Source organism: Mesoplodon densirostris, chromosome 19 (genome assembly GCF_025265405.1).
Source record: "Mesoplodon densirostris isolate mMesDen1 chromosome 19, mMesDen1 primary haplotype, whole genome shotgun sequence".
Classification (NCBI taxonomy): Eukaryota; Metazoa; Chordata; class Mammalia; order Artiodactyla; family Ziphiidae; genus Mesoplodon; species Mesoplodon densirostris.
In genome coordinates this window covers 34,145,446-34,433,803 of record NC_082679.1, presented here as the reverse complement: position 1 = coordinate 34,433,803, position 288,358 = coordinate 34,145,446, and the positions used below count along the sequence as shown (strand labels likewise).

Here is a 288,358-nt window from a genome sequence, read left to right as displayed (position 1 = left end):
CCCTAAGGAAGGCTCAGCTTGGAGGATTCATGAATCCATTTGTTCATCAATTAGGGAGCCCTGAAGCAGACGTTCTGTGGGTGGGATGCTCTGCACTGCTCTCTGCTGGGAGAGATGGGAGACACGACATAACCACGCCCCCCCCCACGCCCCGCCCAGAGAAGCTTCCCCAGAAATATGGCCCCTCCTTGGTGGTCAATGAAGACACAACTGGGACATGCCGGTTGAAACCAGAATTATAGCTTTAATCCAAGCCTAGAAGCTCAAAATCAGTGAGAAAGTGAGGAAACTCTCAAAGAGTTTCTGATCCCTGGGTAGTAGTGAGGAGTGAGGGACAACAGGTCTGTCCAGAAAAAATACCACCTGTCAAAGACCAGGAAAACCCAGAGTGATGAAAGCAAATTCATATTCTTGCTTCAATTACACACATAAGCATACACAAACACACGTTAAAAAATTGTTGGATAGGACTTCCCTGGTGTCACACTGGTTAAGAATCCACCCGCCAATGCAGAGGACACGGGTTCAATCCCTGGTCCAGGAAGATCCCACGTACTGCAGAGCAACTAAGCCCGCGCGCCACAACTACTGAGCCTGTGCTCTAGAGCCCACGAGCCACAACTACTGAGCCCGTGTGCCTCAACTACTGAAGCCTGCGCACCTAGAGCCTGTGCTCCACAGCAACAGAAGCCCCGGCTCGCCACAACTAGAGAAAGCCCACGCGCAGCAATGAAGACCCAACGTAGCCAAAAAATTTTTAAAAATTTTTTAAGAAGCCACAATTATTAAAAAAAATTGTTGGATCACTGTGGTATGAAGCACACGCACATCCATTATGGGAAAACCGGATGAACCTGAATGAAGGTGAGTGGCTTTCCTCGTTGGGTGAGGTAACAGTTCAGTTCAGCATCCCCAGGAGAATCTCTGCTAAGATGAATCTCTCCTTTTCCCAGAAGCTTTGAAAGAAATGGAACTTAATAATCTCGATAGAGGAATTTGTCGTGAAAGACACGTTAAAGGTCGGTGAGTCACCTTCTCTCTTCTCCCTGGCCCCCACTGCCTTGTTCCCCAGAACCTGTCTATGGCCATGCGTGCCAGGTGACAAAAACCCTGTCCACATCCCATGAGGATCCAGCACAGGAGCCTATACCCCCCGAGTTCCCATCACCTCTAGGTGTCCTTTGTGAGTTTTCTCACTCACACTGGCATTTTGCATACGGTACTGAGCAGCAGGGAATGCAGACTGGCATTAGGAGCAAAGCTGGTTTCTTTCATTGTCCTGCCTCCCGTACCCCACCCCTTCCTTTAGATAGCCGCTTTCAGCTGTGTATAAATTAAGCACATTCTTGTGCTTTTGCAGGTCACATCTGGGATATTCTGGATATCTCTGGTATAAACTCTGAATTTATGAAACCAGTAATTTGCTGCTCCCAGCTTATAATGCCTGCCATTGTCACTGTTTACTTAGAGTTTTGGTATCTGATGTTCTAATGGTAAGGTCAATTCTATTGATACTGGACTCTGTGCCCTCATTTCTTTCCCTGTTGCCTTTTTTCAAGGCACACACAGAGAGGGTAACTAATCTTAATATCTTGTGTTCACAATTCTATTTAGCATGAAATCAGTAACTGACATATTAATTATAATAATCTGTTAAATATACTTTACCTACATGTTAATTATGGGAGACCATTCTCATTTATTTCTCTGGGTAGCCTATTAATTCAACCCAGATGGTACAGCTTTGTGAGACGGTAACACTGAGCATTTGCAGAATAAATCATGTTGCCAAGATACAGCAGCAAAAACGTTATCATATCTGAATAAGCTTTAGTATGATATAACCAAGAAAGAAAACTTACCTATTACTCACAGGCTGGAGCTTACTTAAAAACAGCATCAGTATACCTAATGTTTTTTTAAAAATTGGGGGAAACATATGACGTTTGTCTCCAAAAGGGTAGAATATTTATTTAAGCCCAGTGTCCCATAAAGAATTCCAAAAGGGGGAAATGGAATCCTCTCGCACAGTGTTCATCATAACTTGGGGGAAGTGAGGGGACAGGCTTTTATTGGACATTCTGATGCCAAGGCTGGCTCCATTTGGGGAAGTGCTGCAATGCCTCTTCCCCTTTTCCCCATTTTTTGCCTCTCTTTAATTTCTTCGCCTCCCTTTAATTTCTTCCTGGATATGAATAGCCTCTGTCTCTTTGGGGCCCTCTAGTTCAGGGGAGATTTATATTTGTGTGGCTGATTCATCTCTGAATGGGCTGATTTCAATGAGGAAGCTTGGAATCGGTCAATGAAATGCCATTATCATCTTTCTGTGGAAGATCTAGCTCCACTGGCCAGAGATTCTTTTAGTTCAGCAATGTGGTTCAACAATTTAATCTGTACTCACTCATTATTTACTTCCAAGAAGAACTGTTAGTGCTTGGGAGCCAGTGGAAAACAAGACTCACATGGGCTCTCCCTTCACAAAACTTATAATGTGGGGGGAAGAAATTAAACAGACATAATATTATGCGATTAGGGTCATGCTATGGAGACTGTGGCCGTCAGATTGCATAGCAAAAGCCCCCAACTCAGACATGGGGGAGACTCAGAGAAGGCTCCCCAGAGTAGCAATTTCATCACTTGCCTCTGAAGAGTGAGCTGGCGGTCGTCAAGTGGAAGACTAAAGGGTGATCCAGGTGGACAGGAACAAGTATCTACAGAGAGTGTGCATCACGTAACTTGTGGAACTGAAGGAAGCTGGTGCAAGTGGAATGCAAATTTATGGGGTAAAGAGGGGGTTGTGGAGACTTTCAAGAGAGGTGACTAGATAGGTATGCAGGGGCCAGATGATGAGGGTCTCTGTACCATATGAAAAAGTTCAGCCTTCATCCTGAGGACAGTGAGACCCATCAAAAAGTTTGAGCATGAGGTGACAGGGTCAGAGTAACATTCTAGGATTTCATTTTGGAATTTGAAATTTCATTTTCATTCACCAAGGAGAGCAGTTAGTAGCGGGAACTTTTGTTAAAGCAAGACATTGTATACCCTGGACCAGAAGAGAGACAGGGCGCTTTTTTTTTCATCTTCTTATCCCTTTCAGCCTGGCCTAAGTCCTTTCATTTTCTCGAAGCCTTTTCTGACATCTCCAGCTTTCACCAAGCACTCCTTTCTTTAAGCTTTAATAATAATGTTTTTCCAGTTGTTTCATATTTGAAAACAAGCATAGGCTTTGCTTCTCCACTCCCATGAACACAGGTACAGGTGTATCCATCTCTGCTGCCATGATAGAGGATGACTTCTAACTTCTCTTTGCCCCTGTCTCTCCTCCACCAACATGTGGCTTGTAGTAACTTCTATATTGGACCAACTCATAGCTCATGATGCAACTGGCTACTTTGGCTCCATATTTATTATGATAAATACATTTTGTGATTGCTCCTTGATCACTCTATGTAAAAACAGCTGTCCCCTCATTCTCTCTCAGTGCCCTGTTCCTCTCCTTCATAACATTGGCCAGAACGTGCAGCTGGAGGTTAATTTGATTTGCTTGCTTATTTGGGCTTTTTTCTGCCTCTCCCACTAGACTTTAAGTCCCATCAGGATGGAGACCATGTCTGTTTCTCCTCATCGTATTCTGAGCATGTAGCTCAATGCCTGCTACAGAGTAGTTGTGCAACAGATAAACACTTCTTGAAGGACTGTATTATTTTTCTAAAATTGAAGGCTCTAGGGACTTCCTTGGTGGCACAGTGGTTAAGAATCTGCCTGCCTATCCAAAGGCATGTACAGTATCTTTATATTTAATATCATAAATAAATACTGTACCTATTCTTATTTCCTCCTTACCATCATTTCTTATTATGAAGGAGGGTAAAGTCAATTTCCATGGAATTACTAACAATAGAATGATTTTAGGCAATCATCAAGAACTGACTTGAGTAGAAAAAACAAAATGAAACTAATTGAAGAAATTTTAATAACCTTTGAAAATATTTTCTGAAGTACGATGTCTTCTATCTGGCAGCTGATAATAACATAACAGCCTAACCGATGTTATCATCATTAATCAAAATAATATTTATGTGCTTCCCTGGTGGCACAGTGGTTGAGAGTCCGCCTGCCGATGCAGGGGACATGGGTTCGTGCCCTGGTCTGGGAAGATCCCACATGCCGCGAAGCGGCTGGGCCCGTGAGTCATGGCCGCTGAGCCTGTGCGTCCGGAGCCTGTGCTCCTCAATGGGAGGGGCCACAACAGTGAGAGGCCCACGTACCACAAAAATATATATATATTAATAATAATATTTATTAAACTTCTATAACTTAATGAGCTGTGGTAGTAACCATCAGTATGAGCAAGATATAAATTCTAATGTCTTTCTGTTGTCAACCTTACCAAAAAAGTCATGAATAAAATGAAAATATGAGAAAAAAAAAAATCCACCTGCCAGTGCAGGGGACACGGGTTTGATCCCTGGTCTGGGAAGATCCCGCATGCTGTGGAGCAGCTAGGCCCGTGCGCCACTACTACTGAGCCCTCATGCCACAACTACTGAAGCCCACGTGCCTAGAGCCTATGCTCCACAACAAGAGAAGCCACCACAATGAGAAGCCCGCGCCCCGCAATGAAGAGTAGCCCCCGCTCACCGCAACTGGAGAAAGCCCGCGCACAGCAATGAAGACCCAATGCAGCACAAAATAAATAAATAAATAAAATAAATTTAAAATTGAAGGCTCTTTAACTCTTGGAGGGTGCGCTTGGGTCTCAGGACATGTTTCAGATGCATGCTCTTAAGCTTAGAGGCAGAGATGAAGTGGGGGATGCAGAAGTGGGAACTACAAGCCAGAAAACATGGCAGTGACCAGAAAACAGCCTTGTGTAGCAATGATTAGAATTTACGTAGATGACTTGGGCACAGAATGAACTTGTCAACACACAGGAGAGAGATTTACCTGAAGGGTGGGGACTGCAAAATAGGGGAGAAATTTGGAGCATCCAAATAACAGCCCTAACAAGCAGATACATTTCAGAAGAACATGATGATTTTAGAATTGGCTTTGAGTTTTCAATCTTGTCCTCTTTTGTTTTCTAAGAAACAACCAACCTTCCTTCGGTTCTTCCTTCCCACCTACCTACCTTCTTTGGTTAGTGCATTCACCCAACAAATGTTTCCTGAGTGCATGAAACATCCTAGGTTCTGGATTGTGCTAGTAAATGACCGTTAGGAAAGTGGGCGGGTAAACCTTAGCATACTGAGAGTAAAGTACACCTCTGCACTGAGGGCCGGGGAGAGGCCTCAGCAGAAAGGTTTCCAACTGAAAGACTGTGATTATCCAGGTTTGACCCCCTCCCCCAACCCTTGCTGCTGGCTTCTCTTTCAAAAAAGATATTGAGAAAGGATTGGGGGCTGACACATCAGCTGAACCCTCTGAAATCACAGCTGAGCCCCTCTCGCTGGACTGAACATCAACCAGAATTCCACATCCACGACACGATTAAGAGGAACTTCTAGCTGGGGAATATAAAATTGTAAATGGCACAGATAACGTCAGTGTGAGTTACTGTTTTCAGAATGACACAGATGTTAGGATAAGGGAGCATAAATGGAAATTAAAGAGAAACAAATTCAGAACAGATGTCAGGAAGCATTTTTTTTTCATGCGGAGAATCACAAATGTGTGGAATGGCCTACCAGGCTCGATTGTTAAGGCAAAGACACAGGGGACATTCGAGAACTGATCAGATGGCATCACAGGGGAATTAAGCAGTAAAAGAGGAAATGAGCATGCATACGGCAACTGGCTTTCAGCTAATCCTCAACACTGTCCATGCTCTTATGTTCCTGGTGCTTACACACTTACCTTGAGTAAACATACAGAATTTCTCTGCTTTTCGTTTTCACAGATTGCACCAATCTCAAAATAGTGATTTTCACATCATAACATGACATTGGCAGAGTGTGGGGAAGAGAGAGAGAGAGCTCCTTTCCTGCAGTTATGTTTTTGGAGGGAGGGTGTATTTGTTCGTGAATGGTGTATGGAAAATGAGTGTTTAAAATGTATGTATCTACCTAACACCAAAGAGCAGGGGATGATCACAAACCAGCCACTGTCTCATGGAGCTGGAGTTCTAATTTTCACTAAGCAGGTGCATGACTGCCAAGGGGTCCACTGGAAAGGACCCTCCAAGGCTTTCTCTGCTTCTGTCTCCCCAGCTAATGGCCTCATGGTGTCCAGCTCCTTTTTTTGTTGAAGTATAGTTGATATACAATGTTATGCTAGTTTCACCCAAGTCCTATAAAAAATATTATATGTGGGAGAAGAGGAAGTTAAGCTTTTGACAGCTATTTACTGTAAAGAATTTGAACCAAGGATGGGGCGACAGAAAATCTGTAGCTCTGTGACCACTTGCCTTTCTTTCATTGTGCGTTCAGAGCAGCCCTAGAGAGATTGTAACCAGGTGCCCCTTTAAAGGGGTTTCACTTGGGGGATATAGCTTATGATAATAGGGAAGGAGAAAGAGGATAGCAATGATTCTGTGCCCCAAGGGAAGGTAGTTGAGGATAAAAAGTAGAATAAAACCTCATTAATCTGGACCCTGCTAATTTAGAATGTATGAATAATTCAGACCCTCTGGCTCGGCTGAAGTTTACCTTTGTACTAGATATGGAAAAAAGGGTTTGCTAAGCAAATTAATAGTGTAAACAAAATTGAGGGTAGGGAATATATAACCTATTTAAGAGAACAAATTGTTTTCACATACTTAGTAGAACCATCTGCATAGGAACAATGAATAGGTGAATTATAAGTAATCCTGGTCTATTCATTAACCTTGATCTGCTGGATACCCACACTTTGCAAAATTTTGTCAGCATTAGAGGGAGGAAACTGAACAAGCGGGGAGTCCCTATAAGTTCATATTTAAGGCATTTGGTTGATTGACGTTGCCTTTCCTTTTATAATTTATTTCATTTTGTAAGACTTTGAAGACCTCTTGACCAACCTTTCTTGAATCCTGTCTCTACCTTTTATCTTTAAGCCTTAGATTTGGGATGATAGAAAGATTAATTTGTAGAAGACAATCCTGAGTAGTGCCGGCACCAGGGCAAGTAAGGGAAGCTTGTTTGGGTGGCTTCATGGCTACTTAGCAAGAATGGGGGGCTGCAGGTTGGAAAGCCTGGGTTCTCATCTGGTCTCTGCTAATAAATACCCACTGGACTTGGGCAATCCATTTATTTTCTGTGGGTCTCAGTTTCCATATGTATAAAATGGGATAAGATTAAGGATATCTAAAGACTCTTGCAACACAACAATTTCATTCTCATCGTTTATCTTCTCTGAGAAAACTTCTCATCCGTAAAAAAAAATTATAGTCATTCTCATGTTGTTTTGATAATCAAATGATATAGTAAATGAAGTGCAGAGTATAATATAAGCAATGAATAAGAAAAGAGTAAGTCACTCAGGAGAAATGGTTAGAGTGTCTCTGCTGTTGTCATATCCTAAGAATGAAGTCCTTCACCCTCTCCTTGGGACATCCTGACTTCCTTTTCTCCTTCCTCATCCATGGACTTAATAACATTTTCCCACCAGGTAATAATGGGCACTTTCATAACCCCGCCCCCCCAAGCCTGTTCAGCCTGCAGGGCGCTGCGTCAAATGCAAAGGGCAGAAGCAGAAGCATCCTCTTGTACGGCGGACCAATGAGCAGGGAACTGGAACGGTGGAGGAAGGAGGAGACGGCTTTCCCTCAACCAGAGATCTCGTTGCCACTCTCGCAGCCACGCTCAAACACTCTCATGAGTTGTGCCGATTTTAATTCTAAAGCTGGAGGTGGACACAGAGAGGCAACTGGTGTAAGTTTGACTTTAGACTTCAGGCCATATCACTTTCTGGTCCCACCAGTCACTAGCTCGAAAAGCAAATGAATCAATGAAATGTTGATGTTATGTACCATTTCCATTTAAGTGATTCTCAAATAGTGCTTGATCAATGACCATTTAAAGCCTTTGCCACCTAAACAAATCATCACCTCGTCCTTTTCCAATGTAGACTCAGAGACCAAAGCCATGTAGCGTTTCCCTCTCTGTGGTTGGCTGAAGACACTTATCTCCTTAAATGTGGCTTTGACACATAAAACTCAGTAGCAGAGTAGCTTCAGAGATTTGCTAAAATCATATCTAAATCTCACTGGTATGTACCCTGTACAGATTAAGGGCTTTCTCTAGAGTATGAGAGAAGGCTGGGAGAAAAATATGGTGGGTGCCATGAGTAGCTTTTTGGGGTAAGGGGTTTTAATCAGAGCCTATATAGTCCTACAACATCTTAGCCTATAACAGCAATGCAGGGACTGTTTGAGTGACTTTTATTTAAATTAACTCATCAGGTTTGGAAAGGCAGCTTCTATGGAATCACAGACTGGTTAAAAGAAAGTTTGGGTGAGGTCATTTGACATCTTTGAAAACGAATCCAAATGGATATCATGTCCTGTGCCATTGCTGTTGTCGCATTTGTTGTGTTTCTAACATTTGTCTGCAAGCCTTATTTTATTTCTCTTTTTTATTGACTGCTTGCCATGAGCTCCATCCTGTGATGAGTACTATAAGCTTTGCAGAAAAATACTTAGTCCACCCACCTTCCCAGGAGTGTACACTCTTGGTGAGGTGCAAGACATAGAGACCAAAGCCTGCAAAATGGTAGATGTGGCCAGCAGATGTAATTTGTTTGGCATCTAGTGTCTTAGCATAAATAACTAAACATATCAAATAAAAACTAAAATTTGATTTTGTTGCCAACATTTAGAAATTGGGATGTTTCACCTGAAAATTGAGAGTTCAGGCTTCTCTTAGAGAATATCAGAGGACTTAGAAACACAGATGCCACATTCTGTCATGGCAACAAGCAGCTGGACCTGAGTGGTGGCTACTTCCTTTTATTGAGAAATGTACTCCCCAGTTCATCACAATTCCCATTACTTTTAATCCAGCCTTATTTGCCTTGCTTCGGTAGGCATTTGTCTTTACAACCCTTGGAATAGTAACATAAGACAAACACACAAACAAAAATGCAAGACAGAATATGATTCCATGACCAAATGAATGGTACAGATGAAGACTGTGGGTGGAATGACAAGATGATTAAAGACTATGTAACCTGGTTACCTGGAAATCCTGGTTTGTCATGATTGGTTTGGAAGATGTATTGCAAAATGACTAATAACTATGAACCGAAATTTTCAAATGCCTTGAAATAATAAGGGAGAGAAGAATCAGTGCTATGCCTGTAATAAAGTTGCTCTCTGTGGCTTGCATTCATGTATACTTTTGTAAGAGAGAAGGAGTAGCATTACAGCTATGGCTAATTCAGTCATAATGCCCATGGGAAATGTGTCATCTTATGCGTGGCTGCCATCATGCAATGTTAGAAGAGGCTGAGGCCTTTGGATTTATAAATATCTGCGTGGCCTGGAAGACTGACCCAAGTGTAGCTACTGGATGGACACTTACATTGTTTTCTAATGGCTGATGTGATTCCAAGATCAAGCTGTGAGTAAGAAACAAGTACAAGACAGTCAGCAAGGTGACATATGGCCGGAAGGACAAATCAGAGGAGGACTAAGAAAGAATTGTTATATTTGGCAGTTAAGATGACCATCAAGGTAAATATCAGTTTTTGTTATGCTTTTTGTCTGCACATCTTGCATTTCTTTTCTTCTGGAAACAACAGAATGTCTTTTCCCACTTAATTCACATGGTTCAGGTAGGCTGACTCTCCACTGTGGTCCGAGGGGTGGACACATAATTCAGACTTGACGTAGGAGAATTTTCATGCCCCCTTGCCTGATTATTTCAGGCATGGGCATGTGACCCAAGCTGGGGCATTCAATGCCAGCCTTGGGAATTTTGCTGTCCCTACTGGGAAAGAAGTATTCTTTCTGCAGGGGTTATGCAGCTTGTGGGACAGCAGCAGGCAGCTGTGGGAGGCCATTCTTACAGTCATGTTAAGAGGCTCTGCCCAAGACTAAAGCCAACGGATGAAAGAGAGAGATGGAGTCCTGTTGGTGCTCCTTGCTCAGCCATGCCTACCCCACACAGCTGCAGTGCCTGGTCTCTCCTTTGGCAGAGCTTTGTCTCTGACAAATCAAGAAAATGTTTACTGTTCAGTCCAGCTGTTGCACTTTGAAGCTCAAGCCTCAGTTTCCCTCTGCTGCACTAACTCCTGGGCTTCTCTAACCTGGAGAAGACTTTCCAACCCCTTTTACTCGCAAGATGTGCCTCCTCCTCTTTCTTTCTCTTATGGCTGTGAGGGAAGGAATAGTAGGGTCACGCTTAACAGGCAAACACTGCCCCTCCAGCAGAGACTGCAATCCCTAGTCAGGAAGCCCTTTCTAGCACTTCAGAAGCCCACCATCCTTTTTTGCTACAGCAAATGGAAGGAGCAGTGGGAAGAGAGAGGGTTCTGGAGCCAGAGTGGGCAGAATCAGAATACCCTTTCTTTTTCTTTCTTCCTTTTTTAAAGAAAATATTTATTTATTTGTTTGTTTGTTTATTTATTTATTTTGGCTGCATCAGGTCTTAGTCGTGGCACGAGGGCTCTTCGTTGCAGCAGGTGGGCTTCTCTCTTGTTGTGGCACTCAGGTTCCAGAGCTCGCGGGCTCAGTAGTTGCGGTGCGTGGGCTTAGTTGCCCCGCGGCATGTGGGATCTTAGTTCTCCAACCAGGGATCGAACCGGTGTCCCCTGCATTGCAAGACAAATTCTTAAGCACTGGACGGCCAGGGAAGTCCCAGAATATCCTTTCTGACACTTATACCACTTTGATCCTAGGCGAGTGACTGAACTTCCCTGAATCTCAGTTTCTAAACCTGTAATGCGGGAATAATGTAACTACTTCATAGGGTTGTTATAAGGATTAAAGGATTAAATGAGATAACACGAGTAAAGTCCCCAGCACACAACTGAGGCTTGTGATGATTATTTATTGGATGAGGTATTGAGAAGCAGCACAGCATTGTGGTTAATAGCACAGTTTCTGGAATCAGAGCATCTGGGCTCTCATTCCACCTTCACCTCTTATACAGCATCTTTATGACTCAGTTTCCTCATGTACAGCTGGGACTAATGACAATAATGTAGTCTTTACTTTGACATAAAATAAATGATTTAATGGATGCAAAGCACCTAGTGTCAGGTACAGCAAGCAGTCAACAGTCTCCAATTAATTATAAGTATAGCTGTTGCATTTAGTAATGTATCTAATGTCTTTAAAAATATGAAGCACTTAAAAATATCCCTCTTTTCTATACAACAAAATTATTTTCGGTAATAATTATATAATAATTAATGATGTTACAATAATTGCTATATTTTGATTTGTCCTTTAGTTTTGGAACAAACAATAAGCAATTTAAAAAGAATAAATTTCAATTTTAAAGATAGCATTTCAATTCAGTAAAATATTTCACATATGAACTAAAAGTTACTTTTACCAAAGAAAAAAAATTACACCTAGCTATTTGTACCATGTCACTATTTTAAACATAAATAAAACATTTCTATTTGTCACATAGAATGACAGAACTGAAGTAACTCAAATTCCTCATCTTTATATTCACTATCATTGCTTATTTTGAATCTACTAGATAAGTACAAGACTATGTCACACGCCAGGTGTTAGAGACACACACATTATGTTGGAAGCAAGCCGAAACAGTTCTGAACCTTTGCAGAATTATTCTCTTGAGACATACCCTGGGGCTGAGTCCTGGTGCAATGGGGGACCACTGCATACCTGGGAGTTGTCTGAATTATCTCGTGTGTAGGATGAAATATTTATTAAGACATAAGTCATAAAATGTGCTAATTTGAAGCTTATATCTATTGTTAAAACTCAACAGATAAAGCAGAAATTATTTAGAATTTAGACTAAAAAAAGATATTTCACTATGAAACATGGATAAAATAAGTTGAAGAAGACATAAATAAATGGAAAGATATTTTGTGTTCATGGATTAGAAGAATTAATATTGTTAAAATGTCTATACTACCCAAAGTGAGCTTCAGATTCAATACAATCCCTATCAAAATTAAAAAGGCATTTTTCACAGACATTAAAAAAACAGTCCTAAAATTCTTGTGGAATTACAAAACACTCCAAATAGCCAAAGCAATCTTGAGCAGAAATAACAAAACTGGAGGCATCAGATTACCTGATTTTAAATTATACCTCAAAGCCATAGCAGTCAAAAGAGCATGGCACTGGCATAAAAATAGACACATAGGCCAATGGAACACAAAGACAGCCCAGAAATAAATCCACACATTTAGCCAAGGACACACAATGGAGAGAGAACAATCTCTTCAATAGTGTTGAGAAAACTGGTTATCCACTTGCAGACGAATGAAACTGGCCCCTTATATTACTCCTCATAAAAAAGTGAACTCAAAATGGATGAAACACTTAAATGTAAGACCTGAAACTGTAAAACTACTAAAAGAAAACATAGGGGAAAATCTTCTTGACATGTTTTTTTTAGATATGACCCCAAAAGCACAGGCAACAAAACCAAAAAATAGACAAGTGGGATTGCAACAAACTAAAAGTCTTCTGCACAGCCAAGGAAACAATCAGCAGAGTGAAGAGACAACCTATGAAATGGGAGAAAATATTTGTAAACCATACTTCTGATAAGGAGTTAATATTCAAAATATATAAGAAACTCAAACAACTATGTAACAAGGAAACAAATAACCTGATTAAAAATGGGCAGAGGATATGAATAAAGATTTCTCAAGAGAAGACATAACAAATGGCCAAAAAATATATGAAAAGATGCTCAACAATACTAATCACCAGGGAAATGCAATTCAAAACCACAATAAGATATTACCTCATGCCTGTTAGAATGGCTATTATCAAAAAGACAAAAGATAACAAGTATTGCTGAGGATGTAGAGAAAAGGGAACCTGGGTACACTGTGGGTAGAAATGTAGATTGCTGTAGCCACTATGAAAACAGTATGGAGGTTTCCTAAAATACTTAAAAATAGAACTACCATGTGGTCCAGAAATCCCACTTCTGGCTATATATCCAGAGGAAATAAAAACAGGATATTGAAGAGATATCTGCATTCCCATGTTCACTGCAGCATTATTAACAATAACCAAGAGATGGAAACAGCCTAAATGTCCATCAGTGGATGAATGGATAAAGAATATGTGGTATAGATATAAAATGAAGCATCAGCCTTAAAAAAGAAGGGAAATCTACCATGTCTGACAACATGGATGAACCTGGATGACATTATGTTAAGTGAAATAAGCCAGGAATAGAAAGTCAAATACTGCATGATCTCACTTATACGTGGAATCTAAAAAAGTTGAACTCACAGAAACAGCGAGTAGAATGGTGGTTACCAGGGCCTGAGGGTAGGGTGGGGTGGGGAAGAGTGGGATGGGGAGATATTTGTCAAAGGGTTCAAAGTCACAGTTATACAGGATGAAAAAGTCTAGAGATCTAATGTACCCCATGATGGCTACAGTTAACAGTACTGTACTGAATACCGGAAATATTCAGATTTCAGGAGCTCTCATCACAAAAAATTTGGTAACTGTGTAAGGAGATGCTATGCTAATTAGCTTAACTATAGTAATCATTTCACTATATATATGTATATCAAATCATCATGTCATGTACCTTAAATATACACAATTTTTCTTTAAAAAAAAAGAATGAAGTACTGATTCATGCTACAATATGAATGAACATTGAAAACATTACGTTAAGTAAAAGAAGCCATATATTTTATGATTTCGTTGAGATGAAATGTCCAGAATTGGCAAATCTATAGGAACAAAAGCAGATTAGTAGTTGCCTCAGGTTAGAGGAACTGGGAGGGTCATAGATAAAGAGTACAGGGGTCTTTTTAGGGGTTGATGAAAATGTTCTAAAATTTATTGTAGTAATAGTTGTACAGCTCTGTGAATATACTAAAAGTCATTGAATTGTGCACTTTAAGTGGCTGAATTGTATGGTATGTGAATTATATCTCAATAAAGCTGTTACCAAAAAAAAAAAAGAAAAGGAAAAGAAAAGATTTTCAGAAAGGGGCATTTATCACTGACATTGTTAGAATTGCTGGTGCGTGGTGATATTTTCCAATAAAGAAGTTTTAGTCTCTTTTATTATTGTTTTAAAAATCTCTGCAATGAAACTTGTATCTCCCTAGTGCCTGGCATGTCATAGGTTCACAACAAATATTTATTGACTTTATTAATAAAAGATGAAAGTACCTTGATCAGGGAAATGCCTGCCTGTAGAGCTGGCACCTAACCTAACCTAAGAGGGTAAAGAAAGCTTCTCCAGTGAGGGACATTTAAGATGAGCTTTGAGTGATATGTAAGAGTTTGTTATGCAAAAAAGAGTGAGGAAAAGTGCTTTGACAGAAGGAACAACATGTTCAAAGTCCTGGAGGTAAAAGAGGGAGGATTATAATTTGGCCGGAAAAATCAGGGTACGGAGGGGGAAGGATGAAGAGAAGGAGGGAGGGAAGGCAGGGGAGAGAAGGAGAGATGGAGAAGGAAAGAAGGAAGGAAGGAGGAGGAGAGGGGAGGAAGGGGGGAGGAAAAAGAGGAGGGGGAGGAAGGGGGGAGGAAAAAGAGGAGGGGGAGGAAGGGGGGAGGAAAAAGAGGAGGGGAGAGGAAGGAGGAGGAAAAAGAGGAGGGGGGAGGAAGGGGAGGAAGGGGAGGAGGAAAAAGAGGAGGGGGGAGGAAGGGGGAGGAAAAAGAGGAGGGGGGAGGAAGGGGGAGGAAAAAGAGGAGGGGGAGGAAGGGGAGGAAGGGGAGGAGGAAAAAGAGGAGGGGGGAGGAAGGGGGAGGAAAAAGAGGAGGGGGGAGGAAGGGGGAGGAAAAAGAGGAGGGGGAGGAAGGGGAGGAGGAAAAAGAGGAGGGGAAGGAAGGGGAGGAGGAAAAAGAGGAGGGGGAGGAAGGGGAGGAGGAAAAAGAGGAGGGGGAGGAAGGGGAGGAGGAAAAAGAGGAGGGGGAGGAAGGGGAGGAAGGGGAGGAGGAAAAAGAGGAGGGGGAGGAAGGGGAGGAAGGGGAGGAGGAAAAAGAGGAGGGGGGAGGAAGGGGGGAGGAAAAAGGCAGGGGGAGGAGAAGGAGGGGGAGGAGGAGGAGGAAGAGACAGCAGCAAGGGCCAGATTAAAATGTGCTTTTTGTGGGGCTTCCCTGGTGGCGCAGTGGTTGGGAGTCCACCTGCCGATGCAGGGGACGCGGGTTCGTTCCCCGGTCCGGGAGGATCCCACATGCCGCGGAGTGGCTGGGCCCGTGGGCCATGGCCGCTGAGCCTGCGCGTCCGGAGCCTGTGCTCCGCAGCGGGAGAGGCCGCAGCAGTGAGAGGCCCGCGTACCGCAAAAAAAAAAAAAATGTGCTTTGTGGAAGACTTGTTACCAAATTTTGGCATTATCTTTAGGGAATTCAGAACAAGTTTTAAGTATCATAGAGAGTACTGTGGAGTGGGAAGTCAGATTTCCTTTTGGAAGGATCATTTGACTGCAAGTTGGAAGATCAATCAAAGAGAGACAAAGCAGGTAATTTGGTAACTAGCTAAGAGGCCGTTGGAGAATTCCAAACAAGAGATAATGGTAACCTAGGAAAGTGTAGTGGCAGTGATCTGACCAGGGGAAGGTGGTTTGGGAAATATTTAGGAAATAGAATTGATGGGGGATGAAAGACTGATAAGAATCAAGGATAGCTCCTAGGTGTCTGGCTCTGGCAATGGGTAGACCATGGTGCCCTGGACAGATAAGGAACACAGGAGGAGTTTGTGGTGAATTTTGAGATGTCTGTGAGACATCCAGGTAGTGGTGTCTGGAAGGGTTAGGTGTACACATCTGAAGCTGAGGAGAGTGATCTCGGCTGCAGAGTTATCCATACACACGCATTAACCTGATGGAAGCTGGGAAACCAGATGGAACTGACCAGGAAGAGTGTGTAGACCGAGAAGGAGAGAGGGCCAAGACAGAACCGCCCAGAACAAAGCCTTGTTGGGATGGGTATATTGCACTGGAGGAGTGGGAACACCCACAAGCTAATTTTTCCCACTTTTTTCTAAGGGTAGCCATCCCTAGTATGGACAAGCACTTGGGATTCTTTTTTTTTTTTTTTTTCTTTTTTTTTTTTGGCGGTACGCGTGCCTTTCACTGTTGTGGCCTCTCCCGTTGCGGAGCACAGGCTCCAGACGTGCAGGCTCAGTGGCCATGGCTCACGGGCCCAGCCGCTCCGCGGCATGTGGGATCTTCCCGGACCAGGGCACAAACCCATGTCCCCTGCATCGGCAGGTGGACTCCCAACCACTGCGCCACCAGGGAAGCCCTTGGGATTCTTTTTGTAAGTGCAACTTTCAGTCACTACACTGCCGGGAGGGATGTGAGAAGTCTCTTCTTGAGGGCTTGCTGTAGTTACATAAGCATAAGGTAATCAGGTACTCCCCAGAGCAAATACTGCAGGATTCCTTTTGGCCTGACAAAGACTGCCCATCCAAAGAATTCATAGTGGGGATGGAGGGAGGTGTTTGGCATCGGGGCCATCGAGCTTCCTGGGAGAAAGAGTCATACACTAGAAAACCTCGCAGACACAACTCCCTGATGCAATATTACAAGAACCTGCCTGATAGACCGGGATAATCCAACATGAGGTTCATAAGCCAGCACAAACTCACCATGAGGCAAGATCACCTATGGTCTTGGTGTTTTGCTTACTATCCCGCACAATCTGGTTGCAAGGTAGGTATGTGATTGCGCAACTGGCGTTCAAGAGTGACACTGTTTCCATGCGGCGAGGGTATTGATGACAGCTCTGGAAGACTTCTGTGACTTCCAAATAAACCCCTGCCTTTCATGGAGAACAAATAGAGGCCTTTGGAAGAAATACTGGACTACCTACTAATATAGGCAGGTGATAGATTAAGTAATTTTTGGCAAAGGAAAGAGATCACAGTTACTGTACTTGAATCCCAAACAGATAAAAAGGTCACTGAACATGAAGACCTGCATGCAGACCTTTTTCAAGATCACGTACCTATGTATTCTATCTCCCCACTGCAAGCCCAGTTTTCCATACTCTAAAATGGAAATCTGGGAAAACTTTCACTTAGCCAGTATAGAAAACACTTGCATATAGCTGGAGATGTATGGCAAACTTTCTTTGCTCTTAAATGAATCTGACTGTATTTGAGTGTAGTTTTCTCCCTCTTAGTATGTGATCCTTGAACATTTCATAAGTATCATCAGGCTGCATATGTCTCTATATAAGCTATGTTTCTATATACTGTCTAGAAGCATAAAACGGTGGATGGAAAGAGGTGTCCGAGAGACGTGGGTTGCACAGCTTCAATTAATGTTCCTCCTCCCTTTTATAAATCTCCTTAATCAATTGAAAAGAACTTTCTAGTCCGACTTTTTCCCATTTCTCCATGTAATGAAACATGGTCATGTGATTCTGAATTCATTATGGAACTATATGATGGTAAAAAGAGACTTAATTATAAATATACAGGAAACAATATTAAATCATATTTATCATTGAAAAACTCAGGGATCTTTATTTATAGTACTTTTTAAAAAATTGTAAAATTTTTTCTTTGATTTAGGGAAAATAATTAGGAGAAATGCAATGGTTAAATTTAATGAATTTCCTTCTTTCCTTTGGATGCCTGTCATTTGAGCATGCTCATTTATTTCTATTAAAAAATTTTAAAGTGTTCCTTAATTGCCTTTGTCAGTAGTTATTATATTCAAGATTTCTATTAGTTTTTAAATGTCCTATTTTATTTCCTTCATTTTTCTCATTAAAGAGACTGGCTCAGAAAAATGAGTTCAATTCAGTAGCCAACAATTGCCCATCCATTGTAGATTCTACTAATAAATTATATTTTTGTTCTTTAGCACTCTTGAGACTCCAATGAGGATCTTGAAAAACCAAGGTTGACTGAAGAAAAATGATCTTCCTCTGTGGTTTCTCAGAGAAGGTTTAAGACCTTAAAGAACACCATTAAAAACAGTTTTGTGATACAATTAATTCAGTAAACTTAGGTTAACTTTATTTATTTATATATTTAGGCCCTGTCTGTCTTGATTAACAAATATTTGAAGCAACTTAAAAGAATATAAGAAATAAAATAAAATAGAAATCAGGGCCTTGAAATGCAGACTAAGGGATAAGAACTGAAGGAAAATTAAAATGAATAAACCATTTTTAACATAATATAGTTGTCAAAAGTGGGCTGGATCAAGGAATTATTTTTTCTGTCCATGAGTTTTCCTCCATAGGACTTTTGTTGAGTCCTGGCACAGCAAAAGCACCCAGGGACTGGGCTGAGAAAGGAAAGTGAAATCACCTGCAATCTCACAGTGTCGAGAAATAAAATTTCTGTTAAAGGAAGGGGCCAACGATGACCACAAAACAGTTTGCTACCCTCAAGACAATTGAAATCAGAGGCAGACTAAAACTAACTTAGTTACAAGCCAGCCACCACGCATCTTAATTCTTGATTGAGTCAGTGTGATTAGTCCCTCAACCAATTTCTCTGACAATGGAAAGTTAATACTGACTTACAGTCTCTAATTTCTTTTATATGAGTGTCTGGAATATAATAAAAATATGACACAGGAGAAGGAGCAGGAAAATGTGATCCATAATCAAGAGAAAAATTAGCCCATAGATACAGGCCCACTCATACAACTCTCATACATTGGGGGTGGGAATGTAAAATGGTGCAATTCTGGAAAACACTTTAGTACTTTCTTATACAGTTAAATATAAACTTACTTATCATTAAACCTAGCTATTCCACTCTCAGGTATTTATTCAAGGGGGATGAAAACATATGTCTCAACAGAGAGAACAAACATTCATAGCAGCAAAATCTGGAAACAGTGCCAATGTTCAAAAGGTGAAAGGTTAAACAAGTTCTTCAGGCTAAGGGAAATATTTCCAGTTAGAAGAACAGAACTGCAAGATGGAACAAAAAGCTCTTAAAAAGGTACATGTATGAGTATATATAAAAGATTCTTGACTGCTTAAAGGAACAATAACACCATCTTATGGTGTTTATAACGTATGAAATAAAATAGAAAACCACAATAACATAAAGGGTAGGGGATAAACCAATTACAAGCTTATAATTTTATTTTTTTTCTACTTTTTTTTAACATCTTTACTGGAGTATAATTGCTTTACAATGGTGTGTTAGTTTCTGCTTTATAACAAAGTGAATCAGTTATACATATACATATGTTCCCATATCTCTTCCCTCTTGCATCTCCCTCCCTCCCACCCTCCCTATCCTATTGGTCACAACAAGCTTATAATTTTAAAGTTAAAAAATTGGTGTTGAGCCTCATGGAATTTAGCAAAAAGTGAAATATACACTATTTTCAAACTCATTTTGTTCATTGAAAAATCCATTCTTATTCCTTAGGAGAAAGAAAACTTCCTTGTGAGGCCTAAAATAAAATTTCAACTTGCCATTTATAGAGTGGACACTGAATATAGTGGGTGATGTACTCAAAAACATCCTTATAATAAATGAAGTAGTAGATTTGTTTAGCAGTTTCTTAAAACATCTCACAATATAATCCAAGAGTGTAATATCAGGGCATGGCTGGGTGAAGGCTATTCTATTGGTGGGAAGTACAATGTGATTTATCACTCAACTTGAAATTGTTATCTGATTAGTCAGAAGGTTATTTCTCCCAATGCTTAATCTCACATTAATGCCTTGAAACGACATGCATGAACATATTTGGAACATACGTAAATCCTAACATATCAACAATCACCTTAAATGTAAATGATCTAAACACAACGATTAAAAGGCAGAGCTTGACAAAGTAGATTTTAAAGCACCATCTAATAGATATTGTCTGCAAGAAACTCATTTCAAATACTTAATAGTAGTAAAAATTTGAAACAACAAAAACAAACAAAACTACACCTTTTTCAAGTCAGTAAAAATTATCCAATGCATTTGTAAAGTAATTTGCTAAGTTTCTTATTAAAGGCTAAAATCCAAACAAAAATAAAAATGAAATCAACATAAGCACTGGCTGATATTGAAATTACTATTCCTGTCTCAGCAGCTTGTAGGTAGTATGTGTTCACTAAGTGAACAACATCAAATTGTGATCTTTTTTCAACCTATGTGACTCACAGACTTCAGTAATTCAATTCACATTAGCTCTTCAATTGGTCCAGTTCAGTTATTAAGACAGGGGTTTGAAAATGTTGCATTTTGAACAGAAAGCTAACTTATTCTCAGGAACGTGGTTATCATCAAAACAAGACTTCAATAATCTAGAGAGAGAGAAATTATATTTTTGAATAAAAGAAGAGAAAAGCTAAACTTAACCAGAGTTCAGGTCTACTGGTACATAGTGAAATGCTTTTATTTGTTTATCGCTACTCTAGTACAGAAAAAAATATTTGCATCAACAACTTTTAATATTTTTTACTTCCTTTATCTTTTGATGCTAAAAATAATTTTTTAGGCATTGTATTTCCCTTCCCCCTTCCAGGAATTTTTCAGCAGTAGAGGATTTGTATTGCTAGGACAACATCAGAGAATATTCCGTCAACATGTTACTTAAGAATAGAAATAGAAGTCTGCATAATTAAGAAGTTTGCCTAATCTTAATACTAAAATAGCACAAAATAAGTCTCAGTTTGGAATATAGACTATAATCCTGAATAATGTATTAGGAAACATAATATCCCAGACTCAAATCAGGGGAAAAGAAAATCTCTTAGCATGAATTGCTATGTATATATAATCACTTATGACCCCATACAGATTGATGAAAAGAGTCCTGTGAGTTGGGTTGCCAAAACATTTTTTTTTTCATTGTAAAAAAAAAAGCCAAAGGGCTTCCCTGGTGGCGCAGTGGTTGGGAGTCCGCCTGCCGATGCAGGGGACACGGGTTCATGCCCCGGTCCGGGAGCATCCCGCATGCTGCGGAGCCGCTGGGCCCGTGAGCCATGGCCACTGAGCCTGCGCGTCCGGAGCCTGTGCTCCACAACGGGAGAGGCCACAAGAGTGAGAGGCCCGTGTACCGCAAAAAAAAAAAAAAGCCAAAAACACTTTGAGGTAGTTAGATTGCCTGAGTAGTGGAATATAATCCTGTTTGCTTACTGCTTTTCTGATGTTTTATTGCTGCTGTAAATTATGGACAACTTTATGATGGGATTCTTGATTTACTTTTTAAAAAAACATTAGTTTTATTATTTATAAATTCGAACAGATTTCTTCTATAAGCACTCCATAAATATTAACATATCTGCTAGATTATAAAGGTCTGATGAAAGTGAAAAAAACATTATGTCTGAAGTATGGTGACGATTTGACAACATTCTCTTTTTATGTTGCTTGTTCTTTATTGTTTTTGATTGCAATAAGTGCAATTAATTAACAGCTCATGTCAGTGGAAGAGAAAGATGTAGTATTAATATAAGTGAGTTTTAGATTCTTCTACCAGGAATAAATACATCATTATCTCTAGAGGTTTATGGTCCTATTTTTTTGAAGTTTTTCTAAATTCAAATTTACTAAAAAGTTTTCTTTAATTTGCTACTAGGAATTATTTTCAATAGAATCAAAGTTTTCATTATTAAACTAGAGAAATGACCAGTTCCACATAGATATAAGGTCTTTTGAAAATGAGATAGACCTGGGGCTTTATGTCTTCAAGAAAACTTCCACAATATACAAGTATTAATTAAGTGCTCATTAGGGTGGTGGTGGTGGTGGTGGTGGTGGTGGTGTGTGTGTGTGTGTGTGTGTAAAAAAGAAAAAGAGGGAGAGAGAGAGACTGAAAGTAAAAGACACTATCTCTCCCCCAAGGAGAGTAAGAGAGGTAGAATAATGATTGCAGAAACCATGTGTCAGAGAATGCTATTCTATTTTTTTTTTTTTTAAAGAAGATGTTGGGGGTAGGAGTTTTTATTAATTTATTTATTTTTGCTGTGTTGGGTCTTCGTTTCTGTGCGAGGGCTTTCTCTAGCTGTGGCAAGCGGGGGCCACTCTTCATCGCAGTGCGCGGGCCTCTCACTATCGCGGCCTCTCTTGTTGCGGAGCACAGGCTCCAGACGCGCAGGCTCAGTAGTTGTGGCTCACAGGCCTAGTTGCTCCGTGGCATGTGGGATCCTCCCAGCCCAGGGCTCGAACCCGTGTCCCCTGCATTAGCAGGCAGATTCTCAACCACTGCGCCACCAGGGAAGCCCCGAGAATGCTATTCTTAATATCTTTTAGTAATGAATCTTATTTCTACATTTTGTTCAGAAATTTAAAAATTAAAAAGAAGTCTACTAGCAAGTTAAAATTCTAGACCATGGTGACTTCCTCTTAGGAGTACCCCTTCATTCTCAGTTTCAACATGCAAATGGAAAATGTAAGTGGCCCTGGGCTAAGAACCCTCCATATTTTATTTTGCCTATCATTTAGCTCAAACCTGTGAGGTAGGTCATTATTATTTCCATTTTTTTAATATATGGGGGAATAAAATTCTGGGAACAGATCATTAGTGAAACTGAGTTGCACGTTGAGAAAGTTATTTCTTTTTAAGTTGTTTGTTTCCTTGAGATTTCAACAAAAAGAACTTCTCAGGAGTTAGTCTGTATTTAACACCTCTGTAACATTTGCTAATCAATTTCTCTCTCAAGCTTTTTCTCTTTCTCACTCTCAACAAAGAAAGAGCAAGCCTCAGGTTCAAAGTCTCTGGAAAGCAATAGTTTGTAGCTAAATTGTAACAACATTGTTTTGCTTGAATTCCATTTTTAATGCATATTTTCTATTTATGTTCAGAGATACTAGTACTCCATATATTGTAGTGCCCCAAGTTGCCTTTTGAAATTAATTGAAAGATATTGAGCAAATAATTGCAACATTGATGAAGGTGGTAAGCAAAAGAGTAAAGTTTCGGAAATAATGTAGAATGCACTGTGGCTTTAGTCATTGACAAAAGTTCGTACATACTTTAAAATCCATTTGCATCTTAGGCACACATTTTCTGGAGATTTTAAAATAAAGTATGTGGCATTGGGGTCTGCAATTTTTTGAAATTTAATGTTTCTGAATATATAGACTGAAGTCGATGAAACCAACATGAATACTATGAGCATTTGTGATTTTTATTTTAAAGATTTTTTGTTTGATGTGGACCACTTTTAAAGTCTTTATTGAATCTGTTACATTATTGCTTCTGTCTTACATTTTAGTTTTTTGGCTGCGAGGCATGTGGAATCTTAGCTCTCCGACCAGGGATCGAACCCTTACCACCCTGCATTGGAAGGAGAAGTCTTAACCACTGGACTGCCAGGGAAGTCATGTGAGTTTTATTTTAAAAAGAAAGAGAAATGTAAAGGAAAGGGGAAATTATTAAAACTTTAGACACCCTTGATTTAAGCAAGACAGTGAATTTTGATTTTTTTAATAATAAATATTTTGATCATTTTTATATGTCAATCATTTTGTAAATGTCTCAAACGTGTTACTTCACTTAATTCTTGCAAAAATCTCATAATATAGGACCATGGTTGTCTCAGTTTTTAAAACATATAGTAGGTTATCATAGATTAGGTAACTTGATCAATGTAATAAACTTCAATTGTTGACTCTTCTTATGTAACACCTAACAACAACCATAGCGACAGCCCCAGTCACTGAGTGCCCACTATGCCCCGAACAATGTGCTAAGCACGGTGTGGACCTCTTTCCAAGTTCTTAGCCACCATAGAGAGGTAAGTGTTATTAACCCAGTAATGGATGAAGGAAATGGCTCAGAGTAGTTAAGTAAGTTATCCATGATCATATGGTTTATAAGTGGTAGAGCTGGGATTTGTTCTAAGCTTCTCTGATTGCATATGATTTTTACTTCATTACTCTTTTCCATTCCTTCTCCCCTTCCTCTTTTAATTTCCTTAGAAATCTAATCTTTTATATTCACTTTCATATTCACCTTTTCCGAATTTCTACATGGGTCATGTTCATTCAGCTTGAAGAACTGCCTTTAGTATTTATTGAAACACATGTCTGTTGCTGACAAACTGTCTCAACTTCTATCTGATGGTGTCTTTATTTCACCTTAATTGTTTAAAGGTATATTTTTCTGCATATAAAATTCTGGTTTGACAACATTTTCTTTCAGCACTGAAAATATATTATCCTATTGTCTTCTGGCTACCTTTATTTTTTATAAGAAGTTGCCTAACATTGATATTATTATTTTTATCTGTGTAATATGTCATTTTTCTTTAGCTGTTTTGGGATTTTTATTTTTCATTTTTAGGAGTTTGAGTCTGATGTGCCTAAGTTGTGGTTTCTTTGCATTTGTCTTGCGTACGGTTTGTTGACCTTCTTAAATCTCATTTTTTCATTAAATTTGGAAATTTTTCACATCATTATTAAAAAAAAAAACACCTTTGTGCCCCATTCTCAATCTCTCCTCCCTTTCTGGTACTGTAATCACACATGTGGCAAATCAAGATACTTGCTATTTTCCCTTAGGTCACTGGGGCTCTGTTAATTTTTCAATTTTTAAAATATGCAATCTTTTTTTTAGATAATTGCTATTATCCTCTTTTAAAGGTCAGTGACCACTTTTCTGTTCTATTGTCCAGTTCATCCAGTTAATTTTCCATTTCAGATATTATACTTTTCAGTTATGGAACTTCCAAGTAGTTTTTTTTACAGCCTCCATTTCCCACTAAGATTTTTCTATCTTAAGTAAACATTGCTTAGTAGGACCATATTTTTCTTTTATGTCTTTGAATATATTTCTAATAGTTGTTTTAAAGTCTTCCTGTATTATTCCAACATCTTAGTTATCTCAGTGCCTGTTTCTTTTTTTCCTTTTTTTTGGCTGCATTGGGTCTTCGTTGCTGCACACGGGTTTTATCTAGTTGTGGCAAGCGGGGGCTACTCTTTGTTGAGGTGAACGGGCTTCTCATTGCGGTGGCTTCTCTTGTTGTGGAGCACGGGCTGTAGGCATGCGGGCTCAGTAATTGTGGCTCGAGGACTCTAGAGCACAGGCTCAGTAGTTGTGGCGCTTGGGCTTAGTTGCTCCGCCGCATGTGGGATCTTCCTGGATCAGGGCTCGAACCCGTGTCCCCTGCATTAGCAGGTGGATTCTTAACCACTGTGCCACAAGGGAAGTCCCTCTTGGTGCTTGTTTCTAACGATGGTTTTCTTCTTGATTATAGGTCCTATTTTCTTGTTTCTTCACATGTTTAATACATTTTTATTGTATGCTAGGTAATGATATATTTTAAGGCATCTGAATTACGATGTCTTCCTTTAAAAAGTGTTGAGTTTTTTCCTGACAATGAACTTACTGTGTGACCTTGAATATGTCCATTCCACCTTGAGTATATCTCAATGGCACAGTAATTGTTTTCTGCTTGACCTAATGGAGTCTTGCCCTCTTCAGTGTGGTCCAACTTTTAATCAAGCACACACAGGGCTTCTCCATACAAGCTTCTAGAAACTGTCTCTTCTTCAGAACCCTGTCCTCCAAGTTCCAGTTGCTTTATTGGTCTCAAATTCTAATCTCAGTCTCCTCAACTCAGCAGAACCATCCTGTTTGCCTTGGGCTTCACCTTCCTGTGCCATGGTCAGGAAAGTGTCCTTATACAGAGTACAGTAAACATGGGGCTCACCTCTCTGTTTTCTCACATTCCCGTGCTGCATTTTGTCCAATGTTTGAAAATAGATGTCTTTCACATTTTATTCAGTTTTATAGCAATTTATGGTGAGTGTTACTCCATCCCGGATAAAAACAGAAGTCTCTTTCTTTTCTTTAATCCTCATCCTTCGCCTCTGCCATTAGTTTCCTCTCTTGTTCAAAAAGGGTAATATTACCATAGACCTTATTTATTTATTTATTTTTAACATCTTTATTGGAGTATAATTGCTTTACAATGGTGTGTTAGTTTCTGCTTTATAACAAAGTGAGTCAGTTATACATATACATATGTTCCCATATCTCTTCCCTCTTGCATCTCCCTCCCTCCCACCCTCCCTATCCTACCCCTCTAGGTGGTCACAAAGCACCGAGCTGATTTCCCTGTGCTATGCAGCTGCTTCCCACTAGCTAGCTATTTTACGTTTGGTAGTGTATATATGTCCATGCCACTCTCTCACTTTGTCCCAGCTTACCCTTCCCCCTCCCCATATCCTCAAGTCCATTCTCTAGTAGGTCTGTGTCTTTATTCCTGTACCATAGACCTTATGTTCATCATCTTTTCTACTTTCTAAGACATGTCATCGTCCCATTTTTATCTTCTAATGTCTCTTTTGATGGCATTCCCATTGGCTTGATTTATTCAACATTAATCAAACCAGAGCCAAAGTAAGTTATCTTATATGGGCCAATAACTGTGCTGAATGGTGGAGATACCAACATAAAACACCATCCCTGCCTTCAAAGAGTTCACGGTCTAATGGAAGTGAGGCAGAGAATTAAAACAGGGTAAAATAACTGCTATCACAGAAGCAGGCAAATTATATGATGGGAGAAACTGTTGTGGGAACAGAATCAGGGACCTCTTCATAGACAAGGAGGCATTGGAGAACAGTCTTAAGGAGTAACAGGTCATGAACAAGAGACAGGAAAGTCATCCCAGGCAGAGAATATCATGTGCAAAAGCGCTGCAACACAATGAAGCATGTGGTGAGAGGGCAGCCACAATTAGTCACTGCATGTTATGGCTTGTATGGAACATCATGGGTCATTAGACTGAAAAGGCAGACTTAGCTTCACCTTAGAGGATCTTTGTACAAAGCCTTCAAGATGATCATATAAATATGAAGACTCTTCTCCTGCCCTAATGCTATGTTTTAGATTAATCAGATTTTCTATATATATCCCCTGCTGGCTTCTTTAAAAAATCTGTTGGTCTTCCCTCAGTATTAAAACTTGTTAGATGTAAAAGAAAAAATACTTGTTAGGTGTAATTTGAATATTCATATGGAAAAAATGTATTTTGACCTTTATCTCACACCATACAAAAAATTAATTCCATATAGATTGTAGACCTAAATATGAGAGGCAACACAGTAACGCCTTCAGAGGAAAACAGGAGAAAATATCCATGACCTTGGAGTAGGCAAAGAGTTTTTAAACAGGGCACAGAAGTTGCTAGTCATTAAGGAAAATCTATTGATAAATTGGAGTAATTTAAGATTGAGAACTTCCATCCATGGAAAGACACATAAAGTAAAAAGGCAACCCTCCATACACGGTGTATATCCACAAAAGACTCACAACAAAAGTATACTTAAAACTCCTGCAAATCTGTATGGAAGAGAAAGACAACCTAATAGAAAAATGAGCAAAGCATTTGACCAGATAATTCACAAAAGAGGGTATCCAAATGACCAATAACACATGAAAAAGTGAAACACATCACTAGTCATCCAGAATACAAAGATTAAAATGACCATGCAATACCACTTACACACCAGCCATAATGACTAAAATGGAAAAAGACAAAAAATTCCAGGAGTTCCTAAAGTCATGGGACAACTGGAACGCTGTTAGTGAGAGTATAAATAGACATACAGCCACTTTGGAAAACTGTTAGCAATAACTACTAAAGCTGAACTTACATATATTCCACAACACAGCGTTCTACTCCTGGGCATATACTCAAGAGAAATTCACATATGTAATCACCAAAGGTATGTACTGAAGTGTGTATAGGAGCACAATCTGTAATAGTTTCCACAATGTGGAAACTACCCAAATGTTCATCAACAGCAACATAGATAAATAAATGTTGGTATAGCCACACAATGGAATATTGTGCACTGAGTCTGAATAATACACAACCACACAGAACAATATGAACGAATCTCACAAGCACAATGATTGAAGAAGACACCACTCAAAAGTACATACTGTATGATCCATTTCTATAGAATACAAAACAGGAAAAACTAATCTATGCTGTTGGAATAAAGATAGGGGTTAACTTTGGGGAGTGACTAGAAAGAAACATAAGTGCTTTTGTGATGTTGTTAAGGGTCTTATTAAAATCTGGGTGCTCGTCACACTGGTGTGTTCAGTTAGTGATAACTTGTTGAGCTGCATACTTATTATTTAGATATATTTGTGTATATGTATATATATATGATATCTGCATATCAATTCTATCTATAGCTATATCTTTATTACACTTATTTTTTTTAGCTGGGTGATGACAGAGCTGGCAAGGATTAGTCCCTTTGTTGCTGTCTATTGAATTGAGCTGAATGAGAATTTTACAATTATGATTGCTCTTCTATTTTGAGTGATTGATCCAGCTTATATTTTCTACAGCCCCTGTAAGTGCCATTTTAAGGACCAGAGTGGCTTACAGTGGGTTTGGCGTCTGTCCCAGCTTCTCTCTTCAAGTGGAAGGTGTAATCTGAGTTGCTAGCAAACATACCTCAGAAGCCAGATTGTTCTTTGGCTGAGGCCAATAAGCTTTAGAGCCGCTCAGCACTGCACCGGGCTTACCAGATGCACGCAGACTTAGACGCTACCACGTAGAGGGGAACTGGCTCAAGTTTACTCCCTCTGAATGTTTTTCAGTCTATAAGGGTCCAAAGCTCCCTTCAAGGACCCCAGAGAAGTCAGCTCTAGCTGCTGGCTCTCCTGTAGTCTTTGTAAGCTCTGGCATCCTAGTGTTTTTCCTCTGCATCTGTCACTATGAGGTTGTGTGGCTTCACAGCCCCTTCACCTCTTTGGGGCTTTGTCCCCTCACATTTTAAGGCTCAGTTCATACACTTCCTCCTACAAAGTTCTCCCTAACAGTCCCCCAAATGTAACCCCTTTCTATCTGCTCCCATTTTACTTTGCAGAAATAGCCATTCAGTCCTTATTATTATTATGAGCAAATTGTTGCCTGTAGGTCCATGTCCCCCACTAAATTGTGAGCATTTCGAGGACTGGACTAGCATCCTTTTAGTTTATGTCCTTACAACCTTGGGCTTTACCTCAATACATTTTTGTTGAAAAAAATGAATGAATTTCACGTGAACGAATTTGTGTGGTTATTTGATCAACATCTGTCCCTCCAACTAGTCTATAGGCCCATGAGGGCAGTGGCTTGCTTTTTAGTTCACCACCATAACCTTGTGCCTAAAGAGTGCCTAGCATATAGTAGGCATTCAATAAATTTTTTTGCAAAAATGAATGAGTCTAAAATGAACATGTTAGATCAGATCCTCTTTGAGGTCTGCTCCAGTTCTAGAATTCTCTGATGAATCAGTTTTACTGAATTTAGTTTCTTTTAAAAATAACTGTGTATATATATATATACACACACACACACACACAATACATATGCATACTTAATGCATATATATGCATCAGCTCAAAGCAACACATATCTAAATAGGTTTACACGGACATTATATAGGACATTATACAGTTAACTCTTGAACAACACAGGGATTTGGGGTGCCATCTCCCTGTGCAGTCAAAAATCTGGGTACAACTATCTCTGCCTTAAAAAAAGGAATTGATAAATGAGTCACCCAAGGGCAGGAAGCTGAAGCAGTTTGGACTGAATCGACTCAAACTCTATTTCTTTTGATTCCACATATTGTGATCATTAATGGAACAAAACCTTTTCCCCACACTTAGTTAAAGATCTGTAAAATGAAAATGCAAGTACTGTATTTATTGAAAAAAAGCCTCTACGTATAAGTGGAACCATGCAGTTCAACCCATGTTGTTCAAGGGTAGATTGTATATTATTTGTATGATTATCTGTTTAATGTCTTTCCCTTCATTAGATTGTAAGCATCAGCGGCATGGAACTTACCTATGTTTGTCTTAACTGTATGTCTCCAGCACCTGGTACTGTGCCTGACACAGAGTAGGTGCTCAATAATGATTTGCTGAATGAATGTAACTAAGTCTTGAAAGAGGAAAACTGCTTGCTATTCATTTTGCCCAGGGTCAGCTTTTCTCAAAGCATAATTTTTTTGGCACATAACTCTATCATCAAATATATTTGGATAGTGTCTCTTTCTATACTCCTCTCTTGGATATCTACTGCACAGGTTAACATACTAAAGGCTCTGAGAAGTCCTGCAGAGGTCCTCGTGCACTTGGCATGTTTTAAACTCCTTAATTCAATGAACTTTTCATTATCAAATACCTATTAAAATCCTGAAGAATTAGTACTCCATAGAACACAATTTGGGGAATTCTTCCTGAAGTTTATTTAGATTTGCTAATGACTTACTTTAAGCCGTCTTTATAGTGCCACTGGATGTGGTTTTACAGGCTGTACCCCACACAGTTCTAGGGGAGGCCATTCATGATGCAACCTGTAAAGAGTGATCCTGGTTTTGTAACCATATATTCTGTTTCCCAAGTAAATTTTAGTTCTTCTGAGGGCTGGAAATATGTTTTCCATTTTCTCCTTCTACTTGTAGCAACAAGGACAAATTCCTTTGTACAATGTAGAAGCTCCTTTTGGACTTAACTTTAAAATATGATGGTTTCTCCAGTTCCCTAGAGCAGGGATAACCTTAAGCTAAATCCTGATGGAGGCAGATAAATTTTTCTTCTTTGCACTTCTCTTATCTATACCTCTCTTCCACTCCATTGTATGGATCCTTCTATGATACCTTTCACCTTCCACCCCAATCAAAAGAAAATTTTGCAACAGCCATTTACACTTTAGTGTGCATTGACTCCTCTCTCCTAGAGGCATTTGTACCTTAAGCTCTATTTTCTATTGTGAAAGGAAAGCTTCAGACCTCTGTTAAAGTTATCCCAGGTATTGGTGAGACAGCTGGGAGCTATGCTTGGGGCAGTGACCCTCATCCTCTACTTGCCAACCACAGGCTAGTTACCAGTTTCACCTGTGATTAGGACTAGCCCTGTAGACAACATTTATTTTTTTTTTTTTGCAGTTTTTTTCCCTATTACCTTTTTTCTGTAAGCACGCCTTGATTTTCCTTCCCTAACCTTCAGCCCATGTGCTTGGGTAGAGCTCCATACCTGGATGCAATACATCATTAGGCCAATCCACAAATAGGATTCTTCCGGTCACAGGAATTTGTTCAGGAATGGTGCTTGATCTAATCAAAGCCAGTGAGACACGAAGTTTTTGCTAGGAATACTGGGAGATCCATGGGCCCCTTGTGTGAAAACAGAGAGGGGACATAGATTCTACAGCCACTGGCGCCATTTTGCTTCTTTGTGGAACCCAAGGATGAAGCCATCACAGCAAAGACTCAGCTGAGAGAGAGGGAAACTGAGAGTTTCCCTGAGAGTCCCCACGACTGAGAGTCCCCACGACTCAGTTCCTTCCTGCCTGCTGCTTGGGCAGTTCAGTAGGAAAGCTCGAGCAGAATATCCCAAGACAGTGTTTTCCAAATTGTAGGTCATAACCCATTAGTGAGTTGTAAAAACAAATTCAGTGGGTCATCAAGAACATTTTTTAAAAATGAAAAGAATAACTGGGTTGCAATGAAATGTATTTGCTGTTAAGGGTCAAAAATGTTTTGAGTCATTGCTAGTGAGTGATAAATTTTGGTAACCTCTTCTTGTAGATAAAATAATTATTTTTTTAAATCCTGAAGAGATTTAAAAAATAACTTGTAGTGATTGACATTCATCATATCTGATGATTAACAGAGGAGATAATAAATAAGAATATTCAGAAGGAACCTAGCTGTATCCGTAGCCAGTCTTATCCCTGGTCTTTTCAGTTGGGTTTGCCTAATACTCTCCTTTTTTGCTTAAGCAGGTATGAGCTGGATTTTCTGTCAGTTGAAACCAAAAGAAATCTAACTAAAACATTAGCCAAAGGGACGCTCCTACCCTTTTGGGATTTATGATTCCCTAACTACCAGACCTAGGAATACATTCAGTTCACCCCTTTCAGAAGAAGAGCGGAAGAAATAAAATAAGAAATTTAGAGAGGTCTAGCCAACTTTGGAACGCAAGTGCTACCTCTGGAGGAGACACATGGGCTGACTTTTCCTTTGGGTCTAGAAATACATCAGCTCTGATGTTACTTGTAGGATGGTACTGTTTCCTCAGAACAACCCAGAAGAAACCTAATTAACAGATGTGCACAAACACACACAGGTTCATATGTTGGGGCAACATATCAAGGAAGGCTAAGAGACTGAAAGGATGCCTCTCACATGCTTATAAAGCATGTATGTGTTGTGCGCCTGAATAACTTTAGACCCAGAGAAGTGCAAGGCTTTGTCCTGAAATCTACTGCTGGAGGGCCTGGCTGCTATTACAGACTGATCAATCCACATGGACCAAGTGTCTCCCCCTTGAACCTCTCCAAGGGAATACTCGCCTGCCAACCTGGTCACTGTGCCCAGAGTCTTCTAAGAGCTTCCCTAGTTCTCTGTGTAGTTACTCCACCCTCAAGTTCCCAATACTGGGTGGATTCTTGCAGAGGAGGCTAAGTGGACAGTCTTTTCAGCTCATGAGCAGTACAGGGTTACCTCTCAGAGAGGATGCTAGGTTCAGAAGTACCTATGTGCCTTAAAGGAGGGGCTTTCTGGAAGAAATAAAAAATACACAGAAAACTCTGGGTGACATTTCCTTCTTTCTTGTCTGTGTAAGGGGGGCATGGGGCTATTTTTCCGGGCTTCCTCATCAAAGACTCTAGAGCATCAGTTCTCCAAGACAAAGATACAAAGTAGGATAGAATAAATGGCATTTTGAAATAATTGGCAGGGAGCCAGCCAAATCAAATCATAGGCCTCCAAAATCCTCCTCCAAGTCTAAGTAATAACGTGGCAGGGCTTGAGTGCGGCAACTCTGTTTGTTCAGTAGTTGTTTTATTATGTATTTTTATTGGTTATTTTTCCTTCGATCCCCTGTTGATAGAGGGTACTTAACTGTTTATGAGTCCTGTTCAAGGGTGATGTTTTGATTTCCTGCCTGGAATTCTAAGTGAATAGAGGTGTGTGGGGCGGTGGTGCAGGCCACTAATAGAGGCCAGGGGGGCAGGGGCAGAATTTCTTGTGGGCCCACTGAATCCAGCCCTGGGTATTCACATCACATCACGCCACTCAGCTGCCTAACCACTTTAGTGGCACCCACTGCCTCAGGATCTAGGCTCAAGGCCTTAGTGTGGCCTTTATGGTCCCACAGGCTCTGGCCACCCTCTCTCTTTCTATTTCCATCTCCTCCTATGCTCCAACCACACCTAGTCTTTTTCCAGTTTTTCAAAGCAGCCATGATTCCTTCCTGCTAAGGGCTTTGCACATGCTGTTCCCTTTTCCTGAATACTCCTCTGACCCCATCAGACTGGATGAGTTTCCCATGATAGGGTCTCATAACTCCGTACACTTTTCCTTCACAGCTCTTGGTCTCAATTTGGATTCTCCCAAAGCAGAACCAAGCCTAGGATCTGGGAGGTGATGGAGTGGTGAAGGGGAGCAAAGGAGGGAGGTCAGACCAAGAGTTAATGGGTGAGTTACAGCTGTGGGTGACTGGACCCAGTTCCCCTAGGGACCCTCTGAGAGTCTAGAATGGGGGCTGGCAAACTACGACCCTGGAGTCACCTGCCGGTTTTCGTGAATAAAGTTGTATTGGAACATGGCCATGTTCATTTGTTTATGTGTTGTCTAGAGCAGAGTAGTTGTGACAGAGACTGTAAGGGCTGCAAAACTTAAAATACTTACTATCTAGTCCTTTGGGAAAAAGTTTGCTAAACCCTGCTCTAGAACATACCCTAGAATTGTCCTATCAAGAGGCAAGAAAGGTGGAGTATTTCTTCACCTACTCCCTTCTCTCAGTGGCTGCAAGGTGCTCCTGTTCCCGAGGAAGCCCTCAGGTATAGAGACATCAGTGCTTAGAGGAGGAAGCTGTCAGCTGGTAGGGGAACTTGGTACTACTGTCCATGGCAGGTGCAGGAGATCTCCAGGTAAAAAGAGGGGATGTGGGCATGGTAGCCATAGCACCTATTCTGGTACTTACCACAATTATAGTTAATTAGCTAAATTAATTTTTGTTATTTGTTGAGTGTCTGTCTCCCCCTGCTTCACTCTAAGCTCCACGAAGGCTGGGACCATGTGGTCTCAATGCTTTCACATCTCCAGGGCCTGGCACAAGGGCTGTCACATAACAGCTGTTCAAAAATATATCTTGATCAAATAATGAATGAATGGTAATAGATACAGAAACCAAGACTCAGAGAGGTTATGTATCTTGGCTAAAGGAGATATGTGCCTAGGGTTTTTTGGACTGTAAACCCAGAACGTTTTCCTTTTCACAAGACAAAAATATAATGAATTGCCCAGTGTGTATGGATGATGAGCCAGGAAAGAAGAGTATAATGAAGGGCTAAGTATCCATGGAGGAGGTGGGTCAAGTAGAATAGATGGGCTTTGGCAGAAAGGAAAACTCTAAAGGATCCCTTGAATGGAGTTTTCAAGAAAGGCAGGGAAAGACAAGCCTTCAAAAGGGAAATAGCAGAAGCAACTACACAAAAGTAGGGCTGGACAGAGTGTAACGTTAGTGGGACACTGGGGCAACGAACTTCTCACCATCAGAAAGCAGGTGAAATCGAGGTTGGATTGGTGAAGGAGAACCCAGTCACGGCGGGGCTGGCTTGTGAGACAGTACAGGGTCTTTGTATGAAAAAAGGGAGGTATTACTTTAGAAATGTAACATTTCCAGCACATCTGGACTACTACTGAAATGTACCGCTTGGACAGGTGTGCACAAAGTTTCAGCAGGGAGTGACCCAGAGCCATCAGCAAACTCATGCATCCTGGTGGCTCTAGATTGCTGATTTGCAACACCACTAATAAACAGAGAAATAAAAATCAAAACCACAATGAGATATCACCTCATACCTGTCAGAATGGCTATTATCAATAGGACAAGGAGTTAACAAGTGTTGGCGAGAATGTGGAGAAAAGGGAATCCTCACGCACTGTTGGTGGGAATGTACACTGATGTAGCCACTGTGGAAAACAGTATGGAGTTTCTTCAAAAAATTAGAAATAAAACTACCATATGATCTAGCAATTCCACTTCTGGAATTGCTTATCCAGGGAAAAAAAAACATTAATCTGAAAAGATGTATGCACCACTATATTCACTGCAGCATTATTTACAATAGCCAAGATATGGAAACAACCTAAGTATCTATTGATGGATGAATAGATAAAGAAGATGTAGTATATATATATGTATACTACATATAATATATACATATATGTAATATATAGATATATAATGGAATATTACTCAGCCATAAAAAAGAATGAAATCTTGCCATTTGTGACAACATGAATGGACCTTGAAAGTATTATGCTAAGTGAATAAAGTGAATAAATACAGTGAATAAAGTGAAAGAATTATTCTGAGTGACAAATATCATATGAGTTCCCTCACATGTGGAATCAAAAGCAAAACAAACAAACCAAAACAGAACTCTGAGAAACAGAATAGTTTTATGGTTACCAGAGGGGAGGAGTGTTGGGAGATGGGCAAAATGGGTGAAAGGGATCAAGAGGCACAAACTTCTAGCTATTAAATACATAAGTCATGTGGATGTAATGTACAGCATGGTGACTATAGTCAATAATATTTTATGGCAAATTTGAAAGTTGCTAAGAAAGTAAACCTTAGAAGTACTCATCACAAGAAGAAAAATTTTTTTCTGTAACTTTGTATGGTGACAGAAGGTAACTAGACGTATTGTGGTGATCATTTCACAGTGTATACAAATGTCGAATCATGTTGTACACCTGAAACTAATAAAATGCTGTATGTCAATATTACTTCAACTAAAAATAAATAAATAAATAAACTGATTTCCACTGTGGTTCTGTAAATGGAAACATGAGTCCTGTAAGAGGAGAGTTAGGCAAACTTTGGTAAATAATACCTTACATTTATTAAGTGCTCATCCTTGTCTCTTTCTCAATGTGCTAATAACGATAATGATAATAATAATAAGAAGAAGCAGCAGCAGAAGAAGAAGAAGAAGAAGGAGGAGGAGGAGGAGGAGGAGGAGAAGAAGTAATACTTATCCAGCACTTACTATGTTCCAGGCACTATCTAAACTCTTTATACAAATTAATTGTATTCACAACAACTTCGTGAGGTAGATGGTACTAATACCATGACTTTACTACTGAGGATATTAAATCACAGAGGGATTAAGATGTTTGCCTTCATCTTATAAGTAGTGGGGCTGGGTTTCAAACCTAGAGAGCCTGAGCACAGAGTCCATGGACTTGACCACCACAGACCACCACTGCACACTGCCTTGTAGGGTGGGGGAGAAATCACACCTAGAGGCATTGTTTAGAGCTGTCTGATTGTGTGTGTCCTTTAGCATCTTGGGAAGTTTTAAATGCATAGCTACTGGTTACATATTTCCTTGGGCATGATTTTACTTGGAATAACATTTTCCAGCCAACATGAAGGTGGTTGAGTTGTAACCTGGGGTCAGTAGTGTTAGGACCAAAGTGACTGGTGGTAGAATTTTCAGAGGTCAGTGTTATCACCAGGACAACAGCAGGGCAGCCCAACATCTGTCCTTTCTCAGTCCCCACTGGTCACAGATGTCCCAATCCCAGAGGTATTTTTAGGGAGTTCCTGTCTCAGTTTGGATTACGCCAAAGTTACTCCAAAAGAACCAAAGATATAAGTGCAAGTAGTTCATTTGGGAGGTGTTGAGAACACCCGTGGGGCAGTAGAGAAGTGACACAGGGAAGGGAAGGCAGCCAATAAAATGTGTATTATAAGATCAGCTACCACCGTGGGTGGCTGGAGTTTAGCCCCAGGAGGAACACATGACCTCAGAATTCTCCCACCAAGGGGCGAGGGAGCTGGAACATTTATACGCCAACACTCAAGAATCGAGTGTTGAGGGCTTCTTCTGGGGTTGCAATTCCCTAGCACTTCTCTGCAAGGCAGTGCAGCCTTCTACACATCTGGATGAACCTGGAGGACAATTTGCTAAGTGAAATATTCCAGACTCAGAAAGACAAATACTGCATGATCTCACTTATATGTAGAATGTAAAAAAGTTGAACTCATCAAAGCAGAGAGTAGAGTGCTGGTTACCAGGTTCTTGGGGGAGAGAAAAACGGGGAGATGTTGGTCGAAGCATACAAACTTTCAGTTATAAGATGAATAAGTTCTGAGGCTGTAATGTACAGCACGGTGATTTATTATAGCTAAGAATACTGTATTGTATAGACTTGAATGGGTATGTATATCCTAAGTGTTCTCACCATACACACACACTCACAGATGTAACTATGTGAGGTGATGGATGTGTTAATTAGCTTGGTTTTGATAATCATTTCACAATGTATATGTATTTCAAATCATCATGTTGCACTCCACAAGTATATACAACTTTTGTTTGTCAATTATACCTCAATAAAGCTGGGGAAAGCCAGGCTTCAGGCACAGAGACACAGGTACTGGCAGATGGAAGGCAGCCAGGAGACAGCTGTGGGCAGGCTGGGGGCTGCCAGCCCCTGTGGTGTCCCAGCTGTGGCAAAAAGACAAACGCTATTGGGAAATTTGGGATGGAGAGACCTGGGTTTTCACCCCGGTTCCACCACCTGTGACCCTGGACGAGTGATTTCATTTCTCTAAATCTCAGTTCCCTCTTCTACATAATGGAGCGCTGGGCTGGACTCAAAAACAGGCAACTTCTTATTACTTTCTGATTATTATCATTGTTACCTAATGTGACACGTCCAAGTGGAGGGAAAGAGACTCGGGAAGGAAGTGCTGTCTCTGAGGCGCTTAGAGCAACCTAACGCTCGCCAAACAATTTAGAGCTGTCCAAGGAACTCAAACGGCATGAGGCTTCCATGAGCATTTTCTTCCTTATCCTCCCCCAAAAGGTCAAACATATGCTTCGAGCGAGACATTTCCTTCAATCACTTTCAAAATAACAATTTGCCAGAACATTTTTATTAACCTTGAAACTTGTCCAATCTGCTGAGGAATAATACGCTACAGTGATACAGATGATAATAAAATCCCAAACAAACCCAGCCAACAAGTGACACATGGACTCTCTCTGCACATAAGGAAATATTGTTTTTTTTTTTTTAAATGCCGAATGCGATCGGCACACAGAGCTGGTCCTCCCCAGGGGAGCATTCACGTGGCAAACTGCCAAAGGAGGATGCATTGCTTCGCTTTAATAAAGAGGTAACGGCACCAACATTTCCCTCCATAACTGTGGCTCTTGGCTTTGAAGCCATCAGGTGTGGACCAGCATGTGCTAGGCAGATGGGTCCAGGAGCCCACAGTGCAGATTAGAAGGGCCCCTTGCTGGAGAACTTCCACAGGTGAAAGATTCTGTGTCCTCACCTGATGAGAGGTAAGAGGGTGGTTGCCTTGGATGGGGTCCCCTGGGAACAGACTTGCACGCAGAAGGTTCCTGGGTCATGTTCTCAGGAGATGTCCCTGTAGGGGAGTAGAAAGAGACAGGCAAAGGGAGAAGCTGGTCCTTTCTATGGTTACAACTGAGGCCTCGGATCCACTGGGGCTGGGGAGGCCCTTCAGCAGTGTCCCAAGTTGAGGCAAGGCAGCCGAAGCCAATCTTTTAAAAAACATTAAAAAAAATGTTGTCATTATGAAGGTGTAGTTGGCAAAGTGGGAGGATGGCACTTATTTTACTTAACAGCTTTTAGCTTGATTTATAGCTTGTAAATATCCAGACATATGGTACGTGGGCTTCTATTTGTAGTCCTGCCCTGGGCCCTACAAATGATGGAGGCAGCCTCAAGGAAGGTGTTCAGTATCAGAAGCTTCGAATCCCCGTAGGTGGATACAGGTGTGGAGTTAGCACAGCGAGGGAAGAAGTAAACCCTACCATTTTCTGGCTTTGTGACTCTGCCTACCATAAGTAGACACTGTTATTATTACCTCTCTTTCCCAGATGGGGACTTTGAGGATCTGAGAGCTTCATTTTGTTGTTCAAGGTCATGCAGCTAGTAAGTGGTAGAACCAGGACTGAAACTAGACAATTCTGAACCCAGGGCGTGTACACTCCATGGCTCTGTGCACAAGGTCAAGGCGGAATCTGGTCAATCCTGCAGATACATGCACTGGGCCCACCTCTCTGCTTGCAGAAATTCTCTTTGAATTTTAAGGCCTGTGCCAATGTCACCTCCTCCATGAAGCCTTCTCTGGCTTTCCTCTGCCACATTTCTTTCTTCACTTTGCTTGTGTCTTCCTCAGACATAAACTTATATACCCTGATTAATATTTAAGTTGCCTCTATGTGTATCTTATCTCCAGGACTAGAATATAAGTTCCCTGGTGCCAGGGAGTCAATCATATTCATCTCTGTATCACTTCATTTTACTTTTCTCTTTCGAGGCAACAAAGTCCCACAAACTTAGCAGCTTAAAACAACACAAAGTGACTATCTCACAGTTTCTGTAGGTCAGAAGTCCGACCTTGGGGTCCTCTTGTAAGCACACTGGTTATTGGCTAAATTCATTTCTTCTCAGCTATAGGACTGAGGCCCCATTTTCCTGTTAGTTGTCAGCTGGGAACTGCTCTCAGCTTCCAGTCTTCTCCCACCAGTTCCTTGGCCATGTGGTCCCCATAGGCAGTTCCCTACATGGATGTTTATTTTCTTCCAGGCCAGCTCTTTCTTGCAACCAGCTGAAGAAAACTCTGATTTTCAAGCACTCACATGACTAGGTCAGGCCCACCCAGGGTCATCTCCCTCTGGAAATAGAATGTAACAATCACAGGTGTGCTATGTGATATAATCATATTCACGGGTTCAACCCACAGTCAAAGGGGAGGGGATTATATGAAGATGAAGGTCACTGGGGATTATTTTAGAATTCTCCTGTACATGCTTCTACCACCTAAAATGTATCCTGTGAAAGTTGGCAGTGCAGTGAATGATTCCTCATCGACTCACTCTCATTTTCCTAGCTCATTGCACTTGGCATGTGAGCACAGGAAAACTCAGGATGCCCGCAATCTTTCAGTCTGGGAGACAAAAGAAGAAATATATCAAAGAGGGCAGAAGTGATTTTGGTCACTCATTCTTCGAATCCAATATTTCCTAAAATAAATATATCGCTGAGGGAAAACAAGATGATTTTAAGGGGTGCATGGTCACAGTAATAAATTATATTGAAGCAAATGCTGAGAAATGCATTCCCTTTTCAATTCTTTTCCAATACGTCATTACATTAAGGAGAAAGTCTCAGTTCGCTGCCAGCATAACCTTAGCACCTCCTACGCTTGCGAATCTCTCTTGATAACAAAGGGTCTCAGGCTCAGAGACTTACAGATGCAACAGTATCCACCTAGCACTGAACAACACTTTTGTTTGTATTGTGCCGATTTCGGGTCCCTTTAATTATGGCAAATGATACCACCTTTTACTTATAGTGCTGATGAAAGATTTCCTTATTAAACTTTTTTTAAAGAAAAAAGTCAGTGTCCATTTAAATGAAATTATTATATAAATAATAGTACCGGTGGTTCATGGATACGGCAGAAGTCATCAGTGTAGGATGTGAATGATGGGAGTTGGGGACACAGTGCTCTATTCTAGGAGTAAAACGGGCTGCAGCGTCTGGGCTGGGGCTGAACCTGCAGGGGAGAGTTAAACGGAGGCTCAGTTGCTGACACATTGGAAAGGGAGGGGGAAAGGTCTTGAGAATGACCTGGGCAGTGGAATCCTGGCTTCTTGTCCTGGGTTGGCCACTTGCCAACTGTGCGGCTTGGAGCGTTCTCTTCCCTTTCAGGACTTGCAGGGTCCCCATGGTAAAAGGAAGAGTTTGGACTTGATCATCTCTAGTGCTCCCTTCAGCCCTGACTTTCTATGACTCTGTGAATGAGGCAGGCATGATAAAGTCTCAATAATTTTGATTCACATTTCAGTATGTTGCTATGAAAAAAAATATCTCCATAGCTGATCATTGACAGTGTTTCTCAAATGCTGCATTATTGACATTTGAAGCAAAAATAATTCCCTGTTGTGGCAACTGCCCCATGCATTGTAGGATGTTTAGCAGCATCCTTAAACTCTACCCACAGATGCCAGGAGCAATATCCCAGTGTGATAACCAGAAATATTTCCAGACATTGTCAAATATCCCCTAGGAGAGCAAAATCGCCCTAGTTGGGAATCACTGATTTAGGGAAAACTCATCTGTTTTTGTGTGATCTATGTTTCATTGGTTCTAACAGCAAAATATTACTCAGACTTTACAGTAGTATTTTTTGCCTTCCACGGAGCAATAGAAGACACTAGGTCGCTGGATCAATCGATTGATCCATTGATTAATTCACTCGCTAATCATTTACTGAGCATGATCATACTAAACAACAGGCGTACAATGGTGAACAAGAACATTTAAGAACTTGTAATTGGCCACCATTGATTTATGCATCATTTCTTACAAACTGTATTAATTAAGCTATTACGTACATGCTTATTCTTCATCTCACGAATACTTTTTGCATGTGTAATTTAGTTAGCTGTATGCTGAAGCACAGAGCGGTGAGAAAGACAGACGGGCTACCACTCCTTAAGGAGGTTCCAGAATGCAATGCACTCTGCTAGGCATTGTTGGGCAGTCAAAATTGACCATGATGGGGGCTTCCCTGGTGGCGCAGTGGTTGAGAGTCCGCCTGCCGATGCAGGGGACATGGGTTCGTGCCCCAGTCCAGGAGGATCCCACATGCTGCAGAGCGGCTGGTCCCGTGAGCCATGGCCACTGAGCCTGCGCATCTGGAGCCTGTGCTCCACAACGGGAGAGGCCACAACAGTGAGAGGCCCGTGTACCACAAAAAAAAAAAAAAAAAAAAAAAAAAAAAAAAAAATTGACCATGATGAATGAATATGAATGTAATGAATGGAGGTTGCCTCAGGTAGGCTCAATTTAATGAGGACAATGAGACACTTACCTAATGGAGCCTATCAGAAAACAAGAAGGGAGAGATTCCCTCTGGCTGGGAAGATTATACCAAACTTCCTGAATGCATTTGAACTGGATAACTAAAAACAACATTTATTAAGAATTACAATGTACCCATTTTAGAGATGGGGAAAATCCTTCAGAAGGCTGAGAAATTTACCCAAGTGGAATGCAGTAGATGGAGGGAAGATGCAGAAGGAGCTTGAATCCACACATAGATGTCTGGCAACAGAGCCCCATGAACTTGTCTACTTTCCCAGGCTCATACTAAAGGGTGTTGAGAGATTTCTCAGATGGAGAGAGAAGTTATAGAAGGGTGAGGGAACAAGGGTAGCAAAAGATTTGCAGACCATCATCTGTAAGAAAGCTGCATAACAGTAAATGTATGACCATTTTGGTCCCAGAATTCGAGGCTCTCTGAAGAATCCATTCCCAGTGGGAAAGAGAAGCGGTAGCTCAGAGAGAGAGAGAGAGAGAGAGAGAGAGAGAGAATGTGGTGGCCACAGCCAGAAAGCTGAACACAGTTTGAAAGAAAAATATTTAGTGGCCAAATTCAAAATGAGCTACACGGAATATGGTATTCTCTCGTTTTCATTGTTTAGACCTTTGAATCTTTATAGGATGTGTCATCAGAGAATGGCTCCCTCTTAAGGAAACTTATAAAAGGAAGCCTCTCTTCATCCTGACTTTTAGTCTTGGTTTTCTCCTAAAATTTTCTTGCAAGACAAACCCGAACCTTAAAGACTTCACCTATTACCGGAGACAGGAATCTCTGCAGGTTCTAAAGATTACTAGTTTCACTATTGAGTGAACTGTATTACCAGAGATATCATTTTACACATTCGACTAAGGAATAGGAGAATATTTTCAGTACGTGCTGTACATACATCAGCGTGTGTTTCTGTAACATGCTTTCATCTCTATTTGCTGCCCCCTACCCCTGCAATTTGTTCATAAATAATACAAAATCTGAGAACAAATAGAGGAATTTTATCTTCTTCCATTAAAAGAATTTCTGTTGGAGTGGGGAAATTTTTTTTTTTTTTGCTAATGGTCTTTAAATGTCTTGAAAGACTAGCTGTGTCTAGCACAAATGCCTTCATGTTGAAAAAAAATTAACCAAGAACTCTATTAGAATGTGAATCTTGAAAATGTAGTAAGGTAGAACATTTAGAGTAGATGATATTACAGATGCATTATTACAAATTGGCAGCCTAGCAATCTCTGAGAATTTAACCTTTATGGGAAGCTCATTGTATTTACCTTGATGGGCTCCAAATAACAGTAAACACCAAGGCTGATGCATATTTCTTTTGAATTGATCAAAGTTAATATGTCTGTGTCTCCACTAGATTATAGGCTCACTGAGGTCAGGGAGAGGGGCTATGTATCTTTCACAGCACAAGGGACAGTGGTTTGCAAAATGGGGTGCTGGAGCTGATTTGTCCTGGTTTACGCAAGCTTTGGAAATTTTGCGAGTCAATTGTAAAACCCAGGGTAGATTGAAATTGGCTGTAGTGGGAATATTTACTCCATGGAAATTGACCAACACAACAAATCAGGGTTTTGTTTTGTTTTGTTGAGTGCTGGTTTTCCAGGAAATGTTTGCTCATCTAGAATTTGGGAGCCTCTATTTTGCGGAAATAACAACAACAAATCCTAAACTAAAGCTTTATGATCGAGTTGGAATTTCTTCCTTTGTTGACTGGAGCTCACTCTGGACTCTGTCTCTCCCTCAATGATGGTATTTCATAATATGCATGAAGAGACCAGGGTAGAACATATCCTAATTTCCCAAGCGTAAATAGACCCTAGTCATATAGGCTATGTCTATACAAAGAAAGCATTTCCAACTTTATTTTGTAATACACTCTTTTCATACTGCCTTCCTTCTTTAAATTAATACTCTGACACTGAACACTTTAGAATTAACACTCTGATATCCGTTTTGGGACCCTACAGCGCACAAGGCACTTTGCCAGGGACTAAGGGGCACTCAATGTGACTAAGAACTACTTCATGCTGTCTGATGTTGTTCTTCTGATAGGAGGAGGAGGAGAGTATAATATACAGAGAACTTGGGCAAGGCCATTCTGTCTTGTTACTGTGATGTGTGGCGCTAATATCCATAGGACGTGATAGGTCAGAGCCAGGGTTACCCACTTAGCTAGAGCTAGAACAGAAAAAGGGACAAGGTTTAAAGTCAAGGAAGGTGTGGATCAAGAAAAGTCAATGTAAGAGGAGGTCCAGTGGGCATGATGGGAAGCTGAGCCTAGATATTCTAGAAGGGAAGTCTGAACAATGGGATAATTCGAGAATTGCATGGTGGGTGTGGGAATTTCTATATTTCGAATCTGGTGACTGCAGGCATGAGTGTGCTGAGACCATGGAAAGAGACTTTAGCGAAGCCTAGGATTGCAATGAGATGGCAGATGACTTAAAGAGTCACTAAACACGCGGGAAAACGGAGTTCATGACGAAGTCAGAGGAAGCGAGTGTTAAGTAAGTGGCATGGATTGAAGTTTATCACGTCTCTGGATGGAAGGGTGATTGTGACTGAGCACAGGGCCCTGTTCGACTGTCCATGTCACACACCTATGAAGTCAGCCTTGCATTTATGTTTCTCCAATTTGCCTAATGACGAGAATTACCTTGGGAGATATATAGATTTTACAGATTTTTCTGTCTCTACTCTGAAGAATCCAATACATGGGTTTGGGGTGGAGCCCTGGAATCTGAATTTTAACTGGGGAAATTGCAATGGGCTGTGCATCCTGGCTTTTTTGGAGGACCTGCTCTGTGCTTAGCATTTTGTGTATGTGTTGGGAGAGAGGGAGAGGGAACAGCAGGTATTTTGAGGGGAGTCAACTGTATGCCTTTTGCAGAATCCCCATCTTGCAAACTTGCTCCCTTCAGCACCAGGAATGGGCTCCTTTATTCCCCTGAGTTGGAACTGCCTGAATTTTAAAGCACGGCACGATTTATTCAGAGGAAGTCTTTCAAGAAGGAGTGGGAGCTAGGCCGCAGGATTCTAATCTTGAATATTCAGGGAAAGCAGCATGTCCTATTCAACACGGCTGATCAATAATGAGTGCATTCACACTCTAAATGTGTGCATTATGTACAGATACAAAATATACAATGCCCCCAAAACGGGGAAAGACATTTCTGATTGAATTTTTTTGTTTGGGTTTATAAAAATAACTTGTGGTGCATCAATTACTCTCCATTTCCATGGATACAGGCAATACTTTATTATGTAACTCTACAGCTGTGCTGGTTTTTAATATAAAACCCAGATTTTTTCATCTATTTCTCTTTCATAGTTACTGAACTGAGATAATAACATCTTTTACCTATGAATGTATTCAATTCCCTTTTTTTTTTCACCATCCTGCAAACTCTTATTGATTAGAATTTCATTTTGTGGCTTTTGTAATAAAATCTCCAGTAAGTGTTACCATTGCAGGCAATGGAAGGGCGGAATGGGAAAGGAGGTCATTCTTTATGTATATTGTATGTAAATATGTATGTAAAGAGAATACAGCGTGTGTGTGCACTTTGCTTCCAGCTCCAACAAGTGAAGTCTGGACATTGTACTGGTTTCCAGTTTCTCCTAGGACAGTTTTCAAATGACCGTTTATGACACGTTGAGAAAATATTCCTTTACTTTTTTCTTTAGAGAACCCACCACCCTCTTTTCTGAAAACAAAACTCTATCTCTGTACTTCTACCATTCATAATTCAGTGCCATTGTTTGAACTCCCTGGTGATGTTCAAATATTCAAAGCTGATGAATACCATGTAGTTCTTTCCAGGTGTTCCTGCACAAAAATGGCCTCCTATCTTCCCAGTGGGGTTGGAGTACTGAATGATAGGAAGGGGGAAGGAAGAGAGGATGGGGCATGCAAATCCAGGGCAGACCGACAAGGGGGCAGATTAGGAGAATGGAGCTGGATTGGATTTGAGGGGCTACTGGGAGGATTCTGCCCCACAGATTATCAGCCATTTGGAACACTTCCACTAGCTATTCAAATTCTTTGGTAAACAGGGTTACATTAGGGGACTGGAATGGGCCTGAAGGGTCTACAAACTCTTTGAAATTTTATGTGAAAAACTGCATGTATATGAGTATGTGCGTCTTTGGAGGAAAGGGTCCATTATAGGTAGATTTGGGCGTGGCTGCCCGGCTTACAACAATCCTTGGAGAGGTCACTCTCTCTTTTGATGACAGAGCCCTCAAAGAGAGTGGGGCATAGTTAAACCATCTATCACCATCTTGGTCACAGTGAGTGACCTAAGAGGTGGGCACCTGACCTGGGCTGGGCTAATTAGAGTCCTTCCCTGGGAGTTTTCCAACTCAGCTGGGAGGAGAGAGGTCACTTCCCTCTCTGGGTGATGGTGTGAGGATTCAGCCATGATCTCCACCATAGGGCAAAAATCCATCTGCAATGGAAGGGGATATTTAAATGATTAATTAATTCACAAGATCACCATGGAACAGAAAAGAATGACAAGATATCATGGGATACTCAGTGTTGGGCCTTTCCCCACACCTCTGTGGTCTTCCTTCTTAGGAGGAGTCAGATACACAGGAATTCTCGTTCCATGGCTTTTTGTTTCCCCCTCATTCTCCCCCATCTATCAAATGGTCATAATAATTTCAGCCCTACCTACTTCATCCAGGTGTTGTGAGGACCCAATGAGATCTTTAAAATTAAATGTTGTTTGTATACTCCCAGGAGTTGTATCTGGACCTATGCTGACCTGTCTTGGTCTGAGATGGCAAACATGCATGAGTGATGTCAATGCTCTCTTTCTCTGCCTGTGGCAGACATCATCAATTGATCCTAGCATTCTTTCTGGCTCAACCCAGATATGACTCTACAATCCTTTTTCAACACAACTCTCCATGCAGCCTCCAAGACTGATCAGAGTTGGCGTGTAAAATAAAACCCCTTTGTGGTCTCTGATCTAGGTTTTGAATGGGCTGATACTAGGGGTGCAGGCTGGGGATCAACATCCCACCTAATCATGGGGGAGGGATAATGATATAACAATATGTTACCACCATTTTGAAAAGGACAAAATGGTGTAACTGTTAGGAAAACATAAACAGGAATTTGGGGGTTAGGAGAAAGGGATTGTTGTCTTAGTTATTTAAACATCTTTGTTATCATTAATTACAGAGAGCAGGAAGGTTAGCCAAAATCACTCTAATTACTTCCCCGCAGCATCCCAGGCTGTGAGCCTAAAACTGAACAATTTGACAAGTCAAAACAGAACACAGTGTAAGTCATTATTACTTTTTGCTTCTGGGAATTTAAGAATGTGAGGATATAAGAACAGAAAAAAAAATAAACAGAAGATTCACTTAAAAATAACTTTTGAGTAGTTGCAGAGAGCAGCATTTGTATTCCTGTTGGTATGTTTACCCAGAAGTGAGCAACCTTATGCAAAACCATAGTTCCATCAACAACTGATTAGAAGACACAAGTGGCCTCTAGGCAGGGGCCTGAAGCTTCAGGGAGTAAGTCACAGGCCCATAGCAACTCCATTACCTCAGGCTCTCCCCACCTTGCCCGTGGCTTTGCCGAGTCCGCTGGACAGAGATAATTGCCTAGGTTCCCCAGTGGCTTCTAGGCCACTAGCAAACTCCCTCCAAGGCTTGGGCTCAGTATCTTCGGGGTGCCTGCACACAAAAGTCCACACCCCACCTGGCTATGGCTGGCTGAGTCAGCTGGATTCCTCACCCAAGATGGGCCAATAGGATTTTCTTTCCCCACTTTTAGAATTAAATTAATGGATCTCTAGTAGATATCACTGGACCTAGCAGGGCATTTAGATGCGAGGGGTAAGAGTTCAAGGCAATTGGGATGGGCTACTTGCAGGCAAAGCAGAGCAGCCTTCTGGAGAAGGGTGTGTGGAGGCTTTGGCTCTGCTTTCTTAAAATAAAGCCCTTGTCATTCCAGCTAGCTTAACTGGGCTTCCATTCTCTGCCAGCAACCTTGTCCTGACCAAAACTGCTCCCCCACATCTGGGATGTCTACCTCTGTGGTGTACAAGCTGCTATTTATGTGGCAGGAGAGATGATTTTCCGTGGTGCACTGTTACAGACTTTTAAAACATCACCATCGATTTCCATCATGAGGAGGAAATTCCCTTTCAGCCCTTTTGATTATCTCAGTTCTGTGCTAGTCTTTAACACCTAAGACTTGTTAATTTCCTATTTCAACAAAGAGAGGATAGGACTTAAGCTAAGAGCCTTCAGCAATCAACGTTATCTTGGTAGAATTTAATAATATTATCTTGCATTTAGTTTTAGGTTGCGTTCCTTTATGGCAGGTGATCTTACTTTTCCATTGCCCTCATTCAGACCCACAGAAGCTGTGAGAGATATTAAAAAGACTGCTGTTGTTTAAAGCCAGTAAGTTTAGAGGTGGTTTGTTACACAGCAATAGATAACGGGAACAGAATCCGTGCCAGATAATTCAATAGAGGGCAACTAACGTAGAGAACCGATTAGAAAAATGGTGGAAGAGCTCAAAAGGCTGATAAGGAATGGTACAGCCACCCAGAGTTAGCAATGGCAGGAAGTCACTTCTGCTCATAGGACTGGAGGGGCCCAGAGGGTAGGAGGTGTTACTTATGCCCAGGAGCCGGGGCCACCTGGCAGGAGCTGGAGCCATGGTGGAGATATCTGATGGGGGAGGGAACTGTAGCTACTGCCAAAGACAGAGTCCAGAGTGGGGGGCGGTATAAATATTTTAGCTTCTTCCCTGCTCCTATCATCCAATCTCCTGTTGGGGCTTTTCATGAGACTCTTACCAGAATCCTGTTGCTAAGGAAGCATGAGTGCCATAATTTGCAGGGGTCAGTCCCCTGGGATACAGAAGAGGGCAGGACAGGGGGTCTAAGCATATATGGGGCAAGTGACCAGCACTCAGGGTCACGTGACACAAACCAAGGCAAAGTACTTCCAAGGAACTGCTGTGACCATGTGGCTCAGAATGGAATTGAGGGCATGAAAGGCACATGAAGTGTCGCAGATTGCCCTTCAACCAATTCATTTGCCACCGGCCCTGTAGCCATCCCTGATTCCTTGAGGTCTGACCTAACCCTTTCCAGATTGTACTAGTAGCAAACAGGACCCTTATCAGTTGCAAGTGATTCACTTTCCTGAAATGTCCAGGGTGAAAAGGCTTCAGGCCCAGATGGGTGCAGATATTCAACCGTGTTGAATTCAGGTGACTGTCTGTCCATCTCTCAACTCTCCGCTCCTCTGTCTTTATTCTCAGGGGCAGCTCTGGACTTGCATCCATTGGCCAAGCAGCCCTAGTGAAAACTCAGCACCTCTTTCTCAACCCTTCCAGCCAAAGTTCCAGAGTTGAGTTTCGTTGGCCTGGCTTGGGTCAAATGTCCATGACTGCACTGACCTCTAGGGTCAGGAAAGTGGAATATTCTGGTCGTGTCCATCAAGATGTCCATCAGTGGAGGCAGGAAACCAAGTCAGATGAGTGAGGCAGGGACAACTTGCTTAAATTAAGGTGCTTGTCCCCAAAAGAGGGGATGCTAGGTGGGCATAAATAGTCGATGTCTCCTTGAACCCTTCCAGCGCTTCTACTATCTGCCTTGTTCCTATTTCCCTGTGTCCCTACTATTCAGGCACATGTTTTGCCTTATTCATCTCTATATCCCAACAATGTCTGACATGGTACCGGGGACCAAGTAAGCGCTCAGTAAATGTTTATGGAATGGGATTGAGGTATAAGCACTTGCATTATGCATTTATTTCTAGAGCACAATGGGCATTTTCCATACCCTGGGTGCAGGGGTGGGGCAGACTGGATTTCCTGTATTTTCTCTATGGTGGGTGGGTGACAGGCAGATTAGAGGGGTGCAGTTCTGACCCAAATGCAGCCCTGCTCCTATCCTGGAATCTTTTCCCTGCTGCCAGGTCTCTTGGAGACCCTGACCAACCCAGATGAGAGCTCATCTCCATTTGCTACAAATTAGAAAACCAGCATTTTCCTTTCAGTTGGCCTGAGGCACAAGCTTTCCCTTCCAATTTGAATTGCATATATAAGTATGATGTCCTCCTGTTGGATGTTTAAGGACAATCTGACACTTCAGTAGGTTTTCCCTCATCTTTCAGATTTAAAAGAGAAAACACATTTTACAGCTCTGGTTGGTAGCCTAGCCCCTTTGAAAAAGTACTGTCAGCATCACACTGCAAAACCAAAGTTCTCCAATTACTCTGCACAAATTAACTTCAGATTAGTCTTTGCACAGGGCCACCACATAAGCCCAGACTCCTTTAGTCATTGGCCCCAAGCCAATCTCTCACTAAACAGAACCATTATGGGGCCTGTTTATAACAGTGCCATTAAAAATGAAGAGCTGTCAAGAATACCTTATAATGATATTGGAAACTGTATTCACAAAGATTTTTTTAATGACTGGATGGTTTTTAAAAAGGCAATGAAACACTGTTAAGGAACTATAATGTAATAAATCAATCATGGTCCCTCTGACTTGACTACACTGTCTTCATATTTATTGCAGTATATGGAAAACCACACTTAATTCTTTTCTACATTCCCCACCCCCGACCCTGGCAAAACTTAAGGAGGCATCTAAGTAGAGCATATTTATATTTTAAGAGACCTATATTTGCTTTTAGTATTATTTTTTAATTTAATTTTTATTTTATATTGGAGTATAGTTGATTTACAATGTTGCATTAGTCTCAGGTGTACAGCAAAGTGGTTCAGTTATATATATATGTCCATTCTTTTCAAGATTCTTTTCCCACATAGGTTATTACAGAATATTGAGTAGGTCCTTGTTGATTTTCTATTTTATATATAGTAGTGTGTATATGTTAATCCCAAACTCCTACCAAATCTACACTTCAAAGTATTTACTGGAACATGGGCTCTTTTAAATTTTATTTTCAAAGTTTCTTCTTTTGAGGGTATGGTTTTAGTTAGGGTTCCTTGATTGTAGGCAACAGAAGCTGACTCCAGTTAACTGAAGAAGAGGAAATTTATTGGAAGGATATCAGGAGCTCGCAGAATTGTTGAGAGCCTTGAGTTTGAATGAGAATGGGCAAGAGCCAGGGCAACTCTGAAGGGCTGGAAAATAGGACTTAGAGTAAGTCTCTTGTAGCAGAAGAGTGTGACCAGAGTGTTGCCACCACCTCCAACCATGAAAGTATCTCTCCCTTTATTTCACTCTCTCCAAGGACAGGACATCTGGCTAACTGAGCTTAAGCCATGTCTCTCTTCCCTGGCTGTACTGAGGAGGAGAGAGAAAAGGTAGTCTCTTCAGACTTTCCATAGTGGGGAACGGGCACCCGATTTGCTGTGCCATTCAGGTGACACACAATGGAAGAAGTAATTTCCCGAAAGGAAATCATTAATCTGCTCGAAAGTGATATTCATTGGGATAATGCCAGCTGCTATAACAGGTAATATTCCTAATTCTGTTTATTGGCTTAACACAGTAAAAGTTTATTTCTCCATTACATAATAGTCCACTTTAGTTTCCCTAACTGGATTTTTCTTTTTTAAGGTATTTTATTGAAGTACGATTGACATTTAAAAAGCTGTACATATTTAATGTATACAACTCGAGTTTGGACATAATATACACCCATGAAGACATCACTACCATCAACATCATAAACATATCCATCACCTCCCAAAGTTTCCTCTTCCTCTTATTATTATTATTATTAGTAGTAGTAGTAGCAGTATATATGCAACATAAGATCTACCCTCTTAGCAACTCTGAAGTGTACAACACAGAATCATTAACTATAAGCACTATGCTGTATAGTAGATCTACAGAACTTATTTTCCTTGCGTTACTGAAACTATGTGTCCTTTAACCATCACCTCTCTATTTCTCCCTCCTCCTAGTCTCTGGTAACTACTATTCCACTCTCTGCTTCTGTGAGTTCAACTTTTTCAGATTCCACATATAAGTGAGATCATACAGTATTTATCTTTCTGTGTTTGGCTTATTTCACTTAGCATAACACCCTCTAGGTTCATCCATGTTGTTGTAAATGACAGGATTTCATTTTTTAAGGCTGAATGATATTCCATTGTATGTCTATACCACATTTTCTTTATCCATTCATCCATCAACAAACACTTAGGTTGTTTCCAACCTTTTTTTTCTTCCCAGTTTTACTGAGAAATAATTGACATACATCACTGAATAAGTTTAAAGTGTACAACATGATGATCTGATTTACATATATTGTGTAATGATTATCATAATAGGTTCAAATAACATCATCTCATACAGGTACAATATAAAGAAAAGAAAGAAAAAAGAGAATAAAAGAAAAAATAACTTATCCTTGTGATGAGAACTCCTAGGATTTACTTTCTTAACAACTTTCCTATATATCATACAGCAATGTTAACTATAGTTGCTATGTTGTACAATTACATCCCTAGTACTTATTTATCTTATAACTGGAAATTTGTACCTTTGGACCATATTCCTCCAATTCCCCCTTCCCCAGCACTTCAAATATGGTAACCATATGTTTTATCTCTTTTTCTATGAGGATTTTTTTTTTTTTTAGATTCCACGTGTGTCTGACTTATTTCACTTAGCATGATGCCTTCAAGTGTTGTTGCATATAGTAGGATTTCCTCATTTTTAAAAGATTGAATAATATTCCATTGTATAAATATATAGAACTTCTTTATCCATTTATCCATCAGTGAACACTTAGTTTCTATGTCTTGGCTATGATAAATAATACTGCAATGAACATGAGGGTGCAGATATCTTTTTGAGTTAGTGTTTTAATTTCCTTTGGATATATTTCCAGAAGTGGAATTGCTGGATCATATGATAGTTTTATTTTTAATTTTTTGAGGAATCACCGTTTGCTGTTTGCCATAGTGACTATGCCAATTTAAAATCCCATCAGCTGTTCATAAAAGACTCCCTTTTTTCCCATAGCCACACCAGCATGTGTTATCTCTTGTCTTTTTATCATGGCCATTCTAACAGCACTAGGTGATATTTAATTTAATTTATTTTATTTTTTATTTATTTTTGGCCGTGTTGGGCCTTTGTTGCTGTGCATGGGCTTTCTCTAGTTGTGGCCAGCGGGAGCTACTCTTTGTTGTGGTGCGCAGGCTTCTCATTGCGGTGGCTTCTCTTGTCGAGCTCTAGGCATGCAGGCTTCAGTATTTGTGGCACGTGGGCTCAGTAGTTGTGGCTCGTGGGCTCTAGAGCACAAGCGCAGTAGTTGCGGTGCACGCGTTTAGTTGCTCCGCAGCATGTGGAATCTTCCTGGACCAGGGATGGAACCCGTGTCCCCTGAATTGGCAGGTGGATTCTTAACCACTGCTCCCCCAGGGAAGCCCTCTCATTGTGGTTTTAGTTTATATTTCTTTAATTATTAGTGATTTTGAGCATTTTTTCATGTACCTGTTGGCCTTTCAAACATCTTTAGAAATTTTGGATGGTAACCCCTTATCAGTAATGGGTTGCAAATGTTTTTTAGTTTGATGTTTGTCAAGTTGTCCCACTAGTTTACTTTTTATTTTGTTGCTTGTGTTTTAAGTGTTATATCCAAAAAAAAAAAAAAATCATTTCCAAGGCCCATGTGAAAGAGCTTTCTTCTTATGTTTTCTTCTAGAAGTTTCATGGTTTCAGGTCTTACATTTAATTCTTTAATCCAGTTTGAGTTAATTCTTGTGAGTGGTGTAAGATAGGGGTCCAGTTTCATTCTTTTACATGTGAATATCCAATTATTCTGGCACCACTTATTGAAGAGACTTGTCTTTTCTCCACTGAGTATTCCTGGCTCCCTTGTCAAATATTATTTGGTCATATATGCTTGGGTTTATTTCTGGGCATTTGGATTCTGTTCTATTGGTCTATTTGTCTATTTTTATTCTAGTACCATACTGTATTGATTACCATAGCTTTATAGTATAGCTTGAAATCAGGGAATGTGATGTATCCTCTTTTGTTCCTTTCTCTCAGGATTTCTTTGGCTATTTGGTGTCTCTGTGGTTCCATATAAATTTTAGGAGTGTTTTTTCTACTTCTGTAAAAACTGCATTGGATTTTTGATAGGGATTGCACAGAATCTATAGATGGCTTTTGGTACTATTGACATTTCAACAATATTAATTCTTCCAATCCATGAACATGGGCTACCTTTCCATTTATTTATATCTTCTCCGGTATCTTTCATTGTTAGTGTATACAAATGCTAATGATTTTTGTGTGTGAATTTTCTATCTTGCTACTTTACTCAATTTATTGATTAGATCTCACAGTTTTCTTGTTGAGTCTTTAGGATTTTCTATGTAGGAAATCATGTCATCTGTAAATAGAGACAATTTTACTTCTTCCTTTACAATTCTGAAAACTTTTTTTTTTTGGCGGTACGCGGGCCTCTCACTGTTGTGGCCTCTCCTGTTGCGGAGCACAGGCTCCGGACACGCAGGCTCAGTGGCCTTGGCTCACGGGCCTAGCCGCTCTGCGGCATGTGGGATCTTCCCAGACTGGGGCACGAACCCGCATCCCCTGCATCGGCAGGTGGACTCTCAAACGCTGTGCCACCAGGGAAGCCCAATTCTGACAACTTTTATTTCTTTTTCTTGCCTGATTGCTCTAGCTAGGACTTCTAGTACTATGCTGAATGGGAGGGCTGAGAGTGGGCACACTTGTCTTGTTCCTGATCTTAGAGGAAAATCTTTCAACCTCTCACCCTTGAGTATGATGTTATTTATGGGCTTGTCATATATAGTCTTTATTATGTTGACATATGTTCCTTTTATGCCTAATTTGTTAATAGTTTTTAATCATGAATTGATGTTAACTTTTGTTGAATGCTTTTTCTGTATCTATTAAGATGATCACATGATACTTTTCTTTCACTCTATTAATATGATGTATTACACTGATTGATTTGTGTATGTTGAACCATCCTTGCAACTCAGGGATAAATCCCACTTGATCATGGTGAATGATCCTTTTAATGTGCTGCTGAATTCAGTTTGTTAGTATTTTATTGAGAATTTTTGCATCTATATTCATCAGGGATACAGGCCTGTAGTTTCCTTTTTTAGCAGTGTCCTTTTCTGGTATTGGGATCAGGATAATGCTAGTTAGCCTTGTAAAAAGAGCTTGGGAGTGTTCCCTCTGCTTTGAATTTTTGGAAGAGTTTGAGAAGGATTGGTGTTAATTCTTTAAATATTTGGTAAAATTCACCAGTGAAGCCATCTGGTCCTGGGCTTTTCTTCTTTGGGAGATTTTTCATGCTGATGCCATCTCCTTACTAGTAATTGGTCTATTCAGATTTTCTATTTCTTCCTGATTCAGTCTTGGCAATCTGTAAGTTTCTAAGAATTTTTCCATTCCTTCTAGGTTGTTCAGTTTGTTGGAATATAGTTGTTCATAATGGTCTCTTATGATCCTCTATATTTCTGTGGTATCAGCTGTAATGTCTTCTTTTTCATTTATAATGAATGATATCTCTGTGGTGTCTAGGGAAGTTTGCACGTATGCATTCTTCAGGGGAGCATGGTGCACTGGCCACAAGGTGAGTGGACAGTGGGGACTGCTGGAAGCATGAATTGGCTAGCTGTGGGAGTTGCCTAGCTGGTTAGTAGGGCCTATGGTCAGTTGTTGAGATCCACATTCTGGTTGCTCTGAACCATCACCTCTTTTCTCTGTTCCTAGTTATCCCCAGACTATTCAGCCATGCCAATCCCCGTAATGTTCTGGGTAGGGCAAGAGAGAAATAGGCCTCTTGGGCATGTTCTGCAAGGCTGGGGAAGCCAGGTGCTCACATCACTCTCACTTTCCCTGGTGGGAAATCGTGGACCTGGAGGGTCTCTTTGGCTCTGAGCTGTGCCGCCTTGGGGGAGGAACAACAAGGGTAAAGTGAAACTGGTCTTAACTGCTTCAATGCATCTATTCTTGGATTTTTTGCTACATCGAGGGGCTGGAACCTCTTAGCTATACTCCTGGGCTTCCATAAAGGTATTCTTCTTCACAGATGATTGTTAAAATCAATATTTCTGTTGGGGTATGAGGGTTAGAATCTCCTATTTGGCCATCTGATTGATATCCTCTGGTTGTTCCTAACTGGGAGACTCACTTCTAAGGAGGGATTCAGGGATCTAGGTTCCTTCCATCTTATAGACCTGCATCTTCAATATGTGTCCCTTAAACTCACTCTGTAGGTGTTCTATATTTCAGAGAAAAAGAGTATGGAAGATTGCCCTACCCCTTTTTAATGGGCCACAACTGGGAGTAGTGGGCATCATTTCTGCTCAGATTCCATTGGCTAGAAGTCAGTCTTATGGTCCTACTGAATTTCTAAGGGGAGTTGGAAAATATAAATCCTAGCAGGGTAATTACTTCCAGCAGTGCTCTGCAGCATGGAAGGCAAGCATAAACCTTTGGAGGATAGAGAGAAGCCTTTGCCATGGAAGGGGAAATGAGGGACAGCCTCCTCCAATAGATAAAGATCCACTCTTGAGTTTGGGCAGGTGTTAGATTTCTTTTATTTGAGCATGACTGATTGCAGAACTGAGACTTTTTCTAGTTTTGCCACTATACCTTTTCCCCCATAATTGGTTTCTGATCTAAAAGTTCCTAGTGAGACTGGAAAGATATTGCTATCCCAAGTCTGCACCTGGGAAATTTGAGAATTAAGGAAAATAAGAGCTTGCATTTAGCACTTTTTGACTCCTCAGAAAATGATCCTTTCACTACACAACCTTGTATCCATAGTATGTTGACATCTTGTTGTTTCCTTGAGCAAAACAGGAAGTTCCACACTAACATTGGAACCAAAACTAAACGTTATTCTCCATTCTGATGGAAAAGGTTGCTGTGTACTTTTCATATCTTAAAGTAAAACAAACCCTCCCTCATTTTCCTCTCCACTTAGCCCCAATTTAACCCAACTGCCCAATTCAATTCTCTGTTTGGGCTTGTTTCACAGGTTTATTTTTTCCCAGAGATGAAAGTTTCTTACAACAACCCCAAGTATTTTAAAACAAAGATCTTAGTTGTTATGCAAACACAGTCTCATTTCCACAAAAGAGCATTTCAAAAAAGAAAAATAAATGCACATTTCAAAATGTCAGTTAAAGAAATGGAAAAAAATGTAAACCTACCAGGGAAAAGATGCAATACAATGCCAAGCTCCCCGAAGAGTTTTCCCGTGTCATTAAGGTAAGTCAAAGTGACTGGCTTAGGAACAGGAATTTTTTGACAATTTTAGAAGTGTGTGTATGTGAGTGTATAATATAATATAATAAAATATAATATATAATATAATATAATATAATAATATATATAATTTAAACCAACGCAGTATATTGGTTAAAAGAGTAGGCTGGCATCAGTAAACACAGCTTTACTACCTTAATTTCTTGCTTCTGTATCATGGGTCTTTAGCATTAAATTCACATTAAATACACTTTTGAGCAAAGTAATAAGCTAGAGATGTAATTCTTATCAGTGCTGTGTCATTTCATGTTGAGGTGGGGAAGGTCATTCATCTTGAGGCTACATTGTACTAGAGTGGGTTCTGCCTTAGGTTTAAGGTTGGAAGAGCTGGGTTCAAGCCAGAGCTTTGCTTGGGGCTGTGGGCACTGGTCTTCCCATGTGCTCTTGAACCCCTCTAGTGAATTTTTCAGGTTAGTTATTGTATCCTTTGTGCCCTAATTTCTGTTTGGTACTTTCTTATATTTCTATTTCTTTGTTGAAATTCTCACTTTGCTCATGTATTGTTTCTGGTGAGCATCTTTATTATGGTTATTTTGAATTCTCTTTCAAGTAAATCATATAACTACATTTCATTAGGGGGATTTCTGGGGAATTATCTTGTTTTTTATTTGGAACATATTTCCCTGCTTCTTCATTTTCTTTGACTCTCTGTGTTGGTGTCTGTGTCCTAGACAACAAACAGCCATCCCTGTATGACACCAGATTCTGGGGGCGTCTCTAAATTTGGTGCTAGTCTAATCTGTTTCTTGGTTCTAAGCTGCCCCCAGACATCTGGAGTATACTAGATCTTGTCAGCTCTCCAAGACAAATGAGACTAAAGCCCATTCCTCAGGCAGCCCCCAGAAAAGTTGGATCATTAGATGCTATTTTCAACTCTTTATCTCCCCAAGAAGAAGCTGGGGTCTGGAGTTATTCACCTATTTGCACTATGCTTAACCAGGGAAGAGGCTATGGTAACTAGTTGTGTGCTAGTACCATATCTGTTCTCACTGGCCCCCAGGTGGCTAGATTATTCTGGGCTCTGTCAACACCCCGAGAGAGACTTGATGGAAGCAAGTCCTCTGAGTAGCCCCTGGAAAAGTTGGGGTTGTTGGATGTGTCTACCTCTTTACCTCCCCAGGGAGAAGCTGAGAACTGAAGAGTTTTCTCTCACTACTGTAACACTGTGCTGGAGGTAAGGATTATGGCCAGAGGGCGTCTTGAATTTCCCTACCAGCCTCTATGTGGATAGTTTCATGCTCTCCCAGGGTGCAGGAGCCTCCAGCTGACTTCTGGATTTCTCACAAGGGAATGTGGCTGTAAATTGTTGTTGACTTGGTGTGTGTGTAGTGGGGAGGAGGGTCCAGGGCTTCTTAGTCCACCATCACCCCTCCTTTCATTAAATGAAGGTGTTAAAAGAGATGATTTTGGCAGCCCCTTCCAGTTACAAACTATGGAAAAGCAAATATATTGTCCTTCGTCCAAATCATAACTTTCCACATAAACTTGCTTACATCTCTCTTCATTTCCTCTTGCCATGAGTCTTCCTATTAACTCCGTGATATCAGGTAGACTATCATTGACGTTAGTGAAGCAACAAATTGATGCCCCTCATTAGATTTGCTTGGCCCTACCTGCCCATCTGGTCCAAGAACCTCATCATGAGACGGGATCTCCAGCACGACCTGTATGGTTTCTCACTCTCCAAAAGAAGGAACAGACGTGAAGCATCTCTTCGGATCCACAGAACATCAGCATACAATGGGGTCTCCTGCATTGCTTACCTCAACTTGTCACTATAGAGAAGAAGTAGAGATGTTTCAGCCACCACCACCATCCCCTTATCTCTTAATGTTGGTGACCTCATGCCCCTTAAAAATGAAGCTGCCTTTCAGCGTGGCCTCCATCGTGCTCACTCTAGTAGCTGCAGTGCCCGGGTCTAACGAGATTGGACCCACAGCGTCCAAAGATGCAGCCCAAACCAGAAGGGTTGATGAGTTTGTGAAGCAAACTCCATCCAATGAGAGAAAAAGGATAGCAAAGAATCTGTAGATAAATTCCTCATTCTTCCTTCTTCCAATAGATAGTTCCAAGTTGCAATGATTTCATCATTTCTCCAGGGATGTCTGACATGACTAAGAAATTGTGTTTCTTTTGAGGCTGTGGCCAGCTCAGTGATGCACCCACTTGTATTTGCTTCTCCTTCATCACTGCCTTGCATCTTTTTTCCTTCACTCTTGATGCCCTGGTATTGTACCTTTATTGTCATAAAGCCCTGGTGGGCAAACTTTGCCTCAGGCTGTTCTCTAAGGAACTGTGCTAAGACAACATCTTTCAACAGCATTTCCCCCAATACCAGGCAATCAGCACTTGCATTTGGGAGATTATTTTAGGGGTCCCCCACAGATACAACACTGAATCCTTTGATGAGAAAGCTCCTTCTTTATCAATTTGCTTTCAGTCCTTTTAATTACCCCATGGAGAAAATTTCTATTTGGAGTGACTTTTCTTAAATAACTCTCCACAATTCAATACATTCCCTCTCAGCAGAGACCAGATTGAAGGCACAAAATCTTCAGCAGAAATTGTAATCACATCATTTCATATCCAGTGTATTTATTCTGTTTAGTTTCTCTTTATGGTAAATGACACTCATTTTCCAATTACACTAGTGATATATATTTCTCTTTTAAATAAAATGAACAGAAGAAGTCAATTAAAAGTAAATAAGCAGATAAAATAAGGAGGTGATCTGAGATAGAGGAGAAGCACACACATGGTACATAGCACAGGGATTTGGCCCAAATGATGAAAATGGAACATGGTCAGTTGAAATTTGGGAAACTGCCTTGTAGCAAAGGCTTTTGCTTGGTACTATGGGGGCAACGAAAACCTGTCTCAACCTCAGTTTCAAAATCCTCTTTGTTCTTTGCTAGCATTTCCCTGAGATCCTCTTATGCTCTATAGCCCCTTTCTTCCTCAGGGTATAGAGGTCTCCTAGTCTTCAAGTGGATTTTGGCAACTGTGTTTGATTCAATGCAGCAATAAGATGCCTACTTCCTGCTGTCTATAACTAAAGGCACGGACATGAATAACAAGAATGCCAAAGAAAAAAGAACCCCCCAGATCCACCCATGAGACCCATCCTTTCATCCCCCCAACCACAGTGAGGTCTCTAAACCTGGTCTTGTTGCTGTTATCACCCCAGCCTTATCATCTCTCGGCTCAAACTGCAAGAGCTTCTGGAAGCCACTCATCATCTTCTTTCCAGTTTAATACACCTAGTCTTGGCACTAAAGAATGCCATTATGTTCCCATAATCTCCATTGCCCCCCATTGTTTGAAATGGCAATGGTATACCTATTACCTATATAACTATACTATACCTATCTAACTTCAAGATTGCCTTCCTGCCAGCTTGCTTCTCCTAGTCCCCTCCTGTCTAGAAATTCTTGCTTTTCCACGGGATCCTTCCTTCCCTCCTTTGTAGCTTAGTTGCTGTAGCTCATCTTCACTGCCTGCCATTTCTTGTTTCTTTCTCTTCCCTCCCTCTCCCATGACAGGCTTCTATCACTTGGTTTTCTTCTTTTATCTTCTCTGGGCCTCTTTTCAGGCGTACTCACTGAAAACGCAGTGTTTAAATGTCACCCTTCTTCCATAATTCATGGAGAGAAGTTTCTCAAGGTTTAGGAAATGCCTTTGCAAGACACCAAGTCCCCTCTCTAGAACCCATCACCCTCTTCTCCCGGCACTCACACATTGAACGAGATAGGAGTTCCTCTTTGCAATTTGGTATTCATTTCTAGGACAAAGGGCCCAGGAGCACAGGACTTTTACCCTCAAGCAATTCTCTCTATGTCAGAACCAGGAGAGGACTGTGGTCAGGAGGGCAGTGCAGTCTCATTTTCTGCTCCTGTGCTCTCAGGACAGAGGCCTGTCCCGAGGTCCAGCCAGGTCTCAACACAGAAGGAGTTAAGGTGATCCACAGTGGGGATGCCCAGCTAAGAGACACAGGCCTTGTTCATTCATTTGGAGGAGGTTCCCAGGAGAGTCCTGAGGACATAGAGCACCCGTCCTGTGCCCCCCTCTCCCAACCTCCTTTTGTGAAAAATAAGTCAAGAGAGAAAAGAAAGGAAAGGAAAAGAGAAAAAAGAAGGGAAGCAGGAAGGGAGGGTGGGAGGGGAAGAAAGAACAGAAAAAGTAAAGGAGGCTTTGAGCTTGGTGCTGAGTATGTGAAAGGCAGGTCTTGGATCTAACGTGCAACAAAGTAGAGCTCTGTCTCTACCCCCACTGCCTCTAGGGATGGAGGGAACATGGCATCAAATTCTACCCTAAACTCAAGGGGAAATGACCTTGGTGGAAATTTGCTGAGGCCTCTGTGGAAATTAGAACAGCAACCTTGAACTCCAGGTTTGGAAAGAATCGAGACTTCCTGTCCTGGGATGGGCTCCTCAAAGAGATGAGGGCAAGAGTTGGGGGCAACGCCCCCTCTCCTCCATATTTATACACCCAGCAGTCTCAAAGGAATGGAACTATTTTTCTGTATCTCCTTGTGATGCAGCCCTAGCCCCACCACCTCCTGGAAGCCTTCCTGGATTACTATCTTGTCTTTCTGTTAGGGGCATTGCCTTGTTTTCCTTCCCTTCTTGTTTTTCAACCCTGCTCTCCAAATGGTGTCTCACAGAGATGCACATAGGAGGTGCTCAGTGATTACTACTTGTTGAGTGAATAAGTGAGTGATGTACTGTGGTCCAGGTAAGAAAGAATGCCAGAATCTTTGGAATTCTGAATCCATTTCCAGCTGCACCATTAATTTATCTGTATGGCTCTGGGCAAGTCTCTCCAATTCTCTGACCCAGAGTTTTCTCATGTGTAAAATGGGGATAATAATACCTACCTTCCAAAGAAGTTCAACATTTACATGTTGTGGTAGGCAGAATTATGTCTCCCCCACAAAGATGTCTACATTCTAACCACTGGAACTTGTGAATATGTTATGTTATACAACGAAGGGGAATCAAACCTGCAGATGGAATTAAGGATGTTAATCATCTGATCTTGGGCTCCCCTGGTGGTGCAGTGGTTGAGAGTCCGCCTGCCAATGCAGTGGGACACGGGTTCGTGCCCCGGTCCGGGAAGATCCCACATGCCACGGAGTGGCTGGGCCCATGAGCCATGGCTGCTGACCCTGCGCGTCCGGAGCCTGTGCTCCACAACGGGAGAGGCCACAGCAGTGAGAGGCCCGCGTACCACAAAAAAAAAAAAAAAAAAAAAAAATCATCTAATCTTAAAATAAGGAGATTATTCTGGATTATCTGAATGGGCCCAATATAATCATAAGGGTCTTTAATAATGGAAGAGGGATGCAGATGTGAACCAAAGAGATGGTGCTGAGAGAAATACTCAGCCTCAGGTAGCAGGCTTTGGAGATGGAGGAAGAGGCTAAGAGCCAAGGAATGCAGGCAATCACTAGAAATTGTAAAAAGCAAGGAAATGGATTCTCCTTCCCCTAGAGCACCCAGGAGGAATGCAACCTTGTGGATGCCTTGCTTTTAAGCCAGTGAGACCCATTTCAGATTGCTGATCTCCAGCACTGTAAGAGAATATGTTGCTTTAAGCCACTGTGTGGTAATTTGTTACAGCAGCAAGAGGAAACTAATGCACAGGTGTTGTGTGTAAAGTCCCTGGCACACACTGGGTACTTTAATGGTTGACATCAGAGAATGACTGACTGAATGAATGAATGAATATTAGTGTTTCCCACTAGACTATCAGCAAAGTAAGGTTAGTGTTTCTTCTCTTATATTCCACCCAGCATCTAACAGAGTATTGCGTACACACCAACGCTCAAAAAGGCTTCTAGACTCAGCCTGAATTTCACCTTTGGGGATTGAGCTATGCCAGAAGAAGAGATGGGATAGAGACTCAGCATAGAAGATGTAGGAGCTCATAAAAGGCAAATTGACTTCTTGCCTGAAGTGTCGGGGCGGTGAGTGCAGGTTACCTCCAGACACACATAACACAGAAGCCAGGTTTTAACACCACCTTGCTGGGAGGCTCCAGGCGAAGATGCTGGAGAAGATGGGAGAGAGGATTCTTAACTCATCTCCAAGACACAGAAGAGGCTGTTTCTCTGGATGAGAGATGCTATTCATCAGGGGAAACGTTCAAGCCCGTTTCTATTTACAACACTGTTTGCTGAGGCATGAGGCTGAATTCACCCAGGGTATCCAAAGAGCCAAGCCCTGGTGCAGGCAAAGCCAGGGAAGGCCATTGCAGAGCAGGATTTTGCAAATTTCCTTCATGCACTTGGGCCCTCCTGGAAGTCCAGGTTCCAAACAGGGTATCTTGCTTATAGGGACCCTGCTGATCGATTATCAGTCTGACGCTGCTGCAAATCACTGAATGTCTTCCTTCCTTTAAAAGAAAGGAAAAAATTTGGTTTCAGTTATGAAAGCACAGGGTAAGAAACCCAGAGGTCACTTTCTCTTTCTTTCGAGCTCTCTCTCACTCTCTTAAATAAGGAGAAAGGCTATATTTTTCCATGGATTAAGTCCAGCACAGAGAAGACTGTCACTGTGAAAACAATAGAATTTATCTCCACTGATATAGCTTGACACTGGGACAAGTGCCTGAATTGTTGCCATAGCAATAAATGTGTCGGACTTATGCATGCGTTTTCTACTATAGGATTTTGATTAATGGCGTTGACTAAATGGTGTAAAGGGGGAGAGACCATGCAGAAGGCCCGAGGAGAGAGAGCCAGGCTGCAGAGGGTCTGCCACAGCCCGCTACAGATGGGTGGCAAGTGGAGTTAACCAGAAACCAGTTAAACAGGAGGTGAATCTCTTCAATGGAGCAGCATCTGCACGGCTGGCCACAGCACCTTGTAGCAGGGGTCTGAGAGCGGGAGGGGAGGATGCATGACTGTGAAGCCAGAGCTCCATCAGGGCCAGAGAGCTAATGAAATCTCACTTCCACTGAGTGCTTCCTACGTGCCTGTGTGCTTGAGATTTTATGTGTCTCAGTTTATTAATTCCTTACATGAACTCTATGAGGCAGCTACTTTTTTTTTTCTGATAAAGAAACTGAGGCACAGAGAAGTTAATTAACTTGCAAAAGTCACACAGCTAGTGAGTGGCAGAATCGGGATTCAGACCCTCACGCTGTCTGGCTTTGGACGCTGAGCTTTACCACTGCATTGTGCTTTGCTCCAGGAACAGGTATCGTCCTCCTTATTTTGCTTATCAATACTGGCAGTGAGAGTGGAAGAGGGGGGATGGCGGGGGAGAGAGGGGATGTCTCAGTGAAAGACATCCCCACCTCTGGAAAATCAAGGCGAAGTCCTCAGAGCTCTCTGCAGGAAAGGGGCCCACCTTATTTGTTGCTAACATCATAGGCACCAGTAAGTGGCCTTTGGCGTGCTACCCATCAGTATGTACTGAGCACTTCACATTCACCAAAAGGCAGGGTGGGACAACTGAATGAGGCCTGGAAGCCAGAAAGGTTTGACTCCTGACAGTGTCAATGTGACCTTGGACTGCTCACTGGATCTCTCCAGGCCTCTGTTTCCTCATCTGTGAAATACATGTAATACAAGTAGCACCTCGTCTGTGGTTGTAAGGATTCAATGAGAGGGTGTACTGCAAACACTGAACAGACTGATTGGCATACTCACTCAAGTAACTCCTCAAATTAAGTTAATTTTTCAAAAGACTCATTTTTCTAATTTGCCTGGTGTTCAGAAAACCCTTTCTGTTTTCAGATTTGTTCTTTCCTTTAGGTCAAACAAGTTTTCTACTGTCATTTTCCTTGACTTTTGCTTCTGTTTCTCTTATTCTTTCCTTTTTGATTTTTTTTTGACTTGTAAACTGGGTCTCCTGCCTATGCCTGCCTACTTTCCTTCCCTCCTGTTTTCATTTCTAAGGTCTATTGTCCTTTGAGATCAGGCTGCAATAATCAAGTTTGTCTTCCACATCGCTCATTTGGTATTTTTCTTCAGTATTCATTCTATTGTACACTCCTCTGAAATGGCTCCTACTTTTAAATTATTCCGTTATGACAATCTAGTCTAATTCTACAGATACAATATTATATTAAATATTTTTGAAATCACTATTCAGAATTCTTTTAATTTTTTTTTTCAGTTTTCAGCAATAAATCTATGTGAGAAAGGCTGTTTCTCCAAGGTGTCCCTCTTCTGCTGGGCCACAATATTACTGGTCTGAGTTCATTCATTCATTCACTCAAGAGTTATTGAGTGTCTACTATATACCTATATCATTCATCACATCAGATGGTCATAGGAAAGGGAAATATAGCAGGGTGTTGGGGAACTGAGAGTGGCAGGGGTAGCTATTGTTTATAGCATTGTCAGGGAAGGGCTCTCCACAAAGGCAATATTTGAGCAGAGTCCTGAAGAAATTAAGGGAGCAAGAGATGTGGCTATCTAGGGGAAGAACATTCTAGCAGAGGGAATAGCCAGTGCAAAGGCTCTATTCCATTTGTAGAAACAAGCTTGTTTTCTGTGGAAGACAGCTTAAGTGGGAAACTCCACAGAGATGGCTGTCACCAGGGTACCTCTTTCTGCCTCAAGCCTAGCCTATGCCATAGGATAATTTTTGTAGGGTTTTCTCTAATTCCCAGAAATAGAGGGTTTTTTTCCCCCAGGAGTGGAAATTTTGAGTTGGTCCATGATGTCTCCATCAATAAGATACTGCTTGCATTCTAGCAGAAATCCTTTGATTTTTGAGAGGTGGCTGACACTTATCCTAGTTTCAGGGATTGCTGCTGGTATGATGAAGGCTTGGAAGGAAGGATGTACCCCATACTCCACTGCAGGAGACTAAGGATAACAAATACATACCACAAGTGCCCAGATCCCATGGCAGGTAGCACTTGTTGATCATGGTGCTCTTTCTTGCTGAGATTAGATGCCACTTCAGAATCCTTCTTAACACTCCAAGTTAGTCATAATAGCACCCAAAATGAAACCTTTTGATTATTTTTGATGATGGTTTCTGATAATATGCATATAAATGGAATTTTTGTATTAGGTCAAACCATATGAAATTGCTATTAGGTAACTTTTTTTAAAAAATGACAATTTCATGTGATTCAATCTAGTCCATTGAATTAAATACAGCTCTGTTCAATGGACGTTTGTTGAGAAATCTTTTGCTAAGCAAAGATTTCTTGTTCTCTGTGAACACTTCAACCTGAATATACCTGGAACTTTTCATACATTAAATATTCTTAAAGCAGGACCCAGCTGTACTGATTAATATCCTAACACAACTACCTTGGAACCAACTTCATTCCCAGCCTTTGTCTAATTTTTTTCACCTTCTGGGACCATGAGGTGGCTGAACCTAAAATAAAGAGCCCCCCAAAGACATGTCAATAAGCCATCGTTTTCCCTCTAACCTCTATGTGGTAGCTTGTGTTATTGTTCTCATTCATTCACTCCCTCCTTGTAAGAGGTTTATAGTTTCCTCATGCATTGCCAACTTGCAGTGCTTCCCTGTGAGAGATGTGTACTTCCTGCCCCCTTGACTTCAGACTTGGTCAGGTGACTTGTTTTGGCCAATGGAATGTGATGTATGGTACTCTAGGCAGAAGCTTTCAAAGACACTGCATGGTTCAGTCATCGTGCTTCTTTTCCTTCTGCTATGAATCCTGGATATCTGGTTTGGAAGACACATGGAGCAGAAGTGTAAAGCCTCAGCTTTTCTGTAGCAACATATAGAGTGAGTGAGAAATAAACCTTTGAAAGCTACTGAAATGTTGGGGGTTATTTGTTATTGTAGCTGTACCTGGCCAAGGCTGACTAATACACTTTGTCAGCATTAAATACCATGTTAAGAAATAACTTTCCCAGGGCTTGCCCAGGGTAAGTGTCATGTAGCTATAGAGCTTTTGGTTTACATAAGCTGTTGGTATCAATGGTGTGGAGGGTGTAAGACCATCCAGCCTTTCTAGACCCAACCTATGATAGATGTGCCAGAAACTTTAGAGGAATGTGTCCAAACCACATGATCATAGGTGTTTTGTGGGAAAAAAAGAGACTTGGCCTTCAAATATGTTTGGAAACACTGGGTTAAATGAAGTTAAACAGGATTCTTTCCAGCAAGACTTCTCAGAGTTTTTAATATTCTGAGGTGCATTGTGAGTCTCCTAGGGAAGAGAGCGATACAGAATTCACTGTTTTCCGAAGTTGTTTGATCATGGGATTTTTTTTTCATAGACTATTACATGGGCTTAATGCTCTGCAAAAGAACTCAGCAAATGCTTCCTTTGGTGGCAGCAGAATTTGCATATTTCTCCGAAATTTCCCATCTCTTCCAGCCATCGATCTATTTCACTGTTTGTCTTCACTCTCGCCTTTGTTTTGTCTTGTCTTTTGCGACGTGCTCCTCCATCCCCTTTCATCATTCTACCTTTGCTTCCTATTTCTCCTTCTTCCCTTCCTCCTTCTCTTCTTTCTTCTTTCCTCTCCCATCCCCTTCCAACCCCCATTGTCTCCTCTTCTCCTCCCCTCTCCTGTTCACTCTCTTCACCCTCTTTTTCTCACTCTCTCTGGCTTTTCAAGAAGCCCAGAGAGTTTTCTCTGACTGGATGACCCAAGGGAATGTCTTGCTTGATTGCCAAGTACCATTCCTGAAAATAAAGCCAGCGATGGCGCTGCCTGCTCTTCCCAGGTGTGGTGTTAATTTTAAAGCAATGGGCTTTAACACTGCATCAGCCTCCTTAAGGAGAGATCCTTTGTTCTAGACTCAGACAAAGCAGCCCAGTCGGCCTTAAAAGAAAAAAAAAAAAGCTGTTTCATTTTATATTGGAAAAATACAATGTGACATCTGGAGAATAAATTGTTCAGTCAGCCAGAAATACGCCTTGTAAAAATTGCTTAGGTTTCTGTAACAAGATTATTTACTGAGAGTGTTCACCTATAATACAGCACACTTTTGAAATGGACCTTTTATGAAACACATCAAGAACTGTAGAAATGTATTCAGTGCATTAATCTACAACACTGCACACTTTACCACACTTTCAGAGTAGATTTCAAAACTCAGACCATCTAATGAGATAGAAGTTATTCTTGTCCTATATTCATTCTGGTCATGTTCTATACGGAGCCCTTGGGATATTTAACATAATGCAGTAAGTTTTTCAACACACACACACACAGGCACTCCCTCTCACACACAGTCATACACACTGTTACATACGCTCTCACACACAGATGAAATATATGACTCTTCAGACAAGTATTCAGTTTAGAATGCAGTAGGCCCATATTTCAGCAGCCTGTGTGCAAGGCAAGCGCTGGCTATTTTAGAAACCAGGACTTTATAAATATTTAAAGATCCTGATATAATTCAAATGAGAGATCTCTCAGGTGCTGTCAGTTACTTTCTATGACTCCTTCATTTCTGATCAGGGTGTGACAGTTTGGAGAGCAATATCCTGGCAATTTGAGGAACTGCCTCAGTTAGAACCTGGCAGCTGGGACTGGACCTGAGGTGGCTGAAGCAGTTGGATTGTGGAGAAGTGGGGCAGGTGGGGCAGGCAGGGAAAAGCACGCCCTACGCTTGCCTGCTTTGCTGGCCTTGACTTTTCTTTGCCCCTCTGACTACAGAAACTGCTTCTTCCAGCTGGGCTGCTCCACGTGAAGTGGTCCAAACACTTCTGCCTTAACGTCAAGTCAACTGCTCCCTTGGTTCAATGGATATCAGTTCTAGAACATACAGAGCAGAGAGGAGACCTGCAGGATGGTTCCTCCACCAACCCAATGGATGGTTCCTCCACCAACCCAATGAAAGGCCCAGGCTCTCAAAGTTCACCTTGGTCTGGAGATTTTAGCGTGTTGCTGGGAGAGTTAACTTGGCCAGTATGGAAATTCAGGAGAGGAGAAAAAGAGGGTGCCAGAATTCTCTCTCCAGTGCCAAAGATCAACTCATCTCTCAGCCATCACTGCCCATCCTCTCAGCACCTCCACACAGCAAAGTCTGCATGAAAGTCAAGGCAGAGCTGGTGAAAGTTGTGCATTAACTACATCTTGGAGGATGGAGTTCTGGAAGACTTGCCAAGCTCTGCATTCAGAGGGTCTCTCTTCTCAGAGACTGAAGTTCTGGAGGAAGCCTGAAAGAGGGCCTGGCTGTTCTTTGTATAGAGCAAGCTCCTTTGTTCCACTGCTTCTCATTTACTTGGATGAATTTCATACCTCTCTTCTGGCTCTCAGGCTCTCTCTCTCCTGCCCTCCTGATTTGGCAAAGAATGAAGAATGACATTTTTCTACTGTCTCTGCTCAGCTTTCTTGGACTTTTTTTTTTTTAAATGGGCTTCACAGTTTTCAACTCCAAACTCTCTGTTACACAGAGTTACATTATAGTTTCTTGTTGAAGAGGACAAATGCTTAACTGCATGGGAACTAACATGCAAATTAAAAGTGAAAACATTCTTCCAAAAATCTGAAGAGACCAAAAAAAAAAAAAAATCCAGATTTTTAAAAATATCTAGATTTCATCAAGGTATTTTGATGGAATGAGCCAGAAAATCTTGGGAACCAATTGGACAGGCTAGATCTCAGTTGGCACATATGTAAAGTGAAGTTATGTCTAATGGTCTTCACTGGCCTTATATTGTATGCTTATGATGAAATATGGTCTTAGCTCATTAAGTTACATGCATAATTGAAGCTAGGAATCAAGTACGGGGATAGATTTGAGATCAATTTCTATTCTATTTTAATAACAAAAATAAAAACATATTTATTCTCCAAAAAATTGGGCTTTAGCATTTTTCAGTTTTGTTTTCTTCTAAGTCTCACACTCTGGGGATCTACCAGTCTCCTTGAGGAACCTTCTTCTACTCACAGGCTCCATTCCTTTCATGGGAATGTTGTCTTTCTTCTTGATGGTCCCACCCAAGACACATGTCCTCCCTGAAGCCTTCCATGACCCTTTGGTTCACACCAATCTTTCCCTCTTTATCCTCTCGGGCAATCTATGGAACCATGTAGTTTAACACTCAATCACACATGGCCTTGCCTTGCTTCACCCCCTTGCCTTCCTCTGTATGTTAAGTGGAGGCACAGGGGGATGGACAGACCAATGCACTAAGGTAAATAAACAAGGGGCTCTCATCTCCACAGCATCATGTATTCATCATGGGAACATCGGGCAAGCACCTCAACCATTTGGAGCCTCAGTTTCCTCATGTATCAAATGGAGGTGTTACATTGCTTGTCACATAAAAAAGTTGTAATACGAACTGTAATAGTAAGTGAACTAATGAAGCAAAAATAATTCATAAACTGAAAATCCTGGAACATATAAGGAGTATCAATTATATTGAAATTCTTGTCTTCCATTTGCTTCCACCTTCCCACAGCGGCAAGAAGAGTGTTGAACACACAGTAGGAAACCAACAAACATTGATTGCATAGCATGTCTCTTTTTGCCCCAGGGTAACCTTTACAGGTTCCAGCTTCTGGAAGGTCTACTACAAAGCACAAAGCAAGACTTAATGAGAATGAAAATGACTTGCGGATCCTGTCTGTTCTTTACACAAGGATTTGAAAAACTAAGTTTAGATTCTCCTCTACAGTTTTCTAGGAAGCTGGCTTGAGAGTTTTGTTGTAGAGGATTTTCTGGGAAGATGATGGCGGAAGCCTGAAAGTTTAGCACACACTGTGAGATGATTTTTTTCCTTCTTTCAGGAACAGAATACTAACAAATTAGGATCATTATTTAATAGGTCAGAGGTCACTATATTATTTCCTGTAAAATAGATTCATGCTTATGCTAAGGGAAAGAGAGAAATACCTACGCTCTTGGTGAGAGCCCATTTGATTAAGAATATTTCTCCACAAATAAACTTTCCTTTGAATTCTGAAGACGGTGGTGGACTTGACTGAGGACCAGAATGAGTACACTCTTTTCTTTTGTTGCACTAGTGGCCTGGGGGCGGAGGGGGACTTGGTTTTAGCCCTGAGGCTCAGAGCCACTCAGATACTTGAAGAATTCACCTTCAGGCTGAGGCCTGAAAGGAATGTGTGATATTTGTGCCTATGATTTGGCTATTAAGATAGTGGGTAAAATCAACTATTCTTCAATAAAAAAATAAAAATGAAAAAAGAAAAAAATAGTGAGTAAAGAGCAGGCGAATCCTTTCAGTCAGCCTCTCCTTCTAGGAGTTCTACAATATCTATCTCACCGTGATGGAATAAAAACTAAGTGTGGACTGCTCTAAATAGGGGAGACAGCGTCAGGATTTACAGCACCCAACAGAGATCCTGGGCTCTGCACCCTGACTGAAGCAACCCTGTCCCTCTTCCCCTGTTCCAATGAAAGGACACGTATCTAAACATCAAACTGGTGTGGGGAGAGCTGCAGGCTCCAAACTGAGGCCCCATCCATCAAAAGCACTCTATTCTCCTTCAAATGCTGTTTAGAGGGGACTGAGGAAACCATATCTCAGTGTGCACCTCATTCACTGATGAAAATTTCCCTTTAAAGACATTTTAAAGGCATTCATTGAAAGGCTTGTCGGTTCAAGATTTTGTGAGAAAACTGTGGAATAAATGGAAATAAGTAAGATATGGTCCTCTTCGCGATAACTCTCTATCTGCCTGGGGAGCCAGAGCTGTACAGAGGCAATGACGGCACTAGACTATTGTTAAGTGTTGTAATACATGCGCAAGAATTCAGTGAAAGAGCCGGGAGGAAGCCATCCGTGTGGGCCGAGGGAGTAAAGCAAGCTCCTTGGAGGAGGAAGACAATCTAGCAAGGGCTATCCATGGGGACCAAACCAATATCTTCAGCCACTACACTTTCGCTTCACAAGGCTTCAGCACCAGGTTGATCAAAGAGGGCTTTGAGGAGTATTTGACATGCCATGTTGGAGAAAAGGTCCTAGAAATCATGTTCGGTCTTTAGATACGGTACTTCGTTCAGCACTATTAGCCTTTGAGATTTTTCTCATCTCCTTCTGTATATCTTTTTGGTCTTTATGATTCTTGTTGGCCACTAGCATGCGGGGGCTCTGATCTAGGTACTGTCAAAACTATTTGAGGGCTTCCCTGGTGGTGCAGTGGTTGAGAGTCCGCCTGGCGATGCAGGGGACATGGGTTCGTGCCCCGGTCTGGGAGGATCCCACGTGCCGCAGAGCGGCTGGGCCCGTGAGCCGTGGCCGCTGAGCCTGCGCGTCTGGGGCCTGTGCTCCATGGCCGGAGGGGCCACAGCAGTGAGAGGCCCGCGTACCGCAAAAAAAACCCCAAAAAAACCTATTTGAGTTTCAAGTAACATAAGCCAACTCAAGAGAGCTCCAGCAAAAAAAAAAAAAAAAGAATTTGCTAAAAATGTGAATGCCTTATGAAACCCAAGGGAAGGAATATAGTTGAGCCTCAGAACAGAATTGCTATCAGAAACTGGAAAAGTTGCTAGGAATCCAGGCATATCTCCCTCACTCTCATTTCTGCTTCTCTCTGAGCATCTTTTTCATTCTTCTCTTTATATATCTGTTCATACTGCTTCTCAGTCCGTATAAAAAAGAGATGGCTGCCCCAGATGTCAAGTTTTTAATGTGTCTGTCATATTCTATCATTCACATGAATTAACTGGTTATCTCTGAATTCCTATTTCACATTCCATGTAAAGAGAACCTATTTATTATTTTTTTTCAGGTTTTATGTTTAATTTTATTGAAGTGTAGTTGATTTACAATATTGTGTTAATTTCTGCTGTACAGCAAGGGATTCAATTATACATATATGTATATTATATATATACATATATATGTATAATATAAATATTTTTTTTCATATTCTTTTCCATTATGGTTTATCACAGGATATTGACTATAGTTCCCTGTGCTATACAGTAGGACCTTATTGTTTATCCATCCTATATATATCATACTTTGCATCTGCTAATCCCAAACTCCCAATCCTTCCTTCCCACACCTCCCCTGCCCCTTGGCAACCACAAGTCTATTCTCTATGTCTGTGAGTCTGTTTCTGTTTTGTAGATATGTTCATTTGTGTCACATTTTAGATTCCACATATAAGTGATATCATATGGTATTTGTCTTTGTCTTTCTGACTTATTTCACTTAGTATGATAATCTCTAGGTCCATCCATGTTGCTGCAAATAGCGTTATTTCATTCTTTTTTATGACCGAGTAGTATTCCATTGTATATACATACCACATCTTCTTTATCCATTCATCTCTCAATGGACATTTAGGTGTTTCCATGTTTTGGCTATTGTAAATAGTGCTGCTATGAACATAGGGGTGCATGTATCTTTTCCAATTATAGTTTTGTCTGGGCGAATCTGTTTAAACTAACTTGAGCCATGTTAAGCATGGTCCTGTTAAGCATATAACACCCAATTCTAACTGCAGTGGGTGTCGGGTTCTCAACACATTCAAACTATTCTCTGACAGCAGCTGGGTGTCCTACAATTCAACTCATTTCTGACACTATTTACCTGGAGAGAGCATCAGATCCCACAGGTTCAGGGCTCAGTCCCACAAGACTGACCTCCATTTCAGATGCCAATCTGAAGCCCAGGTTGTTACCTGTGCTACATGACCGACTGGCTGTAGATTGTAGGTTCCAGTGACCTCCTCCTTGGGTTATAGGTTAAGGGCTCAGTGCTATGAGACTACCCCCCTCCTTCAGATCACAAGTCCAGGCTTCTTCAAGCCTAGGCTTCTGACCAGCTGGCTACAAATCAAAGGTTCCCACGATCTCCTCTTTGGGTTTGATTAATTTGCTGGAGTGGCTCACAGAACTCAGAGAAACATTTTACTTACTAGATTACTGGTTTATTATTACCATTATCATTATTTTTAGCAAGGAATGGAAATATCTGGAAAGTTTCGTTTAATATGATCATAAAATGAGTTATCATTTTGTGTTGCTTGAAATATTGTTTCTTGATATATAAGTGCTCCTTTACAGCAGAGAGATACCTGTGCCTGGAGCCTCTTGTGGGCCCCCAGCCCAGGGTCAGGAAGGGTGGACATCTCTTCCTGGGATGCACAAAGACTAAGGCGGTGGGTGGGGACGGCAAAGCACCCAAGGCCTTGCGCTTACAGTGATGTGGTAGCCATTCGTCCCCCCGATGGTCTCCAGGGAGTCCTCCAAGTGCTGGCTGTCCTCCTGTGGGATGAGGGGCCTCAGCCCCAGCTGCTGGAACTCATGGCTGTCCACATAGAGCTGCCGCACGTGGACAGCAAACGCGTGGACTGAGGTCCTTTGCGGTACTGGCGCCCCACGGTGGCCGACTGCTGGATCTCCTGCGAGGAAGGCTGGGTGCGCAGGGTCAGCCCGGAGGCCGCCAGCAGCTCGGGGTCCCTAGTCTCGGAGTGCCCTCACTGGTGGTCTGGGCTCTCCGCGACATCTGCACGCAGCAGGCCAGGCCAGGTGCCCCCAGCGCGCACGCACGCAGGGAGTAAGGTGCCCTCTTCGGGCCCCCGGCGTCCCCTAAGGTACTTTCCTGGAAGAGCCAGTCACTTCTCGTGAAGGCACAGGTGGTGGAGGGTGTCGAGGCCCCATTCCAATATTGCTCTGCCCCGAAAACCCAGGGTGGACTCCGCCTAGAGAATCTGGGAAACTCCAGCCGAGCGGGGAACCGGGACCACCAGGCAGCTGCCTCTGCAGGACCCACTCGACTCTCAGACACGGAGCCTGCCTCGAGGCCTCTGGAACTTTCCATAGACAGACTCGGGCTGGAGAAATGCCGAGGTCCTGGGCTCTTCAGGCCCACCAGGTGCAAGGGGCCATCCAGGAGGTGGGAGACGGAGGCAGTGTCACGGATGGGACCTGAGATGGGGTCCTTGCCAGGCCAGCCTGACATTGTAGGCAGACAGGTTGGTCACAGCCTTCTGCTGCGGGGGTCACGTGTTGGGGAGCCAGTGGACGCTTTGCACCATCAGTGAAGTGCAGGATTTCCTTCCTACTGAAGGCAGTGGGGGATCCAGGTAGACATGCTATTTTAACTGACCTCAGCGCTTCACCTCCTTTGTTTCCTACTTGCTCAGCAATCCGTGGGCGGTGCGCTCAGGCGAGGACAGCATCACAGTGTGAAGACGATGTCTCTCTGTCGCCTTCTCCTAGGCTTTCTTTTCTTTTTAAAAATTTTGTATTGGGGTAGAGTTGATTTACAATGTTGTGTTAGTTTCAGGTGTACAGCAAAGTGATTCAGTTATACATAGATTACTGGTTTATTATAAAAGGATATAACTCGGGAACAGCCAGATGGAAGAGATACATGAGGCAAGGTATGGGGAAAGGGGGCGGAGCTCCCATGCCCTCTCCAGGAGTGCCACTGTCCTTGAATCTCCACCCGTTCATCCACCTGGAAGCTCTCTAAACCTAGTCTTTTTGGATTTCATGGAGGTTCCATTCTATAGGCACAGTTGATAAAATCATTGACCATTGGTGTTTGACCTCAAACTCCAGCCCCTCTCCTCTCCCCAGAAGTCGGAGGTGGGACTGAAAATTCCAACCCTCTAATCACAAAGTTGGTTCTCCTGGCAACCAGCCCCCAGTCTTAGGTATGGTCCAACAGTCGCCTCATTAACATAACAAGAGACACCTTTATTGCTCTTAGCATCAGAAATTCCAAGGGTTTTAGGAGCTCCGTGACAGAAATGGGGATGAAAACCAAATATACATGTGACTCTTGAAGTACTCAGGGCTTATGGGTGCCAATCCCTGTGGAGTCAAAAATCTGAGAGTACATCTCTCTCTGCATCAGAAACAAAGGAATTGATAAATGACTTACCCAAGGACAGGAAGCTGAAACAGTTTGGATAGAATCAGGACTCAATTTTGATTCCACCTATTTTGACCTCTAATTGAACACAACTCTTCCCCACATTTAGTTAAAGATATGTAAATTGAAAATACAGGCGTTATATTTATTGGAAAAAATATCACGTATAATTAGACCCACTCTGTTCAAACCAATGTCGTTCCAGGGTCAACTGTGTATTTCTTTTAACAAATCACAATATCACACCGATCGACTTTGTCCATAGGCTGGGTCAAAGTATAAACACAACTGTCAGTGTCCCATTCCTGTGACAGAAAGAAATTCTTTAAAAAAAGAAGTATTGCTCAGACACTGGGCAGATCACTCCCTCCCACCTCATCTCTAAAAAGTATATACGATCTATCCCTTTCCAAATGCCAGTGCAGCAGGAGAATCACAAATGGCCAGGTTAGGGAAAGCTCGTGTATAGGGAGAAATAAGAAAAAAGAGCATTACTAATTTTAGATGCCGTCCTTCAGAATAACAGTGATGTGAACCTAATCTTTGTGAACTCAAGCTTTGGCCATATCAAGGCTGTGTTTCTGGATGTTCCTACAGTGCATACAATAACTTCATTTTCCACCAGGTACATCATTCTGCCTTACAGATGTGTATATGATGCTCCCAAACAAGGCAGGGTCATGAAGGCCCTAGGAAGTCCAAACTCTTTGGTATCAAACACAAGCCCTTTTAGACTCTCAAGGCCTTTGCTCATTCTCCAGTCTCAACTATGATCGCTCCTGATCTTGCAATTTATGTTGCAGACATTTAGAACTGCATGTAATTCCTGAAACAATGCATACTGTTTGTGACTCCATGCCTCTGGACATCCTATTCCCTTTTTCTGGAACCTCCTTCTTGTCACCTGTCCATATCACAAACTCCTCATCACCTGTTAAAGCTGACTCAAATATATTCCCCTCCAGGAAGCTCTCCTTGAGACTTACATGCACACACACACACACACACACACAAACACTGAATGGGATGACAAAGTGGCCGAACCCAGCACAAAGTGGCACTCTGAGGCTGGGGGCCTCCATGCAAAGCGCCACCTCTAACCCTTCACTTTTTCTTCATTCATGAATTAGTCACTTATACTAGATGTGACCTTAAACTCCTTAGGACCGCTTTGCTTTATTTATCTTCATGTTTATTCCCCTGTAAACACATCTTTGGACAGGAAAGTAGTGTAGCTTGGAGTTTAAGCACGAAAACTCTGGACAGATGGTGAGATGGACCCATCTTTGTTCAAATCGTAGCTTTTCCAACTCTTAGCTGTAACCCTGTGCAAGGCATCTCATTCTCTAAGTCTGTGTTCACACCTATAAAATAGGAATAATCTTAAGACTTACCTGTAAGGGTTATAATGTGGTGATTTAATGAGATAATATGTGTAATCTAGAAAGCCTTCAACAAATGTTAGATATTGTTATAAAAAATCTTCTGAACAGAATTTCTCTGTGGTTTGATGACTTGGAAGGGACTCTATTTCAACAACAACAACAACAAATCTTGTGTACCTTGGGGATCCTTCCTAAAAACAACGATAAACCATTGTCCATTAGATGGGCTAAAGTGCTGGTTACCAGGAGGTTCTGGTCAATAAATTCAGTTTCATCTCCTGCACCCTTTTTAGCTTTGATTCATTTTCCCTTTTCCTAGATGAGCAAGACTTGGAAATACAGGCTGAGCTTTGATTTTGCACCTAGGGATTCTGTTCAACAGCCACGAGACTACTGGGATGAAATGCCCTTCCAGAGCTCTCTCATCCTTCTCCCTGCTTACCAGCCAAGCCTGTGTTCAATTCATCCCAGAAAAGTGTCCAACCTGAAACAACAGAGGAGTTTCTGCAAAGTTCTAGAACTCAGAGCTTCTCAACCAGAACTCCAGGGGGAATAACCTCTTATTCTGCAAGAGAAAGCAGAGATTGGGGGAAAAGAGCAAAGGAAAAGAAAAAAAAAATCTCTTTCTCTCTCTCTTATACATACAAACCCTGCTCTGTATGTGAGCTATAGGATTTTTGAATTTATAAGAAAATACAGCTTTTTGTTAAGTCTGCTGGGGACAGTGCTTCTTTCTGGATCTCACTGGAGGGTTATCCACCTTGAAGTGTGCCCACATCCTCAAAGGCACAAGGACCAAAGGCTTGGAGCATCTCTGCACACTTACCCACCTTGGCATGCTTTCTCCAGGCCACTCATACACTGGCTCATTGTTTCGTCCATTCTTTCATCTCTTTTTCTCTCTGTATTTCTCCCCTCTCCCCTCTCCTGTCTTTTCCTCCTCCTACTTCTCTCTCCCCGCTATCACTGGAGGAGCCTATTCATTCCTGGTCATAATTCTGTTCTCAACACTAAGAGATGGGACCCATTTCCACCTCCACAAAATCAGCCCCAGGACTGTGCTCATCGCGCCTGAGCACAGCTTTTGTGGGCAGGCGTATGCCCAGAAGGATTCTAGCCCCAGAACACTGCCCGGCAGCCTCTTGCCTTGCGCTATAGAATGTGGATAATGTTGCTCCATCCAGAAAAGCCTGCACTTCCAGAGCTGCTGCTTCTGGGCCCCAGCCAAGCTCCTCTTTGAGCTGTTTATTTTGAAACCATTTCTTGTTGGATTCTGCAACAGTCAGTCTCAAAATTAAAAAAAAAAAAAAAAAAAAACATAAAAAGAAATGGCCGGATCACCACACACTGATTAACTGGCCCCGGGAACACGATAGGTCTCCGGCATGATGCAAATAACTATTTTAAATCTGCTGCCATTTTCCTAAATATTAGCATTAGGATTAAAAAGAAATGTCTCCTACCCCAAATAAAAGAACATGAGGTTTAGGGCTGAAGGGAGTTGATTCTGACATTGGTTATGATGTTTTTAAAAAAATATTTCAATTTGGAGAAAATGAGATAGGGGATAACTGGGTACAGGAGAGAGTGGGTTTTTTTCTTTTTCTTTCTTTCTTTTCTTTGAGAGGGGGTTGGGTCTGAAGCCGTGCATGTCAGAGAATTTACCCAGGAGGATGGCAAACCTGCGGCAGAGTCAATTTAGTTACAAGATCAAAATCTCTTGACTCACAGGACACAGTGTTAAAATGTTGGGAACAGCTACAAATCTTTAAAAATCATGCTTCTGCAGCAAAATCAGATTCTGAATTGCTTTACAGGCTCTTCATTTATAAAGCCCCTTTCAAGCTGGCAGTTTTGGGCCCAAGCAGTCAGGATGTTTAGGAAGCTGTGCAACCAAGGCATTGACTTCATGCAACCCGCCTCCCCCAACCTCCGCCCCAAATCCCAGCCCCGACCCAGGTCAGGTCCAGTTGCTAGAAGGACAAGAAGAAAAAGCAAAGTCCCAGCCTAAGGCTGATTTCCAGGGGTTTGTGGAATGATGGGTTGCAGGACTAGGAAGCCGCTCTCTGATGCTCGCCTGCTAATATGAATAACAAACGAGTTAACATCAGCGACTGGGCACGCACTATATGCCATGCATTGTGCCAAATATTTATGGACAGGGATCAGCAAACTATGGCCCATGGACCGTGTCCATTCCATTGCTTCTTTTTGTATAGCCTCTGAGCTCAGAATGGTTTTGACATTTTTTAAATGGTTAAAAACAATCAGGGTGGGGCTTCCCTGGTGGCGCAGTGGTTGAGAGTCCGCCTGCCGATGCAGGGGACACAGTTTCGTGCCCCGGTCCGGGAAGATCCCACATGCCGCGGAGCGGCTGGGCCCGTGAGCCATGGCCGCTGAGCCTGCGCGTCCGGAGCCTGTGCTCCGCAACGGGAGAGGCCGCAACAGTGAGAGGCCCGCGTACCGCAAAAAAAAAAAAAAAAAAAAAAAAGAAAGAAATTGTGATTGTAGTAAGCTATAGAAACCGGGTTTGTTTATGACAGCAGCTAATGCTAATTACCCTCACTAACATATTACTCTCTTTTCACAGATCTGAGGACTGAGTTCAAGGACGTGAAATAACTTTGTTAGTCACACAGTTTGTGTTAGGTTCAACAAAGGTTCACATAACTTGCACTGACACTCTTCTGTAGAAGTTTTGCTTAGCACTGAACGTGTTTAGTTTGCTCTGCAGAGTTCTGTTTATTTCCTATATGTGTGGTGGTGATTTAAGCACTTGAAGCTGGCCAAGAGTGGTGTTTCCTGAATTTCTCTTGGTCAAGTGTTATCGAGGTCTTTGGGTGCCAGACTGTTCCTCCAGAAATCTCCAAATGAAGCTTTCCCCCGAAGATGCTCCTCACTGTGTAAAAAGTTTCTAACAATGAAAGGGAAGAGCAACTTGAAAAAACCCGACTCTGGGCTCTGAACAGTTTTTTGGTTAAAGAATTAAACCATAAGATCCATCAATCCCACTTCTGGGAAAACTATAATTTGAAAAGATTCATGCACCCCAATGTTCACTGCAGCACTATTTACAATAGCCAAGACATGGAAGCAACCTAAATGTCCATTGACAGAGGAATGGATAAAGAAGATGTGGTACATATATACAATGAAATATTGCTCAGCCATTAAAAAGAATGAAATAATGCCACTTGCAGCAACATGGATAGACCTAGAGATTGTCATACTGAGTGAAGTAAGCCAGACAGAGAAAGAGAAATATCGTATGATATCCGTTATATGCAGAATCTAAAAAGAAATTATACAAATGAACTTCTTTACAAAACAGAAACAGACTCACAGACTTAGAGAATGAACTTGTGGTTACCAGGGGGGAAGCATGGCAGAAAGGGATTGTTAGGGAGTTTGGGATCAACATGTACACACGGCTATATTTAAAATGAATAACCAACAAGGACCTACTGTATAGTACGGGGAACTCTGCTCTATGTTATGTGGCAGCCTGGATGGGAGGAGAGTTTGGGGGAGAATGGATACATGTATATGTATGGCTGAGTCCCTTTGCTGTGCACCTAAAACTATCACAACATTGTTAATCGGCTATGCTCCAATATAAACTAAAGAGTTTTTAAAAAAAGAAGTACCGGGCTTCCCTGGTGGCGCAGTGGTTGAGAGTCCGTCTGCCGAAGCAGGGGACACGGGTTCGTGCCCCGGTCCGGGAAGATCCCACATGCTGCGAAGCGGCTGGGCCTGTGAGCCATGGCCGCTGGGCTTGCGCATCCGGAGCCTGTGCTCTGCAACGGGAGAGGCCGCAACAGTGAGAGGCCCACGTACCGCAAAAAAAAAAAAAAAAAAAAAAAAAAAAGAAGTACCAAATTTCACTTAACTAATTACCCATAGGTAGGCATTCTAGATTGCTTCAATTTGATTTGTTGTTATAAAAATTACTGTAATGAACATTCTTGAATATATATCTTTACATACTCATGCTGTTATTTCTGTGAAATAGAAGCCTAGAAATAGAATTATTAGGTCACATCTAACATTTTAATAGATACTGTTAATTTATCCAAAATATTGTACCAATATTTAGGTAGAGTCTGGATCTGCTCTATTCTCTTTACCCTCTCCTGCACTTAATGTTCTCAAGGTCGTTTTTTTCCCCCATTTTATAAAGTGAAAATAATATCTCATTGTTGCTTTTACGCATTTCTTTAGCATGTGGCAAGGCTGAGCATCATTTCACGTTTGATGGCTGAATGTGTTTCTTCTGTGAATGGCTGCTCATATCATGTATCACTTGTCTATTGTGTTTTTTGGTTGTTGTTATTTTTTCTCATTAATTACTATTGAACCCCTACTGTTGTGAACCTGTCAGATAGATTGCCCTCGTGGAGCTTCCAGTCCAGCAGGGAAGAGAGACCTTGAACAATGGTAAAAAGAAGCAAATGCAGCCTATGAAAATGTTGTATCCAGTTCTGTGGGAGCACGTAACAGTCTTGGATGGGATGAGCAGGGAAGGCTTCCAGGTCGATGAGCTAGCGAATAGTAGGAGGAATTGGCCACGTGAAGGCAGACAAGGGGATTAAATTCGAGGATAAGGAAGAGGTGAGCATGAAGGCAATTAGGAGCCTCTGGTCTGGCTTTATTACTTACTTACATATCTATAGAAATATAACCGCTTGTATCCACAGACTGATAAGACCAGGTGATATTGATTGTAATGTAATCGGTCCTTTGTATTATTAATAACAGTAATAGCTAACATTATTGATCACTTAGAATGCTCCAGATAATTCTTTGAGTACCTTATATGTATTATCTCATCTAATTCTACACTAGATACTATTTTATTATTCCCATTTACTGATGAGGAAACTGAGGCACAGCCAGGAAGTAGTGAAGCCTGTTGTTTGCACTTGTGTAGTAAGTACTCTCTATGTCAGGAAATTTCTATTTCTGTTGTGTTCCCCTTAGTATCCACTTTAAGAACAGGGGCTTCATTGCGCTTCCATCACATCATTGCTGTGTCATGTCAGGACCAGGACTCTCAGCATTAGATTCTTCTTCTGTGAAACAAAAATAATGATGATAATGATACTTAACATTGCTAGATCACTTTGGTAAGTAGGATTATATTTCAGTTAAAAAAATTTACCTTATAATCACAAAGTGTTATTTCTCACTCATGCTCCATCATGAGTTGTCTGGGAGCTCCGCTCCACATCTCCTTTCTCCAGGACTTCAGCTCTCAGGGGCTCCATCATGGCGTGGGTTTCCACTGTCCCTGTAGCAGGGGATGGGGGCACCATAGTGTCCTGCACTAGCAGCCATGTGCTTCCATTCGGCAGTGATGCATATTCTTCCACTTTCATTTCATTGGCCGAAGGTAGACATGTGGGCACACCTGAGGACAAGCATAGGAAAAGGCAGTCCTCGCAGGTGTGTGGAGGAAGAGGAATGAGACCACTGGTGAACTACCATCATCCACGTGCCAACTCGGTTCTGCATTTTACTGTAACAACTCTGCGTAGTAATTATGATTGCTGTGCCCATTTTAAAGATGAGGAAATTGAGGCCCAGAAAGGTTGAGTAACCTGCCCAAGGTCACTTGGGTAGTAAGTGGGAAAGCCAAGTTGCAACCCCATCAGTCAGTGCCCAGATCCCATACTCTTAAGCCACCCTCCACGTTTACCTTACAGGGTTATTGTGAGAACAAGAGATAGGAAGAGATTTGAAAAATGTAAATTACCATAAGGAGATCTGCACTGTTGTTGGTGTTGCTACTGCTGCTTCCTCAATGTGCAGGTCTCAGGAAGTCCTTAGGGGAGGAAATTGATTTGACTCAGCCCCCACCAGTGGCCTCCTCCCTCTCCACTCCCCAGCCATAAAGACATAGATTTTTCAGGAGGTGCTGCTGTCTTTATCATGAATGAGTCCCACATGAACAACCCTGCACACAATCTTTTTCCAGTCCGGGTCCCATTAACCTAAAAATCTCAGGCAAGTACAGTGATTAGAATGAATAAACATCAGTCACCAAAGGGCCGGCTCTGTGAATAAGTCAGGTAGCACAACGTAAAGTGGGATAACACGTCGTAAATTAATGTGGCTAAAATGCATACTTGCTAGAGATCCCAAGGAAGGCTATTTACCATCAGCACTTGACGCGACAGGAGCAGTGTGGAAGCCAAAGCAATTTGCATCGCATGGAAACACTCAGGTTTGCCACTGCTGACAAATTATCAAACACTTTGGCTGTCCTCCACGCGCAGTGCTGTTTAATGTTTACCTAAAAAGCAATGGGGCAGGGATGTGCTCTGTGTGCCTTGCAAATGGGGAATGATAGAGGTCAGTGGTGATGCACGAAGCAAAGCAAAGGAAATCTATTTTAGTAGCCATTCCCCTCCCTGGCTAACACACCTGGCTTTTATCCTCTCTGGAATTTGATGGGACCATTCCATCCCGGAACTGGGTGACAAGAGACACGGTCAAGACATCAGCAGTCATCTCCACTATCTATCCCAACCTCCCTGTCCTGGTCTGTTTCCTCCAGTGAGCGGCCTCCATTTTTTTGGTGCTAAGATTTCTTTATGCCTAATCAGACAGCTAAGGAATGGTGCTTTCCATTGGTGCAAGTCTTGGGTAAAAATTATGTGTCTCTTTTTAAAAATATCCAGCCCAGAGCCCCAGGGTCCTCAACTCACCTTGAATGCCTTGGGTGCCACATAGAGAATAACACATAGCATCATTGCCCTTCTCTCCTTCATCAAAAGCTAACATTCCCCTGTACCTTATTCTTAATGTTCTAACGATGTATACATAGTGTATCTACATTATAGGCACTTTTATCTTAGGAGAATTCAACTAGAAAGCAGGCAACCAAAAGGAGGAGGAAAAGAAAAGATGTAAAGAATGCTGAAGACTTCATCAGAGGTTGAGAAGGGGAAGGAGAGTCTGATGGTCTCAGTACCTGCTGGCCTCTCAATAACATGAATGGCTCTCTACACCAAATGCAAGGGTTAGGTTTACAGATATGCAGTTTTCATGGAACATGGCCCTTGACTTCTTCTTAAGGGGGTGTGAGGATAGTAACTTGCTTTTCATCCTAAAAGGTACAACCTATACCCCCTGTAATGGGGGAATACAATAATAAGTTAATAGCATTGAAGCTCAGTCTTTAAACTGAACTTTCAGTAGATTTTGCACCTTTTGGGCGTTGTACCAGGAAGGATTGCTCTGTCTGGTGCTCCTTCTCTCTCATGCCACCAAGGAAAAAAATGTCTTGTAGTCTAGAATAGGGCAGACCATTGCTTAATTTTCATTTGGTTGAGAACAGGATTTCTCAAACTTGAGTCACATGTAGACTCTTTATAGAGGAAAGTAATCTTCATAGATCCCAATGAGAGCATAAAGTATTTTTATTAAATGTTAATAGATATGAATGTAAAATCAAATACAATCTCCTTGTGCTTATTGTTTTAGTCAATTATGAAGCCAAAACAAATTAGATATTAAATATAAACATCATTGCAGATCCAAATTAAAACTATTCAATAAATAGGATGGAACATGTTGTTTGGCTGAAATGGATTCCTGCCTTTGAACATGGTTGTCATACTTTGGGCTTTTGTGCAGGCTCTCCTGTGGTAGGAGACCTAAGCTACCAACAGTACTGTCTGCCTTCTCTTTCTCATCTCTTGGCTTGAATTTACCGTCTCATATGAAGATGTATGCACTGAGTTCTCTTGTATTCTTTCCTACAGAGAAAAAAGGTAGTAAGTAATACTTGGAGCCTGCATGATGGTCAATAAAAAAATGCAAAGGCTGGGCTTCTCTGGTGGTGCAGTGGTTGAGAGTCCGCCTGCCGATGCAGGGGACATGGGTTCGTGCCCCGGTCCGGGAAGATCCCACATGCCACGGAGCGGCTGGGCCCATGAGCCATGGCTGCTGAGCCTGCGCGTCCGGAGCCTGTGCTCCGCAATGGGAGAGGCCACAACAGTGAGAGGCCCGCGTACTGCAAAAGAAAAAAAAAAAAAGCAACGGTCTTTTCTGAAATAGCGTGGTTGAACTCCATTAGAAGGTGGCCATCCAAATGATCCACAGTCTGTTCCTATTGATTACTTTTCGCTTGTCATTGAAGTTGCATGTGACAATGAAAAATTTTTTTGGAGAGAATAATGTGTGTGGACCCTCAGGGGCTGTGCACTCTGGTGTGAGCACAGTGTTCTAGACGAATTCTCCTAATTACCTTTCCATTTCTCTGCCAGTCTTCTCCCTTTGCCCTGTGCACCAGCAGAGCATAGTTAGTTTAGCGGATCCAGTTGGACACTCTGGAGACCTGGCCTCTAATTCTGGTTGTAGCCCTAGCTGTCTCTGATTCTGGCCAAGTCTCCTCTGAGGTCTCTATCAGCCCAAAATAAGCCACCATCATCTCCTGCCCCAACTGAAAAGGCATCTCAACCAGCCAATCTGCTTCCACTCTTGGACCCCTTCCCCATGCAGTCTTCACCCTGCAGCAGAGGGTGATCTTCTTAAACTGTAAATTAATCATGTCACTTCCTTGTTTAACACCCTTCCACTGGGGTTCCAATTTTACTTAAAATAAAACCCATGAGGACCAACCAAGCTGTGTGTGACCCAGCTTCAACCTAACTCTCAAGCTCCATCCCCACCTCACTTCCTCTCCTTCCCCATGATCCAGGCCCCGAGTTTCACTTTTTTTTTTTTTTTTTTTTTTACGGTACGCAGGCCTCTCATTGTTGTGGCCTCTCCCCTTGCGGAGCACAGGCTCCGGATGCGCAGGCCCAGCGGCCACGGCTCACGGGCCCAGCCTCTCTGCGGCATGTGGGATCTTCCCGGACTGGGGCACAAACCCGTGTCCCCTGCATTGGCAGGTGGACTCTCAACCACTGCGCCACCAGGGAAGCCCCCGAGTTTCACTTTTGTTCTTCAAACTGCCCCAACTCTTCTCTACATCAGGCTTTTGAATGGGCTTTTTCTCTACCTGGAACACTCTTGCTGCTGTTTCCACCAGTCAACTCTTCTCTCTCTGTTTTCTTATTATCCTTTAGATCTCAGCTTAAATCCCTACTTTTTCAGGTAGACCATCTCTGATTACCCTACTTAGATTAAATTCCCCCTAAACGTTTCTCTCTGTCTCCATCTTTTGTTAAACTTCATCACACCGCGATTTAGTTGTGTGACGTGGGTGGACTTTCCTCTTGGGGGTCTGTCTTCCTCCCCTGGGAGGGCAGAGTCACTGTCTGCCCTGTTTATCGTGCTGTCCCACACACCTAGGACAGTGCTGTCCTAGAGTAGATGCTAAATTGTTTAATTAATATTGGGGAAGGAATGAAGTCTTTCCACTGGGCTCATTTTCTTGGTTTGATTTTCCTTAGCTGCAAAGTGGAGCTAACAACATCTTCTTTATTAGACATCCTTCACTTAACACAGAAAAGCTGCTTGCTAAGTACCAGGGACACGCATTATCTTGAAAACGTTCAAGGGGTCTTGAGGAAGGTCAAGTGCTGGACGCTTGGTGTCAGGGGCTGGGTAGAGGGTGTGTGACTTGGGACTGACTCACTCGGCCCCTCCAGAGCTCTGCCCTTCGGGCATCACCAGCCCAGCACCCCACGGGCCTTCTCTTCCCCACTCCTGTTGGTCTGGTTGCCTTTGATACAGAACAGAGTGTACTTTAGGTGTGCTCATTGAATGACCATGTTCATGTACTTAGGAAACTCTGAGGTCTTTCTACCGTCTTCCCACTCTGCGTCTTATTTAACATAGCTTCTTGTGTATCCTCTTCCCACTTTCATTCTGGAGATCCTGATAGAGTGAATGTAGCTTGGGTCATCAGTCCAGCCATTCAGTGAACACGGAATGAGCACCTGCTATCTTCTGAGCAGTGTTCTAGGTGTTTCTAAGCCATTGAGCACTTTGTTTCTGCCGCCTCTGAGACAACTCAGTTCTTGTTTTTTTAATTGAAGTATAGATGATTTACAACATTGTGTTAGTTTCAGGGGTACAGCAAAGTGATTGAATTTTTTGGCAGATTATATTGCATTATAGGTTATTACATGATATTGGATATAATTCCCTGTGCTATACAGTAAATCCTAGCTGCTTCTCTATTTTATGTATAGTAGTTTTTATCTGTTAATCCCATACCCCTAATTTCTTCCTCCACTCCGCTTCCTTGGTAACCATAAATTTGTTTTCTATGTGAGACAACGCAGTTCTGGCCCTAACATAGGCTTGGGGTGTGGTGTGCTAGTTGATTTCTCTGAAGCACATGTCCCTTACAGGACGCTGGGACATAGTGACCACTTGGGGAGGTACAGGGAACCTTGGAGGAGGACTTAGGAGCCCCGCCTTCTTACCTCATTCTACATTAACCATATGACATTGGGTGGGTCTCTTTACCTCGCTGAATCAAGGACTTTTCGCTCAGGTAAAACAGGGCTATCAATTCCTGCTCCACCTACTTTTTTGGATTCTTTTCAGACTTGAATAAGGTAATGAGTAATTATAAGGGAGCTTAGATGAATATTATGAGCAACATGAAAATATAATGAACTCAATGGCTGTACAATGCTAAGCAGAGGGAAAGATAAAGAAACTAATGTTGATTATGTATTTCCTGGGTGCCTGTGCTGAACACTGAAGGTACAATGCCCGAACCCTCCCCCAAACCATTTTATGAAGAGGAAACTAGGACCAAGAATGTTTAGGTCACTTGTTCAGGATTGTGCAGGCATTAAGCAAAGAAGTCAGTTTTCACACCAGATCTGGGTGACTTTTAAGGCTAAGATTCTCATTTCTCCAGGGAGTTCAGAACAACCAAACACTGTGTGCCATTCTAGATTACATTCCAGAGTACGTTCTAGAGCACATGCCAGAGTACCATTCAGCCCCTAGTTAAATGTTTCCGTGTGTTCATGGTCTGATTTCTTTGAGGTCTTGACCCTGAGGACAGGTAGGATGGACCCAAGGTCAGAACATCTGTCCACTGGTAACATTAGATCTTCTGTCTTCCCTCAGTCCAACTGGAAGTACCCTTCTAGAAGTCCCAGATTTGCAGGCAATGGGGAAGAGTCTTGAAAAATCAGTTTCAGGCAATCCAAGTTCCTCCAAGTCACTATTGTGGGCTGTCAGCCTTCCAGTCCTGGGAATGCCTCCCTCGCTGCTGGAAACTCCATCACACAGACAGCTGCCTTCTGAATTCTGAGAACGGCTCCCCATTCCACTGGTAATGGAATAATGGGGTAGTGGCTGCATCCAGAGAGATGAAACCTGTAACAATTTGGTAGCAACTAACACCCCAGATACCCCGAGCTTCATCTGTATTCATTCTCCCCTGGTGCCGTGGATGGCTCCCATGGACTCGAGTTTATCTCAGCCTCAAAGCTAATAGAGTTAAACCAGCTGGTCAATTTAAACAGAAGCAGAACCAGTGAGATGTTACTGTATTCTGAGACGGTGCTAATAAACTTTAATAGATTTTAGCTAACAATTTGGTATAAATTAGACATTGCACTGCAGCTGAGGTAATAACTTTTGGCACTAAATAACAGAAAATCAAGCTCTGAGATGTGCTTCAAAAGCACCTTCATTGAGCCGCTGAGATTCGGGCAGATTTCACTATTGATTACCGCTTACTCTTCTCCAAGCTTTAAGAAAACAGCAAACTGCTCCAAAACGCACCCCCAAAGGAGCTCAGACTTTTTCTCCCGCTGGCTCAATAGCTCAGTTACATGAAGGAATTTGGAACCAAAATGGGGGACATGATGGCTGGGGGGCCTCTAACAGGTGACTCAGGAATGCTGTGGTTAGATGATTCTTTCAAGGGCACACAAACGCGTGTTCATACTTTTCTGGAATCTTCCAGAATGTTCGTCGGCTGAATTCATTTCAATTCAATTCTGTTGAATACTAGAATTTGTAGTTAGCAAGCTCTGTAGTTAGCTTGGGTTAGGCACTAGAGTCAATTGGGTGTCTCAACATGGCATTAGGAGAATTTGTTCAGGTCCTGGCTATGGCACTAATTATCCATGTAACCTTGAGTGAGTCATTTAACCTCAGTTCCCTTACCTGCCTTAAAGGGTTGTTGTGAGGCGGAAGGAAATATGGGAATCCTTGTGAAAGTGTGTTGTAGGCTGGGAAGTGCTATCATACATAAGCTGTGAAATTCAATAGGCCACACGACCTTATGCTGGGATTCTGAAGTTCAGAGATGTCATCATGAGCTTTGGAAGTGGCCAGAAGTTCCCTTGTAACAGACACATTGGTCCCTACCCACAGGTCCTAGCACCCATCCTGCTCTCCCCCTCCACTCTGCATGTGTGGGACCTTCATAGCCTTGGAACCACACTCAGGGTCAGCACTGTAACTTGTGTGGGTCTTCACGGGGGTCAAGAGATTTCTCCAATTGTTATTGAAGTCACTGTTATTGAAACATTTACCATATGTCTTTGCATCCAAGACATGCTTTTTTTCCCCCATAATTTAACATCTCTGGGTTGGGATGTGCCTCTCAGTCATTGTCAGGCCAGAGTTTCATTAGCAGCATCTTCTTCTTTCTTAGAGGCACACAATAATGATGTATCTTGCAATCAAGGTCATCTTAGATGTGATGGATTATGGAATCGTGTGCCTGTTACAAACCAGGTTCTACTCTGGGTGCTGCAGAGAGTGGGGCCCAAGGCAATCTGTTCCCTCTCTCGACGTATTCACATCCTGCCGCAGTGGAGTGGGGCAAGCCAAATAGGCAAAGAATTGAATACAGTATTGTGTTTTGAAATGACTCAACAGAAAAAAATGAAAAAGAATGCCAAGAGGCTTGGGTTACTGTAGTGTGGATGGTCCATGAAAGCCTCTCTGAGGAAGAAAAGCTGAGCGCAAGAAGAGAGGTTACATGGTAAGATCTGGGACAAAAGCTTTCCAGTGTGAGGACAGCAAGATGGACCCTGAAATGGGAATGAGATTAGTGGGACACTGGTGACATAATCGTTCCAGGAATAATTATCTCAATATGTTCAAATGAGGATAGTTACATATGTTTCCAAAGACCTAATCGCCCTGTCCTTCCTTGATGTTTTTCCCCAAACCTCCAACTTGACCATAATCAGACTATATTAGTTTCCCAGGGCCGCTGTATCAAAATACCACAAACTTGGATGGCTTAAACAAGAAAACTTTATTTTCTCCACAGTTCTAAGGGCCAAAGTCTGAAAACAAGGCACCGATGGGGCCACACTCTCTCTGAAGAATCTAGATGAAAGTATGTCCATGCCTTTCTCTTAACTTCTGGTGTTTGCCAGCAATCCTTTGCATTCTTTGGCTCGAAGACATATCACTCTAATCTTTGCCTCCATAAGCACATGACATTCTCTTTGTGTGTCTGTGTCTTTTTTCTGCTTATAAGGATACCAGTTATATTGGATGAGGGCCCACCCTAGTTCAGTATGACCTCATCCTAACCAGATTACATGTGCAAAGACCCCATTTCCAAATAAGACCGTAGTCACAGGTACTGAGGGTGAGGGTTTCAACATATCTTTTGGGGGGACACATTTCAACTCATAGCAGAGGCACTGATGACATATCTCAGGGAAATTTCTTAAGGGAGGTCAAATGCTGCTTTGATAACACGGGGACCACACCCTCCTACCAGCAGACAGATCTTCCATATTTTGCCTACTTAGGACAAAAACCATGACCCCATCCTCAGCATGAAAGACTCCAATGCCTGGCTTCCCTATGGACATTTTCTTATTTCTCTTTTAGCCTAAGTGATTTTGAAGCTTTATTTTGGTGGAAGCAGGTTACTACCATCAATGTCTCTAAGCTGAATCACTGATTTAAAATGAATGTTACTACCATTGGAGGGCATGGGTGGCAGAAGTAGCAAACTGAGAAGTTTCAAATTACTTAGTGGCTGGTTGTCATCAGTAGTATTGGCATAGAAATAGGTAGTTAATTCCTCAGTCTACTCCCTTTACTATCTACGGCTACCTTTGAAAGTCGTCATAAAATAATAATAGTGAACATTTATTGAGTGTGTACCATGTGTTATGCATTATGCCCCACAGTTTAAGTGGATTGGAAGCCCATTTAATTCTCGTAATAACCCCAGAAGGGAGGTACAAGTATTATCCTCCCTTTACCTAGGGGAACACGAAGCTTAGGAGAGCTTATGTGCCTCACACAGGGTCACAAGGCTGGTGAGTGCTAGAGATGAGATTCCCACCTAGAAGGCCTGGCTCTGAAGTCCATGGATGCAACCACTCTGCTCCTCCTCTTCAACAGGGCAGCCCCCTCATTTTATACCAGAAGTGGGAAATGCCATCCCCAAGGTCCCACAACTAAGAGATACCAGAATGGGGAGAAGAACCTCGATTCTTCTGATTCCCAGGACAGTGCTTGCCCTTCTCTCCCTTGCTTTCTCAAGGCTGTCAACATCCACAGCCCAGTGAAATGTTCCAGCTTGGCATCCGACCCTCATCCCCAGGGGAAGGACTCAGATAGTCCATGAGAAGGTCTATTCAGCAAAGACTTGCCCAGCGGTATTGATTCTGCTCAGTGGGTCTCAGCCTCTGGGAAGCCCAGACTTTCCTCGGGGTATTGTGGACACAGAGGTGCCCAAAATTGTTATCATAGATTTAATCATTGCCCCGAAGCCAAGTCTTCTCTGTCCCAGCTGACCACTGGGTGACAGAGACTAAAGCTAGGAATATTTTTCTGGGCCACTTTTCTGAAATCAAAAGACTAGATTCTGAATGGGAAATCAGTTCCATCTCCTGTGCCACACCCTCTCAAAGCTGTCGGTTGACTTGAATGTTGTCTCACAAAAGGTTCTGAGTCTGAGCACCTTGGTCCCAGTCTGGGGAAGGGAACTGGGTGGCTGGGGATCAGGGGTGGGAGGGAGATTTCTCAAGTATATACTTCTGTATTTTCTCCCGGTGAATGTACTGGAGAATACATTTTAAAAGATATGAAGCCCTACCTTGGGATCATGAGAAAATACTAAATACGTTGTAATCAATTTGTGGAGTCTCCCATGACACAAGATAAGGCAGTGTCTGCACATGAGCTGTGCATTTCTTATGTCTGGACACTAGTCATAATTTCCATAACTTGTACCTCGTGAAGATAGAGCTTCTTATTTCCCAGGGAGAAGATCCTACAGCAGTTGCCAATGTTTTGCACGTTTCCCATTCTTCCTCAAAAACCCATCATGGGGCTTCCCTGGTGGCGCAGTGGTTGAGAGTCTGCCTGCCGATGCAGGGGACACGGGTTCGTGCCCCGGTCCGGGAGGATCCCACATGCCGCGGAGCGGCTGGGCCCGTGAGCCACGGCCGCTGAGCATGCGCATCTGGAGCCTGCGCATCCGGAGCCTGTGCTCCACAATGGGAGAGGCCACAACAGTGAGAGGCCCGCATACCGCAAAAACAAACAAACAAAAAAAACCCATCATGGCTACATGAGTGTCATAAATAGGTTTTCGCAATTTCTCAGCTATATGAGGAAAAGTATAGACAAACCCGAGGGGATCTTCTTTGTGTCCAACCTCGCCCCTCCCTTCATTGAGAATAGGAGTTGGCATCATTTTGCCCCCTGGGGGCATCCTTCCCTGTGCTCCCTGGAGCCACCCCTTTCTCTCTCCCGCAGGAATTAGATAACAGTGGTGGAGGCCCCTGCCCAGTGTTTGGGATCTCAGCCTCTATTAGATTTTTCAAACAGAAGAGGAGCCCAGGCGTGGAGACTCAGGATGAGCCTCTTTTGATGCTCCTGCCTGGGAAAACTGCCCTCAACAAACACATTTGTTGCTCACACATTATCTGTTGGCTATCTACCCACGTGCCCATCTGTTGAAATGGCAGTGTGCCCCAAAGCCAGCTCCATTAAACCTAGGTGCCAATCACTCACGAGCCGGCTGCAGGAGACTTCACCCTCTGGGGACCCTTCTCCTCACCTCCCCTAGAGAACACTGAGACCCACCCCCACCCCCTCAACATATTTCTGACTTTCTCACCTGGTACCTGGCTGGATGTATAGTCCCCTTTGGAGAGCTCAGCTCGGGACGAGAAAGGCTCGTTCTCTGGAGGACAAGGTTCTGTGGAAGCCGAGACTCCGTGCTGGGGAAGGGGAGGGGTGGTGACATTAAGATGTGTGTATGAGTTGGGTGGGATCCTGCCTGCCCTGGGGGCACAGGGGAACATTCATGTAGAATAGTTAGAGCCACATCCCTTCCATTGAATCTCATATGTGTGAGTCAGTGAGTGTGTGTGTGTGTGTGTGGTGCAGGAGGAGTAAATTCATCCACATCGTCAGTAACACATCAAATGTCTTTATTCCCTTCTTTTGTTCCAAAAGGGGTTTGAAGGGACAGATGACATGTTAGGGGTCTGTGCCACCTGCTAATGACGGCACGTTCTCATCTCCTGGGATAATTTAGGCCCCAAAAGTGTACCTGGCAGGGATGAGGAAATTGACTAACTATGGCTTGTGGCTGACATGATGTCAGGCACATAGTAGACACTCAGGCAAAATTGTTGGATGACTGAATGAATAACAGAGGTCCCCGACAGCGTAATTGTGTGAAATGTGATGATGTATTTGTTTACATTAACTTTTGAGCACCTTCTATATGCCGGGCACCACTCTAGGCTATTGAGAGTTAGTGGCAAGCGAGACAGACAAGATCCCGGCCCCCATAGAGCTTATCTTCCATCAGGGAATAGACAAAAACAAACAAATGCACAATGAAAGCTGCAGAGCTCAATTACTTTAGATATCTTTCTTTTGCTCCTATGGAAAGTAGCGAAAAGGAGACTTGTAAGCACATATATGATCAGGCTCATTCACCTGTATTTGCTGGGTGGTTTCCAAAGAACTTCCCCCTCCATGGACACATATTCATATATATAAAGAAACACATGCACACAGACACACACCATCTTCTTGGACTTGTAATGCTCCTGAAATATACATTATTTTTTCTTGTAAAATCTGCAAGAGACAGATACATGTGATCTTACTGAGAATATAGTCAAGAATCCAGAGAGATCTTGGTTTGTTTGGAGCCATTGTCGGGTCATTGTCCCTCAGATCAGAACATCTGGGCATTTCCTTTTTATTATTATTAAAAAATTTTATAAATATAATTTTTAAAAGTTACTTTCCATTTTCAGTTATTACAAAATATTGACTATAGTCCCTGTATTGTACAGTACATCCCTAAGCCTATCTTACACCTAATAGTTTGTGTCTCCTGCTCCCCCAGCCCTATATTGCTCCTCCACCACGCTGGTAACCACTAGTTTGTTCTCTATATCTGTGAGTCTGCTTCTTTTTGTTGTTGTTGTTATATTCACTAGTTTGTTTTATTTTTTAGGTTCCACATATAAGTGATATCAGACGCTATTTGGCTTTCTCCGTCTGACTTATTTCACTTAGCATATTTCTCTGCAGTTCCAAAACCTGTGTCTGACTCTGGCTGCATCTGGGGAAGGATCATGGCTCCTAGGTCATGTCCCCTGTGTATCTATCCTAGAAAGCTACCGACCTGGAAGATGAGGGTATGTGAAAGATGGAGAGATTCCTAAATAGGAGGTGGGTTGTACTCTACTTTCTCTAAGATCTCATCTGCCTTAGAGATTCTGTGATTCCTGGAATATTCCAAAGCTCTGACCTCCTTGGGCTGGTTAGATGCTCAGGAATGGAAGGGTGGTGGGACCTATGGCTTTTCCATATGGTCAAAGCCATTTGGATGTCAGAGAGAATACCACCTACAGTTGAGAGACTGCACACAGGAAAACTTAATCTTTTATGAGATTAAGATTGAGTCTCCTCTTTAGCGTATTTGGACCACTCTGACATGTCTAGTATGCAAGCTACTCACGAGTTGCCCATTATAGTGTTGTCATGGTGACCATCTCCAATTATGACCAGCAGGATTAAGAAGACAGTGTCTGTGAAGCTCTCCAAGGCTGGTGAGTGAGTACCTATGGGAGAGAGAGGAGGATCTGGGATCAGTCCTGCCTCTAGTGTGCTGAGATGGAAGCAGATGGCGAGCCCCAGGCAGTCTGCTATGTGAACGGTGGCAGGGACCATCTGCTCCCTGAAGACAGGGACCTTGCCAGTCTCATCCATCACTATTTCATCAGCACCTACATCAATGCTGGTACAAAGTGGGTACTCAATAATATTGGATGAATGAATAAATGAAGGAATGGTTGCAACTTTTTTCTTCCTCCAAATGAAGTAAATGTGGTAGAAGTATAACTGGTGCTGGTACCCCTAGTGCAGAGAAATTGGTCATGTTGGTAGTGGTGTTGGAGAGAGGAGTTATTATTAGACTAAGAGATAACGCACTTCCTTGGCTCTGGTTGCAAAAGCCCAGCATAAATTGAATGGTCAAAGATAAAAAATAATCATCACCAGTGTGTTGAGAGTGTCAATAAACAGACTTCTTGCAAGTTTTGTAGAAGCATACTTTGGTACTATCTCTCTGGAGAAGAATGTTGGCAAAAAGTTTCCAATTTTTTAAATATGGGGCTTCCCTGGTGGTGCAGTGGTTAAGAATCTGCCTGCCAGTGCAGGGGACACGGGTTTGAGCCCTGGTCTGGGAAGATCCCACATGCCATGGAGCAACTAAGCCCATGCGTCACAACTACTGAGCCTGTGCTCTAGAGCCCGTGAGCCACAACTACTGAAGCCCTCATGTCTAGAGCCTGTGCTCTGCAACAAGAGAAGCCACCGCAATGAGAAGCCCGTGCAATGCAACAAAGAGTAGCCCCTGCTCGCCGCAACTAGAGAAAGCTCGTGCACAGCAGCAAAGACCCAACACAGCCAAAAAATAAATAAAATAAATTAAAAAAAATTTTTTTTAAATATGTTCAATAGTTTAGCTGCACGCAGGTAAACTGGTGTACATAAACTCATTTAGGAATTTATCCTAAAGAGATATCTGAGGATAAACATAGATGTTTAACTACTAGGGTGTTCATCAATCCTTGTTTAACATAGTGAAATATCGGAAAGAGCTTAAACATTCTACAATAGTAAGTTGTGAGTAAACTGTGGTCTTTTCCTTTCCTGCTGCCATTTAAATGGTGTTGTAGACATATATTTGTCAACCCAGAAGCTTGTGTATTCTTGAGGATTAGGTTAGGCTCAGGCAACAGAGAAGAAAAAAGGTGTTGCTTTAGTGTCTTATGTGAAAGTTTAGGGCTGTGATGGGGCTCCTCAGTCTTCTAGAATTGAGCTTCTAGATTGTTGCTCTGTCAGGAATGGTAAAAACCCGTAGCACTGAGTAGCCATCAGAGAGTTGTAAAAAGCACATAGCTTTCCTCGGCACTGCTCCTTCTTTGTAAAGATTTCCTTATTCTTCTCAACAAAGTTTGGAGCTTTCTTGTTTGTGTGACTTGTGTGAACTTAGGCAGGGCTGATGAAGACTCTAGACAATGGGGTTGGGAATATGGGGCTCCAGATGGTCATGACTCTGTTTCCCTGATTAAGCTGCTTTTAATTTGTGTTGGCTCTTTCACTGCCATGATATTCTAAATTACTAAACAGTCAAAGTTAGGAGAAACACTGTTTTTTCACCTTTGATGCGACAATAATAAAAGGCATTTGTGGAGGGTAAATCAGGTTTATTTTAGTCTTTCCCAGCATAGCCCCATGTGTAATTGTGTTGGGTGATATCTGAGACACCAAGAAGCATTTGTAAAGATTTTCTTTACAAGCCTATATTTGTGGGCTTCTATGAAAAGGAGGCATTTGTTCATTAAGATGGACCCTGAAGCACGGAAAACATCACCAGTCTTACTGGAGCACTCGATTCAATCAAATTAGATAAGAGAGCATCACTTCAGTTCCAGCATTGCAAGCCCATAGCCCCAAGCCAAAATAACTGGCACTAAGTGTTGACTGTGATTACTTCTGGGAGGCAATAGATTTCTGGGAATCTGGGTGAAGTCTGAGAATTAGGGAGTTCCAAAGGAACCCTGAAGTCAGTGGTGAAATGATGACATGTTCATAGCAGGCAGAGAGCCCTGATTTCCTGGGTAGGAAAGAGTTAGATACAGCATCGGTCCTGGTTAGGGAGCAACGTATCAGCTTATACATTTTCCCCAGTTTTATTGAGATACTATTAACATAACAGAATTTTATTTATTTAAGGTGTATAATGTAATGATTTGATACACGTATATATTGCAAAATGATTACCACAGTAAGTTTAGTTAACCTCCATCACCTCACCTACAACTTTTTTTTCTTGGGATGTGAACTTTTAAGATCCACTCCCTTAACAACTTTCAAATATTCAGTACAGTACTATTAACTATAGTCATCATGCTGTACATTATATCCCCAGGACTCATTTGTCTTGTAACTGGAAGTTTGTTTTTGACCACCTTCACCCATTTCTCCTACCCCCACCCCCTGCCCCTGCCAAGCATCAATCTGTTCTCAGTTTATATATTTTTGATAGCATCTTCCATTTTACTGATGTTTCGTAGGTCCCTTAAATGTGCATTTTCACCAGAGGCATTTAAAACTAAAATGGAGAGAAGTCAATGGTGAGAGTGCTTTACTCTATGAGGGGCTCATTGGATTGCAGGAAATGGCAACAAACTTGAGTAAGTTTCTGTACAAGGAAACTTTTGTAAAAAGAATCAGAGGTATCCTATAAGCTCCCAAGTAAGAAGTATGACTGGGGAAAAAAAATCTGGGATCAGGAATTGTAAAGCTTTCAGGGGTCTGGTAAGCTTGACTGACTAGGTGTCTCTGATTGCTGGTGGGAGTACAAGGTTCAAGATGGCTTCTACAGATACAAACTACTATATATAAAATAGATAAACAACAAGGTCCTACTGTATAGCACAGGGAACTATATTCAGTATCCTTAATAAACCATAGTGGAAAAGAATATGAAAAAGAATATATATATATGTATAACTGAATCACTTTGCTGTACATCAGAAACTAGCACAACATTGTAAATCAACTACACTTCAATTAGAAAAGAAAAAAAAGATGGCTGCTACAAAATGGCTGCCCTGGCCACCTCCAAGTCTACATAATCCTACAGTTTCATCATCCAAAATTAACTGATACTGTTTCTTCATGTTCCAAAAATCTGATAAAATAGAATGTGATTGGTTCACCTTAGGTTATATGTTCATTCATTGTCCAGTCAGCTGTGGGTGAGGGATAAGACAGAGTCTTTGAGAAAATATAAACGGCAGATCTTCTAAGAGGGAATGTGGAGCAGGTAGAAATGATTAGCAGAGAAATGATTTGCATCTCTAATATATTGATATTAAACCCAGAAGGAGAAGAAAAAGTGTTGAGCTCAAAGGCTAGAGGGTAGATTCCTGGGAGAAAGGAATGCATGCTGTGTTTTTCCTTCTTGTGGCTTCTCCATTTACTTCTCTGCCATTTTTCTAATTACTACCAGCAGAGCAATCAATACAAGGTTATCAACAATATGGACAAGTTAATTAAGATGAGCAAATTAATCAGGTAATTAAGTGGCCTTCCCTGAGAAGGTGAGCCTGTTGAGGTGTTAGTGACATTAGGTCACATCAGATTGTCTTTATGCAGACTCTTAGGAATCATGGTAACTCTGGCTCACGTCAGACAGAACTAAAAGTTTATCATATTCATTGATGGGCACATGATTTCCCTTGGTCTTATCCATAATAAGTCCATATTCTAATACACTCCCAGAGCCTTGGTCTCATTCTCACTGTATGAGCCCTTTGTTTCCGTGGCAGACATGGGTAGTTAATAACCCAATACTTATTCTTTCCTTTTACTCAATAAACAAAACTCCAATCTATTCCTGGTGGCCCTGCTTAAAGGGGCCACCTCCCTGCTAGCTAGAAAGTAGCCAATGAGATTAAGTGGAAATCACTGAGTGGTTCTTCTGGGGTTCATTGAAGAGGCTGACCCAGCTGGGAGATATACTCTTTGTATTTCTGTTATTATATTTTTCAGTCTATAATTTCCTTTTGGTTCTTTTTTAAAAACACTTCTATCTCTTTCCTGAGATTTTTTATTTTTTCATTTGTTTCAGGAGAACTGTGGTTGACTGTTGGGGCATTTTTGTGATGGTTGCTGCAAAGTCCTTGTCAGATGATCCAGCATCTGATTCAACTCAGTCCTGGTGTCGGTTGATTATCTTTTCTCATTCAGATTGTGATTTTCCTGGTTCTTGGTATGGTGGTTTTCAATTGTATCCTGGACATTTGGGCTATTATTGGTAGGAGACTGTGGGTCCTATTTAAATCTCTTATTTTAGCAAGTGAACTAGGCTCAGTCCCTGGCATGCTTTCGTGGGCTGGTGAGAGGGGGAGATGATATGAGTCTAGGATGAACATGTCCACTGGCCGTTTAATTTTCAGAGCCTTTGTGGTATGATTTTGGTCAGCTTGGTACACCTGGTACTGCTGGGGCTCCCACTGGCCTCTAGTAGAGCCTCCTTAGGGGATAGAGGGGTTTCCCCAGGCCAGCGGAAGAGTGGCACTCGGTGGGGTAGGAAAGTCTCAAATCCTCAAGACAAAGATGGTTTCTGGGCTGGGCTGCTTCTTGAAGCTGGATATCTCTCAGTGGGGCTGGGAATTTTCTGGTCCTATGAGGAAGGGGCAACTGCTTATTTTGGGGGGCAGAAAGTTAGAAGAAACCTGGTTCTGCTGATTGAAACCTACCATACCAGCTTTAGATAAAATATCTCTATTCTTAAGTAAGAGGAAAAAGGTGCTATCCTATTTTAGCCACTGTTATTTGTATTGTCTGTAATATGCTACAGAACTTAATCTTAATTCACATAGTATCTACAGGAGGGAAGGACTGAACTAGTAGTCCCCAAAGTTGGCTGACCTCTGGACTGAACAGTCTGACAACCCCATATCTGTAACTTATTCTCTCCTCCTTGGTCACAGGCATCCTCTCCTCTACATCAGAAAACACCTTCTTGGGTGAAGGGACAGAATGACTGTTTTGAAAGAGCTTAGAGGCTGATAAGCTTGAGCCTGAATCCCGGTTTCATCACTTACTAGTTTCATGACCTCATGCAGTTACTTCAGTTACAGCTATAAAACAGTGATGAAATGACTGTGGTTCAAATCTGTGTTGTAAAGATTAAAAAATACGATGCATATAAGGCAGCTAGTCTGATAGTTATTTTATCATCATCATCATCACCATTACCATCATCTTCTAACCATAACAAACATTAAGGGTGATTTTATGAGATGAGTCACATAAAATAATGCTTATACTGTACACCTGAAGCTAACCCAACATTGTTAATGAACTATGCTCCAATATAAAATAAAAAAATTTTTAAGTACTGCATATGAATAATCAGAGAGAACGTTTTCAGAGCACTTACTATGAGCCAGGCAATGGGTTACTGTGTTCGCTCATTTAATCCATTCAAACCAGTAAGGGGATTGTTGTAACTATAACCATCATTCTCCTTAGGTAAGTTGAAGAGACTGAGGCTCAAAAGCTGAGAACGTTGAGTAACTCAAGAACAAGAGTTGGAGCTGAGACATGATCCTGGGTCAGTCCAACTTCAGAGTGAAAGCTTTTATCAAGTAGAGTATAGAACAGGAAGAGGTATCTTAGAAGTTGAGATAGTATCCATCGAGCTCTTATTCTGTGCCAGTTCATATATACAAAGATGGACAAAACATGGTCATGCCCTCAAGGGGCTTCCTGTGTGATTGCAGGGGATAGACATGTAAAGAAATATGCATCCTAAAAACTTGGCATTGTGTGAGATATGTGTGCTTGGGTTTCTTTTGGGGCAAGCAGCAGAAAGCAGGCAATTCTAGAGGAGCGGAGGGATGAATTAGCCCTACAGCTCAGAAAGCCCAATTCTGCATTCCGTGAAAGGTCTATTTTTTAATAGAATTTTGAAGGATCTCTGTTTTCTAGTTCTGCTTTGGGGAAAGCAGCATGACAGCACTTAACAAATCATACCTTTAAAAAAATGTGATGGTTGTGAACGAAGGAACTGTTTGCTGTCAGTTTAAAGCCAGAAAGTACTAGAAGGTGCTTCAGCAGACATGGTACTTCCCTTCCTAGAGGTCAGAAGAAACACCAGGGCAGGTTATGCTTTGCTTTTGTTTTTGTTGTGGCTTCCCTGACACCTCATTTGCCTTTTCTGCTAGCAGCTTCCACCAGTAGGCGCCAGCTGGTTGGATTAATGAGAAAAAGCCCATGTGGAAAAAGAGATAGAAATCAAGTAAGAAAACCAGAAGCTCAGCTGAGATCGAAAGGCAGATGCTCTTGAATTCACATGAGGTACCACTGGTCATTTCTTTTTCTCAGAAGCCAAATAAATTAAAAATTTCTGCTCTTTGAAAAATACCAGGAAGAAAGTATAAAGAAGAGACACAGAGAAGAACTAAACAGACGTTTTTCCAAGGAGGAAATGCAGATGGACAGCAGGCACATGGAAAGATGCTCAACATTGTTAATCACCAGGGAAGTACAAATCAAAACCACAATGAGATATCACCTTACCCCTGTCAGAATGGCTATCATCAAAAAGACCACAAATAACAAATGTTGTCAAGGATGTGGAGAAAAGGGAACACTTGTACACTGTTTGTGGGAATGTAAATTGGTGCAGCCACTGTGGAAAACAGTATGGAGGTTCTTCAAAAAGACTAAAATTAGAACTACAGTAGGATCCAGCAATTCCACGCCTGGGTATATATCCAAAAAAACCCAAAACCACGAATTCAAAAAGATACATGCACCCCAATGTTCATAGCAGCATTATTTACAATTGCCAAGATATGGATGCAACCTAAGTGTCCATCAACAACAGATGAATGGATAAAGATGTGGCATATATATATATATATATATATATATATACACACACACACACACACACACACACACACACACACACATATATGTATATTACTCAGCCATGAAAAAGAGCAAAATTTTGCCATTTGCAGCAACATGGATGGACTTGGAAGACATTATACAAAGTGAAATAAGTCAAACAAAGAAAGAAAAACACTGTATGATATCACTTATATGTGGAATCTAAAAAATACAATGAACTAGTGAATATAACAACAACAACAAAAAAGAAGCAGACTCACAGATATAGAGAACTAGTGGTTATCAGTGGGGGGGAAGGGAGGGGCACTATAGGGGCTGGGGAGTGGGAGGTACAAACTACTGTGTGTAAGATAGGATGTACTGTACAATACGGGGAATATAGTTAATATTTTGTAATAACTGTAAATTAATGTAACCTTTAAAAAATGTATAAAAAAATTTTTAATGTAAAAAGGGAGAAAAAAGAAAAAGAAAAGCCACAGTGTGGGAGAAAATATTGCAATACATGTAACTGACAAAGACTTGTATCTAGAATATATAAAGAACTCCTAGTAAAGGACAAATTACCCAAGAGAAAATGGACAAAAGGTTTTAACAGACAGTTCACAAAATAAAATACACAAATGACCAATAAGCACATAAGAAATGCTCACATTCTTAGTCATTAGGGTAATGTAAAAACTACAATGACACACAACTGTATGTCCACTAGAATGGCTAACATTAAAGACTGGGAAACCAAGTTTTGGGAAGGATGTGGAACAACCAGAATTTTCATACATTGCTGGCAGGGCTGTAAAATGGTATAACCACCTTGGAAACCAGCTTGGCAGTATCTTAAAGTTAACCATTCACTTCCCTTATAATCCAGCTATTCTGCTTATGAATATTTACACAAGACAAATGAAAACATATGTCTATGAAAAAAACTTGTTCAAGAATTCCACAGTAGCTTTATTCATCATAGTCCAAAACTAGAAACAGCCTAAATGTCCATTATCTGGTGAATGAATAAACAAAAATGTGGTATAGCCAAACAATGAAATACTACTCAACAGTAAAAAGGAATCATCAAGTGATTAAATAATCTACCGATCTACAAGATAACACACAACAAGAAGGATGAATCTCAAAAACATCCAGGCTGAATCTGAGCCACAGAAATCAGGCACATATACTACACAATTCCATCAGATGAAACAAACAAACAAAATCATAGTGACTTTATTAGTTTGCTAGGGCTGCCATACAAATACTATGGACCAGGTGGCTTAAACAACAGAAATTTATTTTCTCATGATTCTAGGAACTAGAAGTCCAAGTTCAAAGTGCTGGCAGAGTTGGTATCTTTTGAAGGCCTCTGTCCTTAACTTGTAGTTGGCTGCCTTCTCCCTGTGTCCTCATGTTCTTCCCTCTGTGCATGTCTGTGTCCTAATCTCCTCTTCTTAAAATGACAACAGTCATATTGGAGTAGGGCCCACCCATATGACCTCATTTTAGCTTAATTACTTCTTTTAAAAGCCTTATGTCCAAATACAGTCACATTCTCAGGTACTGAAGGTTAGGACTTCAAAGTATAAATTTTGGGAAGAACACAATTTAGCCCATAACAGTGACAGAAAGTTGCTTTGAAGCCAGAGGTGAGAAGGAGTTTGGCTACAAAGGGGCATGAAGAAACTTTTTAGGGTAGTAGAAATTATATGATAATTCTATAATTTAATTGTTCTGTATCTTAATTTGCTGGTGATATGGAGCACATACATTTGTTAAAACTCATTGAAATGAATACTTAAAAATGAGTGCAATTTACTGTATGTAAATTATACTTTTATACAATTGATTTAAAATCAAAACCTTCACAATATTTTTCAGAACTTTTGGTAATAAAAGTAATACTTGTTCACTATAGAACATTTAATTATAAAAATTAGCAAAAACAAACTATAACTATGCATAATTGTACCACTGTCATAATTTTTTGTATGTCATTAAGATATATTCATATTACATATTTGTACATGCATATCTTTTAATGGCAAGATGCAATACATGGGTTTCTTTTTTTCAGTCTCTTTTTTGTCCCCCTCAGTAATATAGTACAAGCACCATTCACCGTCATTAAATTTTATTCTATTATGTCATTTTGAATAATTTTATAAATTGTGGACCATCTTTTAATTAGCTGGTCTCAATTGTTTGACACTTAGGTCTTTTGTAATATTTCTTTTCTTATCATAAGCAAAGCAGTACATTCTCATAGTTAAATCTGTGCACAAATCTCTAATTATTCTCTTAAGATGCATTCTAGAAGTAGAATTTCTGTGTCAAAGGTTAAACAAATTTTAAGGCTTTTTAAACTATATTTCCTACATATATAATTGTTATACATATCATGTCTAATTGAGGAAATCTGAACTATGACAAAGGGGGTATTTAGAAATATATTTGCCAATGGAGAGGAGGAAAATGGTATGTCATTGCTGTTTTAGTTTGCATTTCTTTGGTTGCTTTCACCAACCTATTCTTCCTATCTCGGCTGTGATGCGATTGGACCCAGAAGTTTAACACAACTAAGTTCAAAGGATGGAGTGGGAGCGAAGATGGATGACTTCTGATTCTCTAAGTACCCCCATGCCAGGGTCAACCAGCTAATATTGGCCCTGATGCTAAACAGATCCCTAGGCAAAGGGATTTTCGAAGTAGATCCCTTGTTTAATTACAGCCCTGGCCAGTGGGTAGAAAAAACTATCTCTGTGCCCAACAATCCTGGTCCAATTTTAGGCAGTTAACACCTACAGAAAGTGGACTAATTCACATTCAATGGACATGAGCTATTAGGGCCAACACCCATTCTGTTACCATCTCCATCACAAGCTCAGAGATCTATTAACACTTTGATCCAGTTACTGAGCTCGCCCTTGGGTAATCATCATCAACAACAATAACAAAAAGAAAAATGTTGATATGCAAAGAGGATCACTATTTCTACCACTTCCTTCGAAAAGGAAGGGAGAGTGAAACCAAATAAATGCTTTGTAGTAATTATGGAAAAACAAAGCGCTTCCTGTTGGTAGAGGGGCAAATTTTTCTTTTCTACAACATTCTGAGCTCTGGCTCATGCCCCTGACTTTTGCTCGACTTCCCTGATGAGGGAGAAAGTCTGTTCCTCCTTCAGTCTTAAAAAAAACCTTGAGACTGGAATGTTCCATAAAGGCAGAGCTGTTGGTGCAGGTAAAAGAACAATGTTGTGTATTGTGAACAGGGGAATTGGTGAGGTTAGACCCACCCCAGGGACATGAAAATATATATTTATATAAGAGGCAGTAAAATTTGTCTGCAATTAAGTTTTACCCAAACCCTCAAATCTGTTGTTTGGTTTTAAGCAGATGTTGAAAAGGTTTATCCTGGATTCTGTCTTTATTGATAGGATGTCTTTTGATCTGCAGCCAAATAAAAAATCTGGATGTTATTTTGGATTTGGAAATTTCCTTTAAATAAACATATTAGTTAAGTATGTAAATCTGCTTATCATCACTTTGGGCATATTGCCAGAGTGGGAAACATCTGGGGCCTAGTGTCAGCCGACTTATTAATTCACACTTAGAGTATGTTTCACCCAGGTTATTGCTGAATAATATTATCTTGATTGCTTAAGTCAGCTGTGTCTTGACAACAGTTTCTTACGAGTTTGAGGTTTAAATTTTGAGTCATGAGAAATCCACCATCTAAGGTCTGTCTGGGCCTAGGGATTTGGGCTTCTAGCCCCCTTCAGGATTGATTTCGAAAATTAATTGTTAACATTTTGGATTATGAATGGTGGCGATCTGTGTTATTTATCTGAACTGGCCAGCATGTAATTCCGGGAAGGGATTATATGACCTCCTCCTGATAAGCACGGAAGTGGGGTCATTAATACAACTTTCTGCCATGAAGCTCTCTCCACTTTACGGAAGCGCCTCTCCCTGCAGTTAAGATGATACTCAGTTGACTTCAACCTTTAAGTCTAGAGTGAATCATTTTGGGCTGGCCGATGATGAATGGCCGCAGCCTGGTGTTCTCACTAATACAGGTAACAGAGAGTAAAAATCCAGGGAGTTTTCTGCCCCTCACATGCCTATAGGCCAGGAAACCAGCACCAAGGGATGAATGTGTTTGGAGGGCACCCAATGAATGAAGACTTTGTGCTCAACAGAGAAAACGGTGCTAGCTGATGGTTGATGGAGCAGCTGGAACCCATGTTCCAAGGCCCAGCAGACATAAATCGTGGGAAAGAGGAACTTCAGAGAAGCTGTGTTTATGTGGGTCTTCTTACAACACATCTGCAGGACTTTGTTGGCATGACAGCTAAGGTAAGTAGCGCTAGCTGCTATAACAAAGACCCCTAATTGCCCCAACAGAAGAGAATGAAAGTGTATTCCTAGTTCACATATCTGTGCAATGTGGGTTCCCAGGGTGGGAATGGGAACTCTGCTCCGCAAGTCATTCACGGATCAGGCTCTTTCCATCTAGTGGCCTGGCATCCCTAGGACTTTGGAGATCTCCATCAGGCTGGAAGGTGAGAGAAATGAGAGCGTGGAGGGAGATTTTATAAGCCAGGCGGGGAAGTGGTTCTTGTCCAGAACCCAGACACATAGTTGCATCTAACTATAAGGTAAGCTAGAAAATATAGTCGAGCCATGAGCCCAGGGGGAAAACATTTGATGCACACTTAGTTTTGCAATAGGCATCTTGGCTATAATAATAACAGCAACAAAAATAATAGTAATAATAGCTAACATTTTCATTTAACATGTGCCAAGCCCTGAGCTAAATGCCTTGTATATGTGACCTTATTTAATGTTATTCCCATTTTATAGATGAGTAAGCTGAGGCTCGGGGGGGCTGAAGTAATTTCCTTAGAGTCACATGATTTGTAAATAGTGTGACTGAAATCCTAACCCAGAATACGTCTGACTTTAGGTCATGTGATCTCAGTTTTTCTATTCTCTGCCTTCACATTTTCAAATTCCTCTGGCTGGTGTTGGGCCAACCCTCCCCCACCACCCCGTTTTCTGTCTTGGGCTTAAATAGTGCCCACTACTGACTGAGACGTACAAACTTAACATCTTCATTAAATCCCCTGTCATTTCCATGAATACACAGTAAACCCCAGTAGGGGAAAGACACTGTTGGATTTTTAGCCATAATCAACACATAGTTCATGCTCTGGGATGAGAAATGGGAAGGCTGGTACCTTCCCATTTTTTTTTTGTACCATAGATGTTTTTGTCCCAAATAGCACTTCGGTTATAATTTTCTCCTTTGCAAGCAGTGAAGTTTTTTGTTTGTTTGTTTGTTTGTTTGCTTGTTTGTTTTGGCAGTGCTGTGCAGCTTGTGGGATCTTAGTTCCCTGACCAGGGATTGAAGCCATACCCCCTGCAGTGGAAGTATGGAGTCTTAACCACTGGACCACCAGGGAAGTCCCTTAAACATTTAAATGACCCCTCAAGCCCCTAATGATTCTAAGAATATGGGCCACTTAATTTTTTTGTTTTATCCCAAACTTATGCCTTCTTCGTAAGTAATGTCTTCTTCTATGACCGCTTATACTCTCTTTACCCCCAGTCTTAGCACTCATCCTTCAGGACCAGCTTAAGTTCTTCCCTCTTTACCTACCTCACCCCTGCTCTCTCTTTCCTTTCCCCAAGCTCCCTCCCTCTCTCCATCCTTCCTCCCACCCTCCTCTTCCATCCACCCCTCCATCTTTCTCTCCCTCACTATCTTCTTTTCATTTAATAAATATCTTCTAAGCACCTACTTGGTACAAGATATACAATAGTAACAAAGAGAGTCAAGGTTTCTCCCTTCAAGAGGTTTATGTTTAGTTTTCCACAACAAATTAAAATTTAAATTTCTGTAAAGATAGACACTTAGGTTGCTTCCATATCTTGGCAATTGTAAACAATGCTGCATTGAACATTGGGGTGCATGTATCTTTTTGAATTTTTTTTTTCTTTTGGATATATGCCCAGTAGTGGAATTGTTGGGACATATGGTAGTTCTACTTTTAGGTTTTTGAGAAATCTCCATACTGTTTTCCACAGTGGCTGCACCAATTTACATTCTCACCAACAGTGTACAAGGGTTTCCATTTCTCTGCATCCTTGCCAACATTTGGTATTTGTGTTCTTTTTGGTGGTAACCATTCTGACAAGTGTGAGGTGATATCTCCTTGTGGTTTTGATAAAGAGGATGTGGTATATAAATACAATGGAATACTGCTCAGCCATAAAAAGAAGGAAATTTTGCCATTTGCAACTACATGGATGGACTTGGAGAATATTATGCTAAGTGAAATAAGTCAGACAGAGAAAGACAAATACTGTATGATATCACTTATATATGGACTCTAAAAAATAAAACAAACTAGTGAATATAAAAAAAAAAGGAACCAGACTCACAGATGTAGAGAACAAATTAATGGTTACTAGGGGGGAGGGGCAATATGGGGGTAGGAGATTAAGAGGTACAAGCTATCATGCATGAAATAAATTAGAAGGCTACATTGTACAACATGGGGAATATAGCCAATATTCTGTAATAACTATAAATGGAGTATAACCCTTAAAAATTGTGAATTACTATATTTTACACGTGCAACTTACATAATATTGTACATCAGCTATACTTAAATTGAAAAAAAACAAATGTGACAAAACATTAATATTTACCATTAAAAAATAATTAAAAAAATAAATTTCTGTAAGGATATTTTTCATGTGAAGAGAGGTGAGAATCACAAAGTAGCTTTATAATGTGGGTGTGAGGAAATTCCACTAAGCTCTCCAGCAAAGTGACTTGTTCTCAGACACCAAGTATGAGGATTCAAATCCAAACCATACACAAAATATAAATTGCTACATGTTTTGGAACATTTGGGACTCCTCTGCAATAACTGAACCCAAGAATTTTAAATCCATGAATGCCTGGGAATTACTGCAGTGGCGACAAAACAGCCCAAAGGCTGTCCCTCTTCCTTTCTAAGCGTATGGCAGACATTGCTAATTGACCTCAGCATTCTTTGCCACTGAACTCAGATGCAACCTCAGAATCTTTCTCAACACAATGCTGTAGTCAGCCCCTACTAATCAATTAGAATTGACATAGGAATGAACTTATTTGCCACCCTTAGAATGCTGTATACCAATGGTCTTTTAAAATGAACACACAACAAAAGACCTCGACTAGCCAAAGCAATCTTGAGAAAGAAAAACGGAGCTAGAGGAATCAGGCTCCCTGACTTCAGACTATACTACAAAGCTACAGTATGGGGCTTCCCTGGTGGCGCAGTGGTTGAGAGTCTGCCTGCCAATGCAGGGGACACAGGTTAGTGCCCTAGTCAGGGAAGATCCCACATGCCGCAGAGCGGCTAGGCCCGTGAGCCATGGCCGCTGAGCCTGCGTGCCCGGAGCCTGTGCTCCGCAAAGGGAGAGGCCACAACAGTGACAGGACCACATACCGCAAAAAAAAAAACAAAAAAAAGCTACAGTAATCAAGACAGTATGGTACCGGCACAAAAACAGAAATATAGATCAATGGAAAATGATAGAAAGCCCAGAGATAAACCCACGCACATATGGTCACCTTATCTTTGATAAAGGAGGCAGGAATGTACAGTGGAGAAAGGACAGCCTCTTCAATAAGTGGTGTTGGAAAAACTGGACAACTGCATGTAAAAGAATGAAATTAGAACACTCCCTAACATCATACACAAAAATAAACTCAAAATGGATTAAAGACCTAAATGTAAGACCAGACACCATCAAACTCTTAGTGGAAAACATAGGCAGAACACTCTATGACATAAATCAGAGCAAGATCCTTTTGGACCCACCTCCTAGAGAAATGGAAATAAAAACAAAAATAAACAAATGGGACCTAATGAAACTTAAAAGCTTTTGCACAGCAAAGGAAACTATAAACAAGACGAAAAGACAGCCCTCAGAATGGGAGAAAATATTTGCAAATGAAGCAACTGACAAAGAATTAATCTCCAAAACTTGCAAGCAACTCATGCAGCTCAATATTAAAAAAACAAGCCAATCCAGAAATGGGCAGAAGACCTAAAAAGACATTTCTCCAAAGAAGATATACAGATTCTCAACAGACACATGAAAGAATGCTCAACATTATTAATCATAAGAGAAATGCAAATCAAAACTACAGTGAGATATCATCTCACACCGGTCAGAATGGCCATCATCAAAAAATCTACAAACAATAAATGCTGGAGAGGGTGTGGAGAAAAGGGAACCTTCTTGCACTGTTGGTGGGAAGGTAAATTGATACAGTCACTATGGAGAACAGTATGGAGGTTCCTTAAAAAAACTAAAAATAGAACTACCATATGACACAGCAATCCCACTACTGGGCATATACCCTGAGAAAACCATAATTCAAAAAGAGTCATGAACCAAAGTGTTCATTGCAGTGCTATTTACAATAGCCAGGACATGGAAGCAACCTAAGTGTCCATCGACAGATGAATGGATAAAAATGATGTGGCACAGATATACAATGGAATATTACTCAGCCATAAAAGGGAACGAAATTGAGTTATTTGTAGTGAGGTGGATAGACCTAGAGACTGTCATACAGAGTGAAGTAAGTCAGAAAGAGAAAAACAAACACCATATGGTAACACATATATATGGAATCTCAAAAAAAAGAAAGAAAGAAAGAAAGAAAATGGTCAGAAGAACCTAAGGGCAAGATGGGAATAAAGATGCAGACCTACTGGAGAATGGACTTGAGGATATGGGGAGGGGGAAGGGTAAGCTGGGACAAAGTGAGAGAGTGGCATAGACATATATACACTACCAAACATAAAATAGATAGCTAGTGGGAAGCAGCCACATAGCACAGGGAGATCAGCTCGGTGCTTTGTGACCACCTAGAGGGGTGGGATAGGGAGGGTGGGAGGGAGGGACATGCAAGAGGGAAGAGATATGGGGACATATGTATATGTATAACTGATTCACTTTGTTATAAAGCAGAAACTGACACACCATTGTAAAGCAATTATACTCTAATAAAGATGTTAAAAAAAATGAACACACAAAGGTATTTAACATACTTTTATTTGGGGCATGTTTTTTGTGAACAAAGAAATATATTTTTGAAGTAAAAAGTAATAATACAGATCCACCAGAGGACAGACAGCAGAAGCAAGAAGAACTACAATCCTGCAGCCTGTGGAACAAAAACCACATTCACAGAAAGATAGACAAGATGAAAAGTCAGAGGGTTATGTACCAGATGAAGGAACAAGATAAAACCCCAGAGAAACAACTAAATGAAGTGCAGATAGGAAACATTCTAGAAAAAGAATTCAGAATAATGATAGTGAAGATGATCCAGGACCTTGGAAAAAGAATGGAGGCAAAGATCAAGAAGATGCAAGAAATGTTTACAAAGACCTAGAAGAATTAAAGAACAAACAAATGGAGATAAACTATACAATAACTGAAATGAAAAATACACTAGAAGGAATCAATAGCAGAATAACTGAGGCAGAAGAATGGATAAGTGACCTGGAAGACAGAATGGCAGAATTCACTGCCACAGAATAGAATGAAGAAAAAAGAATGAAAAGAAATGAAGACAGCCTGAGAGACCTCTGGGACAACATTAAACGCAACAACATTCACATTATACATCCCAGAAGGAGAAGAGAGGGAGAAAGGACCAGAGAAAATATTTGAAGAGATTATAGTCAAAAACTTCCCTAACATGGGAAAGGAAAGAGCCACCCAAGTCCAGGAAACACAGAGAGTCCCAGGCAGGATAAACCCAAGGAGAAACACACCAAGACATATAGTAATCAAACTGAAAAAAATTACAGACAAAGAAAAATTACTGAAAGTAACAAGGGAAAAACAATGAATAACATACAAGGGAACTCCCATAAGGTTAACAGCTGATTTCTCAGCAGAAACTCTACAAGCCAGAAGGGAGTGGCATGATATATTTAAAGTGATGAAAGGGAAGAAACTACAACCAAGATTACTCTACCCGGCAAGGATTTCATTCAGATACAATGGAGAAGTCAAAAGCTTTACAGACAAGCAAAAGCTAAGAGAATTCAGCACCACCAAAGCAGCTCTACAACAAATGCTAAAGGAACTTCTCTAAGTAGGAAACACAAGAGAAGAAAAGGACCTACAAAAACAAACCCAAAACAATTAAGAAAATGGTCATAGGAACATACATATCGATAATTACCTTAAACATGAATGGATTAAATGCTCCAACCAAGAGACACAGGCTTGCTGAATGGATACAAAAACAAGACCCATATGTATGCTGTGTACAAGAGACCCACTTCAGACCTAGGGACACATACAGACTGAAAGTGAGGGGATGGAAAAAGATAGTCCAAGCAAATGGAAATCAAAAGAAAGCTGGAGTAACAATACTCCTATCCGATAAAATAGACTTTAAAATAGAGAATGTTACAAGAGACAAGTAAGGACATGACATAATGATCAACGGATCAATCCAAGAAGAAGATATAACAATTATAAATATATATGCACCCAACATAGGAGCACCTCAATAGATAAGGCAACTGCTAACAGCTATAAAAGAGGAAATTGACAGTAACAAAATAGTAGTGGGGGACTTTAACACCTCACTTACACCAATGGACAGATCATGCAAACAGAAAATTAATAAGGAAACACAAGCTTTAAATGACACAATAGAGCAGATAGATTTAATTGATATTTGTAGGACATTCCATCCAAAACCAGCAGATACATTTTCTTCTCAAGTGCGCACGGAACATTCTCCAGGATAGATCATATCTTGGGTCACAAATCAAGCCTCAGTAAATTTAAGAAAATTGAAATCATATCAAGCATCTTTTCTGACCACAAGGCTATGAGATTAGAAATCAATTACAGGGAAAAAAATGTAAAAAGCACAAACACATGGAAGCTAAACAATACATTAGTAAATAACCAGGAGATCACTGAAGAAATCAAAGAGGAAATCAAAAAATACCTAGAGACAAATGACAATGAAAACACAACGATCCAAAACCTTTGGGATGCAGCAAAAGCAGTTCTAAGAGGGAAGTTTATATCAATACAAGCCTACCTCAAGAAACAAGAAAAATCTCAAATAAAGAGTCTATCCTTACACCTAAAGGAACTAGAGAAAGAAGAACAAACAAAACTCAAAGTCAGTAGAAGGAAAGAAATCATAAAGATCAGAGCAGAAATAACTGAAATAGAAACAAAGAAAACAATAGCAAAGATCAATAAAACTAAAAGCTGGTTCTTTGAGCAGATAAACAAAATTGATAAACCATTAGCCAGACTCATAAAGAAAAAGAGGGAGAGGACTCAAATCAATAAAATTAGAAATGAAAAATGAGAAGTTACAACAGACACCGCAGAAATACAAAGTATCCTAAGAGGCTACTACAAGCAACACTATGCCAATTAAATGGACAACCAGGAAGAAATGGACAGATTCTTAGAAAGGTATAACCTTCCAAGACTGAACCAGGAAGAAATAAAAAATATGAACAGACCAATCACAAGCACTGAAATTGAAATTGTGATTAAAAATCTTGAAACAAACAAAAGTCCGGGACCAGATGGCTTCACAGATGAATTCTATCAAACATTTAGAGAAGAGCTAACACCCATCCTTCTCAAACTTTTCCAAAAAATTGCATAGGAAGGAACGCTCCCAAACTCATTCTATGAGACCACCATCACCTTGATACCAAAACCAGACAAATATACTACAAAAAAAGAAAATTACAGATCAATATCACTGATGAATATAGTTGCAAAAACCCTCAACAAAGTACGAACAAACAGAATCCAACAACACATTAAAAGGATCATACAGCATGATCAAGTGGCATTTATCTCAGAGATGCAAGTATTCTTCAATATATGCAAATCAATCAATGTGATACACCATATTAACAAATTGAACAATAAAAACCATATGATCATCTCAATAGATGCAGAAAAAGCTTTTGACAAAATTCAACACCCATTTATGATAAAAACTCTGTAGAAAGTGGGCATAGAGGGAACCTACCTCAACATAATAAAGGCCATATACGACAAACCCACAGCAAACATCATTCTCAATGGTGAAAAACTGAAAGCATTTCCTCCAAGATCAGGAATAAGACAAGGATGTCCACTCTCACCACTATTATTCAACATAGTTTTGGAAGTCTTAGCCACAGCATTCAGAGAAGAAAAAGAAAGCAAAGGAATACAAATTGGAAAAAAAGAAGTAAAACTGTCACTGTTTGCAGATGACATGATACTATACATAGAGAATCCTAAAGATGCTACCAGAAAGCTACTAGAGGTGATCAATGAATTTGGCAAAGTTGCAGGATACAAAATTAATGCACAGAAATCTCTTGCATTCTTACACACTAATGATGAAAAATCTGAAAGAGAAATTAAGGAAACATTCCCACTTACCACTGCAACAGAAAGAATAAAATACCTGGGAATAATCCTACCTAGGGAGACAAAAGACCTGTATGCAGAAAACTATAAGACACTGATAAAAGAAATTAAAGATGATACAAACAGATGGAAAGATATACCATGTTCTTGGACTGGAAGAATCAATATAGTGAAAATGACTATACTACCCAAAGCAATCTACAGATTCAATGCAATCCCTATCAAATTACCAATGGCATTTTTTACAGAACTAGAACAAAAAATCTTAAAATTTGTATGGAGACACAAAAGACCCCAAATAGCCAAAGTAGTCTTGAGGGAAAAAAATGGAGCTGGAGGAATCAGACTCCCTGACTTCAGACTATACTACAAAGCTACAGTAATCAAGACAATATGGTTCTGGCACAAAAACAGAAATATAGATCAATGGAACAGGATAGAAATCCCAGAGATAAACCCATGCACCTATGGTCAACTAATCTTTGACAAAGGAGGCAAGAATATACATTGGAGAAAAGACAGTCTCTTCAATAAGTGGTGCTGGGAAAACTGGACAGCTACATGTAAAAGAATGAAATTAGAACACTCCCTAACACCGTACACAAAAATAAACTCAAAAATGGATTAGAGACTAAATGTAAGACTGGACACTATAAACCTCTTAGAGGAAAACATAGGAAGAACACTTTTTGATGTAAATCACAGCAAGATCTTTTTTGATCCACCTCCTTGAGTAATGGAAATAAAAACAAAAAGAAACAAATGGGACCTAATGAAACTTAAAACCTTTTGCAAAGCAAAGGAAACTACAAATAAGACTAAAAGACAACCCTCAGAATGGGAGAAAATATTTGCAAACGAATTAACGGACAAAGGATTAATCTCCAAAATATATAAACAGCTCATGCAGCTCAATATTAAAAAAACAGACAACCCAATCCAAAAAATGAGCAGAAGACCTAAATAGACATTTCTCCAAAGAAGACATGAAAAGCTGCTCAACATCACTAATTATTAGAGAAATGCAAATCAAAACTACAATGAGGTATCACCTCACACCAGGTAGAATGGGCATCCTCAGAAAATCTACAAACAACAAATGCTGGAGAGGGCGTGGAGAAAAGGGAACCCTCTTGCACTGTTGGTGGGAATGTAAATTGATACAGCCGCTATGGACAACAGTATGGAGGTTCCTTAAAAAACTAAAAATAGAATTACCATATGACCCAGCAATCTCACTACTGGGCATAGACCCAGAGAAAACCATAATTCAAACAGACACCTGCACCCCAATGTTCACTGCAGCACTATTTACAATAGCCAGGTCATGGAAGCAACCTAAATGCCCATTGACAGACGAATGAATAAAGAAGATGTGGTACATGTATACAATGGAATGTTACTCAGCCATAAAATGGAAAGAAACTGGGTCATTTGTAGAGACATGGATGGACCTAGAGACTCTCATACGGAGTGAAGTAAGTCAGAAAGAGAAAAACAGATATATTAATGGATATATGTGGACCTTAGAAAAATTGTACAGATGAACCGGTTTGCAGGGCAGAAATAGAGACACTGATGTAGAGAACAAACGTATGGACACCAAGGCGGGGAAAGTGGCAGGGGTGGTGGTGGTGGTGTGATGAACTGGGAAATTGGGATTGACATATGTACTCTAATATGTATAAAATGGGTAACTAATAAGAACCTGCTGTATAAAAAAATAAATAAAATTAAATTAAAAAATTCCAAAAATTGCTAAGTGGGATAAAAGAAGAAGCAAGATGAAGAAAGGAATCAAGAAGGAGATAGCACATAGAGTAGATATTTGTTGTGACCAAGGCACCCTACTGGGGTTGCGGCATGGAGTGTCCAGTGGCAAGAAGCTAGGATGGCATGTCACTCAGCTCAGCACTATTTATGTCCTGATAGCCATAGTTTACTGAATGTGGAAAGGGCCAGAATAGAGATGAGAAACAAGCATCACTAAACGTAGGTCTCTTGACATCACGCCATTCCTATTGCCAGGACAGACCAGTTCTCCTTCTCCCCACACCCCACTCCATTTGCATCTTTGTCCATGTGGCCCTAACGGAGAAGAGGAGGCCATGAGCCATCGGTTAGCACAGCTCATGGACTTGGTGAAACAGAGCTCTTCCTGCTCTCCAGAGAGGGGCTGGAATGAGAGATGGAGTTTCTGCCAGGGCAGGAGATGGAGTTAGCGGGCAAAAATCTATTATCAAGGTGTTTTAGTAGCCTGAGAGCAAGGATGCCTGATAGCCAAGGTAAAGATTCTAATTTTTACCATACTCACTTATGTGTGTGTTTGTGAGAACATCTATGCTGTCGTGGAGCTGGCTTTCCAGGGTGATTTCAAGGACACCTGCTCTCTCAATAAACGTGCTCAGACAAGAACAGAGAAAAAACAAGTGATGTGCTAAGGTAGGAACAGGTGAAGGTGGGAATAGTCCACCCAGGGTCCAGGCAATGAAGGGTGCATAGTCTGTAGAGAATTTAAAACAATGATAAAACTAACATTTGTTTTGCTTTTAATTGTCACCATACTCCAGCAGTTCTAAACGGCTGTCCCCATCCCTAATGCTGTGCCTTGAACAGCACCTTTGGAGCCTGCAGGGACCATCAGGGTAGTTAAGCCCCATGGCTGAGGTTGGTTTCCTGTCCCACTTTTCCACACTGCCCACTCCTGTCCTCACCCATTACCAGCCCTTTGGGATGTGAAGATTCATGAGGCACAAACTCCAAAGACTAAGTAAGGACACATTTGTTGTAAAGACAATTAATATTTTGTTTTATTAAATAATTATCGAATGGTTGTTTTCTTGGAATAAGGGGAAGCCTTTATAGGGAAGAGGCTGAAGAGATGGGGGAGGGTCAATCATGTAGGGTCATATGACTATGATATGGAGTTTGCATTTTATAATTCAAGAAAGGGGGTGAGTGATGAGAATTAAAGCTCTTCACTGTTTTTCCCATGCCCCCACCACCCCGCTTATCTCCCTAATTTGCATTACTGCTTCTTTTTCTTTGTCACTTTTCTGTTTACTAGTTTCAACTAACTATTCTCCATCCCATGTCCGTTTCCCTGTCTCCTGAGAGTTTACCTATCCCACCTCCACTCTGATCAGTTATTTACCTTCTGAATTTCTTCTCACTGGCATCCAATTTCCCAGTGTGGTGTTCTCTCTAGTCTGTATACTTGCAATCTGTTGAGGAAGGAAGTTTGAATGGCTCTGGGACCTCATTATGGTCATCGGCAATTGTCAGACACATCAGTTGTTTAGGTTGGAAGAGATCAATCAGATGAACGTATATCTCCCTTTTCTCATGAATGATATTTATGACCTTGGACTTTTCTTTGAGCCTTTTGGGAAAAAAAGACGAGCCTATAAGTGAGGAGGATTGAGAAGGAAGGAAAGAAAGATTAGGAGCTGTTGAGGCCTGGGAGAGTTTAGAGAGGAGGGTGAATGTCAGCCAGTGATTCCCTTGCCTGACCTCTGGACTGAGAGAAGTTATCTCTGTCTTCAGAGTGTATTTCTCTTTTCAGTCTTCAACAAGGCCTTCTTTCTTCTGACCTTTGGCTATGGATTTGAGAAAAAAAACAACCATTTAAGAACTTAAAATGTAAACTAACTTAGGGTGGAGAAAGTCTGGTTATCCTCTGACTGAAGAAAAAAATAATGGTGTTGTTTTTTTTTTTCTCTCTCCCCTGATCCCACACATATACTCGCAATTTGTCAACAGTTGGTGAGAACTTGCTGCTAGATTCCACTCTGACATAGGTCAGGCGGATTCTATCTTTTACTAGGGTGGAATATGATACCTACAGAGTCCTTGCTTTAGTTTCTTTCTTTTTTAAAACAAAGGAAAATCATAGGAATAATGCAGCAAGTTATAGCAATGAATGGCTGAAGTCCTAGAGGAGAGTAAGGGCAGGTGGATCTAGGCTTCTTGTCTAAAAAGAGTACCTGCCTTTTATTTTAGAAAGAAAAAGATGACACTTAATTTCAGGTTTCTATAGCAAGGAGGGTAGAATTGAGCCCTGGATTTTGGGGGATTCCCTTGAGGAAGATGGTTCAGTGTGGTTCCTTAGATATTCAAGCTTACCTGTTTTCACCTATTGTGATGGTTGGAGAAGCCCCTTATATCTTCCAAATTCCTGTTGAGGACTTAGGCTGAGTAAAGTATGATCCCTGTAGAGATTACTTTGGAGATTCAAGAGCAAATATATCCAAATGTGATTTGAGAACCTGCCAAATATTATGTAATCGTTAAGAATTTATTGATCACTCACTCACCCATGGATCCCAATGAGACAAACCTTGGATCCAGATCAGATAGATAGGATCCCTATCTGGATGGGGAGTGAAGGCACATCTTTATTATATTAGGATTCTTTTCATTTCAAGCGACATAAAACTTGATCTTAACTGGCTCAAACAAAAAGATAAAGTATTGGTTCATATAAGTGCAAAATCGTGGGGTGTCATTGTGTGTATGAGTTAGTTATTGATGAGTAATAGAGCCCCTCAACATATAGTAGCTTAAAACAGCTATTTATTTAGCTCAAAACCTGTGGATCAGCAGTGTAAGCTGGGCTCAGTTGGAAGGTTCTTCTGGTCTCCACTGGCTTCCCTCATTCATCTGCAGTTAGCAGTGGATGGGGTAAGTAGCACTGCTTCTGGCAGTTGGCTAGGATGCTTGGCTCTCCTCTACCTCATCTCTCCTCCTTCAGCAGGCTAGCCCAGGCTTTACTGCATCCTGACCAGATTCTAAGGGAAAGAGTAAGTGCAGACCATGACCTCCACCGTCATTGCACTGGCCAAAGCAAGTCACAAGACGAGTTTGTATTTATGGGGTAGGAAATTCTCTGTCTCTTAATGTTCTCAGTGAGAGAATCTGCAGACACATTCCAAAGGGTTTGGATGCAGGGAAGTGTAAAAACTTGTTTACATTTTCTCCAATTGATCTCCTTAAGGTTGGCTTTAGGCAAGGCTATACTGGGGGCTTGAACAATGTCATCATTCTACTCTGTTGACTTCAGCCTCCAGCTCCACACATTGGCACAATGGCTGCAGCAGTTCCAGCCCTCACATTCAAGTCTAGTGGGAAAGGACAGCCCATCTGATTGCTTATTGCTTTCAGTCTCATTGTCTAACTGGGTCTTGTGTGCCTATAACTAAATCAATCTTTGTGGCCAGGTGATGCAGTACATTGATCAGCCCAGGTCTGGCTACATGTTTCACCCATGCACTGGAGACGAAGCCCCACTAGAAGCATAAAGGTTGAGTAGGGGAGTGATCGAACCTCAAATAAATATTGTTGGCTCTTGCCAAGAGGAGTAATGGATGCTGCTGGTGACAGTAATAGTGGTAGAATGACAACAGACATCCATAACATACCCATAACAGAACGCAGCACATTTCCTGGTTACTTAGACTAACACAGTATGTTAGGAGACGAGCAATGCATCCAAGATCTGAGCCCAGATATTCAGATCTAAAATTCTACATTTCAGCTTGAATTATTTTTATCCTCAAGACTGAGCATAATTCTTACATGATAAGAGGTATATATGGTCCTGCCTGGAGGGACTTTTACTTTGTAATAGAAATATCACCCTGATGGCAGCTGTAGTTTTTCAGGATCATCTTCTACGTGTTGTGGGATCAATACACTTTCAAATACTTGCCCATTCACCAAGGCATTATCTCCCCAAACTTCTTTGTCCCTGCTTATATTTGTCAACTTTACAATCCTTTTATTACCAGCAAAAGCTTCGGGAAGCAACAAATAAAAGCAGGGATTATAAAAGGATTCTTATTAAAGCATGCTTTCTTTGAGCACAGAGTACAATGCCTTCCGTTCTCCCCTTGTGAAAAGATGTGTTTTCTTGTTTAATTAGAACAGACCTCCATTCCATTAGAAGAGGACAAGTAGGGCAGCAGGATTGAGACTCCAGGCCCCAAGGAAAAAAAGATTTATTTATTTCAGCTCCAGCCAACTTTAAGAGCATATTTCAACTTTGTGAAATATTCCATCATATTCCGAGATGGATGAATATATGTAAAGCACTCTGTCCCCACTGCATGGTAATTGGTCATAGTCTCCATTTTTGTTGTTGGTTTTGTTGTTGTTGTTACTTCGCAATTAAAGTCTGTGATGGAGAAATGCAAAGCCAAGTGCATCAATTAGGGTCTTAGCAGGAAACAGATGGCACACTCAATTTGGATAATTCGAGGGAAGCTTAGAAAAGGATTGTTTGCAAAGATGTGAGCAGGGTTAAAGGAAACCACAAGGGACAGTGTTGTACCCTAGAGTTAGCAGCCATGGGGAATTGTCTCACATAGAGCAGGGGTTGGCTCTATATAAGACATGGTCCATGGGCCAAATATGCCTCGCTACCTGTTTATGAAAATAAAGTTTTATTTAAACATAGATGTGACCATTTGTTTACACATTGCCTGTGACCGCTGTCACATTTCAAAGGTGGAATTCGATAGTTACATCAGAGGCTGTATGGTCTGCAGTACCTAAAGTATTTACTATCTGACACTTTACAGAAAAAATTTACATCAGTGCCAGGACAAGGCAAGGGTCTTAGAGTCAGTAGTTCCTTAAATTTTGCGTGCTAGCCGCCGTACTTGTCTCAGCCTAGTCTCAGCTTGATTTGCTGATTCCCAGCTTCCTGATAGGAGCTGTGGCTTTCTGGACAGAGATTCAATCAGTGCATGGCAACTCTGCAGATATGGAGATGGGGAACACATGCCACAGTCTCCTCCTGACTTCCAAGCCCTCATACGGACTCATCCACTTGAAGGTGAAGGGCCAAGGGGCTAGTTAATGGGGTTCATAAAGATCAGCCTCCTGGGGAACACAGTAGGGTGCAGAAGGGTGAAGACAGGTGGAGAGAGAGTCCATAGGGCAAACCAGAGGACAGTTGTTATGAGAGATTTGCTCCTCTATCCAGGAAAGGCACCGTGGTACCCAGTAGCCCCTGGCAGCGCTTCTCAAACTTCTACATGTATCTGAATCACCTGATCTTGTAAAATGCAGATTCTGATTCTTTAGGCCTAGGGTGGGGCCCAAGGTTCTGTACTTCTGACAAGCTCTGAGACGATGCCAAAGATACTGGTCCCTGGACTGTATAACAGGGTTCCAGGGGAAAGAAATGAGGATATAGCAGTGGTTATTCTAAGTTAGAATCCTGGATCTGGCATTGGTGAACTTCGAGGTTTGGGCAAGGCATTTCCTTATCTCAAAACTCGTGTCCTGAGGGCTTCCCTGGTGGCGCAGTGGTTGAGAGTCTGCCTGCCAATGCAGGGGACACGGGTTCGAGCCCTGGTCTGGGAGGATCCCACATGCCGCGGAGCGACTAGGCCCATGAGCCACAACTACTAAGCCTGTGTGTCTGGAGCCTGTGCTCCTCAACAGGAGAGACTGTGATAGTGAGAGGCCCGCGCACCGCGATGAGGAGCGGCCCCCGCTTGCCACAACTAGAGAAGGCCCTCGCACAGAAACAAAGACGCAACACAGCAAAAATAAATAAATTAATTAATAAACTCCTACCCCCAACATCTTCTTTAAAATTAAAAAAAAAAAAACTCGTGTCCTCACCTTTAAAGCAGGCAACAATAATCATACCACCTCAGGGTGGTGTTGTGAGGCTTACATGAGATCATACATGTGAAAACTGTTGTCGCTCAGAAAGCACTGTGAAGTGTGAGCTCTTAGTATCTCCTCAGGCTTAAAGGACTGGGGTCTCTCTCCACCTGAGTGACTCTGTCCTCTCTCTGGCTCTGCAATGCCTTACACAGCAGATGTGCAGGATACCTCTTCCCCATATGCTGTGGTAAGCACATCTCAGCTTCCAGAGAGATTTACCTTGGACAACTGACAAGTGTCAGGAAACTGAATGAGAAAGTTTCAATCTAGACCACGTACATGTCCCTATAGGCAGGGAGCTTGACAGGAGGGTTGGCCCCCCAAGCTAAGGAAAGTTGGTATAAACGGTCCATGCAAAGGCATCTTCACCAAATAGGACCTGTTAAACCAGGCCACAAGCAGTGAGACCCTACTTTTTCTTATGGGATGCAGTGATAAAGAAATTACATAGTTATTTGAGAGGAACATAAATAAAGATTAATAGGTTAATGAGTTATTTTCCTTTCATTACTACACTATTGTACTTTATTATAATTGCTTTGCACTCATTTAATTAAATTTGAACTGGGGCCAACACAAGATAATTTGTTTTCCCTGTACTGAACAATGAGTATGCAGATTGGATGTACTGAAGCAGTAATCAGCCCTCTGTTTGCAACACTTTTCTACTCCGAGTAGACATTATAATTGATAATTTGATTGTTGCAGCACTCTGTGCAATATATTTTAAAGCAACATTAACATAATGGAAATTATGTTGTGAGCTTAATCTCAGCTTTTCACTGAAAGGCTATCTGGCTCCTCAGTGTAAACCAGTGAGGGTCTGACAGCCACAGATCTCGCTCTGTCTCTATCTCTCTGTCTCTCTCTTCGTCTCTATCTCTCTCCCTCCCTCTGCTCTTCATTCCCTTCCTTCCTGTTCCTTCCTCCATCCCTCTCCTTCCTTCTCTTTTCTGTAATTTCTCCTTCCTCCCTCCTTTCCCTTTTCCCCATCTTCCTTCTCTGTCTCTGCCTCCCTCCCTCCTTCCATCCTTTTCTCATTCTCTGTCCTTTCTCCCCTCCTTCCACGACCACATTCACTTTCTTGTCTTGCCTGTTTTCTCCAGGTCCATCAAAGAAAGCAAAAGGATACATGGGGAGTGTGGACAGCGACCCCTCCCAGCTGCATTTCCTAATTTTGAGACCCATTCACGTCCCTGGGACATTTGGGAAAAGCCAACGAAGGCCTTTCCTGCAAACAACCAAATGAGACTTTATTCAAGGTGGTCAGCACGACAGCCAGACCACACTTTGTGCCGTTGATGATCGTAATGGATTGATTTGCAAGGCAGTCATGTGCTCTTTTTTAAAAAATAAAATTTATTTATTTATTTATTTATTTATGGCTGCATTGGGTCTTTGTTGGTGTGCGCGGGCTTTTCTCTGGCTGCGGCTAGCAGGGGCTACTCTTCGTTGCAGCGCACAGGCTTCTCATTGCAGTGGCTTCTCTTGTTGCGGAGCATGGGCTCTAGGCACGCGGGCTTCAGTAGTTGTGGCATGTGGGCTCAGTAGTTGTGGCTCGCGGGCTCTAGAGCGCAGGCTCAGTAGTTGTGGTGCACGGGCTTAGTTGCTCCACGGCATGTGGGATCTTCCCGGACCAGGGCTTGAACCCATGTCCCCTGCACTGGCGGGTGGATTCTTAACCACTGCGCCACCAGGGAAGTCCGGTCACACGCTCTTTGAGGGCATTTCTGCAAATGTTGGCAGATGAGGAGAAAGCCACTGGTATCGCCTTTCTTCCCCTGGAGCTGCAAACACTTTCTTGAAAAGATGCGCTGCTTTTCCTTATGAATACATTCTGGAAACGAATTCTCTTTGGCCCAAAGGTTTCCTGTCCCACAATGGAAACTCATCGTTGTGAGGTTCTGTTTAATGATCCCAGGCCAGAGATCTTGGGCACAGGTGGGAAACCTCGTGCCCAGGTGACTTCTGTTGAATTTTCATAACTCTGTAAATATTTGTTTCTGTATTTGTTTTGGGAGGAAGACCACCTGTGAGTGGTTGAAAATGACTGTGTTTGTTTTGGAAGAGCCTGTGGAGGGGATTTTCTGAGTGTTCTTTGTCCTGCTCTAAACTGTCCGGACCCTGATTTTTTGCAAAAATCTAATTTCTTTGAAGAAAAGCCTGTCCTTTAATCTCTTCGCTCTTTCTGAGGCCTGGGCGCCCACACTCGAGTCTCCTGTTAGATTTTCAAACGATCTGTCTGTGTGGAGAAGGTCCCAACAAACTGCACGTGCCTCTGGAGCAGGCCACTTTGGGGGGAAGGCAGATTTATCTCGTAAACGTGCTAAGTTGGACTTCCCTGGTGGTGCAGTGGTTGAGAGTCCGCCTGCCGATGCAGGGGACACGGGTTCGTGCCCCGGTCTGGGAAGATCCCACATGCCGCGGAGCGGCTGGGCCCGAGAGCCACGGCCGCCGAGCCTGCGCGTCCGGAGCCTGTGCTCCGCAACGGGAGAGGCCACAGCAGTGAGAGGCCCGCGTACCACAAAAAAAAAAAAAAAAAAAAAAAAAAAAAAGTGCTGAGTTTCTCCAGTGAACACTTGAGTGTCAGAGCTGGCTCTGAGTGTCTGGTTTCATTTTGGTTTTTTCTCTTCTCTCTTTTTTTTTTTTTTTTTTTTTTTTTTTTGCTGTACGCGGGCCTCTCACTGCTGTGGCCTCTCCCGTTGCGGAGCACAGGCTCCGGACACACAGGCTCCGCGGCCATGGCTCGCGGGCCCAGCCGCTCCGTGGCATGTGGGATCCTCCGGGATAGGGGCACGAACCCGTGTCCCCTGCATCGGCAGGCGGACTCTCAACCACTGCGCCACCAGGGAAGCCCTCTCTTCTCTTTTATGTTTTTATTTTTCATAGAAAATTGAGCCAGAACTTGACTTATTTTTTTAAATTAATTAATTTATTTATTTTTGGCTGTGTTGGGTCTTCATTGCTGCGCATGGGCTTTCTCTAGTTGCAGCGAGTGGGGGCTACTCTTCGTTGCGGTGCGCAGGCTTCTCATTGCGGTGGCTTCTCTTGTTGCGGAGCACGGGCTCTAGGCATGCGGGCTTCCGTAGTTGTGGCGCACGGGCTTCAGTAGTTGTGGCGCACGGGCTTAGTTGCTCTGCAGCCTGTGGGATCTTCCCAGACCAGGGCTCGAACCCATGTCCCCTCATTGGCAGGCAGATTCTTAACCACTGCACCACCAGGGAAACCAGGACTTGACTTATTTACACACCAATTACCCAGTTGAGAAACAGCACCTCTGAGTTTTACTTTTTCCCTCACTGTCTCCTTTTTTGTTTAGGGAACACATCTTTTAGTCTCATTGTCATGAGATAGACTCCTCTCAGCTGCATTTACTGCTCTAATTCTTTATTTTTATTTTTTACAGAAAAAATGGCCAAGAGACTTAAGTATTTTTATATTTTACCCCCTGTTAAAAAAAAAGAAAACAAATGAAGAGAGAACTCCAGTTTGCCTGGCTAGAGTGTGCTGCTTCTTGTCCACAGGGGCTGTGTTAGAGTTGAGAAGACCACAGTTGGGATGTGGTCCCAGCCTAGAGACACAATCCCAGCTTCTTGCATCAGTCCACCCACGGCTCCAGGGGCATTGCTAAGGAAGCCTCCTCCCAAACAAGGACCCGAGGGTGGATTCGTGGAGCGCAGGTTTCAGGTCTTCAAGTGGACAGCAGTTTCCCACCAAGGGAAACCACAGCAAAGAGCCTCTCTCCAGGTCCCGACCGTGGATTCCTGGCACCTGCAGCCTATACAAACATCATAGCACTTTGGGATATTCACCTTGGCTCCGCAGTTTGTACCTATCATAATATGGTTCCTAAGACACGGATTCAAGTGCAAGTGACTTATTTGGAGATGATCCCAGGAAGCATCAGGAGAGGAAGGAGGGAATGGGACAAGGCAGGAAGACAGCCAATAAATGATGTGTCATCAAGCCAGTGGGCAACTGGGGCTCAATCCTGTCGGGGGAACTCAGAGAGCCAACACAGAATGTGCATGCAGTTATCTCACTGAGGCATGAGGGACCCGGGGTATTTATATAGCAGCTCCTGTCAACCGTTGCTTGAGGACTGCTCCCTGGGGTGTGGTGGGTCGGGGGGGCATTAATTCTGAGGGATTTCTGCCCTGCTGAACACGTGAGCAGAGCAGGCTCTGGATGCCAGAGAAGGATCTCAGGTGAGTTGCAGAGGCTGGCAATTGGAAGGTGGGTCCCTGCAACGCATGTGAACCACAAGGCTAAGGCCTGAGAGGACGTGGGTGGGCGTCAGCAGCTTCACAGTAAACTCTCTCATGTGCGTCTATCCTGTCTCCTCCCAGACGGTGCGCTCCATAATGACAAGGGCTGAGCTCATGCATCAGTCTGTGTTCCATATTGCCCACCTGGGTAATCATATGTCTCATCCATTAGACACTCATGGTGGGTGTAATGCTAAGCACATCCCAGGGTTGGCTCTACCAATCCTCAAAACAGCCCCATGAGGCTGTTATTACTTCCATCTCAGCTGAGGCTGTAGGAGTACAGTGAGTTAAAGTAACTCACTAAGGTAGTAGTCAGGGTAGCCAAACTTGGGCAGCTTGGCCCCAGAGAGTACCCTTTGGGATGCTGTGCTAGACTGCTTCTCCAGCTTTCAGGGTGGAATCTGAGTCTAGAAGCTCTAGAGACCACTGCTCCCCCAGCTATAGCTGTCATTTGTTGACTACTTCTCACGTGTCTCATCCTAAAGGAAATGCTTTACATTCATTCTTTTGTTTTAATTTTCTCATTCCCATTTTGGAGCTAAGGATGGCAAGGTTCAGAGAGAGGTTAAATCACACAGCCAGTGGGTGGAAGAGTCTGGCTTCAGACAGAGGCACCTGCACAACAGATACCAAAGCCGTGACTTCAAGACGCTGACTGTCCTACCTGGGCCCCTGCGGTGGGGAGTGGGCAAGGGATGAAGGAGATCAAGAAAGCAAGTTACATCCCCTGATTTGCCCCAGAGAAAGCAGGTGGGTCAAGGGTCAGACAAGAAAAGAGGGTCATTAAGAACATCAAAGACCCCCTCCCTCTCTCTGCTTCCTATCAGGAACGTGGCACAATCAGGTTGGGCGGTTGCTGTTTTCTTTTAATAACCTGTGATAATATCCAGTGTTTCACAATCTACTTCCCCTTCACCTGGTGTAGTGGCAGGGCTCCAGGAATGGAGCCAACCCTGCCAGGCCATCAGAAGCTATGCCTCCAACACTTTGGAAAACTCTTGGTCAGTACTTGAGACTAACGACACAGCAGTACCAAGCCCCACAAGGCGGACTTTGGCGGTTGCATGCATTCTGCTCCTTGCATGGGGGCAGCAGCCAAACCTGATCAGGGTGCACTGTCATTTTGGGGTTGCTGGAGCCCGCGCGAGGAAGGGGGCATCCGCCTGTGCTCCTCTGAAGGGCATGCTGAGCACTTGCTAGGGTGTGCCAGGCAGGGTCTTCCTCTCTCTTTTCTTCACTAGCTCCTTCTCCCCTTTTCTTCTTCATTTGTCTCTCGCTTCTGCCATATCCTTTCCAGAAAAGGAAGCCCATGTGGTCGAACAAGACCTGCCCAGGAAATCAGGAGACCTGGTTGTAACTAGCAAAGAACGAGGGATGCTGATCTGAGCTACGAGGTCCCAGCTCAGTGCTTTGACTGCCCACCAGCCAAGCAGCCTTCTTCCACTCTTTAGATTTCAGCCCCCAATCTGCAACACAGGACACATGCACCAGATTATGGTTTGCAGCCCTTTTAAAAAGACAAGAGAACTTTTCTTATGCTGTTTACTGTTATTTTTGAACCTGTTTTTTTTTTTTTTAGAGTCAGTGACCTATGTTTAGTTTTATTTTTTTTTAATTTAAAGTTTTGATACAATTTATTTTTAAATGGTAGATTTTATATTTAAGAAAATTCAAGATCATTGTCATTCCTTGAAAAATCAAATCTGGCCACCCTGGACCTCTACTCATGCATGCCAACTGTCTGCTGGCGCTGAGTTTCGCTGTCCCTTCTAGGTGAGGCGTGTACTCCCCACCCAGAGCCCCCTCTGTCTTACATCACCCTACTTCTAGGTTTGTAAGAGGCTGGGGAAAGGTAGAACCCCAAAGGGACCTCAGATTCTCCTAAAAATGCACAAGGATAGGGAGTTTCCATGTCTGTGCTTTTACTGTGTGAGAAAAGATTGAAAACACAATTTTCAAGGTGTCCCCACACGTGAGAGCTCATGGGTCCTCCAAGCCGGAGACACACAGCAGCCAGGCTGTGCTCTGCTCTTTGCGCGATGAGGACCCCGAGGCCCAAAGAGGTGAAGTGACTTGCCCAAAGTCACAAAGCTGCTGACTGTCAACATGAGAGTTCCAACTCAGATTTGCTCATTCCTGGCCGCTTCTCCTTCTCTACCAGGAAGTCTCTCGCCTCAGTTTGAATACTACCTTACATTTCCTCACCCCCTTATCCATTGGGCTCCTCTGATGACTCAGCAGGTGTGCAGGGAAGCTGTTACTAAACACGTTTCAATAGATGAGGAAACTGAGGCAGTGAGGTCAATGGGCATAAAAGCAGAGCAAGCGGTTTTCTTGGTGGCATAATTCAAAGGATAACGGGAAGGGTGTGTGTGTGTCTGTCTGTCTGTCTCTCTGTCTGTCTCTCTCTCTCTCTCTGCATGGGGGAATCCTAATACACTCCCCCCACCCTTTTTAATGGAGGAAAAAGGGGAAGGGAAAGGAGAGATCCAAAAGTACCAAACACCGATCTTGCTCACTTTGCAAATTTGGAAACATCACTTTTGGATTCTGTCTCCTTTTCTCCCTTCCTTTCCTTCCTTTCCTTTTACTGTGTGAACAAAAGAGTGATCGAATAGTATTTTAGATTTTCAAAATGCTACATGGACTTCTCAGTTATCCTTGTCAAAATCCATAAAAGGCAGAGTGGGATGATGAGATCTATTTCCCGAGCAGGATATTGAGTCAGCAATAGGATGAACAAGTCCAGGTTCACTCAGCAGCTTAGAGATGAGGCTGAGCGTAAACCCTGGGTCACATGGGACTCCAGAGTGAGCCAAGCTAAGTCTCTCAGAAGAATTATTGCTTCGGTTTTGGGAGCATCTACAATGGGCCAGGTATGTGCTGGGTACTTTATGGACAAAAATCTCATAAATCCACAGGAGGTTCCTAGGACAGCCTATGGCCGTCTCCGTTTCACCATTAAGGAAGCCGAGGGGGGCCAAAATGCCCAGAATGCTGCCCGAGGTCATCCCACAGGCCTGGGTCTGAAAGCCCACATTCCCTCCATGACATTGCTTTTTGCAATAGAAAAAGAATTATCCACAATTCTCTCCCCTCCACCAACAATCCTATGTCAGGGTCCTCCCTTAATCCCTGCACCCCCAGTGACCCCTCCTGGGTGTTTGGTGGTGTCCTCCAGGTCCTCTGGGATTGTCTGAAGGTTAAGTAATGTTGGGGTCATTTTGCTACTAAAGAAGCTTCAACAATGTAAAAGGAAAAACAAAACCCTACATCATAGCTAATCGTGCGTGGGTTCTCAATTCAGCTTAGCATTGTCACTATTAACGTCTCTTTGGAAGGGAGTAGGGTTGGTTTAAACAGAGTAACAAACATTTATTCAGGAAGCAGAAAGCCCATGCCACACCCTTGACGTGGTGCTAGGAAAGAGGGACTAAACATTAACCAGAAGGCAAATACAGAAACATCAGAGGGTTGGCGCATGGAGCAAAAAGCAAGGGGCACTGGATAACAGTAGTGAAGCTCGTGGCCTTGGAAATCAGCCAAAGCCTGGGTTCAAATCCCTCCTTTGATACTCACTAGCTGCATGGCTTTGGGCAAATGACTGAACACTTTTTAGCCTTCATTTTTTTTTGGTGAATCTGGGGTGATAATAATGTATTCCTCTGTGACTTGTGATATAGATTAAATGATATAATGTATAGAACATGTTTGGGAGACTGCCCTCGCATTCTTATGGGCTCCATCAAAGAGAGCTCTTGTTATGTACAATTAAACTGCAATTAACCTATTTTCAGGCTCTCCCCTCTCAAGTTTTTTTTTTTTTTTTTTTTTTTTTGCAGTACGCGGGCCTCTCACTGTTGTGGCCTCTCCCATTGCGGAGCACAGGCTCCGGACGCGCAGGCTCAGCAGCCTTGGCTCACGGGCCCAGCCGCTCCGCCGCATGGGGGATCTTCCCGGACCAGGGCACGAACCCGTGTCTCCTGCATTGGCAGGCGGACTCTCAACCACTGCGCCACCAGGGAAACCCTCCTCTCAAGTTTTTTGCTATGCTCATATTTCAAGAAAAGGTCACAGCGGAGTTGTTTATTATATTGTTCTTTTAAATTTTCTAGAGCATGTTTTGTGGCCCCGACAGATTCAGGCTAAATCGCCATTGTAGTATATCTATCAGCCCTCGCAATAAGAATGGCTGTTTTATGATGAGCAGGTGAGGCTATACAAGCAGCAAAGAAAGAGAATGATGTGTCCACTACACTCTACTTATGGAGGAAAGATGGTAAACAGGAGAGCAACAGGTTTTTCGAAATCTATGCAGAACAGACTTCGGGGAGAATGCCAAGTGTTGATTAACCCAGGTCCCGGTCCTGGGTAGGGGCGTCCTGGTCAACTGATGTCATGCAGAAATGGAAACTGGCAGAGATTGGAAAACAACAGTCACAAGACTTAGAGAAAATAAGCTCCTGGTTCGTAAGAGGCAGGATGAAAGCTGACACCAGCCATTCCTGAAAAGAGAAAATGAGGGTATTCGTTGGATCAGTGCATGGTATCTGTGATGAATGCGGCAATTCTGGCTGTGTACAAAAGTCTACTGTGCCATTTTGGATACCTTCTGATGAAAAGGATAGTGTACCATTAGTGAGGCCCAGTGCAACACAGCTGAAGTGATCGGGGCCCACACAGAGCCGTGGATAGTTTAAAAGGGAAGTGAAATCAGGCTGGCATTCTCCAGGAGAAGGCAGATTGAGAGGAGGGCATCACGGAATGACACAGCATTCTGAAATGAGAACAGAGAATAAAAGCTACAAAGGCTATTGGAGTTCATGGGCCTTTCTCCCTGCCTCCCTTCCACTTCCCCCTAATCCAAACAAGGCAGGGCAGTCTAAAGAATTGTATATTAGCAAGGACATTTAATATATGGGCATTTAAAAAATACTAAACATTTACCTGGGAACCAAGCAGAGAAAAAGGGAATGATGCATTATAGAATTAAGGCAAAGATTGCCTACAGCAACCACATGGAGGATTTTGGAATAGCATCAAATAATTGAAGAAAAGGAAAAAGGAAACCAAGAAATATTGAGCAATTGATATGTTCCAGAACAGGCTTTCAAGTCAAATACCTGGATTCAACCCTCACCCATGAGCTGTGTGACTTTGGGTAAGTTCCTTAACTTCTCTGAGCCTCAGGAGCAATGCAATCCCCTACCTCATCACCCTTTTGTGAAGATTAAAAATAATAGTATATGTAAAATACCTAGAATAGGGCCAGCTGTGGAATGGGCCCTCAAAGTGATAGTTATTATCATTGTAGTTTTTACCAGCATTGGTCCACATAGCATCCCTGCGAGAAGGTTCATGTTTTACATGTGAGGAAACTAAGGCTCAGAGAGGTTAAATATTTTGCCCAAGGTCACATAGGCAGTAAATGTTGGAGCTTGTATTTGATCCCAGGTTTGTCTGCCACATTCACTTCCCATCCTGCCTCATGGCATGTGATAGGCAGACAAAATCTTACATACTAGCTATGCTTAATCCATGCTTCCTTCATAGATACACTTTTTTCTAGGAATCTAAATCATTAGCACATATTTATATGCTTTCTACACCTATGAGGGCTCTGTAGCCCTCAGTGAAAACCTGACATATTTGGAGATCCTAGGGAAATGAACATCCTCAGAAGTCAAAATAAGTGGGGCACGCGACTGCATGCATTACAATAGGATAAAAATAGCATTCAAGACACAAAGCTTTGGAGGGAGAGGGTTCAATTGTGTAGCAAGGGACTATGGAGCATCTCTGAAGATTCATAAAGCTTCTGTGTGCACGTACGTTCCTGCCCTCAGCAAGCTTACTGTCCCATGAGACATCTGTGGATACAAGCTGCTCTTCTTGTATGCCATTCTCCCCTCTTTGTAGCTTTCAGTTCAGTCTGGATTTTGTTCAGGACTGTCTGGGCTGGGCTGGGGGATGGGTGGCTGTTCAATGCCATTGCTGAGGACTTGGTGCCTGACACTGAGCTAGTGGCTATAGACAGTGCAAGAGAAGTTTAAGACCCAGCCTGTACCACTGAAATTCTTCCAAAGCAATTGGGAAGATAAGGAATACTCACGTGAAACCCTCAGGGACACAAAAAAGCCATATATAATTAAACCTCCCTGGGGATGGCTTGGGGAGTAATAGCCTCAGGATGTCAGAGACTGGAGAGAAGCACGTGGGGTAGAACAGAATCATGGAATTGTAGGATGTTAGAGGTGGAAAGCTCCCAGCTGGCTCAGTGTTTCACTTCCTAAATGATACTGGAATTCCATTTATGATGTTCTCGGAAAATGGACCACTGGACTCTAACTTCATCTGGGACAAGGATTTTGCTAGTTTACATCTATCATTGGACAGTTTCAATGATCATTCAGTTTTTTATTATATTATGCCAGAATCAATGTTCTTTAGCCCACTGAACTTAGTTTTGCCCTACTAGTCTGGGGTGGGATAAGTTGAATTACTGGTTTTACTACTTTGTAATACTAATACATCCAGTTCCCCTCCCATGGCCTCATTGTAATTTCTTGACCCTTGACTTTGGGATGGCTTGATTTGGGCAATTGGAATATTGTTGGATGTGATGCCCAGAGAGGCTTTGATTTTTGTGTGCCTTTTGGTGCTTCTTCCATCACTATGAGAAAAATATTCCCCAGGGCACCTACTGATTCTCAAAGACAAAGAAACATGGAGAATAAAACTGAACCCAAACCATGACCTGAAGCAGAGCCCAGCCAAGCCTACATCAGATCAGACAAACTCCAGCTCACCTGCAGATACCTATGAGGCAAATAGATGTGGTAATAAGCCACAGCATTAATGTGGCAATAGTGCACTAAAACATACAGCAACAAAGATTAGGTTTACTCCCTTTTACACCTGAATGCTCTTCAAATAGATGGAGGTCATTATTATTCCCCGAAAATATTATCATTTTGTTCTCATTTGTCCTCAGCGCTGATAACCATTTCTGTGTGACATGCATTCCGAATCCCTGCTGTATATAATCGCTCACTCTTTCACCCAGAACTGAGCAAATGATACTCCAGATGTAATATGCCCCTTACAGCTTCTATTAGGATCATCATTGCCCTTCAACTGAAAATAATACTTTATTACTGCTTAAAATTGCATTAAATAAAAACAGAAGTTCTGTTGTTGGAGCATATTGAGCTTTGGGTTAATTAAAACCCTCCGATTTTTTCTGAGTCAATTGTTGTCTATCCAGCTCTCTGACCCTGTATTTACATAGTTGACTTTTTTTGATGCTAAAGACAGATTCTATTACACTTAAATCGTGTATGGTTGATTTTGACCTAGCAACCTGAACTGTCAATACAATTTAAATCCTTATTCTGCCATCAAACATACCAACTATTCCTCCCCTATTTATGCCATCCATAAATTGGGTGAGTATGCCTGCTATGTCTTTATCCAAATTACCGAAGAAAGAATATTGAACATAACAGATATAAAGACAATAACCTTATGGCATATCTCTAGAGACTTCTAGGTTGAATATAAGTAATGTGGGTTGAAGTCAGCAACAAATCCCTCTTTATTTATTTATCTACTTATTATTTATTATTATTATTATTATTTTTCGCCACACTGCGTGGCTTATGGGATCTTAGTTCCTGCACCGGGGATTGAACCCGGGCCCTTGGCAGTGAAAGCATGCAGTCCTAACTATTGGACCGCCAGGGAATTCCCAACAAATCCCTTTTTAACTGGACAGTCATCCTACCTGTGTTTCAGCATGTTGTCCACAAGAGCATTATGAGTGACATGATCAAAAGCCTTGCTTAGATCAATGTTTATCAGCGGAGTAATTTTATCAAAAATGGAAATTGGTTGGTACAATATGATCTGCTCTCGGAGAACTGATATTGGGTCTTAGTAATTACTTCTTTCTTTTCTATGTGCTTATCAACATTGTTTAATAACCTCTACCATATAACTGTCAGGAAGCAACGCTGAAATAATGTCTCTAGTCTTGAGAATCTACCTTTAAAAATTTTAAGGAAATTTCTTGCTCATGTAGTAGCATAATTTGGTACAATGCACTCCAAGATGAGGCGACTTAGGACACATCCCCTGCACTTGGTTCAGCCGCCCACATTGTCTCCTGGACCAGAGGCATTTGTGCACCATCCCAAATCCATCCTGACCTCATGAGCAGTTAGGCAGCCCCAACATGGGAATGCATTGCTCCTGTAGTTATGAAGCTGGATCGCTACAGCATCTGGATCACTACAGCTGGATCACCTGTTACAGGTGGGAGGGCTCACTGAGGTGCACTTCTCATGTGCTGCCCCAGGACTTGCCTACTGCCACTGAAGTGCAAAGCGCTATGACATCCACTAGGCACCTTCATGCCTACGACCCAGAAGGGCAGAGGAGCTGAAGTCCCTTGGACATCCGTCTTCCTTCCTCCTCACAGACAGATGGGATGGAGAAGACGTGGTTTCCTATGGACTTCAAGAAGACATCCAGGGGCTTCCCTGGTGGCGTAGTGATTGAGAATCTGCCTGCCAATGCAGGGGACACGGGTTCAAGCACTGGTCTGGGAAGATGCCACATGCTGCGGAGCAACTGGGCCCGTGAGCCACAACTGCTGAGCCTGCGCGCCTGGAGCCTGTGCTCCGCAACAAGAGAGGCCGTGATAGTGAGAGGCCCGTGCACCACGATGATGAGTGGCTCCTGCTTGCCTCAACTAGAGAAAGCACTCACACAGAAACGAAGACTCAACACAGCCAAAAATAAATATAAATAAATAAATAAATTTAAAAACAAAACAAAACAAATCTAGAATTTGTAATTGGGTAACCTTCCCTTTAAAAAAAAAAAGAAGAAGACATCCAGTAAAACTAAGCAATCAGCGTGTCATCAAGCAATGCACTTCCCTGTGTGGCTCTCTCTCCTTACCCGCTCCCTAGGCACAGAGGCTCTTGCCACAGGCTTTGCCTCTGGTTAAGCTGATGCTCATGGTGCCCTGCCCCTATCCCTTTGGCACTCGCGTCCTCTGCTCGTGGATGACTTCCTACCACCAACACTTTCTCAGCCTGCACGTGGGGTAGGCTGGACATGCTGGAGAATTGATGTCACCAGGAGCAGAGGATAAATACCTCATATTCCTCCTTCTTTGGGTGGGACAACACAACAAGTTCTACCCTGGCTCTTGGAGGTCCCCAGGGGGATTAAGTCCCAGCTGTCCACAGCACCAACCATTGACACACTCCTTATTGACCCTCTTGCCTTTCTTGTTTCACTTTCCCACTCCTGTTTTGGTGCTTCTTGGGATCACCTCCCAAATAAATTACTTGCACTAAAATCCTTGACTCTGGACCTGCTTCTTGGAAAACTGAACCAAAAGCACTAGAGAACCTGAGACCTCTCCCATGATAAGAACTCCCTTCTCACTAACATCTCCCATTCTTTTTTTGTTTTCTTGCGATACATGGGCCTCTCACTGTTGTGGCCTCTCCCGTTGCGGAGCACAGGCTCCGGACGCGCAGGCTCAGCGGCCATGGCTCACGGGCCCAGCCTCTCCGCGGCATGTGGGATCTTCCCGGACCGGGGCACGAACCCATGTCCCCTGCATCGGCAGGCGGACTCCCAACCACTGCACCACCAGTGAAGCCCAGCATCTCCCATTCTGATGGAAAGAGTGACAAGGGTATTTGTTGACCAGATAGATTTTTAATTATTTCCTCTATTTCTGTATACTACTTCTGAGCAAAATTTAGTCAAAGCCCTCAGTCATCAAGGTTAGTATCATAGAGTGTTACCATAGTGTTGAAGCTTGTCATCTGCAACATTATGTTAGTAGAGCTCACTTTTTTGTTTGTTTTTGTCAAAATGTTATTTCTATAATTTGAATGGGTAATAAATCGGAACATGGTAAAAATATGTGCACAATGATAGATAATGAAAGTAAGCACCCTCCCATCCTAAGTCTACCATCCTGTTACTAGTGCCTTTCCAGAAATACTCTATGCATTAACAGTCACACACACACACACACATAAACAGACAGCACACACAGGCCCACAGGCCTATGTCCCTGTAGTGCTGGTAGAATCCTGCACTATACTCTCCAGACTCTTCTGAATTTTGCCTTCTCATATGAGAGTAAATCTTGGTGATCACTTCACACCAGTAAACCTAGACTTGCCTTCTCCTTTTAATAGTTGTGAAGTTCTCCTTTATAAGGATCAGTTTTGCGTTGATGGCTATTTAGGTAATCTCGCTTCTTTAACATAATCTAAGCTGTAACGATCTAAAACCTTAAAACAACAGCTGTTTTGGGCTTCTCTGGTGGCGCAGCGGTTGAGAGTCCGCCTGCCGATGCAGGGGACACGGGTTCGTGCCCCGGTCCGGGAAGATCCCACATGCCGCGGAGTGTCTGGGCCCGTGAGCCATGTCCGCTGAGCCTGCGCGTCCGGAGCCTGTGCTCCACAACGGGAGAGGCCACAACAGTGAGAAGCCCGCGTACTGCAAAATAAAAAACAAACAAAAAAAACCACCAGCTGTTTTATTTGCTCACAGTTCTGCAATCTGAATGGGGCTTGGTTGGGCAATTCTGCTGGTCTTGCCTGTGGTCATTCCTGGAGGTGCATTCAGCTGGCAGGTGGATTGGGGGCTGGCACACTGGGATGGCTGGGTCTCTTGCTGTCACTCCGTTCAGTCTCAGGGCCACTATCTTTCCACATGAACCCTCCATTGCCTTTCTATGTGGTCTCCCCAGCAGGGTAACTGGACTGGTTATGCAGTGACTCAGAGTTCTGGAAACTTCCAAGCCTTCTTAGAGTTAGGCCAGAAACTGGCCTAACTTTACCTCTGCTGTCTTCTATTGGTTGAACCAGGTCATGGGCTCAGCCCAGATTCAAAGGGAAGGGACTTCACAGGGGTGTGGATCTAGGGAGATGGGGTTCATTGGAGGTCACCAATCTGATAGACCATTACAGGGGACTTCAGGGGAAACTAACTAGTTAGGGGATCAGGGCTCCCAACAGATGTATATCTCCTTTTATCGGATTTGTGATATTTTATTTGAAAAGATAATTATGCTTTTTAATAATGGCTGAAAATCACTAATTTACATCATGGAGTTATAAGAGGATTTAGAGAGATCATCCAACCCTTCCCCTTCATTTGACCGATGAGAGACCTGAAAATCTCAAAGGATGATTAATGGTCAAAAGAATGACAACATTCCCCTGACTCATGGTCAGGACCCCAGTTCTTTTTCCCCCTTCTTATGCTTTCCTGTTTCCCACTGATTTTCCATTTATGGGCTTCAACCCATTCAGTTGGTGGTTTAACAAACATTTGTTGAGCACCTGTTATGTTCCAGGCACTGTTCCAGAGGTCAGTATTTCAGTAATTCTAGCCTCACATGCAGGAGTGGTGTGCTTGGGCCATTTCGGGAGCCCTGATGGTGCTCATGTTCAAATTCACATTGAGTGACATCATGTCGGTGGCTTGAAATTGGCCATGGTGGGAATATTCACAGCATTAAAAACTGGCAAATGTTACAGATCAGGACTCTTTTATTTCCCCCAAAGAGTTGGTTGTTAAACATTTACCAGCACACCCTGGACTTAGTCTTAAATCACATTCTCTTTCAGGCTGAGAGGGTTTCCTTTACCACAGGTCCTGCTGACCCATAGGTCTCTGTATTTTCATTCATTTATTCACTCATTCAGTAAATGTTTATTGATCAACTACCATGTGATAGACCCTGTCTGAAGGAAACAGCCTCTATTCTTTTCCAGACAATTATTTTCAGGCAGGAATGTGTGCCTAATTTTTGCTAGATCTGATTTTTTTGCTAGATTTTTGTGTAGAATGACCCAATTTTTCAATGTAAGCAACAAATTTTTAAAAGGTTTAAACTACTGCCTGGGCCAAACTAAACACATCTTTAAGTTATATTTGTCATGGAAGTCACCAGTTTGTAACCTTTGCTTTAACCCTAACAAAAGTGTATGACATCAAGGCCCTGACCTCTCCAATCTTCCATTCCCACCAGTCATGCTGCAGTTAAATCACCTGGAAATCCAGGCCCAGCTTCTACACTATGTCTCTCATGATAAGTTTGAGATTTATGCTCAAAATAATGTCCTTTGCTTAAAGACCCTTGGGGGCTCCCCAGTAATGCCCACTTCTCCAGCCTGACATTCCACTCATCACTAAACTGCACTGGCCTTCTTTTGGTTTCTTGACCAGCCCATGCTTTCTGCCACAGGGCCTTTATACTTGCTGTTCCTTCTCCCTGGAACACTGAACTTTCACCTCATTTACTCAACACAAAGGTAATTTGCTCAGGGAATCTCCATCCTCCTAGACCAGATCAAGTTTCACTAATTTATCCTATGTTATTGCCATATTCTGCTCCTTTGTAGCTTTATGGTAGCCACGAAAATGCACTTCTTAGATCTCTCATTGAGGGGAGTGTAACTGACATCCCAAACTGCTGACTGTGAATCCACCACCACCCTCTGCTGAAGCCACACTTCCCATGGGCCGCTCCCAGCCTGTGACTGAGCACAACAGGAATACAAAGGCAGGTTCATTCTTGAGACCTTAAGACTCTTTTGATGGGTAACTTTGGCCTTGCCAGGTCTTCCTTAGAACTACACTGCAGCCCAAGACTATCTATCTCTCTCCTTCCCAGAACTGCATCACTGCCTGATGGCTTGCCCAGGCTTCTCCATCCCCCTCCCTAGTCTCACTCACAAATAAATCTCTTTCATGTTTATTCCTGTCTTAGCATCTGCTTCTTGGAGTCCATGAAATAACACAAGCATCTATTACAATGGTAAATTTATATTTAAATATGCAATTATCTGATGAATGCTTACCTCCCAGACTAGACCATGAAGACAGGATCAGTTCTGGGATATGTTTACCTTTGGCTTACATTAAATCCCAACCTCTCTTACAGGGTCTGGCGCACAGTGGGTACTCAGCAAACACCTGCTGATTTAACATATGAAGGAAACAATGGAAAATACATGGCATTATGAAAATGAAAGGTGTAGTTAAATGTAATGTAGGCTTGTCCTGACTATAGGCTGTGCTAATTTCAACATGGGAAACTGAAATTGAGGAGCATCCCTTGGAGAAAAGGTACGTAAAGATAAGACAAATTCAGCCAGTCCAAGTAGTCCATGTGGTAATTTAGGCTTAGAATTGGATTACATCTCAGTGTACTTGGAGGTACCTCTGGTTTTTCCCTAAGTCATGATAGTTTGGTAACAGAGAACGCACTGAGCTAACAGGAAGAGTCTATTCAAATACCGTCCGAGATAACCTCAGAAGGAGTAGGTAACGAAAGCACAGTTGACAAAGGAGTAGTGAGACTGGACTAGCTTGAAACCTGCAATGACCCAGCTCAGCAACTTGGGCAAGTCCTTTTTCCTCCTCAGATTTTTATGTTCTCATCTGTACCATGAAAGGGATGGCCTGGGGTCTCTGAGGCACTTCTAGCTTGGACATCCCTGGATTCTAAGTGCAGTGGACAGAGGTCAGGGGAGGAATGTCTTCTTTCTTGTTCCATACTATATCCCAAGCATCTACCACGGTGCCTGGTACTTAGGAGGTGCTTCATAAATCTTGCTTGAATGAATTCACAAAAACATGAATGGAGGATACCTCTTCTTTCCCCTGGGTACACAATGTTCCGGGGCCCCAATCTGTGCTAGCAGGGAAGGCAGGAAGCAGCTATTTACCTTTGAGGGAGCGGCTGGGTGATGTGCTTGTGTAAACAGCCATTTACCCAGGTGTCAAGAGGAGCCGCTGAGAGAGAACACACATTTATTCCTTTCCTCACGGTAATGACCCAGAAATCCCAGCTTGCTGCTCTGCATTTTTCCAGGCACTACTGGAGTGGAGGCCTGGTGTGTTTTTCTGACCCAGCCTGAGCAAGACTCCCACCCTCACTCCCCCACTTTTACTCCAAGTCACTCCTCTCTAGTGACCCTTCAGGGCAAATATCAGCATCGGAAGTTATCTTATTATTGAACGTTTTTGTCCTCTTGCTCTCTGTATCCTTCCACTAGAATGGAAACGCCTTGAGATCCATCTGTCTTGTTCATTGCCCTATTCCCACACCTGGAGGAGTGTCTTATACTGGGTGGGGCTCCTCAATCAGTAGATACTGACCGACTGATAGATGAGTAAGATTTGCTCCAAGCCTGGTCTAGTGCAATCACTAGCCCGAAGTGGTGCTTGAAATTCCCACCACTAAACTCACCTCTTTGGGGTAAATCAGCATTCTTCACTCAATCACGATACAGCACTTTCATAGTTTTGGTCATATCTCTTCCTCTAATTTACTTAATATATCTCTCTAATTCATGTCTCCTCTTTTAATAAATTTCAAACATACACTGTATGTCATGACTGTAAATGGAAACCAGTATCACTTTCCTTACACAGAAGGTAACCATAAAAATAAATACAGTGATCCAAACCTTAGTGCCAAAGGGATGGTGGATAGAACTCTACTTCAGTATATTTTTTTCTTTGTGATACTAGGCATTTTGCTGTGGGCATTTACAAATGATATTTTGATATATGGTCCATAGGCTTCACCAGATTTCCAAAGGAGCCGTGGCATCTTCCCTAAGAACCCTGGAGAAGAGATACCAGGATATAATCTGCGAGTGGTCCAAGCTTGAGGACTGTCCTTTCTTTGTTAAAAAGGAAAATCAAATAGTGTTAGGATAGTGTGTAAGACATGTTAGCATCAACCTGGAGTATATTTTTTGGTGCACATATGTATTCATTTATGTTGGGCATATATCTTTGAGTGGAATTCCTGGACCACAGGGTATGTGCATGTTCAATTTTACATATACTGTCAGAGTCTCTAAAGTGGTTTTTACCAGTTTATAACCCCCACCAGAAGTATGAGAATCCCACTTACTCTACATCCTTACCTCATTTACTATTAACAGTCTTTTTCATTTCAGCTGTTCTAGTGGGTATGCAGTGGTAAATCCTTGTAGCTTTACTTTACATTTTCCCTGTGACTAATAAGGTTAAATACCTTTCCATGTGCTTATTGGCCATTTGCATACCCCTTTGAAAGATGACTTTAAATCTTTTGTCTATTATTTTTCTACATTTTTCTTATCTATTTGTAGGAATTTTTATATATTCTGGATATGTCTCTTTTAGTTTCAGTGTTCCAATTTTTTTCTCACTCTATAATTGGCTTTTCTCACTCTATAATTCCACTCTCTTAATAATGCCTTTTACTGAAGAGAAATTCTTAATTTTAATGAAGCCCAAATTACTGATCTTTTCCTTTGTAGCGTTTATTATATTCTGTTAAGAAATCTTAGCTAATCCCAAGATCCTGAAGATATTCTTCTATATTGTTTTCTGGAAACTCTATTGTTTCACCTTTCATATGTACATCTATAATCCACTTTGGGTATATGGGGTGAAGTATGAATGAAGACTCTTGTTTTTTTTCATTTCGTATGGATTTTTAAGAATTCAGAACCAGTTTCTGAAAAGACCATCGTTTCTCACCACTCTGCAGTGTCACCTTTTTCATAAAAAGAGCGTCCATATGTGTGTGGGTCTCCTTCTGGACCCTCAATTATCTTCTTTGGTCAATTTGTCTATCCTCACACCAATACCACACAGTCTTAATTACTATGGCTTTATAATAAATATTGTGCTCTGGTAGTGTAACTCCTTCAACCTTTTCTTTTTCAAGATGGTCTTGCTATTCTTGGACATTTTTAAGTCAACTTCTCAGTTTCCAAGAAGTATCTACTGAGATTTTGATTGGTACTGCATTTATTTTGCATAAATATTTGGGAAGAGCTGATATCTTTACATACTGTGCCTTTGTTTTTGAAGCTTTCTTTTTAAAATGTTAGGTTGGCAGTTATTTTCTTTCTGCACTTTGAATATATTATTCCACTGTCTTATGACATTTCATTTTGAAGTCACCTGTAAATCTAATTGTTACTCCTTTAAAGGAAATATGTTTCTTTCTTTTCAGATTTTTCTGTTCGTCCTGGTTTTTAGTACTTTTATTATAAAGTGCTAATATTCATTTCTTTATATTTATCTTATTTGAGGTCCAAAGTCCTTCTTTAATCTGTAGATTGGCATCTTTTATTTGTTTTGAAAAAATTTTAGCCATTGTTTCTTCATGTGTTATTTCTGCTCCATTTGCTCTTTTGAGACTATACTTAAATATCTTTTTAGAAAAACCACGTCCATGTGTCTGCTAGCTTCTCAACTGCATTCATCTTTTTTCTTTCCTTTCTCGGCTTTAGTTCAGCTATTTTAGTCTCACATAGCATCCAGTTCACTAATCTTCCCTTTCTCTGTGCCTAAACTACTGTTGAATCTATCTGATTTATTAATTTCAGTTATTTTATTTTAAAATTATAGTTTTTATTTCCTTTTTTATAATTTCCAGTTTTCTGCTGAAATTCTGATTTTTAAAGTATAATTCTTGAAAGCCTAATTTCATTTAGGTAGTAATCATGATTATTTTAAGACTCATGTCTAATAACCCTAGTATCTGTACACTCTATCACCTGTTTATTCAGCCATGTGGCTCTACCTCCTGAAATGACTGGTAGATTCAAATTAGATACCAGATGTTGTATTTTTTTATTTATTTTATTTTATTTAGTTATCTTTTTTTTGATGTGGACCATTTTAAAGTCTTTGTTGAGTTTGTTACAATATTTCTTCTGTTTTATGTTTTGGTTTTTTGGCCCCCAGGCATGTGGGATCTTAGCTCCTGGAGCCCCTGCATTGGAAGGCAAAGTCTTAACCACTGGACTGCCAGGTGTTGTTTATTTTTTAAAAATTAAGATAATTTGAGACTCTGGGTAACTTTATTTTCTTACAAAGAAGATTTGCTTTTATTTCTAGCAAACTGAGTAGAAGCAAATCACCTAATCCAATCAGGGACTGAGTTTATTAAAACTGGAGTTCACTCTTTGTGAGGGCTGGTTTATTTCTGGTTCACCCCTATTTCTATGATATAGCCTTTTGTTGATGCCAACTGAAAACATGGGATGCTTTTCCTTATTTGGAAAAACTCCCCTTTTCCTCCTCAGTATTGTAAGACTGCCAGAGGTATTGCTCAGCTTCTCGGCTCCAGCCACTGCTTGTGAATCAGATAAAAGCCTTGAGAGGGAAAGCAGACTGAATATTGAACTCACATCTTTGCTCTTGCCTTTTCTCAAGGATCTTAGCACCTCAAATCCTGGCAGGCTTGGTAGCTCTTTGATGCCTTCAACCCAAATCAATCAAATATTTTGTCTGGCTTTTCTAATTGTCCTTGGGTGATGGATTAGTGTACAGCAAACAAGACTACCATTACAGGCTTCAAGATATATTGTTACATGGGAAAAGGAAGTTATAAAAGAACATGTGTAGTAGGAGCCTATACTCAATAAAATAAAAATATTAATAATTTGTTAGAATATTCACAGAAATATAATCTGGAAAAGGAGTCACCTAACCATTTACATTGGTTACCCATTATGCACTATTTCTTTTCTTCTTTTTTTCATTCTTTTTTTTTGGTGGCTGTGCTACGCAGCATGCAGGATCTTAGTTCCCCAATGGGAATCAAACCCCTGTCCCCTGCAGTGGAAGCATGGAGTCTTAACCACTGGACTGCCAGGGAAGTCCCTATTTCATTTTTTATACCAGATATTTTTGTAATGTTTGGGCTTCACTTTCCAATGAGGGTATATTCATATATAAGTGGAAATTATAAGGTCATTTAAAAAATTAAAGAAACAAAAATGGCATAAAAAACAAAGCAGCTGGAAAGTGGGCTTGTCTTTATCTCTGTTTCTTAATTTAAGAAAGCCAAGATTACAGAATATCAAGTTGTATGTGGAGACAGTGTATTATGGTTAGACTCATGCTGTATTACAGTAGCTTCTCCTTACTAAGCTACATTAGGGAGGCACCTCTTAGTTCAGTGATTTTCTATGTTGGTGTGTTACCTGTGGGGACACAAACGTACTTACTGCTTCTTGTTATCTACTTGGTAACAGGGGAAACCAAAATTATAGGACTCTTCCAATTCCAGGAAAACATAGACTTTTCCAAACTCACTTTAGTATGCAACTAAATTAAAAAGAACTTCCTTCTTAGAGAGAGACAGATACAGACCCATATAGGGTGCTACAATTTATATAAAGGCTCAATCTGAAAACTCCATTCCATTGTTTTTCGTTTTGTTTTGTTTTTTGTTTTTGCGGTACACGGGCCTCTCACTGTTGTGGCTTCTCCCGTTGTGGAGCACAGACTCCGGACACGCAGGCCCAGCGGCCATGGCTCACGGGCCCAGCCGCTCTGCGGTATGTGGGATCCTCCCGGACCGGGGCACGAACCCATGTCCCCTGCATCAGCAGGCGGACTCTCAACCACTGCGCCACCAGGGAAGCCCTTTCCATTGTTTTTCAAGTGAATACTGAAATCCATATTTGGAAGTGAACACTCATCTGAGATAATTTTCATCTTTCATCTACCCAGTTTTCTAGTCCTTTATGATTATTTTGAGTCTGAATTTTGTCTCCAACTATATTAACTAACGCTTCCATCATTTTGTCAACTGAAAATTCAGTAGCCATGTGTTCTATGTCCTAATCTAAGTTATTTATGAAAATGTTGGAAAAAATATTTTTTAAATCAGAATCAGGGACAGAATAAAGTGAGACTTTACTAACGGGTTCTTCAGGTTGTCAATAATAAATCAACACCCTTTGTGTATGATCATTCGACCTACTTAAAATCCACCTGACTACAGAATAAACCTGTGCACATTTCCTTTGTTCCACTAGAGCTACCAAATATTTTATTCCCATTCAAATCTTCTCCTTGGTGAACTAACTTAGTCACAGACCGTAACACCCAACCCTCATGTACCTGGCCACATTAGATTGGACTAAGGATGAACAAACTGGGCCAATCAGATTTTCTATCTCAAGAGTTTGGTAAAGAATTGATAAGACAGTAGATCTTAAAAGTTCTCATCAAAAGAAAAAAATTGTAACTATGTAAGGTGAAGGATGTTAAGTAAATATATTGCGGTAATTATTTCACAATGTATTTTCAGCTGACCCCTGAACAGCTTGGGTTTGAACTGCACAGGTCCACTTATACGCAGATTTTTTTCAACAAATATAGTACCTGTAATTTCATTTTACAGATCTTTAAGTTAACTAAGTGTGGGGAAAAGTTTGAGCTTGATTAGAGATCACAATATGTGGCATCGAAAGAACTAGGGTTTGAGTCCTGATTCTATCCGAACTGTTTCAGCTTCCTGCCTTTGGGTGGGTGAGTCATTTATCAATTCCTTTGCTTTGGAGGCAGAGATAGCAGTATGCAGATTTTTGACTGGGGGAGGGGTACAGGAGAGTAGAGTCCTAGCACATACATTGTTCAAGAGTCAACTATATATGTACATATATATGCACATATGCACACACAGAGACACACACACACATATAATCATTATGTTGTACACCTTAAACTTATACAATGCTATATGTCAATTGTATCTCAATAAAACTAAAAGATTTTCAAAAGAGGCATGGAGCCTGAGTCTGTTAGCTCTAAGGAGGGTCATGTGACTTGGGGCCTGAGGCCACTCTTGTGGACCATCTATGATAGGCCAAGCAGAAGAGTGGGGGGCTGCTGTTTAGGGAGAAAAAAAAGAACCAAAGCATGCATGCTGAGAGAAATAGAAGTTTGAGAACAGAAAGCGGGAAAAAGATGGCTTCTCAGTCTCCATGAGGTCTAACTTTATAACCTGCACTTTGATTCTGTGAATTTTTCTATAGTTTGAAAATAAACTCCTGTTTGGCTTGAGCAAATCTTATAACTGTGCTTCCCCCCAAAGTTCATATGTTGAAACCCCGACTCTCAGTACCTCAAAATGTGATTGTATTTGGAGATAGGGCCTTTAAAGAGGTGACTAAGTTCAAATGAGGCCTTTAGGGTGGTCTGTAACACATCTGACTTTTGCCCTTGTAAGAAGAGATTAGGACATACAGGGAGATAGCAGAGATGCACTAGTACAGAGCGATGACCACGAGAAGAGGCAGCGTCAGGCTGGCCATCCGCAAGCCAAGGACAGAGGTCTCAGGAGACACCAAACCTGCCAACACCTTGATCTGGTGCTTCCAGCCTCCAGAACTGTGAGAAAATACATTTCTGTTGTTGAAGCCACCCAGTTTTTGGTACTTTATATGGCAATCCTGACAAACTAATACAGCAAGTTAGGTGGGTGTCCCTGCTTTCAGTAACAGAAGACTTAGACTTAATTGGCTCAAAGGATAGAATATATATTATTTCACATAACTAGAAAGCAGGAGGAAAAAGAGCTCCAGGGTTGGTTAATTCAGTGACTCATGACATTGTCAAGAATCTATGTTCTTTGCATGTTTCTGCTTCACCATTCTTATCTCAGTATGTCAGCTCTGACCTTAGGCTAGATCCCTTCACGTTGACAAGATGGTTGCAACATTTCCAGACATGACACAGTCCAGAAGAAGAAATTATTATATCTTTTTGAGTGTTTCCTTTTAAGAGCAAAGAAACGCTTCTTAGAAGCCCTCCTGCACTCTTTTGCACATCTCATCAAACAGAAATGCGAACTAGCCAATGACTAAACTAATCACTAGCAGTGAAAAATGGGGACATCATGATAGGATCAACCCTGAATGAACTTGGCTCCATGGAGGAGGAAAGGGCCTACATAAAACGGAGGCAGAGTTAAGCAAAAAGAACGGGAAATGAATTTGGAGTAGGTAACCGACAGTGTCTTTCTGGTTCCTTTTACCAATGTTCCCTAGATCACAACTGTATGTACAAGATTATTATAGAAAAATTTGACAGATATGCTGCTGAAATGGAAATACTTCTTTAATATCTCTCCTCTAATCTATTAATCTTGTTAATGTGTACAAACAAAAACAAATAAAAATAAGTTTGGATGTTCATATTTTCATAATCTTTCATAATTTAAAAATTTTGTATACATTCTCTCATCTGCTACATTTTACAAGAATGAGAAACTGAGGCTCAGAGACTTCAAATAAGTTGCTCAAGAACATATTTACTCCTGGAACAATGGAAAAATGACTAGTGGGCTCATGTCAGTGAGTAATGATAGACTAGATTAGAGATATAAAATCAGAGATGTAAAATCATAGGAATCTAGGTCACATGATGAGGAACTTGCATGTTGGGGAGAGGAGTTTAAAACTGATTAACTACATAGTAAGATCTTAATCTGAGGAGTGACAAGATGCAGTGGTATTTCAGGAAGACTGATCAACAGCTCATTTCCAAAAACAGTTCACAGGTGGCTTAAATAAATAGCATATAGGGACCATACTCAATTTTGGATTCATTCATTATCCTTCACCAATGTTTCTTGAGCACATACCATGTAGCAGGCAGGCCCAGTATTCAGCAGTAGGGATCAGGGACTAGTTGAGACAGACACGGTGCCTTTCCTTGTGTCACTTAAAAGTCAGGGGGGGCCTCCCTGGTGGCGCAAGTGGTTGAGAGTCCGCCTGCCGATGCAGGGGATACGGGTTCGTGCCCCGGTCTGGGAGGATCCCATATGCCGCGGAGCGGCTGGGCCCGTGAGCCATGGCCGCTGAGCCTGCGCGTCCGGAGCCTGTGCTCCGCAACGGGAGAGGCCACAACAGTGAGAGGCCCGCATACCGCAAAAAAAAAAAAAAAAAAAAAAAAAAAAAAAAAGTCAGGGGGATCTGTATTGATCAGGATAGGCTAGGCTATGCTGCAGTAACAAACACTGATTTGGCTCAAAACCATAAAGATGTGATTTTGTTCATGTAAATTCTGAGGCATGAATGGCCCTCCTCTAGCTTCCGCCTACAACATTTGAAACACCTGGTCTCCAATGACAACACAGCAGGGCAAAAGAAATAGGGAGGATGCATGTCAGTTCTTAATTGTCTCAGCCTGGAAGTGACACATGTCTGCTCGTGGTCCATTGGCCAGAACTGATCCCATGACCCCTTTGCTTAATGACAAAAAGGGTTGGGAAATATTTGGTTGGGGGAGGGGGCAGCACATGAACACTTTGAAAACGGTAGTTGTCTCTGCCATAGGATTTTATAATAAATAAACTCAAATAAAGATTTGGTGTTTTCTTTTTTTTTTTTTTTTTTCCTCTGGTACGCGGGCCTCTCACTGTTGTGGCCTCTCCCGTCGCGGAGTACAGGCTCCAGATGCTCAGGCTCAGCGGCCATGGCTCACGGGCCCAGCCACGCCACGGCATGTGGGATCTTCCCGGACCAGGTCACAAACCCGTGTCCCCTGCATCGGCAGGCGGACTCTCAACCACTGTGCCACCAGGGAAGACCAATTTGTTTCTTCTTTAGTCACTTATTAAGTTGTTCTATGCAAGGAGTGGTTATATAAACAGCATTTTAATGACAGCTTCTGTTTGAGGAGAAAAAGTATCATGTTAACCTTGCTTTCAGACTGTGGGTTTAAGGAGAAGATAAAGAATAACAAGTCAATACTAAAGAAAGGTGGCATTTTTATTTCTTTGCCCTGCAGTGATGCAGTAGAAAGAAAAGACCTCAATTTGCATCACGGCTCTCCTACATGCTCCTTCTGTGTCCTTAAGCAAGTCATTTAACCTCTGGGAGCTTACTTCTTCAACTTAAAAAAAAAAAAAAGGAATAATACTATCTACTTCAGAGAGATGTCATGAGGATTAAAATTTTAAATATACATATGCAAATGTCTACATCGCACCACAACTGGCACACAGGATAAACTCATTAAATGTTAAATGAGCCTGCTGTATATGAGTCAAAGCAAATTTTAGATCAGAGCACCCAGCCATGTTTTCATGTCATCCTCCACGTAGACTCTTGCATGAAATCTAACTCAGCTGCCTGGGCTTCAAAACTCCATTACCTTCTCATCCTGCCTCTTCCCCCCTACAACTTCCCAGCATCTTATCTCACCAAGTTCTTCAATATTCACTCACCGCTCTGGCTAAACAATTTTACTTGCTGCCTGAGACATTTGATAAGTCTCTTTAAAACTCTTCCCTTGTCACTGATTGCGTTTTTTCAAAATATTGGGGGCCCCTCCGTATCAGACCATTCCCTGTGAGAGTACCGTACTTTCTGTCCCGTTGACATCAGGCTTGGCCATCTGACTATCTGACTTGCTTTGACCAGTAAAAAGTGAGTGGAAGTGATGTGAGCAGAAGCTTTGACAGGCATAGCATGCTTCCACTACCTCTTTTTTCTCTGCCACAAGACCAGATACAAGCTTCTGTGTCAGCTTTGGCCCTGAAGTGAAAATGTGGCTGCTGGTAGACAAAAATGTGGGTGAGAAACAGTCCTTTGTAGTGGTTATCCACTAAGATATTAGGGGCTATTTGTTACTGGAGCATCATCTATCCAAGAGATGGCTGACACAACCCCGTGTCCCCACCACACATATGAGCTCTTCTTTTTAATGACTGTGTGTTCAAAAGCTCCCTCCCTTAGGACACTTTTTCCTCCCTCTTGCCTCCCCCAAGTGCTTCCTGCTTTCAAATGTTTTCTCCAAGAAGCTTCCCCTGATGATCCTGATCTCAAACAATCTCTCCCTTCTCTAAGCAACACCCCAACATGTTATCTTCAATCGTATCTGTGAATAAATGTTTGTTGGCTGCATTAGGGAGGGAATGCTTCTCCTATGACTCTGATGACAATATTTGATCACTGGGACTTCCCTGGCAGTCCAGTGGTTAAGACTCCACGCTTCCACTGCAAGGGGCACAGATTTGATCCCTGGCCGGGTAATTAAGATCCCACATGCCACTGCACAGCACGGCCAAAAAAAAGTAAGAAAAAATTTTTTTCATCATTATAATACTTTCCCTGTGTCTTATAATCTTCACTGTGTGAACAGGGATTACACTTGTTTCCATTTCTGGAAATTTAGCACCAGGTATGTAGAAAGGCACAGTAAAAATCTGAACAATAAATGATGTGAATTTCAGTTCTGGGTAGGATGGAGTAATAACATTCTACCCTATCTCTCCCACTAAGCGCAGCTACTTGGTACTTCAAGCACACAGTGGGAACTCATTTGGTGATGTTCCTAGATTAAGAGAGTCTTTCAGTTAAACAAGAGCTGACATGTGGCTCTGGACAGCGGAATGGGTTTCTTTAGGCCAGTTAAAGGCAAAAACTTCCTGAAGCTCCTTTCCCTGGGACTGAGCATTGGCTAGTCCCACAAATGTTAGCCAGAAAGTTGGACCATTTATGGCTATAATTTTGTTGTTGCTTTGTGGGTATGTGAGAAAACAAAAAGGGATTGTAGGGCTCTCTCTGGATTTATGAAGGCAGCATCCCCAGTGAAAGGTGCTGAACCACCCCTTGGGGTCAAAGAAGAAAAATGGGTGAGGAGGGATAGCCTATAATACTTGGGGTAGTGTCTGCATGGTGATCTGTGTAGCTTGTGAAACTGGCTTCATTTTATAGTGAAAAAGATATTTGAGGAACAGTAGAGAATCCTTAAAAAAAAACCCAGCTATTTGCTCCTGGGGAAAAATAAAACAGTTAAAGGCATAGTAGCACTGGACAGATAGAGCAATAAATAAGCAATATGAGGGGAAAAATTAAATTTGGATTTTGTGACTTAAGGTCTAGAAGAATCCAAGACACTCATGAGATGTGTTGTAGGTGAACGAGGGAAGGAACCAAAAGCAGGAAGGAAGGCAGTAGGTGGTGGCAGAGGCCAGCCTTAGGACCAGCTACACGAGGTAGGAAGGTGTCATTTTTACTAGAGATTCTACTTCAAGATGTTTCAAGCAGGCATCAGTTCTGAAGAGCCTTCATTTCCTGCCTGCCCTGGGTTTCTGGGGTGTGGGTTGAGGTAAGTGGAAGAAGGGAAAGGCGGTGCTATTTCACTGAACAACTCTAGGGGACACCATCCACACTGCATTTATGTAACAGAAGGAAGTTACATTCTCCTTTCCCACTGATAGTCATAAAAGGAGGAAACATGATGTTTTCCCTGAACCACTTGCCAAGCCCATCTTTCTATTTGATTTCTATTATATACGTAACCATTCTTCAATTCTCAGAGTCTGGTTCGAAATTTTTAATATTTTCCTTTTCTTCAACATGTTGTTGACACAGGACACACTGAGTAGATAAAACAAAATGATTTTACCTGCTCACCTTAAACAGAAAAGCTCTTTTGCTAACTAACTTCGCTTCTTTAAACATGTTTAAAAAAAAAACGCAAATCCTGTAATCTAACTTGTAAAACATTTAATATTTTGGATATATGGCTTTCATGACCATCCAAAAGTCAGGCTAGCTGGACAATGGGAGCTGCCGGACTATTGTTCACTGGCCACAAAGCCATGAGGTGGCTCTTTCTCCCAGGTCAAGAGGTCAAGCTCCAGGGCATTAATTTTGCTGAGTTTCTTTGTTATAAATAACAAACAAGGTCATTTATTTTCATTTTCTTGTTTCTAACTCCATGCATCTACTCCCCAGGATGAACTCCATAAACAGGTGGCTGGAATGCTGGGGAGAAAGCTTGAAACAGTTCCAGAAAAGAGGGCATGTCCCACTCTGGTGAAACAGTTTGATGAGTTAGAGATTTCGTTACTGCAGGATACGCACCTGCACTATTACTTGAAAAGCAAACACTCGTCTGTTTGGCACGCACAGATCTATGTAAATTAGGGGAGGTTATTTTGCTGCTAGTCCTTGGCTGTTCTGTGATCAAAATGCAATGGTTTCCCAATTCGTAAGAAACAGAATCTTTATTAGACTCAGTTCTTTTCTCTGTTTTTTTTTTTTTTTACAATTTTATTGCTCTATAGTTATTAAAAATAACATGCCCTGGGCTTCCCTGGTGGCGCAGTGGTTGAGAGTCCGTCTGCCAATGCAGGGGACATGGGTTCGTGTCCCGGTCCGGGAAGATCCCACATGCCGCGGAGCGGCTGGACCCGTGAGCCATGGCTGCTGAGCCTGCGCATCTGGAGCCTGTGCTCCACAATGGGAGAGGCCACAACAGTGAGAGGCCCACGTACTGCAAAAAAAAACAAACAAAAAAACATGCCCTATAAATTAAACCTAGAAACATGGGTGCTTATCAAAGAAAAGATGTCATCAGAGGCTCCAACTATGGGAGATATTTATGTACAATGGTATATAGATCTGTCATGGAAGGAGTTAATTAGTATCTGTCTAATGATTTTTCTCTCCTTAAGGCCCCAATAGCTGTCCTTTGGTGAAGAATTAAAAAATGTACTGACCCCCACCCATCGCTAAGACAGTTCTGGGTCCTCAGCTTTCATTGTTCAGACAGTGGGCTTTGTGGGCGACACTGCAGGGCCCCTCTTGCTGGAAATCCTCTGAGCTTCCTGATTTCCACTCCTGCATAAACCTCCTCCCCCATCACTACCTTTGTCTCTTTGGGGGAAAAAAAAAACCTTTTTCACTGGAGCAAAATAAAAACTACCCAGTATTTGTTTCTGGAGTGTAATTATAAACTTCATTGTACATTCTTCCTGGCTTTGATGCTTATCTTGAAGAGTTCAGTGAAAATAAATTGTTTTTATGAAAGCAGAGAAACCATTCGATAAACACGCTGTCTCTGAAAATTGTTCCTGCAAAAGAGGTCATTCTTTCACTTTAGAAGAAATAGAATACATTTCAGAAAACAGGCAGGGCAACAGTTTAGGATTTCTGTGAACACAGGATATATTTTTTTAAGGCAGGGTGTAAACACACTGAAAATTGCACACCTCCTGATTGTGTGGAGTGTATTGGTTTTTAAAATAGCTTTATTGAAGAGCTACTTAGGTCACAAGCAAATACTTGCTACATTTTCGGGAACGAATTCTCAGCTCAGTACTTTTTTTTGTTACTAAGGTTTTGGGGGTTACCATTCTATAATTACTATATATCTGTCAGAACCTATGGGTGTATCTAATCTTAGTTAAAGTCATACTCAGCTGGGAAAATGATTTGTTTTCTAGAGCTCTTCTTGTGCCTGGTAGCACAGAAACCAATATGGCCAAAATTGGTTGTAATACGAGAAACAACCTCATATACATAACAATATATTTATTACCATGAATGAAAAGTTTGCTTATTTCTTTTCCCATTTGCTCATGTGTCTGTATTTCTTGACCTAAGTAAAACTATCAAAATAATTCACATTTCCAGACCAGAAAAGTTTGGATTCACTGAAAACTGAAACTAACAATGACAGTGCTTGGGGATTATTTTCACACTATAATTCCTGTGTGAAACTCTCTCCTGGTGATTAGTTTTCAAGCCTGCGCTGGAGACGTGTAATGAGGGCCCCAAGGTCAGAATGCTTCCTCTATACCATGTGTACATTCACTATTGTGAGAGCCTTGGTAGGTCTTGACTTGATTTTATCTGCATGTGATTTAGACTATGAACGTGAAGTGTTGATTCTCGGCATGAAACTCTCTTAAATTTCATGGAGATGAGTTATACAGACACTAAGAATCCATGCTAGATAGAAATGCTATGAAGCCAAATTCAGATATAAAACCAAGAATAAGACATTTTACAAATATAATACATTAGCTGTTATTATGGGAAAAGAAAAGAAACTTGAGTAGCTCTGGCCCTGTTAATTTCCATTTGGAGCTGCTGTTAATTTGGCTGCATTACATATTGCAAACAAGGATTATAATATTTGGATAGAACTTTTCATGACCAAAACTCAAGAAAATTAAACTGTATGTAATGTTTAATACAATCCTCATCTCAACTGAGGAAGCAGAACACAGGTTAAATTACTGTTCATAGATCCCTGAAAGTGGGAGTCTCAGATCTTTAGTTATAAAACTCAGCAAGTTTAATGCAGTCCTCATGGGCACTTTCTTGCTTAATTTGGAGCCAGATAAAGTAGAGAAATAAAGTTTTTGAGTTCTGTCAAGATGTAAAAATGGTGTTCCTATTATGTAAAGTTTGTGTATTTCCCCCCCCCCCCCGCCAATTTCTCAGAGATTCTTGGATGACACCAACTATCCAGTTACAAACATCAAGCTAATAAGACTGACGTTTTTGACCCAAACCATATAAAAACCCTACAGGAATTTTCTTATGCCCAGAAGTTGTATTTTGGGTTCAAAACTGATTCTTGTACTGCCCTCTTCTAAATCAATGACCGTTAGCACCGTGCAGCATAAATTCAAAGCATATTTAAGATATGTTCTTGGAGGTTTCTTGAAATTCAAGGCTAACATAGTACAAAGGAAGCCTTTGTCTGTGGCATTTCAGAAACAAAACGCTGACAGCCTGAAAAAGGTGACACCCTTACGATGACAAATAGCATGACAGTTACAATTGCATTAAATTTTTAAAAGCATCATTCTAAAGTTTTTAATGGATGGGCTTCAAATCCACTGGCACCCTTAAACTTGGGGGGCATTCTGAATGCAATGGTTAATCAGAACAGCTCTAAATGAAACAACATATAATTCTAGTTTTAATGTATACAAAAGGTCTGAAACAGCAGAGTGCAAAAGGCTCTCTTCTCCCAACCCTCAGGTAGTTTGTTCTTCTCCAAATCAGAAGTGTTGGGTTCACTCTTTTCAAATCTTACCTTGACCGGGTTCCCTGGGAGGGATATTCCACTACAAAAACATGTCTTTCTTCTCTCCCTCTCTCTCCCTCCCCCCACCCCCTTTCTTCCTTCTCACTTTCCTTCCTTAAATGAATATTTATTTATTGCAAACCACCTAAGTACCAAGCGTGGTCCAAGGTTCTTGGGATACAGCAGTGATCCTGCTTGGGCTCTTGAGCAGCGTGTCTGGCCCCCTCCCTGGAGCTTTCTTTTACAAATACCATGATGCAAATTTGCTTGTCAGATTGTTTCTCCCCATAGCAGCAGTAGCCATGTCATGACGGGATCTCCAGGTACCTGGATGGGACAGGGCATGTGTACATGCATGCGGGTGAATGTGTGTGTGTGTGTGTGTGTGTGTGTGTGTGTGTGTGTGTGTGTGTGAAGGAGTGTGATGGATCCAATTCTCCTTTGAGGGCTTCCATGTGTGTCACTTTGGGCTCCTCTTTATCATTCACAAGTGCCTAAAACAGTGTCCAGCACAGAGGAAGCATGTAAGAAGTAGCTGTTGAGTGCACGGAGACCGACTGTGGGCAAAATCACGTGGTCGGTATGCAGCCTTCCCAAATGACTGTTTCTGTTCTAGTGATTTTTTTCCTTTGAAGTGCCTCAACATATGTATCTTCAGACTCACAGTTTCTTTTTTCCTCTCTCCTTAATCAAGATCTACACTCAGAACTTTCGCTTACATTACTTCCTAAATCATCATCATCTTAAAATATTGACTGACCGAATATTGTTTCCTTCCCCAACACATTTGCATTGTGACAGGGAGGGGGATTTTAAGAGCAAGCCTTTCCCACAACAATGGCCGGGAAGTGGTATCCCTGGCACCGGGCATTTCAGCCTCCTGGGAGCCTCCTGGGAGAAGGTTGTCCCCTCAGTTTCTAGTCTCCACAGCTCAACGTTCAATGCCACGCAGGCGCCCACATGCAGTTCCCCGTCTCGCAGCTAGTGGGGTTTCCAGTGCGAATATTTGTATTCCTGATCCTCGAGGTCTGATTACAACTTCAGGTTCAGTCTCTATGTAACTTTGATTATACTTTGCTTCATCCTCTGTAATCAAGCTCAGATTGCTCCAGATGCACGACAGAATGAGCAGGAGGTGAGGAATGTGAGTGTGCAAAGAAAAACTCCGCTTCCCAGCCTTTTGGGGGCTCCTTTTAACAACTATCTGGAAAAAATATATAATTTCTTCTTTGGTACCTCAGATCAGCAGGCTGCTCCTCGCCTGTGGCCAGATGCTGCACTCTACGCCATTGTTAAATACTAATAGTGAAACTTAAAAGATGTACTCTTGCGAGACAACAGGTGGCCACTGCAACCTCCAGCTCTGATTGGTGGAAAGGCCACAGGCGCCCAGTGGCCCGGAGAAAGGGCCTCCACTTCTGCGTTTCAAGAACCTGCTCAATGGGGTGTTGTCCTGATAATATCTCAGCTCACTGCCAATTTGTGCAACCCGCTGGGCCATTAGGGAGCGCCGCTGGGTTGTCAACGTTAAATGGAGACTCGGGAGAGGAGACCAAAGCTTTTTCAGGAGGGGGGGTGGATTGGAGTCAACCCAGCGACAACGTAAGCAGTTGTTCCTTTTCTGAATACACACCGCTCTCTCACGCAGTCTCCAAACGCCCGACTCTGCTAAGAGAAGGGCAAATACACAAACTTTCGCCTAATTGAAGTTTATTTTTCCTGCTTGGTTCCAGAAAGATAATATTGGGCAAAGGTACATACACAAGGTGTCACCAAGCCAGGGTGCCTATTTTGGAGAACAGACGAAATGAAGAGAAAGTCCTGTGATGCTTGTCTGAAAAACTTCAGGCCGTGGGCCAGCAAAGTGTGATCAGGGACGAAAAGTGTGAGTGAGTGTCAGCTAAAATATTTGTAAATTTCTCCCTTCCTGTTAAAGTGGTTACTAGACAACCATACTGGGGAGGGGGGCAAATCCCACAGCCTCTCCTTAACGCTCTCATCTTGTAGCAAATCCCTTCCCTTCGCCAAGGCTGAGGGCCAAACTGTCAGATGAACCCAAAGCAAGGGGTGGGGGGGAAAGATGTAGCTTAAAGAAAGAGAAAGAAATCAAGGGGGGGGGGGGGGGGGGTGAGTGCCCTGTGAAGAAGTTAATCACCCAGAACCTTTTAGGAAAATAGGGACATTTTCTCTCAGAGAGCGGTGAGTGATCCGCCTAGATCCAGTTACTCAAATGCCTTTCGAATACAAACAAGAGCAAAGAAAATACGAAGAGAAGCGACATGAGGCTTAACCCGGGGAGCTTCAAGTCTGCCTACCTGTGAAAGGTCAGGGCCCCATACCCCTCCTGGAAAACACCACAGGTGTACACGGGGCTCACAGCTCCCGACTCTTCGGAGGCAATCGTGCAGATTATCTGCTGGGTTAGGTGCCTCCAAGAAGGGGACACTCGTGGGGGAAGGCGGAGTGGGGTAGAGGGATCGGGGGACCCACGAGGAAGGAATGGGGACAAGGAGTGGAAACCGAGGGAAAGAGGAGTGGTGGGAAGGGAGCGGACGGCGCGTGGATGCTGCTGGCAGGAGCCGGGGGCCCAGGGCAGCGGGGGTCCGACAGGGGGCGGGGGTCCTCACCGGGCACGGGACTGGCCGAAGCGGCCGAGGGAAGGAGGGGAGCGAGGAGCGCTCCGAGGCAGCGGGGACAAAGAGGACCGGAGCGGGAAGGGGGGCGCGGTGGGAAGAAGAGGGGCCCCGGAGAGGGGGAGGCCGCGGCGCGGGCGACGGGGCGGTCGAGGGCTGCGCGAGGCGCGGGGTGAGACGCGAGGGGCCGCGCGGGGCAGGGGCCGGCGGGGCGGGGGCCGCGCGCCCGGAGGCGGGCCGGGCCGAGAGCGCACCGGCGGGGCGGGCGGCGCGCCAGCTGCCCGCGGTGGGAGGGGCGGAGCGGCGGCGGCGCGGGGAGGGGACCGGCGGCGGAGGGAGGCAGGAGGGGGAGAAGGAGGGGAGGGGCCGGGCCCCTTGTCTCCGCTGCTCCTCTCCTCAGTCCGCCCGGGGAGGAGGAGGAGGAGCGGGGCCAGCCGCCGCCGCCGCCGCCGTCGTCGTCCCAGCCTCGCCCCGCGCACCTGAACTCGCCGCGCCGCCCCGGGCCCCCGCGCCGCGCCCCGCGCCCCGGGCGCCCGGCCGGTGCGCAGCGCTGCCTTGGTGCCCCGGCGGGGCGCGTCCCCCGGGCCGCCTCCCGCTCTCCCGCGGCTCGCGTGGCCGCGCCTTTGTGTGCGGCGGCCGCGGCTCCCGGGCTCCTCTGGCTCCCGGTGGCGGCGCCCCTCAGGCCCAAGTCCCGCGCGCCGCCCCCCGGACAACCCCGGCCGGGCGCCCCCGACGGTGGATCTAGCGGCTTCGAGGAGGCGGACACCGGTCCCGGCGAGCCCCAGTCCCGGCCCCCGGCCCCGGGCCCGGCTCCGGCATGGATGTGAGATTCTACCCCGCGGCGGCCGGGGACCCCGCCGGCCTGGACTTCGCGCAGTGCCTGGGGTACTACGGCTACAGCAAGGTGACCGGGCCGGGCCAGGGCCGGGGGGCGGCGGGTCGGGGGCCACCTCCCCATCCCGGGCGCGCCCCGCGCTCCAGATCTCCGCCTGCTGCACTTTTCTCTCCCCTCTCCGCTCCCTTCCCTTTGCGCCTTCGTTTCTGTCCAACTCTCCCGCTCTACTCTTTCTGCCCCCTTCCCACCCCCCTTTTTGTCCCTCAGCCGGCGCTCCCCTCTCCCCTCCGCCTCTCCTCCCACTGTCTCTCCCCCCCTCACCCGGCCGACGCTCTTTGGCTGCCCCAAAGAAGGGAAGAGCAGCCCAAGAACTGCAAGGGGGGACTCGCGTGTGATTCTTTGTTGTTGTTATTAGTAAGCACGATCGCAGTCCCCCTCAGTTTGGGGAGGAAGAGGGCAACGCAGGAGTCCCCCATCTCGTGGTCTGATGACTTCGCCGACCCCCTCCCAGCCCATCTCACCTCCCCCACGCCCCCGAGAGCTGGACCCAGGGCCGCTTAGCGAAGGAAAGGAACTAACTTTTGAGCGTGCCCTGGATTGGGGAAGAGGGGAGCCGCGAAGTGGTGGGACCCCCGCAGGTGGCCTTTGCTGCCCTCTCGCTAGGGCGCTCTGGACCGTGCAATGGAGGTGCCCGCCCCTCCCTGGTTAGCACTAGTGGCTTCTTATCTTTCATTTTTGGGGGAGGGGTAAGTTTGGCATTTCGGGGAGATCAGGATTGGAGACGTCCACACCACGCCCTGGGTCACCCCACCTCCTTCACCTCCCCCTGTTCCAACTTCGAGGACCCAGCGTTTCAGGTGGCCAAAGGTGGATCTCAGAAGGGCAAGCTGGCCGCAGCTCGGAGCGGCGAGTCGGTGCGAGAACCGCGGCCCTTGGGCCAGCGCAGCGCGGACTCCCGTTCTCTATCCTTTCCCGAAGCCCCCAAGGCCAAGCTTTAGAGGAAACATCACCCCGAGGGCGATATTCAGAGAAAGAGCTATGCTCTGGCTGGCCTGTGCCTTTTGAATGTGGTTTTTCTTTTTCCTTCCCCCCTGCCCCTCCCTCCTCCCCTCCTTTTTCTTTCAAATCGCAGTTTGTTTATGATTGCTTGGATAACAGAGGAGGAAATAAGGAGCCTGCAGAAAGAAAGGTGCTATACAAAACTAATGAATACATAGCAGGAAGAGGAGGATTTGTATCTAAGAGTGAGGAACAGTTTGCTGTGCCCCGTGGCTGATGGAGGCTCGTGTTCCTTTCTGTTTGTTTACACTCCGTTCCCAACTCCAGTGCTGAAGTTTCTGAAACATCATTAGGGTCTCTCTTCCTCACCCCTCTCCCCTGTGTCATCATCACCCAGCTCTGCGCCTGGCACGCAGGGGCCTCCCAACAAGTATAGAAGGAAGGGACATCATTCCGTGTGTTTTAACCCTTTGGTGATGGTGGGCGTTCATGCTCTCAAAATTCCTAGAGTGATACATTAAGCATTGAAAGAGAAGCAAGAAAAGGCCTATCCCTGTAGCCAGAGTTCAGGTTTAGTTTCGGCCCTCTGATTTTGGATTTACTCAAGTTATTAAATGCTTTCAAAAGTCTCCCATGTATGCTCAGTTAGGGACTTAGGCAGCCTAATTAAGTATGTAGTGTTTCTGAGAATCCACCTAATTGTTCCAGTGGGGTATTATTTATCTCCTTACAACTTAGCCTTGTGTATTCAAGCCTTGTATAGCTGGGCATGCTCTTATTTTTGGAAGCCATTACCTTGCCTAATGTAACTACTTCTTTCTCTGATTTAAGATCAGCAACACTCGAATGACACCAAAATAGAAACCTTTTGTACTAATCCAGTCACTGCAATGCGTGGCAAATCTCTCTGTTCACTAGGATCCCAAGGGTACTTCAAGGGACCAGAGGAAATTGTGGGTGTTTTGTGTGTGTCTCTTTTTATTTTTTGAGAAAGGCTATTTCGAGTCAATTTAAACTCAGAACATTTACTTCTGGGAGCGTCTAGAAAGCTTAAAAACAGACAATATTTATTGAGATGCTTGTTCAGTTTCAGGAGTGAGGCTGCAAGTTGGATTGCTGTCATATTTTCCTAATGCAGCGATTCGCCTGAAATAACTCGGTTTCTTAGTTATTCAGCAATCTGTCGTCTTAAGTGCTCTGTGTACCCAACTTATGAAAGTTAGTGCTTAATATTGGTAGAAATCAGATTGTACTTATTTTAAGGGGTGTTTGCACTTCATTCCTTGCAGATAAAAATACAATAATCTTTAAATTGAGCCACGATACTGTATTTTCCTACTCTTAATTTCAGAAGTGAAAAACCCAACCTTACTCCCCATAATTTTTCCTTATGGGGAGAATGCAGTAGAAGAAGAAGTATTAACTTCATGGGTATAAAACAGCAAGTGCTAGTTAAAGGTTTATAGCATTTCATTTCATAGCTAACTTGTGTGTCTGAAGTGACGTTATTCAATAGATTTATATTGAAAATGTAAAAACCAGCGTACAAAGACATGCATGTATCTTATTTGAAAACACCTGTAATCATTAATCTTTTAAGACTTAACTTTTGATCATGTGCGTTATCTTTCCGGATGGGAAGTGATGGCTTTCAAAGAAAGTCTGTTTCTGCCCTTTCTTGTTTTAACGACCATCTGGGAAACTTTAGAAGAAATACAGAACCCTCCGCTCCAGGCTTAACAAGGGAAAAGTTAGCGCTTATCGTTAAATTTATTTACAAACCGTGAATAATAGGGTTTCATTCATTTCTCTCTTTAACAAATGACCCGAGTCCTTTGTATAACTTATATGCATGTGTATTATCTTCACATTCTGTGAGTATATGGATCCTTTTTAAATGTCAGCGCTCATGAAAGTGTGTACTCTGTCTGTGGAGAATGGATGAAAGAGTTTTGAGGGTTCAAAAGTCACTGCAAGTAGGAGAATAACTTCAAATAAAATATAGCCAGGATCATTAAAATCAGTTAATAATTCATGAACCAGCCACTGATGTATAAACTTAAAGTCATCCCTATTTCCTCAGGGCTAATTTCCATTTTAATTTCAAGTGGAAAATCTACTGTTTGAACATTTCTTTTTCTGATGCAGCTAACAAATTAAACTAACACCTATATCTTTTTTTTTTTTTTTAAAAAGCCTTATGTTATTCAAGTGAATTAGTGACCCATTGTCTATATATCTGGAACTTCTCTTTCCCTGGGTTCAATTTGTCTTCACCAGTAAGAAGATAATATGCAACATATCAGTCCGCATGTAGTGGTCAGAAGTCTGCTCTCCTCACCGCCCCGCCCCCCCCACCAAATACACTGTTACATTTAATGTGGGTGTAAGCCAGGCAAAATCACGCATTGGGTTAATAATGAGTTTGGACTGAACTCTAGTTACTAGCTTTTCTGCATATTCTTAGGGCTTCCCCACCCCCTTTCAAAATACGGCTATTGACTTCTTACCCTATGTAGAATAGTCCTATGCTGTTGAAACTCCATCTGTCCCAAACATTGCTTTCTAATTATTATATGTGTTATTGATCACTCTGCTTAATTAAGATGTTCTGATGTGAGCACTTTCCCTCCACCTCATGGGCCTCTACCTTGGCTAGCTTGAATAAGAGGACCTGAAGGGTGGTTTGTCATTGGTCTACCTTATCGGAGACCATGGTTCAAGTTGAGAAGATATTGAGAGGGAAGCGGGATTTGATTGAAACTCTCCTTAAGTTGATATCTTGCACTAGCATGAGAACTCATGATTTTATTTCTAGGGTCTGGAGTATGGGGGTGTTGAATTTTGAGAGCAGATTGAGAGATTTCCATGTCAGGTGTTTAACCAAGATGTGGAAACCACATTGTGAAAGAAATGAAAGTTTCTTCTAGGGACCTTAGAGCAAGGGTCATAAACTCTGTCTGTAGGGACAGCCAGTTAACCTTCATGAAGCTAGAGGTTGTGGTCAAGTGGAGAACGTGCCCCATTTAAAGGGGGAGCCTTGCTCAGCATTAGTAGATTATTGCCATGCCAACATTTGACCCAGTATCTCCACATTCTGCAATTCTTTTTTTTCAAGAAAATGATAATCTGGGTTTTTATGGGAAATATCCTGAATTTTAAGTATTGACTGCAAATTAACAAATACTTGAAATCATTATGTGGGACCCTCAAAGCATGCCTGTGTACTGCTCCTTTGCAACTTTTGTCTTAACAAACTCATACGCAGATGAGGATTCAAAAATCATTTTTAAACAAATCATTTCTAGTTTACGTTCAACTATGTGGGCAGTTCTACTACAGTGTTCGACTATGTGGATAATTCAGTTGAGTGAATGGAGGAGGTATAATTTAACCACTTTCAGTGTAGTTCTAATCTAATAATTTGGATTCTATCATTCGTTAGTTTTATGGTCTCAAGCCAATGGAATAGTCATTCTAGGTCAGGAGCTGGCAGACTGCAGCCCACAGGTCATGGTCTGCAAGTTAGGTTGGTTTTTGCGTTTTTAAACTGTTGAAAGAATTCGAAAGAAGAATAATATTTCATGACTGTGAAAACTACATGAAATTGACTTTTGTGTCCATAAATAAACTTTTATTGGAACACAGCCCCACTCATTTGTTTACATCTTGTCTGGGGCTGCTTTCATGCCACAGTGGCGGAGTTGAGTCATTGTGACAGAGACTGCATGGCTTGCAAAGCCTAAAACATTTATTATTTATAGAAAAATGTTGCCAACCCCTGTTCTAGATGATCAGTCCACTGATGGTACCGTGATCTTCCTATGTTCCAAGCCAAGGCAGTAGAAAGAAAATCAAGATGGCCTAACTGGAAAGATGACTATCTCAGAGAATGTTTCTGGAAATGCTTCTAGAACAGTGGGGTCTCAGCCCTGGCTTCAGCCATGGTCGGGTAGGAGGAGGCTTGTAGAAGATACTCAAGCTCAGCCTTACCCCAGACTAGTTCAGTAAGAATCTCTGGGGATGGGATCCAGGCAGCAGTGTGTTTAAAAGCTCCCCAGGTGATTCCAACACGCAGCTATGGTTGGAAACTTTGTTTTAGGCTGAGGATCCTGAAGTGAACAATGTCCAGGGGCAGTAAAAGTGGGTACGAAGTTTGTGATTGCTATAAAGAAGACAAGACCTAGGACAGAATGGTTGGTTCCTGGTTGGCACTCAGGGCCTTTTGAGGCCCTTGGCAATTCCTAAGCCCTATTGATTTGGGCTCCCCCCTACATCCTGCATTTAATACAATATGACATGATACCATATCTGAGTTGATGTTGATTAGGTGGCTTATGTTTGTATTTTGCAGGCATTTAATTGAGCATCTATTAGTTTTAATTTTGTAACGTGTGTGCATGCATGCACGCACGCTTGCTTCTGTGCTGTGTGGCCAATTACTTTTTTCTAATTTTAAACATTTCTGTAGGCTCCTGAGAAGCTTATAGTTCTAGATGTCCAGTCTATGGTGACTACTGGATAAAGCAGTCCTGCTGACACAAACTTGAGGTCCAGAAACTCCCCATTTTGCCGCGTCAACCAGTGGAATATTGATGAGAACCCTGTGCTCAGTGAAGCCTAATGTACAGTTAGCCAAAGAATGTTAATTTTAGTCATTTCAGGTGAAGTCAGTGGTTGTACGTGGCCACAGCATTCAAAGTATGTGTAGTTATTTCAAGAACTGTCTACTCCAGGTCACAGACTGTCAGGGAGACACTGAATCCACTTGAGGACTTGTTTTGTTTACTTTGCACCAGTATTTAAAAAAATAAATTAGTTGCCTGTTTCTAAAAATCTTCCAGTTTTCCTTTCATCATAAATACTGGACCTGTACCCTGGCGTGGCATCATCTGCCAGTTGCCCTGATTCAGATGGCTGTGTACTCTGCAGTTCACCGTGGTCCCCTCCACTCCCTCCTCCTCATACTTAGCCTTCTGTATACCTCTCAGGTCCCAGGAGGCTTCGAGTTTGAAAACTTTGATAAGAAAGAGATGAAATTAAGCGAGCATCAAATGATGCTCAGACCTAGTGAAATGAGGTCACTGTCATCGGAGAAATACAGACCCAGTGTTCCTTGCGGTATGTAGGATAGTAGATGAAATGGAAAAGAGTAATTTGTGATCATATTATAGAGCTGTGCTCCTCAAACTTTAGCATACACGAGTAATATCCAGAGTGCTTTTTGCAACACAGACCATTGTACTTTACCTCTAGAGTTTCTGAATCATAGGCCTAGGGTGGGGCTCTCAGGTGATGATGTCATACTGTGAGTAGCGTGGCACAGAGGGCCTTCAGTGGTAAGGGAAGTAGTTTGTTCTTTGTAAGTTTATCAGCTAGAATGCTTTGGGCTGCAGGTAACAGAATGAACAACAAACAGCGCATAAACCCTAAGGACATTTGTTTACTAGTAAGTCTTTAGGTAGGCCATTTCAGGCTGTTTCGGATGGTTCAATCATGTCTTCAAGGACCCCCTTTACTTTTCTCTTTATTCCGCCATCCTTGGAATTTCAACATTCTCCTCGTGGTCACAGGTTGGCTGCTGTAGCTCTAGGCGTCACATCCTCACACGATAGCATGCGAAATGAGAAGCAGGGCAGTGGTGTGGGTGGGAGTGGTAGTAAAGGAGCACTTTCTCTTTCTACACATCTCTTATTAAGAAAGAATAGCTTTCTTGGAAACAGTTCCATTAGACTCTTTCGTCTCACTGTTCAGAAATGGATCACATGCCCACCCTAGGACAGTCATTGGCAAAGAAGAAGGGGACTGCTCTGATCAGCATAGACCAATCCCATGTCATCCCCTGAGGCTGGACACTTGTCACATGAGCATAATTGATGTTACGCTCTGTTAGCAAGGAAGGAGGCTGTTGGAAGGACACCCGTGTCTGCTGCTGAGCACGTTTGAAGAACTTTGAGTGGGCTAGCATGTGGTAGGGGTTGAATTTTGTGAAGATGAATCTGACTTTTTGACTAGAATAGCATGGGGCCCGACAGGAGGTGGCAGACAGGGGGGACCAGGAAGGATGCCACTAGCCAGTCGAGATAAAGGTGCGAGAAGGATTTGAACTAAGGAGATGTGAATATGGACGTGAAGGAGAGGAGGGCACTGAACAGAGCATCTCTGTAGCTTAGGAAGGAGAAAAGGGAAGCGGAGACGACTCAGGGTGTTTGAATTGGGGACCTGAATGAATGTTAGGACTTCGAACAGAAGCAGAGGGGCCGGGGAGAAGCTGGGGTTGGAGGAAAGATAACACTGATATGGGATATTTGGGTGGAACATTCCCACAGAGATGTCAAGTAGGTGCTTTGGAACCTACCCGTGCCTTGGAACTCAGAGAGCTCAGGGCTGGAGAACCAAAGTCGGGGGCTTCCTGTAAGTGATAAAGCGCTGGAAACAGAAGTGACTTCTCTAAGAGTAAGGAGACGGGATGACAAGGACGCATCCTTGGTCTTGAGGGTTGGCTGGTGCAGTGTTTGGTAATCCAGCTTCCCAGTTAGGGAGGCAGTATTTTAGGACGTAACACATGAAACTCAGAAAATTTGGAAATCTTACTGTACCATGACAAGGATGGTATAAAAAAGGAGTGTGTGTGTGTGTGTGTGTGTGTGTGTGTGTGTGTGTGTGATGATATATCTTTTCTAGCTTAACAGTTATTTGGAAAGAAACAGTCTTAAATGGCTATCATCAAGTGGTAATAATGCAACATTTGCAATACCATACTTTACAACCACGTCAGCCATTTATGAATTAAAACATTTCATGTGTTTTTCTTTGTGTAAGAGATGCAACTTCAAACTGGATTTTGTGACATGTTCATGATGTCATAAGTATCTTGGGAATCTGTTTTGAGTGTGGTTAATAAGGAAGGACAGGATTTCTGCTAAGTATGCTTATAAATTCAGTGTATTTTAAAGGTGGATTCAGCACTCTTTTAAAAAAAACCCTATTAAAATGAAAGGAGTAGACACTTTTATTCAAGGTCTGCATGAGTTTCTGACAGGTTTTATCTTCTCTCTTTGTCATAGGTCATTTTATTTTCTTTGTTTCCTAGGCTCGTATCCTAATCCCTTCCTTTGGGAGGCCATGTTCTTTTAGATATGTTCCACTCTTGTATAAAGCACATTAGCCATTGGAAAATGGCCCTTCTTGTATGACTAGCATTCTATCTTTAATCTTAATGTAATTTTACTTTGTTTATAAAAGAATACTTGTCATGTCTTGATAATCCATAAGTTAAAGAAATTGGCCAATATCAAGAAGTGTTTGGATTTCACTCTAAATACATGTTTGAATGATATAGATTCGTTCTTCTGGAGGAGATAGATTTTAAGGTGGGCCCTTCTATTCCATATCTTGCGAGTTTAATGTGTTCTTTTCTACACTGACTATAAATTATTTATATAGAAGAATTATATTAAATATTGTAATGGAAGTGAGTTTTCAAAATATTTTAAATTGATGCAGTGTAACTGTACTATAATGTGAGATTTTTTCCAGCAATTTCTATAGCTAATTTGTAATGAGCAGGGGATTTCGGTGTGCTACAGAATAACAAAATTTTTCCACTTTCTTTTAAAAATCTTCTAGGTATAGGAAGGAGAAGTCTCAAATGCTGACCTGGCCAGAACACTTTTATGAAATATGTATGTTTGGTTGGAAGTTGGTTTTTCTCGAAAAAAGGATGAGTTAAATTTAGAACTGTTGAGTACTCATAGAGTGCACTAGTAGATCTGTTTTGCTACTCCTTTATGCCTGTCTCAAGGGAGAAACTCAACTCATTATTTGGCTCACTCAAAAAATTCTAACAATGTTTAATGGAGAAGTGGTTAAACTGTTGTATAAGTAAAAATTCTTTGGACCCCAAGTGGGGAAAAGTCCTCAAAATGAGTTAAATAGAAAAGGGGTTGTAAGTTTTGCTTCAGGCATAGCTGGATCCAGGTGTTACAAAGGGATGCTGTCAAGATTCCTTTATATTAGTTCTGTTTTCATCTATTCAGCTTCTTTCTCAGTCAGGTTATACTTGGGTGGTGGGAAGATGTTCAGTATCAACTCCAAGTCACACCTGCACAGCTCAGCTTCCCCAAGAAGGGGAGATTATCTTCCCTGCTTGTTTCTGTACCTCCTCTGCACTGAGTCTCATTGGACAGACATGCCCAGGCCCAACATTACATACCCATCTCAGGATCAGGGGCACATACTGGCAGCCCCATGGAAACCACATAGGCCAAGAGCCGGGAGCAATGGATCCTCAGAGGGAGAGCAAAATGCTGATGTCCCAGCAAAGGGAAGTGGGCGTGAGGTAATAAAAAAAAAAAGTCCATTTAAACTGCTAAATGAAGTGAAGCTTGACAATTTTGACGATTTTGAGGATTTGAGTTGTCCATGTTTCTTATTCTTTGTGGAAACCAGATATAGCCTGTGCTTATTTAATGCAAATGTCATCATTGTTATTTACCAAGCATTTATTAGGAATGCACTTCTTGTGAGGGGCTGAGATTAGATGTGGTCTGCCTTCAAGAGACCTCTAGTTTGGTAGGAGAGCAGGTGTGCATACGTGAGTGTTCATGAAATTCATGTGTGTGTGTGTGTGTGTGTGTGTGTGTGTGAATATGTGTACATAGGGAGATGTTCTAGGCAGAAACCAATGGTTGGTTTGGTGAAAGTGTTCCAGAAATGGTCAAGGAAGGGGAAACTTCAATGCAGGCAAAGAAGGGCCTGTTAGTTAGGGTTCACCTGCAAGTAACAGAAAAAAAAAACTTGAGGGAATTCCCTGGTGGTCAGTGGTTAGGGCTCTGCACTCTCACTGCCGAGGGTCCGGGTTCCATCCCTCGTTGGGGAACTGAAATCCCACAAGCTGTGCAGTGCGGCCAAATAAAAACAAAACAAAACAACAACAAAACCAAACAAACAGTAACACCCCCCCCCAAACCACTTGAGAAGCAGTGGCTTAAATGAGATAGATTTTCTCTTGTCCCTAATGAAGACCAGAGGTAAGTAGTTCTGGGCTGTTATGCGGGCTTCATAGACATCTGGGACCCAAGCTGTCTCTAACTTTCATATGACCCTTGTCCTTATGGTCCAAGGTAGAGTACCAGTCATCATCGTGGTCCAACCGGCAGGAAGGAAATGTGGTCAAGGGAGGTCTCCAGAGGCTGCCACAGGACACTTGCTTATTTCTCACTGGCCAGACCTGAGACACATGGCCACACCTGTGACTGCCAGGTTTTGGCTGGCCACGTGCCCAGGGGACACTCAGTTACTGCAGAAGCAGGGGTGAGTGCCTTTGAGTGAGTGATGGGTGAGGTCCAAGGAACCCTTCTGGGTGTTTCAAAGCTGGAGATTTTGTGAACAAACTGTAATATTGTATTTTCCTAAACTTCATTCAATATTTTCGCTTTTATTTGCTCCTTGGAGGGTCCTCTTTTGGTGAAAGAGATACACTGTGCTATCTTTTCAATCCTTTCTTCAGCTTTGGGGTTTTATTTTGGGCATTCTTCTTTTATTTTTTGTGGTACACGGGCCTCTCACTGTTGTGGCCTCTCCCGTTGCGGAGCACAGGCTCCGGACGCACAGGCTCAGTGGCCATGGCTCACGGGTCCCACCGCTCCGCGGCATGTGGGATCTTCCCAGACCGGGGCACGAACCCGTGTCCCCTGCATCGGCAGGCGGACTCTCAACCACTGCACCACCAGGGAAGCCCTTTGGGCATTCTTAAAATACCCGACGACTGATCTGTGTCTTTGTAGGAACTGCAAATCCGATGTCCTAATATTAATCGATTACCTATATTTTAGGCCCAAATTTCTCTTTTCAAAATACCTCTTGAATTTTTACACTGCCATTTCTCAAGTCCTAACTCTGGGTAATAGAGTTTTGCGCATGAGTCAATCTTCAGTTGCGTTTTTAAAAACTAGATTGCTTTTCAACTGATGGGCTTCCTTTTTGATCAAACCCAGCTTACCTGTGACTCATCGTATCCACACATTCACCAAATCTTCTCCCCCAGAAACCTGCAGTTCTTTACGCCCTTTCTCCTCACTTAACCCTCTGGCCCCTTTCTTTTACCCTTGACCATGCAACCTCACCTGCAAAGACAGGGCAGCTTCCTCAGCCCCCTCTCCTTTTGCTGTGTAGGCCTTGTCAGCCTTTGGTCAGCCTCATTTCTCAACTTTAGGGTAACTGAACACTGTGTCCGTTTTCCTTACTAAAAACAAAAGCTCTCTGAGTGTACTTGGGTCCTTCTGTTTATCTGTTTATTCTCTTGGACATTCTCCAAACGGAGAGTCCAAGTCCTCTCCACTCTTTTTAAGTCGCAGTCAGACCAGCTCTCCCCTCACTCTTAGGAGGGAACTCTCATCTTTCACTTCATGAGGAACGTTGATATTATCTGCTAGGAATTGCTCATGTGTCATCCCCACTCCTGTAGGAACCACTTCTCTCTTTTATCCAGACCCAGAGGAGAGCAGTTTCTACTCCTGGGGAGAAATTCCCCCAACAGCGTCGTTCCCTTTCTGATTGTTGAACGTTGGTTCTGCGGACAGCTCCCATCTTTCCCGTCTTCGTCCTTTTTCTACTTTCAAATGTGCCCAGATGTCCTCTGACCTCCACTACAGATTTTCCAATCTTCAGTTTGTTGAGGGCCACCTCACTTGTCACAGCTTTGGCTGTCTCCTCATTCTATCCACATTATAGTACATGTCATGGTTTTGTTTAAGTCACTTTTTTCCCTTACATAAATTAATGTGAAATGAAGACCATCACAAATGGAAAACCCTATCACTTCCCAGACATAGAAGAAAATCCTAAAGATAAATACCAGGGGAGTAAACAGTATTCTGGAGAGCTCACTGGAGACCTTGCTGGCCTCAGGCTCTGCTCTCTGTTTGTTGAAAAGGGGGATTTGCAAGTGTTAGGGAGGTGTGGAAGATGTGTTAGCACCAGACTGAGACTCTGGCTTTGATTTTATCTGGGGGCTTGAAAGGAGTTCAAAACAGAATGACTTTCTCAAGATGTAATTAAACATTCTTTCTTCCTTGTCTCTGGACCTCGCAGAGCAGTGCTTCTGCGAGGGCTATGCATGCAGGTCAGCTGGGGGTCAGGATAAAATGCAGATCAACGGGTCTGGGTGGGCCAGAGGGTTGGCATCGCTAACCCATTCCCAGGTGATGCTGTTGCTGTTGGTCCTGGCTATGCTGGTAGCTGTGAGGCCTAGAGAAAGGACCGTCCACATCGACTCTTGTATCTGACTCTGTGGACCCCCTTTGTAACATCTCTCTGAACAATGGCGCAAACAAGAAATCTCTCCCTGGGCTTCCATGTCTTTCCCACTCAGGCCCACCTCAACACCCTGCAGTCTGCTTCTGTTCCTCCTTGCATTACTGACACTACCTTTTTCCTCTTCTCCCATGAGCTCTGCCTTGCCAGATCAAACTTCATTCATTCATGCAAGAATGTGGAGTACCTACTTAAGCTAGATCCTGCTCTAAGCCCTGGGGCTATGCTTTTCTGATGACTATCCTGTCTCCTGTGATCTCCCATGTCTCTGATTCCCAAATATTGTATTGACATATTTGGGTGCTCCTGCTCTGTTGTCTTGTCTGAGGCTTTCCCTCCTCTTCGCAGGCAGTGGGAATGTCCTCCCAAAGCTTGGCTTCTTGCTCTTTTGCCCCTGTATTATTTTCACTTTGTATGTGGATCTTGCTTTCTGCCTTTAGCTGTTCCCTCTCTGATGTTGTTTGTATCGGCTATCTATTGCTGTGTAACAAAGTAAACCTTGTGGCTTAAAACAGAAAACATGTTTTGCTTGTGATTCTGCAAGTCAGTAGTTTAGTCTGGGCCCAGTGGGGCAGTTATTCTCATCTTGGCTGGATTCTCTAATGTGTTTGTGGGCAGTGGCAGGTTGGCTATGAGGCTTTGTTTCTGGAGGTTGGCTGACTGTCCACTGGGGCCCCTTGCTTCTCCTGCACATACGTGTAGTCTCTCCCCTCCAGCGTGCCAAGATATACACAAGTGCCTGCATGGTAGTAGCATTCTGAGAAGTGCAGAGAGCCCTTGAGCTCAGGCTCAGAAATTCTGTTCCTTCTACCACGTTCTACTGCTCAAAGCCAGATTCAGGGGGAGAGGAGGTAGATTCCATTTCTTGAAAGGAGCTGCTGCAAAATCACATGACAAAGGGGCATGGATACAGGGAGGTGGAAGAACTGGGACCTCTTTTGCAGTCTTCCCCAAGGCCTCAAATCTTCATCTCTGGCTTGATCTACATTTCTTATCCCTATATGGCAGCTCTCTATAGGATATCACCACTTCCCAGCCTGCCATCAGTTTAAATCAAACATAAGCCATATGGCAACCTGCATCCCTCTGCCCCAGAGCTCCCCTTCAAGTTTTCACCACTTCTCTCAATGCCCTCATCATTTTCAGATACAAAAAATTAATTGTGATTACTTGGCCCCTTTCATTCCCTTAAGGCAATAACTCTTCATGCCGTCTTCATTTTTCTTCTCATGACCTCTTTTGCGTCTGTCTTCTTTCTTTCCACTGCCAGTGTCCTAGCCAAGGCCTCTGCCATAGCCACAAGCTCCTCCCTGACTCTCTGTATTTTCTAAATTTCTCCCACCTGCAATCAAATCTGCACTCCACTTCGGTTTGATCCTCAAAAGGATATTAGTCTAAGCATCATTCTCCTTCTAAAAGCACTTCCAGTGGCTCGTCTTTGTTTATACCAATGCTTTCTCAGCCTTGCCACCTCCTTTTGGCCGTATCTACATACCACCAGTATTATTTGTTAAAAATTTTTTTACACTGACTCACTTTTTAACTTATATCACTATTGCATAAGGGAACCTTGTATTGCTGGCAACATGTAAAAATTACCCATACAATAAATGCAAAACGATTAAAATTTAAAAAATTTATGTATATATCAATTAAATTAATCCAGTGTGCATAATAGATATGGGAGTATTGGCCTACAAGATAAATTGCTTTGTCCTCAACTTGACATTGAAAACCCTCCATATCTAGTATCAAAGTTAACCACATTAAGCAAAAACAAAATTCCTTAGAAAAAAGATTGTTGAATTTTATTAAACATTAGAGTTCTGCTCAGGGTCATTTCAGTGGTTATAGATCAGCACCACAAAGTAGGATTGCCTGTCTTAATATTTTCATGCATTGCTTAGACATATCAGTTGTTTTGAAAATATTAATTTGAAATAGCTCTTTTTGCTTGCCCTCAAAGCCCAGTTGTTCACAGTAAATAACTTTCTTGGTGGCATAATAGCCTTGCTCTGTCTGCATTAATAATGTTTCAAATACTGTTTCCAATTCTGGCTTTGGCTGAACAGGTTTTTAACTGACAGTGGGCTAAATTTTATACTACACATTCCCTTTTTTTATGGCTTGTCTTAATCCTAGATTCCTAGGAAACACTGTATACCATTTTGATCATCTGAACATCTCTTCATGGCTAGACACTTTGAAAACACTGGCACTCGAGCAGGTGCAAGATGGCAGGTTGTAGTTGGCATCCATCCCGCTTCCCTATGATTCTTGAGCCTGTGTGTTTATTAGGGTGAAACTTGTGGAAGTTCAGGGCAGAAACCAACTGAAGGAAAACCAAGTCAGGTAAAAGAATTCTGATAGACTAATACAAAAAGTAAGAAGAGTGACAAAGGAAGACAAGAAGAGTGACAATAGTTGAGAGTGATTGAGAAGATTCTTATCTAGAAAGAGAGACAAAAAACAGTGTCCAGATGTGGAGAGGAAAAAGAAAAGGGTATATATATATTTTTTTTTAAAGAGGCCAGTTCAACCCTAAGTTAACAGATAACTTTTGGACAATAGACAATGCCTCATCATTGCTTGACTACTAAAATTTCCCAGCGTAGCATAACCCATATATGAGAATTTAACTTTCTGGAAAATTTTTTTCTGATGATGTTTGGCCATCATACTTGATGGTTGATGCAGAATTCTTGTCCTTTAGTTTCTTATCAGAAATGATGGTCCTTTCTTTAAAAAAAAAATTTATTTATTTATTTATTTATGGCTGTGTTGGGTCTTTGTTGCTGCGCACGGGCTTTTCTCTAGTTGCGCCGAGCAGGGGCTACTCTTTGTTGTGGTGCGCAGGCTTCTCATTCCGGTGGCTTCTCTTGTTAGGGAGCATGGGCTCTGGTCACGTAGGCTTCAGTAGTTATAGTGCACAGGCTCAGTAGTTGTGGCTCCCGATCTCTAGAGCTCAGGCTCAGTAGTTGTGGTGCATGGGCTTAGTTGCTACGTGGCCTGTGGGATCCTCCCGGACCAGGGGTCGAACCCGTGTCCCCTGCATTGGCAGGCAGATTCTTAACCACTGCACCACCAGGGAAGTCCCTTAAATCTGGTGCTCAGTCCCTATTAAAAACTGTTTTAAGAAATGATATATTTATGGAGAATGGCCTGAAGAAGATGCAGTGCATCCATTCATCCAGATAACCTAACTTAATGTGAGGCTTCTGCCAGCCTGAGAGCTGAATGCTTAGGATGACACACTGTTGTACACCCCACTCCACAGTTGCCTTCACTGGGTCTCTCTCAGGTATTGATTACATACTCCTAGGACTTCGCATTGAGCGGAATTATGAGTAATAGTTTCATGAACATCCCTTTTTTTGGGTTCTGTTTAACTATAGTCCATTACATATTCATAGTGTCTTTTTTTTAGGATGACTTACCAGAGGATCTTTTTAGGTTACTGTATCAGGAAGAGCTGGAAAAACACCACTTAGTTTTATCTAATGGGTATTATTAATCTTGTTATTCTCATTTCTTTGCATTAGCTGTCAAGAAGCTTGGAGTCCAGCATGAAACTTATTTAGTAACTATCCATATGAGTAGGATGTGCATTCCTGAGTGCTAGTCATCTTGGCTTTATTAGTTTCTTAATTTTTTTTTGCCTTGATTCTTAGAAATATTACCTCTCTCTTTAGAATCAATTGTACTTTTAAAAGTCACCCAATTCTTTTGTGGAGAAAAGCAGCTTATGAATAAATACTTAAAATACTTCTAAGTTACAATGAGCATGTTTGCATAGTGTCAAGAATACTTTGAGTATCTTTCTACAAGAGAAATTTCCACTTAGGAAATTAAAGTCTACTGGTTGTGTCAATATTGTAAAACTAAAAAACAAATGTATCCCTTCCCCTTTTGGTCTTTTTATAAGGATGAGTATAACTCTCAATTTATAGCGCTTGGCCAGAGTTCATCTCCTTTAGGATATTTCCCCCAGAGTTAGGGAATCTACTGAAATGATGAAAACAGGGAAATTGGGATAGTCCCTAAGCCTTCAAATCAGTGTTTGAGCTCTCTTATCATTCAAAAAGTACTAATTCCTAAATGTTCACATCCTGCCATCATTAGCATCTATCTTAATTGAGTAGATGTAGTTTTAATTTTACCTGAAGACTGCTAAGATTACCCCAGCATTGGGGGTCCATTGGACCAGTTGTCAAGTGGAGACTGGTCCACACATGCATCCTAGGATCCACGAATAGGCTCCCTAGGGGTTGGAAAGCGTTTCTGCGCACATCCAGGGCATTTGATCTTTGAGAAAGCCCTGCTGTCTTGGCTCAGGGAAGCCTTCCTGATGCCACGTGAGCCCTGCCCAAATTAAGAGAAGCAGTTAACCTCTCATAAAACCAGCCACCCACTTAGATTGCTTTAAAGTGACTCATGGCAATGCAGATGTACTTTACCATTGTCTTGGGGCCACTGTTTTGTTTAATCAGCTTCCTGAAAAGTGGAAAACTTTATTTTGGTAACTTTGGAAAGCAGCCTGACTCATTCCTCCTTAGGTTGTTTATCTAAGGTTGGCCCAAGAGTTCTAATGGATTTTAATGACTCCAAATATCGAGTAGTTGGCAGGCTGGCAGGGTGTGCGGGCAGAGACCAGATTTGAGCCACTTCCCACCACGTATGGGCTCTGTGATCTCCAGCTTGCTCCTGAGTCTTTCAGTGTCCGCATCTCTAAAATGGGGATTCTACTCTGCTGGGTGGTGGATAGACGCTGGTGAACGAAACAGAGAAAATCCTGCCCCGTAGCACTAACATTTTAGAGCCTTATAAACCCAGCTGCTATGTGGGATCATTGTGTGCAATAAATAAGCTTACTTTGTAGAGAATAATGGTAGCATCTATAATGAAGGGTTGTTGTAAATATTGACTGTAACTCTCTATATACTAAGCACTTCATTAATATTACATATTATCATCGTTATTATTCTAGGATATTATTTTTTAGCCGAAGATCAGGTAAATTTCTTAAGATACGGATAGATTGTGGAACATAGACAGTGGGAAAAGAATCTTGCCCCAGAATATCCTGACATATGAACAGAACTATTTGGAGGACTTTACACCTTAAACATTTATATGTGGACCCTCTGTTCTTTGCTTAATATATAACTAGGTCAGGGTTTCTCAACCTCAGCACTATTGATGTTTGGGGTCAGATAATTCTTTGTTTTGGGGCTTTTTGTGCATTTTTGGATGTTTAGCAGCAACCCTGGCCTCTACCCACTGGATGCCTGTAGCACCTCCAGTAAGACAACCAAAACCATCTCTAGACATTGCCAGATATCCTTTGGGGGGCAAAATCGCCACTGATTGGGAACCACTGAGCTAGAGGAATATTTTGGAAAACTTTCTGGTTTTGTCATTTAGAAAGTGCTAACTGGGATGAATTACTCCTTCGTTACAAAGGGCATTTATCTAAATATAGGGCAGTTATTTCTCTAGGGCCTGATGGAGCTAAAAGGAGGCTCCCTCACTGTGTGTGCCTTGGAATAGCTAAGAAGGCCAGTGTCCATTTTGGGGGAGTCACCAGGGAAGGAAGTCCCTGGACCAGGTAAAAGAATCAACACTTGTCTTGACATCTGGCAACTGTTTTCTTTCTTTTTCCTTCTCTCTCTTTTGTTTGGGGATCTCTCTGGGTTAATAGAAAAAACTTTTGAATTTGCAAAGCTGTGTGATTTAGCAGATTGAGAAGAGAAGGTCTGTGTTCACTAGAGGGAATAATTGGAATAATTGTTCATGAACTTGGGACTTGGTTCAATTAGGGTTCACCTGTGTCTCTAGATACTTGAAGTAAAGTCAGTCACAAAGCTCTTTGGAGTGAATTGTTAAAACACCACCGATGACTGGTTCTATGCAGTGATTGAATGAAATAACAGATAGGATCTGGATGTCAGGGTTATTTCTGTTTCTCATCCCATTTCTTCTAAGTTGGAGGGGCACATTCAAGTTGATTATTTCATATATTTGGTCATTCCCAGTCTATCTGCTAGTTGTTGTTATTATTTTTTAGTCTTGAGCCACATGAACCCCAAGCTCAGAAGTCTTTTCTTCATTCATCCCTCACATATTTTGCAATGGCTACTCTGTATGGTATGGCGCGCATAGAAGCTTAAGAAATAGTGTCGGCCTTCTAAACTGTGAGCTCCTGAGAGCAGTGACCATGTCTGTCTTATTGGATGCTCTGTCCTCAGAACCCAGCACTGTGTCTGGTGTACAGAAAAATCTCCAGTCATAACTAGTTGGAAGGTTTTAATAATAGTTGGTGTCCCTTTGCTTAAAGATTTTATAGGCTGATTACTTTACACATTCCTTAAACAACTGACAGGATGTCTTAAGGAACCCGTAGCAATGTGTTTAAAAGAACAAATTCCAGGAACATGTTTTGTGGTGGTCCAGCATTTCGCAAGCAATAAATCGCAAAGCCTACCTGCCTGATCCTTCCCAGAGCAGTTGTCACCATGACCCTCCCCTCTCTACCACGCTTGGAATTCCCAAAGGAAAGGGGGAGCGCTGCAGACAACAATGTCCCCTCTCTTGCCCTGATCAGGAGGGTTTTATTGTCAGGAAATCCCCCTTTTCAGGGACTTCATTGTCTGCATCCTCGAACCAGCCCTCCCTCAACCGCAGCTCCACCCCCATCCCCTACCAGCCAACGAGTTCAAGGCTTTATGGAAATGAAAAGTTGCTCTTCTTCACAAAAAAAGATCGGGGGAGATAAAGTGATTAACACTTATTTTGTTCGGGAATCCATCCGAGCTACCATCCTTGAACACTCGTTTGGCTTGTTGGAAGGGTAATCTCTTTCAGAAACATTGGACAGAATTGACCAATTCATTATGTATGTAAGTCTGCTTAAGAATGTTTAATTCAGTGAGTCCTCATCGCTTGGCTTTGTAATCTCCTGCCTTGGCTATTCTGTTCTCTTTGAGTTTCTGCAACTCATTTCTCCCCTGATTATTGAATCTTTCCCTGGACATTCCAGGCTTGGTGGAATCTCAATGAATAGATTTATGGGGGAAGAAAAACTCCACACTCTTTCAGTTAGCTGTCGATGACTGGATTGTTCTGGGGTAATTAAACTTGGGCAGCTACAAATTTGAGAAAAGTACGAGAATACTTAAGCCAATAGGAATGTGGGAGAATGTCTTAGAGGCAGCAATGGCTTATAAAAAGTAACTACTTTGGCCAATATGGGCAGTTCCTGGAGAGCCAATCCTGGAAGATCTAAATAAAAACAAATGAACATTTAGTTATTTATGGGCAGACCAAAATTTTTGCTATTTAAAGAGAGGCACAAATAATTCAGTTGTGGGTAACTTTCAATGGGATGTATCGTACATTTTTTCATTTTCTTTTCCTTTTGGATTTACCTGGCAGGTTTGTGTCATAAATTAATATAGTATTAATACTTATAACAGGGAAGGGAGGGAGTGGGGAAAATACAAAAATATTGGGAAATGTTGGAAGGGTGTGTGCGTGTCTGTGTGTGTGTGTGTGTGTGTGCGCGCGCACCACGCATGTGTCCTCCATGGGACTCGGATGGACTTCCCAGTGGTGGAAAGCAGCAGAGGCGTGAGAAGAGGCCCTCCCTTTAGTTACTGCCTTTGTAACCTACCAGTCCACTGTCACTGATCACAAAGAAGCAATGAAATACATTCATACATGCTTGACAATAGCCACTGATTTGAAATTAATGTTTGCCCCTCTAGGTGTAGCTGGTAAAGTTGCTGATGGCAGGCTGCATGCTTCTTAGCAAGCGGCCAGATGCCTGAAGTAGAATTTGATTTATTATTTTATTTTGTATGTGTTCTACTGTCTTAGTAATTTAGGTAGGTGCTCTGGACTCCAGATAAGGTTTTTTTTTTTTTTTTTCCCCATTTCCTTTCCAGTAGGAGGGCTTCAGGGAAAAGGACAGAAGTAAAAGAGAAAACAACCCCACAAACTTCTTCAAGTGGATCATTACATTTTAACAAATACATGGATAGCCCTCCTCCTCCAGTCATCAACCTTTGGGTTCATCAGAAAGATTCTCCAGTCATTTTATTTACTGTAGCTCATTAGGTGCAGTGAATTCAGCACATACAGTGGAAGTCAGGTCCTGCATATTTCTTTTTCAAACGCCACCCCCCCAGACCTTGTTTTTTTCTCAAATATAATGCCTTTTAGACTTTTGAAACCAGAATAGAACAAAGTAAAATTTTTCTTTTATAATGATCATTCCAGGTAAGGAAACTGTTTTGGGAATTTTACCTTAACAGAACTTCAGGGTGGGTATCCGGGGGGAGGAAGCAACATCACGCAAAGTCATGAAGCCTTGACGAGGCAGAGGACGGGGGTTCTCGTGGACACCTGTAAAGGAAGACAGAGGCTGGATTTCGAAAGGTCTCTGCCTGCACACTTCAGAGTTTGAGCTTTATCTTTCAGGCACTTTGCTTCAGGGGTTGTGCTTAGATTTCTGTTTTGGAGGGTGGGTGGACCTGGCATGAGGGGTGGCCTGGGGGGAGGGGAGGGTAACAGGGCAGCGGTGTGTGTGTGTGTGTGTGTGTGTGTGTGTGTGTGTGGCTGTGTTCTTGTCACAAGACTTGGGTCCCTTTTAGCCTCTGTTGGAAGAGGTGGACCTGGGGGTGTTCATTTCCTTTATGTCTTGTTCAGAAATGCTGAAGTCTTCTGAAATCTCATTAAGAGACTGTCATCGTGAACACATACCGGTGGTGATCTGACATCATTTGCATTTTACTGCCCCATACATGTAAATTATAGTCATTTTAGGAAGAAGGAATCACAAACAAACATCTAAAAAATTCATTAGAATTCATTTCTCAAATTCCACCTCTAATATATCCTTTTCTTTCAGGTGATCAAATGTCATATCATAATTATTTTTAAAAACTGAAATAGACTGCTTTTAGGGCCTATTGGATTCAGCAAGTTATTAAATTTCACATCTTCCAGGGTGTATTTTTTCCGATGCCATAGTTCAAGATAATGTTTTTTTAATACTACATGCAGAATTCCAGAGATTCATAATAGCTTATGACATCTTAATGTCCACAGTGGTCATATCCAACTGTGATAAACAGCTCTGTACTCTATAAAGACGACAGTCACTAAGTAAAATGCAGGAAGATGAAAACACTCCCTTGGTCTTATGAATAATGTTGCAGATCCTGAATGTTAATTTTGAAGAAAACACATGCTTAAATTTAAAGTTTATGCCTTCAATTCGTAGTCCTTTTATTCTTCCAGGGGAAAAAAAATCAAGCAGCTATACTTTAAATGAATTTAATGAACTGCAAAGACTGACATTTTCACTATAAAAGTCACACTTCATTTAATGAGTCGTTAAATATTGATGCTATATTAAAATACAGGCAGAATAAAAATGGCACAATGGATTTCAAAATAGGAATTCTGGGTTCTTTTATGTTGAAAATTTCATGAACGGGAAAAAAAAGTATCATTCATCCGAATGTCTTCATAAACACAAATATTCCTGTGCAAAAGCATATTAGCCTGCAGTCCATAAATCCCAGTAGATGAACTGAGGTAAGTCTTTCTTTTCACTGTCTGGTTCTACATCAATCTTTGTTGCCTAAGGACCCCATGGTGTTAAACGGGGTTCCTGTCTTTAACAGGAAAGATGCTGAAATTACAGGAGTTTCCTTGAACTGACTTACTTGGATATGAAGAAAAAACAACTGTTATATTGATGACTATTCTAGAAAAATAATTGAGCTAGGTCCTATTACTCCTATTACTCCCCTGCTCAGAGCTCCCCAGTGGCCCTCTGAGTCACTCAGCCTAAAAGCCAAGGTCCACATAAAGGCCTAAACAGTCTGAACTGGGTGGCCGCCATGATCTCCTTTGACCTCATCTCCTAGGTGAGGCTTACTTTGCTCCCACCACAGTCGTAAACTCCAGACACACGCCCATCTCAGGGCCTTTCACCCTGCCCCAAACCCCTTTTCGACAGATACTTTCATGTCTCCCTTCCTCATCTTCTTAAGGTCTTTTCTCAAATGTCCTTTACTCAGAGAACCCTTTTATGAACCCCCTTCCCCTCTTCATTTTTCTCCACGCATCTGGTCTTATAACATACACTGCATTTCTTTCACTGATTGCCCGTCTCCCCTGTGCTAGGACATAACCTTGTAAGGGCAGAGATCTCTACCTCTTCATTGCTTTATCCCCATTGCCCAGAGCTGTGCCTGCTATAGAGGGAACGTTCAAGAAGTATTTGTGGAATGCACAAATGAAGAAAGTGTATTTTCAGGTAAAAGTGGAGTTTGCAGGGGTAATATTTTCCATGGTAGTGGGGAATGGGGACCAGAATATCAGGAAAGACTCCTGGCATGTGGATTTGGGAGTGATCAGCACAGATAGGGCGACCAACTCGTTGTGGGTTTCCTGGGACTCTCCCAGTTTTAGCACGAAAGACCCATGTCCTGGGAACCCCCTCAGTCTCAGGTAGATTGGGACGGTTGGTTACTCTGTGCACAGAGAACATACTAGAAGCTTTTGGAGTTTGCAGGAGGACAGGGCTCACAAACCCACCTGTCATAGACACCAGGAAGATGATACGTGACTGCAGCTGACTTGCCTGTGTGTGTGGCTGGGGACCGTGATGAGCAGGACACGGGCCCCTCTAAAGGGCATGGTTGCAACTCCACTCTGGCCAACCATAGCTCTAGGGAGTTAGAGGCCAGTGTTGTCTGAGCTCCAAAGTTTTCAAGGGGATCCAGAAATTTGGATTCTGTGATATTTTTCAATTTTTAAATGTTGGCAACTAATTTGAAACCGTCTAAGGATTGTGTATGGCCTGGGGGCCATCATTTGGCTACCTCTGCTGAAGTAGACTTGAGCTCCCAATTCTTTAGGAGACAAGGCCTGTGAACCTTAATTTTAAGCACGAAATGAAAACATGGTTATTAAATGTCTTTATTGTTTGGAGAAAAGCAATATCATTGTTCGTTGTATGTAAAGGTTTTATGTGGAAATTTGGAATATGAATATTTGTGGAATAGTTCCAAAACCTATTCTGAGCACTTTACATCTCTTAATACATTTAATCCTCAACTCATAAGGTAAGTACTATTAAGGTCCCAATTTACAGATGAGGAAATAGAGCATGGCTAGATTAAATAACTTATTCAAGGTCACAGGCTAGGAGGGGGTGGATCTGGGATTCAAACTCAGCAGGCTGGTTCAGAGCCTGTGCTCCTTTCCCCCAGGCTTCTCAAATTTTAATGAACATCAGAATCACCTAGAGGGCTTGTTAGAATCCAGATTGCTGGGTCTCACGTCCAGAGTTCATGATTCAGTTGGTCTGGGCTGGGGCCAAAGAAGTTGCCTGTCTAACAAGTTCCCAGGTGATGCTAATGCTGCTGTCGCAGGATCTCAGTCTGAGCAACCACTGCTCTGAACCATCCCGAGGCCTCTGAAGGGACCAGGGACCATCGAGGAGAATATACTCGCAGCCACCGGAGTTGTGTACACACAGTTGATCTCTCCAGTCATGCTTGTCTACTCTGGTAATGACAGTGTCTTCCACACAGGCATCCATAGACAAAGGCAAAACACATCTAATAGGTATAAAATGGGTTTCACGTAAAATGAAGCGCTTCCTGGACCCTTGTGGTCTTACACAACTTAAGTTTCTTTGCAGCTGTGTACTGAAGACCTCCGTGTGTTTCCAAACATCTGACAAGAGAAGGTAGGGCTGGCCAGGGACGGGAGCAAACACTGGGATGAGTTTGTGTAAGACTAAAGCGAGGTAGGTGGCGGTGAGCTTCTACCATTGGTGGGACGTGATATGATTCTCAGCTAAGAGGATATGTCATTAAACCACACTGAATTACGTAGGAAGGGTTTCTTTTCCATTTCCCTTTCAGTCTTCCTTATTACATCAATGAGAAAAGTCTCAGTGTGGTGCCACTATGTTTTTAACACCTAATACTTGCTACTCGCTCTCTCTTTTTTTCTTTTTTTTTTTAACAGAGAGATTGAAAGAGGGAGAGGCAAAAGCAGAGGGAGGGAGGGAGAGAAGGAGGGATAAAGGAGAGAGAGAGAGAGGCAGAGAGAAAGAGGAGGCAGGGAGGAAACACTCCAGGACTTGGTCACAAACCTTCTGTAGCTAATGGCTTGCTAGAATGAAATTCATCATTGTTCTTTTATTGTATTACTTTTGGTGGTTATGTTCTATTTATGGCAAAGAATACTGGTTTTCCACTTATGATATAAATTTTCCTTTTGTTCACGAAAAAGCACAATTGTTCTTATTCAAATGGCTGAGTTAAAGAGAAATAAAGGCTCACAATGCCGTATCCATAATTCCCAAATTCTGAAAGCTCTGAAAAACAAAGTTTAAAAAAAAATTTATGGCAACACATTTGCAACAAAATCTGAACCGAACTTAGGGGAGGCTGTTTTTATTCTCTATTCATCTCCCTTTGTGTGAATATTCAGACAGTTTGCTGCAGAAATATTTGTCTATTTGATTATGGGATGCTGCCCCAGACCACTAGAGGTATTATGTCATAGATGGAATGTGCATTGTATTACTTTTCTAAATCTTAAAAACGTTCAACTGTAAAACCCATCTGGCCCCAAGATTTTGGAGAAGGAAGAATGTGGACCTGCTTTAAATGGAAAAGTTCATAAAGGTGGTATACAAATAATTGAAATTTGACAGACACTGATCTAGGGTGAAGAACTGTAATTTGAGGTGAGTGTATTAGCACCAGCAGAACAAACGTAAGATTTAATGGAGTTTCTCAGCTTTGGCTTGTTATTAACAGTTGGTAGTGGTTGCATCTCTATTTGTTGTAACTGTATTTCACGTAAGACAAGGTACTAGTCCTGCTGCTAAGCCTGCTCTTTTAAAATAAAAGCTCTTCAGGAAAGTTGTAATAAATGACATCACTTTCATTGGCAAACTGAAGACATTCAACCAAGAGCCAGTTTTTAAATGGATTTAGAGATACTATCTCAGGATTTTTTTAATGTGCTAATTACTCCTATGGATTAGCTTTTTATGTTTGGATCTTATATACCAGTGCTTCATAAAACCGGGCATACCTGTCATGCGATATCTAGACCCATATTCCAGTTTCCATCTGCCATTAGGCCATGGTATTTGTAGATCATTTTACCACTTCTTGTAAGAAGTGATATCTGGTGTTTAAGCTTGTCTTCTCAGTGTGAAAAATGGCTGATTGCCCACCCATCACATCCTTTTACTTTGCTCAGCTAGGATTCACTTCTTTCATGCAGCCCAATCCAGCAGAGAAGAGACAACAGTGGTAGAGGAGGAAGACTCAGGGGCTCACAGAGGATACAGTGAGAAGCGACTGGGGGCAGCCTGGCTCAGGAGCAGGCCACATTGCCTTGGTTACCTGATAACCACCTGTCCCATTGAAAGACCTAATCTTCTGGTACGGTTGGCTAATGGATCTTGGTGGGCTAATCGACAGTGTATTTTCTCACTTTGCGTGATGAGTGAACTGATCCTTGCATTTCTAGTTTAAGTAAGATGAAAGTATTTGGGAATAAGGAGGTGTAGATTTCAATATAACATGCATGAGCTGATGTAGATTTCATGGGCTTTAAACAATTTGTAGCCTCCAAACTGTTTGTAGATGACTCAAGACAGTTTAGTCCATCCATCTGCCAAGGACATTTAATGCTAGAAAAGGTTGGTTTTACGTGCCTTGAGTGATACTGTTTCTCTTTGATCTTCTTGGCAATAGTTGTCTCTTAAAAGTCCTCACTGCGAGGAAGGATTTCCTGATAACTGACATTTAGCCCTTCTCTAACTTCTTCCAGGTTCTAAATCCAGGCTCATTAGTCATTGTCCTTGGTGTTTACACTCAAGTGTAAATTTTGGTAGAACAAAGAATTGAAGTGATTTACTTAACCGCAGAATATTAATGATCATTGAAATATGATTCAAATCAGAAACATCCCATCCTACCATAGAAGAGAATGTTTGGAAAAGCAGTGCATTGTTCGTCATGCTTGAAATCTGTGAGAAATATATCAAGTAACGCAGTTGTTCTTTTTATTTATATTCTTCAGATGGACATTAGATCCCCCGATTCTAAGTTACTATAAGGTACTTTCCATCTCTGTGCCACATAGTACTGTGTTTTATAAAAGTAAATGTAGATATTTAAGAAATATGTTGCTGGCAATTCTTGTAAATATTAGAATTCTGTACGGGAATATTGATATTAAAGCTGTATTAGGACTGATACCATTAGCAGCAATATAGAGAAGATGTTTTATTAAATACTAATTTCATATGTTATTTAACAAGTAGCCGGCTTTAAGCACATTAATCTCTCTTTTTAATTCAAGGTTGATGGTCTGGGTCTTACATATTGTATCCCTGAATAGGCCATTCAATAACTATGCAAAATATCTATTTCTCCCATGGGTATTTGTGCTTTGATATATTCTGATCCTTATTAAATTTAAACAGGATCAAATTTATACAGCTCTGGCAGAGATTTATTAAAATACACTGAATGGACAGCTTGTGGGAGTGTAGTGTACTGTAATAACATATGCCTTTTACCAGAGAATAGTAATTATTGAGAATCAAATAAATCTGTAGGAGGTTAAATATATATGGAAAAGATATCAATTGCAGTTCTTCAAAATGAGACTGAAATATTATTTGAAAATGCGTTACTGTGCAAAACAACGAACTTCATCCTTTTAGACTCTAAATATTTGGTAATATTTGACATGCACGTTTTTAGGGATGTTTTAAATTCCAAAGGGAGGGTGGGATTCAGTATTATCAGAGGTGTTACATGTGTTTAGCATACTCCATCTGTAGAGGCACCTGTTTTTTACTTTGCCCTACTTTTTATTAAATAAAATTGAAAGCATATGTATTATATGGTTTGCAAGAAATCATTTTTTGGAAGCAGAAATCTGCGTCTCCTTTGCTTGGGGGTTTGGGAGAAGGATCACAGGTGGAATAAATAGAAACTTTTTTCATACTCTTCATAGTTTATATTTTTGAAATATCATTTTTGTTCTTAATTGTATGTTTTCCTATATATTTTCAAAGCGGTCTTGGTGTGTTTAATCTGATGGAAAAGATTGGGTGGTTCCCAATTTTTTTTTTTTTTTGGTGTGATGGCAGAGGACAGTTAGAACTTAAATACTGAACTTGCAGATAAAATACATGTAGCCTATCTGTTCCTTCACAGCTCCCGTGGCTCCAATATTTTATCCCTCATAAATTATTTAATTATGTAACATTCATCATTATTAGTGCTTTTCTCTTCTCCTGCATATTTATAGACACTCTCGGGGGCTGGCTAGGGCACCGCCAAGGTGAAGGGAGCTCTCAGCGTGACAAGAGGAGAAGATTTTGCCACAGCAAACTACCCTAGCTTGCCACAGCACCCTTCTGCAGGATTTGAGTTTCTTTCTCTAATTCTTTCAGTATAGGGGCAGAGGCATAGCTGGAGGTGGGCCACTCTTCTTTCCTGGTCAAAATAATGATGACTGTCAATGAGACTAGACTGAAGTGTCCAAGGGAAGCTTTGAGTGGTGGTGTCTAGGAGAAGTGAGTTAAGACACTCCTGGAAGTTCCCCCAACTCTATCCTAAATTAGACTGAGCACTGGTAAGGAATAGTTAGGGCAGGGGGTAGGAAATCCATTTTCTGCTCTGTGTTTACAGTGTCTAACCTAATTTTTGTACTTGCTATTCCTTAACATATAATCTGTGCATGTGTATTTAATAGGAGAATCACTATTTACTTAATGCATTCTTGGTATTATGTTGGGTCATAATTAATATTTGTCTGTACATGGCAGGTACTCGATAGAAATTATTCTTTAGGCGTCATGGTACATTTAGGGTTTGGGGTCTTATTTTGTCAGATTTATTGAGATGTAATTTACATACAATAAAATATGCTAATTTTAAGTGCACAGTTTAAATTTTGACAAATATATGCAGTTGTGAACAACCATCACCGTGATTATAGAACATTTCCATCACCAGAAAGGTTTCTTCGTGCCCTTTAGCACAACATACCCCCAACCACTGGTCCGCTCTCTGTCTGCATGTTGTTTATGATATGCATTTATATTTAAGAGAACTAGGTTAAATCAATAAGTGTGTAAATGTTTAGATATATCCATATTGGCAAACCTTCATGGTTAGCATAAATGTTTTGTTTTTTCAATCTTTTGCTACATTTTGGTAATGTTGAGTCATTACCAGAAAGAGGAAATGTCAGAGATTTGAGTAAAAATTTTATATCAATTATAGGAAAAAGGATTTTTAAAAGCCCCAAATTATATGTTACTTAGAAAATAATATAATTGACTCTGTTGCCAACTTTTCTGCTTCATTCTTGCTGATGAATGAGACAGATTTTTCTAAAAACATGTAAGTGATGCATCCAGGTCCCTTTCTCCTGCAATTAAATTTTTTCACTTGTGTGTCTATTTCTACATGGGAAAAATATCGTAATTTTTCTTTGATAATGTTAGTTAGATCCACAGGGCTATATAGACCTCCTTCCTGAAATTTGAAAATTGATTAAAAATATTAAATGAGGTGATTTTTAAATCTAAGTACATTAATGTTCATCTTTGGTTGATTTTCTTAGGTATCATATCCATGACCGTGTTGGATATCTGTGTGGAATTTGAAAGTTATTTAAGGTCATCTGCAGTACCAAGGCTTTAATCAGATGAGCTCAAATGACTTTTCAGTTCTGAAATATATAACTTTGAGGGTTTTTTTACATATATATGTGTGCATGTTTGATTTATGTGTGTGTGTTTAGGTGTATCTGTATAAGTGTGTGTATACAGATTCACACACACATGGATTATAAATGGAAAGAAAAGAGAAAAACCAAAGTGATTGAGCTGTAGCTATTTTAGAGCTATCATGTTCAGAAAATTGTAAAGATCATTAAAATAAACATTCTGTATGTTGATTATACCAATGAGAACAGTGATGAAGTAAAGCTGAGTAACTTTTTTTTTATTGGAGTATAGTTGATTTACAAGAGTAACATTTTGCTATAGGTACCCTTACTATCAAGAAAAAGGAAGTTAAAAAGGCAAAAAGAAAAAAAAAGTGAGCTTATTCTGTTCTTCTGTTTCACCTCCTTCAAATTTAGAGTAACATGATCACTAGCTTCATAAATGCCAAGCTCTCAAATCCTTTGCAGTAACAAGGGCACGTTTTAGTGTTGTCAGAACTTTTGTTTGCACCTGGTGTTACACTTGATCACTGAATAATTGAGTGATAATGACTGTTATTTTTAAACTAAAGTATAACATCAGGGGAGGATGAGAAACACATAATGCTTAACTTCCCCTGGGAGTAGGGAAAATGTAAGTGTCAAACATGGTAGAACTGTTGAAAGTACACGCAGTCAGCTATGCCCACTCCAAACAGAAGTCATGAAATGATTTGTTCTGCAGCTCAAAAAACAGACTCTTTCTAAAATTTAATAAAGTTGAGAATTCAAACAAAGAAACATGAGTAGAATTTGGACACCAGTGAACTGGGTTCAGGATACTGTCATACCTAGCCAAACAGTTATTCAGCACCAAGGACAGGGACACAGGCATGCCTCTTCGCTCTTAAAACTTTTTTTTGGTAAACTCTTCATAGCTGTGCTTTAAAGTTATCCATTTGCTTCATTTACTCATTCAGCAGTTACCTATTGAGTATCTACTATGTGACAAAACAAGACAGAGCAGAGCCCCTCTCTCATGGAACTTGTATTCTCTTGGGTCCTTTCATAAAGTTAGCTCTTCTATAAAGTTATATGCTCCTTCTCTTCTTCTCACGCTTAGCTTGTCCTCCAAGGTAATTCCTATCTTCCATATAAATACCCCCTCTTAGATTCTCAACTCACTGGTCTTCATCCACTATTCTCACCCTCCCCTAGTTTTCGCAAGCCTTCTGTTTCTGGCGTAATTGAACTTGTGAGTACTGTTCTTATCTCAGCTTTTACAACCATATTGAGAAAACAGTACCTATTTTCCTTGTTTTTATTTATTTTTTATTTTTTTGCGTTACGCGGGCCTCTCACTGTTGTGGCCTCTCCCGTTACGGAGCACAGGCTCCGGACGCGCAGGCTCAGCGGCCATGGCTCACGGGCCCAGCCTCTCCGCGGCATGTGGGATCTTCCCAGACCGGGGCACGAACCCGTGTCCCCTGCATCGGCAGGCAGACTCTCAACCACTGCGCCACCAGGGAAGCCCTATTTTCCTTGTTTTTAAATGGCTCTTCTAAAGATGCATGAAGGGTGCTCTGAGTAGTTTAGTGGTTAAGTACCAGTTGAGATCTTGCTCAAAACCAGTCATGTGGAGTTAAATTTGTAAGCATTGGCTCTTGAATTATGGCTGAAATGATACCCAGAAACAGAAGAGAAGACGTACAATGTTTAATTAAAAAGGTATCTATTTAGGCCTCAGTAATTTGGAATTTGCTAAACTTGTATTATATTTGAGAAACAGTCTGATATAGTGGAAAAACAGATTTGGAGCCTAATAGCCCTCAGTTTGACTCCCATGATTACCATTTATTAGCTTGGTTCCTTTGTTTATATTATTTATATCTCTGAACCATGATTTCTTCAGAAATAAGGGGATAGTAATACCTACCTCAGGACCATTGTAAGTCTTAATGAATGTAAAGCGTGTAGAAAAATATATGTAAATTCCCTGCCCTCCTTTTAAGTATTTTATGAGTAGTGAACTTCCCCTTATTGTAAAAGTTCTACATTTTAGATTTTTCAACTTTAGATTGGCCTTTCCATCCCAATTCTAGGTCACTCAGCTTTTACTCAGTAGAATTTTAGTTTTAGAACTAGAATAGAAGCAACACAGAAAAATCATGTCACTTTTATTTTGGAGAGGAAACCAACATTTACTGAGCCTTTATAGGACCCTCGGTACTCTGCTAGGATCTTGGCATTTCTTATCCCATTTTAATGATGAAAGTAATAGTTTTCAGTATGTTTCCAATTTCTCTCTCATCTAGGCTTCTGTAATTTTAACTCATGCCTTTACCCTTGTAACAGTTCTAATTATGTGAATGTTTGTGAAGTATGGGCCTTGTCCTAGCTATTTCTGTACATCGAATATACAAAGAGGAAATGGTTATTTATCATCTCTTTGTGATAAAAATATCATACATCACCAGGTATCATAACACAAAATGTTTCTGGAACACAGGTAACATTGTATTTCCAGCTGTTTGGAAGATGGTGCTACCGGTAGTGATGGCTCTCAGTGGGCAGGAATGAAAATGGAGATCCAGTTGCCTTTTCTACAGCATACAGCCTTAATATCGTGCTTTGGGAAAAGCTGTGATTTACTCAGCCTTTTGTGTTGGTATGTCCACTTCTTTTTTCTTAAGCCTCCCAAAGAGTCAGTTGCTGTCTGTTTGTATTATAGCTATTCTTTCCTTGTGATCCACTGCTATGGTGCACAATATGGCATTATGTACGTATATAGTTTTCGGAATTGCAGAAAGAGAATTGATCTACTATTGACTGTTATGAGGGGTACTATTTATTCTTTTTGCTTACCTTGCTCACACCATTTTCTATAGTCCTTTCCATCCTGTCCAGGCTCATGTCATAATCCTCCCTGGCATTCCCTTTGCTTAAGCCACCTTACCTTTCTTTTTTTCTTATCTCTTTTTCTCTTTTCTTCCTTTTTCTCTTCTCTTCTCTCCTTCCTTCCAGCCTCACGCCAGGCACATTCCTAATTCAAGGCTTTTCTGCTTCTTCTTTCTTCTACAAGGGATCTTTTTCCAGCTCTTGGTAAGGCTGGGTCCTTCTCATTGTTGATGTCTTAGCACAAAATGTCACCTCCTCCCAGAAGCCTTTCCTCTTCCCCCTCTCAAAAGTATCCTTCCCACAAGGCCTTTTTAGTAACGTAATCTTATTTTATTTTCTTCATCTGAAATTCTTATTTATTGTCACCTATCTTTGTCTGTAGCCCCTCATCAGGGGCAGGGACCTTGGTCTCTCTCTTTCACTGCTAGCTGCATCTTAAGCACATAGAATAGTGATAATAAATATGGCCTTTCATGCATAAATAGATGTACTGAGCAGTAACTATGCTCTGGGTAAATAGGAAACAGAGGCTCATGTTGGTTGGAATAACCCTGGAGTAAAGTTCTGGGTTATAGAGCATTGGGGGTTGGGATCATTTTTGAGAGGGTGGAACACAATCCATCAGCTTTGTAGTTTTTCCTTCAAAAACCTTCATGATGTTTTGGCAGCTATTTCTGAGGCAAATTTTTATTCCCTTGACTCAGTTGAAAGAAAATCAGTTGGAGCCCATATTTCTGTGTCTTTTCCAGAATGTGTCCTGATTTCTGGGGTATAGTAATAAAAAATATCTTACTCTTTTCATAGTCAAACTGTCTTAAAGATGACCCACCAAATACAGATGGTTCTGTATATATGAACAAACAAATACAAGATACAGGGATGGTCACTTTGCATATATTATCTTACATTTGATCCTCATGTTTACCCTGGAGGGAGATCTGACAGGTATTAACATTTGAAAACAAGGGAAAATAGGCGAAGTGGTACTTGAACCTGGACTCTCTGATTCCAAGCTCACTTCTCCGTGTGTTCTGCTGCCTTCCTCAGGAGTCCTGAATGTATCCAGTTAGGCCTTAACTATCTTGCTTGGTTTTAAGCACTCTTTGAAATTATACAGTCAAACACAGTTTTACACTGAAGAGTTTTTTTTCAAGTACACTCAATTTTTGAGTCATTGGAGTATGGGCTAATCGTTCTCAAACTTCTTGAGACCTTAAGACTCACTCTCCCAACTGTTGTTGGGATTCTTCATGTTTCCTTGGAATAGTTCGTACTTTTTTTCTAGGACTATTTGGGTTACTCAGAGTTCCCGTATTCATTCTTTCCTACAAACACACATAATGAAAAATGCAGACCCGTACTTTATAAGGAAGCACATGCCTAATAGGAGAAACAGAACATCCAAATCTGCGAACACTTCACCACCTATTACAATTGATTTTAAGATATCTTCACATACTCTTCTTTTGTATTACAAATACCTTTCTTTTGGGTATACTTTACATTAATTTTTCTATTCTAGCATCCTGAACTCAGAGCTTTTTATAGGCTGTACTTGTTCTAATTAATTATGATTCATATTCTCAGGTTGATGCTCAGATGGTCGCAGCATGAACTGTGGGAGTCTTCTTAAGCTTCCTTCTTGGTCCTGTCAGCATCACCCCAGGCATTCCTGAAAGCACTTTTATTTTCTGAGAGCCACGAGTTCCAGTTGACCTTGATTTTTTTTCCTATCCCAACACATGGAATCAGCTGTTCTCCAAGGAGCTCTGAATCCTTTTAGTAGAGAATAGTATTAGAGTCTAAAATTTGGATGCTGTGCCAAAGTGTCTCTGGAAAGAAGAAATGACTCCCCTGTTAGGTCATTTTAGGGTGAGTGCTGAAAAGTTCAAGGTCAGGAGTTCAAATAGCTATTTCCAGTTTAAATCCAGCATTACTAAATCCATCTTTATTTTGTTCTAATATACAATTTTTGTATATGTTTCTGCTCAACAGACCTAGTCTAGATTTTTAAGGCCCTTGTCCTCTAAGTATTGTGTAATTTTATTCCTTTCTCTTTAATCTTTAATGTCTTGCCATCACTTTATTGTAATCAGTTTATTGACACAAATATTTTGAGATTATCCATGCTTGTCATAAGAGAAAAGGGAAAGACGCGTGAAAAAGAGCCTTGCATTTTATCTTGTAAGTGGCATCATTTTTACCAAGGCTTATGTCTTTGTTGTTTCTCTTGGAAATGCAACAGATTTTTTTTTGAGTATAAGGGGGGGATAGATTTCGAGGGATTGGAGGAATATAGCTGACTTTGTACTTAGATGCTCCCTCCTCACCATTATCATCAAGAAATAGCTCTGGTTTCTGGGGGTGGAGGTGGGACTGGGGATCCTTTTAGATGCATCTCGCAAATATGACTGGGCTGTTATAGCACCAGCTTGGGAACTACTGCTATGGATCTTAGACTTTGGACTTGCCAATTCCTGTTTAAAAGTTAATTATATTAGCAGAACTGCTAACATCAACCATTATGTTCAATATAGAATAAGATGATATACTAAAATCTGTTTTAACCAATACCTAGCAGTTAATGTGTTTATACGTATTTAAGCGTTGTGTGTTTGTGTGTGCACACATACACGTTAGGCCCCATTGCATCATCTAGAGGAATTGTGAGTGGATGTGTGTGATTGGCAACTGTGAAATTGAATTTAATATGAGATTCTCTGTCTTAAGTAAAATATTTGAAAGAACGTTGATAGTGAAAAGCTGTCTAGCTTCGGAAAAAATGGCTTATGTGTTTTGGGAGCAAGAAGTCGGAATGGTAAAATTTCATTTAAATGGCAAAACACTTTTAGAACTACGCTGAAGAATTTGGCTTTAGTGGGGAAACTTTAATTTGCCTATAACGTGGGGTACAAGTTATTAATTGCACCAAAGGTATCATACTAATTAAAAGGTTCGTGTATAGTTGTCAGAGGTTAACAGTGCACACTGACAGACTTGGAATAGAAACTAATTATGTTATGTTCTCTAAAAGGAGTATTTTTACCCACGAATGTACGATACCTTATTATAGTACTGTTTTTTTCTTAGCTTGGAAAGAAGTCTATTAGATGTTCTTTATAATAAAACTGCAGTGATAAGCATTCAGACCAATGATGAGGCTATATAAATAGCTTTACTTGCAACATTAGCTTCAAGCATAGTTATAGAGATAATTCCAAGTAAACATTTATTCATATTTTCAGCTTATAAGAAAGATACACAAAGTGGAACTTGCCTAAACTTTATTATCTTGGGTTGAAAGAACATCACAAGAACCAGTATTTCTGGAAATACTCTAATGCTTCCTTTTGAATTACTTCCTCAATAACAATCCTCTTTTGATTGTCAGTGTGCAAGAGATTTGGGCTTATTCACTCTTTTAGTGCATTTTAAGCCTCTTAATTGTTTTATATATATATATATATATATATATGATATATGTGTGTATATATGACTATATGTGTGAATTTAAGTTAATATGTTTCACATACAAGAGTATAATTAATGAGTATGTTTCAAGAATAATAATAAAGCCATCACCTATCTGCCCAACTTAATGGAAAGTTATCAATAACATTGAAGCCTCCTCCATGTCATTCTCAATTGCAACTCCCTCCATCCCCACCCCCAGAGACAGTCACTTTCCTGAATTTTACATTTATCATTCCCTTGTTTTTTCTTTATAGTTTTACCATCCATCTAGTTATCTCTCAACAACATATTGTTTAATTTTGCATATTTCTAATCTTTTAAATCAATGGAATTATACTGTGCATTATACTATGCATCATCTAAGTTGATGCATGTGGCTGTACTTTTTTGGTATTCACTGCTGTACACTATTCCATTGTATGGATATACCATTTCTGTCAGTGGACACTTGACTTTATTACCAACATTTTGCTATTACGAACAGTATCCCTGCACACATCTTGTATCTGTACCGAAGTGCAGCATTATAAGAGTTTCTCTCATGTGTTTGCTTAGAAGTGGAACTCATGGGTTTTAGGGTAGGGTTTGTGCTTGACTAGATGATGTTGAACTGTTTTCCGGAGTGATTGTACTAATTTACACTCTCACCCAAGATGTTAGACGTCTCCTCCAAAACAGCCTTTGTATTAATGTCTCCAGATACTTGTATGATTAATTATCTAATTAAATGAAAGGGAAACTTTTCCTATATAATGGAAACTTATAGGAGTTCTGCTATGTTAGCATAATTCTTTGATTATAGTGCTTAGTCAAAAGTGCTCAGTATTTTTGATCAAATATTAAATATGTTCAGAAACAAGCCTGAAACTCATTCATAATATTGTTATAGTTATGCAAACTCCATAGCTTAGTTGTGATAGAGTTGAGTCCTCTGATTTACTTTCACTCCTTCCTGGGCTTTCTTCTACCACCTAACATGATTGAAAGTCACTATTTTCAAGTAATATAATCTAGATACCAAAAAGAAAGGAAAAAAGATAGTATTAGCCATAGTAAAATGTAATTAAGATCATAGATAAACTGTAAAAATGATCTAATGTATGAATCAAATCCTCAGTATGTAACTTCTGGACTTTAGTACCAGTTCTGGATGAACTGACACTTTGGGTCACCTATGGCATTTCTTTGCTCTATTAACATGGAAATAATTGTATACATCATTTTCTATTTTTGACATAATGTTTTCCTAAATATTTCTTTTCTTGTTTGTGGCTTATTTTGCTTACTGAAAGGTGTGCAAACAATTAAGCATAAATGTTGAAATGAAGACTTCATGACTCCTTTAAGATTCACCTTCCTAACACTTTATCACAGAAGCCCCCCGATGGCAAAGAAGGCAGAGAACTCACATTCTTCAAGGTCACTTAGCTGCCAGCAATTCTTTAAAGTCTCTTGTTTTATTTTTAACACAGTTTTTGCAATTTTTTAACGTAGTTTCTCCACGTTTGCTATAATACAAAAGTCATGACTCCCCCCTCCACCACATTCTTTGAGTAAAATTGGTTATCTGGAAAGCTGTCAACTTCATTCTGTAACTCTGAAAACATTATTATGTATATCCTACATGTCTGCTGTGTACCCCAGTTAAATAGTGGGGTGCCACACATTTTAGCATTAAATATGAACTATGTGAATCTCATCATCTTGAGAGCCAATGACCACTTTGTTGGAAGCCTTTGAACAGTGTGAGGAGAATTCAGATCTCTGTGGAGAACTCTAATCACAGGTTCCAGCCACTTAAATCCATTAGTCTCCATGATGACCTCTTTGAGAACTTGACACAAACAATTCTACATTATAAATGGTAGCACTTCTTAGATGAAGTAGATTTAGAAGGACATCCTAAGGGAAGTCAGAGTTCTAAGGAGGAGAATGTTAACGTGTGATTTAATCATGTTTTTGAATCTTTTAAATGATTTTAGGTGGTATCTCATCATTGGAGGCCCCCACAATAATTCCATCCCCCTTACCTCCCATGAAAGTTCTCTTACCTGCACCTTGCCTTCAGTTTCTGATTACTTTATGAACCTGACCGATATGTCTGTGATAAACAACTTACGGTAGGGGGCTGGCTACCATGACCCTGTGAGCTTCAAAAGAAAGGCCAAGAATCCACGAGACCCTTGAGTCATGCACTGTAGCCCTTTCATAATGCCTCTAATCTGTCTACCATTCAATCTGATGCATCCCTTGGTGAGTTGGGTCGAGGTGGAGTCTCTGATGACTATGTGTTTTGAATTCTTACCTATGGGAAGTTGTTTGCCTTCTTGTTCTTTTCTCTTTTCTTGCCTTGGACCTGGCTTCTAGCAGTTGGAGAAAATGCTCCTCTTTATCTGTTGGATTTGTTCATGTCTTTCGGTAGTTAGACCTTTGGGCACATGGGTAATGAAACTTGAGCAGTTTGTGTGCTTCAGGCATGTGCCTGCTAAGACTTGAAGCCAAGAGGCACTTTGTGCATTGTTTTTAGCGTGAGAAGAGTTTTAATTGCATTGCTCCCATAATTCTTGCGTGTAGATAAAATAGACTTGGAATTTAATATTGAGACCCTTCTCCTCTGGTGATTGTAATTCTGACTGGGAGGGTCAATTCAGGGCTAAGTTAATAAAATTCATCATTGAGGTCTCAAATAGATTTAGATAAAAATTGAGATTCTCCTAGAGATTCTTAATTCTTCTTGTGATATAAAATTATTAGCTAGTTGACTGTGATTCTGACTGTTTTGCATTCTTCAGAAGGAACTTGGGGCTTATCCATGAGGCCGTTCTCTGGACGCCAAAGCAGTTGGTGATTTTTGTGGCAAAATCCAGTCATCAGCTTTATGAAAACTCAATTTAGTTACATTGTCTAGCATAATCTGTAATTATTCCTGTGCTTCCAAATTGTCAATCAGTTTGTTTAATGTTTAGTTTGGAGACCCTGGCATTCAGAATTTATTACAGCTAAAGAAACAAGCAAACAAGTAATCCCTCTGAAAAAAATGGATTAGCCAGTTATTATTGTTATTTGAATGAGGTTAATAAATCAGAACTATTGGTGGCATAAATTAATCATTACATCTTAACTGCATTGATGACTAAAATGAGAGTAGCAAAAAGGTAAGATTCATGGATTACTAGCCAGGCTTTTTCTTTCCCATGTATTGGTCTCCTTACCTGATCGTCATTATCTTGCTTCTTTAAAAGTTTCTCTCCTTTTAATATATCACTGCTGTTCTGTCAGACTTCTTTCATCTCCACTTTCCATTTCCCTAGATTGAGTCCCTTGCCTTGCCTTTCTCTCGTGCTTGATCCTTTACTTGTCCATCCCAATAGGCCTTTAAGAGGCTCCTTTATCCCAACAGTGTAACAAACAACATCCCTTCCATCCTTTGAATCTCACCTGTGCTTTGTAGTGTTGTCATGTGAGTGGGAAAGAATGTAGCCATGACTATGCTCTCCAACCAGTGTGTGTGTGTGTGTGTGTGCGCGCGTGCGCGCGTGCATGTGTGCGTGTGTGCATGTGTGTGTGTAGCCCTGTGTACACACAGACGTTTCTCGTTCTCTTCATTTTAGAACATGAGCATCTTAAGGGAATACGCCGGGCCTTTTCGTCCTTTCCCAACCACAAAAATTGTTGCACAACTAGGAATCGTTGGCATATGCTGCCCTGATGTTCAGTTTTGCTAAAAAAAAGCTACTTAATCCCTGGACTTTCAAGACCTATTATTTATTAAATATCTCATCTCACGCTGTAGTGAATATGAAAGTAGTGATTCTGTTAGAGAACAAATACCAGAATGTGACTACTTGATTTCAAGAACAACAATAAATCAGGCTTTGGAGTGATGTGCAATTATCTCACACTTTTGTCCTTGGAGTATTGTTTTGTAGTGTTGAAACTGGTTGATTTACAATATGTGTGTTGTTCCCATGAATGCATCCCTTGGTTCAAGTAATGTTGTAAAATAACAGCTCTTTTCATTTACTTTTTATTTCTTATTCTTTGAAAGTTGGAGGGAAACAAATTATATAGAACTTGCTCTGGAAAATCTATCAATACAGTTGAAATATTAACTATTATCTTCTGTTGCCTTTCTCTCTTGTAAAACATTAGAAGATCCAGGTTATACTTTGATTTGGAAACTAAGGTAACATTTTGCCGTCTCCTTCCCTTTCATTTGTTTCATTTGCTCATGCATTCAATATGAGTAACTAGGTATGTTGGCATTGTGCTGGGTTTTTAATATCATTAGAGATAAGCTGGAAGAAAGTTGATAGCAACAGTTGTGATAGGGTGGGTAGAAGGAATGTGCTTTATATATATTCATTTTCTGGTCCTCACAAGGAATGACAGTATAAGAGCAGGACTGTCATCATCTCCATTTTACAGGTGAGGAAACTGACACCTTGCTACGGTAGGTCACTTGCCCAGAGTCATACAGCTGTCCTGGAACCCAGCCCTGTTTGACATCATAGCCCAAGGCTCTTTCTTCATTCTGCATTTTTATACTTTCTAAATTTCTTTAATGAGCAAACATAATTTTTATGGTGGAATGATCCCGATAAACATCAAGCTTAAAAAAATTAAGTAGGTACAAGTAATAATTTAAACCAGAGGTTCGCAAACTATGGCCCATGGGCTGGTCACCTGTTTTTGTAAACAAAGTTTTATTGGAACACAGCCACACTCATTCATTTATGTTAAGTCTGTCTTCTGTAGCTGCTTTCGTGCTCCATCAGGCAGAGCTGAGTAGTTGCAATACAGACCAGATGGCTCATAGAGCCTAAAATATTTACTATCTGGTCCTTTAAGAAAAAGTTTGCTGATCTCTGTAACATGTAAAAATGCATTGTTGTTGTTATTATTCATATTAATATCATACCAGCAAGCCAATGTTATACTTAAAGCAAGAAGCAGTACTGTTTGATAATATTTTGAAATTCCCAGAAACTGAGTTACCAAGGTTCAGTCTTCATTAGGATATTATGGAATTCTTATCTTAGTCTCTCAAGAAAATTTTGTAATAATTGTAAAATACTTCCTCTGCTTTTAGTTTTGTTAAGAGTGATATTTAAGAGCTCATTCTGGAATTCTTCATTTTGACTACAGCATAATCAATTTATGTGGTTGAACTTCACTACTAAACATTACCCTGAAAAACCTTAGTGTGTTCGTTAGACCTGGCAGCCAGGATCAATAGTAATTTTCCTTCTTTGCTGCTGAAATAGTTTCTCAATCTGTCCTTTTTGTTGAGAATAGGCTTCTGCATTTTAACTGAAAGTTATTTTCTTTTCTTGAAGACCCATTCTTGTAGGTTTGATATGCGTAATTATTACTGCTTATCCTGTGGGAAACTGGCCTTCTGGCCAATATACAAGAGAAGACATTTTAGAAGTAAGAGTTAAACTTGAAGTATGAAAGAGTGTAGCTTTTTCTAGACATGTTAGATTTTCTTCCTGTTTTTTATGGCTGCAGCTTGTGTGTGTGTGTGTGTGTGTGTGTGTGTGTGTGTTTTCCTGGTACTGCACACGGGCTGGCAAACAGTAGGCGCTCAGGAAATGCTTGACTATTTGTCTTATTGTTGGGTTAGAAGGAACTTTCAGGAAAAAGTGGAGTTGCAGTGTCCCAGAAAACCAAGCATTGATAAGCCACCTGGGAAGATGTGGCCACTTTACTGACAGGACTCACTGACATACCCACGTTTTGTTTGGTGGGTATTCAAATTACAGGAAACTGATATCTTCCTTCCCTTTTCTGTTGCTTCCTTCCCTCAAGTAATTGCAGGATGGTGAGACAAGTCCGTGCCACCCCAGGAAGGAAGGCAGAGAGAGCCTTAGTTGGTGGTGTGGTTGTCTCTTATAGATCATTCTAGATAAGGAGGGTTGTCAAAAGGAATTTGTTTAGCAGGAGTTTCCCCAGTATGGTCTCACGTAGCTCAGGGAGTGACTTTAGGATTGGAGAAGAAAATATTAGTAATTCTGTGTTTCTCATCCTTTTTAATTACAATTTTTGATATGTTTTAAAATATGCATAATATGTCAGAATGGTGGTAATTAGGTGTATACATTATAACTAAATAAACCTGCTTATGTTGGCAGTGGATGCCAGTGGTTTTAGGGAGACAGTTCAGTGACTCAAGAGTGTGGAGCCCGCTTTCCGCATCACCAGGTTGCCTTGGTCAAGGTCCTCAGTTCGTAGGATGGGTATAGTCATGGTACCTTTCTCAGAGGTTGTTGTGAGGAAGTAATGAATTAACATATGAAAGGGCTTTGAACTGTGCCTGGTAACTTGGTAAGTAAATGAAAGTGTTATTATTGTTTATGAGAATATTTTTAGTAGAGGTGTGTAATAAAAAAATAATTGGAGACTACTTAATTAGAATTTAAGGTTTCAGAATCAGACTGTTCTTAGTTTGAGTCCAGGTTTTCTTGCTGTGTAATTGTGGACAAGTTATCTAACCTCTCTGAGCTTTGCCTCCTTAGCTATAAATGGGGATAGTAATAATAAAAATACCATATTTCATTGACTAAGGCACACATTTATTCACATTTTAACATGTCTGTAGTTGGATTGTATTTTACAATCAGTGGTGTCCTAGATTTTATAAAATATGATCATTTTTTTACCCCTTAAAGATGTTGTGAAGGATGAATTAGGTAATTAATGGGACGTGATTAGCAGAATGCCTAACATACAGAAGGTGCTCAATAAATAGTAACTGTTGTTATTAAGACACATTGGCATATAGATTATTCTAAAAGGGAGGTGAGAAAGCAAAATGCAGTGACAGCCGTTGGAAGGTTTTTAGAGATCAGCTCTTGATACCTAGTGGGAGTATAGATTTCAGCCTTCACACACTTGGAAATGCTTCTGTGGTACCCAGCTTGAGACATGTGGCAGCATTTTAATGTTCTCCGGAAATCTTTGTGAAACACCCTGTGTGATAGTATTGGTTCATGTGATCAAATGCTGAGGAGGTAGTACCAGTACTGGTCAGTTCGCTGGGTATTTGTTGAATATAAGGCTATGTCAGGAGTTACAGCCTATGCTGAGGAGCTGATATGCACGGGATGTACACGTTTCATTTACATACTCTTTGGTGTTTGTTTGTGTCATATTGCCGCCTCCTCCAATAACTGAGATGTTTAAACACAAGAAGGACATGTGCAGATACAGGGTACAGTTTGACACAATGTGACTTTCTAGGCCAACTAGTGAGTTACTTCTTTTAAATCTCTTAAATATAGCATACTCTCTTTTATTTGGAGAGGAAAACCATGGTCTGCAAACCCTTTTCCAGTTCTAGAATGCCCTGTCTTTGCAAAGATGGAAAACTTCTGGCCTACATTATAGTATCTATTCTTACATGGAGCCAGAGCAGAAATTCATAGTTATCACTTTGAAGCCAGTGACTTTTATGGTTAAACCAAAGATTGATGCCTCCCATGGTTTTCTGTTTGTCCCAGACATCTTATACACTCTTAGAAACTGACAGAGAACTGACTTGGAAAAAGCTTTTGTGAAGGGCCATGCATCCTTACCTTGTACCTAGGGTGATGCTAGAGTTGCTGTTCAGTGCTTCTCTGCTCACCCTCTACCTGTCTGGGCAGGTATATATTTGAGACCATAGGGAAAGCACATTTTCAGCTCGCTAGAACCACTAGTCCAGGTGTGCGCTCTGCCATACACCAAGAGTATCCTGAGGTGGGTCTTAGATCCTTCCAGACTGCTAGAGAGGAGATTAGTTTAGAAATAAATAATCCAGCGAACTTTACATCCTTTTTATTTGGGCTGGGGGACAGGGAGAAAAGAGGGCCTTTGACCAAAAGCCTTCAGGCAGTTTTACTTCATCATTTTGTTTATCGTGGATTTTTAGAATCACCCTGGTCTTAAAAAATCTGATTCCAGAAGTGATGGATTCTTCATCCTTTGTTTGGAATCCTCTCATTTATAGTTTTTAATTTTTTTTTAATTTTTAAAAATTATATTGAAGTATAGTCAATTTGCCATATCATGTTAGTTACAACACAGTGATTCAGTTATACATATATACATCTATTCTTTTTCAGCTTCTTTTCTCTTATAGGTTATTACAAAATATTGAGTATAGTTCTTGTGCTGTACAGTAGGTCCCTTGTTGGTTATCTTATGGTTTTTTGGTTTTTCTTTTTCTTGAATCAGAAACCTTACATCAATAGTATAGGTGAACACAGCTTTAGTTAGCATCATGAGTATTTGGAACACACACCATGAAGAAAAACGAAGGAATACCTTTCAAATAATTCACAAGGATGGGGTGTTGCGTGTCGTTCCCACGTAAATGCCGCCTGGCTTCCTTTGAGCAGCTGTCTGCGTCGCTAAGACTGGTGTGGGAGCACCTAATTCCCTTCTTGCCTACTGGCTTTCTAATTTTTCCCCTGTGATCATAGTTATAAAACCTAATTTCCAGGGGGTCTTGTGAATCATATTAGTAGCTTTGTGTTATAATAGCAATTTTATATTGCATTGGTATTCATTTTCACTATTACGGAATAATCAAATCAGCACCTCTCTTATTATGCTGTTGAAATAGAAAATAATGGACTGTAATGTAAAACTGCTAATGTGATGAAACTCGCTCATTGTGTTAGGGTAAGAATGTCCTCCGTTCTTGTTCCAGCTCACTTGAAACTGTGATTGAGGAAGGAAATGGAAAGCATTTCTACATCTGTGATAAGGTCCCACATATATTCTTCATTTGAATACATAATTGTCTTTTTATGGCTCAGGGAGGGCTGGTCTGCACACTTGGAGGCCTTCCTGCCACCAGGGTGATGCTCCGGCTGGCGAGCCAGAGGCTGCATGACCAGTTTTATACCGCGGCTTCCCTTTTAATCATGAGTGACATTTGATGTCTCTTTGCTTCCAGAGGAATTGTTTGCGCCCTCTTTCATGCTCATCCAGGCCTTCCTCTGGCTTAAAAAAAAAAAAGCCAACTTGAAGAACACTTTTAGGCTACATTGTTAGAAAGTACAACAAGCCCCCCAAAGGTTCTGATTTGACAGGGATGTTGGGAGGCAGGTCAAGTGACTGCCTAATGAAGATGAATGAAGAAAATTGCCGGTACCAGGATCACGCGGGGGCTCCCAGCCCAGGTTGTTGAAAGTGTGATGGAATCTCATCGCTTCATTTATCAGTGTCATATTTGGGCTAAAAGTGAGCAGTATTGTTCTCATTTCTCCCAGATGGATAGGTCAACGTTAATATTTATTGCTCGTGTAGAACATTTGTTTGATGTATTTCCATTAGCTGGGCAATAATAGAAAAGCAGTGGAGAGAAACATAAAACAGTTCCCTTCCTATTCAGCTGAAATACAGCATACACTAATGTATAACTACGGCTTGACGTGCCATTGATGTCCACCCTTTTGGTTGATGACATGATTGTATATATTAGAGATTCCCATGAAAATAATGGGGAAGCGGCATGAATATAATATATATTGAGAGCAGCTGGCGGGGTATAAATTGTGTTGTCTTTTGATTTTCCTGATTTGGTCATATAATTGGTGAATTTCTCTTGGCTATATATTAAATTCTTAGCCCAATATCATATTTTAGAATTGGGAATAATGTGCAATAGATCGCATCATCCTCTGGGTTCTACGGCGAATCTCAATAAAGCTAGAATTTTCATCACATTATAGGGCAAATTGTTTTCAGTCACTGAATAATCTTGATTTTTTTCTTTCTATCTTTGTGGGAGAAAAATACCTTGTTACACAAATTATTTTCTCATACGTTTTGAATATATTAAAGATAAAACCCTAAACATTCGAAAAGATTGGCTCTTCAAGGACATCCCGATTTATTAGCTGATACATTTTGCAGGAATCTGAACATTGGGATATTATTTTATACTGTGGGACAAACCTAGCTCTTTGTGAGGTTGGTGTTGTCTTAAGTGCAAAGCAAACATCCTAGCCATATGTTTCTATAATTTAAATTAATTTGGTACAGTCATACTGTTAATCTTTAGTGACTTGTTGATTGGCATTTTGCAGACATATTTCTGGAAGGCTCCCAATACCATTTTCTGCAGCCTTTCTGGCAGTAGCAAAGAGCAACATTTCCACAAATTGGAATCTTGTACAGCACTGGGAAGCGAGCCAAGATTTAAATTAGACAATAACCTCTGCTCTGTATATAGCTTCTATTCTTCAGCTGTAGGCAGAGTGATTTGTTTAAAACAGTCAGCCCTGTAGCATATAATAGACTGATATATGAGTCACTCCTTGGCAATGTGTGTTTCTTAAATTTATATAGATTGAACAACTGGTTGGTAATGTACTTAGTTACAGTTGTACAAACAATAACTATTAGCAGGGCTGAAACAGGCCTGGAAAAGCTACTCTGGGCGGGTGTTTGTGAGGATCCTGAAGTACTGCCGAATTTCAGAATAATTCCTCTTTGGAGGCTGAGGGAGACTCTATTTCATAAACATGAGTGTGCTTTTTTAGCAAAGTAGCAATAAAAGTTTTATGTTATAGTTTTCTGTTTCTCATTTTCTATTTGTTTAAAATTGAATGGGGGAACCTAATTTGTTTCAAAAATTAAACTTAACATCAGTCTACATTTGGGGCAGAATAATTTGGTTGCAGGGTTTTTGTGTGTGTGTTTTTAAACGTTTGCTATTTCTTTTAAAAGAACAGGGGTATAAATGCGTGTTTTCCGTTTTTTTCCCAGGTTAGATTGTCACTGGCATTAACTGTTCATAGGTTGAAAGAGATCTTTCTGGACAACAAAAATCTTTTCTTAAGAGAAAAGCTTGTGCTCCAAGTTCAGTTCATGTTTATTTAAAAGATTAAAATCATTAGACCAGATCTCACTTTTTTTTTTGTCCAAAAGAAAATTGATTTTGCTTCCCATAAAAGTGGGATCTGAAAGAGGATATTCAGGAATACGCAAATAGAGGCGATAGAGAAATCTGTTTGTGCAGCTGAACAAAGCAATTCTGTTTTTACTGCTGAACATTTACTTAGCCTTGGTGTGAAAATTTCTGAACAGAATTGTCACCTGTCTTTAGAAAGTACTTCTTTTGTAAGGCAAAGGGGATCATTTTGATCTGAAATGTTTTAATGCCTTTTTTTTTTTTTTGCTTATGCCAACTCGAGCATTTATAAAATAACGCACCCTGTAAATATTGAACAATACAAAGACATCTCTCATAACAGTTTATAGTATGTTGCGTGTGCTCCGTGGAAGCCAAGCAGTAGTTAGTGGCAAATGATATGCCAATCAAAAATTATTATTGCGAGTATATAACCTGGTATAATGCAGTATCTTATCTGGAATTGTCAACTTGATATAAGCCAAGCCTTTGTCTTTTAAAGTTAAGCTCTTGTTTGCCCTCAGTTAATTCTGTCTCCCAAAGGCTCATTTGAATTGCATAAAGGATAATCTACTTGACAGTTTTATACATTTAAACAATCTTGATTATATGGTATTTTACAGGTTTTTTTTTTTAAAGTTCCCAGTTACTATTTTGTGTAGGCTTTTTAGTCTTTAGTTAGAAAAGAATGCAAGAATCTCACGGGTAGAATTCCATACTCTTCTGTGAACAGCATTTAGTAAAACTGGATATAGCACCTCTTTCTACGGCCTGCGGTTCGTGGTGATAAGGTTTGATTGTTGTGGTGGAGGTCATTTTCAAAGTTTCTCAGACCAAACTTCTAGTGAGAATAACTGGAAGAAAATATAATACTCAGGTATCACTCTACTCAAATAGACGTTTATAGATCCTCTTTTACCCTCCCTCCATGGTCAGTTCGAGCATTTCTAGATGAATTTGGGATGGGGGATTTCAGGATCAAGTGCCTTGCTGCAAGAATTTGGAGATTATCAACGGGCCAGCGTGTAGTGGAAGGACAGGGGTGTGTATAAACACTGTGGTGGTCGCTGAGAGCACGCCATCTGGCAGGATCCAGCCTGGCTTCAAATCTTGTGTCCACCACACGTGCACGCACCGTGTGACTTTTGAACAAGATGCTTAACTCCTCTGAGCATCAGCTTCTGCATCTGCAAGCAGAGGAGGCAATAGTACTTCCCTCATTTAGGGTTATGATCCACGTGAAATGTACTGCAATGCCAATAAATGTTACTATTAGTGTGGCCTATCCGTGAGATGTTTTAGAACTAGTGAGATTTGGGAAGGCGGGTCCAGAGTGGTTAGTACTTACTTTCATTGAACCAGCCAAGTATTTGATAATTATTTGATCATTATTAGGAAGGTCACATGGCGATTCTTCATATCTTCTGAAGAAGTGTGCTTGGAAGACAAAAATTAGGTATCAGGGAATTGCATTTTGAGGAGATAGGAAGATCTCTGTTTCCAAAAGTACTTTCTGAACTCCTGACTTCTTTGAAGGTAATGTAAAGGTAAAGATGTCTTAAAGGAAAATAGATAACTAATAACCTGCTGTATAGCACAGGGAACTCTACTCAATACATCTGCGATGGCCTATATGGGAAAAGAATCTTTAAAAAAAAAAGTGGATATATGTATATGTATAACTGATTCACTTCGCTGTACACCTGAAACTAACACAACATTGTAAAACAACTCTATACTCCAATAAAAATTTTTTAAAATCACAATATATATTTTAAAAAAGTCTTAAAGGTAAAAGGGGTTTCTTCACATCTCTTATCAGCAGATGGTCGACAGTCCTGCAAGGTCTGGGTCAGTGTTATCTCTGTCCTCTGGATGAGGAAACAGGAGCTTAGAGGATTTAAGGAACTTATAAGGAGCTTATATAACCCCAGCTGGTGGGTCGGATTTGAACCCAGGTGCTGCGGGCTGCAAACCCGTGCCCTCTTCAGCTACAGCAGACAGTCATCCTATTGTTAGGAGAAAAACTTCTTTATGGAAGATCTGTTAACCAGCCCTCCCTGTATGGTGCTGAGGAGGGTGTTGTCATCAATGAGCTAATGACACCCTGTTGGCCATTTGACATAAACTCTTGAACCCACTGGTGTATGACACAGGTGAATGGTTTGTCACAGGAAAGCAAGCAAACTAAAAACTTCATCTCTCCTCCAGTATGATATCATCAGGTTGACAAATAACTTTGCACCTGACATAAGAATACTAAATAAATATTTGTAGGTGGAGGGACTGAAAGAGCCATTTGAACAGATGCAAGTGAATGTAATACAAACAATATACAAGCGTTGAGAGGGTGGTCTTTGGTGGAGCTTTTTATTAGACAGATGGATTTGATCAGAGCTTTGAAGGTCAACCTGGACACTGAATGAGTCATGTAGGACCATTGAGATGGCCTCAAAAGTTACGAGATTAGAAATGAGCAAATAGGAGATGGTGATACAGTCAGAATAGCCTAACAGCTGTAACAAATAGCCCCAAATGTGTAACGAGGTACACATAATAGAGGTGTAGTTCTTGTTCACCCATGCAGTTCAAGTTTGGTCCCGTTGGCAGGGAAGCTAGGCTGGTGGAGAGTCTGTCATCTTCTATCCCAGCAACCAGCTGGGATAGAAAGGAAAGTCGAAGGTGGAGAAGCCACACTTACTTCTCAACTGTTTTCTCCCAGAAGTGACACACATTCATTCCTTCTGCAATGGTGAGAGCTAGTTGCACAGCCTGGCCAAAAGGGGTTTAGAAACAGCCAGTAATTCTATACCATGGAGAGAGGAGCCTGACTTTTAGAAAATAATTAGCTGGAGCTGCCACACGTGACAAGCAGATTTGTTTGCTAGTATTAGAGGATTCTTTGGGGAGTTGGAAGAAGAGATTATAAAATTATTCTTAAAATTGTAGGTGGAAGGGTTGTAGGGGAGTTTTGGATTATCAGTCAGAAAATAAATATCTGTTCTCCTAAGGTATAAAATTCAAGCCTTTCAATATTGGCGAAGATAAATGTTGAAAGAGCATTTAAACACAGGGAGAGTTATAAACACTGAGAAAGCATCTGAAGTATTCACATTGAAGATAGGGAGTGTGGCAATGACAGAAGAGCTGTGTGGATGATTGTGGGCTTAAATGGCTAGGACTTCGGGAAATAATTACCATCTTTCTTCCATATGAAGGGGGACACTTTGTAGGAAAGGGTGGGGTTTCAAGAGATAGAAGCAAAGGTGCTGAGTATTTGGATGAAAAGGCATCTTCTCTAAACAAGACACAGTTTTTAAGAAGATTCTGAAATGGACTGGGGTGAAAATAAAGAAACTGAGGAAATTTTCTCGTGAGAAAAAGAGAGGTTGGGAAGGGCAAAAGAGACTCTTCAGGGTGGTCAGATATTTATAACCGATCGCCTCTCTTCTTGCCAGTAAGTAATTCTCTTGAGATGATATTTGGTATAAAATGGGCTTTATGGCTTCTCATCACCCTGTAGTTTATTTGTGCATTTATTTTTTCACCTCTCCTGGGAACTCACCGTTACTACTTTTATGTTATGGTCCAATTTATGAATATGTGGAACATGAATAAAGACTCTAGCTCTCACTTTTCCAGAGAGCTAGTTACTGAGAAAAAGAGGGTGGATGTGCATGTGGGCGTATAAGTGTGTGTTTGGGGGGGGCGGTGGGAGGGGACTGTGTGTCCAAGTTTAAATATTTCTTAACATTACCGCACATGTATTTCTCCCCTGTACATTATTCTTCACATGTTGTCTGGAATACTGCACTGAGATCCTGTTTCCTTTGCCCCAGTTTTAAGTCACTAGTTTCACATGCCTCTGCCTTTTGCAGGAAAGGAGTCTTTTGCAGGTGTGAGTATTAACGAAGCAGAGGGAAGCTTGCTTCTGTCCATTTGTTCTGTGTTCAGTGAAAGTACAAAGTACATGTTTGTTTCACTTGTAAGTATGAAGGGGAAAAATCCACCTGTTTTGCCTTTAGAAAAATTCTTTTCATCTGACTGTTCTCAGAAAGAAAGCTGGGGTGAACTTTTTTTTTTTTAGTTGGGTTGTCTGATCTACCTTGTGTCTCTCATGAAAACAAAATTGGGAGTTGAAAGAGTCTACTCTTGAGGAAAAAAATAAAGAGGCTTTTCATCATTCTGCAAATCAGAAGCAAAGATATGGCCTTTCATTTTTCTCGTCATATCCGATAACACCTGGTAACGTTTGGAGCCCTGACTCAATAGGGAAGAGGAAGAGTGACTTTATTTTGACTGGCCATCTGTCTTAGGTCCCAGATTCAGTGTGTGAAAATTCAGTTGCTCATGAATGTTCTACATAAAAGGAAAATTAAGGAATTTTTGTGTAGCTTTAAAAGTGACTGACAACAGCAACACCATTAAAAAGTTTTAAAAATATTGCCAAAGTAATTTGATACCAAGATTCATTATACAGATCCATTTTGAGAAGGAGATGTAATTTATAAAGGCTGGAACAACTGAGGGAATAATATTTCAAAGTCAGCCTTTGTCGTGTCAAGGGGGCCGAGCAGAACTGTTCAGATTGGAGCCCTTCAAAAGCCAAACTTCCTCTTGCGCCCAGCAACGTGGCATGTAGCCCTGAAAGCAGCCTGGCACATGGCTGAAAGTGCCTTCTTTCACGAGAAACAAGAAACCTTCCGAAAAATTATTAGGGGACATTGAAGCATACTGGAGTGTCATCTGCTGATTTTTTATATGAAACCTCAAAGTGTCTGTACTTCAGTTTCCACTCTCTAAGGATGGCGATCACACTGTCAGTGACCTCATGGAGTCATTTATTCATTTTTTCAGGAAATATTTATTTAGCAGCTGTCTAGTCCCACACAGTGTATCCAGTACTCAAAACAAAGTAGCAAAAAGGGATGCAATTCCTTTGTGACATTTACAGTCAATGGGCGGGTGAAGCACATCCATCAAATAATTATCCAAATACATATACAATTGCAACTCTGAAGCTCAAACAACAGCTGACATGGCACATACTTAGCATTCAGTAAATTGAGCTCTTATTATAAATATTACATACTAAGTCCTACACTGGTGACGTACCCCCATGAAAAGCCTTTGTCCCCACGTATTTAACACACATTCGAGGGGCTGCTATAAGTCTTTAGCTGTGCGATAAGATGATATGTCTTCTGGAGGGGTTTAAAGCCTAATTAGGGAGAAGGATGAAGGAAGCGGTCATACTTAGTGTGAAAGACAGCCCGGGCATGGATGGGACAGTTGGATGGTAAGAGGAAAGGGCACTTCTAGGAGAGAGACTGGCAGAACCAAAGAAGTGAAAGATCATAGAACTAAAGAGGGTGGGGTAGCCAGCAGAGAAGAGCAGAAGGGAATGAGGCTGTATAGATAAGGGGGTGCGGACTTGTGAATGGCCTCTTTTCCCTACTGATGAAAGTTTGTAATCAGTAAGCTGTGGGCAGCCTTGAAGGATTTTAAGCCCCACAGGGGCATGCGCGATCAGAGTTCCATTTTGAAAGGCTAACCCCACTGAGAATTGATGAAGTAAATGATGCTGAAGCCATGACTTGGCATCCAGCATGGCTGTGAAAAATCAACTCCTAGATGGTAACAGTGAGGAAAATGGTTGTGGAATATCTTTAAGTTTAAAAAGTGTATTAAATATATACCTTGATCCTGATCTTGTTTTAAAGATTATGTATATTGTGGAAAGGAAAACCAGAAAAGATTGGGAAAGTATTACACCAAAAGGTTGAATGATCATGTTGTTATGAGAAAGGCTTTTTCTGTTTGTCATGCTTTTCAGTATCTTCCATTTTTTTAATAATGTAATAAAAATGCTCTTTAGAAGATAAATTGAGAGAAAGGTAACTCTAGATGTCATGTGGAGGATGGATTAGAAAGAGAGAAACTGGAGTCTGAGGGTTGGTGAGGATTAGCAGTGCCATTAGAAGAAGCGATGTGAAAGATGTTGGCAGAGCTGCAGACCTTATGTGGAAGATGAGAGAGAAGATCAAAGGTGTTGTTTGGGATGGTTACTTGAGAGAAATATGGCTGAGATTGGTAAAGATTAGTTCTGCACTGCATGTGTTGAATTTGAGTTGATAAGACATCCATTGCAATATTCAGTAGGAATTGGAAAATTGCAACTCAGTACAATGACAGATATTTAGCTTGGAGAGTGTTGGTGGTGGCTGATGCATTGGACGTGATGAATTATCAGAGCATGCGTTAAGAAGAAACTGAGAAATCTTCAGGGGGGATAAGAAAACTGGTGGAGAGTCACAGTTTCCAAATGAAAAATACTCTTTCATAAAGGGAATGGTTGAAAGTGTCAGAGGAGGGAAAGTGATTATTTGAGACAGAGATACTACAGGGAAGTGTCCGTGGGATTTGGTAATTAGGAGTCCATGGTAGACTCAACAACAGTAGTTCATTAAATAAAAGAAGACAGACTGAAGCCTTAGGAGTGAATGAAAGATCAAAGTGTGGAGGTGGAATCTGGGTTGGTGGGGATGGCGGGGAGGGGAGGAGATTAATTTGAGAGGGGCTCAGTGGGCTCAGTGGTCTTTGGTTCCTATTCCCCCCAAGGATTTGAATATTTTTATAAGTCTAGGGAGGAAGCAGTGAAGTGGGAAAAGTTAAGAATCAAACGAGAGGTAAATTGATAGAGTCAGTCTAGATGGGAATGGGATGTAGAGGAGAGGCAGAAGAACACGTTCTCCTTGGCAAAGGAAGGAAAAGGATGATCTGAGGTGCTGGTTTGGGGTAGACAGTTGAAGAATTCAGTTGATGACCTCTGCTTTCTTTGGTAAGGGACAAAGTTCTCTAATGGAGGAGTAGGTGAGGATTGGCTGAGAGCTGGAGGGGAGGGGAGAGGTTCAGCAGAAATGCTCTGGAAAATGGATCAGCAGTTACAAGGAATTGCTGAGTGTTTGCAGGGGCTCTGCTGAGATCAGAAACCTAATAATATAGAGATCATGCCTATTGGGAGATACGTATTTTTGGTGCTTGTGTTTCCATAGTCTTTTGTGTGTGTGTGTGTGTGTATTCTGTAATGAAGGCTCTGTACACGTTTGTTGAATAAATGAGTCAGTTGTTGTAGATCTGCAGACAATTTGGGGGAGTCTGTTTCTTGGGACCCAAGTACTATGTCAAAATTTGAATCCCTTTTCCTTGTTATGCTTTACTTTTGTGACCCTGGTTTTCTTTCTCTTCGGTTGATATTTTCTCTTCCACTAAAAAAAAAAAAAAAAAGTGCATGTCAGAGTGAAAAAGTAAATCCAAATACTTATTGTGTCTCTTCTATGGATAACACATTGTAGGTAGCTTGTCTTGCAAAAGAGTCAGAGGGGACAAGATCGTCCTTGCCCTTAAGGACCTTCCAGTGTGGTAGGAGATGTGGGCGGTAGGATAAAGCATAGGAAGAATTCATCATTATCAGCACATGCTGAGCATCATAAAAGAGATGGGAAGGAAGGGCTTTGAAGATTCCAAAGAAAGAGACAGCAACTCTGGTAGCCTGAGCTGGGAAGAATCCTGCAGGAGAGGAGGTGTTTGCACTGCATCTTGATGAAAGCATGGAATTTCAACAGGAGGCCATTAGCTGGGGGCAGGGTTATGTTGGGATGGGGGTGGAGAGAAGCAGCGTTTCAGATGGAGGAGGTGGCCTGAAGCTGGGAAAGAGTGGGATGCATTCAAGAAAGAAAATATATACCAGGAGGCTACAGATGGAGAAAGTACAGTTAGTTACTCATTATCAAGTTCGGGGACCTGGAAGTTTATCTTTTGCTTACTTAATAGAGCTCACAGGACCTCAGATGAAGGGCGGGAGATTCAAGGTGGATGAATTTCATTCTTTTTTTTTAATTATTGGAGTGTAATGTTAGTTTCAGGTGTATAGCACCTGATTCAGTTACACACATACATGTATATATCTACACTTTTTTCGATTCTTTTCCATTATAGTTTATTACAAGATATTGAATATAGTTCCCTGTGCTTTATAGTAAACCCTTAGCGTTTATCTGTTTTATATATGGTAGTATGCATCTGTTAATCCCATACTCCCAATTTATCCCTCCCTGGCTCCTTCCCCTTTAGTGACCATACGTTTGTTTTCCATGTCTGTGAGGCTGTTTCTGTTTCGTAAATAAGTTCATCTGTACTATTTTTTAGATTCCACATATAGTGATATCATATAATATTTGTCTTCCTCTGTCTGACTTACTTCACTTGATATGATAACCTCTAGGTCCATCCATGTTGCTGCAAATGGCATTCTTTCTGAATTTCACTCTTTATACGTATCAGAATCTGGAGGAAATTTTACTTTTGTTTATTAGTCACTTAATTTTCCAAAAATTACAAATTTTTCAAAAATTACAGATTCCAAATATTACAGACTTGTAAGAATTCATATTGATGGCTTCATAGACAAACTGTGAGTTGTAAAGGGCCCCAACATCAACATTTATCACAACCAAATTGCTTTGTAAGAAGTGGTTTCAAATTTATTAGAAATTTCTTCCAATTTCCAGTTAATATTTCATTCATTAACTTTAACTACAAAATCTAGTCTGATTCTCTTGTTTTTAAAACAATATTGAGAAGATAATGCGACCGTGGCAGTTTCAGGCTTCCAAATTTGTTGTCCTAGAGATAGAAGCAATCTTTTTAACCCTGTGTCTTCTAGATGTCATTTCCTTCTGAACACATCTGGATAATTCCTCATATTTAAAGGGTGTGGGTTTATTCATTGGAGAGGGGAAGTATTTCTTGCTCCATTACATGTATGTTTAATTTTGAGCTACCCCTATTTTAGAATTAAGTACTGCGGTGAAATCAATCTACAATGCCTTTTAACACATGACATTTCGTAGCTGTGAAAGGGTATTGGAAAAGCTCATTTTTCTCCCTTTTGCCACCACTCGTGATGAAGCGGATGTCTTCCTTTTTCCTTTTCTTTCATCTATGACTCAGCTGCTCTGGTGGGGAGGGATGTGAGGTGGAGGGGTAAGGCATGGCACTGCCGTGTGCTTATCATGGCCCGAAACCAACAGTTTCTGGGCCATATAGCCCTTCCAGCTCATTGGCAAACAAGGCTTTTTCACTAATCCCAGAAAATGCATCTTCTGCTTTATTAGAAGAAAATCTTTTTTGTCCCTTTGTTCTAAGGGTTTTTCCTTTAAAGATGTTTTTGGACTCTGGTTATCTATTGAGGGATAATTGATATGCTAAGAGCATAATGCTTATTATTTTTTCTCCCATAATAAATCAGATTGCAGGATAGGCATTCATCACATTTATTTACTTGTTTGTTCATTTGTTTATTGATTACAACATTGGTTTAAAACATTAAATAAGTTTCATCATATTTTCTTTATATAAGTAAAATCTTCTGTAGCCACAACCTTCCCTCTTGCTTCTCCACTTTTCTCTTCTCCCACCAAAACTGGAGTTGAGTATTAGAGTTTCTTTTGGACGTGGTTCCGTGTCATTGCCTGTGTGTCTATATTGTCTTCACAACCCCTTGAGGGCAGCTGGTACTACCCCTCCCTTATCTTTCTGCTAAGTGCCTTTTGTGAACAGCGAAGTGTCTTGGTGTCCCTAAATCCAACTGACGTTGAAATACTTCATCGTACGTTAAGTTTTCGCAGTGTTTAACAGGGCCAGTTCCTCTCTTCTTCCTGTAGCTTCTCTTGACGTTGGGAATGCCACTCTCTCTCGGCTGCACTTCTACAACCCTCGCCACGCTGTCACAGGCTCCTTTGCTGAGTCAGCATCCTGGACTTTAACTATCGGGGTTGCTCAAGGTTCTGTTCTAGGCCTCTTCTCTTCCCAGTGCCATTCACGTTCATGGCTTCACTGAACATCTGCACCCGTGAGTCTTACAAAGATTCTCACAAAAAAATTCTCTCGATTCCAGACCTTTCCCATAAACTACAGATGTTGCTTGGCCCCTCAAACCCAGTTGTTCCCAAACACAAGTTCGTGTGCCCAATGCACAGTGAGGCCACACAATACTTACACATCGGAGTTTAGAGCAGGAAAAGGTTTATGGCAGGGCCATGCAAGGAGACAGGTGGCTCGTGCCCCAAAAACCTTGCACTCCTCTAAGGGTTTCAGCAAAGCGCTTTTAAAGGCAGGGTGAGGGAGAGGTGTGATTAGTTGTTGCAGACTTCTTGGTTTCGGAATCCTTTGTTCTTGTAGCTGTCCATACAGGTCAGGTCACATGTTCCTGTAAACCTCCAACAGACCAAATGCTATTCTCTGTTCTGCACCTTTTTATCTCTATATGAATGGACTCTTAAAGGTCAGAGCCCTGAGACTAGGCTATCCTGTATATTGCAGGCTGTAGGCAACATTTTTTTTTTTTTTTTACAAAAGGTACAGAGCCAGCATGACTAAGCACAGGCAGTAGAACAGATCTAATATGGAGTCGCTTGTTCTTGCCTGTTATAAAACTACAGATGTTTCTTGGTCCCTCAATCTCAACACATTTAAAATGCACCCATGGTTCAGCCCACCCCCCAACCCCAAGTCTGATTCTGTTCCGCTTCCTCCGTTTGGATGCATGGCACTGCCACCCTCCAGTTACACGAGCCCCAAACCTAGCCATCTTCCCTGATAGCAGCCCCTTCTCCCTCACCCCTCTCAACTCGTTATGGAGTCCAGGGGAAATCCCTGGATTCCATCCACTCCTCAACTTTCCCCACCTTCACCTCCCTACCCCCACCATTCCCACCTTAGTTAATGCAACTGTCACCTCTCAGCTCGTCTGTTGCAATATCTTCCTTCTGCTCTACCAGCATCTATTGTAATCCATTCTGTACCCTCTGTCCTTCTTCAAGGCATACTTCCCAGGTGAAGTCTCACCAAATATTTCTATATTTCATTTAATTGCTATCTTATCTCTCTTCTCCGGACTATATGCTCCATGGAGTCAAGAACCATCTTTTTTGGCTCATGTCATATTCTCAGTATTTAAGCAAACTCCCTGGCACATAGATGTTATCAGAATATATTTGTTGCAAGAATGAGTAAATGAAGGAACAGTAAAAATTGATTATTGCTGTTTCTTTTTTTCAATATTTTTATTTATTATGTGCTTTGTGCTGATAGAGATTAAAGAAATCCTTCTTAGGAGCAGTTCCATTGAAACATATATGGTTTTTCTGATTACAGAACTAGTAGATGCTAACTTTAGAAAGCACACAAAAAAAGGAAAAAATTATGTCACACTGTATATGGTTTTGAATCATGGTTTTCTATTAAACCATGACCATTTTCCTACAACATTAAAACCACTTTAGAATTGTTTAAAATAAAATCCATGACGTACAGCCTTTCTAGAATGTTTATATTTGATGCAGTATCATTCTTGGGAAGATCTTGTTTAGCTAATGGAGTTATGAACTGTTGGAGTTCATAAGGTTTGATGACTGTTAGGCTCCCTTTAAAATATGTGACATTGTGCTTATTGTCAAAGATATGTTTTCTACTTCAGTACAACTGCTACTTTGTAAAACTCCATGTTGTTATCTGGACCTTCCATCATTCAGATTTCTCAAGACCAGGGTGAGCATTCTGTGGTTAATATCTGTCCCAAATCAACTCTTTATATAGATCCAGATGGCCATCTACAACATCCACTTCAGGTTCTGCCATTAGAAATTAAATCTTGTCTCTTTGGTAAAGTTACTTTCCTTGTATTAAAAACTGCCCTGGGGCTTCCCTGGTGGCGCAGTGGTTGAGAGTCCGTCTGCCGATGCAGGGGACGCGGGTTCGTGCCCCGGTCTGGGAGGATCCCACGTGCCGCGGAGCGGCTGGGCCCGTGAGCCATGGCCGCTGAGCCTGCGCGTCCGGAGCCTGTGCTCCGCAACGGGAGAGGCCACAGCAGTGAGAGGCCCGTGTACCACACACACATAAAAAAAAACTGCCCTGACTAGTAGGGGAAGCAACTTTAAAAACTTTTGCCCAACAGTGGAGAGAAAGCAGTGAGGGTTTCCTTGTAGCTCTTGTTTTTGAAAGGCACGTGCAGGGAGTTGATAGTTGTTCAATGCCAGAATGAGATGAACACTTGGTGTTTTGTCAGCCCTTCTTTTCTGGTCAATGCAAGGGTCAAGAACTCTGACTTAATAGAATACATTTCCTGTTATCTCTGGAGGGTTTATTTACCCATGTAGAAGCATGATCTTTTATGTTGAGAGTTTCCCTTTTATATGTACCTTTCCCCCCCTAGTTGTGCATTAGGATATTCAGCTTCACCTCTTTATAATCCGATGAAAGTCATTAAAACATGATGAAAGTGAAACAGTTTGGGCGGTAGGTGTAGTTTTTGAGGGCATGGTCTTTCTGTGAGCACTTATTTTGGGTATGGAGTGTTTAGACAGCACAGTGAAGGGAACAGCTCGTGGCCAGTACCAGATGGACATCCCTCACGGAATGTGTTCCTTATCCCAGGGGCCCTATTATACAGGGTTTATTTTCAATATTAATCTTGATATGAAGACAGCTGCAGTTCTTTAAAAACTCATACCCTAAATTTTTTTTTTTTTTTTTTTTTGTGGTACGCGGGCCTCTCACTGCTGTGGCCTCTCCCGCTGCGGAGCACAGGCTCCGGACGCGCAGGCTCAGCGGCCATGATTCACGGGCCCAGACGCTCCGCGGCATGTGGGATCTTCCCTGACCGGGGCACGAACCTGTGTCCCCTGCATCGGCAGGCAGACTCTCAACCACTGCGCCACCAGGGAAGCCCCCTAGTTTGTCTTTTTTAAGAAGTTTCTGAGCAAAAATTTCCTCCCCTGATAGATTGCATTTTAACTGTGGCTAGCAGGAGAATGAGTACATTTTTAGTTAGGATGCACATACTGTTTTTAGTTTAACATGCAGCCTAGCTAATATCCCTTTGTGATTGTTTTAAGATTTTTACATGTCTTACCTCCTTTGGGGTAACTTTTGCATTTACAACTTGATATAATTTGCCTTCATATAGTTGAGTCACTCTTCTGGAATAGAATTTGGATTTTGCTGAAGTGAGTAAAATTTGATATATGATTTAAGAATAGCTGCTTATAAATTGCTGTATAATCACATCTTTTTAAATTCATGCAAAGAAATGTTAAGGTAATCTTGAATGTACTGGTATATGACAACTGTTTGGGATTCCAAGAATAAAATGCTTCCCTTATTTAGGGATACTTAAATTCATGGTTATTTTATGTAAAATGCTAAAATAAGTTTGAGCTATACACCAGATTAACACTGACATCTTGACTGAATTCCATTATTTGTCTTCAAGTTGAAAGCCAACAGTTCCTACTTTGAAGGGATTTTATTTTATGATTATGTTTAAAAAACCATTAGCCTCATACTCAAACTAATTGAAATATAGGCCTAGAAGTGGGGGGGAACCTCCTTTAAAAATAAATATAAGATATAAAATCTTAAGTTACGGATTTCGGGATAGCTGTTTGGGAGGAATGTAATTTCCCTCCCTCCTGCCCCAAGACCTTATCAGGAGTGGGATTTAGAGTCTCGTGTGAGCCCTCTCCTAGTAAAAGGTTTTAGATAAATAAGCAAACATAACTGGTAAGATACAGAGAACTAATGAAAGCTATACGATCGCCCATCTGGTAAAAAGTTGTCCCTGCAGAATTCAAGCAATCATAAAATCACAGAAAAATGTATGTAATCAAGATATTCTTGCAGTGTGAGCAAAAACTCCCAGCCCTACACTGTAAAACACTAGCCTTGACATGTTTCCATAGCCAGAACAGAAACAGGGTTCTCGTACACTCTTATAATTCCTTATCAAGTATCTGAGGCTTGTTCTTAAGCTTTTGGAAATGATAGATGTGAATTAATAGACATTTATAGACATCATGTAATCCTGTTTGATTTAAATGATTATGTATTATGTATGCTGGCCAACTCTTATCATTGATGATTTTTGAGTTAAGTGGGCTTCCAGTATTTGGTGTAACAAATATGACTGAGACTGGAAAATAAACACGTTAAGTCACTTATCATTCTTCAGGAAGAATTTATAGGTTTATTGCTCTTTTTAAAATGTTAGCCTTAGAATAACATCTTAAACTATTTCTACTTCTTGACTTACTCAAAACAGGGAAAAAACACGCAACTGAGTATTTATATAAATGGAAAGCATCAGAGCTGACAACTAACTAGTTGATACATATTGGAAACACATTTAAGATAATCCTTAATTGCAGTCAATAATCTTAGAAGTAGATATATCCAAAATCAGCATAATGCCCACTTGAAGAAAGAACACTGATTGTGTTTGGATAGTGTAGAAGCAATAATCCTGTAATATGTATTTTAAAATACTTTAAATAGCTTTTGTTTATGCTTAATGTATGAATTGATCTATATCAGGATTTCTCAGTCTTGGCACTATTAGCATTTTGGATGGGATAATTTTTTGATGCAGGAGCTGCTCAGTGCATTGCAGGATATTTAGCAACATCCCTGGCTTTTACCCACTAGATGCCAGAACACTCTCTGGTCATGACAATAAAAACTCTCTCCAGTCAGGATCAAATATCCCCTGGGGGGCAAAATTGCCCCTGGTTGGGAACCACTGATCCGTATACCTGTGTATTTGTATCTGTATATCTATAGCTTTATCTGCATCTCTATATGAGCATATTTGTTTTAGGCACCCAAACATGATATGACACAGTTTAGGAGCATTAAATTTTATACTTTAGCGATCAAAGAGTGGAAGACAATGTAGAAAATCATTGATGTTTTGACGGAATTCATACTAACTCATAATTAGAGGGATTGATTGAAATTAGAGAACACGTTGTTTTACCTTTGGTTGGTAGAGTTTGGTTACTGAACTAGAGAAATGCTGTAATTAGTTGAAATGTTTTCATTTAAAAATACTGAGGAACATTTTGCTTAATGTGTGGTTCCGTTTTTACATTTGAAATTTCATAGGGTTGTGTGAGAAGCAAGGCCCAGGAGACTGATTGAAGGTATTCAGTATAAATATGTCATGTCATTAGAGACCTGAAAGTTTGCTTTCAGTGGAAAGTCTCTGAGGTCCTTAGTCTTTTGATTGCAGCGTGAACTACAAAGTCTGGCAGTACAAGGAAAATAACTCAGATTTTATCTTAGATGACTTTCCATTTCTATTTTGTTTTAAGACTTGGCAGTGCTTTGGCAAACCCTCACAGTGGTTCACCTGAATTTGAAGTGGACTGAGTCATGTGCCCAAAAATAATAAATGGCTTAGCTACACACTGAAGCTGCCAATTGCAAGGACCCCTGAGTTGATACTGAGGCCATATCAGTTGAGTATTTCCTGTGGGCCAGGCCATGGTGCTGCAATGGCCAGTGGGTCACATACAGCCTCTGCCCTCGAGGGAGACATGAAAATGGATCATTTTAGCACAGTGTAGAGTGATGTACAGGTTGCCTCAGAGCTTGGAAGAAGAGAATCCAGTGCAGCCAGGGGTGGGCAAGGTGGTTGCAAGGAAGGTTTTTCCAAGATGTTGTTTTCTTTTTTTTTTTCTTTCGGTTTTACTGAGATATAATTGACATACAGCATGGTATAAGTTTAAGGTGTACAGTATAATGATTTGACTTACATTATGAAATGATTATCACAGTAAGTTTCGGGAGCATTCATCATCTCATTCAGATACAAAATTAAAGAAATAGAAAAAAAATTTTTTCCAAGCGATGAGAACTCTTAGGATTTATTCTCTTAATGAGTTTCATATATAACATGCAGCAGTGTTAATTATATTTATCATGTTTTATGCTACATCCCTAGTACTTATTTATCTTATACTGGAATTCTATACCTTTTGACCACCTTTATTCAATTCCTTCTCCCCCTCCCCCCCAACCACAAATCTGATCTCTTTCTCTATGAATTTGTTTGTATTTGAAGTATAATTGACCTACAACATTATGTTAGTTCCTGTTACACAGCATAGTGATTCGACATTTCTATGCATTTCAAAATGATCACTATGATATGTCACCATGAAAAGATGCTACATAGTTATTGACTCTATTCCCCACACTGTACATTTCATATCTGTGACTCATTTACTTTGTTTTGCAACTGGAAGTTTGTACCTTTTACTCTCAGAAACCTATTTCTATCCTCCCCCCCAACCTCCCCTCTAGCAGCCATCTGTTCTCTGTATCCGTGAGTCTGTTTCTGTTTTGTTATGTTTGTTCTTTTTTGTTGTTTGTTTTTTAGATTCACATATAAATGAAATTATATGGTATTTGTCTTTCCCTGTTTGACTTACTACACTTATCACAATACCCTCTAGGTCCACCCATGTTGTCGCAAAAGGCAAGATTTCTTTCCTTTTTTCTTTTTTTTTTTTTTGCGGTACGCGGGCCTCTCACTGTTGTGGCCTCTCCCGCTGCGGGGCACAGGCTCCGGACCTGCAGGCTCAGCGGCCATGGCTCATGGGCCCAGCCGCTCCACGGCATGTGGGATCCTCCCGGACCGGGGCATGAACCTGCGTCCCCTGCATCGGCAGGCGGACTCTCAACCACTGCGCCACCAGGGAAGCCCAAGATTTCTTTCTTTTTTATGGCTGAGTAGTATTCCATTGTATACTACTACATACGCATCTTCTTTATCCATTCACCTATTGATGGACATTTAGCTTGTTTCCATATCTTGGCTATTGTGAATAATGCTGCAATGAACATCAGGGTGCATATATTTTTTCAAATTAGTGTTTTTGTTTTCTTCAGATAAATATCCAGGAGTGGAATTACTGGATCTTATGGTAGTTCTATTTTTAATTTTTTGAGGAATCTCCGTACTGTTTTCCATAGTGGCTGCACCAACTTACATTCCCATCAACAGTGCAGAAGGGTTCCCTTCCTTTTCTCCGCATTCCAAGGTGTTGTTTCCTGAGTATCTTTGTAGATGATACCTACTGTGTGCATCAGTGGATCTACTTATTATAAACGAATCCACACTAAAGTGCCCATGACAGATGAGACCTAAGTTGTTCTTCCTCCCAGGGATATTAGAATTTATTTCGAGACACAGCCCTTTCTAAACCCAACTGATGCACTACCGGTAACAGAAATTTACATGTGAATGTCAGATCTTTTGGGGACAGGGCAGGGATCTTTCTGGTTGTTACAGTGACATCAAAGAAAGTAGCCACTTTTTCTCTCCGGATTAATGGCTACTCTTAGCTCTCATTTCAGTACTTTTCAAGAAACCAAAACAGACCAAGCACGTCTAATTTACAAGTTGCTATCATTATATAAAAGATGCCCACAGTTTGCCAAATACAATGGAAGACACACAGAGAAAACATTATTCTTACCTTCTGGAAGTTATACTCTGAATCTTTTCTTCTGCTTATTGTCGGCTGATATTCCTTCTCTTCTGTCTTTAGTCTTTCCTCTACTTGCAAACATCTGCAAGTGTCCTTTTGTCCATACAGCATGTCTGAGCTAAACCTCTCCAAAGAGCAGTCTGTACTTACTGGTTCCCATATCTACTCTTCCTCTGTCCTCTCTGCTAAGAATGCATGCATCCCCGTTTCTTTGTCTGCCAGGCCAACTTTATGACAAGTAGTTTTCTCGACCAGAGTGCTCTTGTCTCATAGGCAAGTTCCTACACAGCCTTCAAGACCCCCATTTAAATGGCTCCTCTTATTTGAAAACTTCTGCTGACTTTCCAGGGGGAGTGCTTTGCTTATATCTCTGGTGCAGCACCTGTCATGTGGCGTCCTACCTATCTTTTCCATTAGAGCTCTTCTTGGGTTGAAACTGAGTCTTATTCACATATTTTTTACCCAATATCTACTGTCTTTTATATTGTAGGCACTTAATAAATATTGCATGAAATGTTTCAGTGATCCATTTATTTTTCCCACATTACCAAATTCCTACCTTTCCAGGCTCTTCACTCTCAACTTGTTTTTTTTTTTTTTTTTTTTTTTTAAATCACATGCCTCTTCCACATAAGACCCTTTGCTGGGGGCTTTGTCTTATGTTACTTCTCCTTACGTAGCCCAGTCCCACAAAGTTCTATCCTTTCCTCCTTAGAAATGAGGAAACAAGCTCAGAGAGGTAACATGAAGCAACATACCTGATGATACCCAGCATGTAAGTGGTAAAGCTGGGATTTGAACTTGGATCTTTCTGGCTCATTCATTCACTCATGCATTCCACTGATAATACTGATACATACTTACTGTGGGCAGCCATACTTACACTGGGACCAGAGGAAACCACGTGGAACCAGACGAATTCCTTGTCACCACAGACTCCGTTCTAGTAAGAGGAGAGACAGACAACTAAATGGGGTGAAGTCAGGCAGTGACAAGTCCTGTGAAGGGACATAAAGCAAGGGAATAGACAAAAGACCAAGGATGGGGTGTATGTGGGGTTTGAACTTGTCCTTAAGATGAGTTCGGTAACTTGCCTACCATCCCATAACTAGCTCGGCAGGATTGGAGCACAAAGCCAGTTAGTCTGACTCGTGATCTCAAAGTGCTGTCTGTATTTCACTCTTCCTTCTATTGCTTCTGCCCAGTCTTGGCATCTGCAACTTTGCACCAGGCTTGCCATGTTAACTGGTCTCCCAGCTTCTGTCTTTCCTGATACCAATCTTGCATACCTCCCACTAGCTATGTGCTCAGGGGCGGCCTTTACATCTCTCTCGCTACCTCTTCCCTCCAACAAAATCCTTCCTGGACCTTCCTGTTCAGTGCATTTCAACATACTTAGACTGGGCTTCAGGGCCCTCCAGAGCCTGGCTGCAGACCATCTCTTCCAGCTGACCCCACCTTCCCTCCACACCTGCCCCTCCCCTGCAGCCAGATAGGTCTCTGTTCCTGGAAAGAAGCCAGTACATGCTGAGGTCTGCAGCTTCACTCACCCCATCCTCTCTGCCTGGGACACCCCCTCCTCCTGCCTTCCTCCTTGGTTCAAGACGTGTTCCTCGGAAAGGTGATTCCCTTTTGATTCCGTCTTCTAAACTTGCAGACCATTTGTCAGTGTCACTCACTGACCTGGCCCTTCGGTTGATAACTATTTTTGTCCTATCACCCTAACTGAATTGTCATCGCTTAAAACCAACAAACATGCCTTCTACTTCTACTTCTTGAGGTCTTCAGAAAGGTAGATATAGCCCCAACCATATCCTTTTAATTAGCATCTAATAGGTACTCACTGAAGTGTTGGTAAGGCTTTTGGGAGGAAGTGAGATAAACTATAATTACACAAAAGGCACGGTCACTCCACAGCATATTTGGCCCCTTTTGGTGTGTATTTAAGGAAAATCAGGCCTTTTCCTATTTTCTGAATGTTGGTGATGCTCGGTTGCTGGGCCAGTCCCACAGATTGCTCCATAAAAGAAAACTTGATTTGAGAAGCTTAGTACCCTCTCCTCTACTTATATTTGTTTTTCTGATATTAAACAAGTGCAGTTGGGTCTCAGAAGTTGTTGGGACTTTTTTTTCTTTTCTTTTTTTTTTTTTTCTTGCTCCTTCTAATTAGTCCAGATGGCTATGCAATTCACAGACTCAAATGTGTCCAGATCATGAAAATCCAAAGGCCTCCCTGTTTGGGTAGAGTCCATATGTTTAGGCATTGTTGTTTCTTGTGTGGGTCCACAGAACGTGTTGAAAAATCTAACAGTGAAACTTGCATTTCCTACTTGGTCCAAGTTAGGATGTTTCAGTCCTTCCTCCTGGTCATGAGGGGAGGGGAGGGGGGGGTCACCTCACAAGTGATTACTTTTTCCTCTAAGCAAGAAAGGTAATAAGAGATTGTAAATAATTGAATGAAGGCTTTATTTCTCTAAACACTACAGCCTGTGCTATATCAGCATTTCAGGAAGATCAGCAACCTATATATGGAAAGGTTTTTTTTTTTTTTTAAAGAAATTTCTACCCATTAGCCTAAAATTAATCAGGCTCATTGTTTTCAAGTATGAGTGTATTTTAGAGTTCCTGAGAAGTCGGTAAAAAAAAAATACAGATTTTTAGGTTCCTGCTGCCTAGAGATTCTGATATAGTAAATCCACGGTGGGGATCAGGTCATCTGCACCGTTACCAGGCATCTGCTTATTCCGTGGTCCCTAGCACCACACTTTGAGAAACTCTGACCTAGACTACAAAGCAAAATCTTCAAAAAACAGGATATTTTTCAATGAGAAAAAAATCAGGTATCAAATTTCATGCTCAAATTCTTGCCCCAGTGATGTTAGATTGTTGGCTCTCTCTTTTCTTTTTGCCTCTTTTTTCACTGCAGCTTGTTTTTGGCCACTGAAGGCATCCATCCTTAACACTCCAACCCCACCCACCTAGCCCTTTTTATCTTTTCTAGAAAAGGGTAAGTGCATTTGCTAGAATAAAGCATTTTTTTTCAAGCTAAGTATCTCTAGTGTTTCAAATATTCATTTTATTAGAATGTATAATTCTTCCTCTTACCACTTTTTCCCCATAGGCGTGGTTTTTGGAGGGACCTGTGGTGACAGATGCTTGGTTTCTCCTGTTCATTTGAATTTCAAGTGCTTATTCTGTGCCCTGCTTGGCTTGGAGGACAATTCTACATACCATCATTTCACATCTAGAAATTAATTCATCTGTTTGTTCATTCAATTGAGATTTATTGAGCACCTACTATTTATCAAACACTCTTCTTGGCACTGGGACATCAGTGTAAACAACAGATAACACATTCTTATTAAGTTAACAGTCTAGTAGGGGGAGAAATACAAGAAATATGTTGAAAAGTTATGGAAAAAATCGAGTAGGGAAAGAAGGGTAGAGTTCTAGAGGTGGAGGAGGGCTGCCAAGAAATTTTATACAGTGGTCAGAGAGAAGGTGACATTTGAGAAAAGACTCAAAAGGAGGGAAGTGAGCAAGCCATGGGGACACTTGGAAGGACAACAGTCTGGGCACAGGAAACAGCCAGTGCAAAGGCCCTGAGACAGGAATGTGTCCGGGGTCTTGAAGCAAAAGCAAGGAGGCCGGCAGGGCTAGGGTAGGATAATCAAGGGGGGAGAACATTGGCCAAGGTCAGAGAAGAAATGGGGCCATTGTACAGACTTGGGCTTCTTCCCTTGGGTGAATGGGCAGCCATTGCAAAGTTTTGAGCAGAGGAACGATGTGATCTGCCTTGGATTTTCAAAGGATTCCTTTGGCTCTGTGCTGAGAATAGACTGTGGTGGGAGCATGGCAGAGCCAGCAGGACCTGCCAGGAGGCTGCAGCAGAGATGCGGGAGGGAACGGATGGCTGGGGCCTGCCTGAATCCTGTGGAGGGGTGGCAAGCGGTCAGCTTTGGATATAATTGGAAAGATGAGCCAACAGAGTCCTTTGATGACTTGATGAGGGAAGGGAGAGAGAAAGACTGGATTCAAGGATGATTTTTGGCCTGAGTCACCGGAACTGAGTCACTTCCCCATCAAAGGAGATGAGGAAAGGCTGCGGGTGGAGTGGTTTGGGGAGAGGATGAGGAATCCAGTTTTGCTTGCATGATTGAGATGCCTATTGACAACCAAGGGGAAGTGCTGTGGGCAATTGTATATATGAGTCGGGTGCTCGGGAGATAATTATCTAGGAGTTTTTAGCGTATGCAATGGTAAATAATATTTTTGAAAGTTTATTTCTTTAAAAAAAAATCTTGCTTTGTACTTGAACCTGTTAATGTATGTGTGCATATGTATATATGTATGTGTGTATAATTGTATATATGTGTGTGCATAATTCTCTCAATATATAATTGTATAATTAGCAGAATTATGTGTGTATATGTATGTATGTTCTTCTGCTAATTATACCTCATAGTCCATTGTTTGCAGTTTTTTGTTTCTAGCCTATTGTTGACCCCCTAACCTTTGGTACAGACTGACTTTATTGACCAAGTCATTCTCTGTTTCCTGGTATGGCACTCCAAATTTACCTCTGATCATCATCAGTATTATTATCATTCGCCATATTGGGCTCGTGTTCACTCTTTTGGGCTTTCTATCTTGAAACAGATTACTACTGCTGAAAATGGTTAAAACTTGATTATCTCTGGTAAGTTCTTTTCCGCGGGGCAGTTAACAGAGGCTTCGAGAGTGTGTGAACTTAGCAGTGCAGCATTCTCTATCATGTGACCATGCTTGGCACACTTGATCCACGATGGCACAGTTCATTTGTGTAAGCAACTTGACAGATGTCCTTACTGAGGCATCAAATTGGATGGTGTCTGCTAACAAATCTAATGGGAAAAAAGAAAAGAGAATTCAAAGGATTATCTTTTTTTTTTTTTTTTAGGATTAAATTTGTGCCGTTTAGCTGTTTGATACCCTGTAGTTAATGCTGTTTTATTAGAAGCCCATACAGTTCTTCACATGGGTGTCAAAATAATTTCAGTGAAAATGATGTTGTGTGGACTCACCAGGCTGAAGTCTTCGTCTTGTGATTACAGATGGGTTATTGTCTGCTGTTTCACTGTCTTCCAAGCCTTTTGCTGGACGAGCTAGACTTAACAATCTCCATTAATTTACTTTGGCATTTCACGTGGCTCGTCGGGCCACAAACACGATGGTCTTTAATAATTTTTTTTTAAATCCTGCAATGCTCCTTTTTAATTGATGTCCTTCATAAATTGTATTTGCCAAAACTATAATTACTCATCAAGCAGTGAAAGCAAACCTACCTCCAAGTACAATGAAGATGTTCTTTTGCGAAATTATTAAGATACAGAAGTTCGACACGCAGAGTAATTGTTTTAGCTCTGCTTTATAATTATATCTTTTGAGAATGTATCTTTGGGAATCACACCTATTAGAGCCTATCAAATTGGAAGGGACCGATCATCACCAGCGCACCTCATAAATGCCCCTGCCTCACAGTGACCACTTCCCAATATATATGAGGTCTTTAAAACAGTTGGAATTGGCCTATTTCTTTCATAATGTTTTTAAATGCTCTTTAGAGTGGTTAACTCTCTGTTTCACCTGAATTTCATTTAATTTATTTGAAATATTTTGTTTTGACTCTTGAAATCGCATAGAAGAACCTTATATCATTGGGTAGGGGATCCTGGAAGGAACATCAGTGGAGAGTTACCATCGAAAAAGTTTGGAAATAGGCCAAATTAAGGTGACTTAGAATTGCATAATGTAGAAATTCGCATTTAGTTGATTCGCAAAATGCGTAAATTTTACCATGGTGCAAAATTACGATATTAGCTTTTATAAGAAGGATCCAGGGATAGTAAGAAAGTACTGTCAATAAAGGATTTGGAACAAGGTTTCCCAGAGTGTGTTCCCACAAGGTGTCGTGGAGGAAATGAAAAGGAAGCGCTCCACAGCGAACCTGGGAGAGAAGTTTACCATCTCCCACTTAGAGTCAGGTGTGTCCAAGTAGGAACCTTGCCGTCTTTTGTGTCATTTTGTCTCCAGTGTCTTGCATGTTGTGGGCATGGAAATATTTGCTGAAGAGTGAACTGCAGGACTTCTCAGAGCCTTTAACTTTACAGCGAGCACTGTGACTCATCCAAGAGAGGGCGGTGATCCGCAGCCTTTCCCAAACTTATTGGACTTTGGGACCCTTTTCTTGAGGAATGTTTTACTAGACTTAGTAAATGAGATACCCTCTGGGAAATTCAAGCTTTGAGTAAGATCGTTAAAAATAAAGTTTTGAAATTGATCACTGAGTGAAATATTCAAGTTTTTTGCTGCGATTGGAACCTAAGTGATACAGATTGTGCAGCAGGAGGGATGTCAGACTTCATTGCTTGTATCTGTGATTTTGGGCAAGTTGCCTGACCCCAAAAAGCCTCAGTATGTTCATCTGTAAAATAGGGATAGTAATTATATTTCTCTAACTGGTTCTTGGGAAAATAAGTTACATTTGGTCCCACTCTGGAAAGTTAAATGAAATTATGTAGAGGACTTCACTGGGTAAACCCTTATTACCATTATCACCATAAAAAAAGTAAGGGGTAAAATTGCTCCATTTACAATGGTTGATTATGATACACTGAAGTTAAAATGCGATCGACCTTTCTTCCTCTCTCCCTTCCTTCAACAAATAGTGGAGGGCTTCTCATATGCCAGGCGTTGTTGTTAGTTCTGAGGGAGACGGCAGTGAACACAGTTAGGGCCCCTTCCCTCGTGGACCTAGGGTTTTTGTAGTATAATGTGTTTACCGATGTCATGGTCTCTTAGAACATAAATTTAATGGTACACAATTCAGTTAAAGTTAACTGTTCTGAGGTCATTATATTAGAGATCCACCCCAAAGGATCACTTTTTCTCTCAGAATTGGACCTGTTCTTACATGAAACAAGCAACACAAGATTCAGAGGTCATGTTTTAAAAGAAAATAAATAAAATTAAGCTAGCATTACTCAATAAGGTAAAGCCAGGGAAACGTGGGATCCCTTTCTTCCCGATCAGGTCCACCATGGCAGTCGGGTGGCCAGATTTAGCAAATAAAAACATACAACATGCAGTTAAATTTGAGTCCCCCATAAATAAAGAATAATTTTTTTTCTATAAGTATATCCCAAATACTGCAAGGGACATACTTATACTAAAATAAGAAGTGGTATATTTAAAAATGAAATTTAACTGGGCATCCTGTATTTTTTTTTTTCTGACTACTCTTCCTCTCTAAACCAGGGCCCCAGCCCCCTGCACAGAAGAAAGATGATTGCAACAAGTCAACGTCTGAATCCATCTGTGCAGAGGAGATATTTTACCCCAAACAGAATAGGAACCTTTGCTTCCATTTGAAATTATTTATAGCTGTTGCCGCCTGATCGCCGAGTGTTTCCAAATTAAAAGCCATTAATTAAGGCCTTATATAGATACAAAAGATATGCGAGGAGTGCTTTGTAATTCCAGCTCAGTACTTCAGGTGAGAGCTTTTCAAATTACGTGGACCACTGGAGCCACCTGCTTGAGGAACCACGGTGGGAGTCGTCTCGTGGCTCATCAGCACGCCACCGTGCCAGCGTTGTTACTGATTTTTCTCATTTCTCCAGGGCAAATACTAATTAATGGATACAATTCACAGCTGATTAGCTGTGGTTTCTTCAGTAATTACATTCGCATACTAACTGTTCAGAAGAGGATTTCTAACCCAGTTCTTATTTCACTCTAAGCTTAATTTGTTTTTTGAATTGTTTAGGCCCTTCTTTAATAGCCATTTTATTTTTCTTTGTTGTTTTAGGTGCTATTGGATAATAAGTGAGTTTAATCTTTAAAAATATGCTCTCTGATAATGAGCTGTTTGCCTTAAATGGATGTCTAATTCCCCAACAAAACCTACATTTAAATAACAGTAAAGTTGTGATACAGGCTTTTAGGAATTGGTATGCAGAATATACATCGTGGCCCAAGTTCTCATAAATCTCCAAAAAGAACATTCTAAATGGAGGCCCGAGATCTTAACTCTAAAATCATCCATTCATCAAAAATTCCAAGATAGAAACCTATCCCTTTTCTTGCATATATTTAACGTTGTAAAAAAAAAATGGGGGTGCCTCCCTGGTGGCGCAGTGGTTGAGAGTCCGCTTGCCGATGCAGGGGATGCGGGTTCCTGCCCCGGTCTGGGAAGATCCCACATGCCGTGGAGCGGCTGGGCCACTGAGCCTGCGTGTCCGGAGCCTGTGCTCCACAACGGGAAAGGCCACAACAGTGAGAGGCCCTTGTACCGCAAAATAAATAAATGAATAAATAAAATAAATAATGGGGGAAAACTGTGTGTGTGTGTTCATGCTCCTGCTCACATGTTTCTTTTTATTTTTAAAATTATTTTTGAAACACTTTATTGAAGTATCATGGACCTACAAAAAAACTGTACATATTTCATGTATACAACTTGATGAGTTTGAAGATAAGTATACATTTGTGAAGCCATCACCATGTGTTTTTGATATCACATGGCTTCAGAGAAACTAGATAAAGGGCTTTCTTAAATGCTAACAAATACATCTTTCATAAATCCTTATAAAGATACTTATCCAAATGAATCTGAGGGCTCGTTGTGTGAGGATGTATTTAGGTGTGATTTTACAGGGTGGGATTTTGCTTCTGTAGACCATAAAAAGCGTTCTGGAACCCTTAGAGCCTTCCGTATAAATCCTGCTTGGTTCTTGGATCCCTGACACGAGAAAGTGCAGCGTGTCAGTCCCACTTCTGTGCACGAATCCTACAGGTTCAGAGTCAGAGGATGAGAGCCCCCCAGAAATAAGTGCTTGTGGGTTTATTGGGAGGAGGATTATGTGGGTATTTCATATCTATGTGTCTGTATCTATATTTATTCTCTGTATTTATCTGTGTGTTTGTATCTATCTGTGTACCTATCTCTTTGGGAAAATTGTGCCTTTTACTTTAAATAATTACTAGCTCTATTTATAATAGAGAATGGATATACATTTCACCCTGTGGAGACCAAACCTATGTGTTATTTGATGCATGAAAGGAAGGAAATAATACACTTTATAAAAAGAAGGGCATTCTTTTACCATTTAAAAATCATGAAGATAATATAGCTCCGGATAATTATGCTCACAGAGCCTTTCCACATTGCCAGACTGATAAGAGAATGTTTAAAGCAACAAAACGTTCCTACTTAGACCATCTGAACCTTAAAATACGTTTCTGCCAAAATCCAAGTTTTACATTTTGATAACAGGTCTCTAGAAGGAAAGGGCTTATGTCTGAAATGCTGATACAGTCTTATTTGTGATGGCCTGAATGGGCTATTGTGTTAGGGAATTAAATAAAAATTGCTGTGTTCATAGGATCCCGCTTATATTTTAAACCTCTTTGCACTTAATGTTACATTGAGAGATTAAATACCACTGTTTTCAACAGCTCTGATGGATATAGATATCGTTTTAAACTCTGGAGATTTAAAAAGTACTCTTTAGTCTTATTATTTATTTATATTCATGCCACACCCCATTCACGGGAAAATAGAATTTGAGTCCTGGGAATTGAATTCTATTCACTTTAATTCACATTTTAACCTACCCACACTTGTGACATCTGTTCTTGAAAAGTAAGCTATGAAATCCCAACATGCTTTAAAAATGTGTCAGGGTGATTTTCTTGGAAACTCTTTTCCTGCTAACCTCTGACAAATGCCAGTTCGATAAACAACACCCACTAGTGACCAGTTGGCCAAATGTTTACAATTGTCTCCCTTTGCTATTAGTCTCGATGAGAAACAACACTATTTTCTAGAATTATCGCGTTAGCTTAACTCGGTGCTTTATTTTCTGAGGGAACCAGCCGACAGCATATAGCATAGCGCTCTGAAATCTGTCACAGTTCACATTTGGTCCGAGTGAAACCACCCTTTTATCTCATAACACCAACATTCTTTCCAAATCCCATCTAAGCAGTAAGTAAACCCCCAGAATTCTTTATGATGCTGCATATTAACATAAAACGATCTGTTTTCTTTCAGTTTGGAAGTAACAATAACTACATGAATATGGCTGAAGCAAACAACGCTTTCTTTGCAGCCAGCGAGGTAGGTGTCTGCCTTAATGTATCTGCTCATGTTTTGTGTGTTATTTAGATCATTTAACAGGCTGGAAGGCAAAAGCCAAGTATTGAATTTATCTTGTTATTATGTGGCACGAGGTAACGACTTCGGAGGAAAAACGAGAAAAACTTATTGGAAGAGAAAATAACCTGACAAGTCTTTATCACTTGTCCATAGGCTGTTAGGAACATTAGTAACTCACATACACATCTCTTGATGAAAAGAATATAGATGCAAGCAAGAGTAAATATATAAGAAAGGATAGAATATCTATCCAAACTATATTTGGAAACTAGGATGGAAGGGACTCCTAATAGGAAATATTTAAACTGCACACAGCTCTGGGGATAATTTCATTAAGTTGACATGGTTTGGGAACAGTGTGGCAGAACAGTATTACAATTTCTGGGGTCTTCAGTGAGAGTGGTGTAAAATGAGTGTTTTTGTTAGATTCCCACACCCGAGTACAGTGCCTGGCACATAGTAGGTGCTCAATAAATATGTATTGAATGAATGAATGGGCACGCTCCAAGACTCGGCTATAGCTAGGAAAATCAGTCGATGGATTTGAAATGCAACACCATGGTGGCTCTGAGTTTGTCTGAAGTTTACCAGTGCCCATGGAACAAACATATTTTTGTTGCTGTTTTCACTGCCTTCCCTACTTAGTGACTTAAGGGTGCTGTCTTGGTCTCATTGGCCTGCCCTCCAGAACAACCTCCATCTTGATTAGATCAAGAAAGAGCCGGGGGGGGGGCGGGGGAAGAAAAAAGAAAGAGCGGATATATATATATGTATAACTGCCTCACTTTGCTGTACAGCAGAAAGTAACACAACATTGTGAATCAGCTATACTCCAATACAAATTTTAAAAGAAAAAAATGGTTTCTTAAAAATGGTAGACTGTGTGAGATTTAAGATTTTAAAACAAGAACAAGCAGAAGTGAAATTGGTCCAAATGGAACATTTCCTTTTGTGATTCCTGTAATAAAAAGTCTTCATTTTCCAAATACATTCAAATATAGGAAACTGGACCAGCTTGACCCCAGAGAATGAAAATCATAATGGCTTCGTAAATGATCTCAGTTACAGGGAAGCAAGTGGTATGGAAGAAATTAACTTGGAGAAATTAGTAGAAAAAGTTGGGGAATCGAGAACTAAGGGTATCCGTAGATTAATCATTTTTGCAGTGACCATCATCTCTCTAACCAAGGATACTGCCTAGATAAGGGAATATTGTTTGGCACTGGCTGCTGTGTTGTTTGTGATAATGAGCACAAACCCCATCTGTAAGGACAACATGATGTTTCATTCTGTAGGATTTTTTTCCCTACATTTGAATCAAACATTGATGAAAGCTCTACTGCCAGCAGCTGTTCAGAGACAATTTAATTCCAGCTGTGATAATTCACCGTGTCAGACATTGGCTGTTATATGTTGATATAACAGTTCTCCAGATTTGCATTTTTATCAAAAGGAACAAATGTTTTGAACATTTCAGTACAGATGGTATTTAATCATGTACATACTACTTTAACATGTACAAGGTAAACACTGGAAAGTCAATATCTGTAAAAAGTAATCATATAAACTCTAACTGATTAATCTGATATTGGTCATATGGCATAGTTGCAGAAGTTAATGTCTTTTTCTTTGGTTGCTGCCATACTTGGTTATTTTTATTATCTCAGATAACCAGTGTTGTGATTACTCTTTTCTCTAAGGAATGTTTAACTTTATATTTAATGGATTACCCCTCTTTAAAAGTCATTTAAGATTTTAGCATTTTCTTAGTTATATAATATAATATTATGGTATTGTTTTATTAGGTTATGAAATAGTAATATATTAAATTCTAGCTCAAAATTAATTTGTCTTTAAAAAAATATACTGGAGGAACACATAATATGTAAGATCTCTCTTTATTCCTTAACAAAAATAAAAATGACAACCTCCTTAATTTTAACTGCCTCACTTAAGACATGTTAGAATTTAAGTAGTAATCTTATATAATTATTTCACTGTACATCTTTTCTTGAAAAAATAAAGCCCAAGTAAATGTTAATGCACTATGTTATAGCATGTGCCTAATTTCCCAATCACTGCATTAAAAGTAAATTTATTTGTTTTTTTAACATTTTAATGAGTACAGACTAATTCAGGAAGACTTTAGATTTGATGCTGTAAAGTCGAAATTGTGCCTGAAACCGATCCCCTTCCCATAGATATCACCCTGTAGATAACACTACTGGGACCAGGATGCTTTGAGTTTGAAAATCACACATTTGCTTCATGTTTTCTGTCTGTGTCATGATTACCCTGACCATTTTTAAAGTACTTTAAATATTTATTGAAATAATATTTCAAGTGTTAATTACAGTGGTAATGAAAACAGCCAAATGCCACATATCAAGAATGAGTGTTTATCCGTATTGTTAATGTGATATGTTAGATTTCATTAAGCAGTAATGGGGTAGCAAATGAGTCACAAATTACAGTTGCATCTGTTACTAGACCACATTAGTGCCAAAATAACGGCAAATGCAGCCATAGGGTTACATTCATTAGCCAACCACGCTTGTGGCCAATTCATCCCTTTGTGTTTGAGAACTCGGGGTACCACAGTCAGAAATTGACATCCTTGGGGGGGTCATTATTAGAATAAATATGTCAGAAAATCTAATATTTCATTCTAGCTTTCAAATGTGTTATTATGCTCTAATGTTTTGCATCTATTGAATCTGCTAAGAACCTCAAGATGTTCAATTGTCCTGCCATAGACTCCCATAGCTTGTGACCTCTTTATTTCTGGTGAGATACAAATAGTAGTTGACAGGTTCTATAGGCAAGAAATGGTTTTTTTTCCCCCTTACGTTTGTTTCTGTTTTCTCTCAAATGGTTCTTAAGTTACATCATCATTGATAGCTTGAAGAAGGATGATTTTCAGCTCTTAATTAGTTCTTTTAACCAGTTACAACAGATTCAAATTATCTGGCACCAATTCATTCTTCAAAAAATGCTATTAGTAATAAATGAACTATAATGTTGACCCTCTGAGCTAGGAATAAAAAGTATCTGAGCTGTCCCTGAACCCCTTCATCCTACCAAAAAAATATTCTAGACCTTGACCCTTCTCCCCACAAAATCCAAGTTCTATTTTAAGAAAGACAATTCATGGGCTTCAGCAAGGCAGCCCTGATTTGCATCCCAAGGCCCTATGTGAAAACACTATCTTTAAGAATCTAAGTATCTGTGAAGAAAACAATGCATTATTTACTTAGGTCTTGAGAAATAACACTTGTCTAGGTAATTGAGCAACATCCATGGAATTAGAACATTTCTATCAATATATCTCTATGCTCGTTCTATGGTCTCTAAAAGCTGAAGACTGGAAGAAAAGTGTTCTGATAAATACATATCAAAATCTTCCTATAAAAGAAAACAACTCTCCTTACAATTTAAATAAAAGCCGTGGACATATGTACTCTGATAATCCTTATATGAAATGCTGTATTGCAAACAGTAACAATTTCCATGGAAGCATTCATTGCACTTGAGAATATACCAATAAGGAAATTTAAAAAGCAAACCATACCTTCAATATCACTTGTTTTATATGTTGTGGCAGAAAGTAAATATGTGTAATGTTCACTTCTGGATTAATGTTGTGTGTGTGCTCCACAAAATCGTCAGCATTTGATGAAGCATGTGGATAATGTAAGCGTTTGAGCCGTTTCACTAACATATCAATAAAGTGGCAATTTGTTATATAGCCAAATCTAATGTTGCTGGTGCTCCAACTAACAACAAAGACAGATGTTGCTAATTAAGTACGCATTAAAAAACTGTTAATACTTATACTCCATTAAAATCATATGATAATGAGACTCAAATCTTTAATCAGAATGATCAGCAAAACTTTATATATGGAAATCTGTGTTTAAGATATTTTCATTTGAGAAATATTTGGCCTAGCTATGTAGTATTTTCATGTGAAATCTTTCTTTTTCCCTCCAAGGAGAAATAAGATATAGGAAGAGAATATGAAGATATCTGTATTTTGTTTCCTTTAGCAGACGTTCCATACACCAAGCCTCGGAGATGAGGAGTTTGAAATACCCCCAATCACGCCACCTCCAGAATCGGACCCCGCTCTGGGCATGCCTGATGTACTTCTACCTTTTCAAGGCCTCAGCGATCCGTTGCCTTCCCAGGGAAGTGAATTCACGCCCCAGTTTCCCCCTCAAAGCCTGGATCTTCCTTCCATTACAATCTCAAGAAATCTCGTGGAACAAGATGGCGTGCTTCATAGCAGTGGGTTGCATATGGTAGGCAGCAAATTTACTGCTTGAAAGTGTTTTAGTTATTGTTTGTACTTCTCAGGGTAAAGATCTGAGAGCCCATGTTCTAAAACATGCTCGTGCCTATCCACCAGAGGACGTGTGGATTTTTCCTCCCAATGCCATTTAAATGCAGGTAGTGGATTAATCCCTGGTGTGGGACAAGAGCGTGCTGGGTTGGTTGACTTGAAAGAGGAGGACCCAACAAGATCCTTCTGGTTTGAAATGAGTTTCTGAGAAGTCTGATTCATTGGTTTGAAAGCAGCCCATCTTCCCTTGCCTTTGGTTTGACAAAGAGGTGTACTTGAGTTGAAAGTTTGCCCAGGAGAGTTTTTAGAAATGGAAGCCCTTATCAAGTGCCTGGGTCTTTTGCATTTGTTGGATTAAAGCATCACGTTTATGATACATGATTTGCTCCTACCTGAGATGAAGTATCAAACTGTGGTACAGAGAAAGGGAGAAAGAATAATTGCTTATAACCAGCAGAGAAAAATATAGAGCGGGTTATTGTGTGAAGTATACCTAATTGTGGTATTTATTGTCGTAAACATCAAGTAAGGCCCTCCAGAGAGCCAAGGTTACTAATGCAATAATTTTGGTTCTGTTCTTCTTAGTGTGCAATTATAGTTAGCAATCACCAGAGTAAATCTGCTTACATATTTTAAACTCATCTGCTGGGATTGTTTTTTTTTTTTTTCTATCGTAGTATATAATGCATTTGTGTCTATCTAGGTGAGGTACTAGGCAGACATTTTAAAACAAGATTAATAGTTTATAGGGCTTTTTTTTTAACCCTGATAAAATGAAACAGATGTGTTGGTATAACAAAAAACAATTCCTATTGCTTGTTTACATATTTCTGTGCACGTTATGACCATGCCAGCGATGTTTATTGGTTTCATTGTTAACTCCCCAGATAACAACAGATGATTGCCAAATATGTAGTGGATTAGCAGTGCAAAGATTCAGTGTGCTCTCTGAAATATAAGATTACTTTCCCAAATAGGATTGCGGCAACATCATTTTCTTTGCCTGTGATCTTTTGTGTTTGAGCTGAACATCAGGGTTTTTATTTTTACTTTTTTGTCAGAAAAAAATGCAGGGAACAGTCGGGAAATGGTCATTAAGTATTCATAAACGTTCCTCGCCATCACAAATAATTGTTTCCTGTGGACTTTCTTACATTTTTGTCCCTTTGACACTGGAAGGGAGGGTTCTGTCGTCTGTTCCTCTATAATCAGCCTTGCAATGTTGTGCCTGGAAAATAATAAAAATAAAAAGGGTGTTTAGTCACCAAGAGAGTTTGCCCAGGGTTCACCATTATTCATAGATGCTCAGCGAGGCTCATTTAAGTTAGGGAAATAGTTAAAAGACCATATAATGCATGCTAAAATGTGTGCTTTATTAAATTGGTAAATATTTATTAATAATATAAGAATCTGCCTTTAAATTAAACATCTGATGAATTACCTTGCCTTAAAGCTATAAAACTGTTATTGCTGCTATAAAAAAAGTGTAAAGGAGGCATTTTGACTATGAAATTTCATTTCATGGTCAATTGAATTTACTATATTGGAAAGAACTAAAAATGGAATCATAAAATAATTATGATATTCACATACACTTAAAGAACAATGCTTTCATGGGCTGGCATTGGAAGAGAGGACTCAATTTTTAATGCTTCTTTTGTAATGTATTGCTAATCACTCAAGCCACTGAATTATTTCATTGATTTTTAAAAGCATGAGTACTTTAGGCAAGTGCAAGCTGTTGTCATGGTATTTACATGGACCTCATCACATTTATTGGAGCCTTTCTGAAGTTTTGCGGAAACCGAATGATATTTATTTTGGCTGGAAACAAACTAATCTTGTTGAAAATTCTAGTAGAATTTCACCTTGAAGAAATGTCATGGGATTTTAAATCACAAATGTTGGAAAAAAATAAAATGTACCAGGACAGAATTATGATGAATACAATGTGTCGTTGGCTTTGTTCTATGTACTACCTGACATGTTCACCTATAAACTTGAATTCAGAATCGCCAGAGGCATGGTTAAAAATAGGTTATGTCAAGGTTCTTCTATATTTCCCTCCGGGTACCGAGGTGGCTGGCGACATCATAATGCTCCACAGCAGCTCCTCGGAGATTTCCCTTAGGAAAGTCACCAGAAAAATAATAAATAATACTTTATACATCATGCACTCGGCTTCCCAGTGTGCACCGGCTATCATACCTTATGCAAGTAAGAAGTTTTATTAACCAAATGAATATGGCTGTCTGTTAAGGATTGCTATGGTGAATTAAGACTTTCATATAAGAAGAAAAACCAGCTTGTTTATGGGGTATTGAACCAGCTTTTCTTCAGAGCTTCATTGGTTTTCCTTTAGAAAGAGAGACAGTTTGTCACATTACTGATTAGCTGCATTTTCGTTGGCAACCAGCACAACATGTTTATCTTCCTTAAGTTTCTGCCATTATATTTAAAAAGCAGAAAGCAGGAACAAAAAAGAAAAGGGGGGATTAAAAAGAGTCTAATGATTAGCATTCCCATTTCAAAATATGCAAATAATGCCCTGGTATTCAAAAGCGAATTGTTGAAAAAATTGAAAGTTGATGCATTTGTGACTTCAAAGAACAACCTTGATTTGCTTGTTGCGGATATGTGTATTTTCACACAGGGTGTCGCTGGCAAGTTGAAATCAACAGTCATAGTTTGGTTAAAAATTCTTTACCTCTGATCATTATTGTCAGTTCAGATGATCATCTGGAAATTATTTTAATCTACAAAAGATTGCAATCCTAAAAATCTACAACGTGCGCTCCAAAGGGTTTCTTTCTTTTTTTTTTTTTTAACACCTCTCTATAATCTGCCCAGCCTGCTGAGTAGCATTGACATCAGTAGTACATCAATTTCAGAAAGTGGATTATTTTTACTAGACAGCTATTGTGACATATTGGGTCAGTCATAAATGAAAGATATTCATGCAAGCATGCAATACTTGTAATGAAGTCTCACTCTGACCTTCTGTATGATTGATTCTGTAATTTAGTTTTCTCAGGCAGTGCCTGAAATGAAATGAAATCATGTTGAACAAGTTTTGAATACCCACAGTGCACCAGGAGAAGAAAAATCTGCAGCCCTAGAGGCTTGAGAGAGAGCAGCTGAACGATTTATCTCTATGCTATTATAGCCTTTGCCAGCATTCAACATTTCTTTTTTTTTTTTCTTATTTGGCTTAAGTACTTAATTCTGCAGGTAGCAGTAAATGGGAAAATAAAATGCTGTTCAGATTTAAAATGACAGGACAGGAGTATGTGCAGGGGACTGATAAAATATCTTGAATAGAACTGACCTTTCATGTAGCTGAAAGTTACTGGGGGATTCATCCTCATAATTACCATATAGATTATTTTTATTTCTTTCCTGCAATGAAACATTTCAGAGAGCAGTAGTGCTGATTGAATGAAAATTGAACTTGTTAACATTCTTTTCAGCTTAGCCTGTTGTACATAACAGAAGGTTAGCTTTGATGAATTTCAAAATTCTCTTTGATATCCAAGAAACAGACAGTAAAATAATTGTCTCTAGTCTGATATTTTGTATGCCCCCCAAAAGAGAATTTATAAAACACACTGATAATTCACATATTTTTTCTTCTTGCATTATGTTTCGTGCTTGGAAGAGCGACATTTTCTGTTTGATATTGCTTTGGACTTAATTACGATAGCACATATTTATAGAAAACACTACTGGTACTCTGATAATATCAAACATAGTACTAGAAAATTGACAAAGATGGAAGTAAGGGAGCTAAATTTGGGTATGGCAGTCTCTGTACCCCTTAAGGAAAGAGATTAAGAGAGAAAAAAGTCCTACAGAAGGTATGCACACAGAGAAGAAAAGTACCAGCTTTTAAAATATTCACAAAGCTCTTATGTCATAATCCAGACAGACATCATTTTTGATCAGAAAAATAAGAATGTATCAAAATAATACTCCTAAAATTACCAGGCTTATTTTAGAAGTTTTGATTTTTCGTACAGTCATTTAGTAGGGGCCTAATTCTGAATTATTTTTATTTTCACAAAATAACTTTCATGCCATTTTTGTACTATCCAAAATCTTACGTTAAGAGAAATCGCAGACTTTTCAGTTAATACATCGTTTTAGCAATGTAGCTTAATGTGTTACAGATAAAACAGTTATTTCATGGGTCATTAATGTGTTTAATGCATGGAACGTTCTATTAAAACAAGCCCTTATTATTGTTATGGACAGGTTCATTGCCATTGTCAATAGAGGCGGCAGAGCTAAATTCCACAGGACGATTACCATTTAGCCATTGGGGGGACCAACAAGTTCTCATACAAATTGAACGATTAACTCAGTAATGTTTATTTTTGGTCAGGTCATGGTCGAAACGTATTCTTATTGTAAATTAACAATAGAAAAGACACATCTTACATAAGCAAAATAACTCACTTTGAGTGGAATGGGACCTATCTGTTCCAAGGCCAAAGTATATAATTAAAACCATATTAACTCTAGCAGACATTTGCTGAGCACCTGCTAGGTGCTATATATTGTTCTTAATCATTAGAGACCGATCATTTATCAAACTGAGTTCTTGGTCAGCAGTGTCTCTTCCATGTAATACAAAAATTCGAAGTCTGATGACTGCTTCAAAGAGGCATGTTGTCCAAAGTCCACTTTAATTAACTGTTGCTACACCTGGACAATCGTCTACCCAAAATACCCAAGCCACAGACATTTTACGAGCTGCCTTTTTTTGGTAGAGCAAATAGCCTTGTACCATACATGGCTTAAAAGAAATATTCTTTATTCTCGACCTGGAAATGCCTACTGACCTGGAACGTATGATTGTTGTCTTTAAGGTTGAGTTAACTTTAGGATCATGTATTAAAGGAGGGGCGTGTTCCAAACTTCTACAAAACCCAATTAGCTCTTGTAAAGGGCAACATGTGATTACTTGGTTGATTTATCCCATTCAAGGAAACGTGTTAGTAAAAAGTTAGGCTATGGTTTATTTCCCTGTATCTTGTTTTTAACATATATACTCTACAGTTATAATCTTCTATAGCATTGGCAGTATTTCCCTGTGGGTTAGGGACAGAAGACACACCATTCTACATCACTCAGATTCCCAAATAAAACTGGCTTGATGGCTCAAACAGTTTTTAGAGGGATGAGAGTTACTCCTGTCCTGTGGCCTCACTTGTCACCCTTAGAAACGGTCTCCTTTGCTTGTTTACGGCCTGTCCTGTCCCCTCATTTGTCTTGTTTGCTACTGTCATCCTCAGGCCTGGAACAGTGTCTGGGCTGGAATACACGAGACTCTCAATAAATATTATATTTGTGGAATATATGAATGAATGAAAGGATAATGAAAGAATATTTATTTGTTATTAAGAGCGTACCTTAATACTAAATAAAAATGGAGGTGGGGAAGAGGTTTAAAATATCAACAGCTGTAAAAATGGAATTCCTCCTTAAAATTTTAATTTAGGATTGAATAAAATCAACACAGAGCTGACTCCTTGGTAAAACAAAGGAGTTAGAGGGTACATAAGAAAATACCATTGTTTTATGATAAACTCTTGAAATTTTTATTTTGCTAAGAAACTATTAACTTTGGGGAAGACTGGTTTTCACAAAACTTTCATGTGTTGGTATGTTTGATTATAACTCTGAGAGTAGTTGTTAAGTAAAAAGTATCTATTTGGGTGCAGATATTTTGATAAATATAACGCTTAGGGTATGTAGGTCTGTAATTATCATTGGTGTATTTGGCACGACTGTGTTTGTTTCAGTTTCTATTTGGGTTAGGAATGCACTCGCTACGCGTAAATGTTGATAGATTGTTTATTTGGAAATAAAATTTTAACCTCGCTATAGGACATAACTAAATAATTGAGCATAAAATTAATGGATTTCCTATTTGTACTTCTCTGATATTTATTAGTACAAAGCAAATTTTATTACTGATAATTAATTACTCCATTTCTCAAGAAATATTGATTAAAAAACCACATAGTGAAAATGTATTTAGTCACACTTTCTAATATATTTGGGTTATTTGCTTCTTAATTACATGTTACCCTTTATTATGAAAACCTGATGCTACATTGTTACAGGGAATATTTACTTGTAAATGTAGATGGAAGGTGCATTAAATACATTTGCATGTTAGATTTTTAAAAATCCTTTGTGTAAAATCAACTCAGATGGAAGTAAGCATCATTGAACTGAGTAAAAATATCAGTAGATAAAATAGAATAAGGTGTGATACTTAAAATTTAAAAATCTATTCGAAAGCTTATATCTTACATTTGTAAAAGAAACAAAAACGCAAAACAGGAGTATGTGTGATTATGTATCACCAAGTATGCATCAGAAAGATAAATTCCAGGCATGTGAAGGAAAGGGAAATTCACTCTGAGAGGACTTCGTGGAGGGACAGGTCCTTGCTCCCTGGCCCGAAAGTAGGAGTGAAAAAGATTTGAATATGTAGAGGAGGGAGAGTTTTCTTGGCTAAAGAAATAAGAGCAAACCATTCCCATCCCCCCAAACCCCACATATCTTATATGAAGTATGGACATGGTAATATAACACAGTGATTTACACAGTAGGGACGTTTTTTCACCTTTCCGTTCTCTTTCAATCTGAAGTCAAGAAGGAAGTCTCAGTTTGGGGCTAATGAGTCTTTCACATCTCTCTTTCATCCTTTTTTAAAAAGAGAGAGCAGAACTCTGGCTCAGAACCTTAGGCAGGTCTGCATATTTAGATGGACTGTAATGGAATTATTCAGTATTTCCTTTACTTAGTATTTATCTGACACTCCATTGGTTATGGTGATTCCAGTTTTTAATTTATGCTAGTGATGTAAAGTTTCCTTTTTAATATAAAATTATTCAGATATTTAACCGTGCACTCAAATGATTAACGTTCAATAATAGACTGGATTTCAGGCAATTTAAGAAAACAGGGGACCTCTACCCTAAATTCCCCATTCCTTGGTTTCCTGTTTTAAAAAAACAAAAGACAAAGAGGCTCTTTCATCAGGTAGAGAGAAGCAAGCCTCAGCTGAGCACTCCCCCTACCAAGACATAGACAAACCATCAAGGCATTGTTGCACAAAGGCTTCGTTGAATTGTACTTATAGATAGAAGGCAATGTGCCTCCTGTTAGAAGTCCATGGCCTGCCCATTCTGAATGACCTTTCTGATTGCAAAAATTAATCCTTGAGTACTCTTCAAAACATAAGTTGAGGTGTTAGGCTATATATTTATACTATTTATAATTAAATCCAAGTTGTCCACAATTGATGGATGCCCATGAAGTATGATCAGTTAATACTTTCTTTTTTGAATTTTATTTTATTTATTTTTTACACAGCAGGTTCTTATTAGTTATCCATTTTATGCATATTAGTGTATACATGTCAATCCCAATCGCCCAGTTCATCACACCACAGCTCCCACCCCCTGCCACTTTCCCCCCTTGGTGTCTATACGTTTGTTCTCTACATCTGTGTCTCTATTTCTGCCCTGCAAACCAGTTCATCTGTACCATTTTTCTAGGTTCCACATATATGCGTTAATATACAATATCTGTTTCTCTTTTTCTGACTTACTTCACTCTGTATGACAGTCTCTAGGTCCATCCACGTCTCTACAAATGACCCAATTTCATTCCTTTTTATGGCCGAGAAATATTCCATTGTATATATGTACCACATCTTCTTTATCTGTCGATGGGCATTTAGGTTGCTTCCATGACCTGGCTATTGTAAATAGTGCTGCAGGGAACACTGGAGTGCATGTGTCTTTTTGAATTATGGTTTTCCCTGGGTATATGCCCAGTAGTGGGATTGCTGGGTCATATGGTAGTTCTATTTTTAGTTTTTTAAGGAACATCCATGCTGTTCTCCATAGTGGCTGTATCAATTTACATTCCCACCAACAGTGCAAGAGGGTTCCCTTTTCTCCACACCCTCCCCAGCATTTGTTGTTTGTAGATTTTCTGATGATGCCCATTCTAACTGGTGTGAGGTGATACCTCATTGTAGTTTTGATTTGCATTTCTCTAATAATTAGTGACACTGAGAAGCTTTTCATGTGCTTCTTGGCCACCTGCATGTCTTCTTTGGAGAAATGTCTGTTTAGGTCTTCTGCCCATTTTTGGATTGGGTAGTTTGTTTTTTTAATATTGAGCTGAATGAGCTGTTTATATATTTTGGAGATTAATCCTCTGTCCATTGAAAATATTTTTTTAAGACTTTTTTTGATATGGACCATTTTTAAAGTCTTAATTGAATTTGTTACAATATTGCTTCTGTTTTATGTTTTGGCGTTTTGGCTGCAAGGCATCTGGGATCTTAGCTCCCTGACCAGGGATGGAACCCGCACCCCCTGCACTGGAAGGCGGAGTCGTAACCACTGGACCACCAGGGCAGTCCCCTGATCAGTTAATACTTATTGGAATGAGTAACATCACTGGATAGGTACCAAGCCTTTAAACTTTGAGTGGCGTCCTTCTACATGGTGAATAAAATCTAGGATGGATTACAAGGCCTGTTACTTTTGGCCATTACTTGCCTCTCCAGCTTCACAGCGAGCCTCGCTTTCCCTGGCCAGTAACGCTGACCTCTCCTTTACTTATCCGTGATGTGCTTCCTTATGCCACGTGACTCTGTACAAGTTCTTCTTCTCTGCATACGATGCTCTTCCCTCTTTTCTAGCTCAGTTAGCTTCTTCTCTTCCTTTACACCTCAGCCCAGTGGGTCACCTCTGCAGGGAAGCATCCCCTGATTTCCTCACCTTGCATGCTCTGGCCCATTCCCATCTCTCCAATCCCATTGCATTTCGCTGTTTACCTTGCCTACCCAGCTCCCACCTTTCCATTTCTCAAGAGTGCCAAGCCCTCTCCCACCTCAGACTTTGCATATGCTCTTCCCTCTGCCAGGAACATACTTTCTCCTCATTTCCTGATTGGCTTCTCCTCATTCTTTAGGTATCAGCTCAACAGTCATCTTGGAGAAGCCTTTCTTGCTGACTTAATCAAATGTAGCTACCCTCCCCAGAATAATTTTTTTTGGTATAGCTTATTTTTTTCACAGCATCACAGTTTGAATCTTGTTTATGCACATGTGTTCTGTTTTCACAGACAGAACCTAATCTTTGGACACTCCCTTCTCCTCCCCCTCAGGAAGATGATTTCCATTATATTTGTCTAATAAAGTCATTCTCAAACCGGAAAGGGGGGTGGATTTTGCCCATCAGGGGACATTTGCCAATGTCTGGAGACATATGGTTGTCACAACCTGTGGGGGAGGGGAGGCTATTGGCAACTAGTGGGTAGAGACGAGAGATGCTGTTAAGCATTTACAATGCTCAAGGTGCATTGTAAGCAAAGAACATGATGCGTTCTCCTAACAAAGAATTACCCAGACCAAAATGTCAGTACTGTGGAGGTTGAGAAACTCTTATCTAATATTATCAATTAGAAGACAGAGTGAGATAAGAAGAGAGAATGAGTTGTTTCCAAATGATGAACAGTTTAGGAAGTGATACAAGTAAACTCTCCATATGAAACATAATTGTGAAAGGAGTTGAAGAAGCTACCAGCATTCAGTCCTTATTGTTGGATGCGCTAATAGCAATCTCTTATAACCCACTAGTTGCTTTGCCTTTCAGTGATCATTGGTAAATCTTTCAAGGCTTAATTTTAATAAGTGAAACGTAATGATTTACAAAAATGCATTAAATTTCTTTTTTTTTAATGTACAGTGTGGGGAAATACAGTCTACATCTATGTAATATCTTTTTTTTTAATTAATTTATTTATTTTTGGCTGCGTTGGGTCTTGTTGCTGCGTGGGCTTTCTCTAGTTGCGGCGAGCGGGGGCTACTCTTCATTGGGGTGCACGGGCTTCTCATTGCAGTGGCTTCTCCTGTTGTGCAGCACGGACTCTAGGCACACGGGCTTCAGTAGTTGTGGCACATGGGCTCAGTAGTTGTGGCTCGCGGGCTCTAGAGTGCAGGCTCAGTAGTTGTGGCACACGGGCTTAGTTGCTTCGCAGCATGTGGGATCTTCCCAGACCGGGGCTTGAACCCGTGTCCCCTGCATTGGCAGGCAGATTCTTAACCACTGCGCCACCAGAGAAGTCTCAAAAACGCATTAAATTTCTTAGGGCTATATCCATGGTTATACATTTTCTTCTCATGTCAGTACTACTAGGAAAAATGGTGAGCTATTTTGGAGGAGTATATATGAATTATTCTTGCTTACACTTTGTTATAGTAAATTCATCAGTCCCTTCTAAATTAGAGTCATGTTTAAAAGAACCATATGGTAATTTTCTAGTTTTCAAAGATATCTGGCCTGGCACATAGTAAGTGCTCAATAAACACTTTTCAACTGAGCTGACATCTTTCTCTTTTTAGGTAGAAATCCTAAGATCCAAGGAAGTGTCTTTTAAAGGTTACCTTTTTTAAAAAATAGAAAATGATTGGAGCTTTTCAGGATCGCCAGGTTCCCCAAGGAAGTTGTTAATAATTGGTGGCCCTAAAGGAACTTGACTCTCTAAAGAGATACTTTCACCATTAATCTTATACTGTAATCCTTACACATAGGAATTTATTATTGGAGAGCTGTGTACCTTGGTAAATGCTAGCACAATTTGATGCATTGATTATGTGGTTCAGAGGTTACTTGACAATATTTTAACGGTCCTTGGTGTATTGTCCTGTGGGAGATTAGAAAAGGTGCGCCAGCATTTTTTGGATCTGAAGACCATGTAGATGGCTCTAAGTTTTTCCAAGACCTTAGCCCCACCACCAGTATGCTTCAGGAGTGGTTTTCACACTGTCCCCACTTCAGGAAAACCCATTTTTTCTTGGTGAAATGTTGTGAGGAATCTCAATTTATAAAGCAAATGAAAACTGAGTTGCTTTTGTTAAAGGGGGATGGATGGTGGCAGTACAGAACTCAGAGCCCCATTCATCTCTCTCTCCATCAGTATGTGCTTCCACTGTGGTGGCACCATGGCTCCCTAGAGCACAGTTTCTCCATCAAGCAGTCACCAACTAGCTCAGTAGCCTAGAGAATCACTCTTAGCCAAGAATAGGTATAATAGTATCTAATTCAGAAAGTTAGAGGATTGAATTGGAAAATGTGTATTAAGCTTAGCACAAATCCTGGCCCCGAGTAAACATACAGTCAATGTTCCTTGTTTGTGAACCTTGGCTGTTTGTCAACAAGAACTCTCAGGCAACCAGGTCCATCATAAAGGCATAAATTGCAGGTGGAATTCAGGAAGAGCTGATAAAACCAAGAAAACTAACTCCTTGGCCTTCTGTGTGACCATGAGATTCCTCTGAAATACTGTAGGTCTGGGATGCATCAGTCAAGTACCTATACATGCTGATGTTCATGGGCATAGAAGTAAAGAAAACAAAGTGACTCCTCAGTTAATGAGAAAACTATGTTAAGTCGTATCCTCATATTTCATGGCCATGCCAGTTAACTAATTTATTATTATTCAGTCAGAATTAAAATACTCTAGAGTGGCCTGTAGATATTTTAAAATACTTAGATTTAAAGAAGTCTGAAAAGACTTTTAAAATGCCTTCTGAAAGATGTATTTGGAGACTAAAATTAAGAATAAAATAGCTTAAGCTCATGCAGCTCAATATCAAAAAAATAAATAAAAACCCAATCCAAAGATGGGCAGAAGACCTAAATAGACATTTCCCCAAAGAAGATATACAGATTGCCAACAAACACATGAAAGGGTGCTCAACATCACTAATCATTAGAGAAATGTAAATCAAAACTACAGTGAGGTATCACCTTACACCAGTCAGAATGGCCATCATCAAAAAAAACTACAAACAATAAATGCTGGAGAGGGTGTGGAGAAAAGGGATCCCTCTTGCACTGTTGGTGGGAATGTAAATGGATACAGCCACTATGGACAACAGTATGGAGGTTCCTTAAAAAACTAAAAATAGAACTACCATATGACCCAGCAATCCCACTACTGGGCATATACCCTGAGAAAACCATAATTCAAAAAGAGTCATGTACCACAATGCTCATTGCAGCTCTATTTACAACAGCCAGAAATTGGAAGCAACCTGAGTTTCCATCGACAGATGAATGGATAAGGAAGATGTGGCACATTATATACAATGGAATATTACTCAGCCATAAAAAGAAAAGAAATTGAGTTGTTTGTAGTGAGGTGGATGGACCTAGAGAGTGTCATACGGAGTGAAGTAAGTCAGACAGAGAAAAACATATACCGTATGCTAACACATGTATATTCTAAAAAAAAAAAAAAAAAAAAAAAAGGTTCTGAAGAACCTAGGGGCAGGACAGGAATAAAGACACAGATGTAGAGAATGGACTTGAGGACACGGGGAGGGGGAAGGGTAAGCTGGGACAAAGTGAGAGAGTGGCATGGATATATATACACTACCAAATGTAAAATAGATAGCTAGTGGGAAGCAGCCCATAGCACAGGGAGATCAGCTCCATGCTTTGTGACCACCTAGAGGGGTGGGATAGGGAGGGAGGGAGGGAGATGCAAGAGAGAGGGTATATGAGGATATAGGTATACGTATAGCTGATTCACTTTGTTATACAGCAGTAGCTAAGACACCCTTGTAAAGCAATTATAATCCAATAAAGATGTTAAAAAACAATAAAAAGAAAAGAATAAAATAGCTTAAATCCAAGGAGTTGGGGGCTGGAAGTGAAGTAAGCAAGAAATGGTGGAACTTTAAAAGAATGCGGACGAGTGGACAGTCAGCTCAGATTTTTGAAGAGAAATAGCTAAATGTGTGAAGAATGCTAATAAGAAGAAATTAGGACAAACTGATAGCATAAAATCCACTTTTGTCATACAAGTCTGCTGAAGGATGCCTGCCCGGAGAAGGTCATATTTTAGGAGTAGTGGAAGAGGATATTGTCAGTGAGACAAAGAAGAGTTGGGGTTCTTCTGATATGAGTGACACATTTCTCCAGGATTCCACAGGAATTTGATAACTCAGAAATCAGTAAGAAGTGGAAAATTTATATGTTTAGTATTAAACCCTAGCAATTAGCTACAGACTATTTTAACTACTTGTGTCTCTTCTTTTTAGTTTTTCCTAAGCAGTGTTTTAGTTTTTGCTTCTTTTGTTTTGTTAAATGGAAAAAGTTAAGATGCTCCCCTCCTTGCCCCTCCAATCCAATCCGATATAATGTAACCATGGTTTATACACTTTCTTTTTAAACAAAAAGGGGCTGTACTCTATTTTGCAACTTGCTTTTTCACTTGCTATATCTTGCATATCACTCTAGATTAGTGGTTTTCTAGAAATGGGAGCAGTTTTGCCCTCCAGGGGGCAATGTCTGGAGAAATTTTTTTGTTTTTTTTTGTTTTTGCGGTACGCGGGCCTCTCACTGTTGTGGCCTCTCCCGTTGCGGAGCACAGGCTCCGGACGCGCAGGCCCAGCGGCCATGGCTCACAGGCCCAGCTGCTCCACGGCATGTGGGATCTTCCCGGACCAGGACACGAATCCATGTCCCGTGCATTGGCAGGCGGACTCTCAACCACTGCGCCACCAGGGAAGCCCTGGAGACATTTTTGATTGTCATGACTGGTGAGGGGAGGGAGGTTGCTACTGGCATCTAGTAGGTGGAGGCCAAGGTTACTGTGAACATCCTGCAATGCAAAGGACAGCTCCCACAGCAAAGAATTATCTGGTCCAAAATGTCATTAGAGCCAAAATTGAGAATCATTTCTCTAGGTCAATACACATAAATCTAATTCATTATTTTAAAAAGCCTCATAATACTTTGTAGTATGGTCGATCATGATTTATTCAACTAGTTTCCTGCTGATAGCTCTGGCTTCTTCTTTAGTGGCATTGTAATATTTAATATTAAGAAACCAAGCGCTCCAAGTTACAACTCATTTGTTTCTTTAAAGAGCAAAATAAGCCTTATCAGGAAGATTCAAAAGAGGAATTCATAGGCTTGTGTATAAAATTAGATTCTGGGTCAGTGTGAGTCAGGAGAATTTGGTTTCAAGAAAATCACAGACTCACTCTAAATGACAAGTCTTAAAGTAAGTCATTTGAAAAGCATGTCTTCATTTTTTGATTCTTTGGCATTAAAAGAAGAAGAAGCAACTCTAAAGCCTTTTACATGACTGCCCAATACAGAGACGGCCACGTTTGAAGTGACGGCAGTAACTTTCAGAGAAGCTAATTCTGATTGTCTTTACCTCCTCCTTATACATATTTTTAAACATTCATTAGTGCCTTAAATCAGATGGGTTGAACAGAAGAAAACAAAGCAGGTTTAAGATGAAAAAAGTGATATCCAATCCTGAGGACATGGAATGACTTCCAAATGTCGTTGACAATGTAATTCAGAATTGGAATGACCCTCTGGTTAACCACAGAGGGTTTTACAGAGAGGGTGCCCTGAAGCAAACAGATGCTTGCTCTGTGCTTCTCTAGCCCATTCTCTCTATATGGCGTATGCATGCCTGGGAGGATAAAATAGAGAACTGATTCTCCCCTTTTACAGAGCTGGGGAAAGGGTAATAGAACCAGAACTATGCAGGAGAAGGATGGCAAACCAACTGGTGAGCCTGAAAGGGTTAGACCTCTGTTTCCACCCTTTCCTTGTCATCAGTTTCCTCAGTACGAAGCAAGAGGTGGCTGTTTCTCTTCCCTTTGCTAGTAGTGTTTTGTTATCACTTAGTTAAGTCATCCAGTGATAGTTCTCTGGTGCAATAGACTAGGCTGGATAATTTGGGCTTTGTGCTTTTGACCTTTCAGCTTTCTGGCATGAGTCCTTCTAATTAATAAATTAATAACTAGATAATTAATAGCTATCCTGAGATAAGTCAGATCTATCAAAATTACAAGTCAAACCTATCTAAGGAACTTCTGACATTATAAGTTCATTTTTTTTAATTGAGGTATAATTGACATCTAATATTATATTAGTTTCAAGTGTACAATGTAATGATCGGATATTTGTATATATTGCAAAATTATCACCACAGTAAGTCTAGTTAACATTTGTCATCATACAGTTACAAAAAAGGTTTTTTTTTTTATTGTGAAGAGGACTTTTATGATCGGCTCTCTTAACAACTTTCCAATATGCAATACAGTCCTGTTACCTACAGCCACCATGCTGTGTATTACATCCTTATGATGTACTTATTTTGTAACTGGCAGTTGGTACCTTTTGATCCCCTTTCCCCATTTCGTTCCCAACCCCTGTAAGCTCATTGATGTTTGGGAAAACTAAGAATTCCCCCCCTTGCTGTTGCCCCTTTAGGATCAGAGCCACACACAAGTTTCACAATACCGTCAGGATCCCTCCCTGATCATGAGGTCCATCATCCACATGACGGATGCTGCTCGCTCTGGGATCATGCCTCCTGCCCAGCTCACCACCATCAACCAGTCTCAGCTCAGCGCCCAGTTGGGGTTGAATTTGGGAGGTGCCAGTGTGCCCCACACGTCTCCTTCACCTCCAGCGAGCAAATCGGCGACTCCCTCCCCTTCTAGCTCCATCAATGAAGAGGATGCTGATGAATCCAACAGAGTGAGTTAATTGCCTTTAGTATATAACCTACCAGAGAATTGGGAATCACCCCATGCGCATGTCTTTGAATTTCATTCACAGTAGTACCTTCTTTGGCTTCATGGATTTGGAGTAGCATTTGAATTTATGGTGGTTTAATTTTTTTTCTTCACTCTTTTATATTTACTTATTTTCTGTGGAAAGTGTATTCAACTGAAAATTGGAAGATCTGGCTTCTCCTATTAGTTGTAAGGCATTGAGTAAGTCACTTAACTCTTGTAGCCTTAATTTTCCTAAATCAGCAAAAGGGAAGGCTTGCACTAGACTTTCCAGAAATTCTGAACTGCTCTGGTTCTAAGTTAATGTCCAGGTAGGCAAGTTTCATCTGGTTAGTTGGCTGAACTGCTGCTCTATTGGACAGTCTTGCACCTTTGATGAGGTTTATCACGTAGTAAGTTCCAATCGTTTTACATCTTTGCTTTTGTCAGGGAAATGGCACATGATTCACATATGCACAGTGTGAAGTAAAAACTTAGTTGCAGGTATGACTTTTCCGAATGCCTAGAAAAGTATTCTGTTTCACTGAACTTACTTGTAGGTACACAATTACTCATTCCTCATTTATTAATTATGTGTGGTACACTTACTCTGTGCTTGGTGTTTTACTTCGTTCTGGTGATACAAAGATTTCTAAGAGAATTATTGCCCCTGGGACTTCCCACTGGGAACAAATAGCAATGTTTAAAACTAGCTCCAGATGTGATTAGAGGTATAATTGATGTATCTGGTGTACTGAGATGGTCATCGATTCTGCTTAGGAGAGTGATTTGAGGAAGCCTTTATTGAGAAGGTGATGTTTGAATTAGGTCTAAGAGGATACATAAAAGTTTGTGAGGCAGAAGAGAGAGGCCAGCATTCTGGTAGAAAGAGCAATGAAATTACATGTCCATTTATGGGTGTCATGAGCAGTGTGACATGGGGGAAGAAAGAAATGAGTTGAAGAAAGAAATGTGGTAGCCTTTCCCCTGTTGGTAGTTGAGAGCTGACTAATTATTTGCATAGAGGAATGGCATAAGCAAATTTATGCTTTAGAAAGATAACTTGGCTTGTACATAGAATGTGTTATAAAGAGAGGGACCAGAGAGAAGGAACTCAATTAAAACGTCCTTTTGTTATGAAGTGTTTGCTTTTATTTTAGCAAAGGAAGGCATGGACAGGAGGTACCAGATTAGTGAGACATTCAAGAGAAAGAATCATCTATTTAAGGTTTGGTGATCCCCTGGAATTTGAAGGAATAAAAGATACACTGGGTTTTAGTTTGAGAGCCAGCGTGGATATCAGTAAATGGAGAGGCTTAACCTAGGAAGAGAGGAGTGTTATTTTTTTCCCCCACGGGGAAGATGAGAGTTTGACATGGTAGGGATTGAATTTGAGTTGCTTCCGTGTGGGTCTAGAACTCAGTCTGTTGGAGATGAAGCTATAGATTTGGGGACCATCTGCACATAGATGTGAGCACATAGAAGTAATCAGGATTTCTCAGAGTGCGTAAGGAGCAAGACAAGGCCAGAACACTGAGCATCATTTGTTTTTTTGTTTTTTTTTTTTTTTTTTTTTTTTTTGCGGTATGCGGGCCTCTCACTGTTGTGGCCTCCCCCGCTGCGGAGCACAGGCTCCGGACGCGCAGGCTCCGGACGCGCAGGCTCAGCGGCCATGGCTCACGGGCCCAGCCGCTCCGCGGCATATGGGATCCTCCCAGACCGGGGCACGAACCCGTATCCCCTGCATCGGCAGGCGGACTCTCAACCACTTGCGCCACCAGGGAGGCCCCATCATTTGTTTTTACCTTGAGCATCATTTACGTTTACATAGAAATGGAAGAAGAGGAGCTGGAAACGATTGCGGGTGATGAAAAGAGGAGGGAGGTTAGCTGAAAAGAGGAGAAATGTTGCAGGGATTTTAAGAAAGAGCACTTGGTCTATCCCATTGTGTCAACTCCCAACCGGACACAAGGTGGGGAAATGCACTTAGCAGTCTCTGTTCACACTCACAAGGACTTCAGTGGGATGAAGTGAAAAGTAATAAAGAAACTCGAGGGATGTGTATAAGATACAGCTGAGTTATAACTGGCTATTACACACTTCAAATGGAGTCCTTTCATTTGGTTCACATTCCTACTGATCTTAATACTTACCTCTGTATCAATCTGAAATTGTCACCTCTAAAGAGAACCTTTTATGTGACTCTTAGCTTGTTCCATTTTAAGCCAGGGTCTAGGTTTTGTGTAAAGACAAGGAATCCAGTATACCTCTTAAGCAACTTAGCTAAAAAAAGGAAGATTAACATTATTGTTGATTATGTCTTTTGGGTAAAGCTATTTCTCCATTTTTTCACAGCCCTTTGAGTCAACTATGCAGAAGTTTCTTTAGGAGAATTAATTCTGAGCTTTTATTTACACTGTGAGATTCTTCATTTCGGGTTTATTCTTAAAAGCTAATGATGATTAAGGCAAGTCATGGTTGTCCAAGAAAGGCGGCAAAGGTTGTCAACACTTGAATGTTGTTTCACAAAGAATGAAATAGAACTCTTCTTATTTAGAAAAAGCTTTACTGGAAATAACTTTCATCTTGCCATTGGTCAGGGTACTGTTGGTGCAAACAGTGCCAAATTCTCTTCCAAGAAAAGAATAGAGTTGTTTGACTCAGAAAAATCTGTGTATATATTTTTTTCATGTGGCTTACGTAATATTTTTTCATTGAAGGAAAACTTGGCTCCAATTGAAGCTCTAACTGAAAAGACATCTGACTCCCTTGCAAGTTCAGATTCATTAACTAGATTAAACAAGTTGCACTTATTCTGAGGATTTAGAAAAAGGACTATGAGGTCTACAGAATTTTATTGAATTAATCGTGTGAGTTATGAAAGATGGCATTTTGGAGGAGAGGTGAGATCTAGCTTAACACCTACTGAAGTGCATAAACTACTGGAATAAAGTATGGGTGTGGTTATCACTCAGTACAAACAACAGGCCCACCAACAAGTAGGCTCTTGGTTTCCTAACACCTTGAGGGTTCAGAGCGCTCAAAGAAAAGTTACTTATCAGTTTCCTCCCTAAGAATGCTAGTAATTGGATTAAGGTCCCAATGACCCTCTTTCAGAAAGTAATGATACTCTTGGAAAATTTGAATTAAGATTCAAGACTCAAGGCCATTAAAAGCCAATCTGTTACTACTTGAATCTATCTCTGTTGATCTTGCCCAAGGCTGGCTTTTAAAACAGATTTTGTCAAACACTTCAGCATTCTTAATGAAGTTAATGGCAAAATTATCTCCAATATAGTCATATCATAATCTAGGGGGAGATAAAACAAGGTTGATAAATCATTTCCCCTGCTTCTCTGATGAGTATGTTATATGACTGTTGAAATTAGATGATGGTAGCAGGTGAGTATTGGAGCTCAGTGGTATATAAATTTGGGGAACTGTACCCATATCATCTCCATGGTTTCAGTTTCAGAGTTCATTGTGAATATGTGTGAGCGTCTCTAGGCCAGTATTCTTGTGGGCAGGGTTACTTACTATATGTAATAATAAACATCGTCTTATTAGTCTTCTTTTTAGCCTTGGTGATTTTAAGTATCTACTGTTGCTGCTCTTTTACAGGTTTTTAATTTTATGAAGAGTATCAATTTCCTTTCTAGCTCTACTTAGAGTTTTGACATTTTTACATTTCTTGTTATCCTATTCTTTAGGAAGTTTTTATTGTTTTAGAAAATAAAAGTGACCTTTCCCTTATCGTGCAAGCTTAGGTAGGGATTAGAGCTAATTTCCATTTGAGTTTCCGGAGACCATTAGCAAAGTAATATTCTGGTAAAATAAAAGACCAAGCCTCAAAAAAATCAATTCAGACTGATCATACATATGGTATGCCTCTATGGCTAAGGGACCTTATATAAAATATCTGAATATGATCAACATCCTGAATAGTATTTAGGTTTACTTCTAAAACCTTTGAAAATGTAAAATATTTTGTTTATGGGTACATGTGTAGCCCATATATATATTGCATTACTCGGTACAGAGCATTCTGTTTTTCATTATTCATAATTGCTATTTAGAGCATATGTTGCGAATGTATTGAAGATACTTCTGGGTCTCATTAATCAATGTTCTAAATGCTAATCTCTGCTGTCCAGTTAACTCTAAGCAAACTTACCCCTCCCCCACATTTGGTGGTGATTCATCTGTTGGTGATGTTTAACAAAACTTTAAAAGAACGATTGGGGACCTGAGTAAGTCTTTCTGCATTCTCTGCAAGTACATTCTAGGCAGTGAATTTTCTTCCTGCTTTGCAGGCCATTGGAGAGAAAAGAGCTGCTCCAGATTCTGGCAAGAAGCCCAAGACTCCAAAGAAAAAGAAAAAGAAAGATCCCAATGAGCCACAGAAGCCAGTGTCAGCATATGCCCTGTTTTTCAGAGACACACAGGCTGCAATTAAAGGTCAAAACCCTAATGCAACCTTTGGAGAGGTCTCAAAAATCGTAGCATCTATGTGGGACAGCCTTGGAGAAGAACAAAAGCAGGTGAGGCAAAGATCCATCATGGTCATTGCAAGATTATTCTTTACACCTTTTCTGAGTGAATACATCCACTTAATATGATTGCTTCTCATGAAAGCCTTTCTAAGCTATGGAATTAAAAAACACAAACATATAAATCCAAACCACTCTGCAGTTATATGGATTTCTCAGTTCCCTTAAGGGTGTGTGTTCAGAACCCATTCAGAAGAGAGTTGGAGGAGATCCAGGCAGTATCCTGCAAGCATAAACTTTTGATGATAATCTTTTCATTTTAAATAATGTGGAATTTTTCCCCCCTTTGTTCAAAAAAGGCACTACAAAGGGATTAGGTCCATCCTGCTTGCCTTTTTTTTTTGATCATCTTTCGGAACTCTTGTGCTCTCCTGGGGGGTTTCCAAACTTTGAAGCTGACTCTGCGTGTCTCATTATTGTCATCGGGCATTTGAAATTTTATTCCAAGTTCATTTGAAAGTGTGGCTGTATGAGAGGCATTGAGAGATTAGCCATGCTGGTGGGAGACACTTCCTTAGGGTCCAGCTTCCCATCTTTCCCCGTGCAAGTCCTCCACACAAATGGAGAGAAGAATGGTTTCCTCGGGGCTCAGTCCTCCCCTGGCTCCTTGCATGAAACTCCAGTGACCATTCATGGGCGTTGATTTTCCATATCCTCACAAGAATAGACCCTTATTAGTAATAAACCAGAATAATTGTTTCAGGAATAAGGAATGGAAAACCCTTGATTTTCTTTTTCTTTCTTCCTTCCTTCCTTTCTCCCTCCCTCCCTCCCTCTCTCTTTCTTTATTTCTTTCTTCCTTCCTTCCTTTCTCCCTCCCTCCCTCCCTTTCTCTTTCTTTCTTTCTTTCTTCCTTCCTTCTCATTCCTACCAACTGGTTTCCTTGGGATGGTGCAACTGTAGAATCTGCCTGTTTGTTGGCACTGAGCTTCATGCTCTATGCGGCAGACTGATTTTCTACCCTAGAAATGTAATCCTAAGGGGGCTGGCAAACTGCTGCATCTAACTTTTAAATTCTGGAGGAAAGGATAGTTGCACTTTAGTATAACAGCCAGCCATCAGACACCACGGTTTAAGGAAGCCCAAATGAGGTTTAATATACTGGAATATATTTATGTAACTCACTGGTCTCACTAATGGAAATCTTTCATCTTTCACTATCTCTGATTTTTCTTTTTTTTTTCTCCAAAAGAAAACCCAGGTTGAAAGGCCTCCATCTTATCTCTTCTGTCTTCACACACTTTCCCTATTATTGTTGGTTTTTCATCCTCTGGTTTGTTTCAGCTTAGAAATGGGTGTGAGGGAAAGAAGACATGGATGGAGAAGCTCCTTAACTTTCTATAATTTGAACCATTTGCCGCAAATTTCATCGTTGTTACTTTATTTACTGCCCGAACAGAAGGCCCTTAGCTGTTACTCTCATGAATTCTATGCTGCAACCGGAAATCTTTTTCTGTTTGCCATAGTAAACGTCAGAGTTGTGCCCCAGTGAGGGTGGCAGGGTTTCATTTTGTTTTAATATCTGTGTGTGTGTTTCTACATTTAAAAATCAAAGCCAGGGAGACCAACATTTTATGTGAGTTCTGTTGCACGTAATTTGCCCAGCAGTTATTTTATGACTGAGAATGTGTGTGCTAAAGGTGGTGCTAATTGTGGTCTTTTAATAGGTCTATAAAAGGAAAACGGAAGCCGCCAAAAAAGAATACCTGAAAGCCCTGGCTGCATATAGGGCCAGCCTCGTTTCTAAGGTAAACCCGGACAGGGACGGCCAGTCTCCGAGAGAGTTAGGAGCCCTGGAGCATTGAAATCATAAATGCAACTCCTCTTCGAGTTGATTTAAAAAAAAAAAAGCATCTCGAACAACTCATAAACTTATTTGTTCCCATTAGAGATCTCCCCAAGGATGGCATGGAAAATAAGTGTTCATTCAAGCTTATGAATCCAGATTGTTTCCAAGAGTCACTGATCTCTATATATATGTATGTTGAAGCTATTTAGACAGATTTCAAACAGCCCCTTTCTTCCCGTCGGGGACTGAGATCTGTGTTAATGTCCTCTATTTAAACTGAGAAGTATGTTTGTCAGGCATTTTTGGACATCAGATCATAAATTCTCCAGTGGTTGCATTATAGAGGATATAATATAATAGAGGATGTTGCGTTTTTGACCAAACTATTCCACATCATATAAATAAATAAGCCTCATGATTATTTAAAATAAAATTATGCTCCAAGTACTTTAAAAAAGACATGTATACACGTATTATACATAGAATATACAATGGGCCCTGATGTATTATAAAATGCAACAGTAGTCCAAAGCAAATGTCACTCTGGATTATTATTACCTTGATCCAAAAGGAGCATGAGCTGTTACCTTATATTTTTAACATTTAATTAACTTTGTCCTTAGCCTTCCTAGAATTTAGAGAGGCTTTGGGGAGGATAATGTGAACTGATGTTTTTGCTCGTGATGTGTTTCCCCTGGCAAGCAGAGATCCCATTTCATTGTCATTGTTGTTGCCACAGAGTACCACTTAGGGCCTCAGGGCATTATCAGTGTTGCCGGCACAGCCATTTAAAAAGGGTTTAGCCCTCTTTTCTCGTCTTTACAACATTTCTTCACCGGAATTGTAAGATCCACCGTTGGCAGCTGCTCAAAACCAGATCAAGAGAGGTACTCCTATACCTCATAGGTATAGCTCTTAGGACTCTTCCCACTTCATTAGAAAGAGAAAACATTCATCAGGTCCATAGCAAAAGCTTTTTGTGAGACTCTGGAAGGTGCACATTGAGAGATATACCTATTCTGGATGGGGATTTGCACATTGGTAGAATGTGTGGGCCACAGATGTTAAGAATTGAGGTGTACTTGATGGCTAATTAGACGGAGTGACATGAATAGAGTAACAATGTGCATGTACTTCTTATGTGAATCGTTTATTCATTCATTTACCTAGAAGCAGGTAGAGGTGATCTTTGTGCATTAGAGCATGAATAATTGATCATACATGGATTTAAGCCAAGAGCCAGTAACTCAAAAGGCATTCTGGAAATATCATCCATGATTGGGCTGATCAGGTCTGTGACCGACTTAGAAGGGATAACTTAAACGTTTTACGTTGGATACTAAAATCCGATTTGGAAATGTTGCCAAATGGATTGATTGATTCCATTGATTCTAAAAAACTATTCAACAGGATGGAATTTTAAAAAAATAAATCCAAATTGTTTGGGGGGGTGCTTTTGTTTTGTTTTTTTCATTAGGTAAGTGCAGTTGAGAGCACCCTAAATTTATAGTCAGAGACATGACAGGCAACTAAAATAGTCCTTGAGGTATAAATTTAGAACAATTTCAACCTGAACCCAAAGTGTGAAATAGCTGCTAATATGGTGATCTCACAGGAAGCAGCATCTGACTGTACAGCTTGCTGGTTAGATCACATCTAAAGAATTGGTTCCCAATGGTTGACCAATTGAAGACCCTCCAGCAGGTTGCCTCCACGATGGTAAGGACCGAAAAATCCAATAATATTTAAATAATTGAAAGAATCATGGAAGCAAAGATTTGGGGGCATATGATTATGGTCCTCAAATATAAGAGCCATCCTGGAAGGGAAGCCTAAGCTTGATCTCTGTGCCCTGGATGGAAGAACTCATCCAAGGAGTGAGGTTACAAGGGGAGCGAGATTTCAGCCTCAACATTAGAAATAATAAACATCACATGTGCATTTAACTTAAGTCTCTACAATCAGAGCCCGGGACTTTCCCTTAAGATGTGACTCTACTCTCACTTTTAATCTTCACAACAACCAACAAAATTAATAGAAGCTTAATATTCAACCAGGAGGGAGTAGACCCGGCAGGCGAGCAGGAGCTCTTCACAGCCATCCACCCTTTTCCATTCTCCACTAGGGGAGTATCTCATAGGCATAATGGTGTGATTGCCCAGGTGTTTAGATATAGACTTTCCTTGTAGTTTCTTCCTTAAGACTGGCTTGGCGATTTTTTAATATTAGAGTATATAAAAATAATGTTCATGTTTATATGTAGAAGACTGTGTGTATTCTACTTTGTGGGTGATTTAATGGTTGTTTTTAAAGATAATTATGAGTATTTGCAGGTTTCTTCTTACCCAAAGGCTTCAGAACACAACCCTCCAGTAATATGCAGCGCCCCCTGAGTTTTTGTACAAAACCAGAGAACTGTCCACCGATGGACGGAGCTTTACACTGATCAGGTGTTCAAACAGAAGCCATCGGCCATGGCTTTTCCTACCTTGAGTGATTCTCCATGTAAGGTCACTCCTCAGGTTTCTTCTAATAGTAGATTTTATAAATGTGAGTAGTAAAAATCTAGAAATAAACTTTCAGAATCATTAAAGAGAGTGGATGGCAGCTTGATGCCTCCAAGGTCCCCCCCCCGTACACACACCCCCTACAAAAAACCCAAATTTTGTGAAGAATAAGAGGAAAAAATAGTCTTTAACAGGAATTATTCCAAGCCCAGTTGCATTTAAAATAATTTATTTTTGTGGAGGTAATTGTGTGTTTTTAGCACAAAATGTATTAGGCAGTTTCTCTTCATGTTGAGCCCCAGGTCATTTGTTTATCTTATAACAGCTTACACAGTCACATGAGTGCTTAACTTTCTCCCTTTATGTATGACTCCTTTGCTAAATTTTGAAAATATTTGGTAAACTAAAAATACTTCTAAAGTTGTAAAGTACTTCAATTTAGTGTCTCTAAAGAATTCAGTTATGTTTTTCTTATACTCAAGTGAGCACTGTTACAAATAATCAAAGCTTTGATTATTATATACAGGGCTTTGAAGTTTTCTGGTAACAGTTGTTTTCTGGTAGTAGTAATTGTTAATTAATGAAAATAGCTAACATTTACAAAGTGCTTTCTGTAGGCCAGGCACTGTTCTAAATGCTTAATAAATATGAGTTAGTTTAATTCTCACAACCTCTATACAAGGTGAATACCATATAACACTATTTTATAGATGAGGAAACTGAGGAACAGATGAGTGAATTAACTTGCTCCAAGCCACAAAGTTGTTGAGTAGTAGAACTAGATTTGAACTCAGGCAGTCTATACTCTGTTGTCTTTCAAAATGGTTCTTGCTGGTGATGTTAATTCAGACTTAAATGCTAAAGAATTGTTACTCTTAAATAGATGTATCAGTCATCTTTTACTACAATAGTGCTGTGTAACAACCAGCCCGAAGCCCAATGACTTAAAAAGATAAGCATTTATCCCAGAAAGTGCCAGTTAACTAGCTGGGTCTTTAAATCTAGGCCAAGACTTGGCAGAATCAGCTAGTCCTGCTCGTCTGTGTACAGTCAGCCTCAGGGGGTTGGTGCTGGACTCATACACCTACGTGGCAGTTGGCTGGCAGTGAGCTGGCTCTTGAGTGGGTAACTGGGCCACATGGCTGTCATCACGAGGTGGTAGGTTCTGAGAGACACAGACAAACAGACTTTGAAGCCTCACTTCCATCACATTCTGTTGACCAGAGCAAAGGTGCCAGGCCAGCCCAGATTCAAAGGGTGGGGAGTTCCACTCCACCTCTGAAAGGAGCTTTAAAGTCACATGACAAAGTGCTTGGGTTCAGGGAAGCATGAATAATGGTGGCCATTTTTGTCATCAATTTACAATACTAAAAATACCCCAACCTTCTCCCCCAAAATGCAGGCTGCTGCCGAATCAGCAGAAGCCCAGACCATTCGTTCTGTTCAGCAGACCCTGGCGTCCACCAATTTGACCTCCTCCCTCCTTCTCAACCCTCCTCTGTCTCAGCATGGAACAGTGTCGGCCTCCCCTCAGACTCTCCAACAATCGCTCCCTAGGTCAATCGCTCCCAAACCCTTAACCATGAGACTCCCCATGAACCAGATTGTCACTTCGGTCACCATCGCAGCCAACATGCCATCGAACATTGGGGCTCCGCTGATCAGCTCCATGGTGGGCTCGGCGTCCTCCACCCAAGTGAGCCCTTCAGTGCAGACCCAGCAGCATCAGATGCAGCTGCAGCAGCAGCAGCAGCAACAACAACAACAGATGCAACAGATGCAGCAGCAGCAGCTCCAGCAGCACCAGATGCATCAGCAGATCCAGCAGCAGATGCAGCAGCAGCATTTTCAGCACCACATGCAGCAGCACCTGCAGCAGCAGCAGCACCTCCAGCAGCAAATCAACCAACAGCAGCTGCAGCAGCAGCTGCAGCAGCATCTCCAGCTGCAGCAGCTGCAGCACATGCAGCATCAGTCCCAACCTTCTCCTCGGCAGCACTCCCCTGTCACCTCCCAGATTACATCCCCCATCCCCGCCATCGGGAGCCCCCAGCCAGCCTCTCAGCAGCACCAGTCACAGATACAGTCTCAGACACAGACTCAAGTATTATCGCAGGTCAGTATTTTCTGAAGACGCACGTGGCAGGCGGATTTGCGCATCTGGAGAAGAGTGGCGTCCGAGAGTAAACCATGTGTGGCTGCAACTCGTGAGTCGGTGTTGGTTATGCAGAAATGTGTAAAAGATCACACGGTCCTCTCAAGTGTCTATTAGATAGGCAATAAGAACTACAGTGTAGCTGAGAATCATCTTCTAGCTGACTCTAAACCACTTTGTTTTTAAACAAGAAAAGCTGTGCTCTTTTATGTGATGCCTTTTTTTTATTTATTCAGGCTCTACCTACAATATGTGAATCAAACCGTTTAATGAATCCTGGGACATACTGATGATTATAATAAACTGGCCTCTCTGAGTCATAGCAAATGGCCTTATTTCTCCCGAAGTGAAGAAACCGCACTTCAAGGCGATTGGAACTTCCGAAGCCCTAAAAATAAAAAGCACAGTCGTAACTACCTGAAATACGAAAATCCAGTTTCATACAAACATTTGTATGACGTCAATCGTTGATGGCATTTTTTTGTCATGAAAAAAATAATGTAAATCACAGACTTTTGCCAAAGCTCTTATTTTTTTTCCTTAAATCTCTCCAGAAAAAAAAAAAATGCAAGTGATTAGTTTCAATTATTGACTCCTTTTCACTTTTTACCCATGACTTCTCCAAATCAAACCACAGTATATGTTGTAACAATATCTATGACCACTGTTAGCCCATTATATTCATTCCAATTAGAAGAAAAGAATGTGAATATTATATTCTGTGTTTTGAGTGACAAGTTTCGAAAATGAAAAACACTGTATTTTTAAAAGGGAAATGCACTTAAATGGAGACAGTTATTACAAAAGTTAAGATTTAAAAAAAAAAAGAGCAAGAGTTTTTATTATGATGTAATACCGGTAGAATATTTAAAAGGCGCACCGCATCTGAATAATCAATGTAAATATTTTCTTTCAAAGTTGTAAGTTTTCATATCATGTGTTGTAAAGTTTTCATAAATGAGGCTTTAACGTAAACACTGGTGACATAAACCATTCATTGCTACGTTGCTTATTGTGTTTTTATGCTGTTTTATACTTTTTTATGAGTTATGATAGCAGCAATTAAGTTGTTTGTATTTTGCTTAACTAAAACAAAAATGCTTTTATCTTGCTATAGAATAAACACATTTCAGTAAAAACTGCAGACTGTATTTTGATGCAACAACCAGGCAACTACTGTTCACTTTTCAAAATAAAATATGTCAAATTTCACTTTTGGTTCCTTGAGTATGTAGAAGATGGGGGAAATAGGTCCCATACCAACCTGTGTTTGAGCCCAAGCATCTCCTTCCATTTTCAACTGGAAATAAGAGATTCATAGCCAAGTATGTGGATTGCATGGCCCCAAACCAGAGCCTGTAAAAAAACAAATAAACCGTTAGAAATAGAACCATTAGTGGAATTCCCTGGCGGCCCAGTGGTTAGGACTCCTCGCTTTCACTGCCGAGGGCGCAGGTTCAATCCCTGGTCGGGGAACTAAGATCCCGCAAGCTGCTCAGTGCGGCCAAAAAAGAAAAAGAAATAGAACCATTAGAAATTTTTTATGATTATCATTTTGTTAAGATGCAAGGGCAAGGTAAGTATAGAGGGAAAAGCACTTGTCTTCTATGTAGGGCTTGGACTAGCTGGCACTGTGTTTTTATTGCTGTTAAAATAGATGGTGAATGCTAATTCTTAAGCCAAAATAATTATTTCAGTGCCCATTTCTTCCCCCCTTTTCCTGCTCTGTAGTGACTCCTTTTTGAGAACAGTGTGACCACTATCCCCAGTTGTCCTGCATGATTAATTACAGCATCTGTCCTGTCAGAAGCTATAATGAAGAGGTCTTGATAAAAATTGCAAATTACCACTGGCAACAGTCTTCAACTGCTTATGATAAAATGAAAATTAAAAACAGCAAGTGTCAACCCTGACCAGAATCCTAATCTGGAAAAAATTAGGGTGTGAGTAGTGGTATCCATGGCTACTGTGTGCAAGACATTCAAAAAATAATGGAATATGGATTCCTCAAAGTTGTTGTTGTATTTCAAAGAATATTTACTGTATGTTGTGGGCTATGAATAATGAATTCAGCTTTCAATATTTCATAATCTTCTCATCCCCTGCATTATGTACAAATATTGAACAGCAAGAGATTCTAATTATAAATTTATAGATTTCTGTCTGTAGGAAAATTTTTGTCTAAATTGAAGCTTTTCATAAGATGTATTAGTTGACAGGTATCAGTGTTCAAACAGTCTAAGAATGATGCCTAATCGCATCTACAAGGGAGCAATTGTATTCCACAAAGAAATGAGCTGCTTACATCAAACCCATCAGAAGCAGAGCTGATGGTGAAAGATTTTCTGTGAATTGAAACTAACATTACATAACAATAAGAACCATTTTATATTCTGTTGTGAAACCTTTAGACAAATGTCTTCAAAATTAATTGCTAAACTACATGTGACAGTAATTGTGTATTAGTTCTGTAATTGTCATTTTGAAAAACCATGAAGTATTGCTCGGGAAAAAACATGTCACTAGTGATAAGACTGAATTGCAAATGAAGTCTGTTTTCAACTGTTTGCAGTTAGAAGCAGGTGTTGTATCATCTATTAAATGATTTTTATAAATCTTGGGTTTTATCACATCTGATTAAATACTGCTAAGCCATTGATGGTCAATTTCAAGAAAAAAAATAGCTTAATCACCACAGTTTAAAGCATTAATCACCAGGCAAAACTATGTCTTGAAAATGTCAGAAAGCTTGAATCATGAAAAGAATTCCCCAACCTTGTTACCATATTATTCTCAGGATCCGATAAAACACATTATGAGTCAACTTGTATTTCACTTTGTACACAGGACTGGTTCCTATTTCTGAGCCATAAGTAAGTACGTGGTGTACTTTTACAGGTCAGAAATGAATCAAGGTAATGAAAAATAGGCATGAGCAGTGTGGTATCTGATTAGCGGGTCACCTAAACGGCCTAACTGCTTTCCCTCTTAAGTGGTCCACAGACATTAACGAGCCCCCCACCCCGCACCCGGTCCTCCACCACACACCTTTTCTCTCCCCTGCCATGTGCACACTATTTTATTACTCTGGCTATAAACAGACTCTCTTTTTTGCCTTAACCTGTCCTGCCTTATGATGAAAGAAGATAAGGAGTTTTCGTCTTTAGCTGACACGGGGTCATTAGCTCCCGACTCAAAGAACAGAAGCTTAAATGCCTTCGTGCAGCATAATTTCTGCAATATATTACCAACCGACGGAGGGTTGAAAGCGTTCTAGACAGATGGATTAATATCTCAAGTTTAAGTAGCAGTCCTCTGCTGTGTCCATTCAGACATCTGAATGGTTTCTTTCCCATTTCTCACTTCATGGAGCATTTTTCAGCACTGGACTTCCATCTAACCTTTCCTTCGCCCCCGTCCCCACCCCCTTTGTCTGGCTTTTGTTTTGCAACAGCTGTTATTATCGTTCTTGGTCAGCTGTGATTGCTAAAGGCAAAATAGGACCAGATGGTGTTTTGCTATGCATGAATGCGTGGTACAGGACTCGGGATTGAATAGGCCAAGCTTGAGTGGTGTCCCCGCACCACCTGCCTGCCTGAGCTGTGGCACACACATCGCAGGAGCATGATCCGCCTCAGACCTACTCGCATCGGATGCGAAAGTGGGGAGCTGGGTCCGCACCACCTGCCTTCCTGAGCTGCGGCACACACGTCACAGGAGCATGATCCGCCTCAGACCTACTCGCATCGGATGGGAAAGTGGGGAGCTGGGCTGGAGTTTCCCCGTATTTATTGATCTTCCATGCACTCACAGAAGAGCAAAGTGTACAGTCAGTTTGAGTGAACTGGAGATGACACAGCATGGGCATGTAAGCTATCACTCTAGAATTCTGGTTTGCTTGAAGGATTTCATTGCTCCCCCAAACACACGCACACACACGCACAGTAACAGCAAAATTTAATGGGCTAGGTAGGCACAAAATGTCTTTAAAAGTCTGTCTCAAATAGTAGAATTAAGGGTCTGAGCTGAGGGTTTGGAAGAGGGAGGATTCTTCAAAATGATATTTTGTGTCAGTTAATAATGCAAGGTAAAGAAAGGCTAAGACTCTGATATGTGGAGAGAGCCCTAACACTTGTAGGATATCTGTCAAATATTTCACATTTACAAAAGATATGCGTCACCTGGAAAATCACACAGATACACAACCAGATTAGAATCCTCTTAGAAAATTTCTTAATATTAATGAGTTTTTCTCCTCATCCTCTCAGACACAGTTCGCTTTGCTGACTCTCCGACATCACCCTGAGAATAAGCACTTTCCCTGAATTTTGAAAGTTGGTGAATGGGTTTAACCCATGTTGACTGTGATCCTACAGGTGTGTAGGTTGTATGTGCTGGTGTGTTACTAAGGAAAAGCTTAACCATCCAGCAAACAGGGAGCCAGATATGCAGACCGACAGCTCTATTTGCCTAAGTCCCTAATTACTTAAATTTACTTCTGCTACATGCAAAACACTATGATAGGTCCCGAAGGAGATGCAAAAATAAAGAGGGCCTTCTGTTGACTTTGTATATGTTTGAAATTTTTCATAATACATGTTAAAAAAGTAAAATAAAAGCCATCCTTAACTTTAGGAGCTTTTATTTTTTCATTGTTGTGAGGGAAAGCACCCAGTAGTCGATGATCAGTGTGCCAACATAGAACGCATGTGGGTTGTTGTGTGTGCGTGTGGTGGTGGTTTTTTTGGCTTTTTTTTTTTTTTTTTTTTTTTGGTAATCTGAGAAAAACCACAATTTATTTAGAAAGGGAAGACATTGCAATTGGTTAGGGGTATTAGGAAAAGCTGCATGGGATTACTGGCATTTAAGATGTGTCTTAAAGGTTAGGTAGAATTTCACCAGGCCAAGATAGAAGTCCTATCCTGGTAGAAGAAGGAGGCATCTCCAGACAAGGGGGAACAGGAGAAGAGCCACCTGGGTTGAAAGCACAGGCGCCATTAAAACAGCAGTAGAGAATATAGCAAATAGGGACTTCCCTGGCAGTCCAGTGGTTAGGACTCTGTGCTTCCACTGCAGGGGCTTGTTGGGAAACTAAGGTCCCGCAAGCCACACGGTGAGGCCAAAAAAACAAGAGAGAGAGAGAATATAGCAGCTTGGACACACAGTGCTTTGGGGGTAGGTGAGCAGGAGAAAGTGCTAGAAAGGAGGTTTGGGATTAGATTTGTAGAAGTTCTTGTACGCCCAGCCGGGGACTTGTGCTTAATTCAAAAAGCACTGAAAGTGTCTGAGTAAGGAACAGTAGGATCAGAGTTGATTGAATGCATGAAGGATTTTATCTTAACTCACTTTTGAGAAGGAAGTATCCGGTTGGCACTAAAAGCCAAATGAAAAATGGAACAAGGTTCCCACTTGAAAACGTATCTCAATATTTTAATTATTCACATAAATAAATAAAGTGATGGCTTCACGCGCGCTTTCACACCACTCCCAACTTCCTGGTGCAGGAACATACCATCGACAAATCCGAATCAAGGCATCTTCGGTGACAACTGCAGAATAAGCCTCATCCTTATATTAGCATCCAGAGGGAGATCCTTTTCTGTGTTTCTGCTGTGAAAAGAAAGCTATTTTCACCACTTTTAAAAAGTGCCTCTCGGTGCTTGAACTCAAATGCGATGAATGATAAAAAGAAGGCCTTGCTTTTTTGCTTGAGTAAAACCTCAGGCAGCACTGGGAGGGATGTTGGTTATGGTCTCAATTTAATTTCAAAGAAGAACGTTCACAGATAGAAAACGTGAATGTGGATTTACACTTCTTAGCAGAGGAACAATGCTTTTTTGTAAAACATCTCATTATATCCCCAGCATTTATATAGTACTGTGTACTTTTCACAGCAGTTTTCTGTGTATTCTCTCATTTAGTTCCCTCTCTAGATAGGACAGGAGTGAACCCCATGTCACAAAAGGAAACTGAGGCAGAGAGGGTTGTGACTTGTTCCAGTATCTCTTTGCTTATAAGAGACACAGTCAGAACTGGAATGGGAATCTTCTCCTTCTAGACCTGTTATTTCATTTACCTTCTGATATTTGTATAAGTATGGCATATATATTTGACATGTATTTATAACTGTCGTATATTTGTATGTAGGATGTAAACATGTGTGTGTGAATAGATGGGTGATAGATAAATATAAATAGATAATAGATAGATAGATGGCAGAAATCCATCACAGTACCAAAGAGAATAATTAATCCATGTTTTCCTCATGGCTAGTCAGGCAGTAAACCAAAGTGAATGCCCCCTAGCCCGTGTTCTCAATGGGGCAGAATGCCACATGGCACTTTTTTCAGTGTGAATACCTTCCAGTCTGATTGTTTTCCCTACCAAGATCTCTCTGTAATTATTTTGCATTCGGGCAAACAGCTTTGACTAGTGGGCTTCGAACGCTGGGGCTGGAGGTGCCACAAAAGTGCCAAAGCATAATATTTCTCTATGTGTTTATAAATGGAGGAAAAGGCAGGTTTCAGGGAACATTGAGATGGGTAAACACCAGGTAGGTGTGCATTGTTACGCATTATTTAAGGAATCTGGTGAATCAATATTGAACACGGGAAATCAATGACAGGATAGGGAACACGTCTCCCTAGGGATTATGGGTAGTTACCCTGCGCCCTGCTACTTAAGTTACCTCTTCATTTCCAAGGCCCCTTGCTAACTAGGGTGTGTTTTACTACAGGCCACCACTTGTCAAAGGAAATATAGGAGTAAGGACCTCCAATCCCATGTCCTCTGTCCGCAAGATTTTATTACTGTCTTAACTTTAGATGAACAGAGTTCTAAAGATACCTTGAAAACAAGCACTTGCTAAGGTTAAATAAAAATGAATGACGTTCTAACATATTCATCCATAATACCAGGTACCAGCATTCTGGTGAACGAATATTTTGAGGCTTTCATTCACAAGGTGTTTGAGTGACTTATACAGAGTCAACAGGATCATGGTTATTTTGAGATCCAGGTCTTAAGTTTATTTTCAGATTTTTGGCCTATTTTTTCTTTCTGGTCAGTCTGCCTTGCCTCCAAGGATCTATTGTTACCAAGTAAGAGTCTTTTGATAACATTCCTTGTTTTTTTGTTTTTTTTTTCTTTCTTCTTTTTTTTTTTAACATCTTTATTGGAGTATAACTGCTTTACAATGGTGTGTTAGTTTCTGCTTTATAACAAAGTGAATCAGTTATACATATACATATGTTCCCATATCTCTTCCCTCTTGCGTCTCCCTCCCTCCCACCCTCCCTATCCCACCCCTCTAGGTGGTCACAAAGCACCGAGCTGATCTCCCTGTGTTAAGAAGCAACATTCCTTGTTAAATGTCATCCCTCTGACATGCAGAGGGAGCCTTAATTTCCAGTTTGTCACAATGAGCGAAAATGATGCCATGCTGTAAACCTGTCTTCATTGGTAATTTGCAAATCTGATACAAGATCTTTGCCCAAATCATTCAGTCCTGCTGTTCCACCCTCACTCTTTCTGCCCACTCTTAATCCTCTCCTCTGTAATGCATATTGAGTATGTGGAATCCCAGGGGACAAATAATAGCGTCTGAGGAAATTACCTACATACAGTCTGACCTCTTGTGTGCTTTTTTGGATGCCAAATTAAGATATCCATCTTTGGCCGTTTGGACAGTTACCTGGAAGGACTTGCACCATTTTCATACACTGTGTCCGAAGGCTGGCATAACTAGCATGGAACTTTTTTTTTTTTTTTTGCTGTACGTGGGCCTCTCACTGCTGTGGCCTCTCCCATTGCAGAGCACAGGCTCCGGACGCGCAGGCTCAGCGGCCATGGCTCACGGGCCCAGCCACTCCGCAGCATGTGGGACCTTCCCGGACCGGGGCATGAACCCGTATCCCCTGCATCGGCAGGCGGATTCTCAACCACTGCGCCACCAGGGAAGCCCTAGCATGGAACTTTTTAATGATATTCAGAATATTTTGGCCAAGGAATGTGAGTACAACTACAGTTCTTTCCAAAGCAGAACCTAATTCCATGGGGGAAATGCACTATCCTTTTGCATGTAGAGAATAAAATCATCATTGTTTATGCTAATTGGAGAAAACTTCTTACCAAAAAATTATTACATTTTCTTGAAGCACAAATTCTAAAATTTTAGCAAGAAGATCAGGACTTTCTATCAGGGAAAATTTGCAAGACGTTAATATGTTTAAAAGGTGGCAATATTTGCTTCTAGATCTTCAAGAGCCCAGAAATGTGTATCTGGGGCTCATTTAACTGCTGGACACAAGTTACCAGTCAAAGCAGAATGACTTTTTAGTGTGGGAACAAATGATCTTTTTGGGATTGGGCTTAATTACTGTGAAGAAATTTCTGTTTATTTGTTGGTCATGTCTGAAGTTTGTTTATTGACAAATAACAACTTATTTGTCCATTGGGGACAAAATATGTACATTGTTCATATTTTGGACAAAATATGAAGGTCAGATTCTTGAGGTGGCTAGGTAATTGTCTATAGAGGTTTAAATTCTTTTTTTTCTTTAATTTTTTTATTGAAGTATACTTGATTTACAAGAGGTTTAAAAGTTTTTAATTTTTATTTTATACTGGAGTATAGTTGATTTACAGTGTTGTATTAGTTTCAGGTATACAGCAAAGTGAATCAGTTATACTTATATCCACTTTCTTTTTTAGTTTCTTTTCCCATAGAGGTCATTACAGAGTATTGAGTAGAGTTCCCTGTGCTATACAGTAGTTCCTTATTAGTTATCTATTTTATATATAGTAGTGTGTATATGTCAGTCCCAATCTCCCAATTTATCCCTCCCCCTCCTTCTACCTCTGGCAACCATAGGTTTGTTTTCTACATCTGTGACTCTATTTCTGTTTTGTAAATAATTTCATTTGTACCACTTTTTTAGATCCCACATATAACTGATATGATATTTGTCTTTCTCTGTCTGACTTACTTCACTCAGTATGATACTCTCTAGGTCCATCCATGTTGCGGCAAATGGCATTATTTCATTCTTTTTTTATGGCTGAGTAATATTCCATTGTATATATATACCACATCTTGTTTATCCATTCATCTGTCAATGGACATTTAGGTTGTTTCCATGTCTTGGCTATTGTAAACAGTGCAGCAATGAACACCGGGGTACAAGTATCTTTTTGAATTATAATTTTCTCCAGATATATGTCCACGAGTGGGATTGCTGGATCTTACGGTTTAAATTCTTGAACCAAAAACTGTTCAGAGCCCAGAGTCGGGTTTTTTCAAGTTGCTCTTCCCTTTCATTGTTAAAAAGTTTTTACATAGTGAGGAGCATCTTCAGGGGAAAGCTTCATTTGGAGATTTCTGGAGGAACAGTCTGGCACCCAAAGACCTCGATACCACTTGACCAAGAGAAATTCAGGAAGCACTGCTCTTGACCAACTTCAAGTGCTTAAATCACCACCTCATATATAGAAAATGAACAGAACTCTGCAGAGCAAAGTAAGTACATTCAATGATAAGCAAAACCTCTGCGGGAGCATGTCAGTGGTCTGGGCACGTGGGCCACGATCCCCACAAAGATCCTGAGCACACAGGTAACTAAGCTCCGAGTCAAAAAAACAAAATGGAGCCCGAGAAGAAGGAGATCATTGGATTCATGGGGTTTGTGGGCGCCCGGGCAATAGCCATGAAACTACTTGGCTCCAGAACTAATAAGCTATGTTTTGTAAGCCTGTGTTCTTAGAACAACTAAGAGTTTTATGTTTGATACAGATGGTGTTTATATAGAGTATACGAGCTCAGCGTGAGAAGTAGTCATAAAACAGACTGGGGTTTGGTATAATTATTCACAATTACTATTGTATAATTGGATGCCATAACTATTATATAAAAAATATTTTAAGAAGTAGACTCTGCTCCTACTTTCACAATAGTTCTTAACAATAAGAGACATATGCTATAAACATTGTAACATATTTTATGATGTTTACAAACTTATACAAGGTTTGGCAAAATTGCAAACATAAAAGGCCAGGTTCTCTTTTTTGCATCCTTGGGAGACCCACTTACCCTAACTCACCTCCAGCAGTAGGTTCACTTTCTAGTCACCCACGGGGCTTCAGGAGCTTACTGCATTAGGCCACCCAGATGAATGGGTGGACGAAAATAACTATTTTAGCAGGTAAAAGAAGAGAAAAAAAAAGGGTCTATTCCGTGGAAAGTACTCATTTCTTCAGCTTTCTCCAAATCAGCAAAAGAAAGTTCTGTTGGACCAAATTGTGGCCATTGCACATCAGCCCAATGCTTATTTTAATGTTTCTGGATGGAATTAGTGAATCTACAGACATCCCATCATTATATACATAAAGACCCATGTCTTCTAAAACGAAAAAAAATGATGAGCCTAGGTCCCTATCACCCCTAAGCAAAGCAACCAAAAAGAAAATTCATTAGGGTTTTAAGAGAAACTTCATTTCCTCTTAACTGCATTTACAAAGCAGGCCTGCATTTACGAAGAACTCGGCGGCTCTTCTTGCAGTAGAGCATGGAAAGTAAATTACAGAACAAAAGACTTTGGTGAGAGACTTGTTTTCCAACACATGTGTATTGGGCATGGAAATGAATACAGCTCTCCTGTTGCCCCTCTCTCTGACTCATGGGTGGGCAGCCACTGCTGAATTTTTGCCTAAGACTCTCAAAGGTAACTGCTACGCTTTGATGACTGGAGTCTTTATTACAGTAGGATCACAGGTTTCCAAGGTGCACCGTGTTATCATTGAGAAGTGAAAAGCATCTTTCTTGTCTGGACACCTCTCTAGTTTCCATGATTCCTAAGGCAGAGGAGCGGGTGCCAGGCGGGAGACCGTTATTCGTGCACGTCCACCACCTGTTGCCCTAATGATGGTGCCCTTGAATATTTATCCACCAGGTACCAACAAGCATGATGTCTGTGCCTTAGCAGCCAGGGAGAGTAAGGGTTACCTCTCTTGTTATATCGGCAGCCAATACTTAATGTTCCAAGTCTGGATTGAAACAACCTGTTTTAAGTACGGTTTCCAAAGGGACTGCTTCCAATCGTCCTCCTTGGCCCTAGAAGAGGAAGGTATTGAAGTATGGCTTTAGTACCGTATTATGCCTGTGTGCAGCCCCAGCCTTTCAGAAATTCTCAACCGTCTTGCTGTTTCCTACACCCGGCAGACGACCAGGAATGCTCCTGATTCTATGAGAGCAGCAGCCCGTACAATGAGCCCTGAGATCAGGTTCTCCTGCAAAAGAGAATATGAATGCTTAGTGAGCAAGGATGCTGGGGTTTTGCCTACTTGGACCTGGTCTTGCACACTCCATTTATTTCTATGTAGAACGTATAACAACACGTGCATATGTACTGTTAAGCTTGATCAATATATCACAACTGTTTCCTGGGTTTTTTTTTTTTTTTTTTTTTTGGCTGCACGGCATGCGGGATCTGGGTTCCCTGACCATGGATCAAACTCGTGATCCCTGCAGTGGAAGCGTGGAGTCTTAACCACTGGACAGCCAGGGAAGTCCCAACTGTTTCTTTATGATTGTCTTGTGTGGTGTCCCTTATTTCCAACCTGGCTAAGTTATCTGGTACAAGCAGCCCAAGGGACTGTTAATAAAAGAGAACAGCTGTCCTTTCTGATGTTAACCCCATAGCTTAGGATTTTATTTCCAACACCCTACCTTCCATTAATAGCTCTCTGTGAATGCGTTACCTATTAATCAGTCTTACCTTTTCATGTTTACAAATTGGATGGGTTTTCTCTAATCTCTATGAAATAGAGTATTTATTTTACTTCTTACCTTTTATCCCACCATCTCATTGGTTCACAGGTAGGCATAATATTACCCAATTGAGTCATTCACTCGTGCATTTGTTCAGCAAATACTTACATGGTGACTTCTCTCATGGAATTATATTGTGCTGGGGATATGGTTTTATTAATTCAATAAGAATTTGGGTATCAAATGCAGTGGATGAAGAGAAGCAGGGAAGGGAGATAGGGAGGGTATCAAGGGATGAGCAGAGGATGGACTGCAGTCATGAATAGAGTCAAAGAAAGCCTCCCAGAGAGAGTGATGACGGGCAAGGGAAAAAATGGATGTCCATCTGGGGGAAAAGCATCCAGGCAGGGAGAATGGCAAGTGCAAGGGCTCTAGACAGTTGGTGTGTTTCGGATGCTGCAAGGCGTTCAGTGTGGCTGCAGGGGAATGAGTGTGGAAGAAAGCAGATGAACTCCAAGTGGGAAGCAGGGAGTCAGGCCGTGTAGGGTGGTGGTCCTCAGTCCTTAGAGTGGATCACAATGGCTGTTCATTCCTTTCCGGATCACACAATATCAGGTGTGATCATGATATTGTGCTTATGTTGGAAAAAAATGAGTCCTTGGCTTTTCATGCTACTTACTGAAATATTTATAGATAGAATGAGATGATGTCTAGGATTTGCTCCATAATAATGCAAGATGGGGCTTCCCTGGTGGCGCAGTGGTTGAGAGTCTGCCTGCCGATGCAGGGGACACAGGTTCGTGCCCTGGTCCGGGAAGATCCCACATGCCGCGGAGCGGCTGGGTCCGTGAGCCATGGCCGCTGAGCCTGCACGTCTGGAGCCTGTGCTCCGCAAAGGGAGAGGCCACAACAGTGAGAGGCCCACATAACGCAAAAAAATAAAAAATAAAAACAATAATGCAAGATGGGGGATGTGGATGGGGATGGGGAAAGAACACATTTGCCCATGGGTTGCGAGATGTGGGAGCTGAGTTGTGGATGTCAGTATACTTTCTTTCTAATTTTGTGTATGTTCAAAATTCACCGTAATAATAACAAAAAAATAAACCACCTGGGGAACCTTTAAAAACAAATAACAGCTCCAGTGATTGGTATAAGTGGTTTGGGGTACAGCTTAGATGTTGTTTTTATTTGTTTATTTTAAGCCTCCCTAGGTTTTGTTAATTTCCTATTCCCCTGAGAATAACTGGTATAGGATCTTCTAGGCCATTATTAGGACTTGGGTTTTTCCTCTGAGTGGAAAAGGGAGTGAGAATTTTGAGCAGTAGAATGACACAATCTGACTTATGTTTGAAACAGATCACTCTGGGTTGAGAATACACTATAGGGCAGCAAGGGCAGAAGCAAGGAGATCTAGGCAATTATAGATGAAAGTAATTATAAAACAGTTTGGTGAGGGCTGTAATAGAATGTTGGACACATAGAAAGGTAGGCTGAACACACATATTCTCACTTACCCAACCACTCCTGGACAATGAGGGACATTCCAAAATATGCTAGGATGATTTACTGTGAAAGGGTAATAGTAATTCAGGTATTGGCTAGAATACAATACGTGAGTGTAAGATGACCCAGGGAAATTCCCACAGCAGGAGAACTCACTTGTCCTTTAAGACGTCTGACTTCCTTTACCTGAGGCAATTATGTCCCAGTTAATTTTCCAATCTTTGCCCTATTTCTGATCTTTAATGAGAAGGGAAAAGTTAAAGGTTAGAAAGAAGAAATGCTTTTGGAGTCCAATATGGAGAAACTTAGCATCTCATAAACCATCTTTCCCTCACTTGTGAATGTACAGAATGCTTTGGAGTTCAGCCAAGCCAATCAGTCTTTCAGTGACAGTCTAGCGTATTTTCCCATATGACGGACTCTCACAAGTAGAAGTGGAGCGTTTCCCATCGTCCTGGCTTGTATCTTCCAAATATTACTCTCAGCAAACCTTCAATAAACCTTGTTCAATCCACATCCATCCACTGAGTGTGCCTTCTGTAAGGCCATGTATTGTACTTAGTGGGAATAACTTGTCTAAGATGCAAACCCTGTCTTTAGGGAGCTTACATTTTGACCTCCCTCTCCTTGAACCAACCTCTGCTCTTTAGAAATACCAAATAAGCACCTAAAGATTCTTTTAATTTGTTGTGTAGGTCACCAGTGATTTTACGTCGCAGGGACTACACGGTCCATGTCTTACACACGACCATTTGTATTCCCTCACCACCAAGGAAAGTGCTAGGTCCACAAAAAATCCTTAAAGATGTTGGTTGACTGATTTCTAGATAATTTCATGAGAAATCAATAGTAAGACATTTAAGAATAGTTCATTCCCTAACAGTTATTGCAGAGGGATGACAAGATGATTTCAGCTGATCTGAACTAGCCTCTGGAGCATTGGAATAGTTCTCCAAATCCAACTTACCAAAGAGCACCTGAGAAGGGGAAGCTGAATTCGTTAGATTTCTCAGTGGCACCAAAGAGGATTACAGAGTTGAGCAAAACACTTAATGCTATGTCAAACTTAGGCCCTTTCCGCCAGGTCCATAAGGGGGAAGAAACCCAGCTTATCTCACTTCCAAGAAAACCTCCTTTTACCTTCCATGTTGATCCTTCTCTTTGTAGCACCTCAACCCCTTGGTATATCATTTGATATACTGACCCTCTTCATTGCTTTAAGTAGAAGTGACCCCATACCTTGTGCACGCATGAACATTGTCTTTTCTTTCAGGGACAAAGCAAATTTTGGTGGAAGGACGATGCCTTCTACTTCTTTAGAAGCCCAGAACAGGTGCTCAATAGATAGTTTTTTTGTTTTTCAATAGATAGTTTTTAAAGAAATAGGATTGACAAAGTGCATTATTCTCTTCATTTCTGTTTTAATTAGGACTCTCAGTTGCAAGAGATAGAAACCCAAAATCAAACTGGCCAAGGGAAAATAAGGGAATTTATTTGCTTGAGTAAATGAAAAGTCCAGGGACAGGACTGACTTCAGGCTCAGCTGGTGCCAAGAGCACAAGCAAGTCATAGACTAGTCAGGGCTCATTTTCTCTGTGTCTTTGCTCTGCTGTCTACTGTGCCATCTGCATCCTCAGGTTCCACTCACTGACCCTTGGAAGTACCAGCTCACGATATCCTTACTGCTGGCATTCTCAATGGAACAAAGGAGGTACTCTCTCACCATCCCAGGAAAATTTCACTGCGTTAATTTGGTTCTGATTGGGTCTCGTGCCCGAGCATAAACCAATCACTGTGGACTACTGCAATGTCCTGCTCTGAATGGTTAAACTCAAGTCACCTGTTCATCCCTGGAGTGGATAGATTCAACTCCCCTAGAAGTATCAATACATGGACTGAGAACAGGGAGAGAAAGTTCCCCTATGAAAACCAGAGTACTGTTGCCAGAAGGAGAGAGTGCACACTGGATGGCATGAACAGTGCACGTAAAATGCTTTCTGCAAAGGAAATTCTTCTCAGAGAGTTGGCTGATACAATGCATCTAGCAGGAGTCCAGGGAAAGTGTACACTTGCTTTTGCTGTGTGCCAAAATTAGTTTTCTGGCTTTGGGAATGTGCCTTCAGCCTGCCTTTTAAGTGAGGACTTTGCCTAGAGTCTATTCCAGTAGTCTGTCCCTCAAAGTGAGGCCATGTAACCTGCTGATTGTTCAGATTCTCTGTCCTTGGCTTTACATATAAAATAAGGAGAGAAATTCTTCCCTGCAACATCCACTGAAACATCCAGGCCTCACTTGCCTCCTCCCATTAGGTTCCCTGTTTGGCTGTCGAATAAATGATTGAACATGGGACAGCACTTAATCTTCCAAACAATAGCTCTCCAAACATCCAACATCGTCAGATGCTTTTCTGGCATTTGAAATTACGCCTGCAGCAAAGCCATCTATTGAATGTTCACTGTGACTAAGGCCTTGTGGACAAAGAAGACTGTAAAGTTGCCATTATTGGCAAAATCAGTCTTTGTGGGGCCTCCTGGGGGAAGAGCAGAAGACATGGAAGGCAACATCCCTAAAGCCAGCTAAGAGTGGGGCGTGGGTCTGTCCCAAGCTTGTCCACTGACTTGATGCTTTCCATATAGTGCAATAGGGAGGCATTCCTATTTGGGAACACTTCAGGGTGTGGGCCTGGGGACTGGGGAGAGGGGTTGGACCTACATAACATAAATGATGTCCCTGATGTTGCATTTGTCACTGTAAGGCTCTATGTTTTGATTTCTTTCCACTTGCTCTATCCAAACTCCTAATCCAGATTGGATTTGCAAATGGGACATTTCCTCCAACTTTCCAGCACAGTTATGTTTCATAATTTTAAAAAATTGTTGATATAATATTTCAGAACTCTGGATGCATTGTAAAGACCTGATAAAGAATTTCTACACACTTTGGCTTATTTTATTGGTGGTAGAATGACTTAGTGGTGGTTTCCCTGCTGTTCATGATTTCTCCTTCTGTGGAACTGTCTCTTGATGCATAGGACAGAGTCCTCTAACACAGCCCTTCTGGTTATAGCTGATGGATCAGGGACACCTGTTCCCAGGTGAGCCAATCAGATTATCCCTTCCTGGAACTGCCAATTGGAACAGAGCCAGAGGGCCAATGGAGTGGAATTCATATTACCACTTTTTGGTGTTTCTTAGTCTTTTCTGTTAAGTATGCAGATTTCAGGCTATTCCCTGAAAAATTCTGATATAGTAGGTCCAGATTGGACCCAAGAATCATAGTTTTAACAAGGAATCTTAGGTGATTCCTATCATCACGTTGATTTAGAAAACACTTGTTAAGAGAAGGTCTTGGAAGTTCCTCTATGGGATCTACATAGTAGGCTTGGTTCTTCCTTCCCAAATTCTTGTGAATGTTCAACACTTCATTCCATAAATAAGCCAAATGCATTCTCCTTTGTCTTTTAATTGATCAGAGTTAGTTTTTACTACTTACAATGAAAGGCTGCTAATATGGAAATATACCGTGTCTTGAGGGACCAGCCAAAAGGTATTATATGCTGAAGTTAGAGGAGGAAAGACGTTACCGATGAATATGAAGTAGATGGGTTAATGGAGTAAACCCACTAGCTGGTTAAAGAAGATTCCGTTCTATAGTATGCCCTCCATTCATTTGCCCTAGAAAGGAGAAAAACATGGTAAATGAGGGACTTTGACCCTTTAAGCAAATGAACAAACTGTAGCTATTGTTTTGCAGACCTATGTGAACTATTATTATGCATCTGCTGCCTTATTTTGCTTCCTATCATTTTATTTTCAGAAAGTTGCCAATGCCCCAGGCTCTCTTGGTCAATATCCCCTTTGTGTGAGAATGAACGTTCATCTTTGGATGTAACATTGATGTATGAGATAAACATGTGGCTGAAAAAAAGCACCATGATCCCCTGTGTGACAGCTGGGTCAAGAAAGGCCAGCAGGCCAAATGCCTTGACTTGAGCACATAGTCGGTGAGTTCTGTTTTCATTCAGTTTCTTAATTCCTAGGCACTGGGCGGTAGCTTATGCCTACTTAAGTGAGGTGAGTCTACTAAATGCACATGGATGTTCTTGCCAAAGGACAAACTCTAGTGGTCATGTTACGTGGCTAGTTTTTTTTTACTTAACCAGAAATCTCTAGCTAAACTTCAGTCTTAAACACTAGAAGATTTGCAACTCAGGGAGCTTCAAATTAATAGCAATGCAACAAGCAGAGGTTTCCCAAATGGACATTATTTTTGTAAGAAGGAATCGCTTTATACCAGGAATGTAATGTATGCATATTTTAGGATCCCAGAGTACAGAATATCTGCAAAAAGATATGTTTCTTGAATTGAGTTCTACAACACTAGTATACTTTCTCTTTTCTCTGTTCCTGAAAGCCAAACTTTAAAGTAGCTTTCATCACCCCCTCTCCAATATTTGGTATGTGGATGGGATTCTAAGTCACTCTAGATTTCCCTAAAAATACTAGTTTGGACTTGCCTGACAGTGTGACTCTTGGCAAACCGAGATAATTTGATATAAAGTAACAGTGTCCACTGTAATATATCAACCCTTTCTTCTTATTCCTCAACACTGAACTGCCTTTTTGTCCCCTCTCACAATGACAGCCTGCTATCAATTCCAGCCAGGAGAGCACAGCCTGGCTATGTGGCAGGTAATTAGTTGGCTCTATACCAGCAAGAGTTGGTCATTTTATTAAGCGTGTTCACATCTTGTTAGCAGTTCCTCACCAGGTCCCGTCAGCATTGTGGCAGCTTTAGTTTGTTAATCTAATATTAAGGCTCCTGGGTAATGAGGAATTGAGAAAGAACATTCAAATGGGGCAATATTTGCTGTCCTTATTTTTGTATTGCACCTGAATATCTAATATCAGCTTTATGAACCCACTGTCAGGAAGCAGTATCATCTTGTCCTACTTTTAGTCCCTATCATCCTCCCCATAAAAGTGTCATCAGGGCTTCCCTGCTGGCGCAGTGGTTGGGAGTCCGCCTGCCGATGCAGGGGACATGGGGTCGTGCCCCGGTCCGGGAAGATCCCACATGCCGCGGAGTGGCTGGACCCGTGAGCCATGGCCGCTGAGCCTGCGCGTCCGGAGCCTGTGCTCCGTAGCGGGAGAGGCCACAGCAGTGAGAGGCCCACATACCTCAAAAAAAAAAAAAAAAAAAAAGCGTCATCAGTCAAAGTTGCTCAAAAAAATACCAGAGTGGAATTAACCCCATGACTTCTGAAAAGCTTCAAATCTCAATGTCTCTTCTGCTATCATGAAACTGTCTTTAATCTACGTTTATGGATTCTGCCACCTCCCACACCCAGTTTTGTTGGTAGTTTGAGAAAGTTGATGTGTGCCTTAGAGTGAATTATGACTTTTCTATTTTTCACGTGTTAAATCATGATTTCACGTATGGACAAGACTCACCTTAATTTTTGGGTCATCAACCTCAATATCAAATTTAGCATCATTTCATCTATTCTTTCCTATATTTGTAGTGAAATACAGTCTGTAAGGTTTTTTGCTTGCTTAGTAGCTATTCCTCTTCTTTTGGTAACTGAATCCTGGTTTTCCCTTTTCTATGTGGTATGGGTGTCAGTGACTCCATTCTTTTTTTTTTTTTTTTTGTGGTACGCGGGCCTCTCACTGCTGTGGCCTCTCCTGCTGCGGAGCACAGGCTCCGGATGCGCAGGCTCAGCGGCCATGGCTCACGGGCCTAGCCGCTCCGCGGCATGTGGGATCTTCCCAGACTGGGGCACGAACTCACGTCCCCTGCGTTGGCAGGCGGACTCTCAACCACTGCGCCACCAGGGAAGCCCCAGTGACTCCATTCTTGCCCCAAAGATGGACATGTGAAGCAGGCCTGGCCAAACAGAGCATCACATGTTACTGGTCACAGGGTTAGATTTAGAGATGAGCATGTGACTCAGTCACAGTCTAGATCTCTAGGGTTGGAAAAATCTCTTTGTTAACTCAGGTTGCTCAGGAACAATCATAAGTTTATTGCAGCTAACTCTAGGAGAGACACTCCAGGGGTGAAAATGATGTCCAGCCAAGGAAAGTAAAGCCAAGAGATGGGAGAGTCAACCTGAGTCTGGTGACATGATGTAGGTCTCTGGATCCAGGTGCCTGCATCATAGATTGGACTTCTCAAGTCTTCATGCCAATAAATTCCCCTTTCTCCTGAAGCCACTGAGTTGGGTTTTGTCATTTGTAGCGTAAGAGTCCTGACTAATGCTTATACATCTTTTCATCCTGTTTCATATGTCCGTTTTTCCTTCCCTTTCCGAATCCATTGTATGCATCTCTGTCAAAATCTGCTCATCCTCTATTATTGAATTCACATATCCCTGCTTCCAAAAAGCATGTTTTCCTGATATTTCCTCTAGTCAAGATGAATTGCTCACTCCTCTATTTTTCCACCAAAAATTCTCTATGGCATTTTTCACATTCACCTTTCACATTTCCATCTCCATTTATTGTTAAGCTTTCTGTATCCTGAACATTTTAGATATTCAATAATGTATTAAATTGAAATTAATACCTTTGGAGGCTGTGAGCACTTTTACCTTCTTAGGAAACATTAATTAGATTAGTGATGAGTCCCCAAAGCAGCATTTCTGAAACTGAATTGTGGAATACTGTGTACTTTAAGGTACTTGAGTAACAAGTATTCAGCTATTAAAAAGGTCTCATGGTCAAATAAACCTGGGAAAGTTATTGATAGTTAAACAAAATTGAACTGTTACTTTTTAGAGCCTTTATTCCACCAGTGAACCATATGACACTGCAGCCAGGATGGGGGATGTGGCTATGAATGATATGGGTATTAGTCAGGGTGCAGTCAGGAGACAGAAGCCATAGAGTAATTTGAACTGGGGAGGTTTAATGTAAATAATTATTAACTAGTTTTAGGGGATAAAGAGAACTCTATCCACTGCCAATAAACATTCTTATATATTAATTAAGGGCAACAATATGGTATATGTGTGTTATTAGTTCCTTAATATTTCTGTGAAAATAAGAAAATACAGATGATGGGACTCAGTGTGGGGTAGTAGGCAGTGTTTGACTCCGGAACTAGATGGATTGAAGTTTGAACATGAATCTTGCCTTCATTACTTACTAGCTCTGTGATCTTACTCAGCGCTCATTTCCTTATCTTTAAAAGGCAACGATAACCCTTTCTTTGCAAGGAGGTAATACAATAATGGAAGTGTAGTGTTATGTGGCACAATGCCTTGCACATAAAGGTCCAATGGTTTATAGATATTATTTTAATAGGATTGAGTTTTCCTTCCACTTTGTTAAAAACCCACATAGCCTAACACCCCAAATCCTTATAATGATCTAAAAGGCTTTATATAATCTGAACCCTGACCACCTCTCCATCCTGAGTTACTACCATTCTCATCTTACTCACTAAATGAGCCATGCTGGCTTCCTTTCTAGTCTTCCCAAGTACTAAGCTTGTTTGTGCCTCAGGGCCTTTGCACTTGCTACTCCCTCTGCATAATATGCTCTTTGAAAAACCTGGCTCCTATTCAGTCAAAATCCCACATCACTTTCTGTTAAATCACTCTATTTTATTTTCTTTATGCAACTTAGCACTCTGAAATGATCTCATTTATTTATTTGTTTACTTGGATATTCCCTGTCTCTCTCCACTAAAATGTGAGCTCCCAAAGAACTAAAACTGTATCCTTCTCAGTGACTCCTGAATCCCTACTATATAGAATAGTCCCAGGAAATATTTGTTGAGTGGATGAATTTTTATTAGTCATTATCTTTCCTTCCTATTTCAACAAACATATCTAAATCAGTCACAGTATTTCATTGAGATCTGAGTTGTAATATGGGTCATTTGGCAATGCACAAATGATGAAATTGAAAATTAAAGAGGTAGAGATGCTAAGAAAGAGGAAAAGTCATGAAGAAAATCCCCAAACTTTTTTCCCCCAAAGTAGTGTAACTGATTTTCAATGTTTACTTCAGGGTTCCTTTTCAGCATTTATTTTTTTCCTCTATCATCAATCACTGTCAATTTGAAAAAGTACAATACTTAGGGTCATTTATCTAGACCTATTAGAGTCTAAAATTATGCAGCTTCAGTCAAATATATGTGAATAAAGACTGTCATTTCTGATTAATGACATGTGACTTGGATGTCTCACAAAATCATGTGTGCCATCCAAGCTTTACAGAAAGGTTTTTATGTAAGGTCTTCCCCTAATGTTTCTGCTTTTCCCTCTAAGAATCCTAGAGGATCTGATTTTTCCATAAGAAAGAAAGTGAATGTTTAATGATGTCAGTTGTAATTGTTACTCAGGTCCTTGGTTTGCTGGACCAAGAGTGCTTTTCAAGTTGAAATTCTCTTCCACTGGATGGTTAGGCAAGCTTATGATGTTGCTGTTTTGCAATTTTTGTTGCCAACATAGCCTTCCCTATTATTGAAAAAATAATCCATGTAAGACACTAATCTTATTCAGCTGATGCAGAAAAAAGAAGAGTGAAAAACATGCCAATTCTTTGTCAATTACACTTTCCATGATTCATCAAGTCTCTTCTTGAAGCATAAAATTCCACTTCAGCATAGTCCCAAAAACATGGAAAAGAAAGATTTAGAAAGCAAACCCTGAAGGAGAAAAAGCCAGGAAATAATGAAAGAGGAGAAATTTTTCTTATGAAGTGACACTGTGTCTACTTCTCCTCATTGGTATCACCCGGTCTCTTAGACTAGTTCCACAAAATCACTTAGAGAACCTTTTTCACCCACTAGGAATATAAGAGGAGACATTAGCAACCATCAGTCACGTGCCCCTAAGGTTTGAGCAAGGTAAGTGGCTAGGAGCACATTTGGGGGCTGGGAATGCTTCTTCCCTTCCCTTGATGTTTCCTTCAAGGTGGAGGGAACGCTTCAGATGTGGCACCTCTGGTTTTCTCCTCTCCATCCCCTCCTTGGGGAGGGAGAGTGACATATTTGATTGTAAATATGAAGGGAATAACTGGCTATGGTAGGCTCAAATCTGACTTTATTCCTCTTGGGGGTGACCTGTGCACAGGGAGCATGATTTTTCCGCTTCTCCTTTCACTCCAAGGGAAGCTCCTCTGGCCCATTGCTGCCAAGACTAGATAGTTAACTCTTTCTGATATGGGCTTTAGGATTAGTAAACTCATGGGACTGTCATTCCTGATGGCTTATCTTCCACCTTGGTCTCCATTAATTTCATAAGAGGGATGTTTTGGCCTTCATCTTTTTTCTTTGTCTCTTCAACTTACATAGATGCCAGCTGTGGTTGGGGGCTCTATTTTCAAGGACCTCCCTCTGAGATTGAAACAGGTGTGTCCTCTTGGGTCATAGCAGGAAACTCACATTATATTTGAAAAGTCCAATAATATCTTGGTCCCTTCTCAAGTACCCTATGCATAGTAAGCATCTTTAGCTTATTTTAAAAAGTGTCATACAGTAAATTAGGGAGTCTCTACTATGTGCTAAGCTCTATTTCAAGTCTTGATATGCATACAAAAGCTCAGTGAAACATGGCTTTTGCCTGCGATATTTTACTTAGGGTTAAAACTCATTTTTTAGGGCTTCCCTGGTGACGCAGTGGTTGAGAGTCCGCCTGCCAATGCTGCCAATGCAGGGGACGCGTGTTCATGCCCCGGTCTGGGAAGATCCCACATGCCGCCGAGCGGCTGGGCCCGTGAGCCATGGCCACTCAGCCTGTGCGTCCGGAGCCTGTGCTCCACAATGGGAGAGGCCACAACAGTGAGAGGCCCGCGTACCGCAATAAAACAAAACAAAACACAACAACAACTCATTTTTAAATAAAAGGCACAATAGGCCATAAGTAGCTGAAACGGTTTCTGGGTTGGGTGCTATGCGTTCAGAAGAGAGAAAAGTGAAGCTTAGAACGGATGGAGGAGAATTCTTAGAGGAGATGGCACTGTACTTGAACTAAAGCTTTAAGGATGAACAGAATTAGAATGATGAAGAAGGGGCCATATTAGCCATGGTTGTCTTGTTTGCAAGTGGTGGAATCAAATTCAAACTGGGGTAAGTGAAAAAGGGAATGCTTTGATTCACAGCTGAAAGCCCAGAGGTGTTAGGTGTGTTAGGCATAGCTGGATCCTGGATGTTCAGTGCTATTCTTTTTTTTTTTTTTTTTTTTTTTTTTGGCCCTGCCGTGCAGCCTGCAGGATCTTAGTTCCTCGACCAGGGATCAAACCCATGACCCCTGCAGTGGAAAACACAGAGTCTTAACCACTGGACCGCCAGGGAAGTCCCTCACCTTCTCCATCTCTTGATTTACATCTGCTTTACCTTCATTCCCAGACAGGCTGTCTCTTTCGTAGCTAGAAATCTGCCAGGATTTCCAGATTTAAATCACATAAGCAATCCCAACAAAAAGCAAATTCTCTCTTCTAAACAGTTCGAAAATTTCTGGGATTCAGCCCAATGGACTCTGATTGGGTCATGTGTCCCTCTTTAAAATAGTCTTTGGGGCTGCCTGGTCCTTATTCTCTGTTGAGCAGAGATTAGAGTCACATGGATTGACAGTTGGGTAGGGGTATTTCTCCATGGAAATTTAGGGTGCCATCAGCAAGGCACACGGGAGAGTAGATATTAGATAGAAAAATGTAAGACATGGCTGTAGGAAGTAAATCAACAAATGTACAGGACGGGGGTATTGCTGTTTAACTAAGAGGTGCTCTATAAATATGAGTAAGTATAAATGGTTGGTTACGGAGTGGCAGTTGAAGTAAAACTTGATTAGGACATCATCGGGGAAGAAAATGCTGTGTTCACGGAACAAGGGAGAATAAACATTGATTAGAATGTAAAAATATCTTGGAAATGGTGAGTAAATAAAGCTAGAGAAACAGAGTGGACCAAAGCAGAGAGGGACTCAAAGTTATCTAGAGGCTAGTTAAATTTTATGCCCTTTGCAAAAGCAATTAGCCATTGAGAGGTTAAATATCTCCTTTAAACATTGCACCACACTATTTGCTATGTCAATATACTAAAAAGACCTCCCTACCTGTTTTCCTTTTTTGAAGGGAATGGCAGTTGATTCACCAAAATACATTCTGCCCAAGAAGCTTGGTGTGAGCTAATCAGGGTATGTCCTTTTCCTTGACCAGGGAGTGACTGAGTCAAAAGTGGGCGTGAAATCCAACT

The 288,358-nt window shown here is 41.1% G+C and overlaps 1 protein-coding gene across 1 annotated transcript; it reads left to right on the top strand.

Moving 5' to 3' along the window:
• Positions 1-158,909: 158,909 nt before the first annotated feature.
• TOX3 (TOX high mobility group box family member 3) lies at positions 158,910-263,858 on the top strand. The gene is made up of 7 exons (XM_060085135.1): positions 158,910-158,996; positions 232,798-232,863; positions 236,952-237,206; positions 252,595-252,864; positions 257,195-257,422; positions 259,099-259,179; positions 263,130-263,858. The coding sequence occupies exons 1-7, from the start codon at positions 158,910-158,912 to the stop codon at positions 263,856-263,858; spliced, it is 1,716 nt and encodes a 571-aa protein (XP_059941118.1).
• Positions 263,859-288,358: the final 24,500 nt, after the last annotated feature.

What these genes read in the sequence shown, in the direction of transcription:
- TOX3 (XM_060085135.1), top strand. Translation starts at nt 158,910, where the DNA reads ATGGATGTGAGATTCTACCCCGCGGCGGCCGGGGACCCCGCCGGCCTG. An exon ending in ATGCTGATGAATCCAACAGA is followed by an intron (nt 252,865 to 257,194) that starts GTGAGTTAATTG and finishes CCTGCTTTGCAG; the next exon opens with GCCATTGGAGAGAAAAGAGC. An exon ending in TTGGAGAAGAACAAAAGCAG is followed by an intron (nt 257,423 to 259,098) that starts GTGAGGCAAAGA and finishes GTCTTTTAATAG; the next exon opens with GTCTATAAAAGGAAAACGGA.